At 39.1% G+C, this 288358-nt stretch overlaps 1 protein-coding gene across 4 annotated transcripts; it reads right to left on the bottom strand.

The window, feature by feature from the left end:
* Positions 1-46809: 46809 nt before the first annotated feature.
* On the bottom strand, positions 46810-257079 carry SIPA1L1 (signal induced proliferation associated 1 like 1). Of its 4 annotated transcripts, none has more exons than XM_062576476.1 (23): positions 256982-257079; positions 235647-235748; positions 183736-183808; positions 122992-124814; positions 115606-115736; positions 112239-112427; positions 105637-105811; positions 98142-98245; positions 97341-97498; positions 93004-93580; positions 91610-91884; positions 87844-88122; positions 78009-78158; positions 72911-73035; positions 70024-70142; positions 67165-67604; positions 60642-60881; positions 59377-59542; positions 56112-56355; positions 52726-52872; positions 50260-50374; positions 49677-49758; positions 46810-48919 (listed from the first exon to the last, which is right to left on the bottom strand). In XM_062576476.1, the coding sequence occupies exons 4-23, from the start codon at positions 124487-124489 to the stop codon at positions 48776-48778; spliced, it is 5358 nt and encodes a 1785-aa protein (XP_062432460.1). In that variant the 5' UTR covers positions 124490-124814; positions 183736-183808; positions 235647-235748; positions 256982-257079; the 3' UTR covers positions 46810-48775. The 4 variants fall into 4 exon arrangements, with proteins under 4 accessions (XP_062432460.1, XP_062432463.1, XP_062432462.1 ...); XM_062576479.1 differs by having other exon boundaries at positions 56112-56334; XM_062576478.1 differs by having other exon boundaries at positions 87844-88119.
* Between the last annotated feature and the right edge of the window lie 31279 nt (positions 257080-288358).

Here is a 288358-nt window from a genome sequence, read left to right as displayed (position 1 = left end):
TTGCAATAAACTAAAACTGCATTTTTGCTTGCTAAAGGAGATGTACGAGGATCACACTGTCATAGTAAACTAGTGATAAAAAAGGGCTGTATTCTTTTTACTTTGCAGACATTATTCATCCATTCATATTTTCCATCTTCCTAAAGTGCAAGGATGCTTTATAACATAGGCCAAGAGAAAAAGGTAAACAACCAGAAGCACTATAAAATGATTTAGAAATGAGTCTTAACATAGCCTCAGTCAAAGCAGAGATCAGCCCTATGGTCCTAAGAAACGCAGTGTCAGCTGAGAGGCAATCGTGGCGCTCAGATGAAGCAGCTTGTGACTGCTCCATGAGGAGATAGAAGTCGTTGACTTTCCCGGTATGCTCCACCTTACCCAAGTAAAATGCTTATTAATCCCAACAGGAGACAACTGCATCTTTTTAACTTACTGAACACGTGCTTGTCAGAGGGATGTTTGGAGGGGGGGGTGTTTGTTTTTTACTGAGCTGTCAAGGAAGACACAAGTTTAGGCTGTTGTTCTGGTTGGTAACTCCTGATTTTAATATGTGAAAAGATGTTAAAATTCATATTCTAGGGAAATGTCCCTGCCCTTACTGGTTCCTGGTGATCAGATGTGGCAGCCAAGCCTCAGCTCAGGAGCTGCAGCTCACGCTTCAGCTGATTAACCTAGATAACCCCCGAAAACCCTAGGTCTGACTCAGGTCAGAGCATCAAGGCTCAGGTCACCAGGCACTGCATGGGCACAGCAATTCCACCTCGTGCAATAGGTTTCCAAACCCCATGTCTGTTCTTCCTGATGTGTATGTATATATATATACACACATACACACACACACACACACTTGGTATTCACACTCTGTTTGCTATATTGTCCTATTCAAGGTTTAAATTCTTTGTGGCAGGGGCTGTATCTTACTCTGCTTTGTGATCCAGCAACACCATGATAAGTACACTCAATAAATAATAATAGTAATAAAGCTCCTTTATCAGGAAAAATACTGACCCACAAGTCTAAAACTGGACTGTAGAGACAAAAGCAGCACCAGTGTCACCTACCAAAGGGTTCTGCACCCTGACCCATCACCAATAAATGTGATGGACAACTTTTTAAATGCCAGCTGTCCTGCCATTACGGCTCTGCAACGTGTGTTTGGTGTCAAATAGCACTGTGTGTAGAAGGAGCACCAAGATCACAAACATTTTGGACCATCCTGTCAAAAGTAAGACAAAGTTGTTAAGCTTGAAGAGGACTTACTTCTCCTCTCTGATTTTGTTATCAACTGAAAAAAAAAAAAAAAAACTAGAAAGATCATGATGAAACAAAAAAAAATCCTATACTAGACTTCTGAAGAAAGAGCATGTGTAAGGACAAGGTAAACAGCACCAGACCAAATATATTCTGAAAAGAAAACAGAAATTGAATATGAGGGTCAGGGCATTCTCACCCTTATGTGCATGGAAAAGTAAAGAAAAAAAGTCCTGTATTTCTTCCCAGCTTGGTTTTAATAGCTGAAGTCCTTCAGAATATAGTTAATGTTTATATATCCACTTATGACAGAAAATTAGTCAATTCATCAGGAAGACCATTAACTTGATTTTTTTTTTGCCTCTGTGCGTTGTAAGCAAAATATGAATGCAGTATTTGCAGCTATTAGGCTTGTCTAGAATCTAGCTGACAAGGGGCAAACTGTAATTTAATAAACAAACAAAAAAAAGATGGACAAATTAATTCAAATAGAACAAAAAAGACCCAATTCTTTGCTGAAGGTTTTAAAATAACCCAAAAAGAAGATTGAGTCAGTCTCATCTTTAAATAGTTTTCACCCCGTTCAGAGTGACTTGATACACCCACTCTTTTCCCTGGAAAAATCCCCCCAACTCCTAAGGGCAGATGGTTGGTGTTTTAGCTGTATCTTGCACACTTCAGACTTTAAAGATGGCCTTAATCAGGGCAGCCCTGGCTCTCTGCTTGGGTCTCTTGTCATCTCCAGGAATTAAAATTACTGACAGAATGGTAAAGTAAATTGAAGCATTGACTCTTCCCACCTGGATCACAAACCGTGTGCAGGAAATATTGTGAAGTCGTGGAGTGTCTGTCCTGAATAAGAGGTGAATATGTGCAGAAGAACAAGAAGAATGTGTGCGGAGCTATCTTTTCTGGGTTTTTTAACTGGAGTGGCTGCCTACGGTGTGTGATGTTAGAAAATGCTCTGCCTCTGCTAGTGTTTGTTTTTGTATTAAGATTTCATGGTAATATATGGTAACAGCAGCACTACAAGCCAGATCCTCTGTTCCTATATGCTAGATTTGTATGTATGTATGTATACACTTAACTTTGCAGTAAGTCTTTCTGTGTTTGCTTCCCAGTGTGGGATCATTTCATGTTTTCACTGAGCCAATAGAAATAAAATGGTATAAATTGTGTTTTTGTGGGATATAGCTGTTTCTGGTCAGTTCTTATTGGAGACCATTTTGTTCGCTTGCCAAGGTGCACTCTTTGCCTTTTCCTGTAATGTCATTTGACAGCTCAGTATTGTTTCCAGTTGTTTTCACTGTGCTGAACATAAGGAATTCTGGATGATTTCAGGTTTTCTATTCGTGGTCACAATAAATAGAGTCTCCACCAGAAGCTGCAGAATACGGATATGTAGGGATCAGTTTTGACAGTTTGGACAGAGGTTTGTAAAAGTTTGTGCCATGAATCTGACTCATTTTCCTTACACATTTTTTCTCCAAGTTTCTTTCCAGATTTCTTTTTCCCAGGTCACTTATAATGGTCACTTACAAGCAAATCATGAGTAAGTTATTTGATGGCTGAGGGAAAGTGTATCTGCTCCATCTGTTGCGCAGACCTGGAGAGCCAGAAGTTGGTTGCACTAGTGGTGAGACCAAATGGGACCAGGGTACTGATGACCACAGTGGACTAATTCTAGACCGTTGCTATAAAAGTGATACCATGGTGTTTCAAGATCAGAGTCCCCACAGTGCCATATCCCATTTCTGGGCTAGCACAAGATTCTTTCCCTCTGCAATATTGCAGCCCCATACAGCAAAATTGTTTATTCTCTTTATCTCACAACCCCTCTAAACTAATAAAGGAGGAGCTTTTCCTCACTTCAGGTGGTCATGAAGGCTTTGGGGGACTGTCTTCTGCCACCTTTCACATCCTGCACCTGGCACGGTGCGCACTGCCGTGAGTGCGGTGCCCCACATAACCATTTAATATGTCCAGGACAGACCGTGGCCAGTGTCCGGGGGAGGCCAGACACCGGGCACGCACCCACTGCTGGCCAAGGCCATCAGGCCCATTGGTTGCCTTCCCTACAGCCTAGGAGTCTCTCCCAAGGATGTCTCCATTTCAGATGCTCAGCTGTTCCCCCTCCTCTGCCTCAAACCGATGCTGCTTTATCAAGAAGTGAGGGCGACCAGTGGTTATGCTTTTGGACTCCTCTGTAGTGTCAAACACAATTGTCTGATTTGTTACACCGTAATAATAATAAAAAAAAAAACTAAATTATTTTCTTATAAAAAATGAGCCAGGGGATGGGAGATGGGGGCTTCGAGAGAGAAGGAAAGTAGGAGAGAGATTAAACAGCCTCTGGTGTTCAATGCCTGCAGATGACAGTTTGAAAAATATTTCTGGGGATGTACGCATTGCCTACAATTTCCTTCTGGACACGTATAAACAGCAAAAGCACACAAATTATGTTAATTTTATACATATGCAAAGATGGTTGAAAACTAGCTAAGGCACCTTCCCATCACCAGCCCCTCCTTCACCCCAGCACAATCTGCCATTTCAGCAGCTTGTACTCATGAAGCACAGAAGCAGGACTTGAACCCAGGCCTCCAGCATGGCAAAAGAAAGGGTTTGGTGACCCCCTGGTCCTTGCACAGTGCCTTCAGCCCAGGGGTCTTAGACAGATCCTGGAGTCTCCAGAGATTTAGCGGCTGAGATCCCAGTGCTTTTAAAGGAGAGGTAGGTATCTTTTTACTCCAGAAAAATCTTACGCTCACATCATAGGCCTGCAAAAGAACATCTACCCAGTGAAAATTGCCTCTAAAGTCCAGAGACAGTTTATCTCTGAGACAGAAGACAAATTCCCTAGAAACAAAATATTGGGGTGTAAAGAAGAGGATACTTAGATGATCAGAAGATTGGAAGTGGGAAAAAAAAGAGAGGAAAGGATGAAAAGAGCAGAAATGGGGACAAAGAGGAAAAGCGGGAGAGATGAAAAGGGGATGAGCAGGAATGCAAGTCAGAAGGGACTCATTCACTGTCTTTCTGTTGCTTTCTACTTGGCTTCTATACCTTCCCCCCCCCCCCCTTTTTTTTTTCCCCTGAAAATCAGTAAAGCAATTGTAGAAACTGAGGGAGGAGGAAAGAAGAGGTCTGAGGCAGACCCGGTGCGACCTACTTCTGCCAGCTCTGCGAGCCCATGCAAGTGTGCAGGAATTGTGCAATGTTAACCCCTTCCTTCCTGATTTGTGCTTGGCACCGAGAATAAGCTCAGGATGTTGAGGGAAGAAAAAAGTCATGTCTTGAGGAGGATAAGGAAAGAGAAATAACACAGAAGAGGTAGGTAGAAAGGGGAGATTGAAGTGCACACAGCTTTGGAATAAGGTCCCGGGATGGAGGGAGGGGGTCAGGCAGACAGAAATTTCACATGGAGGAAGAGACCTGTTGGCCTGGCTGCAGGCTAGCTAAGAAAGCACTTCAGCGACTATGCCAGACGGACACTGCTGGCTGACTGCTGCTGCTGCTGCTTGCCAGCAACTCCATCCGGGAAAAAAGAGCAAAGGCAGAAGAGAAGGGGAAGGAAGGCAGCAGGGAGCTGTCTCCTGCCACCTTCTAGCATCAAACAACCACAGGACTTCAACCTGAGATGCTTTGAAGCATTACTGATTCTTGTAAGCCACTGAAATGGCAAAAAAGTGTATTTAAAAGAAAAAAGTTAAGTCAAACTAATGGCACCATTGGGAATGCAAAGTCATAACCCCGAGTGGAATCCAAGGCCTGCTGAATCCTAGAGTAGGACATGCATGGCTTCATGGAAGGGACAGGAAGGAGGACAACCTTGCCTTTCATGACTTTTCTCCTGATCCCAAGTATCTGCCAAGCTTTGCAAGCCTTGCTAACCGTTTGAAGTGCAGACAGGTCTGGACCTCCTCTAAGGCAGTGCACTTAAAACAGAAAAGGCTAACAAAAACAAAAGCCAACCTCACTATTCCTCTTAAGCTCTGCAGGATACAGCACAGCAGGGGTTTTCTGTAGGACTCCCAGATGTGCATCACTAGTGTTGATATTGATTTCACTTTTTGAATTTACCTGACATACTACTGCCATGCAAACAAACATCATACACTTGTAAACAGGCAGGGAACTCAATCATAAGCTTTGCAAAACAGAAATGACTGTCACACTGCAAACCCTTTGATATATGTGCAAAGTATCATCACAATTACAGTGTGAGACAGTAGCTCAGAGAGTAGACTGATAATAAGTAATTTAGTCATTGAATTAACCGACCTCCCAGCCACATGAGCAAATGGTAATTACAGGTATCATGAAACATAGTCACACTGTGTAATTGCACTGTAATTATATTTGCCGTATTAAAGTGTGACCCTGGTATTACCATGAGAAATGAGATGAAAAGCAGGAAAAAGAAATCCCAGCTCAGAATCCAGGCAGGTGAAACAAAGTCACAACGATATGTATTTTACTGACTTGTCATCTCCATGCCACAGATACTTTCCACAAACGTCTCTGGAGTGGCAGTGCTAAGTGCTAATGTATTTGTATTGGCATTCACATGCAGTGCTCCAGCTTAGAGTATTATTCCTGGAGTCACTGCTCTGTGCCATTATCAATGGCAGACAAACAAGTTAGTTGCACAAATTCTGCGTTTTCCCTGCAGTCTATCTGGTTTTGGCAAGCTTATAGTTAAATGCACATATACTGTGCTGATGCCAATGTACTCTCCTCCTCCTGGGCCTTTCTGCCTAAAGCTAAAGAATTGGGAGGAGGAGACACTGTTTTTGTTGGGTTTTGTTGGCTTTTTATATATTGCTTTTTTGAGAGGCAAAGCTTGCTGATTAGCTCAGTGACCTCTCCAGTGCTGAGTCAGCACAGAAGAGGCCTGGGAAACACTGTAGTACACACTGAAAGAAACAGAGAGCTGGAAGGGAAGAAAGTATGGGAAAGCAGGCAGAGAAAAGGCAGAAGAAACAGAATGGGAGGAAGAAACATAGTGAAGCTGGTCAAAAGAGGGTACATTACAATGCTGTTTACAGATGCCCTTTCTGACAAGTACACATTTGCAATCACATGCGTGATACGTTTACCATTATTCCCAAATCTAGAAGAAAGAAAACCTGATTGAACTTCCATAACACTGCCGTCCAGTGCTGCGTGTGTGCCCTGGGCTGCAGCCTCATGTCCACATCCCAACCCAGAGCGAGGGACACTGGGAGCATCACGGCAGCTGTACCAAGCAGGTCCTCCTTTCCCTTCCTCAAACGCTTACTGCCAGAATCAACATTCATGCCAGTGCTGGGCGATAACAGCTCCTACATGAAGGGCAGGCCTCACACCCCTCTTCCAGCCATGAGGAACTGAGGCTAACGAGCTAAAGGAACTATTTCAAGAATGGCCACTAGAGTTGCCCTCCTTAGGGCGATCTCCCTTACTGCAGTCCATGTGGAAGCTAACAGCACTTTAACCTACGGGTGGGGGGAAGGCTGGGAGACAGCTGTCCTCAGTCACTGTGACCCCTAGAGCATCGTCAATCACATCATCGAACCCACCTGCCAAGCCACTAGACTAAGCTCTCTAGTAACTTTGTCCCTTCCTTTCAAACTAAGATACTAAAATCAGCTATGTTATGTCAGATCAAAATTCTGGAGATTTAAGACTCCACTAATCGTGTTGGCTGCAGAAGTCAGGAAGGACAGTGTGTCTCTTTACTCTTCTTGGCCATCAGATCACCCAATAGAGTAAGAACAGGAACTTATCTGTCCTATCCCACACTTGTAGCTGAAGAGGGAGAGTTTTCAGCACTTAACTGGACTAGGACTTACTCTTTAAAGTGCTGGCAGCCAGTCCAGCTCTTATCTGGATGTTCTGCTAAAGATCTGCCTAGAGCCTCAACAGTGAAGCATCTGCCAGGCCCACACTGCATCCTGTAGGCATTAGCCACACCAGCACTGCTTGCTTTTTAGAAGGCGAACCCACCCACGTATTTCCTTCCCTCTTCCTCCGGTCTTTAATAGCTCTAGAAGGAAGATCTCTCACATGCCAAATACACTGGTAAGTACTTTCCAGCCCCTTGGCTTGAGAAGCCATGTTGTAGTGTTGTCTGGGAGAGCTGGTGCTGTCATTCCTGGAAGTGGGACACTGGTGCTCAGCCCACAGCGGGCTTGGAGTTACAGACTGGTCAGCAAGATACCAGTTGGATTTTGATCTGGTGACCTACACAGTTAAATTTGATGAGATACCAATGTCCGATATTTTAGAAAAAAAAAAAATCTTTCATCTCTTGCAAGTAACCAGAAAGGGTATTCTTAGACATTTTTCACTCTTACCCTGATTTTTTTTCCTTGAACTGGCTTTTTAAACAGCAGACCAATGTTTTGAGACTCTTTTTTCTTTTCAAGACCTCTCTCCTGCTCAATACGGTAGGGTGATTATAGCACTCCTGGAAAACTTAAATGCGAAAGCCTCAACATATGCAAAAAACAATCTTTGTCTTTCTCTTGTTTCAAAGTAGAGCTTTTTTCTTCAGCACTGTTCAAGCCTTCCCTGTGTCAGCTCAGTCTCTTTTATAGAGGAACAGTTTTCTTCTGGATCTATTTATCACCCTTCATCAGAGAGATGCCTGGAACTTTTTCACTACTATCTAAATTGATTTGTTACTGAATAATTACAAAAATAGCTTCCTCCAACTGAACAGCAGCAGAATGGACCATAGCGAGTCACAAAAATAGATCTGTTGGCTTTTGAACATACTTTAGCAGGAAAAGTGCAGCTGAATTTGATAAAATTCAGGCACTTTCTCTGTTTACTTGCATAGTCAGGAGAAATTGTCTTTCAGATCAGGTGAATTTGAAAGGAAATCTTTGATGTAACACATAGAATAATTCCTGCATAGCTGAGGGAGTATAAACAAATGAATATTTCTTCTTTATTTTAATGTGGCTATATTTAGTTAATATTGAATGAATGGTTTGAAAATTTAATGCAAGGATTGATAGTGGGGATTGTATTTTTATTCTTGACTTGCAGAGATACATCATTATTAATTAAAGCAGATACTGTACCTGCTGAAGCCAAGTACAAAACTCAATTTGTTTTCCAGTTCTTTATGCTTAAAGTTTCCAGATTAAATTTCTGAAATATGCCCAGTAATAACATGGCTTTTGCAAAAAATGTGTTTAACTATTAATTGACATAGATGGAAAGATACAATAATTCATTTTCCTAGAAAGGAAACACCAAAGTGTTGGTCTTCTTTGTATGCTGATTTGGGGCGTGATTTTTGGCTTTCTCCTTGCAAGGATGCTAAACTCCAGAATTCTAGTACGAGATCTTTCCATTAAAAAACAAACTCTATCAGAAAGGGATCTTCCAGTTCAGTTTTCAGTCTTCCCTCAGCCTCCAGGTCTATCCTAATCTATTCATATTGCTTCCATTTGCTTTGATGATCCTCAGCCATCATTTCCCAGTTTTGGTAGTTAGAAGCACCTCCTCCAGTGTTCATTAGCAAGGGAGCACAGCACTGATTATCGCCTGTGTTGTCAGTTCAGCACCAGCCTTCATCTTGGACTCATGGACTGAGCTTTCAGTGCTTCACTAACCCTAGCTACTTCCAGGTGAGAACAATAAATATCAGATTCAAAAGGCTGTTAATGAGAATCATGTGCAAAAAAATCCCAGCATGGAACAACTGCAGATCTTTGACATCTTCAAAATATGAATCGTGCTAAACACAGTAACGACAAGATGAAGAGCCTTTCTCACACAGAGCTCACCTTGAAGGACTAAAAAGGAGTCTGTCTGCATTTGTATAAGACAGGCTTGCTGGTCCCTGTTAGTATCAGCCTATCATGGCACTGCTGTCAGTGTGGGCAGTGAAACTTGCTGGCTAGGTTTCTGACATCAGTGGCTTCCTTGCTGCGAAAGGTGCAGGAGAAATATTCTGCTTTTAGGTTCTAAACATTAGCACCTTGGTTAACAGAAGCCACATTTCTCTGGAAATCTGCTGCATGAAACACAGCTCGAGTGGGCAACAAGCAACGAAAGAGCTCAGCAACTGATCCTAGATGAAGGTGAACCCAGGTATTTGCCTAGGGTGACTCTAGTGGGGAAGGGAAGAGACACAGCTCAGCTCAGAGCTCAAGTCCCAGCAGCTGCAATGCTCTGGTCCAGTGACAGGACCACTACTGCAGGCATTAGGACACCAAGACCAAACAAGCTTCCTGGCCCCAGCAGACAGCAGCCTTGACCTCTCTGACTGCTCGTCCTACTCTGCCCCTCTTTACACTTCTGCCAAGTAGCTCTGCTGGATAGGTTAATCTGCTACCACAGCAAAGCCAAGCTCTCTCCAAATCACCAAGAAACTCTGAACCAGCCCTAGGCACATCTAATGGTACTAACAGGTATTTTACCTGCTTTAGCCCCATTTTGATACAGATTTTACTAAAATCAAAATTTTGGACCTCAGATAACTAGAAGTCCTTCCAAATGTAGGGCTTACCTTTATCCAGAGCCAGGTCAGGACAGGAAAGACCTATTTGTTTCCATCAGTCAGTTTTTGAGGTCCAGGGCAGGATTGCTACCCATGGTGTGTCTTTGAGGCCTTTGTCATGTCCATCTCTAAATTAATCAATGTTCAATTATCAAACAAGAACAATGCAGACAGAAGATGAGGACTGAGGGGAACTTTAGCCTTCACTTTAGTTAGTCAATTAATATCATACAAGGCTAGCTCTCCACTATCTCCCACCATGTGTGGTTACACAGGCTAAGTCTGCAGAGAGGTTTTTCCCTCATTCAAAATGAAAATCCCCAGAGCCTTTTCTTAGCTATTGCCTAACTTTGGAGCTGGCTAAATTCCCATGACACCTAATATCCCACCAGTATAGCTCCCTAGTTGCTTACATTTCTGCCTCTGGGCTTGCACAAATATATCCAAGTCCTGACAGCACTGAATAACTCAATATTTCAGTCCTATTGGGATTCACACATAAGGCATTATTCTAGCTGCTGTATCTGCTAAACTGGGTCTGGTAGGAATTTCTACAACCCAGAGCTAGCACAGACTATAGCTGAGGGAAGGGGATTGTGGTGTGATATATATATACTGCCACTGCTACAACAGGGAAGAGAAGCAAACTACTTCAGAAGAGCTGGTCGTGGTGTGTTTAATGTCCCTCTTGCAGGTACTGGCAGTTCTTAGGCTAAATTTTGCTGGAGGAGGATATCACTTACTAAGAGAATATTATGGATACAATCAGGATGAGCCATGTAGGTTCTTGATGCCTTAGATGAGCAGCTTGAGAGAAGGGAAGTCCGCTCATCACTAAAAATTAAGCACGTGGTCCCTGCTCTTCTCTTAGCGTCTGCTGCTGTCTGTCTTAGAGAGTTTCTGACTCTGCATGGCAGCTTCTGTAGTTCTTACCAGGCTCCTAAATCTCCATGTACTCAGGCTGTTGATTCGCTGGGCATCAAGGTACCTAAGCATTAGTAATGGGAGTAATTGCTCTATCTCAGTCACATTGTGCAGCATATATACCTGAAACCAAGCTGAGGCAATAACTTTGACAGCTACAGGAAGACAGATGAGATAAGAGGACATGTGTTTTAATGAGACTACAATGTTATCATCTCACCTACTCTGGTAATTACTGGCCATAACTTACACAGTGTAAATCATGATTTTCTCCATCACTTGCTTCTAGTGAAGGATTACAATTAGATTGTCGTCTCCTAGCAAAAGGTTCTCTTGTCTGAAAGCTAAAGAGCTGCCACAGGATAAAGCTTCTCTCCTTGCTATATATTCATGAAGTGCCTCAAAAAACTACCTGACCTCTTCCCCAAAGGGCTGCCTGTAGAACAGAGAAGCACATTGGCCACTTGCTGTGTTAAGAGGAGAGAGCTTAGGCCTTGTTTCTGCGCTCACAGTCCTGGGCTATTTAGAAATTTGTTTTCTAAAAGGAAAAATAAATGTGCAGGGGGGGGGGGGAATCCTCCTCAGCCACCAAGGAGTCCCAGAATACAACCCCCATCCTGCACTAAGCCCAGGAACGTGTGAATGAGAGTAATGGAGAGTCCCAGCTGTCTGCTCAGGTAAGGCCTTCTTCTCACTCAACAAATTACATAAATTGAACTAGACGTAGAAGACAAACCAGAAATGTGCTCCACAGGCATCGTGCAGCATTATGAAGTGGTTTTGTTCCGTACGGGACACGTTTTGTGCGTGTGACTAGCCTGAGCTCAGGAAAAGAAGCTCACTTTAGTCTTAACCTATGGAGAAACATCTTTCTTTGTTTGTTTGTTTTCTCCTGGATAATTTTTTCTTTTCTGAGTATCTGGCAATCGTGGTTCTAGTTGAGGCCTATCAGAGATTTTAGCTGAACAGTTTGACCGTGTAATGCCCAAATGGTTCTGAGTTAGGCTGGCAATTTTCCTTGAATGTAGGACTACTGTCCTCAAGGTTTCCTAGAATTTGCTGTTCTCAGATTGCACCCAGTATTCAAGAGTCCTCCTCTTGCTGCCTGCAAGGTATAGTTTTCCTGGGGTGAATATCTGCTGACACAAAGCCCTCGCTGTTGAATGCAGTCCCCTAAATATTTATGCCTTGCCTAATTTGCCAGCAAAGACTTCTGATATTTAGTGGTGAACACTCAGCAGAACCATAGTGTTTCAAAAAAAGTCACTTACCTCCCACTTTTTTCTGCTTTCTGAAGGCCTGTAGGTGTTTTCGTCTTCCTTTGACACCATGCCAGTTTTAATTCCTTGATCCCAGCAGTAGCCCTGGAGCTCTCCAAAAGCACCCGGTGTTCTCCAAGCTTACTCTCCTCCTAGCTATAATTTTACTATTCGCAACTCAGAAATTAGTAAATAATGGAAATTTGGTGCAACTTATCCTGTCATTTGCCTTCACCAGACAGGGTCAGGTTTAAAGCTCCAAAAGAAATTACTAAAGAAACATTTTTTCAGATGATACAAAAATAAACATTGAGAGAGGGATGTGTAGTGGCATGTGGGAAAGAAACAAGCAGATCCTATTCTCCTGAAGTGATGCTGTCACTGTCAGCAAGAGGTTTTATTTAAAATTATAAGCAAAGTAGCAAAATTTTAGGAGTTGAATTTCATGAGCTATTGACAATACAGATCAGAAATCCTTGGACAGGTATGCCAACATGATATAAAGCTAGCCTCTTTTCAAAAAAGGAAAGTGTGGTTTTGGAGTGTGTATGGCTATCTGGAAGAACCATCAACCCCTTTGGCAAAAATGGTACTGCTGCCACAAAGTGTAGCTAGGGCTGCTGAGGGGCAGTACTGATGATAAGGAATGACTTACCCATGAAGCTGAAAGCATATGGGGGAAATTGTGTCTGTTGGAGCGGCAGTAAGAAAAGCACATAACTCGGCTGTATTCCATTGTGTGTGGGAAACAGAGTAATAAATAAACCTGACAGAAGCTGCTTAATGCAAAAAGTTTCTTACTATATGATTCTCCATCATTTTCTGTGTTATGCTGATGTTTGTCTCAGCAAGCAGTGTTCAAAAGGAATGCATAACACTATCTCGGCTTAAGCCAGTGGAAAACTGAATAGGTATGTGCTTAAAAGGTATTCTCCATAGGTGTAAATAAATACAGAAATCACAAGAAAAATAAGATTCAAGTCACTTGTGTTTGGAGTTCGAGTGATACCAATCCAAGAACAAGGAAAGATCAAAGTGCCACTCTGCATACACACAACAACAAAAAACTGGTGACATTTATAGGCAACAAATCTTGTAGCGCTGTGTATGTTGAGTCAAGTGGTACATTAGTGAATAAAAGATGCTCCTGGTGCTATTTCTATCTCTTAGTTCTGTAAATCCAGGACAGCCATGGGGTGGTTTATCTGTATCATTAATTTAAATCTCTTTGGCCAAGATGCTGGAACTTACCAAGGATATTTTTGAAGAACGCAAAATCTATTTTCCACTTACCTATACCACATTCTTATAGCCATAATCATGGAATGAGATAACACCATTTGGCAAACAAATTTTCAGTCTAAACACTGCCATGAAGACATCTGCATTTCGTTCATTAAAAATGCACAATATCGATAATCTACAGAAAACTGTTCCTTGATCATCTACATGTAATTTACAAGTAATAGGGATGCAAAATGGCTAAGGCGGCGCAGAGGTTTTATCATTCCAAAATTTGGAAGCGTATTCTGCAGAGGTGCGGCAAAGTCGTCGGTTGCATACTCTGAGCAAGTATTCATGAAATCTCTGTGCACAGGGCAGTGTTATTTTACAGAGTCCACTGCAGAAAAATAATTTGAGCGTTTGTAAATGTTCTCATGCTCTTTTTTTTTCACACAAAGGCAAGTGATTTCTTCAGTTTTATTCCAATAATGTACACTTTACCAAGGTTTTTTAAGGCTTCTGCAAAATGCCTTTTGAAACACTCACTTTGCTACAAAAATTGAAGTCCAATATCTTGATGTCTTCAGAAACTAGAAGCTAGTGCTGAGGCTCAGTAAGAAACCAGTTGTATTTTTCTTTTCAGAAGCATAAAGCTCGTATTCTTAGTGGTACAGAGTAAGCAACTTTGAAGCCTATAATTTAGCTACTCTCCAGATCGTGAAAAACTGCTAGTTGTATAGGATTTCCTCCAATCTTGAACTGCCAAACCAAGTCAAGCCTCGATATGTCTCTAATGAGTGAGAAGTGGCCGAAAATTCAGGGTTAAGCAATCACGTTTGCAGAAATGAGCATGTCTTTGCTGAAATGAGCAGCAAACAGCACCTCTGGAGCTGCTCAGAGTGGCAGAATGCTAGAAAACCCCCCGGAGAGCTGGCTTACAAGGCAGAAGGCAGATAACAGTGTTAAGGGAGTGCCTTTTCACAGTTCATCACACGGGTCATCCGTACGTAAAGACAGGCACCTTTGTGCTTTTGCACATGCAGTGCTGAACACAGACATCACTGTGTATGCTGCATTTTCAGTCATTGCAAGAAACAACTTATTGCACAGACAGTTGAACGTACAGAGGGGTGCTTCAGGTACTCACAGGGAAATTAAAATAAACATTAACCCCTCGACTCACAGCATTTGTGAGTCCTTCCCCTCTGCGCTCCCAGAAGGCAGGCTGGGCCCTACGGCTGTTGGGTAAGTTATATGCAGCTTGTCCTCAAACTGAGACAGTCGCATGGTACACCCAGCTTTTTGCACGGGAACTCCTAAGGTCTACCCTAGCCACAGCAAATGAATCAGAAGTTTTCAAAAACTCTGTTTGCAAAGGATGGTATTTATCTTTTACTGAAGAAAAAATTCTGTTTCTACCAACTAATTTTTTTTCCAGATACATTTTCTATAAGACGTAATCATTACTTGATTATTGGTCCTTATTGACTGAGTACAAAAATGATCCATATGCAGAGGACTAGTACAAGACACGTTATTTTGAAGCCATATTTTCATCTTTTTTGCAGAACTCACTCAGTATAAAAACTTTGCTCTAACTCTCTAAATTTCATCCTATGAGCAGGTTTGTCTGGGAGCAGAGTATGTCCCTAAGTCTTACTCACTGCTGAGTGGCACTGGTGAGACTGGAGACCAGACTGCACAGCACCACGGCATGGGCAATGTACCAAAGCCATAGTGTAAACTGGTGGATTGCAGGATTCTGTGCCATCTCCCTCTTACCCTCAAGCTTGGAATTTATTTCTAGGCTTTAAGGCAGAGACCAAAAATTCTTGCACAGCCAAAGATCTAAATAATGGGAGGGACTTATGGCACAGTTAATTAAACACTGAGATCATTATCTGCCATTGCCTTACAATCATCCTTAAATAGGAGATACTTGCCTTCTTTAAGGTCCCAAATTATATAAAATGAAAGAACATTCATTCTTCCTCCTTCTGTCTCCCATCTTCTATCTTTTTCTGCAAAGATTTGTCTTTCCTCTGACAAAAACAACATATATTTTACCATCCACTTTTAAATATTTATTAATGAGTTAGTGTTCTTTAGTATTCTTTAATGTTGAGGCTTCCCACACCACTTTACCACTACACATTAATCCTGATTGGCGGAGACTGGGAAAATGTTTTTTGTTTTTTGGTTTTTTTTTCCACACTTGCTTAAATCCGTGTGATATAGACAGAGTTTATTGCCAGTGAACCCTTGGTTCTTCATTAGCACAAGGAACAAACACAGCCAGGACTTGTGACTTGAACTCCAAGAGGTTCCACATGAAACTGTGGAATTTTTGCTACTGCCCTTGACAATTGTCCCTAGAGAGGGCAAATATATATACATACATATATATGTACGTATATATTTGTATATACACACACATACACACACATATATATATATACACACACATATATATAGATAGACACATGCCAAAAGAAGAATAGAGAAAGAGATAAATCTGTAACGAGGTGGCTCTCCTTTCAGGGAACCATCTGAATAACAAAAACATGATGTGTTAGGCTAACTCGGTCCATCCCTGCAGATCAGTGCTGGAGCACTGCCTCCTCTGCACCGTCTGTCTGTTTCAACTATCTTTACGCTAGAAAACCTTCAAGTAATTTTGATCCTAGAAAGAATCTGTATCATTTTCAGTCTCTCAAAAGGCCATCAGAGGGTTGATGACAAAAGAAGAGGAAGGAAAACATTATGGATTCATCTTTCTTTCTTCTGTGGTTTAACATGCAGAATAATGATGAGAATTTAGCTTTCAGTCTCCTCACTGAGTCTGCATTAATCCATGTATCTCTAGTGTATCACCTAAGTGTAAGCTAAGTGTACAACCAGAAATGTATTTAGATAGGATGGAAAAGAACTAGTGAGCTTTAATTAAACGGTGACTCAGCCTGTGAATGGTCCCTTGTCAAAAGAAATTATGGCTCCTGTCACCAAAATTAATGATCATCGTACTTAGATGCCTAAGCAGATTTTGGAGGTGAGGACCTCAGGAGGGAAAGGAATGGCTCATAATGGGAGTCTATGGGGTCTCAGGTTTTCTCTCTCCTTCACTGTGCTACTGCACTAAATCGTGCACTCCCTGTAGTGTCAGAAACAATTAAATAGGGGGCAGTGGCACAGAGACTTATTCAAATTTCTTGCTGCTAGAAGAGTTCTGCCAGGAACTGGGTGAGTCAGGAGAACAGGAAGGAAAACTAGATCAGCACAAGAAGTGATACTGCTCTTACAATCATTTTAACTAATTCTTAATTTCTGCAAAAATAGTCTCAGTTCGTAAGAATGGCTATTTTCATGACTTGCCAAATAGATATCAAGGTATCTCTGGTGTCACCCTTTCTCACTCTTCCATTTTTAAATAAACCTGTAGAAAGAAAAATTACATATGTTTTAAAAGAATGAAGGCCTTTTTTTTTTATCCCAGTCTTTTTTGTTTGTGTGACTCCTATTAAATTGGTGGCTCATTCTAATGGGAACCCAAGTCATTTTCGAGTGGTAAGCCATTAGCTGCACTTCCTCAGCATGTTGTCTACTCAAGTCCTATAACATGATGAGAATAGACCTCAAGCATGGACCAGGTTGCTAAGGAACTGACAGTCTCTTTTCAAGACCTTGGAGCTTTCTCATTTTTGTTTAAAAAAAGAAGTTATTTTCTTTGGGCCAATTTGTCCTTCACTGTGTCGATAGCACAAAAGGCAAGCATATCAGAAATCTTCCTGTGAACTTGCTTCCTGGAACTTTCTGTTGAAGAAAATCATAAAGATTGTTCAGAGAAGTAAAAGCTAATGCTGTAAAATCATAGAAATTATAGAAGGAAGGTGCCCAGTAGGATGTCCTCCTATTCCCCCAAATGATTAACGATATTCAAGATGTTTTTAAGAATTTTTATCTAAGCTGTTTATGTCCTCACGGACATTTAGCGACAGGCATGCCATCGGCTCTCTTGGCAACAGGCTATCGCTAGGTACATCCTTCCATTTTTTGAAAGAGTAACTTTTTCCTGTATGTTTTAGACCCTTGTTATACTAATTTAATTTAGACCATGACATGTAAAGGGTTTTGTTACAAAACCAAGGCAGATGATATCTGCTTCCACTACCTTGACACAGAAGAATATTTGGTGAGTTTTACATCATTTGTTCCTAACCTCATCTTAACTTTTTTTCATTTCCTTGTCTTTGGCCAGGTGCTTACAAGCAGTTTGTTTGGTTACTTTTTTACTGAATATACTGAAAACTCTAGGACAAACTTTGCTATTATACTGGAAGCAAACCAGTCTGAACATACAGTGGTGGGAAAAGCAACAACTGCTGAGCAGGATCCTAAGAAATGTGTTACGTGGTGGAGATTTTTTTGTGAAGGAAGGAGGGAAAAAGAGGATTATAGTGAGAGAGAGAAGCTATAAGGAAAGAAAGATTTCAGTGATGTGATGGAGGAATGATCCAGATTCAAAGCAGCAGAGGTGGAAAATTAATGAAAAAAAAAAAAAATCTTTCTTTACCTGTATGAAATGTTTAGTAGTGGGCACGTGGTGGGTATGTGTACTTCCATCTATTAAATGCTACACCATGCACTCTTGGGAGTCTTTGTTCCCTGACAAGTGTTAGCAGCCAAAAGTGCCACAAGTCTTCCTCATGTCTCCAGGAAGAAAGGTTGTCCTTCAATTTGGTCCTGTAGCTGCATCTGGGTATGCTTTTCCCTGGAGCTTCATGTTCACATCTGTGACTAACAAAAAAGATTTAATAGAGGACATCATTTCAGAATGGCTAGGAAAAATTGTGACATTTAGGGTAAAAGAAAGAAAATGAAGGCTGTGAAGCACTTACAGGGCAGAGTATGTGACAGATAGGTATGACCAAGGAGTAATCATCACAGGAATTAATGTTTAATTCCATTTATTATTGGGACTAATCATTGCATTTCTGTCCTTCATACTTGCTGGAGGTTTACTGTAAGACTACTGTTTACTCTTAATTATACTTTCATAAGAAGCAGTTCTTCTTGTGTAACCCCTAAGCTAATTCACATAGTTCCTCCCAAATGGAAGCTCATGACAGTCTAAGTCTGACCTGCCTGAAGGTAGCAATGATTAAAGGAAAGTTCAAGTGTCAATCACTCAACACGGTGAATATTGCTACAGACCATGTCATAAAAATCAACTAACCTCAAGGAATAAATCATCATTGTCACAGCAACCTGAGTTTCTCAGTTTATTATTTATCTCTATTAGCAATGGACCTTCAGTGTAGGTAGCACAGAAATATGCTTGTGCTTGTCACCTACTTAAATTCATACTTGTGGATGGGGTTACAGACCCATGTATCTCTTGCACCTGTAAACCATCACTAGATCTCAAAAGTAGCATGTAAGTCTTGTTTTGATCCTTTTTGCACCTTTTGCACATGTAAATGTAACATATAATACAATCACAAATATGATCTCTGATCAAAAGCTGCTCCAAAGCTCTCATTTGCCATGGTCAGCTTTGCATCAGATTTCAGGTACTTCTTTAAGAATCAGAGATTCACAGACATGTTGACTGGAAGAGACCTCTGGAGACTGTCTAGTCCACGCTCCTGCTTGGAGCAGGACTGTTGCCAACACTGTGTTAGGTCAGCCGTGGCTTTGCTGAAGCAGATTCACAGCCTTTCTGAGTAATGAGCCCAATACCTGTGAAACAGTTCTTCCTAACGTCCAATACACAACCTGAGGCCGTTGCACTAACGTTATCTGGGAACAGCAAGAAGAATTTGGCACTATTGTGTTTGTAACTATCCTTCAACCAACTGTAACCTGCTATTAGTTTGCCCCTTAGCCTCCGCCTCTTCACCAGATAAAACAAGCCCAGCTTCCTCAAAGTCTCTTCATCGGCTAGGCGCTCTGAGCCCCTGATGACCTTCGTAGCCCTCTCTGGATCTTCCCTGTTTCTCCACATCATTCTTCAACCTGGCAGGGAGGATTGGGCCACGGATTTCCAAAAGCTCTTTTGCTATGTTTTGTGTGAGGTAATGAATCCAGAGACAGTACGGTCACCCTGCTCTACCTACCCTTAAGTTTTTTTAAAAGAAGGATTTTAAATACCCAAAACACACAAAACAAAATCTCAAAGTATGCTTACCTTAAAGGTGATGATCAGCATTTATAATTTTAGTGTTACTTATTTTAAAAAAAATAAATCTTGGTAAATATCTGGATATCAATGGTCAATCTAGTCACTCAGACTCTCTTGAAAACTCTAATAAGTCTTGCTGAACCTGTAGGTGTTTCTGTGGATTTAGCTCTTCACTAAGAGAAATTTGTTTTAAGTAAAGTCAATACCCAGTCTCCCACTGATTTAAATTTCACCGGTATGTTTGCTAATGCAGAGCTAAGCTATGTATATTATCCTCACGAGGAGGAATCCTGAGTTGATATTAGTGCTCTGAATCAGCCTCAGACTGAAACTGAAAGGAGTTTTCACACTAGTTTTAAGTAGCATCAGGCTAGGCCTTCATTGGCATGGAGATGGGAAAGCCATGCATCTTGTACATGGCACCAGAAAAGGCTCTACGACAGCAGAGACTTGTGCGGTTTTTCATTAGCACTAGACAGCACTGTTGAATAGGTAGAGATGTATTTTCAATTGCTCATGATGCAATGGTTAAATATACAGTCATTTTTCTTCTTCCATTTTTGCCTCAGACATAGATTCCTATTTGTGGGAGGATACCACCAGAAGACTAGAAAGTGGCATATCTATTGTTTTTTTGCTGAAATGCGTAGGCTGAAATGTCTTCTTTTCTTGAGTGCAAACTTCTTTTACTGATTAATTCAATTAAACTAAGTGAGGCCTGTCCTAGAAAGCTGAACTTTGCTACCAATGAAAAAGGCAATGCAGCACAAAAATTGGCAGCCTAGTCGTGCATCCAAACTGCAATCTCTTGTTTTACTGGAATGTGTTAGCTAATTATTCTCCATCAAATACGTCTTTGACAGGCAAGCGCAGAGCTCCTTAAAGCCAAGGGCAGCGCTAGCCTGGGTTCCTTTCTGAGGAATGGTACCTGCAGATGTTAGAAGCCACTATCTAAGAGCGAGACGATGCGTAAGACGAAATAGCAATGAACTTGCATGAAAAGACAGGTTTCTGTGCGTACCGGCTGTAATTGCAGAGGTACTGAGGCATTAGATGGTGGCAGGTGTTCCACCTCTGTGGAAGTGGGAACGAAACAGAAGCAAGACCCGAGTGTGGTCCAGTGACAAAAGCAGATGGGGCCCGGGCCTGGCTTGAAGGGCACACTTGGAAACTGAGGAAAAGAAAATGATTGCTGGTGCGGGCAACTCTTGTGCGACTGAGCAGGACTGTGCCAAAAGAAAAATCTAACTCACAACAAGCAATTTCTTCTCTCCAGAGAAACAACCCAGCAAGCCGGCTATTTGCTTGCGCAGTCTAACGCGTGTGCCTCTGTTTGGACCAGCCTTGCTGGTTTAGGCATCGCAAATTCCTCAGCATGTTCTAAGAGGCAAGTGTAACACCAGTCCTGCACTGCAGCCCCTGCAGCTTCCTCCAGGCTCAGGCTCTCTTGCCCTGGGCAAGGCTGCGGGAACCGCTGCTGAGATGGGCTTCAAAGCAACACATTGGCACGCACTTCCCCAGAACTGGCTTCCCGTCTCGTTCTCATTCTGACATTGAAGAACTGTGTCTGCGGTTGCTAGTGCTGAAAGGAGGAGAGAGTTTAGTTCTTATTTGCCAGGGATTTAGGGGAAGGTAACTCTCCTTTGGGACTACAGGGCTAAGCAGTGAACAGGAGAAAAAATGGTTCAGTTCCTTTTCCAGTTCAAGGAATACTTGTGAGCTCACCTAAGACATGAGCTAGAGACCATTTATTTTCTGTTACACATTTATTAAGCATTATTGCCCTAATTAAGGTGATTCACGATGCTTTGTTTTATTTTGCTTCTTGTGTTATCTCAGCTAGTGGTGGCAGATGAGATGAAGGAGAGATTTTTATACATCTTTTTATGTTTGGTGAGAGACAGCCTATCTGTCCTAGACTATCCCAAGGGTTTTGTCCACCTTTAAGTTATTTTGCCACTGCTAGTACATCAGCAATGCTCAGATTTTAGGGCCAGATTTTCCTTGGAGGGTGGAAAAGAAGACAAAGGGCAAAGGGAACTTCTCCCACATCAGCCAAATGGCCAGGCAGCTCTGGTCCAAGGGCTGCACTCGCATACCTGAGTTGCAGCATTAGTACAGCCTCTGTGTCCCCTCTGCTGTGATGGCCTTGCTTTCACGAGTAACAAATTCCTTCCATTTATTTTTTAGGAGAGCGAGACAAATAGGTTATATATTTAACTTTTACACACACCCAGTAGAAAGACAGGCACTTTGTAATTGCACGAATGAGAAGTTTGGTTTACATTTCTCCTTCAGGGAAGAACAGGCCAATTTCTGAAATTCTGAGAGTGGGACACCCAGTTTTAAAAGTAAAAAGAAGATGGCTGTGGACTCCACAGATGGACTTGGACTCCACAGAAGTTACTGAAAGAGGAGCGTGATTTGAGGGGAGGCATCATGCCACCTCCAGGAGCAGGAGCTGCAAAGTTCACAGCCCAGAAATGCGACAGTTCCCAGTTCTCCAGGCTGTTTTAGGCTGCCTCAAGAAGCAGTAGGATGTCTCTGGGTTGGATAAAATCCAGAACAGATGATCTCACTCCTAGAACAGGGGATACTGTCACGAGGGTACACGGTCTGTGCCATAATCCATCCCACCCTATTTGTGTGTGGGGGGGGTTGTACAAAAGCAAAATGATTCCCTGGTTTAACTAACAGTAAGTAAAATGCTACTCACCGAGCTCAGTCCAGCCAGGAACATGCGTTAGCCACTGGCTCTGGCAAATTCCTTAGCTCACCACCCAGTTTGGGGGAAGATAATCCTGCCAGAATTTTTGGGGGAAATCTTTGTGGTTTCCCAAGTTTTTGAATCTTGTCGTGAATAGGTCTTGATTCGTTGTTCAGGCCTGTGATGCTTTCAGCCCTGTCCCTGAACACAAGGCTTTTTGTTGCCTTTCCAAACAGTACTGTTCTTAAGCAAGGAAAATACTGGGAAGGCTTCCATATGCACTTCCATTCCCTGGGAAATCACACCGACCAGCCCAATAAAGAGGTTTAACAGAAACCTTCTAGTAACCTTGTCCCAGTAGCTGGTGCATTACTGTGGTTACTCACAGTAATTCTACCTGGCTGTAAGTATTATCAGCTGATACAAGGCTCAGCCGTTCTATCTTCATCCCACTTACCATACTGCTCTGGAGGTGAGGAGTAGAAACAGCAGGGAGAGGGAGGATATTAACAATGCCGAAGTCTTGGAGAAAGCAGATTGGAAGCTACTTTTATTCATTTCTGTGCTACTGTAATACATACAAATTGTGGCTTGCTGTCAATGGGCAAATGCTGCTTTCCAAGTTTGCAGGCAACGCATCAAATCCCTTCAATAGGCGAGACTATTTTTAGAAAAAAGTCTGAGATCCTGGAAAATTACACTAATTCCTTTAAAGTTCACTTAATGGGGATGTCGGGGAAGAGACACTTACTATTAAGTACAAGGTATTTACTGAATATTTCTTAGGTTATTATTATTCTCTGGTTTTAATTGTTTATTTTACTGTAAAACTTTCTTATTAAAGTTGATTGTCATAAGTTATCCTTCTCATGTAGAAAAAGGTTAGCATAGTTGAGCCCACAAAGTGAGAGGATAACCTAGTTCCCCTAGACTAAACACATGCTTTAAGTACTTTGTTGGATGAGAAGCTAAAGTGTTAAGCAATTAATTGAGACTGAGCCTTCAGCACAGGAAAATTTCCCACTTGTCTTTAAGAGTAGCTCAGCCATGCATTTCTGTGATAGCTTCTGCAATGTAGTGCCAAGGTTTAGATTATACCACCATGTGGTGCTTAGGTCCTTAGGAAACTCACCAAACATACCACCAGCAGAAGACATGGTTTTGTGCAATGGATATTTTAGGCTCTGCTGCCTGTAGAGGAGTGCGGTATAGTAGTTACCTCGTTGCGGCTCTCAAAGTAGAAGAGGGTGGTGCAGGAATCAGGTCTCGAGACCTGAGGTCAGCTTGTGGCTTTACCGATCTCCAAACTCACGAGCACCATGTGCTGCCTTACTATGCATCGCTCTCATCACTAAGACATGGTGGATGCAATGAGGAATGAATCTTCCGAAACAGCTGTCAGAGACTGGCAGCAATACCCACTGTGACCACGCCAGGGCCTGTCCACAGGGCTAACGGGTGGGGAAAACAGCAACACAGACCCAAATAGTCACATGAACCATGAGATTTTTTTCTTTTTCTAGTAGTTCAGCACAGCACAAGCTAATAGACTGGACAGCTGCTGCAACTCTATAGTTTTGCTATATCTTGCTGTTAAGGCTGAATTCAAGAGCAGAGTGACAAAAACTTCCAGTCTGTATTTGTAAACTCTGAGTCACTCTCCTGGGATATAGCAATTCTTTTGCACATACATAAAGCAACAGCTTTCTAGAAATAGGTACAGAATTAAGCCAATATAATCACACAGCTGTTAAAATCAGTGTGTGTTTGGAGGCATGTAGCACTGCTTCCCTGCTGATTTCAGGGGTTCAAGTAGGGAGGTGGGATAGATTCTATGCTGCTGTCCTCTGCACAGGGTAAAAATCCCATTCCAACCTGCATAATGACAAGAGCTTCATCTGGAATACTGCAAAAAAGAAAAACAAACAAACAACAACAAAAAAACCCCACTGAACGTGATTGCACCATTTCAATGAGCCTAATTAGCTAATAAAGGTCAGTCTCATTAGTAGCTCTTCAGGGAAGGATCCACTGAATGAAATTAAATAGGAAAAGAATTTTAACAGGCTGTCCTCCCTCGCCTGCACCAGGTGTTTCAAGGAGGACTGACTGAGATATTAAATTTCTCAAATAAGTGATAAAAGAAGGCGTTGATACACAGAGATTCTGTGTCAATAAAAACGTATTTCTAAGCTGTCAGAAGATTGATCAACATCATCATGCTAAAGGGTTCTGTGTGCCGTTGGCGAAGGAGATACAGACTGTAAAGCAAGTTTACCTCCGAACTGCACCTTCTCTTTGCTTGTCTTCTTTCCAGCAACCAGATCCCCATCTCTCTCCTTGTACTTGGCTGCCAAGCTCTTACACTGTGTCTTGAGTCTTTGGTTTCAGCACATGCTGCCTCCCTTAGATATGAATTACTAAAAGGTATTGCCTAGCCAGTGGTCTTCCATCACACTTCTGGGATAACCCTGATCGCCTACTCTTTCACTCCAATAAAGACTACCTATGATTTATGTCTACCTCCTGCTGCCCACCTCAGGAAAAACTAACTAACTCCAGAAGTCATAGTGTGTCATAGTACAAAAAAAATGCAAGCAATTTAAATCATTTTTTTCCAAAGAATAAAATGGATCTTTGTCATGATCTCCACATTTATCACCCCAGCTGAAGGAAAGCTTTCATCTTTTTCACCATTGTGAAACAGCTTAGATTAATATTCTGTGTGGGTCAGATTTCTTCCAGTGTCATTATAACTTCCTACAGTCTAAAACGGACAGGGATCAGGATAGGTCATTTTGGAAGAGACTGGCAGTTCTCTGCAATGGGAGCTCTGGCTTCCTGGGTCACAGGCACTGGGCATTCAGAGGACTGCGGTGATGAAGAAGAAAAAGATTCTCTTTGTTTCTTCCATCGTGAGGCCAGAAGCATTCAGCAGCATTCCTGGTGCTAAAATCCGTTAATCTGTTTTTTTTTTTTTTTTTTTTCCAGCTATCTTTTTGTCTTTTATGATGCTTCTCCCACAACAGATCTGAGAAACATGGGAATCTGGAGGAATAGTGAGAAGATAGTGCTTTGGACCCAGAAGGTGCACTGATATTAGTGAAGAATCATAGCACCTCAGAGCCTTTATTCCTACACATTTTTAATGAGACATACATTTGCTTAACTGAGTCGAGATCATGAGCTCCTGTAGGCAGAGATTTATCGTATCTTCTCGTCCAAGTTAAGAGAAACCTGACATGGCCTTCAAAGAGAGAACCATCTTGTCAGGAGCTATGCCGATGTGAAGGCCGATTTTCCAGGTTGACAGTCATAGAAACTGAATCACTGTATCAGCCTATCCATCTACCTTACAGAGTCCCACTGCAGACTGCTGCAGGAGGTACCAACATCTCTCAGCATTCAGCAAAGTAGCTAGATTTATGGGAAGGATGTGGGTTCAGGACACCCTGTCTGGTGTTGGAGATCAAAGCAGAACTGGGTAGCTTTCCCCACGTGGTTGTAGTCTCCACGACCAGATCTGTTTCAGCTGGAAGGCTGGCAAGAAGAGACGACCAGTGCAATAGAGCTACATAAAACAGATGCATAGCTGCAGGCTGGACAATGAAGGGAGCAAGGGGAATATGATTTCCTTACCACCACTGCAGAGGAACTTCCTTCCGTTAACGCTGCATTGCTCAACAGGCCATAGGGGTCCTGAGATGTGCTTTGTGTTTCTCTGCTGGGTGCTTCCCCTGCGGCATGGGGCTGGCAGCAGCCGCAGTATCACTTGCTCCTGTGCAGACTCTTCTCAAGATGCTTTGAGCAGCTCCAGGGGGGAAAGAAAGACTGGGAAAACCTCCCAAGTGCCCTTTAAATGGTGCTGTCAGTAACAGGACGCACGTGGGGATGTTTTCCTTTCCCTGCTATGGAAAGGAGAAATACATTTTGAATGCGTTGATTCTTTTGCAATAACAAAGATTTTAAAAAATTGTACAAGTTGATTTTCTTTCGGTATCCCACATTTTAAAAAATGCACTACAGCCCTTTACCTGGAGGGAGCTATGAGGGAAGAAAGACAGGGATATCAAATATATAAACAAACAAAGCAAAACCCCTAACTTCAATTTTTTTTAGCTATTTCCTGTCATGTGCTTTTGTTTGTTTTGCTTTAGTTACTTTTTAGTTTGTCACTAAAATCAAAATTTTAAATCCAAACTATATTCATATTAATAACTATGTTTTACTGAAAAATCTTTGGATTAAATCATCTCAACTAGCTCTTTCCACAGCCACGCAGTCCTTTCTGATTGATATCCTGCCTTAGTGTCAGCCTGAGGTTATTTTTGTTTAAGAGCCAGAGCCAGAAGGGCTTTCAGACGCTGAAGTAGCCATTCCCCAGAGCCACCTTGCTTCCAACTGAGTGACACTCGTCCACTGAGACGGGTTTTCCCCCCCCCCCTTGGTTTTCCACGGACACGTTTGCTACCCCTTCTCCTGGCAAAATTCAGCTTTCTCACTTGCGGCTCGCTAGGACTGTATTTCCTAGAAGCAACTTTTCCTTCCTTGTTGCCTTGCCCCTTCCCTGCCCCTGCTTTCTCTGTGTGGGCTTCACGTTTGGATCGCAATCTGTTTGGAATAGCAGGGTGAAAGGGAAAACAGTGCCGGCGGCGCGTAAGAAGCAGGGAGGTGCTCCATCCAGTGGGTATAAGCAGCAGGCACCAGAAAGGCTTCTTTAGCAGAAAGGCGTACAAAACCAAAGGAGTGGATGAGTCTGAGTGAAGGATGAAGCCTCCCCTTGCCCTCAGGGTCAGGTCACACCCCACCACAGGAAATCTTTCACCTGCTCCAACTATAACCAGCGTGAGGCAGTTGAGGAATTAGCTCTGAAGCCCATGGAAGAGCTGTACCCAGTACAGTTCGTTACCTGGAATGCTAAAAGAGGGCTTTAGCTCATTGCCCTGGGCCTATCTGCAAAGGCTGGCCTGTGGCATGGATGGTGCATGGGAAGGTTGAAGACAAAACAGGGTTGCTGGAGCTGGCACCGGTGGGTGAGGCTCCCCGGCCAGCGACCGGCCAGGCTGGAAACACAGGGTGCACGTAGCACCAGTGGGGAGAATGGTGGTGCCGGCACAGCCTGGGGCACACCGAGCTTATTAGACCAACTGTAGCACAGCGTAAACAGATCTCTGATGGGCTGACCCCACAAAACCTGGCTGTGAATAAAATTAGTCCTTACCTTTCGTAGTCCAGTATATCAAAGCTTGTTATCCTCAGCATAGGTATGAGGTGAGAACTCCTACAGCTACTCCAGATGGGATAAAACACTGTTTATGTATTGAGTGTACACTTCCATGCAGCATAATAAAACTATATTAATAAATGGAAGCTAGGGAAAAGATCCTAGTAAACGGGGTATGCTTATACTCTGGCACTGCCCTCTTATACATTTAGCCACAGTCAGACAGGCCTTTGTATCAGTCAATATAAGAGGCCCTACGGACAAATTACATGAAGCCTGGGCAGAAGTCCTCTTGCTCTACTGACTCACCCAGGCAGGTGGTCCAGGTCAGCCTCATTAATTTCAGCTCCGAAATATTAACAACTGAGTCCCTTGGGGAGGAAGATAATAACTCAGAGTAGAGGCCAGAGGATATCCAGTTTAGAGAAACACTTCAGTTTTTTTAGTACAGCATGATTTTGGAAGGAGGTAAATTCACACTATAATCCACTGAATGCTAGTGGCTTGTGAAAAACACTAGTGTAGCTGGACTTCTGGCTATTGCTTCATGTAGAGGGGTAAATCAACGGGATATTAAAAAGCCTGCCGAAATACAAGCAACCCTGGATGGAAAAAGAAAACTTTTGTGCTCCTCACATAAATCAGTCAGTTAAGACTTGACCCTCAGATGTACTTTGCAGGAGGCTAGAATGACTCTAGGCTCTCCAGGACAAAAACGCCTCCTAGTTCACAATCTAAAATTAGTATTTTTTGGCAAGACTCTGCATCATTACTGTTTCCTGTGATACAGCAAAGTGTAATGATAGCACAAAATACTACCATCATTTTTTAATAGTTTTATTTGGCAACAGCTGCAAGAGCATTAGGAAAATTCATCCCAATTGTTCAGGTTGCTGCAGAAATTTATAACTGTTTGTTCCTCATTTAAAGCATCTCTATTTCAGCCACCTACCTGCTGTAGCGGTTAAAAGCAGCAGCATGGTTCAGATTGTTGGGTAACAAAACATGTAGAAGATTATTCTCTGCTCATCAGAAATGGAGATCAGAGCTTTTCCTCTGGTTTTGGTGCATGGGGAACCTTGCAAAAACATGCAAGTTTTCTGCTTTCGCTGTTGCTCCCACTCACCACTGCAGTCACTTCCTCTGTCTCTCCTAGGATGCTGCGAACATGCCAAAAATGTCACTGTAGGGGTGTGGGGAAATATTGGAGCCTGGGCTCAATCTGTGTTGTTCCTTCACTAAGCACAGTCTTCACATCCCTGTGAGGCCCTGGACAGGAGCTGAGGGTAAAAATTCAAGACAATCCATACCTAATGTGACTTGAATACAGCATTAAAAATGAAGCTTTTAGGCAGAAGGTCATTCCCTCGCCTTCTCTTCTCCACAGCAGACCTGCAATAGGTTTTAACAGTGCTTTCAACCTGGCCCGATATGGATCACAGGCTCAAGATAACTGCTGTTTTTGTATAATTAGTAACCTAGTCAGCTTACCAAGGACGATGCAGGCAAAACACATTTATCTTAACATGCAAGGTTAAGCAGAATTTCAGACCTGCAGTGCTAGGTTTTAAAAAAAACTTCCACAGCCACTGACTAGATGAACAAAATAGATGTAGGAAGGTGTAAAACTTCCCAGTTACAATTATGCATACATTTATTCCCTGTTTCGTAATGTTGTGCAGTGATGGCTGTGCATTGACCATGAATTACTTGCAGGGAGTGATGAGCCTTTTCTACGTTGCTTCATATGCTGAGCATTCCTCTGCGGGGAAGAGCAATGTGATCTGTCAGAGGTGGCCAAAGAGGTCATTTTGATCTCAAGGATGAGCCCAGCAGAAAGATGGATGATGTTTGTGTGAAGCTGTCCCCTTTAGTGTCACTCTGATCCATGGACAAGCCTTGCTGACAGTATCTCCTTTGGCCTCCTGACAGGCCCTTTGGTTCCTTGTGATTTGAAGTGAAGCTGAGGGGCTACTCCCTGAAAGAGCAACTAGGGAACCTGAAATAACTTACTTTGGTTGAGCAAAGAGAAGGGCCTTCAGTGTTTAATTCATTAGCCTGTGTCCCGCTTGCTGGGCTGCAGCATTTGCAAACACTATGTAGGACAAGAAGCACCCAGCCATCAGTGTGGTGGTAGTGATGGCGGAGAGTGCTGCAGCTGCAGGACCCTGCGTGAGTTGCTAGTGTGAGTTCTTACACTTTCCCCTTTCCCACTGTGACATTAGCAAGGTTTCAAGGAATTGCATTTACTCGCTGGGCATCAAGTGCAAGAATTAGATTCTTAAAACACGTCTTATGCACAGAAAGACAGACAATGAGAAAGAAAGAAGCAAAGCTGATCAGAAAAGCATTAGTTCGGCAGTCTCTCTGATGATATCACCCACCTTCATTCTGAAGGTAGGAGTGGAGTCAGTTTTTGGTGGTATCTCCAATTTTGTTGGTCCACATTTCCTTTTAACACAAGCAAGAGAAGTGAGCACAAAGGAGGAGAGAGATGAGCTACCAGCAATAGAGAAATGCAGTTTTTTTCTCTGATGCTCACTGCTGAGAGACCTGAACGTACTATACACTATCCCCTCCGTGACTCCCAGACCTCAATTTTACTCTGCTTGTCCTGGAGAAACTGTTGAGTTAGACCATTCTTCAGCCAAATCTGCAAGGGCAGACTTTTCACTATGGGTCAAGCAGCCTGCTCTTCTTCTGCTTGCCAAACTGAATACAGTTGAGCGTTCCTGTTCTAAGTCTGCAGGAAAAGTAGCAGGAAAAATTTGGCAGGGATGGAAACGGACATATACAGGAAGAAGAACAGGCTGTCCTTTCAGGACTTGCTTGGGGTGCAGGCCTCAAGGAGAGGATACGTTACCTCCTGTTGGCAGGATTTTCGTATGTGTTCAGCATGACTGTGATTCATGGTCCCACGTAGTGGCAGTAGCCCTACACCGTGTTCTGCCGCAGCTCTCACCTCAATTCCAAGTGAGCTGCCAGCTACCCCCGAGGAAAGAACCATCCTACAAGCTGAAAAAGTTGTGATTTGTAAACCCTACAAGCAAAACCAAGTTGCCTGCTGCTCATATACAGACAACGCATTTCACTTAAGGAGATTTCCAGCCTATTGTTTTCATATTTACGTAACATCACTGAAAGCTTCAAAAACCAGTATTTTTCTCCTCGCTGAGGAGCACTTGCAACAGCAATTTTATAAGAGATGCTTATAAGTTGAACTGACCCCAAAGTCAACTTACGCCCATTTGAACAATTGGAAACTTCTTCCCAAGAAACAGTAGAGCACAGTCAGGGCTTGTTCTGCCTCCGCTGCTGCTTTAAGATTGGCAATCACATCCATTAGCCCACAACTGTGGATCTAAAAAGCAGGAACTGCACATTTCATATCACTTGACACTGATTCCACCTGCTGAGAAGGAGCTCGGCTGTCTACAGCCTCGAGTCAGCACAGCGGGAGGAAAATGGCCTATGACAACCACACTACACATCTAAAACATTTTACAGCCATAAAAAGGTAGGAGGAGAGACAGAGTAAATGAGCAGAGCTGCCACTTACAAAAAGTTAAAGGAGGGTTCCTGAGGAGAGAATGTTTTTTTGTAAGTAAACCAAGATATGCAATTCTTTTCAACTCCAGCCTGTGCTTGTGGAAGATATGAAGCAATAGGAGAATAAGGAAAACATGCAATAAGAATATTACATATTTTCTTTTACTAACAAACTCCTGTCAATCTACCAGCAAGCTTTCTTCATCATGACAGCTAATGAGCATTTATTAACTGAGAAATACCCAGTTACCCCTCAGGAAAACAGTTTCAAAAACAAAGAGAAATTAAAGAAAGAAATTGCAACTTTTACGCTTGACATAACCTATGAACATACAAATTAAAAACCACAACTGTAAGCCACAGCATCTTTTTCCCAACAGACAGCATTCAAGCCCTCAAAAGAGAATGGTTGGTTACAAGAACTTGGTTTCAGTGGTGCCCCTGTGTGTGGAGCTGTTCTCTTCTCTTGTCATGTCACATAGGTCCTATATAGTATTTTTCTTCAGCAGATAGCACACTTAGTATATAATATTTTTCATTAGCAGATCTCAAAACATTTGACAAAGCAAGTGAAGCTCCTGCACCCATTCTACTCACTGGGAACCTGAGACAGAGAAGTGAAACGAGTTGCACAAGATCATTCAGAAAAACAGCGACACTGCAGGGGAAAAAAGCACAGACCCTCACGAGCCCTGTCCGTCCTGTGCCAGAGGCCGAGCTTCTCATGCGCTGCAACGCAGCAAGGGGATGAGAGTATTTTCTTCCACGTTAGAAATAAACACAGCCTCCTGGATGCTAGAACTGGGTGGTAGCTTTTTTGTGTTAGGATTATTGGAAACCGCTAAAGACGACAACAGCGCAGTCAACGCAGTGAGCCCAGAGTTCTGGCCTTGGATTTTGCCCTTTATTATTAGTACACGTTTAGATGCGATCGCCGCAAATGACAAGACAAGTTTTTAACTAATGGCCATTCTTTGTACATAGACTGAGAGGAAAGGGAATAACACTAGCAGAGGGGAAAAAGCAAATAACAGAAACAACCATGGGGAAAGAACTGTATGTTAAGAGAATGGAGCGACAGGCAGTGAAGGAACTGCAGAACAAGAAGGGAAAAATGCTCCATCTGGAGCAGCTGTTCTGCCCCAGATCTGTCAGCACCTCACGTCTCAACCATGCCTGACCTGCAACAGAACAAGCAGATCAGGAATCAGGAGATAAGGTATATTTTTAAGGAAATATTTCTGTAGATGGAACCAACTAAACTGCAGTAGCAAACAGATCACCTGAATTATTTTAAATCCCTGAGATAATTTCTGTAGCAAACCCTCACTAGCAGGAGAGAACAGGACTTGGCTCAAAGTCCGGCAGCTGAAAGTGGGCCAGCTCTTGGGCTCGTTCCCGAAGGTGCCAAGCGCCCAGGACTTCGCCCAGCTCGGGAGAAACTGCCTCTCCGCAGATCGGGCCAGATCTCCCGTGCAGGAGACGACGCCGTGCATCAGGGTGCTTTTTAAACCCACCATCTGCAGTTGTATTCCTCTGGCTTGATTTTGTGAAACTACCTTTTCCAGTTAAAGGCAGGCCCGTGATTTCCTGCTTGCCAGTTGCTGGCCCTGCTTTGGAGGCCAAGCCGGGCCATCTCTGAGCCAGGAGAGCGCAGGGTGATGGTCCCTCTGCCCCTCGGGCCAGCAGCCCCCTGGATGCCCCTCGCCCACCTCTGCCCCCAGGAAACCAGCCCCAGCTTCCAGACCTTTTCTCCAGGAGGAAAAGCTGCGGCAGTTTGTCAAAGGCAACACGAGAGGGAGCCACGAGCCACCTTTTAGGGGTTTTTTCGGGTTTCCCGCACTGATCCCTTCGCCTTGTCCTGGGAGGCTTCTCCGGGGCAGCGAGTCTCATGGACACATCCAGTCATGAGGTGCCCCTTCCTTGAAGGTTCAAATAAGCCTTGGTGAAGCCCTCTCTCACCTGCCTTTTAGCTATTTGGCAACGCTGCTGCATGTCAGAGTCCCTGCCGCCTGCCGGGAGGTACTTGGGGGTTACTGGTCTCGATTAGTCGTTAACCAGTGAACGCTCGCTAATGATGTGACCCAAGAGTCAAGCCAGTGGTGCAAACTTAGCCCATCTGTCTGTGTGTTGTTTGCTGTGGTCTCCGAGAGCTCTTAAAAGCAGAAGTGTAATTTTTTCAGTGCCACGTATGTGGTTAGGAGGAGAATTACTGTGCAGGCATCAGTGTCACAGGTGAAAAGGGAGCTTTTCTTCCATCCCATACGAAACAATTTAGTGGAGGTGACAGATTCTTTTGTGCCTGAGGTAAAAGATTTGCCACTCGCCGCAGAAACGATGCCTTTCCCGCTCACAGACGCGCTGCTGGGCACGTGGTGAAGGGCAAAAGCGAGGGCACTGCACCATGCTCAGCGGAGCAGCTGACGCTGCAGGACAGCACGTGCTGTTATCAACACGCCAGGAAGGATTATTTCTTCTCCCCCCCCTTTTTTTTTTAATGCCCCCCAGAAGGCGCTGGTGATGCGTTGCCTGGGGTCGCGCAGCTGCGGCGCTGCTTTCGTGCAGCTGGTGCTTACCTAGTGCTGCATAACCTAGGATCTCCTGGCCTTACTCTCTCTAGACCAAAGCACTTTCCAGGGAAAACAGGTCATCCTGCAGGTAAAGAAACTCTCAGACTAAGTCCTACAAACCTGTTAATCTGATCAAACTGACCACAACAGAGTTAATCGCCTCTGGAATCACAAGGCCGGTGTAGGAGCCTGCCTCCCTCCTCCTATTTTGCTGCATGGAAAAAAAAGAGAAATCCCCGCATGGCTCACCAGGGCACTTCTCCCCTGTAGCTAACCAGCCCCACGTGGCTTCCCCACCAGGCCTCTCCTCTCTGCTCTGCTCGAGTTGCTCTCCAGCCCCTCCGTCCGCCAGGAAGGGCTGTCATGTGCAAGGCCGAAAGGGCTGCTCGGCAGCACTGGCAGGGAGTCTGATTCCCAGTAAAGTGTTGTCTTTCATGGATAGGTTTAGATGTGGATACAGACCCAGGCTTTCAATTACCTCTGACAGATAAAAGCACAGAGAGCCCTGCAAGTTCTTCCAAGCTGCCAGATGCATTAGAGAGGCTGAATCATCATCAGCTCTTTCTTCCCTTCATAACAGAGCCACTGACCTCCCCATGGCCTCCTGGTGGGGCTTCAGAGCCTTCCTGTTTGAAAAGAAGCATCTATGAGTAAACTGCTCTGTATTTCATACAATTTCACAAAACATTTATCTATTTTTCAGGATGCCATTCCTTCCTTTCAAGGGTAATGCATGTAGGCCTCCCACCTTCCTTCACCTTCCTCTTGCTTTTAAGATTATTGTTTCTGCGTGCAACCAGTCACTTGAGGCTGCTCTCGGCTCAGTTAGTTTTTGTATGAGGGATGAACAAAGCTAGGTCAAGATCAACAAATTAGGTGTTGGCTGTGGAGTTTGGGGCTGTACACCTAAAGCCTGCTTTTTTGATGCAGCACTTCCAAATGAGGCTCACAGTGGTTATAAAGTGGGCAGGGAGCCCTAAATAAATACAGTGTTTCACGCTGTCTTTTGGGGTTTACAGCTGAAAGTAGCCTGCTTTAGAGCATCAGGGCTACTTAAAACAACACCTGTGAGCAGATGTGCTACAGGCAAACTATGGGAAATATCATTATACAGGAGACATGTAGATGGATCTGGACTAATTTCTTCTGGTCAAGGTCAAAGATCCCCTGTTCAGTGAACCCATAGATTTAGACAGAAAAAGCCCTAACAGAGCTGCCATAAGAATAAAGAGCATGCGATATCCTGTGTGTTGGTCCAGAGCAGTTGTTACTACATCTCCAATTTGGGGCAAATCCTTACAGAAAAGCTAGTATTTCTAAAAATGTCTCTAATACTTCCTAAGCCCTAGATATGCAAGTGCTATAGGGCAAAGTTCAGACATTTCTTGGGAGTTATACTCTTCATCTATCCAAAGGATTTTTTTGGACCACGGACCATGATCAGGCTAGTATTTCATGGCTCCTACGCACCTCTTCCTTCAACATTATAAGCTGGTGTTCTCAACCATGTCTGAGCCCTCCTACTACCTTCTGCATCAGGCTATCTCCCAGCTGCCTGACAGTCCACAATCTGCTCTTGTTCTCCTAGTTCCTGTCTGCCACTAAAGACACATAATGCTGCAATCTGACAGCAATGCAAGCTGCCAAAATCCTATCCAGTGTGAGCCAGCCCATCCTGAAGACAATGCAGATCTCTCCATTAACTGCAGCAGGCATGGACCAGAACCCCTCTCCTCTGCTGAAAGTCTAGGGCATGAGGCCAAAGGGAGTAGAAGACTGCTGTGGGTCTCAGCTCTGGAAGCCAAGGCCCTTGCTCTGTCTTGGCAGTAGCTTCCTGCTCCCTTCTGCATTCTTGAAAAGAGGGAAGCTGCTGCACACATGCATCTTTATCATTGTCTCCCAATCCCAAAGCACCTAACACAGCCAGAAGGAATCTTTCCAAGGAGACTATGGAGTCCTGAAGTACATTTTGGGACCAGCTGTCAGGCCTCATGAATAAAAAGTGAATTACAAAGAACAACAGAATATCACTGTATCAGCTTATCTGCTACTAAGGCTTTCTGGCTTTATTCCAGATATTAGATACGGAAAAGACCTCATTAGGCCTAGTTCATCCTTAGGGAACAGAGCAGGTTTATTCTCTGTGGGATATGTGCAAGTGCTTTGTTTTATCCAGGAAAGAGAGATCAGTGATTAATTTCTCATTTGTAAGATGCTAAGGACAGCAGAGCTGAAGAGCTGAGCTGGGCAAGTGCTTCTCTGCTCCTCTCTCGCAGACAGAGGGTGCCAACTCCATGCTCCAGCTCTCCCTCCAGGACCTGGAGGAGAAATGCTGCTGTGGAGACAGCATGGTTGCTATATCTGACTCAGAGTACGATCTCTGGGCTATAGCAAGAGCCTTTGCACTCTAGCTCTACACCATTACTGCAAACCCAAAGGGAATATAGTTTCAGGCTTCCTCACTGGTCAACTTTCATTTGATTTAATTATAATCCTCCAATACCTGCCTGGTTTCAGTCACGTCTTTTTCTCCCCTGTAAGTTGGCAATGTTGATCTCTGCTTTCCCAGTCTCCGCCAGAGAAGCTGTTAACACACACTTGGATCTGGCTAGATCAAGAGGTCGTGAATATCCATCACGTGCTCACCCAGAGCAACAATGTCTGCAGGAAAGAGAAATGATCTGAGGAGCTAACTCAGACACTGACCGCCCCTCCTAGCTAAAACTGGAGATGAACACTGGCTTGCAGCTTGCCAGGGTCCAGAGCCCCCAAAAAGAGGCTTCAAAGAAGGTGAGGTGAATTCCGTAAAAATTATTAATGGAGGGCTCCCAGACTCCCCACTTCTAGGACATTGTACCAAGCAGGGGGACTTCATGTCCCTCAACACCTCCCTCCCCATTCCATAGGCTTCTGCTTGCTGGCCTGCCCTTTATTCCGGGGGAGTACTTGCAGGTCCTTCCTCCATGACTGCCGTGTATACCCCATTTCCCTTTTCTCCCTCCTGTTTCCCTTTAGCAGGTTTCATCTCCAATTGCACTGTTGTGTATCTTGCTAATCCTCTCCCTTTCCAGGGTGCTGCACCCCTTCCTACTTCCCACTAGATGTTCTGCATGCACAGTCCTGTCTTTTCTTCATCACAGGAGCTCTGGACATGCACATCCCTGTACTGTTCCCACCTTCTGTAGTCCTGTGTCCTGTCTTTCGTCATACACATAATCCCCAAAGTGTCTGAAAACACAAGTCTGTCCAATAGTTTAGGCTAAGATGCTCTATGGGAGAAATAGAAACAGTTAGCAGCTGGACTTGACAAGGAAGGTAGTTGAGGTCTCTGTCTCTATTTAACAGTTCTGCAAAAGCCTGCAGTAGGTTTTTCAGCTGTACATCTTTCTTAAGAAAAGTGCCCTCACCTGTGGGGTGTAAGCAGTTCTGCTCTCTTTAAAATTGATGCTGGTCCTACTTTTGACTTGAGGAACCAAATAGTCACCCTAACAGTAACTAACAAAGAGGAACCTAAAAGACAATCACTAAGCTAGAAATCCACATCCCTTCAGTCAATTCACATTTTAAACAAAAACAAGCAAACGAACAAACAAATCCAACAAACCACAACTTAAACTAATAGTCTGCTGGTTAGGATGCTTTCCTGGAAGATGCAATATCAAATCTCAAATCTCCTTATCTCTTTAGACACCAGAGGCAATGAAGCAGAGACTTTCAGACTTTCAGTATCCTGGACAAATCCTATGCCCACTGGGCTGTTCAGTGTAAGGGAGATAACACTGCCACTTTCTCCTGTTCTCTGCCTTTCTACCTCCCATTTTGTCTTGCTGGAACTCTAATGGAGGTCCTTGAAGCCTTCTAATCATCAAGCATGTGGACAAGAACGATCCAACGCATACAGGCATTTGCTTGTATTGCCAAAAGGCATTGAAGCAAGCTTCTTCCCCAAAGGTTCTTTAAGGAATATAAGCTCTCATGGGATAAGGAGGAAGGACTTCAAGTACAAGAACAATTAAAGATAGGAAATAAAAGGTGGAAATAAGCAGCAAGTTTTCACAATGGAGGGAGCACACCGGGGCAGTATCAGAGGATCAGCCTTGGAGGCTGTGATGTTCAATGTACTTAGTAAATTACCTGGAAAATGAGTGGGTAGTGAGGTGACAAAGTTTCCCGGTGGCATGAGATTATGGTGAGAAAGACGACAAATGTTGTCTGCGAAGAGCTGCAAAACAACTGTATGCTGTTGAGTGACAAGGTGAAAAAACAGCAGAAAAACTGCAGCCTAGAAACACAAAATAACAGACCTAGGAAAAGCAGTGCTGACCTCACATTACAGAGCCTGAAACAGGCTCTGAATTGACTTTAAGGAATAAGGCCAGCTTAGTTTATGTTCAGGAGCAGTTAGAAAGCAAAGTGCTGGGAATGCTTTGGAAGGGGACAGAGAACAGAATGGGGAACATCAGGAAAGCACCACGGCGCATCGGCAGCCAAACACCTGATGTTGGGGTCCCTACATCCTCCAAAGGACTTAGTGGAACATAAACAGCTCAGAGAAGAGCAACAGGAAAGATCCAAATGTACTTCCTACAAAGAATAACTAACAATAGGGCTTCAGGCTGGAAGATATATAAAGATTTTTAATATCATGAGTGACATGGAGACAATAAATAGGAAATGATCTTTTATTGTCCCTCCTTTGCACATCCTGAGGAGAGTCAGAGGGAATTACTGAGTGGAAACTGAAAATAAGCTAGAGGGAGTAATTTGGTAGCTACAGAATTTCTCTGAGACAGATATGAAAAGTTTGCTTGGGTTCAGAAGGCAGTAAAACAAATTCATGGGAGAAAATCTGCTGAGGGCTATTACATGTAACCATAATCTCTCAGGTCAGGAAATCCCTAAACCACAAATTGCTGCAGGCTACAGGCATATTCTGGGGGAAATAACTCTATGCACCTGCCCTCTTCTTGTATTTGCACCTAGACATCCACTGCTGGCTACAGAGCTAGAGACACTTTGGTCTGATCCAGTACTCTCGTTCTGCTGCTCTAGCATGTACCCCAGTGGAGAAGTGTTATTTCAGATAAGCAGAATATTTCTTTTATGTCAAAAAAAAGTCTTATTTTATTGGTATCAATGTATATCCAAATGAGAATAACTAAAAAAAGAAAAAAATCAATTTACTAAGAACCTATTTATTAATTTATCTAGTTTCAGCAGCAAAACAAGCTCATGGCACAGACAGGGCAGCAGAAGAAACTTTGAGGTGTCATCAGCTAGGCATTAGGTTTACAGATGACTAGAGGTAGGCCTGAAGCCATTCTTTGTCCATATATATGTATATGTTTGTGTATGTATGTACACATTTTTAAAATTTCTAAATCAGTCAGTTTGTCTGTGAGGCCTAGATCATTCTCCAAAAATGTAAAAACGAATTTGCTTGGCATTCAAGAATTTTTCAATGGCAGGGAAATGCAGACATGCCATCAGGATTTAAGGATCCTCTGCAAGGCTGACTGATACTGTATCATAACAGAGTACTGAATAGTTTGATCAGCAAAGCAAGTAATGAATGGATTACTGTGCAACTCAAAACTCACCTGACAGGTAGTTCCTGAGATGTATTATCAGACCAAGATTGCAGAGATCAGGGGAAGTGGATGGAGCTAAGACATCTTCAAAAGTTGCTAATTTTGAGTGCCTTCGTTTGTAAACACTCATGCTAAGAAATGTTTTTTCTTACGCCCTGCACACAAGACTTGGCCTCACGAGCGCTCAGCAGTGGTCAAGCAACGAGTGCCAACGGGCTGTGCGGCATTTCTGTGTACTTTTGACAGCAGGAGTCTTTGCAACTTCCCCTCTGGTCCCACGGCAGAAGCAGGGGCAGATCTGGGAGAGAATCCCAGGTCCCAGGACTGTGGTCTAGGCACTTTTCACACGTGTAAATTCAGCTTCCTGATCCTGTGCTTTTACAAGAGTGCCAGCGTACAGCAGTATACAGGAGACACACTATAATCTGCTAACATTATTGAAATTATATGAAAATAACTCCAGTAGACCCTTTTCTTGCATGTAAAAGAACAGGAAATCCAATGAATTGATGGAAATTAGTGACTAAGAGCCTGGAATCGAAGATCACGAGAGCTCTAAAGCAGTCTCTCACTAACAGGCACTCCTTGTGCAGGTGCGGACACTGTTTTCCTCACTTCAGTTTTCCAATTAGTATAATTGACCAGCTCATTCAAAACCGAGAAGCAAATGGGACACTGAAGGTGGCTGTTGTTTTCCTTCTTCTAATCTTGGAGAAAATAGAGAGCTAGTAATTCCAAAAGTTATGGGACAGGGAGACCTGGATCAATCAGTTCAATCAACTAACAGCTTTTGGTTTTAAACAGAGAGTGAGTTCTAATAATCTTGTTTACTATTATATCTTTCTTAATACCATTTTTAACTGATAACTTCAAAATTTGCTTTTTTTTTGTCCTAAATGTCCTAAACCTAAATATCGGTTTCTGTCTGAACTGATGCAAGTCAAGAGTTAAAATTGATCAATTTTTTTAAAAAAGAAATGTGTTATCCATCATTTTCTGACATAATAAGAACACAAACATATAAATGACATGTTAAACTATGTGCAGTTTGTACGTAGGGCTCATGGTATGATTTTTATGGTTTATGTTACAGTCTGTATAGTACGTATTAAAGTAATTAATATATCCTCCAATAAAGAAAACATACTGTTATTACAATAAAGGGTCATGTTTAGTTGCAGACCAACATGTTTCAGGTATGAGAAACACCAAGAATTAATGTATCTTTCATCCGCAAAGTATCTAAAAAGTATAAACACACAATAGAATTAAAACATCTTCTATATAGATTCCTGTGCATTCAATAATAATTAATTTAAATTGTTTAAATAATTTTGATTTAAATCACTCATTCTGGTTTGTTTCTTACTACAATATAGCAACCCCAGAAGCATTTACCCCAACCCATCAGGATAAGGTATGTATAAAATATAAAACAGATCCAAACCACAGCTGCCACTGGATATGCAACAAACAAAGTTCTGCTGAGGAGAATTTGCCAAATTCAGATCGGAGGTAAAGCGAATGAAAACTAGGCCTCCCCGGCTCTCCTCTGCTCATCACTTGCTTTGCCCAGAGCCACCACGCAAGCGGGAGCGCAACACGCTGGGACGTAGCTAGGACCTGGAACGTGGGATTTGTGTCCCTGGCTCAGGCCGCTGCGTGAAGGCTGCATCCTGCCTTTGGCAAAGCCCACAGCAGCTCTCGCTGCGTCTAACTCTGCACACAGGGAAAGCTCATTAGTAGTTACAGAGGTGATTAGCTTACTCCCCCAAGCGTGGAGACCAGCCATGCTTAGCTTAACCACCGTAACTTCAAATGTCCAGAAGACAGGTCAGCCCAGCGCTGCGTGCAGCCCGGACCAGGGATCCGGGCTGACATCTGGAGGTGCGCAGAGGGGCCTGGCGGTATCTGCAGGAGTTCCTCAGGCTTACAGGGCATTTGGCACCTCAGCTGTTCAGGCACTTCTGAAAATCCCACTCAGACTCCAGGTACCCCGTTCTGCCTTTGGAAAATCTGGGCCCCTTGCTGGAGTTCAGGAGCCAGCAGCAGTTCAGCATTTCACCCGTTCCGGTGCTCTGTGAAACCAATAAAGCTCTTACCTGCATATTTAGATAGTGCTAACTGATCTTTGCAAATCTCCCCTGTATAAAACAAATACAGTCTACTCTAAACCAGGCTAGACTGCAAGCGAACAGCATTCCTTAAGGAAAGAGAGAAAAAATAAAAGATATTCTCATGAAGGTAAAGCAAAAATTTCCTCCTTGTTCTCAAAGGCATTTTTTCAACACTGCTGTTACTTCTGGTTCATGAAACTTCAGTAATAAGGACAGAATGGTGTGTTCCCACATGCACAGTTTCAGTCTGCCTCTCCCTTTTCTCCTTTCACGAAATGATCAGCGTCTCGGAGAGAGAGGTCCTGGTTTTTCCTGTTCTGCTGGCCACTACCTTTCTGGGAAAATAGCTCCGGGGTTCTTGTCCAGGCCAGCTGTGGTTGCTCCACTGATGTTGTGTGGGGAACTTGTCTCTCTTTTCTTGACCTCAGATGGGGACGTTTGTGCCTACCAGCACACTTCCTACACTGTTCCTTCACTTCTGTCCGTTCCAGCCACAAAGACATTATACAGGTAGCTCTCCCAAGAAAGCAGGGATGGCAGGACTTGGAGAGGACATCTTGCAGCAGACCTGATGCCCACAGTGCATGCTGCAATTCTGATGCATCTCCTCTATGAAGGCCGATATGCATTCCATATTTTGGCTGCCTGATTGCTCATATTAGAAAACAAACCCTGCATAAAAATTGCAGGTTTAAATTAATTTTTAAGTAGAGAACTTAATCAGCTGAGAACTAACTAGGAAATCAGAGCAAACAAACCAAAGTCTGTGACTAACAGTAGTTTCAACATAGCTTTTAGGCCAAGGAAGCCTTGAGAGAGAAACCACAGACGACGAGGAGATTATTCTTTGTGCTATAGGTGTAACCTCAAACTGTGGAAGACTTTTTGCTTGGCACTTGAACAGTTTCCAAGAAGCAGAGAGGACGAGTGACTTACAGAGCAGCTCTTAGAAGTTTACCCTCCATGACAGACTTCTAGATCATCTTGAAAATTTCATGCATGAAAAGTTCTCCAGTTTCAATAGCCATAAGAATGGCAAAACAGGTAAACATCAAGTAAGAGGTAAACACTTAGTAAAGAAGAAGCTGTGCTACATCTCTCTCTCTCTGCTCCTATTTCCCCACTCCAGGCTGCATACTGAACATGAACAGAAGAGTATAAAATGAGGAAGGCCACAAAGCCATTTGCCAGTCAATAATTCTAGTAGGACTCTTAGGTCTTAAATGTTGCTTAAAGGCTGACACTAGTCTACTAACGTTAAGCAGCGCAAGGTAAAATATTGTTTCTCAAAGGTGTTCATTTGCACACAGCCAGCTTGGAACAGCCTCCTTAAAAAAAAATTGCAAAGAATGTTAAAGATGAATATGCACATATTTATATTGTCCTCCCATTAGGAACATGTGATGGCTCAGGGAAGAAATGGAGAGACTATGGCATCTCCCTAAACCGTGATCCATGGTATGCTTGCAGCAGAAGTTAGCACAGCAGAGCTCTGGGACACTCCTCCACGCACAGCTGGGCTGAGCTATCAGACACTGCAGAAACCCGCAGGCAACAAAGTGCCAGGGAGGTGCATATCGGCTCTTTCTGGTGCGTGGGCAGGCATGTCCCAGGTTTTATCTCCAGTACACAGTTCTTTGGGCATGACATAACTTATTCCTTCCACACAGATAAATTATTAGCTGAGCTTCCCAGCTCCAGTTAAGCAAACTCCACTTTGGGTGTGAGATGCAATGATGATGTAAATCTGCCTTGACTCCTTTCAGAAAAACAAAGCGAGCGGTCACGTTGTTTTGTTCAGTGAAGTGCTCCAACTGCTTGAATCACTTCTCACCTTTCAGCTCAGCGATATAAAGCCAGTTTCGCTGCCAGAATGAGCAGCACTCTCACCACACCAGACACTGCGAGGCAGATCAGGAGTCCCAAACAATCACACAAAATGAACAAACTCTCATGGAAGAAAGGTGCAGAAGCAGGTGAGAGGAAGCAAGAGGAAAGAATAGGCACAAAGTTTAAAATGGCAGAAGGACAAGTCCCTGTTTTCCTGCCCCCGAGACATGAAGCATCTTTTTAGTTACCAGTTGGTGACACTAGCCACCAACCATCACACCCTGAGGTTAGGAAACTACAATCAGTTCTGGTCCTTGGACAGTCACTAGCTTCCCCTGACTTCTTTGTGTGCTGAAAGCTGACGGGCCTCCTTTGGCTGGTAAGAGCATCTTCTGCCCAGCACCTGCGGTGCCCAGCCTGGCAGCATGCAGAGTCTTCTCACAAGCACTGCAATATGCAGCAGGCCCAGCTGGCTCAATCCAGGCCTTTGTTAAAATACAAGTAAACGTAACTGAGTACAGAAATGAGGCATCTTTAGAGAAAATCAGAACTGTAATGTAGGGAATTCATTAGTGCTAGCATACACACACAGACGTGGAGAATAAATACATACCCATGCTTTAGCTAGTTGAGATAGTTTGATACTTAATGCCAACAGACAAATGCTTTGTATCTTGCAGGAAGGAACTAAAGAAGGAGCACATCCAGGCTCCAGTTCTGATCCATTGCATGGGGGAAGTCAGCAAGCTCCAAGCTAGCAGGGCCTCCTGCCTGCCAGGCTTGTCAAAGGGAAAGCCAAAGCCCAGGCTCCGCTTCCTGCCCCAGGCTAGCACTACCGTGGTAGGCAACAAGCAGGAGACAGCGCTTCAGCTTTTCAAGGAGGGTACAGACTCCTGTTTCAGGAGCTCCTGGTGGTCTCTAGACATAGTGCAGTCTACCGTTGCTGCTAAGGTTATGCATTTCTGCCAAGTACCTTGATAAACAGAAACGTTTTCATGAGGACATCCATAGTTGGAATAGGGGTGCAGAGAGGTTGTACCATCTCCATCCTTAGAGATTTTCAAGGCCCAACTAGATAAAGTCCCAAGTAACTTGGTCCCACCTCACAGGTGTCCCTGCTTTGAGCAGGAGTTTGGACTAGACACCTCTGGAGGTCCCTTCCAGCCTGGATTATCCTACGTTGCCATAATCCTGTGAATCCCGTGGGCCCTGCTGCTCAGGTTTTGGGAGGCCTTATGGATGACTGTGACACCAGGTTTTACTCACTGTTAAGAGTTCTCAGCACTTTGCACTGCCACAAACAACCCAGCCCACTTTAATTAAGTTATACAGACACCAGACTTCCAAGGAGAAACACAACCTGGTTGTGACGTGCAGAAATCACCTTCTGGAAGGAGACATGCCCCTGCAAGCCCAGGAGAAGCTGCAGAGAGGGAGTTAGTTACCTGCTTGTGCCTCGCACGCCGAGCTGGGCAATCCCCCCCCCGCCCCGAGCACCCAGCACCAACGAGGCCCGCCTGGCACCAGCTGCCAGCTCCCCATGACCAAGCACGGCCGACACCAGGCTGCTGCCGAAGGTGGGAGAAGGCCTGCCTCACCCCGGACAGCGGCCGCAGCCCCTGCCTCCAGGTGGAAAGGGGGCTTAGGCGGCTGCCATCAGCCATCATCACTGGCTGCCAGGCAGAAATAGGGAGCTCCGAATCCAGATCTCTGCCTCCGAGGTCTCTGAGTTGACAAGTGTGATGCACAAACTCCTCTGCCTCACTCCTCTGGAGCCCAGCCCAAGCAGAAACCTGCTAGGGAAAAGGGTGCTTATTGCACAACTTGGCAGTAAACAGTTCCGTGAGCATTTTTTCACCTCTAGCTTCACCTCACTAACAGCACAGCCAGGATTTCCTCACCACAGCTAAAAATAGGAAGAGGCGAAGGGATCTTTACAGGCTTTATCACCTTGCTGCCTTGCTCTGGTCGGCTGTAAGCACCTCAGCAAAGCGCAGCTCTCTGTTCCCACCGCAGCGGTGGAGGAGGGCTGATGTCGCCTCTCCTCCGGAGAATCCAATTTTGGATGCCACAGGAGCTGGTAAACAGCAACCGCCTCTGTTCCCCTGCTGTCTCGCTGCTCGCACACAGGACTGGCACCGCACTGAACTGTCTGCTAGGAGACAATGCTTTAGAAGAGGATTTGTTAACAACCCAAGAGATGACACCATGACACGAGAGAAGGGCTTTATGTAAAGGTTTTAAAAACAACCCCGTCCTCCCTCCTCCAAATTGTGCTGGGAACACAGCTCAGTACGAGGAACATTTGCTGGTCCCTTTCCTGCACATGGAAAAGCTAAGGGAAGAAAAATGCTTTCTCTCAATTCCTATTCATCCAGGCCTGGAACACACCACAGCTTTCTACAAAAATAACAGGCTATAATGCAGGAATTGCACTTTTAGAGCAGCAAAACTTGAACATGTTGCATTTCTTCCACACAACTTACCCCCCCCCGACCCCCCCGGTTTGCTCCCCAGCCACCTTCCCATCAAGCTCTCATCTCACAGCCCCATCGCCTCCCGCCTGCCTCACGGCTCACCTCTTTCCCGTCACCTACGCTCTGCTCTGCTTCCCAAGAGTGTTATTTTCATCACGCAACCAGCAGTCGCAGGCCCCTCTCTCGAGTGTAGGGGTTGCAGAAAGAGCAGCTTACTGCTGCTCCACCAGCTGCCCTTGGCTTCCCCAAACACGGAATTACAGGCAGAACAGCAACTCAGCACTGCAATGTAGACTTGGAATACAGAACTGGGCATTTTCACAATCCATTTTTGAGGGAAAGATAACTCTTCCTACCTAAACTCCTGATACCACCAACCAGCCTTTTACTTAGGCCAATGGGTAACTACTCAAGGCTGTAAGTAAAAGGCTGCAAGTTGGATCTCACTTTTGTCTATGCCAACTTGCCAGTGTGTATAGTGAAGCATGGGAACCCCCCTGCGTGAATTAATTATGAACATGGGTAGAGCAACTTCTTGACCTGCAGGAAACTGTCTCCAATTCAATTATCAGTAACCTATTACAAACAGTAAGATGACATCTACTTTTCCTTCCAAAATTCAACACTTCTTTTTCAATCGGAGGCATGAATTTGTTGCTGCTGCCTAAGAGCTCTCTTGGTTGAGTATTTCTTGACAGTCAGTGGTCTGAGTAGAAAGAGTCAGATTTTCTTTCCTCACGTGCTTTTAAAGGATCCATTCAATGAACTAGGAAGCTACTTTCCTGTAGAGCTAGTTCCACATTTTCCAGCACTGCAGAATGCCAGTCCCCAGGGCCTGGAAAGGTCTGTTCACAACATCTCCAAGGTCATTTCCTGTGTCCAAGGAGGACATCTGGAAAACAAAACAGAGTATCTGCCACCACTCCGCAGCCTCCCCTACCGAACATGCAATGTGGCATGCTTGCAGGTTGGCTCTGGGATGTTGAAAGCTGTGCGTGCTCTTGGAAGAAACACTAGGTAAGTTAGGTTTTGATTTAAATCAACTTTAATTTCCAAATAAATTCTAGAATAAATGAGAAATGATACAAACATGCTACTCCTCCTTTATCTTATCAACCTAGCGAAGCCACTAAAAGTATCAGAAGCTTGACAATTAAAAACAAGGAGTTTTTTTAATGGGGGAAGACAGATTTGTGCACTAACACAAAAGTCAAGGGATATAGTATGTGTCTGTGTGTGTGTGTGTGTGTGTGTGTGTGTGTAAATGCCAAATGATGGCCTTCTAAGAGAATGAAACTCTTCAATCTCAAAGCACCGAGAGAAGCGATACAGGGAGAAAGTGGGAAGAAATGGGCACAATGGAAAGTTTCAAACAACGCAAATAAAAACCACAAGAAAATGGTTTAGAAGAGCCTTTAAAATGAGTTTTATTGTCAGAATTTTACAAGTAGCCTTGAGTGGCATCATACAAGAAGAACTCTGTTGCAAAACTCTAATAAATAGTCTGCCCCAAGTCCCAAAATATTTTTTGAAATAAAATAATAACCAAAACAAACTTAAAAATAAAAGAGAATAAGCAAGACTTCAGGATGCTCAGAGATGTTAGCAATATTTCCCATTTACAAATAATATCAGGCATTATATAAATCTCCTTCATACAAGTCATTAAAAAACCCAGAACATTCTAAACCTTTACAAAAGCACTCCAGAAATAGTTCCAAAGAGAGCCATTTCCATGACAAAACATTAGAGAACTCCATGGGGATTAGCATCATAAATGAAGCTTGAGGTTGAAGTGTAGTGCGTACTTGTGTGCAGCACGATTAAAAAGCGTGAAAAAGGGATTTGAGGAGATTGATTTAAAGTTTCTGTGGTAAGACCATGCCTGATGGTTTTGTTTATTTGAAAGCATGGCAAAGGGGAGGGAGAGGATGTTCTTGAAATTAACCCCCAAATACACTGCACCTTATGCAACGCAATGTTTACTAAGGTAGTGACTGCACCCTAAGAAGGGAGCAGGAAAGGCTTCCCAGCAGGCTGCCTGGCTCAATGCCTGCGCAGGCTGCAGGGCCTCCAAGTTGTGTTCTGACACCTAGGAGGTGTTCTGGAAAGGCAGTATGTTATGGAAAGTTAGTTTTTCCTTCAGAGAAGAAGAAATCAGCTTTCCTGGTACCTGGCAGGTTGAGAACTGTTATACTAGATAGTGTCACTGGGTATCTGGGATTTCAGAGCTCCAATCCTATGCCATCATTTTGAAGAAAAATCCTCCAGTTTCATCTTTATTCCTGTTTGTGACACTAAAGGATTTATAAGATCTCTCACATAGTAAAATACAAGATTAATAAACATTTCTCAAATCTGTTAACGATCTGAGAAGTCCAGAGAAATGGAATGGGAAGGCAGGTGCACGGAGACGCTGAAATGGTTTATGTGGATTTTCCAGGAAACACAGAATTCGGGGGGGGGGGGGGGAAATCTTTACCTCTTTACAACTTCAGCCAAAGTCTTCTGCAAGTATGCAAGTAACAGATTCCCCTGAAAGGGTGGGGGACTATACTGAAGCAAAAACAGCAACAGTACTCAGTATCTCTCAGCCAGCCTGACTGGGTATGCACTGCAGCATGCCTAATTTTGTTGTTCGTAAACTCACTTGCAGCCGTTGTTTCCACAGGAAACAAAGGCAACCAGAAACGCTAATGCAATACATGTGTAATAATACGCCTCACCCACGGTCAAGTCTCTAGTTTCTCTCCAAATATTATGATGCTGGTTGTACTGTACCATACACTATGGACACGTGTTCTCTGTAACGTATGGGAAGGTAGCACTAGCAATCAAGCGCAAATTGCTAAAGAGACACCTAAAACATTGCATGACATCCCCTTGTCTGTGGCATACTTCAGAAAACAACATAAGAAAAGCGGTAAAATAAACACTTCTTTCTAATTTTCTAGATGTCATAATATTTGCCAAAGCTGCAAGGAAAAGCAGATTACCTGAAAAAGAGAGAAAAGAGTTAATGGAAAGAGAGGCAGATGGAACAGCAAACCTGATCCAGCCTCCAAATCATTTTGTACATAACAGATAAAGAGACAATGTGCAAAAAATAGACATTCACATTTTAGCAGTTAAACTTTTATTTTACCTTTTTAAAATTATTTACTTTTTGTTTTTCTACAAAAGGCAGACACTGATTGTTGATCTGCAATTGTTCCGAGTGCACGCAGAGATGCAAAAAAGTTATTGGAGGATGAAGGACAGGGAAGTGCTCTGACTATACTTTCACATGTCATGATTAAGGTGGCATTAAAGCTTAAGTCCCACTAATAATATTCATAATGGATAGTTTGCTTCCCCGTACACTGCTCTCAGTTCATATCAATTGTGTTGAAAACCCATTCAGTGAATTTCTTCAGTTTCTCAGTTGCATTCTGGGATTCCTCTTGTAACCGCAAGTTGTCTTCCCGCAAATGTTGTACTTCAGCCTGAAGACTGGCTTTGTCCTCTTTTTCCTTAGGTGTGAAAAAAATATACAAATCTTGGTTATAATTCTAGGTCATGCATCCTACCTATAGCAATAGGCAAGAATTTCTTACAGACCATGAGCCTCATTCTTTATAAGAATTTTATGTGCTTTAATAAACATTTTTTTACTACTGGGACAGTTGTGACATTTCATCTCTCACTTCTGGCTTGAATGAATGGGATTTTTCTATATTAAATTCTCATACAGAAGCTGGCTCCCCAAGTGACGAAATAAAACTATTCATGCCATATTCTGCATGTTCAATGGTTGATGGTTAACTAAGAAGAGATAGGAAACTTTTCTGTAAATGCTTTGCCACACAAGAGACTTTTCATTTGACCACAGCAGATCTTCCCTGGATCAAGTAGGCATCAGCCTAATAGAGAAAGTTTCCATAGCAGAAAATGTACGTTTAGATGATAGTGCAGACCTTTCAACATCAGCAGGAAATATTCACATGCAACTTATGGCTTCTCACACAGTTGCCTGAACTAGGAACGGAAACGCTCTGAATCGCCCTCCTAATTTAAGCAGAAGTCAGATGCCTAAAATTTAGACACTCCATTCTAGCCTTGCATAATTGGAACTACACTCTGATAAAAGTAGTAAAGAACTGTTTTTTCCTCACAGAAGGATGAGATTGTTACAGGCCCAGGTGTGGCAAAGCCAGATTATGTAATTAGCATCACTTGTCAGCACTAAAAATATATGCCTTAGCAATTTTCTGTAGATTGAATGTTTACCTTCCTTAAATCCTCTTGCAGCATCTTCAGTAAACCTTCCAGCTGGTCCACCTTAGAGGCGAGAGTTGGAGGAGATTCTTTACTGTTGAGAGGAAACAAAAGTAGGTATTGACAAGATTTGCTATCTTCAAATATTGTATCTAACAGCCTTATCTATACCAAAGAGCTTTTTGGTTTGTGTACATGCACGCTGAGGAACATGATGAATTCACAACAACAACAACATCAAAAAAAAAAACTAACAAAAAGAGAACATCTAATGTGCAACAGATTAAACAATAGAACAAATTTAACACAAAAGTAATTGGGTCATCTCATCATTTGGTTTCTCTCTACTTCTGCTTATTATATGTCCCTGTAGTACCACAGCCTTGGACACACTCAAACATGTCTGACAAACAAAAAAACTGGCACAGAGGTTAAATAGCACTTATGCCTCTTCTGTTTTCATTTCCCAACTTCAAGAGAATTTGTGAGAAGAGGTCTTCTGTGAGGGCTAGGGATAGCTTCTAAAGAAACATGTTTATGCTCTTTTCCCCAATTTCTAGTTGAGAAAACCTACCTGTCTGATATATTTACTTACCCTGTATAAGGCTTTATCTGTGCAGTAAGCTGGTCCTCAGCCTGATCGCTACAGGAGGCAACACTCACAGGTCTATGGTTTTCATCAGTAGCAGCAAAGAATGAAGCTCGCTGAACTGAAGAGAGACACATACAGAAAAAAAAAGCAATAAAAACTGTAATGACTGCAGGATCTCAAAGCAACCTAAGCATTCTGTCTCAAGATAAGATTATGACATTTGACAGAAGTAAACTGGCACACAAAGCGTTTGTATCAGGCTGTTTGCTGTATTGGATTCCACGTGTATGCACTAGCCCTGGTAGAGCACTGCATGACCATGCAGATCCTGGGTCACTCGCAGGCTAACCACCTCGCCCGGAAGGGAGATGCTAGAGGGTGCACAGCAGAGATACAGCAGCTGTGCCAGCAGTGTCCGCCCAAAGACGGTTCTAAGATAGGCAAGAAATCAAGCTGGATCAACAAGTGCTGTGCAAAACTCCCTGGGTACCACTGCATGACACTACCCAGTAACTGAACGTCTGTCTTTAGCTTCTTTCACTCTACAGAGCATCTCTTTATCTTGAAGAAAGAAGTTTGCTGTGCACAAAGTATATATGGAAAGTAAACTGACCAGCGTCATTTTTCAGAACCAGAAATGTTTCCTTATACATTTATATAACATGTTTTACATGTGTATATATATGTGTGTGTGTATAAAAATATGTATATAACAGATTGAGATGTGAAATGTCTTCCCTGCCTTGCACTTTTTTTTTTGTCTTTATGCTTTAACATATCTCTAAATCACTATTACATGTAGACTGACTGTAGCTGACTCCCACCTCCACCACCTCTAGAGTTTCATAGCGCAAACAGTAACATAAACGTTTTTACAGTAATAAATTAGCATCTCTCTTCCTCAGTAGCTGCTGGCCTCTCACTGGAAATAAAACAATATTGTCTTTTTCTGCTTGACGAATGTTTTATTCTGTGCTTTCACTACAACTAAAATTAACATGCTTTAGTTGTGATGGAACTTTTCCTGCTTTTCTTCTTCTTTGAAAAAAAATTAACAGAGATTGGAGTAGCTCAAAAATCCAGGCAGGTTTTGTTCCAGCTGTTTGCAGTTATCACTGGTTATAACTCCAGAGGCTTGTGCTGAAGACACCAACCATGTAGAGGTCTCCAAAATCACAAGCCAGAATTATTTAGACTGCTTGGTAGTTGCCTGCCCCTGCTGGCACCCAGGCAGAGGCTACAGGCTGGAATTACACTGACATCATATAGCTGTTCTTTTCTGAGGCAAACTTGAAGATATTTTTGCAGTGGTGAGATGAAGCTGCCAACACATTGTTCCAGCTTTTCTTGATCTGAGCTGTCAGTTTGTTACCTTCAATACACTGACTTTGTTCACACTTTTGAAGAAAAACACAAGCGAGTTTAGGGCCTGCAGAAGTAAAGAATTCAGGTCGATGAGGAGAGTCAAATAAATCCAGTAAAAAAAAGGGGAGACCTTTGAAACAGCAATGCTGTTCACGCTGATCCTACAGAACTCTTACAGCAATAGAGCAAAGTATACACGCCTTCAACATCAGCGTAGGCATGCACTGTCTTAATGGCTCATACAGCTACTACCAGAGAACAGCCAAGAAAGCAACAGAAAGCAAGTTACTTCACAGCCTTCTTGTACTATGTAAAATGAATATCCAACAGGGCATGGATCAGTGGAAACAACTTCATGAAGGTAGGACAACACTTATGCAGATATTAGGAAAAGACACTTTCGTTTAATGCACCTAGAAGAATTTTCCATCAGATTATAACAACTGTATATATTATAACAACTGTAACATCTGTAACTGTGAGGTAGGCTCCCTTTGGGCTGAAGGGGTATTTTATTTTAAACTCTAAGTGGTTTACAGTTCTCTTCAGTTTATTAAGTGTCAAAGAGATGGAAAGTGCCATAGGATGAAATGACACTTATGTGCAAAGCTATGTTTTTGGATATACAGGGGGAAGGAATGGCAATAGAAAAATATGTGCCAACAAGGCATATTTCCCAAGTTACCTTGGCAGTGCACTTCAGCTGCAGCACAGAAACTTCTTGCTAGTGCAACAAGCAGTCATTAGTGTGTTCATATGCTTTTCTCCTGCTACTTGGCTTCACTTTACACTTTCATGCCAGATGTTTTTCCATGCTGGCTGTGATCTCTGTGACTGGTTTACATTAAATGAAAGTAACCAGTTTCACAGAGGTTTGGCCAAAATGTAGCACAGATGGATTCTAGTATGAAGAAATGGCATCTGAATATTAAATGCAAACAAAGTACTAGGCTGTTGGGACTTGAGCTGCTGCTTTAAAATAGCTTAAGTTTCATGCCAAGTAGAAACAATAACAGTAAAAACAAAGGCAAGAGACAGAATTAAAAAACAATCTTTAGTAAAAGACCATATAGAAAGACCAAGTATTATTTTCTGAAAACTCACCTTCAAAAGCTTTGGCAGCATCTACCAAGTTTGACCAGTCCAGATCAGAGGCAGAATCAGGCAAGGGCATAAGACCAGGGTCCGGCATGGGCTGCCGTCTTTGCTCCTGGATATCTGTGAGGGAGCTGTCTGAGGCAGAGAACTCTCCTAGAATAATGCAGAAGAAATAATAAGCTGCAAATAAAGTGTTCCTTTCCTAATACTAAAGCATATTCCTATTTTTAATTTTTCTAGGATAGGATTTTTGGGAGCAGAACAACTCAGTGAGATGTTTGATCAGCTGGAGTTGACCAGATAAAGTATATTACAAGCTGGTTTTCCAATACGGTGTATTTACCAGACCATTCAGGTCTTTCCTAATCTGTCTGAATCTTTGCAGCTTAACACTACAAAAACCAGCCTCTACCTCTCCCCAGTACTGGGTAAGCTCTTATATCCAATGACTCCAGCCCCTTCACAAGCTGAAAAGACTTTGTAGAGTTCTATATGGTATTTATTTGCCATATAGAAAATTCAAGATCATGGTTCTTTCTCTCTTTACAGCCTCCTAAACCAACAGGAGCAGATTTAGGCCTACCAAGAGAATCTAAGACAAGATGATTCTTCTCAAACTACTTCCAACACCACTGCATATTCCCCAGCGGTTTAGCTTAGCCTCTTAACCTTTACTGAAAAATACCACATCCATTCATAAGCTGCTACATGGCATGCTATGGAAAAAATCATTGACAAATCTGAGAGAAGAATATAAAAATATAAAATTCCCTTAATTTTTGAAAAAAACTCCTACCTCTTAGGAAAGTGAAATGTTTAAATTATTGCTGCTACTGAAAGGGAAGGGGAAAATGCAAACTGTGAGCACAACAGTTAACTACTTTATTCAGTTTGCTGGCTGTACAATCAACAAACATGTAATGTATGGTCAGTCACAGAATCACAGAATGGTTGAGGATGGAAGGGACCTCTGGAGATCATCTAGTCCAACCCTCCTGCTCAGCAGGGTCACCTAGAGCATGTTAGACAGTAAACAGTCAGCACATGTGAAAGCTCAGCAGCAGCAACCACCTGCTTCCTCTTGCCTTCTAGTAGTCAGGGGATAAAGGAGTAGTGAAAAATTTGTAGTTAGAAGAACTACAGACATAAGAGTGAGAAGATGGGCTGGGCACATGGGAGGAAGCTGCTCAGAGGAAGGGTACAGTGAAAGATACAAGTGGGTAAGAGGGAAAGAATCAAGTTATATCGAAGAGAGCATGGCAGGCAGGACAAGCTCTCTGTAAAGACAAATGTCACTACTTGTACTGCTTGTTTTTACTTCTCTTTTGCTAGTCTGTTCCATTTAACAATACTTTTTGTGCATTTCTAAGAAGTACCATTTCGCATGTCCTTTTTTTAAAATACTCAAATTTTGATAAGAGTCCTGCAAAAGTACTGGAGTTGACATTAAAGTCATTGATAATTTCTTTCTAATAACTCTAGCTAAATAGTATTTCTGCCTGGAAACAAAAATTTGAAAATCTATACTACATTCACTTGCTTTGATCAAAAAAATCTCACTTTCTTATTTTTTGAGTTTCGCTCTTCTAAACTTAAGTCTAACTGAATATGAAGCACTGTGGATTCTTGTATTATGGAGAGCACAGACTTCCTCTCCCCTAAAAAGGAATTTGGGAAGGTCTCAATATATAGATACTTACCATTACTGAAGATATACACAATTAAAACAAAAAGAACCAACCATTTGAAAAGTTATCTGTTTGAGAAGTGTGAGTTGAACTGTTAATTAAGACAGATTAGTAAATAAGGAGGTTTTTAGCTCAGTGTTTTTCTTGCTCACCCCAAATAAAGGTGCCATGGAAGCGCAGTTCTTAATAAAGATCTTTGTATTCAAAGAATTCTGAATAGTTGGAAGTCAACAAATACTTGTGGTATTAAACACCCAGGTCTACTTAAACCTCCTCTCAGCAAAGGCAAGTAGGTGGCAGACAATTCATGTGTCAATCAAATAGTTGGTCCTTTTATCATGGAGACCTACATTTTACAGAAAACTGAAATCCTATTTTGTTGACAAAAGCAAAAAAGCTTAAGCACTAGAAAGAGTAATCACTTTGGTGCAGAAGAGAATATGAAATATGACAAAAACAAGTTTTTTTTTTTTTTAATACAGGCTTCTAAATGAAAGGCATTGCTTTCCACTTTTCTACTCAGATGACATCAACTAATCTTCTGACCCAAAACCCTCAGAAGTCAAATCCACCAGTCAGTTACAAAAATAATTTTGCAGACTCGGTTACACTTGTATCTATGGAAAGAAGGACTGAAGTGAGCTTGGTTTTCTAACTCTTAGCAAAGGACATTTTTACAGAGAAACAACTGCTCATGACAATGCCAAGTTCAACACTGAAAACTGATGTCTAGTGACCACAGGCAGACAAAAAGACTCTAAAACAGATTTCTTCAGCATCCTTCAATGTGGGAAGATGTGTCCTGTGTATTTAAGTATGGACTATACTTAGGGCCTACCATAATGAATTGAACCTACTGACAATGTTGCATTTTCTTCTTAAAACATGAACGGATCAGAACAGATGGGTACTTCGTCAGAAAGCATTACAGATCAGTGTCACACTGTGATATCTGGTTCTATTTTTGGAAAACATACCATGCATATTTAGTTTTGAGGTACAGTAAGAAACTCTGAAACTTCCTATTCTTGCCAACTGAGTAATCCACGTGCAGTAGTACACCACCCATCGGATATTCTTACTGAGACTTTTCAGTAAATTAACAGGGGCACTTTGAGTGCCTTCTTGACAAACTTACCATGTAATTTTTCCTTGTGGAGCTGCATATGATTAAATTATTTAAAAAAAACCCTCAAGTACTGTGATGGATAAGGTAGGGAACTAAATTTAAGAACTCTTAGTGCAACAGAAACTGTATCTAGCACAGTTGTATATCCAAATGTCTACTTGCATTTATCCAGTTTTATATCATTCTTTTTTAATAGTATTTTATTCCCATAAAACCCACATTAAAGCAACTGACATCAGAAGTAGTCAGTGGTTCATGACAAGCATATATTATTCTCCCTTTGGTCCAACTAGTCTTGATGACTCCTGAAGACAGTGGTGAAAACTGACAGCTAATGAGGCAAATTTTTGTACTCCTCTCCATAAGGTAACTGCATGATCAATCATGCTATCTTATATCCACTGAAGCAAGAGGGGGGAAAAAAATGTCCTTTTTCACTTCATATTTTCAGGCAAGTGACTCCCCTTATCTCAGCAAAATCAAGATGGAAGTACTAATTGCTGTAACAAGCATTTTCTCCTAAAATAATCACTGCAAATTCCTCTGAAAATGGGAATTACACTGAAAACACTTACCATGTAGTGATTTCATTCCTAAAGTATACGATGGTCTCCGTAAGGGCAGCGACTTTGGGAGAGAAGGGTACGTGCTGGTGAATAGGACATCATTTGGCATGGCTTGGTCCAAGAGCGAGGCTCGTGAGGTGAAGAAGTGGTCTCTTTGACCACTGTAAATACTCTCATCTGACAAAGTCCTTTGCAAGGCACGCCTTGTGGTAGGAGTGCTAGGAAATGGAGACTGACAGGACAGTGTGTGTGACTACACATTCAAAAGAAAAGAAAAAAAGAAATCAATACAGCAACTTTTGAAGTCTGTGTTGAATTGGTTTCTTCAAACCATTTTTTTCGTAAGAAAGCAGGTGTTAACATTGCATTTTTTTTCAGAAAGAGAAAGAAAAAAAAAGATGTTAGAACTAGATAACATAGATTATGTTGTCAAAAACAAACTGAATGCTACTTAAACTGGAGGTCTTCCCTGCAGGCAGAGAACCAGCAAATGCCAACTAAGAGTCTCCTGTCACTAAACCGCTAGGAACTGCCACTACACCTTGAATTCTTCAGAATGTTCTGAATAAAACAACTTGCCCCATGACTAAGAGAACTTGCTTTCTACAGCTATCAGAATCTCAGCTTCCTGCATGACCCAGACAACAGAAAGCAATGCTGTGTTTAGTCCGCAGCTATGCACGCTCTGTCCTGTGCCACCTAGTTGCTACCAGCTAGGACAGTCCCATCAGCAGAGACACCAATTCCTTCCTCTATCAGTCACTAACTTTCATGAAACCTGTAGCAATATAACCATCTTTGAGAAACCTGTATTTCTTGGTTGGTTGAAATCTAGTCCCAAAGTTTCTACTGAATACTGATCAACAGAAAAAAGACCTCATCAACCTTATTTGCTCCATAAGCAAACTTAAAGAGATAATTCAATTTCCAGAGAAAGAATGATTAAGCATCATAAAGAGCTGCTCATTTGCACAGAAAAATACTTCTATCTTTTCAGAAAAATGGGGGGAAAATGTTTAAACAGACGGTATTCTATTCCTGTGATCAAAAACCCACACAAGGTGGGAGAAGAGTGTGGAGGAAGGACTAGTGGTACCATAGAGTAGAAGCCAATCTGCCAGATTTTTTTTTTGTCAAAACCATTAAAACTTTTAATAATATTTGCTGCAGATTTTGCTTTTATGGATCAATGATCAGAAACAATTATTTTTAAAAAAGCTGCTATCACCAAAAGACAAGGAAGGAAAGAGAAGCCATGTTCCATGTCAGCTTCCTATTATGTCAACTAATCCCTCGTGATAGAGCTTATGCTATCACACTGTGAACCTTGCATACACACTCAGCACCAGAGAAGCAACAACTTTCGGAACACAGCTATCACTACGTTATACTAAGAATCAAGCTACCATCTTCTTGTGACATATAAAAGCTTAGCCAGCATGTTCATGTCATCATCCACTAAAAACTCATAGTACTTGTCCTGATGAAGGAGAAGGAAAAGAAAGAGATACCAAGTCACACACTCTTTACTTGAGGGCCCTATAGTTTACTTAAAGAATTCGAAGTCTATTCGAGAATTAAGAACTAGAACCACCAATTAATACCAGACTGTTAAACTACAAGATAGCACAGATATGAACATCTGACATAGGAGAGGCAATATGAGTAGGAATTGCCTTCTGATACACAGCAACCAGAGAGGAGAGAACAAGAAAAGTGACTTATCTGATAAGATATAATACATTAAAAATAGGTAAATAGATAGAAAGATAGAAGATGATAAAAAGGCACATAAAACTTCAGCCTAGAACATCAGAACAATATTTGATTTGTCAGTGTGATAGGATGCTAGTAACTTGCTGAGATTTATCAGAGCATAGCCTGAGCCAACATACTTGCCAGAGTCACTAGAAAATAAAGATTAGGATAAGCAATGATTCACTGACCCCAAAGCAGGAAAACAACAAACTTGGGAAATACACACTGTTCATGGCCTTCAGGTTACTTCTTCAAAAGCAGCAGATGTTTTTGGAATGAGAACAATTCCTTTGCTTAAAATAACCCACATATGTTCCCATCGCCCATGTCTCACTCCCCTCACAGAACTACTACAAGCAAAAAACGTCAACCAATCAACCAAAAAAACCTCCCCCAAAATGCAATCCTTACACTCTCCCCCCAAAACCCCAAAAGAATCTATTGCCATGGGCAATACTTTTATTTTAGATATTACGAACAAGGCTGGAGGAAAGATCTGTACAGGGAACATAGTACTTAAAAGTTTTAATAAGCCTCTTTGGATTTTTACAAGCAGAGAAACAAGTTGCAAGCTCTCTCTTCTGTGTGGTTGCTGTGGAACCATTTGGGCCCTAGATGATGAGTCTGAGCTGTTAGGCATTGACTTAGTACATAATGACTACAGAAATCAAGGCATTCTCTTGAAAATGATGGAATTTTTAATATTTACATAAAAACCTTTAAGTTTTTATACACATGATGAAACCTTAGGAAATGCTTTTAAGTTGATATTTATACAGAATTTTAAATTTAGGAACATTCTTGGTCCTTGTACAGTAACACGATCAGAGAAGCACGAAGGCAGGCTTATTGCAAGGATGTTCAATACTGTCAACGCATCACTGCTTAGTGCTGTAATCAGAGAGGAAGAACAATTCAAATGCATAAGACAACCTATTTCCCTCCCCCCCCCCACAAGCCAGCAGTCCTAAATGTTCTTTGCATTAGGTATGTTAGTCTCTACAAATTTGCACGCAAAACTGCCATTATATTGCAGTGACTGGAATAATGAAACTGTTTCCCAAATATTTTCCTCCAGCAGATACATCTATGGCAAACACATGAATTTTTGTCAATGATGAGCATTCAGAAAACTCACGTCTTGATTTTATCTTCCTGTTATGTATGAGAAAGGAAAAAAAAATACACCATGAGAAACTTTGTCCAACAATGTAAAGCACTAAGAAAGCTGCTTAAGAAAGAACACTGACTGCTTTGCAAGAACTCAGTATTTTCTACACAGAAGTCTTACAGCTTCATAGCTTTCACATTTTCCAAATTGTGAAGCTTTCTTCAGTATTAGTGATATGCCTGGGCAGCAACAAATTCAGGAATCAAATTCTTGTAAAGTATAGATTTAAATAGTACCAATGGAACTGTGACTTATATCAGAAGAGGATCTGCCCATCGCTCTTCAGCTGTTCTCAGTTCTCACTGCGAAAAGAGCTATTCGGATGATAGACTCTCTTCAACATACCTTAAAATTCTTTTGAGATTCAGGTGTTGGGCTATCAAGATCTATCAGTTTCTTCAGCTCCTCTTCAACAGTGGGCTTGGATGCTCGTTTTGGTGATGCTCGCAGATCTCTTGCTGATGCACGCAGCCGAGGGTGGGCCATTTCATTGCCATCACTCTGGTGACGTCTTAAACGAAACGGAACAGACACATTCAGGTCTCAAAGCCCTGGGGCAGGAGGCATGAATGAAACAAGAATTATGGCATCCTCGAGATTTTCACAGAGGAAACTGAGGTAGGGGCATAGAGGAGGGAAGGAGTCTTGCATAATACAGCAGAGCCTTATGTTAATGAATACTTGTTGAAAGAATAAATTTGTTAAAAGCATCTGCTTACAATACATAGAAAGGTTGTTATAATAGGCTTTCCTAATAAAAGACTGAATCTATTAAAACAATGTATGTTCTGTACAAAACCCAAACTTCTTAAATGAACCACAAAGTAACAAATCACCAAGTTTCCTAATTCTTTAACTGGCTTTTTTTAATGCAGCTTTCATAAAATTTCAACACCTCCTTTTGATGGCCAGTTATTGGCATCATCTATGAAAACAGTATTTATTCAATAAAAGCCATGAATAGTTGAATATTTCTAAATGTACTCTCCCAACCACCTCCTTTCCAAGTCATGCTAGACTTAAAGACTACTGGCTGATTTACTACAAAGTTGCTTCTCTACTTCCATTCTGGAAGAGATGGTTACACAGGTAATGCAGAGATACCTTAGCTTGCTTTAATTTGGTGTGGCAGGATACTGGCAGCAATCTAACTGAGGCAACACTGTGACACAGAGCTAATTTATACTAAGAACAGTATCAATACACAGATAAAAGGCCTACAGAAGAATTTGCCCTCTGTGTTAAGGCAACTCTTCATGTTTGCTCAAATAACATTTTGGAGTCACCTTTAAGAATTCCCAAGGAAAGAGTCTATAAAATTTAACAGGGTTGAAAACCATACAGCTCTCTGGAAATATATATATATATATATATATATATATATATATATATATATATTTTAATTATATAAATCAATGGAGGATAAGATTAGTCAACTATCAGATATTTAAGCCTAACTACAGAATTCTAGATTAAGGATTAAATTCTACAGAACAACAAGCATTCTATTAAAGCTTGGAGCTTTTCTGTATTAGGAAGTGTCACAGATATCAATGCTTCTTTACATGTAACACTAATAATCAAACAAGAAAACCAAAATGCACTCTTACTTTCTTGTATCCATAAACCCTACGGAGTTTATTGTCCCTTCAGGTTTTTTCCATCCAATCAGATACTTGCTGGTAGCACCCTGGCGAGGGTAGAAAGTCCTAGGACCAGATGAGGAAGAGGAGGAGGAGGAGAAAGAAGGTGCGAGCTGTGGAGAAGTAGCAGAATGAAGTTCTTCTTTAGGTGAACTTCTGGCACTGGTGAAAACAACAGGGCTGGCAGAGTGTCGTGAGCTCATGGTACTGTGAAAGAAGCATAGAGGAAAAAACTTGCCTTAAATGTATATGCAGGCATCTCGTGTAACCATTTTTAAAGCAAAACTCCGGAACACAAAATGTGACTCTTATCAATAGCACATGGAGTAGAAAAAAAATTTGCTCTCAATGTTCTTCCACTAGGGTTTTATTAAAAAAAAAAAACACTCATCTCCCATAATAATGAAAGCCTTCATAAACAATCTCTAAGGACCGAGCACATCACACACTTCCGTTATGGACAGGAAATCTAAGATATACAGTGGTTGGGAAGCTTAAGAGAAATACAAAAGATTATAGTTGAATTAACAAAAGAACTCAAGCCCAATTTCTCGTTGAAATTCCTGGGTGTAGAACACAATATATTTTGAAGGAAGTTAAGCAACAGGAAACATCTCTTCAAGATGTCACAACAAATCAAAGAAGAAACCCATACATCTTTGGGAAGAGCATTTCTTGGACTTTGACAGAAAGGCAGCTAACATTTGCAAAATCCACTCTCACAGAAATTGAGCTGTTTTTCAGTGGGTTTCTAATATGTACCACAGTTTCCCTAGACAGAAAATGCTAAGAGTCAGGATGATTAACTGTACCTTATTGCCTGGAAGACTAGAGGGGCTTTAGAAGGGAGCTAGGTTTTATTTATGCTGATGAGAAAATCTCGCATGACTTGCATAAACCAGGAGCATTAGGGTTTAAGACATACCTACTGTTATCTTACTACATCACTTAAGAGGTCAGGCTTCTCTCAGTACAGCAGAACAGTTAGAGCAAAACTTCCTGCACAGGTTTAGTACTGAAATATCATGATACCTTTTAAGATTAGTTTTCTATCAGTTCTCTATAGAATTTATGCACATTTTCCCCTATATCCAATGCTGCAAAGAAAGCATTCGAAACAGATGGTTTCAAGACAGTCTTGTGATGAAGAACAGCTTCTAACAGAGGAAAAACAAATAGCAGGAAGGCTGAATAAAGTCATTGAATGGTCTCTTCATTCTAAGCTTAATAACAAACTCTTCAATTCTCATATTTTAATAAAACAATGCATTTTCATGTCTCCTTCTGTTACTGAAATAATTACAGAAAGTAAATTTAAGGTTAAATGCATGCCACTACCTGTGAAAATAATCTCATCTACATTTATTTAGTCTTACAGAAGTCAGTTATCTAATCTATGCCACTTGTCTAGCTCCTGCTGTAGTCAATGGGGAGAAAAATAATACCAGGAGATTATTCTCCTCCTCCTAAATTAGATGTCACAGATAGATGGGGAGAAATACGATCTGCTCTCCATTGACAACAGATGGAGTCTCAAAAATGATCTTCAACTACATGTTTCCTTTTCAGATGGCTAAAGCTAAGCACCATGAATCCCAACAATGAAGTGCTGTGGATTTCATGAGGTGCTGAAGCGGACGGTAGTCTTCCCACCTCAAGTAGCACCAGCTCCCGCAGCCTGAAATGGCTGTGCAGCCCTTCACATCAGAGGAAAGATGCATCTTCTCAGATGTATGCAACTCAAATCACAGTAATATACATTTTAAAGATTTTTTTTAATATGTAAATTTGAAAGGCCTTTACCAAAGAAGGCAGCTTTATTCTTATCCTGCAAATAATGAAACTATATTTTCCCAGTCTGGCCCCTACAGTTTGTTCCATCAATCCCATATATCTGACACTGCACATTACAACCTTTGTATTTGTGACAGATGCAAGCAAACACATTTTATACCAAGAAAGCAGAGGAAAATACGATCTAGGGACCTCATCCCCTTCTCTCTTCTTTTTAAATACAGAAAGAAAACTCCTACACATGCTGAGTAAACCAGTCCCATCTGCAAGGCATCATCATTGCAAAATTAAAACACCAGAAACTGGGGAAGACGTGCATCTTAAAAAGAAAAGAATCCCATATATTTTTTTTCAATTACTCCTCCCCCAAAATATTTGCCAGAACTGGAGATACCTTTTGTTCGGACACATATTCCAAAATTTGTTAATACCATGAGGTAATTCTCAAGGAATTGCTATTTGTGAGGAACAATTTGCTGACAGAAACTAGTAATTCCTAGAAAAGTTAAAAATGTTTGATCCTCAGTATTACTATAGAGATGTTATAGCAAAGAGAGCAAAAAACAATGTTCAGAGTGCTCTAGATAAAAATCTCTCTCTCCATTATTATACATATTATAATAATATAATAATAGGTGATATAATTATTGTAATAGTTATTGTATCACATATTATATATTGCATATTATACATTCTATTATATGAACATTACATATTATGTTATTTATTGTAATATATATTATGTATAATATATGCCAAGAGCAGCCAGGGCAGATGAGCAAGAAAATTAGCATTGTTTTTAATATGTTTTTATTAAAGTAGATTGGGTATTCAGAGCTGTAGTTTTCCAATATAGTATTTTGGCAGGATATCCCGCTGCTCCAGGAACTATGTGCCGAATTGTGGGTATGACTGAAGCTTTCTTTATCCTACAAGTTAACGCAAGTAAGTCAATACCATACTGACAGATAATGAGATACTCCTGTTAACCGAGAGTATTTTTGGAGAGCAAAAGGCTTTGGATAAATGCTGTGTAAACTAAGCAGGAGCTGCAGCGTTCTGGTAGTAATGGCAAGTTACTGCAGGATTTAGCCCCAGGAGGGAGGGAGAGGATTCCTACTACTGCAGCAGACTCCTGGATTAGCTTGATTCTATCTGAAAGGAATACAGTCATATTCTCAGGATAGAGAGCGAGCTTTTTGCCACTGTTGGTCTCCCACCTCCCAGTCTGATTATGGAAACAGTAAAGAATCAATTACAACCCTCCCCCCCAAACAAAACAAAAAAAACCCTCAACATCTCCACCCCAAAACATACAAGAACAAAAAATAACCCTCCTCCAGATACCACATGATAATCTGCAAAAAGAACCTCATATAAGCCACTCATAAAAGTATTTCACAATCATTAATTATATTAAAAATATAAGTAATTAGAAATATAATGGATTGGAAATATCAGTGCTTTTCTTTTAGGTTTTAATACAAGAGGACCATAAGACACCATATTGTTAAGGTGGAAATGAAAGTTTATTTTTTTTTTCCCTAGGAAATTCATGCCATCAGCGCATATGGCTTCATTTAATGATATTCAGCTATAATGATTCTGTATAATTACTGCCCTACATAATGCAATTCTCTTGGGATCCTGTGAGAAATCTGCACAATCATCAGGAAGGACTTTGGGAATGAGAGTGGAGAAGGAAAATAAAACCCAGCCAGAAGCACTGCTGTAAAAGTTAATCACTATAATTTACATTTTGCCACCAATTCTCAGGTACAAGTTCTTTTATGCACCATCAAATGATCTGAACGCTAATTATTGCTCTTGTCTTCTAAAGACACAAACACTCTGATTTGTGGTTATTTTCTTTTCTTTTGTCACTAAGTTCTCTTTAGGGCTAAATTGCTTTTCTTCTTGCTTAAAATCCCAGTTGTAAAGATGTTACAGACGTTCTGGCACCCACAGGCAAAAGGTAAAAAGTGATAAGTGATGAAGGATAACAATTTAGAAACTGATAGAGAAATACAACAATTAAGCTGTTCCTTTCTCACTAAAAGCACCTTGTTCAGAGTCATCTTTTATTCTCTCCTCTGTCACTTTTTTGAAGCATAAAACTGTGGCTACGTTTTTGAAGTGCCAGTTTAACCCACCCTTGCCTCCTTCCCATGCCCTTGCTGCATCCTCCTGTTGGGTCAGCCTAATTATCTGGGAAGCTGCAAAGTCAACGGGACAGGGAACTGACTGGACTGGAGGAAAAAAGCAAAAACAAAAACAAAGCCCCCACCAATAACTTTTTTTTAAGCTTCATTTTCCAGCTTGATCAGCTCCCTGAACTAGCTGTTGTGTCTACATAATAGACAGAGTGATGGAGAGCTGGGAGCAACCAGCTGGAGCTAGGCTCTCCCTGGGCCAGCCTGGCTGTTGCGTGTGTAACCACCAACTGAGAATGCCATGAGAAACAGTGAAAGCTTTTTAGCCCCAACTGCCTTTGCATTATTCTGAGGTATCAAACACATCTTCTAGTAGTCAACAGTTATTATATAATAGAGAAGGAATACAATTTGGTTTGTCTTTTCTCCTCCAGATTAAATGATGAGGGTGCAAGGACTGCAGTTTCCCACAAGTACCATGTCTCATGCATTCTACAGATTGCTGCTCTTCTTTATAAAGAGTCACATTTTTTTAAATCTCATTTTAAATGAAACAGAACAAAACTGTTGTATTTAGCATAAAACCTGAAGAACCTTTATCTGGAAAATTCAACAAGTCTGAAAAACCATGTAGAGAAACAAACCAATTCAGCATCATTAGAGAAATAACAGGGGAAGCCAAATAAACCAGAGAACATCCCACATTTGGAGACATAATGTTATCATATAACAAATTATCAATGAAACAACATCTTAGACTAAGCCTGCAATCAAGTTGCAAAGTACATCCATGAAGGATAAAGATGAGAGATGTCACAGTGTGTCTGCCCCGTGAAGATATCATGTTTCTTTTTACTAAGTTTTCCTGGCTTTTTTACTCTTGCAAATGAATTAACCCTAATGTGGTGACCAGAGAGGTGGAAACCAGAGCCTCAGATGTACAAACATATTATTCCTACTAGGTACACCTTTGAAATAACGCTTCTAGTAGTTGTACACAAAGTTTCCAAGCTTCTTTTAGTCCTTTCCAAAAAACTGCTTCCAAATTGAAATGCTACTGGCTTTATCACAATCAGCATTTTAAGGTTCTCACATTTACAATGGCCGCCAGTTACATCAGACAACATTTAATTCAGAAAAGTACTGCAGGGCACTTGGTGAATTCTAATGAACACCGAGAAGAAATGCATATAAACATGCCTGTCTTAAAATAAAAGGTATAGCACTGTAGGTAACACCACATGGATTTTTACATCCAAGAAAGGGGCATATATTAAGATGGCCTAAATTTCAACCAAATTCTTGTGCATAGCATTCTCTATGGACTTGCTCAGGTCCTTCATGTATCCATACCTGCTAGAAACATCAGATTCAAAGCACTGGATAGAATTTACACCAAATGAATACTAACTTCAGTGCCTAAAATGGCCTAAAGATGCAGAAAACCAGAACTAGACCACCAATAACAGAATCTTCAGTCAAAATTACCATGACAAAGCACAAGGAGACAGTTCACTACATTACTGTCTCTGTGACGACCTCTATTTGCAGCTACTGTATCAGGAGCTGTTAAACTGACTGATAAACATCCAGCCTTGCCTAAATGCACCTCTGCTCAAAAAGTTGGGCAAAAAATGCTTCAGACTTTCAGTCTGTAGGTATTGTAGCTGCACACTCAAAATAGATGTCTTAGCAATAAAAACGTAAAGGCCAGCCTCTGCAAGGCCAATCAAGATGATCACGCAGCTTCCTAAGAGGAGTGGGTTTTTTTCGCTACTATGATATGGTATGAATATTTTTCAAAAAGCATGCTGAATACATTTTGGAAAACTGATTAGGTATACGGTCTGAAATATTTTCTGCATCTAACAACTCTGCTCAACTTGTGAAGTCAGTGAGTATCTTTGGTCTACGGTGTTCGAGTACTTTATGCCTGTACTTGCTATCTGCATTTTTACAAATGGCAAAACTGAGTGGAAGAGGGAAGATGACTGTAACGTGTCATACCCACACACTGCAGAAGAATATGTACTATATGTGTGTGCCAGCACTCCCAGCAACTTCTACTCCTAACAGCTTACTTTTGGTATTTGATCATACTGATTCCTAGCAGATTTCTAAAGAAAAAGATAGGGTAGGAGGAACAGGAACGCAAAACATCTTAAACACCTACTTCTAAAATTAATGAAGAATTCTGCAAACAGTATTATTAAAATGGACTGATCTCCTTTCTGGTCAGTCTATGAACTTACCAGTACTGGTAAGTTATTCCTTATAAACACATCACACAAAAGGCTTACGTTAGTTTAATAGTAGCAGCAAGAAATGTTCTCCTTGATGCTCTTTAGCATTATATGCAGCAGCAGATGCAAAGACCAAAGATAGTTTCAAGCATGCTTACACACTGAGATGTTTCAAACCACTGATTAAAATATGTATAAACCTTTCCTCAACACCCATTTGTCACTTTTGATAGGCTAGAGAGTGAGAAAGGGAAAATCAGTGCACAGCAGGTCATCGATCTCTTAACAGGCGAAAATTACCTTGTGTGTGAGACGGCATCACTAAGACTATAAGCACTGTTCTCTCTTGTTAGAGGATTGGAGGCTGGTTGACTCTTGCTGTGAATATCCAGACTTAGTGAAGACTCAGCCTTTCGGTCTATGTGGCTCTCCTTTTCTAATGTCCTGTCTGCAATGGAGACCACTTCACTGGAGCTGTGCCACAGTGGAGCCACTTTCTCTTTCGTTAGCCCTGTCCGGGGAGATGTTGCTGCTCCCAGAGAGGCAGTGCTGCCGTGGCTAGGTCCGTAGGAAGTGGTATCTATGCCACTGTCAGCAGAAGTCCCTTGAAGGTAGTTGTAGCTGTTCAGCTCTGATTCAGTGCGCTCTCCACTGTCATACCACTTCTCATCACTGTGAGCACTAGAGGCGTTGCTGGAGAGAGTATTGCTGCTGGAATGGCTGGAGTAGTGGCTGTCAGACTACAGAAAAAAAACAATCCAAAAAACACACCTGTAGGTTTATTTCAGGATTACAGCAATGGGGGTGGGAAGAAGAGGAGAAAAGAGTGATAAAAGTCACCACTGCACAATTGGATCTCTGCTTTTGGGTACAGGATAGATACTTTGAGGAGATTACCTTAAAACTCAAAAAATTTCATCTCAGTTCAGTACACTGTTCTGGATCCACATAAAAACCTTTCATAAAGATTTGGAAGCCATGTCTGAACTCTTCAAAGCCAGAGTTATTTACATTTTGTCCCCAAATATTTCACATCATTTGCTTTGAAGTACAGTTCAGCTCAGCACAGCCAAGGAAATCAGCTGTTTCTATTTCCAACATGAGTTGTTCGGACTTCAGCTTGGTTTATAGCTAGTACACTTGATATATTCCATATTTTAAGAGTCCATAGTTTAGGACATGAAACTCAACTAAGCCACAGAAAGCATACATTATTTTAAGAATTCAATCACTTATCAAAAGTTTAAAGCAGGTAAAACACCCACTGCTCCTCTTACCCTTTTCTGTTATGTGTATTCACTCCTCAACAGAAGTGTCCTTTGCAAATGACCACTGAAATATCATTTAACTGTCTGAAATCATCTTCCAAGATGACAGAATTGCAAGAAATGGAACTTTAACGCAGTGCTCTGAAACTGTTCCACCAGGCCACCCCAGTGTCTGACTTGAGCACTGTCACTGGTGAGAGCTAGCTGCTATGAAGAAACTGAAAAAACTGACAGTCTTCAATTCTGAAGTGGGCATTTGTGGAGTAACTCATCACAGAGAGAAATTTTTGCCATTCATTCATCCTTTAGTGATCTACCTTTGAAGTATTTATGTCCCTCTGAATTTTTTAACTTTAGTTCCTATCTGAACAATTCATCGATGCTCTGATCATCTATACAATCTATAATGTCTGTACATGCAGGTTTAGCAAACAACTCAGACAGGGGCAGAGATCAAGGCCAAATATCAAAGATGAGGTATTCTGATAGCTTCTGTTTTCATAGGAAAAGTGGGAAAATAGGGAATGGATATACCCAGAGCAAGAAACCTTGTCATCCTAGGTTTCTCACTGTACTAGAGCAAGAACTTACAGAAAAACAGGAGGAATATTAAGCCGATCTGGACTGCTAGATGTCTCCAGTCAAAGAGCTACTGTTCTTCACTGGGGACTGTATCACTCCCCCTGTCCATCTGTCTACATAACGAACATTAGCACTGACTAAGCGAGAAGAATGCAACATGAGTATTTCCAGTGCTACATTCTGAATGCAAGTGAATGACATACATTACACTGCTATATGTTCAAATATGAAAAACAGGTCAATCTAAATAAAAAAAAGTTTGTGCTCCCAAGAGTATAAGCATAGTTTTTAATTTTTTAATAAAAGGGTGTGTTATGAACTAATAACCTAAAAGCAAGAGGGCCAATTGTTTTGAAAAAAGAATGCTGATAAGCAGAAGCAAAGAACAAATAGCAACCAACGAAGGACTTACTTCTTGCACCCAAATAAATGTAATCAGTACTTTCAGTATAATCACGCAACACAATTCTATTTTATAATTTTGTACAATCTAACAAAGAAACAAATGATTTGATACAGTAGACAACAGTCTTTTTTTTTTTTTTTTAATTCTGGTGACTTAAGTGATTTTCAAGACATTTCTACCTTAATGAACATTTAGTGCATGAATCATGAACTGGCAGTCACCAAAAAGGTGCGCATAACTCTGGAAACAGACACACACACACACAGTTTTCCGTGTAGAAATTAAACATACAGATTAAGCAAGAAAGACACTTCAGTGGGATTCCAGTGGACTTTTCAGGAAAAACTCTTCCAAAAGAGTGCAAGATAGGTTATACTTAAAGGAAATGAGAGTTACTCTAGATGAGGAAAGTTGAGAAAATACAGTAACAAAAATAAATGCAAGATGATCATTATCAGAAAACAGCAACTTTCTGAGTCTTGCCATATATAGTGTATTTGTAAACTTCAAATTTCATGCAAGAGGTCTAGAAGTAGCCATGGATTTGCAAAGGAAACTTATTGTAGGTGTAACCAAAACTCCTACAAACCCTCTACTTATGACAAGAGATGAAAAATTGCTGTTCAACTGGCAAGAAAAAATTGTTAATACTTTCAAAGGCTGTGCTTAGCTTCTGTAAGATACAGAAAGCAACAGATCTGCTCTGCTGCTTTCTCCATATTCTAAATAGGATTTAAGTTTCGTGTGTTTTTTTTTTGTTTGGTTGGTTGTTGTTCTTTTAACTGACACTCCAAACATAACTTTGAACCACATTTTCTGTATCAAGAGCTGACATGCTTATTTTCTAGGATCAGGAGTAAAACATTAAATGATTTTTTTTTTTTTTTTTTTTAAGTAACTTACATGACCCTGCTTATTTGGAGACAAGTGAACCACAGGATCCTGTCTCATCAGTCTTCCACTGGGACTTTCTCTGAAGGATGGCAGTACTTTTGATACTGCTGGGAGATGACATGTTGGTTCTGCAATACAGCATACAATGACGTACTGAAGAGTGTATGCAGTGTAACAAACTAAGAAAATGCATGAACTAACTTTACATTGCAATTTGCCACTACTACTACTATAAGTGAAAAACTTTGGTCATCTAACAAGAAATTCATTCCAAATGAAAAATATGTATCATGACAAAACACAGGTGAGTAAGTGCGGGCTCATTCCTGCCTGGCGTAAATCAGTACGACTTCACAAAAAATCAGCAGAAAGCACCCTGGCTTTTATCAGAACAACCTGAAGAGCATCATGTCCCAGTTGTCTAAAAGGGCTGGATCACAACATTATAACAGAGGAATATTCACTTTCACAGTGTGTAAACATTGTATCTCTACATGTGCATTGTCTGAGGATAAGAGATTTTAAAAAAATATTAAGATCCAGCTTTCCTTAAGCAGTATTCCACGCAAGGCAGGACATTAACAGCAAAAATCCACAGTGATCACTTATATGCATATGTTTTTCTCCAATACAAGCACCACGTTTCTTGAAGTAAGCTAAGGTAAGCTAAACATTCACTTTTCATTGAAGAAATAGAAGAAACATCTGTAGAAAACACAGTATTCCCTTACAAATTGATGGCTGTGAATGTGGAACCGCATAGATCTACAAAAGAAAGAAGCACTACTAAACTAAACCAGGTACTGGTAGACTGAGTTCAAACCAGTCAGCCACCTTACATGAGCACCCCAAGAGTGCTCTATGCCAATTAAGCTCGTTTTTTCCTCGGATGTAACTATGGAGACTTATAGGATATTCAGGCACAGCCTCTCCAGTAGTTATTCACCTTCTCAGAGCCAAAAGTCAGTACTTAAAAATAAACTTTCTTGGTTGTATTTCTTTACATGGATCTTCTCTCCGAAGTTTACGGAATATTCTGCATTTCTAAAATGCAGCTTTTAAGTAGTCTATGTGCTTATGAACATCGAATACTTAACAATACCTATGGTAGCCAGCAGTTCCGTAAAAACTTTCCCCAACACAGTCATGGCTTGTTAATCTTGATCTGCAGCATAACTCACTTCTTAACCAAACTCACTTGATTCCCTCTGGCAAGTGAAAACAAGCAGTGCTGGTGCACAAACAACCTAGGTCTTCCGTAGCTAAGGCTGGGCCAGGAAGGAGTGTGTGCACGTGAACTGACTGCACCTAGTGCCCTACTTACTTATTTAGCTTGAGACAGAGTATCTCAAGTGGAAATGTGCTTATTTGGCAGTGAACCAAACTTTTACCTAGATTCACCAGACTGGCAATAAAGTCTCCAGTCAGAGACGTGGCTTCCAAGTGGGACACTCTGAATGCAGGACAATACACAAGAGATAAAATATAGGATTATATGTCAGTATGCATTTCTCTGCCTTTGACAAATGTCGGAGCCATCTTTTCTTCCACGCAATTTTCCCTGCTTTTTATAGGCTTAGTTATTTGTTTTGCTAATATGGTGACATTTGACATTCCAGAAGAGGATTTGCTGTCAGGTTTGTTCAGTGCCAGCACCAACACACAACTATTGGTCTGCAAAAGTAATGCTGAGCAAAAGATCAGTTTTACATATGCCGTTACCATCACAACAGTATCAAAACATATGCGATTAAAAATCATTCTGTCAAAATGAGAATTGCAGATCAGTATAATCACAGCTTTCTAGGTGAGAAGTAGTGCGGGGGGACAGGGGAGAAGCTGTAGGGGAGGGAATGACAGACAGCTTCAATAAGCAGGCACAGCTCAGTGAGGTCCTGACAGTCCTGGAGCAAAGTATCTCTCCAGAATCTGAAGATCCCATTTTCTCTTATCAAACTCTTGCTGAACTCACTGATCACTACTCTGCATTCAATACTAGCCCATTTAAGTAGAGAAAATAAAGAGCTGTGACACAGTAAATAATCACGTATACAGGTAAGGATGGAAAAAGCAAAGTTCTGCTTAATTTATGGTAACAAAGGTGGGGGGAAAAAATGTAGTGATCTTGACCATGCTTATCATGCTGGATGTTGGATCAGCACTGTTCATGGATAGGACAAAATTTCTATCGAGTGGTATATACTTAAGTCATGGCTGCAGGGAAAAGTTCTATGTGCAGAAACTCCAAATGAAGGCTTAACAATGCAGATCCTCAGTACCCAGCTGTTTTATATAGTTAATACATTTCCTCAGCTGACAACTTAATTGCCAAGTGCAGTGAAAATGTATACACTAGTGGAAAGTGATTCTACCAAGCTATAGATTTATTTCACTATTTAAACTTTAATTGCATTTTTTCCATTTTGTACATGGTATTTTTACAGCTTTAACGATCAAACAATCAATTTGCATTTATATAGCACCTTTTGAAAGGGAGCATCGCAGGCACTTCAGACATACCAAGGAAAAAATTAAACTAAGCCAAGCCACTGGGGAGTGCAGGTGAGGTCAAGCAAGTCCTCAATAGCAAGACAAATTAGCAAATGTGTCTACCCAACCGCTTCTAAGGAGGACAGAGTGTGCCGAGGTAAGAGCATTACAGTAGATTTAGTCCCACAGTCATGTCAATTCTTCCACAGGTGACATTCACAGGTCTCAAGGACACATAAGCTAGTTTTTACTCAGGATCTACTTACTCATTCTGTTGAACAAGGTTAACTTTCAAAGACACTGAAAACAGTGCTTAAGAGGGTTCTCTCTCTGCATGGAAAAATGTATTGCCAAAGTCACCTTGTGGTTAGTACCACTTGCTCACTGTAAAAAATTAATTACCTACCCATCTGGTCAGCGATACTATCCTCACTTCTTTGCCAACTGGGTGTGGATTTGCCGCTACCACCTGTATCTGTTTGCGTGCTCTGCCTGTCAATGGAAGCAGGGGATCTACGGCTCATTCCAAACCTGTTGTAACACCCCAAAAACAAAGCAGATAGATACATAATGGTATAAATATGCATAAATCTCACATAAGGGGAAAAGAGCATTTTAAGAAAGCTACCTATGTCAAATAATATGGCAGGGTAATGCACAGCACAACTGCTTGAGGGATTTACAATGCTTTTCCTTTTAATATTTGTTGCAGTTTGTATCCATTTTGTAACTTAAATGCAGAAGACACACAGCACATCAACTTACTGAGCTTCTCTGTTCAGGAACATCTAGTTATAGGACATGTAACCCAAAAAGCAGACCCAACCAGATACAAAGTTTTGAGTTTTCATTTACATAGATATTTAAATAGAAAAGTTATCAGAGTTAAATGGTTACAGAGAATTGACCCAAATGAACAAAACTTAAAAGTTTGGATAAAAGCACAGAAGGGAAATGAGACATATTCCCAGGGAGAGGATTTCAAGGATGGATTTTTTTTTTTTTTTTTTTTTTTTTTTTTTAACTACCCCCAACCTGGTCAAAATGAGCATCAGAAGGTTGGCGAGGATGATCCATGGATCCCACTCACCTTCCCAGGGGTTCTAAACAAAAGACTGCTCAGTAATGCAGACACACAGATAAACAGCACAAAAATGCATTAGGGGAAATACTACATTGCCAAATATTTTAATTAAGTTGATTATATTGGCTAAGGATTCCCCAAACCTCAGAGGTACAAATTCTGTAACTTTTTAAGTTATGGGATTGTAAAATAATTTGAGTAGAATCGACTAACACAAACTAAACACAATTGTAGGAAAGCAGTGAGACATGTACACTTGTTGCTGCAGAAAATACACACAAAGCAAAAGAAAACTAGGTTTGATGGTCTTTGGTTGTAAATCTTGCTAGATTATTCTGTTCTCAGATATATTTTGGGAAGCTCAATAAAAGTAAAGTAAACTCAAGGAAAACTGTATAATCACAAATAAGAGGTACAGTATCACTGTGCCACTCTGAGGTCTACCTGAATTATATATCTAAATCTGTAAGAATTACATCTATAATTCTGTATTGCATATGAATACCTCATAAATCTATAAGGATTTTACCTGGATCCAGAATTAAGAGATTAAACATCAAAAATCCTGAAAGAACAATGCATTTCTGACAATATTAATCTAGTATACCCTCAGGAAGGCAATAAAAAAAATCCCTCTACATGCACAGGGTAGTCCTCAAAAGAATTCCAACAAGCTAATATGTTCTATATATCTCAAGGAGTTTCTCTAGTTCTAGGTACCTAACATAGCAGTTGGGGAGTAGGTGGGGACAGAGTGGGAAGAATAAAACCCAGGCCATGCTTTTTGCTCCATCTACTGCCTTGGGGTCTCTCTCATGCGCCTAACGTGAAACGGCCACCTGCCAAACCATCAGAACTAGCTCAACATGGTCACCCCATTTGAAAGTTCAAATACTTACTAACTGCAATGAATCCACCAAAGATGCAGAAGAATAAAATTACTCTCCCAGATAAGCAGCTGGAACGTGTGTGTACAGGCAGCACAGATCCAAAATGACAAAATTCTGAACTCCGGTCTTTAAATTCTACACAATATGACCCCACTTCCCCTATGCCCATTGCTCCCCAGTATAGCTCACAGATTTGATGGAAAAAAGAAGTGAAGATCACCTGAATATACCTGCCCTCTGAATACAAACACTTCAAATGGAAGTTGCTTATGTGGGTAAGGTCCTTTCTTTTCCATCCACGTTCCCCACAGATTATAGCTAGAATTTCACTTAATCAAATACCTAAATCAAACACAATCAATTCAATACCAATTCAACAGCTGTATAAAAAAATAAGCATATACATTTTTAAAAGCTGACTGATTCCTTAAACACTATTTGAGGTAGTTTTCAAGCTTTAACCACTTGTAAAATATATTGAGAAGCGTATCTTTCTATGATAACATAATTGGTATTTCAAAAATGCAAAATCAAAGAAATCAGTGCGATTAAGTTGTGCTGCAAGAACATTTTACTTCCTATGCATTATCCTTTTATCTAAATCCATAATGTTCATATTTATGGAAACAGTCGATTTTTCATATGAGGCTTATTTTATGGTATGGAGGGTTTTTTGATAGTTGTTTTTCAACGCTGCGTGTTGTCAATCTTGTTTCATTCTAATCACGGCTCTACTAACTGAGAAACATAAAATTTCTTTTGTTTTTCTTCTTTACATTAAGTGGGCTATTTAAAAGCATGAATAATCATGTGTGGTGCTATCTTCCATGCTGCTTAAATACAGAGGCTTTCTGGGAGGGTGAGGAACCCAACGAATTCAAAGAAAAGATCAGTCTTGATTAAAAAAATTGTTTATAAGGTGTTTTAGGTATACGAGCATATGAGGAAACTAATTCCAATGTTTTCTAATTTCACTTCTATGTTCTATTAACCTAATACATATACATACCTTTAGATAAACAAGGATGAGTATACAAAATACACATACATCCATACATCAAGACCAGTGTGGACATGCTTGAAGTCAGTGAAGTTTTTGCCTATGCCCAGCTCAGGATATGGACCAAAATCTAGAAGCAGCAGCAGTAACTGCTCTTAATCGATGTCCGATAAAGATTGGACTCACAGCTATGCTTCCAGTCATTTAAGTTTCACAACTTTCCAGATCTCACATCATGCAACACGGAAGAAACATACACAGAAATTATGCAGTTGAGCTTCCTGCATTTGAGAAATCTCAGGGATCAGCATACCCAGAGCACACTGCAGCCTCACCACAGGAAGACTACCTTAGGAGCGCGGTGGCCCTTCGGCCAGGTACTGAATCCAGCCACACGTCCTTCCCTGCAGCTAGGGCTGCATCTCAGCAATTGAATGCTATGATCTCTTCCTTATTTTAACAGTATGTATCAGTTAATCATTGATCAGCTCCATCTGGTATATCAGATACCACAGGAGGTGCTACACAGAGCTGCCCTGAACTTGGTCTCTCACATGAATCCCAAGATGCACACGTCAACTGCAATGATTTTCTCAGTCATGTGATACTTCCATGCATACTAAAGCACCGGAGAGTTTCTTTTGTAATTATAATTTTCTTGCTTTCCCTCTATCTTGGTAGAAAATGTTTGGAAAGTTTTAATAAAATATGACTTGTGTATGAGAACAGTACGGTAGGCAAAGCATTCTTTCTATTTGAATAGAATGTTACAGCTATATAATTGGAATTTAATAAGTGTTTCTTTAAAAAAATCAGTAAGGATCAAACAGGGTCACGTATTATTTTTTTCATTATTCCACTAAAACAGTCTTTTCCTGGACTGAATTACTAATCTTCAAAACCAAAAACTGTTTAGGAAAGTTTTCTAGGACATTCTTTGCTGAACTTGCAAAGTGTTCAGTGAAAAATGCTATATTGAACATATGTGCATAATTAATTTTAAAGATGGAAAAAGGCTAGGGAAGGGTGCTGGTGTGCTCCAAGGCCCATTCAGGAAAAAAAACCCAACGTGTGTGAAAAACCCTTCCTAGTCAAGCAGTTACTGTTGTGAAAGTCTAAAGACATATGGTGGCAACATCTTTTTTTAGATCAAATGACATAGTTGGAGAAGAGCAGACAAGATTTGCGGGAGCAGAAGCTGCTCTTCAGAATTCAAAACACCACATAAGGGCTCCTCACATGAACGAGCCTGAGAAGTGTGCAGTCTATAATGAGGTTAAGTGTTTTTTTCCAGGATGCAGAGCTCTGGATAGTCTTCAGTTTAGTTTCCTTACAGCATAGTTTAACAGGTTTAGAGCAAATCTCTTAGCATCGGTAGGACTTAAGCACGGGCTTAAATAATGGTCTGAACAGAGAGAGTTTCATGAATCAAGGCCTTCATAAAGATGTGCGGCAGAGTAGACAGTCTCTTCAGCACACCTGAAACTCGGTGAAGGAGGACACACAGAGGACAAATCTTCAATGCCCTGGATCAAGGGAAAACCCTAGGCTCAGCATAGCATTGCCTGGACTTGACACAGGGCAGTGTCCCCTTGCTGGAATTTAAACAGGCAAAAACAGTGTTTTGTGCTAAGCATTTCCTGACAACAGTATTTACAGTCGCTAATTTTTTTTTTTTTTTTTTTAATTTCAACTCAATAGAACATTGAAAATTGAGTGGATTACACACAATAACCTGCAAAGTACTCAAGAAGGCTTCAGAGGGGAACTCTGCAATGTGAACTATCAGCAGCTTTCCCCCCTTTCTCTTCTCTGTAGGGTATATTTCAGAATGTGGTAGATGGCTCTCTTGCTGCCTATTATTTTTATTTTCCTACTTAAGGGACATTTGATTTATTGCTGCTTTCAGTGTTCTCTGAAAATGATAAAGATTTAATTTCTTTTTCTTTGAAAGTTGCCCTTTATGTTGAACAGTGGATTTCAAAGAGTTTAAGATTTCTGGAAAGTTGGAAGACAGCTTTAAATCAGGGTGACAGGCAATATAGCTACTAGCTGAGTAATCTGTGGATTACTTAGCACAATTCTGCCTACATGTTTCAAGTCTTAGTTTCACTCACCACTTTTTTACTTCAACTATCAGCACAGACTGCAAAGTCCAAGATCTATTACTGATCTTATTTTAGAATTCAAACCTGTGAAATGAAGCAACTTGCAATGTGAAACTGATACCTTTAATGAAGACTTTCAAATACATCAAGGTCCCTTTGTTTAATAACCTGAGCTCTGTCATAGACTAGAATCAGAGAAGTTAGGGTGCAAAGGGAGAAGGTGAAAGCAAGGGATTTTTCCACCTGACATTTTCAAGAAGTATGACAGTGAGATTTGAAAACAAATATTTTTTAATGCACATAAAGAACAGTCGGCAAGAGGCTGTGAGCACTCTTTGTAGTTTAACATACGTTACAACAAACAGAACAGAGAACAAACACACTGCCTAAAAAGAATAGGAAAAAAAAAATCTAGTGCCTACCCTTCTGGCATAGATTTTTGTCTGTATGTGCCCCCACCAGAGCCAGTCTCACTTGAGGATGATAAGTTGCTTGGAGAATTACGGCACTGCTGAGATCTTGCTAAGGCAATGGATGAAACCGTGACGTAGACATCAGAACCAGGAGACAATCTATTTAGAGCAAATAAAGCAGTCAAAGTCAGGGAGTTTGAACAGCAATATAGTGCAAACCATGATGGACTACATAAGGCATATCACCACATCAGCAGTCTACATTGCATCATGAAGACAGTAAAAAAAAAAAAGTCAGGTGAAAGATCAGACATTTATTCCCCTGTTAATCTATTCCCCCTGAAAACTATGGAAAATCAGCTATAAAAAGGTGGGTATAGGGGACAAGTGGAGAAAAAAACCTCAGCACACAGTTCTTATAAACTGATTGTAAGAAACACTGAATTATGACATTCTTTACCCAAATACTAGAGCGATCTATTTCCACGTCTCAAAACAAACTCTTCCCTAGGTTCTAAACAAACTGCCATGACTAGTCTATACAAACTCTTCTAAGAGTATCAAGCTTACTCTATGCCAGGAAATTTGTCTTCATCAAAGCACAAGAACTAAAAATTAATTCTATTTATAAATATCTTTAAAAAATCTACAACAATTCTAATTGTATAGAATTATTTCAATAGGTCAGAACTCTGCTTGAAAATACAGACTTGAATCATATGGAGTCTTCTGTAAGAATAACTGTACAGCAGATAAACATGATAAAATTCCAACATGAACATCTAGGCATAATGTTGGGAAGCATCATGCTTATATTAATCAACTTGTACATCCTACTGATCGGGTTTTTTAAATAGCTTTCTGCTTCGTACATTTTGTTTCCCAAACACCAACCGATCTCAGTTCTGCTAACCTTTTGTTCTACTGAACAATGACTGGAGCCACTGGAGAACTTCCGCAGGGATCTAAGTGGACTTTGAATTACGTCATCCACGAATAACAAATTCTACTCTGAATGCATATTGTTACTCATTTTAACTAGGAAAAAAAAAGATGGAACACTAAAACTTACAACCTTAAGTATTTACTTTTTAACATCTAAAAACTGCATATCAACTTTGACGGTTGGCTAAGTATAGGATTTGGATCCAGGTATTTACAAAATCTTAACCTAGCCACTAAATCTATATGCTTCCGTTTTCCCGGTAAAGCAGTGACAGATTTTAATCAACTCTCATCACAGCAGTGTGAGACCTATCAAAGTTCAAAAACTCTTCTGAAAATGAAAAATGCACTGCACTGATTACTGTGAGAAAAAATTTTCAAAGTGTTACATACCCGAGTATATTCTTTCATAACAAATGTGCATTTGTCCCTCTAAGGATTTTGCCAAAAAGCTGTTTAATAAATAAACCTCAAAAGGGAAAAGAGAGAAAATAGGACTGAACCAAATATCTTGGCTATCTTCAATGTCAATACGAGTAATGACTCTTTCCCAGACAAGAAAGGAATGATCCAGCTCCTGACCTTCTGAAGTGCAACACCAAACCCAGTAAATCCTTTCTCGTCTACTGAACTGAATTTAACTTATCTTACATTTATCTATGCAAGCAACAATCCTAAAATACTTGATTGCACAGAAAATAGCTCAAGAGGCAGAAATTTGGGGAGCACTGAGTGAAGACATTCCTCATTTTCCCACTGGCATTCTTATAAAGAAAAGTCCAGTCAACAAAAATATGCTTTCAATAGCATTCACACATTTACATAAACACCCCTATTCAAACTAAGTTACGCTTGCTGAGCAATACACAGTTTAGAAGTATGACCTTTTTCCTAGTAGTAAATAATGGCAAGGAAACCAATTAGTTCTTGAATAATTTGTATAAAATGATTTTCTGTTGGAAAACGCTTACATTTTCACTTTAGATTCAGCTATGCCCTTTATTTACTTCCTATGCCTTACCAACAAATGTCAGCACCGTTCAGATGGAACGCCAAGATTTCAGAACTATGTCATGGAGTTTTACGCCTTTTACTGAGATGGAAGACCTCAACAGCAAACAAATATTATTGTAGATTTGGTCTGTGCAGCAGCATTGAACAACTGGTTAGGTAGGATATCTTATTATGCAAAGCAGCAAAACACATTACTGATACAGTTGACAATAACACTAAAGAACCATTAATAGGGAAAGATGTTTCATTTTACACTAAACATATAAATAAGACAAAAGAACTTTAGAATAAATTAGTTGGAGTTGACTTTTAAAGCTGCGTTGAAATCTATTGATGAGAGGCACTGCCTGAGACAAAAGGAGTATTGTTAGCAGTATGCCCCTATAGTTAAGATATTCTGTGCTTGTCTTTTATTTATAATTAAAACCCAAACTGAGGCAAGCTATTACCTATTTCAAAAGACTGCTTTGAGAACAAATTCCAAAATGCTTAAGTGCATGAGTTCCATAATCGAATTTAAAAATAGGCCAAGCGTCCATTGCATTAAACAGATACAATTACATTGCAGTCAACTGACCTGGGATTATACCACGCGTGACTTAGTCCTAACAGATCTCGACCATTCTGAAAGGACTGGTTTGAGTATAGCCAAGTATAGGAAGAAAACCATCTTTTGTGAAAACTACCAAAAAGGGAGAAGAAGCGCAGATGCTTATTTTACTAGAAAAACACAAATATTGAAAGCATCCATCTTGCTCTTAGTAAATTAATTTCTTTGTCGTTTGTTGCAATTTTCTCCATGTTGTTAGTATGCACTTGTACGCAATATAAACATCATATGAGAAGTGTCAGTCTATCATGCTTTGTCCAGCATACAGCCTAAGACAGTCCTTAATTATACAATCACATGCTGGTACCTTCTCCCTTGAGACCTCTTTGCCATTTGCAACCCTGTTTTGAACTAGAACTTCTCCTGTACAAGCTGCACAGTCCAGAAGCAAACGAACAACAGACCGACAGGAGAGAACAGGCGGCCTTACAGCTAAGGCAGCTGTATGCTGACTTTGCAAACTGATTTCCTATCTTGCACTTGCTGCAGCATTCCAATATGATCACTGGCAAATTTGTTAAAGAAGATTTTTCATTCATTGTCACTAATCACAAGTTTCTCAAAAGCCTAATTTGATTTCAGATCTTGATTTACTTACATGCTGAAAACTTACCAAGGCAGCTGAAGTCAACAGAAGTTGTAATTTGAATAAATAAAATATTAACAATGCTGGGCACTCTTCCAAATTTGAGATGCCCAAAAATAAGAAACAACAAGTGATTATAACATTTCTCTTTCTACTTTTGTTCCTAATCTGAAAAAGTCCAAAGACATCTCTTCTCACAGAAGAGTTTTGAAAATTAAATTTAATTAATACCTACGAACCATTAAGAAACTATAGTAATGAGCACCTCTGCAAAGCTTAGAAGGTAAGCTTAGAAGTGTAAATGCACCTTTACAGCAGGATTTGAATATCACCTAGTACATAAGGCATGGAACTGTACATCGAGTAAATGAAGAAGAAAATAAAATATTAAACAGATGTTCTTTAATGAGCTGCACCCACTGTGTGCACTGAATGAGAAAGATGTCCTCTGTTAAAAGAAGTTCTCATAGTTTAATTAAAAGAAGTATTAGAAAATACGATTATATAATTAGCCTGAATAAAATTGCAAAGCAAATCTTTAGTTCTGGCCTGCTGACCCTTGAGTGTTTGATTTTGCAATTCTAATAAATCTGAACGTTGTGACAACTCTCTGAAAACACTGACCCAATGCTCTCATGTCAAAAGAGGAAAGCAAATCATTCAAAAAGGAAAAAAGAACATCAGCAATTTTCGGGAAGGGGACAGAGAATGAACCAAATTATGTCATCATGCTGTACCTCCTCACATCACATTGTGTACCTTCTTGGACATTTTTCTTCAATTAGATCAATAAATTCCAGAAATGATGTAGTAGGACAAAAAAAAAAAGATACAGAGACAGGCAACAGGATGATTAGAGGCATGAAATGGCTTACATATTAAAAGACACTAAATAGGCTCTGGCTCCACAGGTTATAGAGATTTTTACCATATCTGCCTTCAGTCTGTCTAACCATGGATTACACTGCGGCGTGCAAACGGAAGCATTATTCATTATTCTTCACACAAAAGAACTATCAGGAGACCAGCCAGCCCACACCTGGGTGGATAGTTACCATCCAAAGCTTTTAAACACAGCGCTGTAGATGCAACCTCCAACTCCAAATGTTCTTGACCAGAAGATTGTCAGAGGAGGTAAGGAATTGGTCTTTGCACTAGTGATACCAGTATACTTGTAAATACATCCTATCTCTTATGCTTTTCTCTAGTCACTGCTGATGGTCACCGTCAAACGAAACCAATTCTTGATCTGTCCAACAGAGTGTGGCTGTTCTCAGGCTTTCTTGGATCATGAGAGTTTGGTCTTAGAACAAGTTGTAACACCAAATCTGATTTTCCACAGCTACACCCAGGTCTAGATCTTGGTGCCAGTAGAAAATGCATGACACACAACCTTATACTCATATATGAAGAACAACATAAAAAAAAACGAATCACCAAACCCCATGAGGCAGGAAATGCAAGTGCAATAATGATCATTTGACATGTGGCAAGATGCTCACATAGAGGCCTGCTTGTAGCAAATTAGAATTTTTATACAATATAAAAACAGTTTAAGCTAAAATTACTGCTGCTGACTATATGCAGCATTACTCACAAGAATGAGATTTTATGGCAAGATTCTGCTCTGCGGTCCTCAGTAAGACTTAAAGCCAGTTTTAATAAATATCGCTCTCGGACTTTTATACTGTGGAATTTTACAGCCAACGCTTGCTGAAGTCAAGTCATCATTTTATTTTTTCATTCAGTTTAAAATATAGGCCATGTTCAGAAATGCGTTAGCTAGAGCCTTCAGCTTACATTTTGCAAAATACTTAACTACAAAATCAAGCACAGAAGTACAACAGGATGGTTTGCTCACTTTTTTTCCACACTTTTCAAATATTGACTCAAGTTTTAGTTAAGATTCATTCAAGTTTACTATAAATGAATAAAGAACAGATTTTGATCTAATATTATCTCACCTCCTTCCTCACACATTTTTTTTCTTAAAAATAAAATCTGGAAATCAAAAGTACAAAACAAAAATTCATAAAAATAGGCTGAAAAAAATCAAGAAGTTCCAAAATTGTATCTTCTCTAGTAACTCTGACATACATGTATACATATATTTTTTATTGTTTTTTTTCCTTCATGTACTATTGCCTGATACTTAGTCTGGGCTATAAAATACATAGGGTTCCATGTGGACTAACTAACGTGAAAGAAGTCATAACTTGGAATTTATTGCATTTAGATTATTAGATTTTTCAATCTTAATGCTGTAGTCACATTAGAGATTTATTTTTAGACATACAGTTTTTGATTATTTCTCCTGCTACTACAAGCATGCAAGTGAATCGTGAATATATTCACTTACTCAGAGTACTATGAGAAATAGAGAGATTAAGAGTATAAGCTACTGAGTGTGATACATGGAAGTAATTCAATACAGGTAAATTTAAGTGCTCTGCCGTTAAGCATAGGACCTGGCATCCTCAGAATCAGGAACTGTCAGCAAGCTACTCTCCTACACAGTGACATGCAATACCTCTTTAGGAAGGTAAGATGTTTTTATTTATATGATACAAAAATGAATTACTTCAGGTCTCAGGACTGGTAACGTAGCTTTTATTTATTTTTATTTTTTTTTTTAAAAAAATGGTTAAAAGAACTAAAGTGAGAATACCAACAGGGCAAAAAAATAACTTTAAACTTATTTGACTCAGTATCTATATTTAGAGACTTTAGCATTACAAAGAGATTAGTGGTCAAGTATCACTAGTAGGTAATCCAAAAAGGGTTAGAGAAACACTTTTCTGTTAAGCAGACAGAAATAATTACAATTCCTCTGTTTCATTCTTGGTGAAGGAAGTTCTACCTGCTTGAGTTACAGTTAAGGATGGTATTACCTTTCTTGGGTTCTGTTTAACAGATACTAGTGCTAGTTCCACAAATCATCTCAGATTCAAGCTCAAAGGGCCACTTGGATCAACTTACGACATTTAAGTTTCTCAGCTGCCATGTCCTTTAAAATACATAATCTCAAACTATCCTGCTATTTGTTCCTTAGTGGTGGATGATATCAGTTATCCCCATCACTGCTTCTTGCTAATTCAACAAAAAACACAGCCAACAGGCAAAAGTGTAGAATAACAAAAGCCAGCTTCAATCTCAAAGCAATAAAGTATTAAAATCAGTCAAACTATCAGCAGCTCTTAACTAAGGCTAGGCACTGAGGAAACGCAAATGAAAGGTAATGACAGCTAGACCATGACCAAAGATTAAAATGCAAATTACAGCTATATCATAGTATTGAAATTAATTATTGATGTTCATCTTCATAGGTAAATTTCCAGCCCCACTGACAAGTTGGGCAGTACCTTCATTTTGACAGCAAAAGACAAATGGCACTAAGCAAATATAGGTTCTCTATCCAGCTTTCCTCAAGAGCCACAACTGCAGCCCACAGTCCTTCTGTAATTTTCCTCCTGGGTTCTCTTGACAGACAGTTGACAGAAATAAGTCAAAAGCAGTAGAAGGATATGCTGTTTTCTATGAAAACAAAACTATTGTTTGTAAAGCTGGTGAGAATCTGGATTCTTATTAGTAGGGCATTACTACCCTGATTAAGAAGAAAAACGAACCAGCTCTGGGGTTGGACATCACTGCAAGGACGTTAGGGAGGGGACCCCCACATCCTGACAAATCACTGCCAGTGGGCCACGAGCAAATGTCAACTGAAATAATAAAATGTTTTGAAAATATAATGTAGAAGAGGACTGGAAAGTTCACAATGAACAGCTACCTTGAAAGCTAAAGAAAATGCAAATCTATGCTGGACTAACGTCACTAATACTAATGGTCTTCCAGTGATCCACGAAGAACTTGCATATTTTGAGCTAGAGGAATATCTGAAATCATACTTTCTGCTGTAGAACTACACATCCTGCTATTTTAAATCCTTCTCGAATTCCAGTTCAATTCATATGACAGCTTCTTGTCCACAGCTGAGATAAACCCTCTTGATACTGTTCCCTTCTTCTTACACCTTCATCATCACTAGAAAATTCCAAGAAAATCACAAACTACACTAGAAAAATTCCTGTTCAATCTTCTTTTTCAATTTTATCTTTTTTTCCTAAAGCCTCTCAAAATTGCACTACAGAATGTAGCAATTTCAGATATAACAAGGCCATGAATACAATTATGCCAACTAATGAGCTTTTAGTGGGTCACAGGGACCACCAAGAGAGATTCTTGCATCCATATTATCACGGCACCCCATGCCCTTAATTTCTCCAAATAACTGAGTTGACCAAAGAGTAAATCATAGGAAGTGAAATAGAGTACTGTTTCTGTTATTTAAATCAGAAAAAATACAAGGAATGTGCAAATGTTCCAGTATCTCTGATATGTGATCTTTACTCTTTGGAAAGTAGGAAAGTCAGTGCTGAAAAATTAAACCAGACAGTTGTTAAATGGCTACAAAAATCTCAGCTTTGTTGACTTCAGAATTTGCACAATAAGAATGGTAGTATCTGAGCTTCCTAAAATGCAAATCTTTCCTTTCTCATACAGGGAAAAGACAAACAATAGCCTTTGAGTGAGCTTATTGCCTTTTTTAAGGTATTTCTTTAAAATGAAAACAAATGTATTTTTCTTCGTTGTAACTGGAAAAAATTTAACCTTCTACAGCTGCTGTTATATTTAAACTTGATCCAGCCAAGACTAATGTGTTTAGCAGACTAGAAAGATAAGAAAGATGACAGATATGTTTCAGACTTCGAAAAAAGAATTCCCCAACAAACTGAAAAGCTACTATGGTACTACACAGTTGAAGATGAGAAGACTCAATAGAAACCTTTTTCAATAAAAAAAACATTTAAAAGAACATCTAGAGGAATACAACTAAATGCTTTGAAAACGAAGGAAATGGAAAGTTAAAGTTTCACTTTTTGAAAACAAACATTGAGTATATGGAAACGTAGTTTTCACTTTGCTAAACATTTGTCATGCCACAATCTCCCTACAGAAGAATCTAGTGACTGGATAAATCTGATAAATCTTGCACGCTTTAGTTGCGCTGTGTTGCCCACATGGATTTTTATGTGCAAGGAAAACACAGTGAAGAATATCGCTTCCTGCAGTAGAGTCTAAACAATGCAGCAGCACGAACGATGGGACGACGACAACAACCACCCAGGACTCTAGACAAAGCTGCTTTGTTCATACGACAGAGAGAGGGAAGTATATGGAAAATGCAGTAAGTGAATTGAATCTGATTTTCTGCCTCTCCCCAAAGCTTTGCCCAGGTACCACTAGGCTTTCTATACTTGCAGAGATAGATTCTACACCACTGCAGACTGTAAAAATCAACTCCTGTTCCTTCAAACTCAGCATCTGCCCGTCTTCAGCTGTAATACGCACGTATGGCCTAAAGCCATGCAATTTTTAGTTTGATCCAAATATACCATTAGAACTGGTCCAAACCGTTAACAGTTTGGTCCAAATATACCATTAGAGAGCCCATTATGTCCCATGTCTCACTGCCTTCTGCAGCCTTCTTCACAGAAGGCCTTGTCAGAAAAAGAACCTTATAAGCACTTTCAGTGTTGCAAATTTTCTGCTAATGGCAGTTTTAACTGCATAGCACTCGAGCTAACACTGTCTTACAAACTCTGAGAGGGGCAGAGGTGCAGCACTGAATCTACTGCACTCCCCAAGAGCTGCTGGTGTGCATTCATTTCATGCAAAACTGCACGCTTTGAGCCAAAACACAGCTCTGATCAGTTTAAGTGCAGAATTAAGATACTGTCCAATGGCCACAGAAGAGAAGTAAGAAAACAGGGTGATTACTAACTAATTACTACTTGTTAACAAGGTGGCCTACACAGAAATTTCAGCTTGGTAATTTTCTGGTCTTGGCTGTACTGTCTTCTACATGCCTCCTCATCCCACTCCCCAGTTCTCTGGGATATGAAAAATGCTTTGACTTGATTCATTATGACTCTAAATTTTCTATTATATGCCTGTCTTATTTCCACTGTCTTGTATTTTTAAAAGCATGCTCAGAATCCGTCTAGAGCTTTTTTTTTAAAAAAGAAATTATCCAAAACAAGAGCTATTGTCCTAGCTTGTTTCCCTAAACACATCTCTTTGTAAACCTAGAGACACTGACAGATTTGTGCAGATAACCAAAACAATGACAGTGCACTTCAGCACTAACAAACACATCTTGTTCAATAAAGAGTGAAAATATTGTGACAGGATATGCCTGATACCTTTATTTTAATAATAATTACTCTTTCATTTAAAAAAAGAAAAAAAGAAAGGCAAGCTTTAAGCTATCTGTTCTCTAGCCTGAAAACTGAAAGAATAAGTCTACTTTCTGCACTGGTCAGAATCCTTTGCTAAACACACTGTTATATACTTCTGCCTCAAGGGTTTTTAATTTAAACTCATTTAAAAGTTTAATAACAATTCAGCAAAACATATCCTAACAATCAAATAATACTTCATTTTCTGGTTAGTCATGCCAGGTAAGTTATTTCCTTTCGGCTTATGTTTCACTCATATTCACAGCACCTTTTGCCTAATTATAAACAAGATAAAAAGCAGTCTTCAGATGCTTAAATAAATTTATTGTGCTTTGTTCTAGAGAGGATTCTGAGAAGCAATGAAAAGCTATTTGTGAAGAACGTACAAACCTCCGGCTCTCCAATGGGCGCCCATCACTAGAGATGCTTCGGGGGATGTTGGCTGCTCGTTCCGGTGGGGGCATTTTCCCTTCTCCTTTCCCCGCGCCAATCCTAGATGTAACTGGACTCTGTATCTGGGATGGTACCTGTGCCACATGAGGTCCTTGTCCTTTGTTTGCATTTCTCTGCCATTTGTTATTATTTCTGAAGGGAAATTTGAATTCATATGGCACTCCTTCATTCACTTTGTATTCCATGACTGGCATGCGGTAGTTTTCTGAAGAACTTCTGGAAAGAAAAAAAAATTAAGGTGCTGCTATACAAAGCAAAATATACTGAAAGGCACTGGTAAGCAATGCTCCAGGATATAGCTAATCCCATTTAACACATTCTGCTGCCTCCACTTTGTGGCAATGAATGTATAAACCGTAACAAAGTCAATAAAGTCATCTTATGAGGCTATAAAAGACCAGATGAGCTACCTTCTACAATTCTATTTTAAGAAGAAAACAAAATGTCCCCCCAAACTCAATCTGAAGACTACTTTATACAGTCAAACACAGCAAAAATTAAGGAATTCAAACACAAGGCATCCTGAGATTCTGTGCTAGACAGTATATTCAACGAATGCTGGAGTGAATCAGCTCCAAAATGGCTAATCCTGTACTATTGTGCAAAACAAATAATAGAAGGGAAATGCTACAAAATTTAACAAAATAGATGAAAATTTGAACTAATATAGGACTCAGGTTCAAATTAACTGAAAATTTTATCAACATGCTTCATTTTCAAACATCTTAGAATTCTGCAGCATCTTGGTTGATAAATCCCTACTTTATGAAAATTAAAGATTGGCTAGAAATCACAAACACCAAAGCCAAAAGTTGCCTTTTGCTTCATGAAGATGTGCAGGAATAGGTTAATATAAAAACTAGCCAGTTTAAACTGGACTTAAGCTAATGCAGTCAATGTAAGATGCAGGGAGAACTTCCACAAACATTGCAAAAGTTACATCATTTTAAGATTACATGACAATTTTGGTATTTCTTTTGAAAAACACAAATACTTTTTTGAATGAAATTTCTATCGTGATTACTTTGTTCATCCACCCACATCATTATCTAATGGGAAAGGAAAGAATGCCATGCCCCGTAAGCAACTGGTGCAAAATTTTTTCCTTTCAACTCTTTCTGAGCAATTACACAGCATTGAGAATTATCAGTATCTTTTTCTAGTTAAAATACAAAACATTGTCATCTGGCTATGCTGACGTTAGCAAGTTGTAAAGTCTAACGACAGTAGATGCATAGAATGAAACAGTTGGTAAGGAAGTCTTGCTGTCTGCACTGTACAAATTTTAGGGTTTAGCTTTAGCCCAACTCTAGTCTCGTCCTGGGATTACACTAGCAGCTGGAATGTATTAGGTGTGCTTCTGAAGCACACCTGGGTTAGCCTCATCTGAAAGGAAATCAGTTTGTGCACCCCAAACTCTTATGTGAACCACCGCATGGAAAATGTGAATGATCAGATTTTTTTGAAGCCCTTTTATGATCTATAGTGTTGATACAGGAGCAACCTCCTTGCTCCCTTCTTATTTTTGTCTCTACTGTTCTTTCCCTAGTCATTAGATATTTAGTAATTTGGATTTCCTTTTAAGACATAATAATTACAGTTTAAGAATCAAGAATGCACAATTCCCTCTCTTCTGTGTCCTGTGTTCAAGGTCAGCAATCAGTCCACTGAATGAGTTCAGTAATAACACTTTAATGACTATCTTTTAAAAAAAGATAACACCTTAAGGAAGTCTGCCTCTGCACAGCAGACTAGATCATAACTCTTGAGTATCTGGACTTATTTTGCATCTGCTACTGACCTTGCACACGACTGTTCATATATCATTTTATCCAAATGCACCTCTAATTTTCTCCTACTTTTTATCAATCCATTTATTAGGATAGGAACTGTTCCTCATGAGTGCACTACACTGAGCAGAATAGACCATCATCTTAGTCAGTTGATGCAACAGAAATACTAAATGACCTCCTGAGAACACAGTTAAAGGACTCCAATTTTGGAAAATTATTTGCCAAAAGAAAAATTGTTTTGTACAAACAGAAATTGCCTCGTGCAAAGATTTAAGCCATGTCTTTAGTAATATACATAGGGCAGTTACAAATTCAAGACAATTGCTAAACCTTAATGATTTTGGATACAGCAGGCAGGATAAACTGTTGCTTTAAGAAATTTTAAAATTGGGTAATAAACTAATATGAGCATTAGCTTGCTACAGGACAACAAACCCACTGATGCCGAGTACTGTATTTCAATAAATGCAGTGATTTCTCTTCCTGCTGTGAATATGGATAAACCAAAGCTAAGCCTGCCTTTGGCTGTACTTAATTTTTAGTTCAGAAATAATAGGATCTGTGCTTTCCACACAGATTTTTGTGTTCTAATCCTTCTGCTTTGATTGCAGCTGAACTTTCCATTTGCTTAGGCTGCTAAATACTGTACAAAAGCTTTTCAAATACCTCATGGATGACCTTATGTCACTGCTCATTTTAATCCCTGACATGTATTCAATTTTCCACTGACAACTGAGGGACAATCAAAATTCCTTTTCTCTCTGCTCCTATATTTTGCTGCCAGTTGTAAAATGGGTTAATATAAGAGTAAAAACAAGTAGAAGTAAAAATAAATAGATTTCTCTAAGTTTTATGCAAGTAAAAGGTCTCTGCTTGGAGACAATTTCATAGCAACATAATAAATATTCATTTGAGTTTCATTCCAACCTTAACTATATAAAAGGGTATCTTCTATCCCTATAAAGATACTGCATGATTGGAAAATAGCAGTGTAACACTGTCTCTGTCTCTTATTGTAAAGAACACATTGAACTTTGATAACTGCACTTGTTTCTTCTTGGCAAATCTAGCATAAACCTTGAGCTAGCCCCTCGGCATATTTATTCTATTAAAGATAATTCCATTTTTTTCGCATACCATTTTTGAGAAATTAGTAGATGTTGTTCGGAATACAGAAATCAGATTCAGTGATGTGGCTGAATGCTGCAGACAAGTGCACAGAGGGGAGCAGTAAAACTTATAAAAAAAACTTTAGATAATAGGCACTCAGCAAAAAAAAAAAAAATAAAGCATGTTAATGTTTAGTTGTGATCAGGCTACATTTAAAATCTATGAAAGCAGTAACAGCTGACACAAGCCTCAGGCTTAATAAGGATCAGAAGTGATAGGGAGGCAACAAAATCTACTTCTGAGCAAAGAAGAATTGTAATTTGCAGCAATTTTCCTGGACATACATACTGTTGATAGAGTCTACTAATTTACAAAAAGAGAAGAGCATGTGTCTACTCACAGCTTTCAGGAATTAACATCCACAGACATTATGAATTAACAAGTGGGAAAAAGCAGGGTGGAAAACGTACAAATATTTTTGATGCATCACAAATGCACTCTTCTCAAATAAAAGTTGTTCAGTTTCCACTTGGAGTTTAAATGATACCTGAGGTTCTTTATGTATTTTTCCCAAACTGCTATATTCCTTGAATATTTCGTGGAGCCTGACATGTGAATATTGGCAGTTTGTGCTACCATCTCCTTTTACTAACAATACTGGACACTATATTGTAATTATGCCATGTTTTGGGGGGAAGTCAACGTTTAATTTGGGATGTGTGTGTGTGTGGGGGGGGGGGTTGTTTGTTTTTTTAAAATCAAGATACAATTTCTGACCACAGGTAACTACTATATGATACCTGCGTGGTGTGCAGTCCTCATACGGAGGGATGATGACAACCTTCACCGTTACCGATGTTCTCAGGAGGTCAATCATTTGTTCATGGCTCAGAGTGGCTACAGCCACCTTGCAAATTTCCACCAGCCGGCTACCCTGTCGTAGCCCTGCCTGCCACGCATAGCCATAGGGTTCAACATCTGCCACAATGCCTTCATAGTTTACGTGGAAACCAAGCTGACCCAGTCCATTCCTACGCAGAGTCATCTCCACTGTTTCGCAGCCTTTAGTCACAAGCTGCGAATTGAAATGAAAAGAGAGTTTAATGCACTGAGATACACGTAGTGGCAATAAAGATTTGAGGACTACATGCTTGTACAAAAGAAAACCAGCCCCAAAGCCAAGGGTGGGACAAGATCAAGGAAAATATATCCCAGTCTTTGGTACACAATGAGCTGAAAGAATCCCTTCACTCAACTAGTATTTTGTATTAGCATCTGCTTATGCTAGCTTTGCCTTACACTTTTTACTGAATTCACAGAAATTTTATAAGAAACATGAAAACACACAGCAGAGAAGCACAAGGGAGTTACACAAGCATATCTACTTAATCTTCAATTTACACTTTATTAACAAAACAACTATACTAGTTTTCTACCCATTTCAGTAAACTGCAACATTTTACTTTCAGTAAAATGGTGGCATGCAGGTACTCAACTCAGGAGACTGGAGTCTCTACCAACTCTTCTGTGTACCATGAGCAAGAACGCAGTCAAAAGTGGCTTAAAGAACGTATTTTACCCCCTTTCCTGGTCACTCATTATACAACTACTGTTGTAAAATTAGATAAAAATAGTAAGACTTGACATATTCCTTCATGATTAATTAGATAAAAAATGAACATAGGCAGATGTTTTATGGACAGATAATATGATTCACCACACTTCTAGCTCTTTTCATCATATACGGGTGAGAGAATATCTGAAGGCTGCAATAAGGATTGTGATTGCACCCTGCTGACAAAATGATAAAGCCAGTTTCAAAGATAGTACAGCCTCATTTGAAACAAGACACAGCAAGCATATACAACAACCACCCAACAAAACAAGTAAGGTGATACTTCAGTATTTATTATGGGAGCAATTTATGCATTCGAAGGCACTGCATTATTATTATTATTAAGACATCTTTGATGCATGCATGATCAGCTGAGGTTGGCTGATATCTGATAAACATCAAAGCAATACTGACTTTTAGAAGTCAGTACTGCTGACAGAAGGCCAGGAAAGTCCTTATAGATTTAACGATACATAATTAGAATAACTGTAGACACCCCAAGCTTTACTGAAGCCTTAACTTCAGTAAGTGGGAGAAGAAAACAAAGAAGGAGACCCAAACAAGAGAATACATTCTAACCTCCAGTCTTTTGACGATCTCTTTGATATCATCGATGTTGCTGATGAAGCTCTCCAAAGAAACACATTCACCCCTCTCATAGAATATTTTGATATTTGTATCCGTTGAAGTCCACCCTATCACATCTCGGCAGGAACAATTGAACACCACGCTTTTTGTGTCCTGTTCAATGAGGACTACAAACTCATTAGAGATCCCAAGGAGACAGTCTATTTCCATACCCTTGCTGTAGTCTTTTGCGTGGACACTCCATACAATAGCACCAGAACTATAGATCTCTGCTCCTGGATACGGTTTGGACTTTTCTTTCTTTTTTGAAGCAAGTGAGATGAAGGGGAACTTGCCAGAAGGGTCAATCGGTGTGTTGGTGACATTCTTCTCTGCCAAGTCTTTTAAATACTCTTGACGGGTCCTGGTGGCCATTGCACGGAACTTTTCTGATTTATGAGCAGCATTCTCTGCATTAATGACTTTGGCTAGTAAAAAGTCCCTGAACACATTTGATTTGGGAAAGGTGACACCTTTTGGGATAGGTGGTCCAAAGGATGGTACATCTCTGGATCTTGTCACAGCGACACTGGAAGAAACAGGGCAGTAAGAAAAAAAGCGGAGTATTTCATAGTATATGAATATAACAGTTTTTGAATAAAAATGCAGTCTCTCCCTCAATTTTCCTCTCCTTTTTTCAGCAATATGCCTTTTTAATCTTGCCAGGGTGGAGACTATGTCCCCCACACTGTATGAACAGAAGGCCTATTACTTTTGCATCTGAGAATTTTCTGAGCCATCCTCAGCAGCACAACTTAAAGAGAACTTCAAATGCAAAATCTCGGTTTTGGTAAAGTAATCATTCACATAGTGTAGTTCTGATTTTTTTTGTTTGTTTTTTAATATAACCAGACCATTTCTGATTCATCTCATTACACAATGGCTAGCATATAAGCTAGCTTCCTAGTGCTGAAAGACTCATCTGAAAGCAATGCCAAGTGTATGAAATGAAAAATACAAGAAATGCAGATAAAACGGACACATTAAAATGATAAATACGTTGAAGTCATCTCACAAGGCCATCTTCATTGTGAAGGTCAGCTTCTGGTGACCAAACACACAAATATGTCACACTACTCATCAAGTTTTAAATTTTTGGATCAAAAACCACACTACCCGATACTGTACTGCTTCTATTAGTGGCATGCAAGGAATGTATTTACTTCCTCACTGGGCAAAATTAGGTGCGCAAAACAGCTCAAAAAAATTAGAAATAAGAAATTTCTTATAAGCTTGAAGATATATATTAGAAATAGACGCTTTTTCAACTCTTTCTTTTAGTTTTCGTATGAAGTGAAGGACTGACCACACGTTGCCCTTAGGCATTGCTGCAAGCCTAGCTGTTCTCCCTGGCCAGCTCCTGTCTGATTCAGAGCAGCTGAGAACTGAGCAGCATCACTGAAAACTAAGCACTCTGGTCCTCTGCTATTCACTCTGGTCTGTCATAAGCTGAGATCACCAACCGTACTGCCACAGTTGTGACAAGAACTGCCCCTGATATGGTTCAAATTTGATTTACCACGTATCCATAACTAGATCTTGAAAGAAGGTCAGAAAAAACATTATTTTGGACGAAACTTCACAGCAATGGAGTTTTATAAAGAAAAATAAGATGGAAATGCTTATTTCCAGCACACTGCAAATGTACGTGGTGGTTCAACTGGAATGCTAATTGGTATTATTTTTATATTTTATTCTGACCTGACTCCTTAGCCCTAATTAAGAGAAATTCCCTAAAATCATTAACTGATATTGCAGAAACACTAGTAAAGCTCTGGCAGGAAAAACCAACTATAAAGCCACACAAATCCTTAACTATCTCTTCTGTTTTTTTTTTTTTTTTTTTTTTTATCTTATTTACTAGCAATTGATTTCAAAGATAGTGTGTCGTGTTTTCTTCAAAATGTATGCCAATATAGCTATAATTTTGCAACAGGGGGTGCTACATCTCTCGATCATCTTCAGCGGCCCTGGAGAGTCTATCTATTAAGAGACAGAAGCATCAGAGTTAAACACAATTACAATTAAAAAATACTGGTGAAATTTTGTTTGATTACGTTTTCAACATCATGAACTATGGGGATAAGAATTTAATTTTTAACATATGCTAGAGAAGTTTAAAAAGTGAATGATGCTGACAGAGAATCCAGACATTTTAAAGATTGTTTATCTTAGATGGGAGGGAGAATCACTGGCCACGACAGTGCTTGATTTTCTTCCTTTTATGTAGCTTTCAATATAAATTCCAGTATGATTTTTTGCTATATGGCTTCCTGTTTTGTCTAGAATCATGAATCTGTGAAACTGTTCCAAATAATTCAGTGAAGAAAAGAGGTCAAACTTACTTTGAAAAGCCTCCTAAAAAAACTTTTCATAATGGAATTCTATAAATTTAAAGCAAGTGTTGGTACTGAGAGGGAGGGGGAAGAGTGGGAGAGGAGGGGATTTTAAGCTTAAGGACAGTACACAGAGCACACAATGTTCTGGCAGACTCCGGTGGCCAATCTGTATGGATAGAGCAGCAGGATTGGGACCTAGCACCTAGTCAGTTCTGGAGTGAATATTGCCACTTCTGCAATTCTCTTCCCCCGCCCCTTCCCTTAAAATCTAAGCCTGCAGGGTCACCAAAGCTCAAGTTCTCAGATACTTTTTTGCACAAATAAAAATCAGTAAGGCTCATACTTGGGACAGAAATCTTGAAAGATAAAAAACAAAAGACTCAGAAGCCTGAAGGCAAGAAGTAGAACTCTGAGATACTGTGTTTGTTTAAATTTATTTTAGTAAAGTTTAAATTTATTTTAGTAACCTCTACCATGCTTTTTAAAAGGAAGAGATTCAATAAGGATTCAAGTAATCTAAAATAATAACTGGAAACAGATCTTTGTGTTAATTATACACAAATTCAAATGGAAAATATATCTGTATTCCTGATGAAGTATTTCCTACTTTCCCTCCAAATTCAGTTTCTCTACAGAGTAAGAGCTGAAACACATACCTAAAAGTTTAAGTATAAGCTGTGTCCGGATGAAATAAGCAGTAGAGTTTGTTTTTATAAGTACAACACAAAAATGAGACACATAAGCAAACTTTAGAAACCCTAAACAACCTCTCAAATACTGAAACTGCTTACGGCTCCTGATTTCTGCATTTTCAGGATGCAGAAACATACTCTGCAGATACAAAAACCCTAGCTAGGCTATATAATGCCAAGAAGCCCTTAAAACGGACAGCAACATAAACACTGTCTGCTCCAGGAAATTTTAATATATGTAAAGTTTAACACTGACTGGTACAGAAAGCACAGTGTGAGGAAGTTTTGCCAAGAAAAAAAAAAGGCACACCTTTGCTACTTATTTGAAAAACAAGTATCTATCATCCTAAGGAGGCTGGAATCAACAGCCTTAGCTCTTCTAAGTGCCGAATTAAACATTACAGGGAACACTTGTATTTCAGTTAGGACAATTTAATTCTAAAGCTACTTCAGTTCAAGGTAACTACTGTAAATTCATTAAATTGTCATTTCATATTCTAAATTAAAAAAGCAAACTTCTAAGAGTTTAAGTGATCAACAAATATTTTTAAATAAACATACTCTAAGAGTTTAAAATACAACTAGAGTAAAACGTTTTCATCTTAAAAAAGTGTAACTCAAAAATGCTGATCCCCCACACTTTCAGTTTGTTATAAAATTTACATTAAGTACGAATCTCATTTTGCAGTTCTGTAATTCTTCATCTTATTATCAGTTAGCATTTTCTGTTATTAGCTCATTAACTTTAAGGTCACACTAAGGTTTTTTGCTGTATGGTGCTCTGAATATTCATTTTTGAACAGAAAAAATAAGACATTTCAGACAAAATATTACAAGGAACTTCTTTCAGAGAAGTGTCTTCTTTCTAAAGAGTTAGCCGTACTTATTCCCAGTCTTCAATCCATAAACTTAGATTATTTGAAGAAAAATGAATTCATAAAAATCAAAATATCAGTACTTTTCTAGAATACTGTTATGAAGAGAATAAAAAGGAAAGTGAGAATGGAATTTAAAAATTATTCTACAATGCCTGATCACAGACAGATATTAAAAGCATTAACTTCACCACTGCTGCATTTACTTTATGTGCTCATGTGTTGGGTTTTTTTTCCCCCCAAAGAATGTTCTAAATTCACATGTCCCAAGATCCCTTCTACCCCAGTCTTTCATCACATTGCCCTCCTGAGAGCTGAGAAACATGGATTACATCCGCATTTCTGCACCGCTCCATGCTTTCTGTCACACGAGCGGTAGCTACCTGTAGCAGACGCTGTCAGTACAGGGGTTGTGCACTCTCACGATGACAAAGACATGCTGGAAGTGGGACCGAATGTTCTTTGGGCTGAACGGTTGCGCTCCAGGCTCCTGGAAAACTATTGTCACGATATCATTTCCAATATGTCGTTTTCTCAGAAGCTATAACAGAAAGGAAAAAAAAAAAAAAAAAAGAAAAAAAAAGAAAAAGGAGGGAGATGCATAAGTTGAAATACAATCTTTTACAATACAATTTCACAAATTTTCACTTTTCTTTCAATTATTTTTCTCTCATTATCAAATACTATTGTTCAATCTCTTAATCTAAATGACAATTCAAAGCTGAAAGCCAAAATACACGAGGATTTATATGATAAATAGCAGAGTATTAGTTACCTAATAAATTTGCTAGGAAAAGATTTTCTCAAAAACAACAAAAACACTGAAAAACCTGCTAGTATGTAATCAGTCATCAATCAGTGATGCACAAAGCTGGAAAACATTTATCGTTTTGCACATTTTTACAAGCCAGAGGCAAGTTTATTTCAAGTTGAAACTAGTCACCATTGTCCTGTAATAAATTTCTTACAGCCTTCTTTCACTAAATCCAAGACTGCAGCACAAGAGAAAGATAAATTAAAAAAATACTCTAAGATTTAGGCTACCAAAGCTAAAAAGCATGCTATGCTATCTTTTATCGTGTTTTCCTTGCTAGTAACAAATGAAAGTTGTAGTAATTATTCAATAGCTTAACTACTTGTGAGATGAAGAAAATAAAATTCTAAATAGATATGGTCCATCTTACCTGTTGCTTGTTGTTTGGAGTATACGGCAACATTGTAGAAACATGGAACATGATTTCATAGTCCTTGTATGTTGTATATAGAGAGTGAGTACCAGTTGAATCAGCTTCAGTTAAAGAGGGAAAAAAGAAGATGTAAACATTGCTATTTTTAAAATATTTTAAAAAACAATGTTTCATTACTATCGAAGACAAACATTAGGTAAGATGATAATTCCTACTCATCATTGATCCTAGCTTAAATGACAGTAAGTTAAAACTTACGCAGAATTTAATCACCTGCAAAAAAAAAAAAAAAAAAAAAAAAGACAACTCACACAGAGGGTACATAAAATTTTGTAGAAGTACTTTTGTAAATGATGAACTTCCTAGTGATAGGGAATTTCTACTAGAACATTCAGAGGAGAGTGTATCTGAGCATGAAAAATGTCAAACACAAAGAAATTCGCACATACAAACGTGTGTGCGTGCGTGCGTATAGCGTGTAAAAAATATACACACACACTTGCACGTACATAATATTGAAATCTACAGTAATGTAATAAAATAGTAAAAAGTACTCCAAACAGTAGACGTATTAACTTAGACGACACAGCTGAGTAGAAGTTTCCTAACGGCACGTTGCTGCTTTGTGCTAAGGCAATAAACCAGCCTGAATTCACTTTGCACACCGGGGAGGGCTTGCGTGGTTAAGATGTTCCATGCCTGTTAATTCATTTCTACTTTTTTTTTTTTTTTTTAATACCTCTTTCTCTTAATTTCTACAGCTAAAAATGTTTCCTTGTTCTTTTGTTTGGGGGGACAGGAGGGGAGAGGGGAAGAAGGTGAGGAAGGGAAAAAAGCAAATCCAGCTCTGAGAAAATTCATCAAAAAAAAGAAGTTTGAGTTCTAAGAAGTCACAGGAATGGAAAAGTAAGTTCACAGAGCAGAAAGCTAAAACAAAGGGAACGAACCAACTGCCAGCTTGCAACATAACTCAAAATATGGTATACGGTGCCCTTGGAAGAAGTCTTTCTTTGGAAACAGTATTTAATAGACATTGATATTCTAGAAAAAATGGACGAGTAGCAAGATGGCATAGTTTACAGGCACCGTTCAATATCTTAGGCTAATCAGAATGAAACCGAAGCGTAAGGAATGTGGGAAGGAGTTAGAAAGGAGGGTGGACAGAAACTGGGAATGAATGTCATGATTCTACACACAACAAAATACTGATACATATATAATACACAATATATAAAAGAACAAAATGGGTTCCTTTAAACATAAGGACTCTAAATTAACTGTAATGAAGTCAGATAAAACCTTCACTAAAACCAGTGCTTAATGGAAAGAAGAAACCAAAAACCTAAACAGGATGTTAGCATGCTTACGGATTATGATGGAAAAAGCCCACAATAATGACATTATAGTGCTGTATTGGTATATTAAGCAAAGGTACTCTCACCTGCTTTGGGTTCTGGTCACCCTATTTTAAAAGTTATAGAAGAAATAGATCCAGATAGATCCAGAAACAGGCCACAAAAATAATTACAAGTGGATGGTGGGACTTCCAAGTGGACAGAAAGTGATAAAAACTAAGATTATGAAGTATAGAAAGAAAAAAAAAAAAAAAAAGAAGAGGGGCCATTATTAAAGTTTACAAAGTGTTGGTTGAAGGCAACACGATTACAGACAAATTGGGAACTTGTTTTTACTCTTTCTGTCTAAAAAAAGATCTTGAAAAATGTTCCACTAAATTAAGAAGCAGTATGTTTGAAGCTGAAATAGTAAATATATGCCATTAAATTTAACTGCTGTCCTCAGTTCAAAAAGCCAGTTTTCAAACAGAATGGAAAAAGTAACTAGATCTATATATGGCAAAAAGCATTCCAGTTATTTACAGTTATATAAATATGATACTTTATTACACAATCCCAAATATTTTTAGCAATATTCTTTAAAGATCTGTTTAATATTATTCCTCAGCATAATTTACCAGCATAGATACCAAGTTGCAAAGAAATAACAGCCCTAAAATTTGTGAGGCATTCACAGTACCATAAATGTACAATATTTCTCCATCTAAAATTTAGCTATAGTTATGAGAAGAGATTTTAGTTTTTTTATCACACTGGGAATAATAAAATAAGGCTAACACTGCAATCAACGAGAACTGCAACTTCATCCATAAAATGAAACACAGCAGCTTCTACACTGCAAGTGTAAGATGTTGCATTTTCAATTCACCTATACCTAACAAAAAGGAAAGACATGAAAAAAATTATGAAATTTTATGAATTTTATGAAAAAAATCTCCGTAAATGATTCAAAAGAAATTAGGTTCTCTTTTCCAATGCTCAACATCTCTGCTATGAAAACCTAGCTAAACGCCAAATACATTCTTTTTAATGCTAATTGCAACAGCACAAAAGCTGAAGTGGAATCATTTTATTTTGCACTCAGTTCACAGAAGCTTGTATCATTGGCCTGAATGCTATAATGAATGCTGAAGGAGGCGGATGTACCTAAACATCAACATACTCCTCACTGGCTTTTTTTCTGTCCAGCTGCAAACATGCTAATTTGTACATCTTCCTTGACTAACAGAGCATACGAGTGCTGTAAGAAATTGGAAAAGAGGGGAGTGGGAAGAAGATGGGGCCCTCAAAAAGAGAGGGCTACTTATAGCACCATTTAACAACAGTGAAATAGAAAATTATGCCACAAAAATTGTAAGAGTAGAAAATCCAACTCATGCAATGTTTATAAAGAAAGCATGTTACAGGGAACTGTAGGAAAACAAAATTAAACAACACTGGGTGGGAGAAAGACTAACCACCAGTTATAAGGTTAAAAAATACCCCTATTAAAAAATATCATGTGGTTTATTTTCTAGTTTTTCCTAGTTATTTGCCCAAGTTCAGTATCTGTCAGACTTACTAAACCTACTTCCTTCTTCTGTTACACACTAGATTTTTTTAAATCTATTTAATATATTGTGTTGTTTTTATATTCTTCTAATGTCTTAACCAAAAAGTCATGCAGTATAAAAATTTTATCCAGAAATGTACCATTACCACCTAAGCTTATAATTTCAAATAGATTCTCCAAAAAAACCAGTGCCAGTTTATCTGCTTTTTTTCCAGCACCACCCACTCTATCCCTTTGCTGGACATCTATCTCAGGCTGCCAGGCCTGGCATTATGCAACCGATCTCACTTACAAATTTATAAAACCAAGAAATACGACTGAGTGAGGGGAAGGAAAACAAAGCCAGTGGTATAACTGAAAAATAAAAGAAAATGACTAAAGTTGCAATGTTAGAGAGAACTGTGCTGTTTATTTCTTTAAAGTGATGCCTGTAAAATTCCTAGCAACCACGGGACAGATGACATTTTCAAGCTCTACTTCCTATCCAAAGACTGCAGGCTGCCGGAGATAGACTGCTTCCCCTGTGGTAATTCTATAAATACACAAACAAACTTTAAAAGTAGCAGTTCTTCACAACAGTTGCACTGGCAGAGATCCAGAGCTAAAGTCCTTGAAGGATTACTATTCCAACATATATTTAAATAGGCTTTCCCTTAATAAGATGCATAAGATTCCCTCTTCTAAAAATTGGCTCTGTTACAGATACTTACCAATTAGGCCCTTAATTCTAATAATTCCTAGGAACGATAACTGTTCTGAAACACTTCTTTGCCATAGTGATTTTACTTTTCCAAGTGTGCATAAAATACAAATATCTAACCTTGTGAAAACTCTGCACAGAACATATACAAACCAGCTTCCTTCCACATCCTTCATCCTGTCTTACCTCACGCACCTGCTTTCTGTTGCCTGTAAAATACAGTCAAAGGTACGGAAAGCTAGCAAATCCGCCTGCGTTATAGCTCTGACCTTTCGTGCAGGTTAATAAACAGACATTCGCTTTAAGAGCATCCTTGCATTCAACTGTGCTGACGCTGAACAGGATTTTTCACTCCGGAAGCAGTTTCCTGAGTAATGAGACCGAAGAAGCCATGCCATGACGGTGGTCTCTAGCAACAGAAGAGCACGCAGCTGCAAACGGCAGGAGAGTTTCCCAGCTGTGCACCTGTACATACCTCAGCTGCCTAAACAAAATCCAACAGACCCGAATCTTGATGAAAAACCACCACTTCCCCACAGCCCAGGCCTTTCTGCGTGAGGTTTAGCATTTTGCCTACCAAAATGCGGCCTTATTTTTTCACTTTCAAGATGAAGTAGCACAGCAGGAACAACCACTCTTCAGTCTCCTCTCCGGTACAGAACGCAGATGTCCCTGAGACACAACAGCAGTAGGAAAAATGGAAACGGTTTGGAACAAATATGGGCTAAATGCTTCTCAACACACACTGCTACTCACGAGCGCACGGTAAAGCGCACCTCTTCTGTCGGCGGCCCCGCGGCGAGCAGCAGGCTGCGCGTGCTCACGACCGCAGGATAGCAAGACCCCGGCTGGTACAGAGAACCAGCAAAGGGCTCACACATCTATTTACATTTCACCATAAACTTCAGCAATACACCTAAATAAAGATCTTTCACCTAGTAAAAGATCGCTCCATGATAAAACCTAATTTTATGCGCATTCCTGCGTACTTCATAGGTGTCCTTACGCAGTCCGGTGAGCCTCGCGCAGCTTTCTGTACCGTTCCCAGAGACGGGTTTCTGAGAACGTCCATCAACGAACGCTATAGCCAAAGAGTTTTGCTTTTGTTTCCTCCTTCTTTGTGCTGCTTCCTCTGAACAGTAATGTCAGCTTAAAGTATTCATTCAGTCACAGCAACCCAAAAATCCACTGCGCTCAGTTTCTAGTAAAAGTCAGACACAGTCAGCCAAGTTGAAATTTCTGATTTCTAATCCCTATCCCTGTAGTACATGCAACAATGTTTTCTGAATGTAGTTATCCAACGAGTCTAGTGTTGTGCCCCCAAAACTTTATCTTCTCTTTCACCGCTGTCAATTCAGGCTTCGCACAGTGGAAACGAAAACACAGTGCTATCAAGACCAACTACAGAAGCGGTTTTTCCTTGTTCAGAGTTGGTGCTAACTAAACACGCTTCGTAAGAACTCACGGCTGCTGCGTGCTCGGCGCGTTTCCCCAGCGACCCTGCAGACAGCGCACCCCAACAGATCTCCGGCAACCCAGGTGTTCCTGCAGCTCCACCGATGAGTTTCTACAGGTACGAGCTTGCGAACCTCGACTGAACAAAACTCCGGGAGCACCTCGTAACAAACAGCTCCTGCCTGGAGCATCCCCCCTTCCTTCTGATCACAATAAACACCTCATGTCAAAGCCTCTCTTGATTTCGTATTCTTTTAGATATAAAATGGAGCTGATAGGTGTACTGGGTGCATACCCAGTTTGAGGAGAAAAAAAGGGAAAGAGAGAAAAAAGAAGGAAAACAAGGAAAACAAGGAAAACAAGGAAAACAAGGAAAACAAGGAAAACAAGGAAAACAAGGAAAAAGAAAAAAAAAAGAAAGAAAAAAAGAAAAAAGACATGCCAGTTCTCAACACAGCTTTATCACAAGAGGACAAACCTTGGAATCAGGACAGATCAGTTCAGATAAAAGTTTACATACATGTCCATTCAACCGGTGTTACATTTTAGTACAAGAGAACACCAAAACCTGAAAAAATTCTTTCCTAAACTCAGAAGCAACATGAAGGAATTAAAAAATAAATAAATAAAAATCAGCAGACAATTCTATTGTTAAGGAGAAAATCTCAAACAAGTACATATGACACGGTTACAGTTTTCACAGGTTTATCTGATCAGATGTATCAAATCTCAAGCACAAAGCATCACCTGCTAGAAATCAAGCGTGCATGGACTGTCACAAGGAAAAGGTTTTTTTTCAGATGTTTTACAAAACGAAACCAAAAGAAAGAGAACACAGTATTTTGCCTTAACTATTGAAGGCAACAGGGAGGCCCTAAGTATCAAACCACAAGCCATGAAAAGAAGTAGTAGTATTTTCTGTTTTTCACATCCTTTGATTTTTGACATAGTTTTTGTAACTGGTAAAGCACAGCATTGGAGTTGCAAAAAAGGAAAATCTAACCCTGGAATATATTGCATAATGTATCTGCAGTAAAGACAGGACTGTGTCACAGAAAGGCACTGTCTGGATCCCACCTGGAACACTGTAATCCCAGCCACGAGTATTAGAGAGACCAAACTCAAACTGGGACTGGTGCAGAGGACAGCTACCAGGTAACACTGCACATTTTGGGGAGAAATAGGGAATTCCGCATTTCTCATAAAACAAAGAGAACGGGCTTAAGGTTAGCATCACAAAAGCATAGAGGGGGCATGACTACAATGTGTAGATGCACTCAAGCAAGTAAATACAACGGAGGGAGTATAACTACTGAAACCAAAAGATAAAGTTGGCTCAACAGTAAATACGTGTAATATAGTCCGCTATATATTTAGATTTCTAACTGAAGCAAAAATTTTTTTTTCTTTTATGCCTCAGAAGAGTGATGATTGGAAGTGTGATGATAGGAATGATGACCAGGCTGATCAAGAACAGCTTGAGGGGGCTGCAGTTTGATTCCTGTAAGGATCAAGGACACAGGATGGACTATTGGGGTAGTAAAGCTAAGCTAAGCATGTTACTACATTTGTGATGGGAAAACAATCACAAGAGGACAGTCTTTGCTGCACTGAAGTTGATGAATGCTTTTCCACTTTCATGACTCAACTCTTTGAGTATTAGAACTAACCTATTTCTATGGAAATTTTGCAGCAAAAGAAATTAAACAAAGAAAAATTCTCTCTTGAGAATTTTTAAATATGTCTACAAATTGAATATACATAAAGTATGCAAAGGCTGATAAATCAGTATTTCATAAGCTTGACTCCCAAAACAGAATATTTCTTTTATAGGTACCTAAGATCATCTTTTCACTGCATTTTTTTTTTTTAAACAGCATTTGTTATGGTCAAAGCTGATAATACAACTGTTAGAAACAGTTTAATTTCCATAACTCTAAAGAAAAATCAAACAAGGGGGGGAACACATTTGATAGTAAAACAAAACCGTCTAGAAGAAAAAACTACATGCATCAGCCACAGCATAAAAGCAACAGACAACTAGCCAAAACGGACTTATAAAGATGGGTTCTCAGATTATTTTTGTTTTTGCGACAGTCTATTAATATATCAACTCTACTGATTACTTATTACACAATATACTGATGACCATTTTGCAACGCAGATAATGACTGCATAATCTACTAGTTTCTTGTTGGAACTTTGGTGAAAATTTCACACCAAATTAGCATTAAAATCCGATAATCATCAAAAATTAGGAAAGACCATATGGCATGGGTCAAATTATACGTTTGGTCTCCTTTAACTTCTAATATTGTGCAACTTTATAAAGCAAAGATTCTTTTTTTTTTTAGAACTCTGAGCAAAAAGTCAATTAGCAACTATGTGATATATTTCGCTCATTTAGGGAAAAAGATGAAAATGCCTTACTCTTTGTATCCAGCTGAGCACGATACTTTTCAAATCCCTTGAGTCGAACCCGTTCTCCCAGGAGCTGAAGAAACTCTTCAAAGGCTGGACCTGCTGATTCATTATTATACATTTCCTCTTCTGTGCTTTGCCCAGCTTTGCAATACATGATACCCACCTTAAGTTGGTAACTTAACTGCAAAGGGAAAGAGAAGAAAAATCTTACATGCACATCAAGTGATAGAGCAACCTATTCATTGAATTCACTTCATATTTTTATTAAACCCTTAATTCACAAATGAAAAATATCTAAGTATTAGTGTAATTAACTGTTCCAAATACTCCCTTTGTGTTCCACCATAATTGCTACGGCATATTTCATCTGAAGATGTCAAATTGTTTTCAAAAGTGAAATAAACATTAATGTTCCTTATTTTCTGGAAGACGACACTGTAGCATGGAAATGGTGAGTGTCTTGCAGTGAATCACAGTGCAAGTGTAGGCTGAGAAAATTTAGGAACTTGACTCTCTCACTCTTAGGTTGGTACCATGGTTACTATACCATGCTGAACCTTCCAAATAGAATGGGAGGGTGCAGCATTCACTCATTTCTATAATTAGTCAGAAAATTAACATTTCCTCATTTTTAAAAGAGAGAAATTAGTCACCTACTAATAATGCATTCAACTATTAGCAATGTTGAGACAATGGCATTTAGTTGGCCTTCTTTGACTTAAAAAAATTCAGCAGCAAACAGTTTTAAATATATTATTAACAAAGAAATTAAAATATACTTGTGGGTTTTACTTCTGTTTTTGCTATAAATGTTATAATATATATATATATATATAATTCATATATAATTTGCTATGTTCCTAATACGGCAGAAGTGAAAGGCAAAAAAAAAAAAAAAAAAAAAAAAAATTATCCGACCTCAATCATGATTTTTCAAAACAAACTGTTTCCACAGATTCCAAATTGATGCACCTGCAAAAGGGGCTGCATCTGCACCCTTTATGCCATATTACAGAAACTGAAGACATAAAATGGAGGAAAGCAGCACTCAACAGCCATTTACTACCGTTTCCAAAAACGGTTTCACAAGTAGGAACTCCGACTGGTAGGGTGCAAAGGAGTCTCTGGGTTTATGCAGGTAACTCATTTAGAAAAAATACATACTTACTGCAGGGTATCTCTCCTCCTCCATGTATTTTTCTGCATAAGTTCCATTTTAAGCAAATGCCATTTTGCTAGCGGATAATAGTGAAAAAGTCTATCAAAACTGGCTTGAGATTTAAAAGTTTGGACTAAAGATTAGTATGAAGCGAAAACAGGTATTTGTAATGGCACTGAAAGCCAAGTCATCCAAATACAATGTGACTGGTCTTGAAAGGACACTAGTTCATACATGGGCCATGATATGCGAAGTTTTAGCATCTGCTGGGATGATACCAGCAGACATAATTAAAATGAAATTTATAATAAGCTAAAACTAATATTTACAACGGGCTATTTAAAAGGTCTTAGAAATGGTTCTACTTCATCACCCAGTGAAATTATGGGCCTAGGTTAAAGAAGAACTTTGGAAACTGCAGTTTTACTGCATTCTTCTTTTAACATATGTTAAGATGGATGATGACAGGGATAAGTTACTAGCCATAAAGAAAATAAAGAAAAAGGAAACGAAAGGACCCACCTGGCTTAATTACTCCTGTTCACAGAGTTAAGCAGATGTAATGATTTGTAATTCTAGGTTGTTTCTTCCCCCCACCTCACCCCAAAATGTTTTGTTCCTATCCTCTGACACAATGACTACCTGACTTGCATCTTGTGAATCTGACCAAGTTTCTTATGTAAAAGATGACTGCAGGTTTAAGTCTACTTCTTATGAATGAAAAATCTAGACCTACTTCCAAAACTGCAACTGAACAGAGAAAAAGAACCACACATACCTCCACATAACAACAACAAACTATTTTGGGCCTTGAAGTAACGCTATTTTCTTTTCTCTCTCATTTGTCATTACTAGCTATTTAAAACGCTTTCCCCTTTTAACTATAAAGAAAACATGCTCTTTAAACATCAGAGAGCCAGCCAACAATGTTCACCTTCAAGCACGGTTACGGCATACTTTGGGCACCAGAGTAGTTGGACTTGATATAACAAAGACATTAATTGACAAACAAATGTTGAGTATGTGCAAATTAACATTACAATTTATTATCATCATCGTAATCTATTTTAACCCTCCATTTTTTTAAAAAAGTTTCAGAACAGTTATCGTTACACAAAATACTCAGAACAGTCCAGCTATATTTGAATAGCACGCTTTAGGGTTTTTTTTTGGGGGGGGGAGGGGTTATTCCCTCCTTCCCCCCCCAAACAAGACCTGCTGCATAAGGAATTTTGATTTAAATTTTGATTTCAATTTTCTCAGTAAGCGTAGGAGCCAGATATGGGTCTAGGGGTACATTTCCGTGATCTCAGCTGAACCGCTGAACTACGTGATCCCGTTCACTGCAAGCTGTGACCTCCCAGCAGCCAAAGAGGCCACCTGCCCCAACAGCTACCTGCTCCTGCAGAGAACTGGGACCAACTACTACCAGTATATAGGAAGGTTGAAAAGAGAGTAGGGAAGAGAGGAAGGGTGGTGAGAGGCAGCATTGCTGCTGCTGTTTCTTCCAGACCTGCTACCATCACTTTCCATATTATCAGTTGCAAGTTCCATCTTGGACTGTTCAGGCAACACCGATTGCCCACGTAGGCTCTTTACTTACTCCAAGGGAAATATGATGGATGAAAGCATCTTGTGGAACCACAGTGCCTTAACTGCACTGCTAATTACAAGAATTTCTAGTAACTTTACTTAAGGATTACCTCAGATATTTGAGGACAAAGGAAATCATTTTCACCACGCACACCTACACACTATTTAAGCTTCCATTTCAGGTGAAGGAAAGATTTTTCCAAGGCATAAGCAGGAATGTGAACTGCAACTTTCAAGAGCAACCACCTGACTGTTCCTTATACCTATGAAAATGTCAGCCTGAGGAATCAGCAAAGGCTATCCAAAGAAATGATGTCTCCTACCTATGTTCTTATTTTTGCTGAACTTCAGATGGAAAAAAGTTTGAGGGCAATGACCTGTTACTTCTGAATTAAGGAAGCAGATCCAAGGGGAGAAAGGCATGCAGTTCCTTCACTTCCTTCTGCTAAACCTAAGGTCCTTAGAAGTGTGCAATTCAAAGGAAGAGAGAAAGAAGAGGTTGAAGGATGAATTATGCTGAGGTAAAACTCTTACCAAGTAGTCTCATTTTAATGATAAAAAGTCTTTAAATAATTATAGATGTGGGAGAAGTGCACTTCAAGTATTTGCCTAGTGCTCGGTGAAAGACCATGCAAAGCATATGTTGGACTTAACTAGTCAGCAATTTTATATCATAAATACAGAGCTATATTAAAAATTGGCTGACATTTCACAGTATTTCTGTGAATGAGGAATCACTGTAAAGATAAACTTCTACTGGGATAGATCAGTAATTGCCCTATGTTATTCAAATTTAAAATCACATACAAAAGTAAAACTGAAGTTATCAATGAACTCTACATTCAAGACAAAGACTAGTAGCTGGTAATTAACCACACTGCTAGTGCAGCTTTACAGAAGGCTGGATTGCTTTCTGAATACAGGATCACTCATATGAAGGCATTTTAATAAAGCCAATACAAGCCAAGCGAACCATATGCACAGAAGAAAAGATGCTAGCAACTATGACTTTAACAAGTAGCGTTCACCTCCTTCTGCACTGCTGGTATCAGAATATCTCATGCCGTTCAGGTGTCTACATTCTGGAGGTATTAAAATATTAGAATAGATGAAGCTCAGCCATAAAATGATACAAAATTCAGAGAAAATACATTGCAGTAGGAGACTTGAAAAGTGCAATCTGTTTAATTCATCATAAACAAGATCAACAGATGATTTAGTCACAGCATACAAAAACCTTTACAGAAGATGAGGCTCATAAAAGCATACTAAAGATGCAGCACAGATAGAATAGAAGAAAGTCTGAAAGGTGTAAACAGATAAATTAAGTGCATTTTTTTAAAAAACATGAAAACAATCAATTGCTTTAAAACTTGTCTGTCTACCTTAGTTGAAACTGGTGCGTTCCTGGAAAGTAAGCATACACATTTGGCTCAGTGAAGGTGTTATGGGGTGAAATACAACAGTTTGAGATAGACAGAAGTCAGGCTAAGGTCACCCTATATTCATAAAATCTTAAATTTACAAAGCATCCTATTTGCTATATCAAACAGGCACCTGTTCCTGCTGTAATGAAACAGTGTGGCACTCAAAAAGAGAAAGGGATAAACAGTCTGTGTACCTAATTAGAGGAGCAGCTGTTATCCAAAATTTTGTGACAGCCTGGAACTGATAAAGAATGAAGCTTCTAATTAGTACAGAGTGTGCTTATCTTTTTCTGTTTAAAGTGTCAAACTGTTTCATCACCACAAAAACAGAAAAGTACTTTGATGTAGAAAATACATTTTAACTATCTATTGTCCTTAATGATTTTCAAAAGTACCATGTCAAGTAGCAATGAAAAAATACACAATACCATATTGTGGGATATTAAGGACATACAGGATAGGAAATAATTTCAGATTATTTTAGACATTATCAAATTTTAAGAAAGGCATGCTAAATCACTTTTATACCTGCATATTTAACTCAAATAATTTCAGAAAAAAAATATTTAAATAGAATTTTTAGATAGATTTTTTTTCCCTTTGTGATTTCTTTTTTTTCCCGTAAACAATACTATTCAGACTCCAGTTCTTGACAGGCATGTCTAGAATGTACTGTCCTCTGAATCTGAAGGCTCATTTATGGAGCCATGCTAGATTAAATTCCATTTTCTCCACTACTGAAACAGAGAACTATGTGAAGAGATTGATAGCCAAGTCAAGATATCCTTGACTGCTATAGTGCCTGGCAGAAACTTGGTTCTGGATGAAGGGCAAGTTAGATTTAGCCTGAGATAACAGATTACAAACACGAAATATGTATTTTCAAACACTGTTGTCATCATCTAAGGAGGATGATATTCAGGTCTCCAACCTATAAGGTGAGCGCATGAAAGTAAAAAGTTATACTGAAATGCACGAATGTCTACAAATCTCTTTCAAAAGACATTTCTTCAAGCAGTCCTAAAAATCCTAAATAGCTAGGCTATGGAAACACAAAGGCTCTCATTTTGACAAGTAACTGCCTGCAAGTCAGAAAGCAATGGAATAAAATGAGTGAGCAGGGACCTGAGCACTGACATATCATATTCAGATCAAACTTCAGCAAGCTGATAAAGGTGAGGAGTAGAAAGGTGGACAAAACTGGACAACTGGACAAAAAACTGGACAAAAGAATGGTAGTTGAACCCAACTTTGTATCTGTAGCAAGGAATAAGGAATTATTAAGAAGAGAAGAGAGAACAACAATGCTTTCTCCCTTTTTAGATAGATACCGATTAGATCTTTTTCATTTTTATGATGTCTATATTTCAGTGTTAGCTGGAATAAACAACAAAGATTTTAGTTCTGCACAGGAAAAGCTGCTCAGTAGCAGAAGAAAACTAGAAGAAAGAGATAATTCCAGCACTCAAAACAGAGTTGTTAAATGTCACTGTCAAAAGTTGTTAATCATAAAATTCACTTTACTCACAATCTTTCATTTTGCTAAGTCTGAGCTATGGAATTCTTTTTTCTCCCAACAATTCCTTAATACTGCTAACAAACCTTGGTCCCATTTTTAAAAGATTGATAACTACCATGTAATTGAAAATCACTTGTAGGCAGGCTTGTAGGCTGAGAATATTTTGCAATGTGTCTTGTTTCAGAGAAAGTAGGAGGATGGAGGAGAAGGAAAAAAAAACAAAAAACAAAAAACAAGAAAGGCAGCACTCCAGTTACCTGTTGTGCCAAATAGAAATACTCAGTGTAGCTTAATTATTACAGTAAAACATACAGGAACCTGGAATATTTCCACATATAATAGATATATTTTATATACTACAATGGTGTAATAAGAAAACCAGAACAACCCAAAAAATACCCCAGCCTTAAAATACAATCACTTAATCTCTTTTAAAGTAAATTGAAATGGACAATTGCCATAACATTAATCCGAGCACTTACTCTTCTTTAACTGGCGATATTTTCCTCAATGGATGGACAAATGCAGATACATGCTTTTAACGTTATACAATGTCTTTATTATCAAACTATATAAGGTTTATATTGCTGAAGGGAACCGTTCCCATCAGCAATAAGATGGTTGGAATTAAGATTTTATATAACTATGATTTTAGAAAGCTGCAAGCAAGATCTATTTTAATCACTGTTTAGACTATTCAGTGCAGTGAGACTGATCTTATATACACACTAAATATTCTGCAAAATCTGGGGGAAAGACACGCAACCCTTACAAACAACAAGTTTTGGTTTAAATGGGACATTTTACTTGACTGACTTAAATTACACAAAATTAAAGGATAACTTTTGTATGACAGGCAGTAATCTGCCAGTTTAAGACGATTTGTCTTGTTCTATGACTTTGCACTTACCCCCTGTTCATCCAACTTCATAAGCTGTTCCGTAACTTTAGGAGTGTTGAAGGCCAGCCTGAGGCAATGGATGTTCAGCTCAGGAACCACATACTCGAGCACTTCTTTTAGGGGAAGTCCTCTGGCTGTGCAATGCTTTGCCGTTGAAGGTATAGCATCTTCCAGCACAGAGCCTCTTAACGTCATAAGCTAAAGGAACAAAAATAAAAGTATTTTTTTAATGCTTTATATATTGACATATACACAGAGAAAGAAGAGAGGACTCGGGGAGATTTTATCAATGTTTATAAATAGCTGATGGGAAGACGTAAAGAAGAGAGCCAAACCCCTCACAATATTTCCCCGTGACAGGAAGACAGGCAACAGGCACTAACTGAAAAACAAGATAATTTCATTTGAACATCAGAAAACACTTCCTTACTGTGAGGGTGGTTGAACACTGGAGCAGCAGGTTGCCCAGACTGTGGAGTCTCCATCCATAGAGATACTCAAAACTGGACCTTGTTCTAAGCAATCTGCTAAGGCTGACCTTGCTGAAACACTGAGGATCATTTCCAGAGGTCTCTCCCAAACCCAGCTATTCTGTGAAAAGGTTCTTTAGCAATAGCGTGGAGCAAAATATATCATCTTTCCAATTCTCTATAGAGTCTGAGCGTATTAAGTAACTCACGTGAAAGTACTGACATGCACAATGTCCCTCATCCTGACAGCTAACAGTAGTCAGAATGCTTCAAAAGATTCAGATGACTTCATAAATTTAGGTTTTATAGGAAATTAATGCTTGAAGAAGATTAACAGGAGTTTTCAACTATCTTACATGATTTGATGTAGCAGGTCAAAGTAGAACTAATGATGGAACTATGAACAAAACATACTGCACATACTTAACAGTGGTTAACAAGCTAGACACTCCCTAAGGCCAACAAATATCAAACACCTGGTGTTTCACTTTAGGTCAGTACAGCAGCATATACTTCCAGAAATGTCCTCTAGACTCGCTAAAATCTTGCATTTTATTTTTAATTGAATCTAAGCAAAAACATGACAAGAAAGTGCTAGGCTTATTGCAATGCAGACTAAATGTTGTATCTATTCATAGAAAGGCTTTGTAATTCAGACTTTTTCACATTTCATAGCTAACGTACTTCAGTTCTAGCCTAGACATAACACAATGAGGAAAAGGGAAAGAATTTATTCTGCCTTCTCCTTCTGAGTTTGATTGGTGATTTGGACATTCTTTGCTAGAAACCGGACAGTAGCCAAAAAAAATTTGCATATGGGAGGTAACAGAATAGCTTTTACAATAGTAACTGGTGAGATTTAAATTAGCAATCATGTTCAAAAACTTATCTGTCCAATTTTTTCCCCAAGAACTCTATCCAATTGACATATCAATGCAAAAAATTCTTCAAAAAGACATTTTTCCAAAACTATGCACTATATTCTTTGCTAGCAATCAAAACTAAGTCATGACAAGAGATTTTTGCTCACAAAAAAAAGATATGTTAGAATGAAAAAAAAACCCCAAATTCCAAATTCAGAAATAGGCTTCTACTTTACTCGACATAAAAAGTGCCTGCATTTCGTTAAAGCACAGGGTAGTCTGTAAACTTAATTTCAGTTTTTGTTGAGCAGATTTTTTGTTTAAGCAGAGCCCAGCTGTCCACTGAACTGCATTTAACTTGAATTCTTATATAACAAATTTAGCTCAGTATCCATCTGAATGTCCTTAAGAAAACAACTTGTTAGCCTCTTACATAATTGTACCATAAGGTCATGGTGAGAAGAAAAGTTTCAATAGCTTTTCAGGTTATGTGTAAAAATATCAACTAAGCAAGTTGCTGAAAGACAGCTGGAAAAATATGCATTTATTCTTGGATTTTTTTTTGTTTTTACTTCTTCTAATGATTTCTTTTCCCCATGTTTCTAATAAAACTTGATGATCCTCCACATCACTAGAAATCACCCCTGCAGAATACGTTATCTCCATTTATGAGAACAAAATTTTTATTTATTCACAAAATAAGTCTGTGGTTAAATCCTTGCCATATATTCTAGCAAACATATATCTTAGTTCCAATCTAGAGGTATGCTTTCTAGCAACACGAGAAGAGTTTATTCTCCTTTCCCTTCTGACATTTGTTTTGTGTCTGAGACTTATGTTCATCACAACCTGGACAGAAGTCAACCAAACCACTTCGTGCACGGATGGTAACAGAACAGCTCTCACCTAGTAACTTATACTGACTACCTGTTGGCTAAACCAGTAACAGTTTAAACTCTATCTGCAGGGATGGATAAATGCCCTTTAAAAATACTACCCTCTTTTGTAACTGATGAAACTCTTTGAAGAGCCATTTATTTGAGAAGGAAGCATTTAGTGGAGACCAGTATTGCTTCACAGACATATGTGAAGCAACGAACACTTGTTTCAGGTTGTATCTTTGCCTCTCCAGAATTTTACCAGTAAGAGACATTTATGAGCAGCAGGGAGACAGCAGCACCCACATGAACACAAGCATGAACAATACTCTTAACTGCTGTTGAATATCAGTACTTTCTGATGCTTAGATTTACAAACCAACAGTCTAATAATTTTACTAGAGTCTGAATATTTTCATTATAGTGGCTGTAAAGTTATTCTCCGCAGAAATGAAAATAAGCAGAAACTTATGAAGTACCTTTGCTAAAAGCAGCACTGAAATTTGGGATAGCATCTTGAATAGGATAAGAAAAGAAAGTGGATATGAAATTTTCCAAGCTGGAAGGTAGAAAGTATACCTCTATTTTATTTCACTTTTAAAAGTATACAAAGAAAGACATGATCCCTCTAGTATCAGATGAGGAAAAAAAAAAAAAAAAAGACTATCAAAAATAAAAGCTGGATGAAAAGGCTGCACTTGCAATTTCTCACACAGCTACCGCTTGGAGGAAACCACAAAGCCCCGACTCTGCCTGTGACTAGAGGTTCTACTTTCTGCAATTCTCCCACTGCTCTCCAGTCTACCCACTGCCGCACATGAAACTACGTGAAATAATTTTTCACTTCCTTTGCTTGCCTAAAGTTAATAAAGCTCTCAAATTTCTCAAATTTTAACCAAAACAATTCCCACGCACACTTTCCATCTGTGTTGGATGTTACAGAATAACTCACTTACTGATACACTTGCCCGTATTACGTATAATGAAAACACATTGCCTTTTGCCTGTATTGTATAATGAAAATACATTGCCTTTTTTGGTCAGGAGATTCCTGGATAGTATTTACGTAGAAAAGGTGGAAATCTGTTGACATTCAAAAGCCCACAAGCTCCACGCAAAGCACTTGGTCTTCCCTGCTCCCTACTCCCTTTCCTGTACTGCTTACCTCACTGGTTCTGAATATGATCCGGTAGTTGTACTGAGGTCCGTTTTCTTTGATTTCTTCTGGTTTTTCTCTTCTTATGCTCACTGCCACTGGCCCCAGGTTCTCATCTGCCCCAAAATAGTTCCAATGTTCTTGTATAAAAAAACAAAAACAAAAAAGTCCATCTTACTCTTTGCACAGCAACTATATTTTCATGCTTAATTGTTGCAGAGGAAATGAATTGTCGGCTCCACTAGAGTCCGTAAGAGTACGTCTACAGTGGTACCAAAATTTTGTTCTGTTCTTCAGTTCTGAGATTCATTTATAGAAGAAAGTCGAAATTCAACATTGCACCTCTGCTTTTATAGGTCAAAAATAAGATACACCTCTTACGTTGTCTCTTACAGTGAAACCAATTTCACTTATGTTGAGCTAAATACAGCCAATTTCCCCTCATTAAAAATAAAAATGAGGAAACCAAACACATTTAAGAAAGAAACACTGTAACCTGGATATTAAAATGTGAACAACTGTACTAAAAAAAAGGATGTAGATTCATTTTGTTATGGAAAAAGCAGAGTAATGTACTGGCATGTCATGTTTGTCATTCATTGTAAAAGGTAGGAAAAAATCAGGGAGTTGAAAAGAGGATGAGCACTTGTTTATAGCAAACCTGAAATTATAACTACCATAGGAAGAAAAAAAATGCAAGAAATGGACTAAACTGCTTTATTATTTAACAGTGAAGTGCTGAACAATAATGTTAGGACTAAAGTAAAAATGTTAAGAATTGAGCTTAAAACTAGCTAAATTGCAGAGGTGGTAGAGAGACAGAGGGCTGGAGAAATTGCTCTCTAGTTGAATAGATTATTTGTGATAAAGCTTACGTTTAACTGTGTGTGTGTGTGTGCGCGCGCACACACACACACACACACAGAGCACAAAATTTTATAGTTCTATAAAACCATAACAAAAAATTATGCTAGGCAAGTGCATCCGGAAATTAAAGGTCAACTATGTAAGAGACTGGTGTTAAAAACTGTTTTTGTCTGGACTATTTTATCTGACGATAGAGGTACAGCACCACGAATGCAGCCACATATAAACAAAGTTGTACATATCTCATGACAATAACTGAATTCAAGTATGCAATACCTTCAAGGAAAGTCTAAGAGAAACTGTCAATAAAAGTCAAATATCTTCCAAGGAAAGTAAGTCCTTCCACAACATCCCTGTCCGTACACTGCATGTCCAGCTACCTCCCTCAAGCCAGCCCGTGGGGGGGCCTCCATGGGCTGAAATGACCGCAGCCACCTCAGTGCAGGCCGTCGAGGAACTTCAGATCTCCCAATGGACGAGTCTAAATAAAAATATTCATTTTTCTGGCAGAAATTTGAAAGTTTCCCTTGTAGAAAAATCCAATTACACGTATTTGATTTTGAGCGAGGAAGTTTTTATGCTTTTCAGGTACCTTATTTACCTATGGATACTTTTTCTTATTGAGGTTATTTTCTAGTTGAACTAGAATTAAAAATCCAAAACACTTAGCCTCAGAATGAAACCATGAAAACATCTTCTTCAGATTCTACCACAGCATTTACTTTTTCCATTTAAAAAGACTCATTTTGAGGTATTTCAGCTATTTTGTAAAAATTGTATTTAAATTAAAAGAAAAATAATGTCTACTGCATAGACGTAGGCACACAAATTAGAAAATGTTGTCCCTGATATTAAATTTATAAGTACAATAAGAAAAGGTTCAGCAGTTCTCAGGAAACAAGAGGATAGCATTTTTCCACCACTAGGAAAATAAATGCCTTAAAGTCAGCTCACCTTCACAACATAGTTGCAGCATAAGATGAATTTCTCAATGCATTTCATACAACAACCCACAAACACTGGATACGTGCTTAGTACCTCCAACAAAGAACAAAACAAAACAAAAACCCCCAAATCACACAGGAAGGAGAGCAAAGGCTGGTGTGGGGTTAACAGACGTGAGGAGGTGGACATGCAAATGACCATAAGGAATGTAGAAGCACAACCGGAGAAGTTAAGGCAATGTAAAATAAAGAGGAGACATATTTAGGTAGGAAAGAATAAAATGCAAGGTAGGGTACCAAAGGATAGCTAGATCATGACTGAATTACCCCGTATCAGTCTTAGATTAAGCCTACTGTATTTCCTGATTTAAGAGTCAATCAGTTACGGTATCAGTCTGGATTACCAAAAAAATCAGAATATCTCATGCAACTTATGAATCAATTAAAGTGGAGAAAGATAATGACTGAGTGCTATAAGGGAAGATAAGGAACTGGCTAACAGGAAAAGTTTTAGGTACAGAAAAAATGTTGATGGAGATGAGGGCCTGGTCTTGGAACTGATCTTGCTTAATACCTTTTTTGATAATCTTGGCATGAGAATGAGGAACGTGCTGGTGCCAAAGCCAGGAGGCATCGGCAACACTGGATGACAGTCATGTCATACAAGAGCAACTGGATGGCCAAGGACGGCAAGAGCGAAGGAAACACACAATCACGTCATGTACTTACAGACTAATACAAAGAAATTCTTCAACAGACAGGGATGGAATATGGAGATACTAATTAGCCCTAGGATGACTATGAGAAAATAATGTAATGCAGACTTAAAAAAAACAAAAAACAAAACAAAAAACACAGAAAAATGATTCCCTGATCAACCAGTTGAAGATTGACAGGGTTGTACTCATGCAATTATACAAACATTTAGGAGACTTCATCCAGAATATATGTACAAATCTGGTGCCCACACTGAGGAAAGAAATTCAACCCAGAGGCTGCCACAGGGAAAGCCTGCAATGATCACGTAAGTGAAAAGATCGTAATATAAGAGAAGACCCAAAGAAGCTTGCCTTGCCTAGCCCAGCAAAGTGAAGGCATAGAGAAATATGACTGCTCTGGGGATGGGTGGATAAAGCAGGAAGAAATGTATTCAGATTTAAGAACAGCATTGCCAAGGAACGAACAGAGAAAAACCAGCCACGAATACATCTATGCGGGAAACAAGACAGTATCTAATTACCAAAGAAAATTAAGCTCTGAAATAGCTTTACAGTAGTAGCATTGAAAAGTGACCTAACTACTTTTAAAAATGCACCTTTATCAGTTTATGAAGGGGATTATATGATGAAGCCTCCTGTGACAGCACAGATCGGGAAGGACTTCTCTGGACACTGTGCCTAGGCTCCTGCACCTCGACATAGCTTGGTAAAGCTTATGAACCAAACCTTAAGTCGTCAAGACCATGTAGAACTGTATTGTGAAATACAAAGTCCTTTCAAAATATACGGATACCTCTTTGAGCATCAATTACTACCACTTGGAGGAAGTCACTAGTGAAATTCCTAGAAAATTAAGTTGAAATGTTCTGTTCTTAACATCAGCAAAAAAAAAAAAAAAAAAAAAAAAAAAAGAGAGAGACTGAGAGGAACCTACCCTCTCAAACACCTCAGTGATGTCCCACTTCTACTATACCATAACTACACTTCAGCCTTATTCTGCACTTTTCCTTGGAACTCTTATGGTAACCATACATCTGTTTCCTTCCATAAAGCAAGAACTGGTTGCTACAACAAATCCATAGCTTTTTCTGTATGCACATTTGCATATACTCATGCAAACGGGAGTGCTGAAGCAAGTTATTTTCTGTGTCGTTCACTGTACAGATTTTTCTTATACATGATGTGTCATTTGGATGATTAGGTTCAAAATTATTCAGGAGGTAGCTACTGGTCAGGTACCACTGTAACAACCCGAAGGTCAAATAATCACCATAGGTATCAGGACTTGGACACTTTCCAGAAACAGTAAATAGCTACTGCAGAAGAAAAATAATTTCATTATGAGAAGGAAAAGGCTGTCCAATTTCCAAAGCATTAGCAGCATAGAGCTGAAAAGATGAACACCACAGGATGATTTTTAAATAAAAAAAATAGTTTGTATATGCTTCTTAACAACTGCTGCATCTAATCTGCAATGTTGATACCTTAAATGGATACAGCTTCTATACAAGTAAATAAAAAAATGCAGGAAAAAAATCAATAAATAATTTAAAAAGGCTTTTTACACACTGAAGATAATTTTCTTGTTGTTGGCAAGCATGCATTGCTAGGTCTTTTCTACAGCAAAACTCCTATAGAAAAAAACATTTTAATGAAAGATCCTGTCAGTTATAGAAAAATTCAGCCCTGAATCAACATTAGATATTTCTAATAGCAGATCTGTTGCAGAAAATAATAATAAAAAATAAATTTTATAAATAATTCAAGAATTTGTCATTTGAAAATTGAGTCCCTTCTCTGGGTCTTTGCTTCCAAGATGAAGAAAAGATCCAAGGAAATGAGATTTATTTTTAAGTTCCTGTAGGACTCTTGGCCTAAAAAAATTTGTCTTTACTGTGAAACGCTGTCAAGACTCTGTCAAAAATTGCATTATAAAAATGTGCCAGTTATAAACATTCTAACTCAAGTGGTTAACCAAAAAAGAATTTTTAAAATTTTTTAAATCCATGCTCTCTAGACACATTCATTGCTATTCTCCTTTTCCAAGGCATTTTTAAGTTTACATTATAGCTCATATTTTGCTCATACACAGTAAGCAAAGGAAATAACTCTTCAGAGCTAACACACACCTGAGTTGCAGAATTCCCTGTGGCAGGAGTAACCGGAACGCTAACAGTTTACACGGCGCAACAAGCAACGGGACATAGAAAGCAAATCCAAAGACTACCAAACATGAACGATACTACCCCTAGCTTCGGAAGCCCACCAGCTGCAGCTCCCCGGAGGCTGGGAAGTACACCAGGGAGGGACTACTACTCTTTTGTCCTGTTCTTACTCTTCCTCAGGCATCTGCTGCTGACCACTGCCAGAAGATAAGACTAGACAAAATTGTGAGTTGACTTAAGAGGACTGTTCCATTTTTGGGGAACTGTATATGGGGTTTTATGGCCAGGGGCAGTCACTTCAATTTTAAGTGTTGCAGTTAATAGTACGGAATTAATTAGGGGGGGGGACTGGAAAGCTGTGTGTTTGGGTAAGTCTCACACTCCCATGCGCTAAGACTTCTCTTACACTTCAGCAGAAAGCCCTGAACAAGCTGATGTTCCTCCTTTGTGTCCTGACACATTTTTTTTTAAATCAAAACTGAAGCTGATCAGCTGCCTTAGCATGTATTTTCTCAGGATATTAATTACAAAACCTTATTCTCATCACAACCATAGGACAAATCAGAATATTATACTGCTCAGCAAGGAAAAAAGTACACAGTCTACAAATTAAACCTCAGTACAGTCAGTTGAAATGTAGCTTGTTGATGTTTTCCCCATCAGCAATACTGACTCCTTATATTCAGTGCCATTGTATAGAAAAGAGGAAAGAAACTTCCAGCCTGCTGTCATTCTGACTGATTCTATGAAATATCATATTTAGGGAGAAAATCTTTTATTTAAGTAATTGCACATTTTTTCCCCCATTATACTTTGATCAGCACTAGCACACTTCTAAAGATTTTTATTAATAATTACCTCATACTCATATATTTTGGCAGGTATTCCAATTTCATTTCAGAGGGCCCAGAAACATGCCCCTTGGACATTACACCAAGTCGCACGAGCTGAAAGTGCATATTCACTGTGGTGCAGATAAGAAATCACACTGACACTGAACTGAAGCTAACGTTACTCTTTTCACGCTATTACAACCTGGAAGTACAGCAAACGTCTCTAATAAAGAGGAAACATCTTAAAAAAAAAACAAACAAAAAACCCCCCAAATCACCCTGTATTCATTTAAGATAAAAAGCACAGAGGAAACCCTGTTATCACAAAACACAACAGGTCAAAAAGCGTCTTTTCAGAACTTAGGGTTAAGAAGGGAAAACGCCATAGAGAAAGATGTCGAACAGCCTTGTAAAATTCAAATGAATCCTAAAGAACAGTCAACCTCCTTTATTAAGCTTTTCCCATGTTCAATTATCCTTTCTGTTAAGAGGTTAATCTTATTTCAAGGCCAGATTTGTGTAAGTTTTACAAATTTGTTCTTGCGATGGCTTTTTTTTTCTCTTTTTTTTTTCCCCCTGTTACCACAGATCTCAGTTCCTGTAAAAGTCTGGATTTATAGTTCTAATTAGGGTACTAATTAAAAGTCCTTCCTCAAATAGATCTTTATTAATATACCTTTAGACAGTCACCTCGCAAATACATCTTTACAATGCAAGAATAATATTCATCTCATGTAAATATAAACACCTACATCAGTGTTAGTTATCTAGGATCCCTGTGTACTGAATGTAGGAAAATAAGACTGTAATTCATACCATCCTGTAATGTTCATTTCTCTCCACTGATTATTCAGGGAGTCTGGATGATTAGTTCAGATATAAGGCAGAGGAGCTGAATTCAGCTGTAAGACCCAATATCTGTACATTTTTGTAACTTCCACTAAGCTTTCTCCACTGGTATTTTCACATTTAGAAGTCTGGACCCCCAGACTTGGACATTATTTTAGCAACAGTCTTACCAGGATTCTGCAAAGGGTCAAAGAACATCTTAATTTTACCTTGGTATTTCTTTTACATACAAGAATTATTGTTCATCCATAAAGTTATTCAAAACTCAGTGTAGCTAACGCTCATAACACTCCCTTTCCCAGCTGTTGCTTTCCAAGATATACTCTCACTCTCTTGACCAGACTTTTTTCAATCCAACATGCAACATACCTTGTCTTTTAGCTACTAAAAACCCATTTTGTTTAAATATGACCGTAATTCATACAGCTAACAAATTGCCTTCATTATTTGCTACTCCATAAATCTGAATCTCATACATAAATATTTCATGTTATCTAGATTGTGAGATATTTTAATAATTTGGGCCTTGTTAGTAACATGGGTAGTTTATTTTAAAGATATTAAAAAGCTTGAAGAATACTGCAAATGTCACGTACATTTCCAAGCTGCACATTCCCACTAAATCCTTAGTGCATCAGCACTTTATGCAGAGAGAAGAAAATTGTCACAGTTCAGTTTTAGTTTAATGTTTAAAGAACAAAAAAACTCACAAAACTTTCAAGTATCAAAAATTTCCCCTCTTTGCCCAAAATGGATACTAAAGCTGCATTTCAAGACATATCATTTGTAGCCATTACTAACCACTCGTGATATAGATACCACAATAACTTTTTTCCTCCCTAAAACAGTGACAAGTTCTATTAAACATAGCACGTATTAGTTAAAGCAGCAAAAAAGTAAAACAGTATGGCTAAACACTGATGGTAAGAAACATAGTAATATCTGCATGACTTATATGTCAGCTAAATTTGTATTTTGATTAAGCAAAAGACTGGTAACTTCGGGAGAAACGTCTTACCTTTCTGATAGAAGAATTTTCGATAATAATATGCACCAAGGTCTACATGTTCAACGATGTACCTTTTCACTCTGTCTAGATGTAAAATCAGATTCTCCTTGGGAACTTCTAGAACTGCTACTCCAGCATTTGTGCAATGAGAACTCAGAGTTGACTCAAAGGAGGCACTTTCACATCCACTGAAGGAACCTGAATTAGATTTGGAAAGGCTGATCTTCCTCTCCCCTTCCCCACCAATCTCATTACGAAAATAAGGACAACTCATCACAAGTTCATTGCTTTTATCATCCCCCTGGTCCATATTGAGACTTCCTTTTGAATTCAGATCTTCAGTGCTGCCCATTGGAGAATTGAAACTGGCAGAATGGGACAAGGGTCCAGACACAAGTGACGCTACAGCAGCGGCAGATGCTCCTGTTGTTGTGTTCCTTCTTTTAATAACATTATGCCTATTGATTGCTGCTTCATTTAAATCAAATAATATGCTCTGTACATCATAGTGAGCAAAACACTTTGGGCAAGTCCAAGGCTTGACACTGTCTTCTGACCTGTTATCTTCAAGATCTGAAGACTTCCCAAGCTCTCCTTCACCTTTGGCATTGCGCAGCTTACGAAAAATGGATGAATCTCCTGTCTCAGATTTTGAGCGTCTCTTGAGTGGTTTCTCCCTTTCCTTAAAGAGTCTCAAGTTCTCCCTTTGAGTAATAGGCCCATCTATCACATCTAGAGAGAATCCTGAACCCTTGCTTCCACTGGCAATCAAGAGTTCACTGAGCTTAGACGTGGCTGGGCTTCTCTGATCAGACTTTTCATCTTTATAACCCTTCAGTAAGTCAAAAAAACTTTCCCCTGAAGTTCCCTGTTTATCTATTGAAGATGTGCTGCCATATTCCCTGTGCAGGGATGGTCCAGATTTAAAAGTAGGTGAAATACATTCATCAAAACTATCCACATCAAGCTCACTTATGGTAATGTCACTGTTACTGCGCTGCCTTATTCTGCGAAGAGCTTTCCTAGGTGAACTGGGGTACCCATCAGGTGTAAGAAATCTGGAGTCAAGATTCTCAGATGGTCTGGTCTTGCTTTTAAGTGTGTTCTGAATGCTCTTTAACATGACAGTATCACTAGCATTCAGGTTAACAGAGCTTCCCTGACTCCCAGGACTGCTTTTAGAAGACATGCTGTCAAGGCAACTCGATGCATCAATGTCTTGACTAGATCTGCTTGTTTCCTTGAGGTTGTCCTTCCTTGGGGGCCAATCAGCAATCCTTGCCCTGACTCCCATTTTAGGGACGCCAGGAGTAGAGGTAAGGTGATGGGAACTTTCATTGCGAGGAGGTCCAACTGGAGCCATGACTGCAGATCCTAAGCTACCATTCTGCGACCTAAAGCGCCTCATATAAAAGTCATCCGAGTGGACTTTTGAGGTGCCATCTGTTCCAACTGATACCCCAGTGGCAACAGCCCTTTCAGTCTGGGACCGCTTCAAGCTGGTCATGATCTTTCAGTATGTTCAGCCTTAGTAAGTTCCAAAAGAAAACACAGTCATTTCTGCTTTTTAAATGCACAGTTCTCTTTTGGAGAATAGTCTCCAAAGTATGCAATGGTTGCATGAGATCTTAATGGTGGACATTTAAGGACACAGTTAAATGTAAGGTATCCAGAGAATTCAGATATTCAGTAGGATTTGATAAACAGTAAATTCCTTTAACTTTCGCATTTTAAGAAGTGGTCATGCTTCCATATCTTCAAATTCTTTAAGCATCACTTGCACTTCAGAACATCGGAGTTATATAATTCAATCATTTCAGCTTCTTTTAAATCTGCAATAGAGAAAAAGGGATATAAAAGTATTAATCATTTTATATAACTTTTCTTCATTATTGTTGCTATCAGAGTAATTAAAATTTCTAACAAACAGGCTTTTAAATCACATTGACCAGTATCTCAAAAATACAGTGCAATGGCAGTGAAGAAATGTCTTTATATTCTTTTTGTTGTTTTGCCTTTGAAAAGAACACTTTTACATTTGGATTCCACACCTACAGACAAACTTTTCCTTACGAATTGACTAGTGACAGTTTTTAGTTTGGTTAGTGGAGAACTTTAAAGTCAGAAGGACAGAGCACATTTCCTCAACTGAAGGACTTAAAAGTAAGTAATTTACTATAACATCAATGGATGAGTTAAATCAGGAGCCCAAAATTCTTTGAAGAATTTAAAACGCACCCTTGGTTGCAATTAAGTAATAACACTGCCTATGCAAATTTTCCATAAATTTAAATAATGGAAATGTTAACTAAAAAATGAAGGAAGTCAATTGGCAGAAAGATTACAAAATGATAGTAGAGATCACGGTAGCTGACAGCATTTATTCTACATTTTGCAAAGTCTTATTTGCAAATCAGCTGAATACTCCAGAAAGCATGCATTCACTCAGTACAGATTTCACATTGTAAATAAACACAAACTAAACACAATCACATGCTTCTAAATAACCTGATATGAAATTTTCCATTTATTTCCATTGTTAAGAAAATACAGCTTCTCAGTAATTCATTTTCACAAAGCCATGGAAATTAAATGCTTTGCCATACCTCATCAGTACCAAAGCCATATATCCTTTGAGGAGCTAAAAATAAATAATAATAAAGAAAAATCTACAGCTATACTCTGGCTGGTAAAAGACAAAACACACGAGACTGTCAAGATACAATCTTGTCTTGCTGTGTACAACCTTTGACACAAAGGAGTTAAATTTTTCAAAGCCTGAAGTGATTACACAAAATGTGGCCTTCAAATACTTGCCAAATGCACGCGGAGAGATGCTGCTGAACCAGCAGCGTGTTGGTAGTTCAGTCCTGTCTACGAATCAAGGCTTTCTAATGCTTATAGGAAAACTGTTACGTTCTGCATTCTCTTCTCAAAACTACAGAGTACTTTCCACCACAGTAATTAAATAACCAGCCAGAATACTTTTTGCCTCCAAAGGCAGCAAGTTTTAACTTCACTTGCCATTCACAATACTGCTTTGAAATAGCAGCTGCTATTTATATAAAGCTGAGCACTTAAGGAATACTTAAAATGCAAGCTGAGTGCATTATAGATGACAGAAACAGTACAAACAATCTACGGTTACTGTATTTGTACAGCTGTTTACATAAATTATAAAAAGCTATTTTCCTTATACATCTGCTACAACAATATTGTTGAAACAATATTCTTTTCTACTTAAAGAATTAGAATAACTTTAAAAGCCTGTCCAACTATTTAACTGTTGCAGAAGTCCTATATTTTAGGCTGTATCAACTATTATTTTCAACTTTGCATACATTTCCAACACTATTCTGGTTAACAACTAATCATGCTGATGAACTTTCATGTACAAATCAGATCAGGGAGAGAAAAACGCAAACACTACACACCTTAACATAACCTAAAGCTTTATCTGCACTTTTCAGCCATGGTATAGCAAATAATGTTTATGCAGTAGAGATGGGAACGATGAGATGGGAACACTGTGCGCTCATTTCTAAGGAGGTATATAGATCTACTTTAAGAGGGAAAATGGAAGAAAAAAATGAATGAAAACTCAAAGATATGAAAAAAAGCAGGCTAAAAGAAAAAGGAAAGAGTCAGGCTTTGTGTGGAGTACAAAACACGCAGAAGTACAAATGCCCACTGCCACAGGGTCCTCTTTATAACCTGCAACAAAATTCAAGATTTCTGTCCATCACCATTCCTTTTCCATCATCAATATCTGTGAAAGTAAAGTATGCATCTCCTCTGCCTCAAGTGCACTAGCACACGTGCGCTAGTATGTCTGCATAACAACAAACCCTGAAGTGTATTCAAACAGAATAAAACCAACCTAGTTACATGTTCTCCTTACAGAAACTGATAGCCTGCTACTACTAGTTACTCATTAACTCAAGGGCAGAAGTTCACGTGGTTCTTTTAAAAATTCCCAAGGCAAACATGAAGTACTGCATCTAGGATGTATATGCAACAGCATAAGCTGGGAACCAACTAGTTAAAAAAGTACTGCAGAAAAGGACATGGGTGTCCTGGTATCAGCAGAGCACCCTTGCACTAGCAGTAGTGTTGCCAGCAGCTCAGGAGCAGTCCTTATTCCTCTCTACTCCTCACTTGTGAGGCTGAACCTGAAATCCTGCCCTGATATCCTGAAGCCGAGTGGAAGGCCACTAAGATGGGTAGGGGGCTGGAGCACACGCTCCAAGAACTATCTTCAAGAGAGCTTAGACGGGCACACTGAGAAGACGAAGGCTAACTAGCACAAGTTAAAGTGAGGGAAATTCGAATTAGAAATTGGGAGGGGTGGGGGAGGAAAACCACAGCAATGGTGGTCAAACACTGGTACAAGTCACCCATCATCCATCCATCACTGGAGATATTCAGAACTCAGCTGCACAAGGCCCTGAGCAACCTGACCTAACTTCAAAGTTCAATCCAACCTTGAGGTTGGCACTGCTTTGGACAGAGTTTAGACCCCACCGAGATTATTCCATGACTGTACATACCGGCCCAAATGCATACGGGCAAAACAAATACAGTTCACATGTGCGTTATCTGCTGCACATAAAACAGTTACCATGCATTTTTTTTCTACAGTTCTGTGTAAGTGTACAAACTACATTAGGCAAACCAAAGTGGCTCTGGAGGTCACGCATGCAAAGCAAGCTGCTTTACATAGTAGCAAGCACCTCCGTATAACATCACCCTCCGAAATTTATTAAAGTTAACAAAAAAAAAAAAAGAAAAAAAAAGAAAAAACCAAACCCAGTTGCTCGTTTTTTCCATCCTTTTCCTCAAAACTCTTATCACAGTTGGACCCTAAAAGCTTTAAGTATAAGGGTATACCATTTTTGGAAGCCTACTGTTTCAATAAAAAATTCTGAATGGTCTTTCTGCTTTCTAATTTACTATTTCTATTTTCTCTTTAATAACTGTTTTTTTAATCTGGTTTAAATTTTACTATTTCAATTCTATCCTGCTTAGATATTTCCCATACAACCTACAGTGAGGTTTTTTGTTTAGTTTCAAATCCAAGTCTTACCTGCAAAGACTTACTAGGTACTCTGTTACCTGCTGGGGACATGCTGGGGTTTTAGATTGTCAGACCATGAATCCTAACAATTCTAATTTTCTGCTGTTGGCAGAGATTGATTTTTTTCAGCACCAAATTATTTATGATTCATAATGTTCCAGAAGAAAGACTTCACATTTCATCATCAGTCCTCATTAACAAATGTCATTTTATAATTAGAAATTTGGAAATAAGAGACTCTGGTTTTTACATTCTAGAAAGGTCCCACTTTTGTCAAACATCTACATCCCCCCCCCCAAAAAAAACCCCAGTAAAATATAATAGATGACAGTAAACACATTATCATGTTTATTCTAAAATATTCATTATTTTAGGATAGGAAGTCCACAATAGCATTTTACATCAAATAATTTTGAAGTATTAAGTAAAATCACCTCTATTCCATAGTGATTACTGAAGTTTAGTCAACTTGGGAAACTCAGTGCAACACACACATTATGTCAGTAATCCTTGTTAACTTTTCCTAGTAGAAGAATTTGCACAAGCATAAAAACTGAAAATTGGCAGTTTCTCTGACAACAGAAAAATGAGAACAAGGAAAAATGTTGCATATATGAAAGCTTCAGCTATTTGTATCACAAATTCTTACTTGAATTATAACACAGAACTAAATCCTAGGAGGAAAATATTCATTTATCAGCCAATTAAGTTGTTATATGTAGAAAATAATGTCTAATTTCATAAATGAATTTCTCAGAGGAGAAAAATTCAATTTAATCATTAGAACTGCTTGACTTGATGTGGTTAGCTATTATTAACTTGATCTTTTTCTTTCTGAGATTAACTTCATCATTATAATCGAAGACAAGTTAAAAGGTTCATCATTCAGAGGAAGTTTTCATGAACTGAAAGGTTATTTGAAGAATAACATTTGATATTTTACTAGCTTCTCAGCTTTACTTTCACTATACTTTGAGGAATTGTTGTTTTTTGTTTATGTTAATGGGATTTGTGAAAACTGTCAGAGCTGCACAGTGTGCAAATAGAGTCCCCTGAGTGTTTCACCCAGGTAATTTTGTCTCCTTCCACCCAGATCTACACTGCACTGTGAAATTTGCCACTGACTTATGTGTAACTGCACTTCTACCTTTTCCTCCAGATGATTCATTGTTCGTTAACCCTCGGAAGAAAACAGTTGTTCTCGGGAGATACGGTGCAATCTGTTGCCACATACAGAATGACTACCTGCATCGATCTGTTGAGCTTTACCAGCACTTTATTCTTAAGTTTGTTCCCTGCTGTGATTCACTTTAAAACATATGAATGTTTTATTAAAATCAGTTTAACCTTGCAGAGGTTAAAGTCATAACAGGAATTAATTTGAAATCACTAAGCAGACACTACGGTCAGTTTTGGCAGCCTTGCAATACGCCTTTTGCGGGCGGACAAGCTTAGTCTGCCCTTGCTGTGAAAGAACTGGAAAGCGCATGGCCACTCTAGCAGTGACCTCTAGCAGCGCCTAGGCTGAGCTAGCACGCTGTGGCACTCAACAGGATTTGCAAGCTCAGATTTTGGGTCATGCTAGCCATGGTCCTCAACACCACTGGTCAGCTCTGAGCACGCTAAGCCAGCTCACCTCTGCCTGGAAAGCCAACATAGTCACAACTGTAGAGTCACATGCATGGTCAGTCAGTGGTGCAGCGTTCGTTACAACGGGATGGTAAATAAGACATTGTAAAAGGTGTGAAATTGAGACACGTAAGGCAGGGATGGTAATTCCGTACCTGTGCATTTGAGCACACTGTGCTCAGCTATGATCTTCCACTCGTAATTCCATTATTCTCAACTTAAACGCTAGAGTATCTCAAGCCAGAATTACGTCCCCTGTTTTTACATCTATTTTGTAATCTAGTAATTCAGAGTAGGCTAGCACAATACTCAAGGCATAAATAACTTTTGCTGAAGCACAGCCTGTTAGGTATCCTTTTAAATCAAGTCAAAAAGAGAGAAAACACTTATGTGGTTATTCCAGCTTCAACTCATTTCCCATTTTGGTAGCAGTATCACTCCTTAGATAAGTAAAAGCAGAATTCCTTTACTGAAAGCTAATTTACAAGACCAGAAAAGGAAAAACAAACAAACAAACAAAAAGATGCTGAGAGACCTTCCTGTATTCTGTGCATAACGTGTTCTTTCTTACTAGAAATATCCCAGAATAAGACAGTTAACAGCAGTGGTTTATTTTTATGAACTAGGATTGACTAGTGCTTGGTTTCTAGGATGCAACTTTAAAACAGAGCTAAAGCATGATAGCAAAATTTTCCAACTCTCAGAAGCCATCTCTCAAGACAGTAAAGGTTCTCCAGCAACTAAAAAGGAGAGTTACACTATCTCTTCCCACCACTTTTTTCTTTTTTTTTTTTAAAAAAAAAGGTGTTTCTTTTGTGCATTTCTCTTCCAGTTTCTTGATTTGTTGTTGTTGATATCTTTCATCCCTCACTAATAGGTCCTGAAACAGACTGACTTCTCTGCTGAAGACCTTACAAGAGTTACTTACCTGTAAAGTGTCTCCATTAATCATTGAAAATAACCTCTGATACTGCAAGACTGACTTATGAATGGTCCCAAGCCAAAATCCTAAAGTTTGATTTTTGAGATGGTTGCCCGAGCCTTTCTAGCTCAGATACTATAACAATATTTTTATTCTTTTAGTAACCCTAATATTTAGAAAGTTTTCCCCAAACCATTTTATTCCTTTTATCGATCACTGCTGTTGCTTATCCCTAAACTCAAGATTTGCCAAAAGAATTCCAAATAGTTGTTTTGCTGTCTTCATGAAAAGTCATCCAACTTCCAAATTTTTCTAGACTAACATTTCTCTATAGGTTCATTGATTATACAGTCATGTGTCTAGGGAAAAACCAAGAGCAGCTTTTTACAAGTTGATGTTAAATCTTACCTAAAATTTTCAGGCTTTATTTCAAACCACCTTTGTAATTACCATCTGCAGAGCGTTCCATATTCACACACATTCCTGAACATGCTCCTGCAGCTATTGCTCCTGATTTAAAGAGACTGTTGCAGCGCAGATCAGAAATCAGCAGCAGGGAGACTGTTCCTTAGGGTCCCCCCCACCCCTCCCAGTTAGGGCAGAAGGAGAAGGAAGTAGCACAATTTAAATGCAGGAACGTAAATGGCAGGACTGAAGTATACTGGGAACAGGGCAAGAGAAGGCTAGGGAAGTGAAATAAAAAAAGAACACGGTGTATTTTTAAAAACAACACTATCTCATTTATTACTCATTCAATTCTACATTCAACTCAGTATTGTTAATTCCATCAAAGGTTTTATTTTGGGGCTGGAGAGGCAAGAAGAGAGGGGAGATTGTTTTCTGGTGACAATACATGATTTTTGACAAATAAGAAAATAAGGCAGAGATTAAAATGTAATGAATTCCAAAATATTAATGTCCTATTTAGGATACCTGGAACCTGATGCTTTCAGGTGCTCAGGTAAATATACTTCACAGGCTCAAAGTACGGCTTTTGATTCTTGGATTCCCAGCCAAAAATCACAGAAGAATTTAACTGGAAGGTATTGCTGAAAGATACCTGGTTTAACCCTCCTGTCCAAAGCAAGCCCCATCTCAAAGTTAGACCCGGTTGCTCATGGTGTCTTTTAGCGGAGATTCCACCTATTCTGGAGCAGCTTATTTCAGTATTTCTTCATGGTGAAAATTTCTGTTAACTATTAAATTCATAGTGACATTTAATTATTTTTTCCAAGTTTCTAAAAAAAATGGATTTAGGACTGTAAACAAAGAAGGATTAAGAGTTTCCAGTGTTTATTATTACAACACTGATGAAGTGATCTTGTGCATCCCAGCCTGCCACACTGGATGACAATCTAATGGTTTTACGTCCTTAAGCTTTCCCAAGCCAAAACAGATTCAGTCCTGTACCTAGCTGTCACGTCCGGACATATGTTCATCAGCATGGGTGAAACGGCATTTCACTTCAAAATTACAAACATCCTGCCACCTCCAAAATAAACCTCCTCTCTTCTTTCTGCCACCTGCTTCAATGCTTCTTCCAAGGCTTTGTGATTAATTCACCTGTCTGGAAGCCTTAAAAACTTAAGACAATTGTTTGGACTGCAACTTCCAAACTTGGCAATTTACACTTTACCTACAGCTGGAGTTGTAAAGCCTTGCATTAAAAAAAAGCTGTCTGACAAGGAAGTCACCATCGTAGGCATTTTTGGCTGAACAGGACACAGAGCTGAGCAATTCAGATGTTATTCCCGACATAAAAGCCTTGTTAAAATACTGTTAGAAAACAGGTAATTCCATGCTCTGAGCAGAACATAATATACAATTTAGAAATAATTTCCAAACTTAACTAGCATTTTACCTTATATGAAGAAAGTCTCCAAAACCTTACACTCAGCAAATAAAGCACTTTATTTCGTACAACAATGCTTCAACATTTCACTTTATAAACATTTATAGTTTTGGACAGCATTTTTCATATCCTGCTGGTTGAACAATTTTCTTTTAAAGATAAGGTAAAAAAATGGCATCTCTTGTCATGATTAGCAGATCACTTATCTTCAAGGAACTCAACTTTTTTGGTTAACTCTTTCAACGTCAAACATTTCACTATATTTACAAAGCTATAAAGCCATGAACATTGAAGAGAAGAGCAAATTATTCAAAAGAAGAGAGGTTCTATGATCCAAGCATACTGTATCTAGGTTAGGAGAGGGAGTTCTTCACTCCCCCAAATTATCTCAGCATCTCTTTTTCCTTTTTCTGATACAGCTCCATGAGATGGATAAACTTTACACTCCTTTCACCTGGAGCACACTTTCCTCATGATCCCCATATGCCAAGCTCTTTGTGTGTGAAGCCAGCTTCCTAAGCCATATAAAGGTCTCCTGTCACTCCTCATTCTTTCTTTCTGGTCCCATCAGTGATTCATCATCTCTGTGCAGCCCACGTACCCAGAACCTGCTCTCTCATCTACACCCCTCAGCCCCGACGTGACATGTTCCCCGCTCCTGCATCACCATCATTCCACATCCCTCACTTCCCTGAAGTGCCCATGTTTTCCTACAAAGATCCTGCCCTTGGCGGTTCTCCCAGTCCCCACTTCTCCTTCTCCTTCCTCCAGGTCTTCTGAGCACCCCGGTACACTTCACCAGTTCATTCCACCCCCAGCTGCTTGTTCTTTCACCCGCTACTGCCCTCTCCAAGCCTTCCTTCAACATCAACAGGTAATTTTGCTGTGCAGTGAATCAGGCTGGAGCCCCCAACGGAGCAGGACGAATGCCATCAGTCTGAGTTACAGACCTCACTTTGCTCGCTCACCAAAAGCTACTCAAAAGACAATCAAGCATCTTATCAATCCAAATATCATACCTGGAGCTTTCAGTTAACTAATACACATTCAATACATCCCTATCTACTGTTTTGAAAATCCAAGTTACATTATTACTTCAGTCTACATAATCCTTACACATCAGAAAAACCCACAGAAAACAATTGAAAGTTGTATGTTACATGGAAGTACATACAATTGGATGGTAAAAATATCAAATACTATTTTAAAAGTGAAAAATAAGTTAAAGTTATTCTTAAAATTTAATATTTTGCTAAAATAGCACAGTTTTTTTCCTGTCAGAATGTTCATTGGGAAACAAGTGATCACTGATGACTTGTACAGACTAGTCTCTGCTGATGCTTAACACCCAACTCAACGCAGCATGAAAGTTTTCACAGCTAGGCTCTCCCCTGGGAATTTTGAAATATAGCAATGCCTTATGTTCTGGCTGTGTGCTTTGAATATACTATAAAACTATTTATGTTTGGAAAAGCAGGTAATGAAAGACCCTTGATCACCTGCACAATCAACATTTCATTCACCATATCAGAACACTTGATTAATCTAAATGGTAATTCTCTATGGGATCTCACACAAAGTTAAAATACACTTTGCCCTACAAAGACATTTTATTTTTGTTTACAAATACTTATATATTTATTACATATATTTTTTTTGCATACAAGTTTTGAGAATACTACAGGCAACCGTACATATTTGTTACATATTTTGTACATATTTTGGTTAGTTCCATTCAGACTCAACCACAGGGATCATCCCACAAACCAAAAAGAAAAATCATCTTAGGCTACAATTTGACACACATACTGTATATATCTAAACTTAAGAGGCATCATAAATCCACCAGAAAAAGCTTTTAGGTTTCCAACTCTTTATACAACATAAACAAGCATGACAGCACAGATCCCTGGGGAGAATTCAGTTTGCTATTTTTGAGAAAACACATACAAAGCTTTTTGTCCTTTGACAACCACATGTATTAAGCATTTATTTTCCAAAACACCATCCTTACAACTGCAAAGGAATAAGTAGCCCAACCTCCACATAGGATTCCTAAATAGCTTTGCTTGTTAATTTTCTTTAGATGCTTCCAATGTCTAAAACTAACACAAACATGCTTTTAAATAAGCATCCAGTAAATTTTGATGTGAAATCCTAGCAAAAAATATACCTGCAATCTGTAAGCAACTAATTTCTGAGCACCAGGCATCTGGTGATAAAGTTGAGTATATTAAATTTGTCAATGACATCACCTTAAAAACTGAAAGAGTAGCTTGAAGTTTTCAACGTAAAATCAAAAGACAGATGGATACACCAATTAATAGCTCTAAAAAGCTAGTAGGGAACAGAGTACATTTATACAAGCCCTGTACTTCACTAAATTAATGAATATTCTGATCGTACTCTTCCTCCATATGGAAAGGTACATGGGGAATACATGGTAGAATGGTTATACACATCAAATTATTATTCTAAATCTAAAATGTCTCAAGTCCTATGAAAGGTGAATGAAACAATTAGAAAGCAGAAAAAGCCCTACTAAAATATGCAGTTGCTCAGTAGAAATCTGTGTGCTGCAGGATTGCAACATTTATGCTTTAGAAAACAATAAAAGCTAGATACAAATATTTTCATTGACTCATTTCATTGCACTAGGAGTGGGTGTTCAGGCTGTATTCAGTAGACCTAAACCAAGTAGTAATTCTTTAACATAATGAAAACCCATTTCATGCTTTCCATTAATTAGAAATACTCTCTTACATAAATTCCTCAGCAATGATCAACAAGATGTTACCCTCTGATCTCATCTCACAGATGCATTACTTTCTTTAATGCACTACTATATGTATGTACATTTCTGACATACACTATATAACAAAAGCAACTAAAAACATCGAGTTGGGTAGTCCTTAGGTTTCTAAGATACCTACCAAACCACTCACTGAAGATGCACGCTCATCTCTGGAAATTACAGAGGGACTCCATAGCTACCTGGCCGTATGTATCAACTCCTTAATACTGACTGTGAGAATTTGTGTAAAAACCCCTGTATTTTCAGGGAGAAGCAGCCTACAACAGCAAGCCAGTCAAGCTGACGAAGCAAAACTGAAAAGAAGGTGCAAGGTAACACTGACACCTATAAAACCTACCTCACAATTCAAATAAGAATCAGTCTATAACAAGCACACACGGAGACCAACAGCGCTGGCACTTCACCCAAACACCCCGAAACGCAGCAGAGCAAATCATGTGAATGAATGCTGCTAGCAAAACCAGAGCAACTTAGGGCTCTCTGACCTGCCCATCTGAACATGCAGATACCCGAGGTTTTGTAACACACTAGAAATTTTTTTTCAGTTGTCCTTCTTGACGAATACCAGGGAATTTGTTGTTTAGAAGATTTATTATCTTTTTGGAAAACTGAGCAGCAGAAATGAGAAAGATGCACCTACTGCTCCCCGAGTCCCAAATACAGCCCAGCACGTCAACTTGGGTTTGTTTCATTAAAAGCTTATAAAGTATCATGCAAAAACCTATTTGTCTTGTGTGACTTTCTCCAGCTATAGTCAGTAATAGCAAATATCTGCATCCGTTGCTGGTTTACACGCATGCATAACGTTTCATAAAATGAAAACAGATTTGAAATCATTTAGATTCTAACACTAAATCTTCACGAGCAAATTACCTACAAAAAGTACGTGTGTGGGTGTATTCCTGTTTCACTGCATCAACAGCTTTAATCAGCCTTGCATACTATTTCTGATTATAGTTCATTACATAAAGTCCCGCTGCTAATAGCTCAGTGACTTAACCCCTTCTGGAAAAGGCAAACATACTGCTTGCTCCAGCTTTCCCCCAGAGGTGGGCACATGGGGGGCGAATCCATCTGCACGCGTGACTTTTTACAAAGGTCAACAGCCAACTTTAAGCCATAGGACTAGCCTGGGCCGTGAATATAAAGGCTCTGGCTTCCTGCTACACTGACTACGGCTACCTGTCAAATCCTCCTTAACCCAGTTTGCTAGCGAAACCCACAGTTCCTTGTGGAGACTCCATGGAAAGACGACCTTGAAGGCTAATGCATCCAGCCCCCTCCCCTTGTGTGCACACAAATGGAAATGATTCCTACTCTGCTAGCTGGAGAATCACCTCCTCTTCATAGTCTCAAGGTCTTGCCTGGATTCTCAGGAGCTTTTAGCAACGTGAGCAGCACTTTGAGTCCAAGTAACTGCTCTTCTGTTGGCAAGGCTGTATTTCCTTAGTTTTTATATTACTTTGAGTATTATATATATGCTTTTATCACTTTGAAATTGGAATATTATCATCAATATCACATATTATTTAGCAGATTATCTAAAATCTACCTGAAAATATTTGCAATGCTGTGCAATTGCTGGCAATTTCAGACACGTTTCAGACAGAAGAGCCACTGCATCTATGCTCCATAATCTGCTTGTTCCATTTCAAACATAAATCTGGTCTTGATTTCAAAGACTGAAATGATGTTATGTCTCCTCACAGTAAGGTAACTATGCTTGGCGGCACCGCAACAACTGAAATCAACTGATTTGTTTGAAATTGCCACGAGAAAGGAAACTGTTCAAAGCCACGTTCAATCTTTAAAGAAAAAATGCTCATCTATGCCAATTATGACAATTTTGGTAGCTGTAACTAACATATTAGCACTGCTAATTCTTCATCACAAGAGCAAAATTTTCTGTTGGTTAAGTAAGTGCCAAGTATATTTTGACAAACATCCTCTAGCAAAACATACCCCCAAAACATGATCACTTCTGCTCTGAACAGAAGCGGGTATCGAAGTGTCATATGTAAACCAACGTTTTGTTTGGGTACAGCCCTGCAGGCTTCCGGAATTCTGTTTCTACACAAGATTTAGAATAGTTTTTCATTGCCATTATTTCATCAGTGTCGCACAGAATGGCAAGCTTACCTTTGAATCGGAACAGAAATATGAAAGCAATCCTTGTGGCATGAAAATTTAAAGGACTTTCACTTCCAAGCACTGGAATTTTCAGAATTCCCCAGGCTCAATAAAAATAAAGATTTTCAACATATGAAGAACCCAAACACATATGGGAATCAGAGCTTTGAAACATAAATTTACCCTGTCACTGATGGAAATCCTCTTCAGTACCTACATAAGTTTAAGTCTCTAGGATTTTACAGAAACATGCCAGTATAACTAAGCTCAAACATGTGTATGTGGCTGGGAGAGAGGAGGAGGGAGCAGGGGAAATCAGACCCTGTCAGTTCAATTTGGGTTGTAATTCTCACTAAACCTCCTCTAATCCTCAAGCCTGCCCTGAGCACAGCAATGTGATTACAGCAGATGAATCTATTTGGAGTAGGTCAAATGCAGCAAAAAGCTGTTACACCTAAGAACAGTACGGCTAGCTCTCCAGATACATTTTTTTTAATACTTTGTCTTACATCCTAACCATGTAGTCATTATTTTTCCAAATCCAGTGAGCCAAAAATTGATTTTTTGAGTAGCAAGAGATAGGAGGAATAAAGTAAAAATAATAAAAAAAACTTTAACACTGCTTAGTGAGCACTGGTTTCTAGAATCACAGAAGTGCTTCAAAGCATTAGCTGTTAAAATGCCAAAAGTTTTCTTCCGTGTAAAGCTTTTATGGCAATTCCTGCTCACTCATACTTCCTGAAATCAATTTACTTTCATCACTAAGTTGACTTCAAAACACCCTTTTAAAGCCTACTGCTCAGGTAGCACCTACTCACAGTACTGCCTGTCGAATCACAAGCAGTAAGGATTTTGCCCTCTTGGCAACCTGCAAGCGTACGCAATCGCGTAACAGGAACATAACTAACAGGAGATGGTAATGGCTAGTTGGAGGGGTTTGCTTATGGCAGCAGGAGACTTCATCTATACTCTACTGAGTCTATGGGATGACTAAGTGCTGAGGTCCACCAGGTCTGCTCTGAACTGCCTGCTGAAGGACATGGGCATCCCCTCACTAATTACAGGGGAAGCCTTACTGAAATCACCCTCGCTAAGCTAACGCTAGCTTTCCTGAACAGCACCTTCTGCCTGCTGCTCCCAAGCAGAAGACCCTCCTGAAAAGCCATCTGGGGTAAGAAGATCTAAACCAGAAGCAGAAAAGAGAAGGACAAAATTACTTATGACAAAAATTGAGATGATCTCAATAAGGAGAAGAAGTACAAAAAGGTTGGGCCGGGGGAGACTAAAACACAATAGCTTTCTTTTAAATATAAGCAGCACATAGCTTCACTGTCAGCTACGGTAGATATTACAAAGTTCCCCTCCTAAAACAGGAAGGAAAGCTTTGGATTGTAGATAAAAAGTATCTTACATACAAACCCGCATTATCAACACTCTCTTGGAAAAAGAAAAAAAAAGAAAAAAAAACAGCCTGTATCAAGGACATAGCAGATCCTACAGGGCTGTGCACTGCTACTATTCCAGAATACTGATTCAGTAAAAAAAATTTTTAAAAAATCAGTGATGTTGAAATTTTATAAATGAAGTGTATGATAGTGCACTTGGAACAGACCAATCTTGCCATTCTGCAGAACAAAACTGCTTGAAAACTTTCCAATATCATGATAACTCCTCACTGTTAAAGTCAGTGCATTAACCTCTACTATTTATTTAGCTTAAAGGGGGAAAAAATCCCACAGTTCTAAATATGGAATGAGAAAATATTTCAACCGAAGCTATATGCAGAATGTCAACAAGGGAAAAAAAGCTTGGTGAGAGGGTAAAAAACAGAAGACACTAAGCTGGATAAAAAAAAACACGTGGAAAGGATGTTGCATTAGGGTTAATGAATATGAAAGCATAGTCCACAGATCTCCTTCGAACGCTCCTGAAAATGACTGCTGTAATGAGAGATTACCACATCTGGGAACCATAGAAAACTATAACCTTGAAAATATGCAATACACACAGTTACATGACGCTAATGTTTTCTGTTTTATTCCATTTTATAGACTAAATGTGACAATTACTGTTCCTCTGAGAATTAGGTTTGATTTAACCTGGTTACATATGAAATGTGTGTGAAATATTCATGCTCCCAGTACAGATTCAAAACTTTTTTTTTCCAGGAACATAATATTTTCATTCTTCAGTTCTTACTTCAACAATCCTTGTGTTTTCATTTAAATTACACATCCAAAGCCAATTAAGAGATCCGTGAACGTGAAGAACATGAACTTTCCGAACTTTTAAATGGATCACCAATTCTTAGTCTCAAATGCTGTTATCTCAAATTTTGTCCTCTGAAAAGAAATGCAGCTTTTTAAACAGTACGGCCAAGGTCAGGCTATTTTGAACATCTATCGATACTGCTGGTCTGAAATTTGAGTACATTCAAATACAAATTGACATTTTCAACCTAATGAAGCAATTTAACGCACACACGTTTGAAAAGCATCCTCAGTTGCCCTATCAATACCATATACACTATTTGCAGCATAAAGTATGCAGAAACTAAGTATCTTCCAGCCAATTAACTTACTAGTAGCAAAATACCCTTAGCAAAAAAGCCTATGGCAATGGTGTTTCAGCAGCTTTCACAATATACACTTTGTCTACAAAGAAACATTAGAACCAGCATACAGTAATTTACCATACAGGCATATAAATGAATGCAATATCTAAATCACCACTGAGAAAAACAAACAGTGAAGAAAAACCTCACACAAGTAAGCTAATAACAATTTTAGAGTTGGGGGGTTATTTTTTGCTCTTCTCTACACCGTTTCATAATCTATTGCACAATTTAAACAGCAAAAGAATGTGAATAAAGATTAGCTTCATTTTTCAAATCTGGTATGAAGAGCCAAGTTCCTAAAATAAAAAAGGCAATTTTTTGCTCTTTTTTTTCTTTTTAACTGATATAGTCACATGCTGAAACAATTCAGCAGTTGAAATGGATGTAGCTGAACTACCACAAAAATACCTTTATCATCATTCCTATATAGGAACAAGCTATGCGCAAAGAGCTATATCCATACTTGTGAAAAGCACGGTATTAGAGAGAGGAACTCCTATATTCTTTTTTGAGTTGCTAGTAATATATAATGGTATAATAAATCTGATAAGTAGCTTAAACATGCTGACTGATATTTAAAGGAAGTGAGAGAAGCGAAACGCTGTATTTCTAGGATACAGATAAAATGTTATTTTAGACCCAAAGCATCCCTCTCCCGCAGAGAAGCTGTACTAGTGCATAACTCCTGCAGCTAATGATCAATAGTTAATCAGCAGAGGAGAAAATAAGCAGAGGGAAGCCTTTAGGGTATACAGAGAAATACTTATGCATAATAAAACATGCTTGTATTAAACAAAAGGCAGAAGGACAACACTTCAATTTAAAAAAAATTTGCATAATCTAGAGATCTAAATTTAAAACTGTTATCTGTATCACTATTCACACCAGAACATAGCAGACACTACATATCTTCAGTATTTTGCAGTTACAAATCAATTCACATACAGTGCAGAAACTTCAAGAGACTCACCTGCCCCCTTAGGAGTTTTGAGAAATTGTTTGAAGTCTATTATTTTCCCCCAAATACTCTCAGCTTTCAAGCTGAAGGGTGATGACCACAAAACCAAGGAACACCACAAAAAATGCAGTTTCTACAAGTGGCTTTAAAAGCCTTGCTATAGAATAAGAGAAGAGAAAAGAGAGACTCCCTCTGTTTATATTTAGAACTTGTGACCTGGTGATCTTTCTCAACAACCTTAGTTATCATGTATTCCCAAGAAACAGGGATGTCTTTTTGAGGGCAGATCCTTATGCAAAGAGTCTAAGCATTAATGGGTTAAGAAGTTCAAATTAAATTTTAGGCCCATAAGCACTTGGCTTTAAAGCGAACTGCTTTGTTTTCAACCCATACTCACACTACTCTTCAGCATTAAAAAAAATCTTTACAGGAAGAACTTGAATGAATACAATTTATTTTCCAACTTTTCTAACCCTTAAATACAGATGTGGGGATTAGATATGGATGACAGGTCTTCTATTGTTAAAAAAAAGAAATTAATTTTTAGCATGACTAAGGTGAAATTCAAGTCAAACAAAATCCCCATTTGAAATAATCACTTTGTACACAACCAAACCAAACAGTATAGACTACATATATACATCGTTAGACCCCATCTGACACTGTTGTAACAGAATGCTGTAGAAACGTATTAAATTCTTCAAGTAGATCAAAAAATGTTAATCACTAGAAAGCTGATGTGATCAACAGGCTTTTTTTGGCTGGAGAACACACTACTATGGTATGCAGCACGCTATGCATTGCTTCTATACTGAAATCATTAGCTAAAATAAAACCAGGCTTCTTACCAGTATGGCTTTCTCTAAGTTAGAAGTCCTTTCTTCATTTCTTTTTACTTTATAAATAGGAAGGAAAGGCCACATGTTCAACCATTAATACAAGACTGAACATCTAGTGCAAACTGACTGGCAAGTTGATCTTTCGACGAAGAAATAAGCATACAGCTACATTTCAATGTATTTACACAACTTCGTTTTCAACTCTTCCCATTACCTCAAAAGACTGTACTTCTCTTTTCCCAAGATAAAGGGCCAAAGTTAATCTCTATATCCATAAAATATTTTATGGCGTTAGCTTTATTCCTCAGTAGAGGAAATGGGATAATCACAGCCTGGAAATGCAATTACCCTACACCAGTGTGCACAGAGCATTAATAAAACAAGAACAACATCACGGTTTATTCAATTCTAGTAAAAGAAACTAGAGTTTAGTCAGTGGCTCTGAGGAACTGCAAAGCAACTGGTATTCCTTAGCTTGCTCCTTCTCCAGTAAAAAGAATCAAAGCTTTTTGTAGCAGACAAGCAACTACTCCGATTTGTTCATGAAGGCAAAAAGGAAAACAGTTTAACCTCTTTCTCTATTATTTAGAAGAGGAATGTTTTTTATTTCACTAAAGACACTAGGATAGAGTGGAAATAGATTATTAGGATTTAGGGGGGTTGTTGGTCTAAAAAAATAAAAAATAAAAAAATAAAATAAAATCAATGAGCAAACAATATCTTTATAAAATGGCCCAAAAGAAAAAAAAAAATGATATGCCCGGTAACCTCAGAGTAAACTAGATAAAGAAATTCGAAGAATGACAAATCTGTCTCTGGCTGTGAACAAGTATTTTTACATATTGCAATAGATAAGCACACATTGTGAACATTAAAATCAACATGTGATTACTCATATTTGATTAACCTAATGAGATTCATAACTTGTAACCTGTTTCAAAAAAAAAAAAAAAAACAATTCTGTATGAATACATAGATTTTTCATTTTTAATGTGTTACTAGAATTAAAATAAATGATAAAAATGGTATTACAACAGACACATCACTACTCCTAAGTATCATGCCATCCTCATTATTTGTAGCTTTCATTTTGATTCCTTCTGTACTATATTTTTTTCACAGTGTATCCACTGTTTAAGTGGCAGTAAACAAGAAAGTTCTTAAATAGTGATATTTAAGATAGATTCATGGATAAGTGGATGAGGAATTTGCAGTGGGGAGAGAAAAGGGGGAACCACACTGAAAATGAAGAGCAGCATGGAATCAAAATATTTTTGCAAAAGTTAGAGAAAAATATGATTTGCTCTGGGTTAACAACTGAGAAGAAAATTTACCACAGAGAGTCAAGAGATTCAAACAAGTCCCTTACACCCTTGAAATCTTATTCAAGGAACTCAAGTACAAAATTCAAGTAATGCACCGCCCTATACAGACCATCCGATTAATACTCACATTTACATCACACTAAAATTTATAAACCACATTTGTATCCGATACCCATAGCTCTGACAGCCAGATAGAAAAAGTAGTGCTATAACGTAGTTTGGAACAACCTGCAAGTATAGACTAAGTTCTGTTTCTCCAGTTTCTTACAAACTGTAAACTTAGAGGACTGCACGTTTTGCAAGGTCCTGGAGCTGGACTGCTCAGCAAGCCCGCTCTTTACCAAACAGTGCTGCAATAGCTGCTTTTCAGTTACAGAAGTTGAGACAATTCTGATCTGCAGGAGAGTATTAATTCCAATTATCTCCGATTCCACTGCCAAGAAGAGTCTCCAGTGAGACTTCTTAACTTCATTTCTGATTAAGAGTTCCCCGGTAAGAACTTAGATTTTTTTTTTTCTTTTTGGAAAACTTTTGTCCTGTGTGGCTATAAGCTTTCTCAGTATCCACATGTATAATATAATTCTGTGTAATAATCCTCTTGGCAGAGGTAGGACTAATGGAATTGATAAAGTCTCCTGTCAAATATAACCTGCCACAGAGTATCTACAGAAGTAGTGGCAGTTTATCCAAACTACAGGACTACAAATAGGTATATGCAAGTTAAGGAGCTGAAGTAAAGGTGAAGCCCATATTCTGCTTTGTAAGATCTCCCTCCTACCATCTCTCTTAAACTCAGTAATTTCTTTTTTAATTGGCTCTAATGAGAAATCAAAGATACTTGATGAGTTTCTATGCAACCTTTTTAATATAGAAAGCTGTAAACTTGAACTTTTAAAATAATTCAAGTAAACTCCTCAAACACATTGGTTCAGCAAAGTAAAATGAACTGAAGAGGAGGAGCGATGAAGAAAGCAACTAGGTAAGTAAGAAGAGAACTTACAGGTCTGGAAGGAAACTAAGCCACCACCTCACTCCCTGCAGGCCCACCTTGCATTACTGACCACTGCCAAGACCAGCGGGCCCCAGGTACCTGCCCAGTCCCCAGGCCCTCCTCTTCCCACTGTGGCCACTCAGATAAGGAGTGGCCTCTTGGTGAACATTTGAACCTTCCTCTTCCATCTAACCACCAGTCTTCACCAAGATTTATAGTATCTTGAGAACTTTACTCCTCTGTCCAAACTGGCAGCTAGTTACCACCCAAAATTGCTGAGGGCTTTTTTCTTTCAAGAAGGATTGCTGTGTAGGCAAGTCTGATCACATTACCCTCACTTCCTTAGGAAACTCTGGCTAGAAGTAGATCCCTACAAAACCTCCCCTGAAAAGTGAGCTGGAAAGCAGGGAAAAGGATTTATATAGTACAAATTCATGTATGTTTACAAAGAACAAGATTTATGCCAAAAAACACAACCTAGCAATGCCAAAAGAAAGATTGAAATCTTTTCAAGACAGGACTGCTTTTCACACGTCTTTAAAATGCAAAGCCACCGGTTGCCAACCGGTGAGAGTGAAGGGGATCCCACCCAACAGCTGCTTCAGCAATTGGGTTCCACAGCAGCCCTTTGCCAGCTTTGACAATTACTCCCACACGCCCCGTGAGAGACTAATGGTTTGCTAAAAATAAAACAGAGATTAGCATTTACAGTGAACTGCCTAAGATGCACACTATTTGACAGAAGGTGATATTAAATCAACCTTGCGGTGTGCTGATGCCCAGATTTTCCTTCAAAAGGATTTCCTTTTATATCTAGAGAGTTGGAAGTCTAACTAAAATGGTAGGATACGATTTTTTTGGTGTGTTTCATTATTTCATCTGTCTAAGCATATAACAGCAATGACTATGCTTTATATAGTGGAATAATTCAGTAGCAACATCAAGTCTTCTTGTTCAGCAATGGCTAAAAGCTGAAGTAGTCAAGAGAGACAAAGATGACCAAACAGAAGACAAAACAAACACCAGCAATTCATGACGCTTTCATCATTATGTGCACCTCACCTTTAGCATCCAATAAAGGCTTGCAAAGATGTTGGGGGTGCGGGGAAGAGGGAGGAAGGAAATACCCTCCTAAAATGTTCTGAAGATGATATAATTGCCAAAAACATCAACTGGTATCTTGTATGTAGGCTACAGATGAGTAAGACAGAGCTTCAGTCTTCCAAGCAAAGCGTTATTGTTTTTCTCAAAATCGAACTGTCTTTAAATAACTGTAGCAGACCATAAAAGCAACCAATATACAAAAGAAACTACTTCTAAAAACAACGCAGTTAATTATTTCTGAAAGTAAAAGGTTAAGATGACAATTTTATATAGGTTTGCTAAGATTCTGCCTCATGTTAAATCCTAACAAAAAGAAACAAAGAAAATTATCATCTTTTCTCAGCTACAGAAGAAAAAAAATGATCTCGTGTGATGAGTCGGATGTTTTATATTAAAACATACCCTTGAATTTGGTTTATGGAGGCAAGCCAAATGAACTCGATGCTTCCAATCTACAGGACAACTTAGCCACGTCACACAGAAGAACTGCTTCACATGACAGTTACTCTTAAAAGACAGCGCCCATTAAACAAAACGATTACCGTTCTACCTGGTCAAGTCGGTTAAGAAAAGAAATTTGAGTTTTAAAAGAAAAAGGAGAAATTATCATGGATATCTGCTGAGATGCCTGACAATTAGCAACAAATGCATCTTACTGTGCATCTAGTGCAAAACAGGTTGCTGGTGTCCTTGTTGGAATGTGAGAGCCGACAGAGAATTTGAGGAAAATGCCAGGGATTTCACAAACGAGGGGTAGTTTGTCAGGGGGGTTGAAATGGGGCAAGAGACCTCCAGGTGTTTTAGAAGCCTGGTATCACTGGAAGGATAAAAAAGCTGTCAGTTGGGAACAGGCAAAGACCACCTACTGCAGAAGAAAGTAGGAAGTGCTGGAGGTTCAAAAGACAGCAAGTAAGATTTATAATTCACCTGACTAAAAACAGAAGTGTTACTACTTATCTCAGTGCAGCAGGGATTCGGTTGTGTTACACTGATAATGCTGTAAAACAGGAAGTTCTTTCAGAAGAAAGAATAAATCATTTCAAAACCATGTGAGAGTTGAGACTTTTTCAAAAGCATTTTCTAGGCAAGAAATTCATATCAAATATAACACTGAATTGTGTTTGAAAATGCATTATTATTCTGCTTTTCACACATCTCCATCAAAAGTTTTAGACAGTAAATACAAAGAAATATTGGAATACTGTAGAAATGTTCTTGACTATAGTCAACAAGGACTTCCTGCTCAAAGGCAGGTCTAAGATGACCACACTTCTAAATGTAATACAAATTTCTCTTTAGCTCCAGGGAGAACTTGCTCATATGTCCAGGAATGGTCATAGATAATTATAAAAGGGAACACTGTTCAAAAATAATATGAAACAAAATAATGAATATTTATCATTAACAACCACAGAAAAAAGGAATCTTTCCTTAGCGACAAGGCTCAAATGAAAGACGGGAGGTACAACATAAGAAGGATATTTAACCTCTGCAGGTTTTCAATCCCACAGAAACTATTAGGTTATTTAATTGTACATCAGCATTCACACTTAGGCAAGCACAACCAAATGATCTGCATTAGTATCCTACTAATGCCTCCTGGTAGTGAGCCGTTACTCTTGATTAAAAATCATTGTGGGTGCTACAGTCAAAAGAATAAGCCAGATCACACACAAATCCTGTACAAACTATATGCAACTTAAGTGGCAGAACAATCAAGTTTTAAAGCCAAGTTCTACATTTCATGGTTTTCCTTTTCAAATCCATTCTATTAAAAGCACAATTAAAAAAATTATTTGGAATCCCCAGAACAACAGGAAAACACAAGGTACCTAGCCTGCAAGGTCAATATTCCTATCTCTATAAAAAGAAATACTCTACAGAATAACTGTGTAATCCAAAATAAGACAAGCTACATTCTAGGTGAGAGGAAGAAGTAATTCAAATTTAAATTGATTAACTTTGCTCTTATTGCCACAAACACTTCTTTCCAGAATGGGGGGGGGGGGGGGGGGGGAGGAAATTATTACCAGTTTGTTGGCAATGAATGGCTCCCACACATTTATTTAGCACTCATGAACAATAATTTGTCAATTCTAAAGCTTGTACAGATCCCAGCTAATCTCTCTCTCCCTTATGATAATACTGACATGTGCCTCATGGCACTGAGATCGTGGGTGTCCTACTTTACAACAGTCAAAAGCAGCATCCCCCAGCAGCGCATGAGGATCAGGATCAGGTCTGAGGTCACTTGAGAGAACTTGTTTCTTACGAGTTCATGGGCCCTAATAGGCTGCATCCACAGCGCTGAACCAACTGACCAGTGTCCTTGCAAGGCTGTTATCTATCGTCTTTGAAAGGCTGTGTAGATCAACGGAGGTCCCAGACAACCGGAGAACAGCAAATGTTGCACTCATCCTCCAAAGGGGCCAAAGGGTCCATCCAGGTAACTACAGGCTGCTCAGCCTCACTTTGCTCCCTGGGGAAATCATGAAGCAAGTCACATTGGAACACATTTCTGGACATACGAACAAGGTGATTAGCATGAATTTGCCAAGGGTAAATCACACCTGACCAACCTGATCACTTTCTGCGGTATGACCGGGTCTGTGAATAAGTAGCACCAAATGTCTTTTTTCTCAACTTCAACAAGGCTTTCAACATGGTCTCTTATCCAAGAGAAGGAGTTATGGTCTAGATGAGTGAACATGAATAAATGACTGGGGGGATGGCCAGGTCTAGCATGGGACCCATCCTGTTTAAGAGCTTCATCAATACCCTGGAGAAAGCAAGGTGCACTCTTGTGAAGTTTGCAAGTGCCATCAAATTGGTGGCGAGGGAGGGAGGGAGGGAGGGAGAAGAATCTTGTTGATAAGCGTGATCTAGACCCTGATCTCATAGCTGATCCTGAGCAGGAGGGTTGGACTCCCGACATCCCTTCCAACCAGAACTTTCCTGTGATTACAGGCTGACTGGCAGTCAGCACTGAACACTATGGGAACTATGACACACGCACAGTAATTACTTATAACATTTTTACTGTGCAAGTGTACAGACTCTTAGCACCTGAAAGGCTTATGTAAGATGTGACATGCTTTCAGCAGCAATAGGTTATATTCTGAAATGAAATCCACAGCAAAATTAAAAAGAAAATTTTGCATCAGTAGCTAAGAATCAGACTAAAAAGTTGAAAAGTTTGAACTTGAAACTACCAGCTACATTGCAACTCTATAGGTTAGGCATTAACCTATAGATTACATTAAAAACATCAACACCTTGAGATGAAAACAAAATCAATCAAGTGGAACATGAAATAAACCAAAATGTTGACAGAGCAAAAACAATTTAAGAGCAAGCATAAAGACAAATTCACCTTGATCCTTATTGCTAACATTTCCCCGAGACTGTTTTTTCCTGTTTTTTCTTATCTTAAAAACCATAATGGCAACAACAGGTAGCCCCCTATACCAAAGATTCTAAATCTCAAACCACTAAGTCATTTTTGTCTCCCTTTGCCATCCAGATTACAGGAACACCCCATCCAGTTCCACACCATGTCTTAGGTGTTCCTCTAAAACACTCCAACACAGAAAGACACTACACCACATGAACAGCAGAGGCAATAGATAGTATGCCTAGTAGCACTTGCAGGAAAGCCAGTAAGTTGGCTCAGAGAATAAGATTTTCCTTTCCTCTTCCCAAATTAATTATCCATTTATAGATAGGATTGTATCTTTCTTTGAGGAAAAAAAAAGAAAAGAAAAAGAAACGAAAAAAAAAAACATACAGGCTACAACTTAAATTCACCTTCTAGAAGTGAACTGTAACAAAATATGATGTTTTGAGCAGAGCATGCTTGCTTGAAAGTCTGAAAAAATATCCCAAAATGAAAAAAAAATCCATATTACAGTTAAGCCTCAAAGCAGCTGTAAATGATGGATTTAGGTATTAAGTCAAGCTTTTTGGATGCTAAGAGGAAAAGTCTGAAGCTCCTAAAGCTCTGAGAAAAGGAGACACTGTGATGGTTTAGACGCAAACCATTTGCGAGCTGTCAAAAAAGCCACGTACACCCTTCAACAAACGGAACGGCGCACACAGCTTGCAAGAGTGATTTAACACGTGGAGGGGAAACTTGCACTTTCGTGCAATTCCACTGCCAAATATGGCATAACTAAGTCTCAGAAAAGGTTGGCAGCAATGGCAAACTATGTACAGCAGATTAATTTTAATTTTTGAAGGTGAGGATTACATGACTCACCCCATATTCATCATATTTATGAAGACATCATTCTGCTGTCAAAATGTCTGCTCCTCAGCTTCTGCACTCTGCATTAATCAAAGTGCAAAGTTTGCTTTCTTTTATAGGGAAATAACTTAGTGTTTTGGCTTGAAGTCTAACTAGCTCTGTCCTTTGTGGAAGTCTGAAGTTCAGCCAATACAGCACTCTATCCACCACAAAGTCATACAAAGAAAAACAGATTTATTTCCCACCATGATACTCTGCTCCATTCAACAGTAGTTGGAACAAACTGCTATTAAGTTAAATCTGGTAAACATTTGTGCTCCCCCTCACTTCCACAACTGTTTGCTGACCAGCAACAATGGGTTTACTGTTTTAAGAGAATTATTTACAGTTTCTACCCTAACACATGGAAAGGCACAGGAAATAACATGCAACGGGGAATGGAATATACATAGGAATCTACTTCACCACTTCTTTCGGAAAGGTACTGAAGAATGGTAATCATCTCTGCTGAGAAGAGCAGTCTGAGCTAAGCACTCAGGGTGCAATATATGACAATGTCACAGCTATGTAAATTCTAGCAACATCTCAGATGGATTAAGACTTTTCTTTTCTGAAAGGCTTACATCAGGCATCCTTCATATGTCCTTTCTTGGCCTCAATCCAGATTTTCAAACTGGTAAGTGCTAAACCACAGGCTAGCTGGAGTATAAAGAATAAAGGAAGATGCTATTCTTAAATATTTCACTAAGTTTATCATTTCAATATTTTAGTTTCAGAAAAAATCCATTAACAGAATTATCACATTGTTCCTGAGCAAGAGGAGGTCTTATTCTACATATTATAGGCTTTTAAATATAAACAGAGAAACTAAAAAAAACCCCTCAACATGCATTTTACAATTACCTAGTGTTGTTATGGTAACTAAATAAGTCTGGAGAAGCAAGAACAAAAAGGAAAAAACAGCACCAAATCCTCCTGTAAGTTCTGCAGATGTATTTTTCTCGTCCATTGTAGATTCAAACGATGGATGGAAGCATCACTAAGCATCACAACCTCCCTGAGACATTGGTAAACATTTTAAAACACCAATGGAGATGCTGAAGCAAAATCTGATTCCTCTACAAGGACACTGGCTGCTCCATGACACCATGGTGCCCCCTAAGTGGCTCCAAGTGCCCTCTAAGGGGCTCCGAAAGAATGTCCTCCTCCTCCTCATGCAGTTTCTCTGGACCCACAGCTGGAAAAAGCCAAAAAACTCAGCCCAGCTGAAAGGAAGCAAAACTCTTCTCTTGCAGATACTCCACAGAGAAAAAAGGAACAAGTCATGACCTCTCCTTCCATCCTCCACATCCCTGCTTCCAAACATTATGAGGAAATTATATCAATAAGCCAAGAAAACCTGAGGAACAAAATAAACAGCAAGGCAAGAATCTGCTTTGCAACAATTGAGATAAAGAGTTAAGACATTCATTTCAATATATTTCCATATATATGTATATAGCAGCTGCTTATGGATAGGGACAGGAATGGATGGTTTTAAGCAGCAACCACAGGTTCAAATACTAGTTTTAAACACTCAAAATGGTTCTGGATTGGCTAAGAGAATTGTCACAAGGGGGAGTCCTTTTTGGTATTAGAAACCTTAGGTTTTAAGTTTGGTATCTCTACAGCAAGTTTCAAAAAATTTCTCATGTATCAGGATTTTTTTTTCTCAGTTTTCCTGGACATGGAGGAGAGGGTATGAGATGAACAGTAGGGTCAACACTAGGAATCAAAAACAATCTGTGGAGACAGCAGCTGCTGAAATACTGGCTCAGCTCTCAAGAGGCTCTCTGAGTAAATGCAAGCATTGGTGGTTTTTTTGAAGCCTTGTGAAGATGACCATACTTCTGGAAAACTTTCGTCGGGATAACAACAACATCAAATCCCTACCAGCTTCTTCCTAGTGTTAAGCTCCTACTTCAGGTAATAAGCAATTATAGACTATAGCACATATTTTTTTCAACACACACACCCCTCATTATAACAAGTAAGATTACTAACTTTCTCAAAAATGCACTAGTAAATGATTTTAACTGTAAAACAGGTTTAACTGCCGCCTAGCATATGCTTTACAAACCAGCTTTTTCAGTCAGCTTTTTCTAAAATATTTTCTATAATGTCACATACTATAAATGAAGTTTAGTACCGAATGTACTAAATAATGAGACAGATCGAATCCCTAATTGTGACCCTTGTAGAGTACTCTAGCAATTAGAGCTCTGAAAAATGCTAATGAAAATGCTGATGAAAAATATAACCTTGAAATGTAAAAATAAGAGATGATTATTAATAGAAGGCTAAAGTCTCAGTTTACATAATACACAGAAGAACAGTAAAGTCAAAGTCCACTTGTATCAACAATATGTTCAAAGCTTTATCTAGGCTGATAATGAACATGACAAATTCTGAGTATTTTTCAAGTATTTTGTATCTAGAAGACTTTATTCTTCAGGACCTTGAAATAAGCATTTAATAGTAATTTGATATTACCAGAGAAGTTTTTTTTTCACCTGACCATTCCTTAAACCACTATAGGTTTGTGGCTTTCTCCTCCTTTCTTTCTAGAAGTGAAAATAAAGACCAAAATATAAAGTGCTAATATAAAACTTCCATCTCTATGGCAGAATAACATCTAGCACAATGCGAACCTAATCCTAGTCACTATTTAAGAATTCTATGGAAACAGCCATTGTGCAAAACTCACTGAGGATACAAATACATTCACATTTTACATTCACTATAACACAGTTTATTTTGCCTCAGGTTATTTAAGATACTTGAGGAAAAGGATAGTGACTCAGGAGTGAGTAATAACACAGGTACCAAGAGTTTGACCTTGTTATTGAAGAATATATTTGATAAATATTTCTGACTGGAGTTGAACTTTAGCAAAAATGTTGCATTACCAAACCCAAAACTGAAGAACTGAAAGCATCAGATATTTTCCATCTCCTGGACTCACAAGACCATGAATGTTGCATCAGCTGCAAAGGCATACAAATTCTTTGACTATTGGAATACAGCTATTATCAACATCTGTCTCAAATTTTGTTAAACAAGCTCCAGATGAGACAGTTCTGGAAATCCTTTTAGATCTGCTCAATAGGGCCTTCTAGACCTTTGAAAAATCTAACATTTTAAATTTCATTACAGCACATAACTGGATTTCAAACAGTATCAAGCGAAAGATGAGGGGAAGCAAGTGTTTAACTTGACATCTGTTCAGTAGTCCAGGCAATGATATACACACTAAATCACACAAGGCAAATTAAGCAAAGCCCACTCACTATTAAAGTTTTAACTCAATCCATTAAACTGTTACTGGGTAACCTTAATATTCTCTCAAGTTACTGCTACTGACCCAAGCTCCCCAAAGACACAATCTTACTGAACTACTTTCAAAGAATGAAAGTGGTTCTCAAAGCTCTGGAAGGCTAGTATAAGTCCAAGGGGGAGGGGGGGGAAAAAAAAAAAAAAAAAAAAATCAATAATATGGTTTCTGTCCACCATAAAAGAATCCATTCTGACTACTCATCTTCAGTCAACGCAGTCCCACGTTCTAACTACTTTACTACTTCCCCATCGCTTGTAAAGTGATAGGATTTTCCATTTGAAGTATTTTGAGTATGAATTCTTTATTCCACTAGCCATTTAATTTTTTTAAACTACTTATAGTAAACACCACTTCCAAAAAAAGACTAACATAATTACTTACTTCTCAATACAAATAATCATCAGGAAAAAAGGGTTAAGCCACTTCAACTCAGTAATACATAGTTACTAAAACCCACACCATGTAAGGGGAGCTGGGTTTAGAGTGAAAATAGTACTAATCTCAGTGAATATTCATCCCACTACATGACTGAGAAAATAAAACTACTCTAAGATGACTCTGAAGTGAGGAACAGGACATAAAACTCAAGGGTGTGAACAGACATTTATCCAACAAAACAATAAAATAAAACCAGAAAGCACTCAAATGAAACCCCAGAGCCCTCCCATACAGCATTACGAGAGTCACCTGAGCCACAGCTCCCAGGTAGCTCCTGAGTAACTTTGTACAGATTTGAAAAGCAAAGCAACCTTTTTCAACTCACAGTTACATACAAACAACTATATCATCTTAAATGTTCCCCAAATCAACATTTTTTCGAACAATGTTCAAGTTTAGCACAGCAAGACTGGAACAGAAATTGCTTTTAAATCTGATGCCCAATTACCAACAGTTTACAGAAGAATTAACTTTGTATCAAGCAAAACCTCTGAACACAAAATAGGAATTACATAATTAGATCTGAAATACAGTAATAGCACACTATACACTAATGATTTTAAAAATGTGTATAGATGCAAACATAGTACAGAACAGCCCCCTTTGGAAAACTCATTAATCAACTCAGATAGTTGACATTTCAAGCAAACAGTCGAATTCACCTAAACAGCAAGCGCATGCCCCAGTGAGTAATTCTGCACTCAAAGTACTGAGCAGCAGCAAGAGCTGAAGCACAAAAATCATCAGGTCTGCATTTCTATACTTACAGATAAATATTCGTCAAGAAACAAGCAATAAAAGTAATCATCATCAAAAGGTCAGAAGCGATTTAAGCTTAGCATTGCAAAGAGAGAAATCCAAAACACAGTGGCAAAGGAAGTATGAGATCGACAGGGTAACACAAAAAATAGGGCAGAACTCCAATCAGGCAGCAAACTTTACCCAGCACATCCAATCTGCTCTGGTCAGGATAGCAACAGCACAGCAGAAAATGAGAAATGATCTGGGTGGTGATTTATTTAGAAGATACAGCATTGCTTTCACGCCAGTATAAAATACTTCACTTCGTCTGTAGTTGCTTTCCAAGGCTTTTCCATGTAATAAAAGCTACTCTGATTCCATATGTATTAGAACAACAGTAGCAGAGATCTGGAAGAGAAGTGTATTCAGTTTAACTATGAAGCTCCAAAAATGATTAGGGCAGCAACAGAAGAGAGTATCAGGTGGATCAGTTAAAATGCAGATACTTTCAATAGCTAAATCTCAAAACCACACAGTCATTTAATCAAATAAGTTAATTCTCTAAATTTACCAAAATTTAGATCATCTGAACTTCTGAGAAACAGAGTTTTATCCATTATTTATAGATTTAACTAAAAATTGAAGTAATTCCATTCATATTTCCCTTCATTTTGGCCAGATTTTAAAATAATTATTTACACTTCTGTTTAGAAGAGATAAATTAAACATTTTGGCATGGACCATAATTTTTGGTTATGGCATTTACACCGGAACAAGTTATTGTCACGTCTCATTTTTCCTAATGTGCTATGAATAGTACTGCGCATAGAGACAACTGGAACAAATACAAAGTTACAGTACCGGTACTACTGAACCAAGTGTCCTCGCAAAAGGCTTGTCTATTCAGTATCATCTATTCAGTATCATCATTAAAGTCATCACTGAATTTATTCACAATTTATGCATCTTCAGGGATTAAACTGTTTACTCCAACACGCCACACAACAAATGAGAATGACAGTAACAGAGAATCAGTAGAGAATCAGAGAATCTGTTTTTTTAAAAGACAGCTTTGATTTCAGCTAGTAGCTCATTAGATACCAAAAAAATTAGAGTCAAAAAGAAAGCACAAATTATCACTTGACAGCAAAACTTTCACAACATTAAGGAGATTTAGTGTTGAAGAATGTTAGTATGCATTCCCTAAAATAAAAGCAAATTTTAGAAAGTTCTAGATGCCACACTGAAACTGTGCATACACCCAAATCTAAAGACAGTTAATCGCCTTTGTGATCTTTTGGTAGCATTCAGAAGAAACGTGAAGAAGTAAAGGATTATCCCACAAAATGTCAGAAGAAAATCTGTAACAGATCAGAAAGAAATGGACCGACTTTTTCATTATTATTGCTGTCTTTCTTTTAACATTATCCATTTTAAAAAGTGTAAAGCTCAGACTGAATTATTCTAGAGTAAAACAGCTTGATAAGAAATATATAAATTATTTGGCCGCAAATGCCTAAAACAAAGTTTACCTTCCCATTACCACAAATACTTTCCAAGCAATTTGAGTGTGAACCATAAGGGAAGCAGCAGCCGAAGGCCAGCAGATAGCTGAGCATCTGGTGGAACTGATTTCCTTAACACTGTGCCATAACACATGCCATTTATTATAGAGGTTATTCACTTAATAGAAGAATCGCAGTTTTGTTTGCTAGAACTCATGGGTTAAAACACTGAAAACAGTTCTGAATAAAGCACTTGATACCTTGAAAGAGAACTGAAACATGCTCTCAGGTGCTTTTTGGACACACTGAAGTGCAGAGGTCTGTCCTACAAGCACTTTCACCAGAGCCACCTAAGAAGACTGCAACGAGAGGCAGGAGACTAAACTAAAAGCAGAAAAGGTGGAGAAAGAATGGTGTGGTTTGTTTTTTAAAATGTCACGAAATAAAAAGATCTTAAGATCTTCTCTTCACTTAAAGGAATAGATGTAGATTGATAGAGATGACGTTTATTCCAGTCTATTCACATCAGCAAGGGATATTATTAGCTGAAAGACACCCTATCAAATGGGAACTGATGGCAAACAAGACAGCAGTGAAAGTGGAATAAGCAAGTTAAGAGTTTTAAACCAAATTCTTGCTTCCTTTTTGTCTAGTGAGTAACATTCTGATGAAGAGATCGGAGTAGTTAGTTAAGAGCTAGTCGAATACTTCCTTAATCTTGTCGTAAAATAAAACGAGAAAAAAGTAGCATATGGCATCCTCTTTGTACACCACAAAGCAGCTAGAATTAGCCCTTTACAGGTCAAACAGCAGTAAAACGTCATAAGCATCAGAGCAATGCGATGGAAACAAAGATAGCTGGAACAAGTGAGGTGCTCTCAAAGCCCCATCACCATGCCTCAGTCCCGAGTTGTGTATAGTCATCTTCTGGGTTGGGCAACACTGATTAAATATTCCCTTGCCTTGCAAAGCTGTCAGTGATCTGTACTGCTAGAATACTTCTGTTTTATCATCATCATCACTTCACTATAAAACCGCTAAATAACTTTCAGCTGTGGCAGGTTTTTCTCTAAATCTGCATGTGACCGCATCAGTAACATTTTACTAACCAAATCTCTTAAGGAAAACATTAAAGATGAGGTGAGTTTTAAAGATGTATGAAATAATTAAAGTGTCTTGTTAAAAGCTTAAAAATGCACATTTCATTCAGCCTTTAAACAAATACCAGTAGTATTTATTATACATCAAGCACTACTATGCCCTGAGGTTTCTGCTTAGAGCTCTCGCATGTAAATGTGACCGATAACATGGATATAACTTGTTAGCCAAGGTAGAAACAGCAGTTAAGAGTATGCTGCATCCTCTCTGGGACTCAGCATAGTACCATGCTTCTGTTTTTTCTGGTTACAGAGGATTGATTCTCAAAAAAAAAAAAAAAAAAAAAAGCATTTAATTAGCTCCAAAGACTTCCATGAGGTACTCATTTTACAAACTGAGTAACAACGCAAACATTACTGGTAATGTTATACAAGGAGCACCATAAAGGTGACTTTTTAATTGCACAGTAATGAAAAGCCTCAAGGAGAGTTGGAAGGAAGAAACACAGACACAGATGCTGTGCCAGCACAGATAGGTCCACCTTTAAGATCTCAAAGGGCCAATGTGCTATTAAGAAAGCAGTATTGCCTTACCAATATTTTCATATGCATTAACTTGCTCCACTGCATTTTCCATCTATTCCCTACTACACTATCATATTACTTCATATGATATTTCTTTTGTTGGCAGGAACCTCTCTCTCTCGCTCATTATCCATCGGCATTTTCTTATTAAATCCAGTATCTAGTGAAGTCCAGCCTTAAGGAAAATCTTACTGGAAATAGAAAAGTTTACGCAGAGCCGTGAGTATTTCTTTTCCCCAGTGACAAAACTGTGTGCACATTAACATGTAACAAACATCAAACCCAAACTCACAGACCTTTCTAACTAGAATTTGCTCAGATAACCATTTCAGTGCTACCTCTATCAGGGCTTGAAATGCACACAAAGCATCATTAGGTAGGTAAAGGTCAATCCTTCTTTGGAAACACGCCTACAAAAATCATACCATGCATCAGAAATGCAAAGGAGGACTGACACCGTTCTCAGTCCTTGGCCTCTTCTCAAAATTCTTGCTCTTTCAAATTAAAAGCAACTATAGAGTGATTTCTGAAAAAAGAAACAGTGACTCGTTTGTCTGGATGTCAAAGCCTCAGCATAATATGTGAAGATTCACACTGAAAGGACAGCAACACAGAAAAAGAACTGGGAGTAAGGGGTTACACTTAGCCCCACGCAGTGCTTTTCAGAATACCAGCCCTCAGTCATGTTTCTACAGCTGATCAGAATTTCGAACAAAATACTGGTCCGAAAAAAGAGGTATGACACTAACTGCAATAAATTTTTAACAGCTAGGAAGGGAAAAAAGGAGGCTTTTGCTGACACGAAGAAAGGGATTGAAAGCTGTGCTACTCAGCACGGCTGCTATCCCCAAATCCCAGTAAGCGGAGATGAAACTAAGAATCTAGGCTTCTTTCAAACCCTTACAAAGAAGAGGTTCACACACCCCTCCAAGATTTACAAATCCAAAGGCTCTGAAGGCAACAAAACATCAAAAAGCTCTGCACTTGAAGCTTGGCCAGGGTGCTGGAAAAATTCAACACTAGTAAGTACCCTGTGCCTACTACAATTCCTTCTGCAGCTTCAAGCAGATAGAGGGTGCTGCTTTACTTCTCACCTGAACCAAAGCGTTGAGGAGTACAAGCTGTACCAGCTGAACAGCTCCACAGAATGTGGTGATGTGTGAATATTCCTTTTCCATCTCTCAGAGGTATCACAGTATTGTATTTTGGAAATCATCATCTGCGAGGCAATATAAGATCTTTATGCTGCTGCTCCATAAGCCCTCTGAACCAGTGCAAAATAGCATTACCATCAAAAGCAGCAGGCCAAATAATATGCATCACCTTGCCCCCTTACCAGCAGCCACAAGAACTGCTGGACTGAAAAACTGATCCAGAATAAAAGCATAGGTTTAATTAATGGCCTAATTAAGATCAATTTAGGCTCATTTCTTCATGCAACTCACCCAAACATAGGCACCAGTTTAGGGGAGAAGACAGAAGGATAGAGGGGAGAAGAGAGAGTAAGCGATCCTGTAACAGCGTTGCTAGCCACAACGCACCTCTAAAATGCTCATGGAAATATGATGTTAAAATGTCATTGTCTAAAATATATGTAATTAGGTGAAAAGCAAGCCATCTTCTGTCACTTCTCAGCTAAAAAGATGAAAGTTTGCATAAAGGAACACAATAGCTTCAAAAAATAACAGGTGTGAGAAGTGTTAAGCCTACACTACTCAAAGGTTTTCCCATTAGAGTGCGAATTAAGATTCCACACAGACAGGCCTCCTTCGGGGCTCTATTTTACAGGTGGAGTGCAGAATAGCTTTCTTAAGAGGTTAGCTCTTTGTTTTTCAGATTTGTTGCATTCCTCTGAACTTTCTGCAATACAGCTCCGTCACCAGAGGGCATGAGTTCATCCACGTCTGCAGAGGGGAGAGCATTTTAATGCAGTTTAATGCAAACCATTTTAAGATCTCTTAAAGAAAATGATAAAGTATAACTTTAAGACATTACAGGTATAAAACAAAGAAATCTGGAAGAGTTGTTGCACTGCTACTTAGACAACTTTTACTCTCATATACATAGATTATTACTACATAGTTTTGAAATAATTCTTCAAATGGCACTTTCTTCCCCCAACAAAATCTGTGCCTTATTTACCACACTGATTTTTATAATGAACAAAAGCATTTGGCTGAATTATATTTACTATTACCATCACTAAGTCTAATGTAGAATGTAGTTCTTTTGTCTTTATATCAAAATGTATAGCACATTCAAGACCTTTCCTTGCACAGTATGTATGCTATTTCACATACCTGCTCACTGGTTATCACAGATAAATTTACTGAAGAACTACACTTAGGAAGGGCTATCCCCACCCTCACCCCAACCCCGCGCAGTCACAAACCGAACATTTGCAGGCAGCAAAGAGTATTTTCAACGAAACTTGATGCAACTTTCGTATGGGAGATTACAGAAGAGACAAGAAATCGTCTCCTTAAAAGAAACTGAGCTCACGACTTCTGCAGCATACTTTTTTTATTTATTTATTTATTTTTTTTTTTTTTTAAAAAAAAGCATACCTTTTCCTTTGGAAAACTTCTAAACAAAGTGGGCATCAGTCAACTACGGTCATGTCTAAATTATTTTGATTCAGACATGTTCCATCACGCATGAAAGGAAAAAACAAATGCGCCGCGTTCACAGTCATTTAGCTGGCCACAAGCATTCCTGCAGTTTTCCATTCTGAAGAGAAGCCAATGAATCCCTCTTGGCAGATGATCATTTTATTTTCATTTTGAAATTCCTCTCAACTTTGAGGTTTCACTGGCACCTTACACACAGAAAAATCTTCACTTTGTTGTCCACAGTAAAGCTCTGAAATCATGTCTGCACAACTTAAAGTGCTGCCCTGGGACATCAGAGCCAGCTCTGCAGGACTTAGCCTGGGTGCCAAAGTGCAGGAGGAGAGGCGGAGCAGGGGGATTCTTCTCACTAGCGGACCCCTATTTCATTCCCCCTACCTTCACCATTTACACACAAACAGATAGCCGAACTCATGAACTAACTGAAGAGCAATAAACAGGAAACGAAGTTGTGAGAAACAACTGAGTAATTACCCTTTTAGCCCTGGCAATGTTCAGTAATATTTGTTACTTTTCCCCCAAAGCTTTTGCATTTTTGATCTTTTAAGTTATTTAACTTTTGACTGCTAAATCACTACTCTCACTTTTTTCTATTACCTTAGTTTCAAACATAGGTCATGACATTCAAACAAAGCCAAAACTCATTCCATTTTTGTAGTTTACAGGCCTCAAAAGCAGAATGCATAAGTGAAAACCGAATTCATAGCTAGTAAAGATGCTTTCTTTTCTTTGACCTGAAGTAGAAGCATCAAAAATATGAACTTCAACCATATCTGACGCAAAAATTCAGAAGTTACTATGGGAGACTAACAAATACGCTTTAACCTCATTTGCTTAGCAAACCAAGCTGGAAATGTTCACCTCTGATGGACTGCACTGACCGCTACTTCAGCGGAAAGCAGGTTTTCCCCTCCTGTATACATTTAGTGATAGCATAGGTGCAGAAATGAAACTCCAAGAGAATTAAACAGATAAAATAAGAACATAGCCAGAACCACAGCAAATCAACAGCAATGTATGATCAAATGACCTTAAGACACAAGCCATAGAGCAGAAAGTATGTACTTTGCATGAGGTAAGCACAGATCCTACTCAGTCTCCCCTTGCTGATGTGTGCACCGCAGCCAAAATTTTATTCAATCTTAACGTGTTGCTCTAACGTATTCTAAAACATACTAATTTTCATGCCACAACCCATACAGAGCAGTTCATCTCTTTACTAATAAAGAGTTCTTTCACAAAACAAACATAGCCCAGGTTCATCATTAGCAAAATTAATATGCTCCCAGCTTCACGGGACTCAGTGCAACCAGCCAGAACTCCTCCTAAACATAAGCCAATGTTTGAGTACTTGTACCGCAGTGCCTTATCTTCGGCGCACAAGGTAATATTGGACCCTACACACGTGCTCTTGTCAACCGAAAATTTCAAGCTTCCTCAAGAAGTTGATTTAAGCAATAGATGTAGATATTGCAGGTTGAGAAATCCAAGAATTTTCTGTTCATTAAACACTTTCAACAGAAATGGTATTTCAAGAATTGTACCTCCATTATTTCTAAGCCTTCTTAATTTCTCAGTAACTTTTTTTTTTTTAATCTTGAGTAAAAAAAAAAATCCTTGCAGAGTTTGGGATAAATTGTATCTATTACTTGGCATTTATTCTTCCTTCCAAGCAGTTAAAAATGAAAAGAATGTTGTTTATCATCCTGAAATAGCTCCCAGTTAACCACTAATCATTACCATTGGTGTGAAAGGCAATTTCAGTTGCATGGCATTTCAGATCCACCCTTAAAGTACTTCATATTACAAATCTTCCCTCACTGAATTTTGTGGGTTTGACATGCAATTTAAAACATCCCCCGATGAGTTTCTCAGTTTCACAGAAATCTCACATCTCCCTGGAAACCTGACTACAACACAACAAAAACTTCTAGCTCTAATACTCAGAAGCAGGTTAGAAAAAGAATTGCACTCCCTTTACAAGTTAGGATAGGATTTCAGCACTTCAATTCTCTTTATTGTTAGATACAGCAATAATCTCTCTCCTCCTGCCCCACCATGATTTTCTTACCTGCTTTGACATCCTTTCTATCAAATGGTGTTCACTCCTGCAACTAACTTACACTCACCTTGAGGTTTAATTAGTTCTCTAAGCACCTACGCAGAAAAACGTGAGTGACTGGAAGAGACTGGCACTACACAAGCAATAATCCATTGTGAAATAAGGCCCCACAAAAAACTCATCAGGAAAGAATAGAGTGCTAAGGTCCCTTTTGCACAAATGCCACACTAATCTCAATCTGAGAGACTGGTTTCTAGACCTTGCCTGGTTTCTAGAACAATTGCTCTCAAATTTATTTCTGATCAGCACAGGATCAAAAGACCACCCAGCAGAATAAGTTATTTTAAATTCCATGCCAACTGGTAGCAACCATAATCCCTAGTTTGGGGATTGCTGTTTAGACATAGTACTATTGCTACTATTAGCAGACAGTGTTTTTCCCCCAGTTCAACAGCTCTGTAAACACCATTCCAGTTGCAATTAATGCTAGCTCTTGTTCAAGGGAAGACATGGGCACACCTCTGCCCTTAAAAGACATTCTCTCCCAACATTTAATTCTGTACTTTTATCTGCTAAGTAACACCAGTGTCTGCCTTTGCTATCTGCTCCAGAGAGCAACAACTGCTGACTTCTGTTTTACCTTTGACACATGCTCTCAAAACAACCTTGAAAACAAAATTTAAAAAACCCACTTTGCTGCAGCACTCAACACTGAGATTTACCCACACTCCCTTTGCAATGCTACCTTCAGCTACCTTCACTGTTACAACACAGCACATCTTGCTTAAAGCTTTGAATTCTGAAGGTGCATCCTATGAATTAATGAATTACACACCTCCAACAACATTAGATGAAAAAACTTATTTATTTATTATTTTTTAAGAAGCTAACTATGTTTTCTCAACTAAAGCATGGTGGGAAATCCAATTACTGCAATCGAGCTGAAAGCTTTTCAGACACAAGGACCAAGAGGCATGGAAGTGTCCCAGTATGAATGGGGATCAGGAAGACTACGATTTTATCCTCCCAATATGATACAGAACAGTGGATAGTACAGGGAAAGTAAACCAAGAATTTCCTTCCCAGACTACCACAAGAGCAAAATAAGCTATCCACTTAAACTAGAAGCTGGGAAGTCCACTATTAACACAAAAGGATACTTCTTCATCTGACTATGCAGGGAACTCTATTATAAGATTGCAGAGCCATATCCAGGCTCTGCAAAGTTTGAAGGTGGAAGGAAACAAAACTACATTTTAATATAAAATATTTAAAAACAAAAAGTTGGAAGAGATGCAAATGTCTTCATGCTTTATGACACAAACCTAACTACTAGTAACCTAAAGAGATTGTCCCTGGAGCAGATTTTTGTCATAACTGCTTATTGTAGGATTTTTTGCATCATCATCCCAAGCATCTGTTACTGGTTCTAATTAAAGAACAGATGGTCTGAGCCAATGTGGCAATTCCTATGATTCTATAATTTCCCCACCTGCTGATAAATAAGTTGAGGACTCAAGCAAGCAAGGCAAGATTAACAAAAACAGATAGTTAAATAGGCTTTAAAGCTATCTGGTATATGAAAGAGCCTTCTAAAATGTCCTCCAAACACAAGTATGATTGAACTCCCAAAACGGCAATTATCACGATAATAAATGACTCTTTGTTTTGTTGCATGTTAAGCTTGTGAAGCAAAGCTATTGCAGATGTACCGTGAAATTTGCAGAAAAAAAGTGGAAGAAATCAGCAAGTTCAGATAAAAGTTAGAGGTCTTATTTTCAATAAGAACTTTTGCTGATGTCATGACACTGCATGGTAAAAGAAATGAAGAAAACAGCATGGACAGAAAGGAAATAAAAAAAATAGTAGGGCTCCCTGAATAAAAAGAATTTTGACTTTGAATAAAAAAAATCCAGTTTCTTTCATTCTGTTTTCCTAAGCAAATCAGACTTCTGCAATCACAATTCCCACCCTTCCTTCCTTCACACATCAATTCTGACTAAGTCTGACAAAGGTGTGAGATTGCAAAAACACTGCACTCTTACAAAGTTAATTGGTAGTCTGACAGATGAGAAAGGCCAAATTAGCGTCACACCACTGAGGAGAAAGTTGCAGTATATGATCAACAGCTTTTGGGTTGGTCTGTTTGCTAGCCAGCCAGCACCTGCACCTCAGAAGCAGCCACAGCATGTATATCTTACTATTTGGTAGTTTAGGAATATATAAAAATATAGGTATTGGGATAAGAGGAAACTTAAAAAAACTGAAGATGTTGATGGATTGCAGGCATTATAGAACATGAGCAGATTATTGTACTAGTAAGGAGATGGTGGAGAAACATGATAAAAATCTCAGCAATCCAGGTTTTGCTAATTACCAGACAGAAGCAATTATCTTAGCACTCTTGGTTAAAGAAAAAAAAAAGATGATGAAAAAGTGGTAGGAAAAAAAAAAAAGTCAAGGCAGCAAAAAAAAATGGCAAACGCACTCCAAATGGCTAACTAAGGGGGAACAAAGCCATTCATGCTCTTTGCTGAACACTTTTAAAGAAGGCACAGTAGTTCAGGGTAAGCGGAGAGGCAAAAAGAGATAGAAAGCAAAAGGTCTAAACAGATGATGATCCCACTGGCAGCTTTTGAACAGCAGAGTATCTTTTGGCTGATCCGAGTCTGAAAGTATGATGATGGGAAGTACGGTTGACTAATCATAGAACGCAATGAGATGAATGGTTAAAGACCAAAACAACACACAGCTCAAAGGTGCTTCCCACCAAAGCGATGCTGACCAACTTCCGTCTCAGAATTCTGCTGGGCTAAAAGCTTTTTTATTATTATTATTATTTTAAATAGTCAAACACGACACACCACTTGGGGGGGAAAAAAAAGGCAATGTTTGTGTATCCCTTGGTCCAAAAGCCTCTTTCCTACTCTCCTTCAAATACTGCCTTTACACATTTATCTCCCCATCCCTCCAAAAAGACCATCACACTCCTGTCTTCTCATCTTCCCAACATTCCTCTGGATGCACCAGTGCGGAGATCAACCTCGTGAGCTACGCGAGACCCAGCCACTGGCCCAGAGCCACCGTCATCTCTACGCGCAGATCCTCGCCCTGCCGGCTGCAGGGCGCTCCGGCTGGCCCTGCACACAGCCGCTGCCTGGCGGGGACCTCACCGGTACACATGTGCCTCTAGTGCGCTCGCTCCTGCCCAACCAGGCTCGTTGTGGCAGCTGTCATGGTCTCTGGATGGTGAGCTTTTTTGACCTTAACTGTCAGGGAACATAAAATTCTGAAATTCATTGCTCTGTTTCTTGCATTGTTAAAGCATAAAGAAAAGGCAGAGCCAGCAGGCTCCCATTTAACAGTGAGTGAGAGTATTTGTGCAAGAAGTCTTTAGAGCAGATTGCGTGTAGTCGAATCCCACAGATCCAAGGCTGCTGAAGAATACATTCTCCTACAAACACCCCTCAAGCCTCACGACTTCATAGCTGGAAGATGAGTATAACAGGCCCTCGGAAGGCCAGCCAGCTTTGCTGCCTAAGACAGAAAACCTTGACTGTGATCAGCACAGGCCTCCCGCTGAAGTGCCAGCCAGCACAGGCCTAATGCTTTCCTCCTGGATTGCACAAACAATGAGAAGTAACTAAAAATAAATAAGTAATTCCTGTGCCTGAATACAAGAAAATGTGTCAAGCTTTACAGCTACTTGTCAGATGCAGAAGGCCATGAATGGTCATTCAAACTTCTTAGGAGGAGGGGAAAAACAAAAAACAAAAAACGAACATACAGTTGATACACTAGTATTATATCTAATCCACAGCTGCTAAATGTTGAATAGGTGGTTGTTCAATATTGTTTTATCACAAAAATCAAGTACTGTACCATAGCCAAATAAAACTTTGAATACAAAATCATTTGTTTTCAGAAGTATTTTTCCTTGGTGCTCATTAGCACTGGATCAGAACGCTGCAGAAGCTCTTTTCCTTAAAGACATAAGATGTTCTGAAAAGTAACTTGATATTTAGTGCCCAGTTATTATGCTCAAGGCCTCACATTTCAGAAGTTAGCACTACGCAACATTGCACACATTTAGACACACAGCACAGCTATTTCTTCAGTTAATTTCCACACTGAGTAGCAAAAGATGAAGAGCATGCTTTGACCATTACTATGGTTTTAGACATCTGACCAGAAGTCATGAGAGCACTGTGACAAACAAATAAAATCAACATCTGCAGAAGAGTATCGATGCTCCCAAACCATGAGACCGCTTCCTTTCTTCCTGAGGTTGCCTACATCTTATGACCCTCCTTCCAAATTTACAAGAAACACCACAGCAACACTTTGAGCAATGGTTTCTTACTCTGCAAAAAGACCTTGAGCCACAGAGCACCCTTCATCTCATACAATGATCAAAACACTGGGTCTTAGAAAAAACTTCAACAATGATATGAAACAAAATGTGTACAAAGTGAACAAATTAAGGACCAAAAAACAGCATCTAGAATTCACCACCACCTTAAAAAACACAACTGATAAGAGTTGACTAACATTCCTGCAATGTTATTTTTGTTTACCATATGATTCACTGCCCTTCCCTAAGAAGGGGGAAGTCTGTTAAAAGGACAATAAAAGCAGTTGCTAAGAAAATAATACGCTTACATGCAACAGGGTGTATCAAGACACTGTAATAGAGGCTGTACATGTGTATCATGTGCCAAAAATGCTTTTCAAAATACAAGAAAGATGGCTAGATAAAGAAAAACACAACGCTATCAGAAGGAAAAAAACATCCTTAAAAGTACAAGTCATGTCCAAACAAACAAAAGAGAGGTTTGAAAAGGACAAGCTTCAGCAATTGAAATAAAGTCAGAGTAAGAAAGTCGCAAAAAAAATAAAAGTTTATATATAAAAAAGTTTATAAAAGTTATTTTTATATATATGCTATTTCATATATATATACACACACAGTGTGTTTATGTTTTGAAGTGTAATAACTCCTTTCTCAAGCACATCAGAGGCAGAAAGCCTGCCAGACAGGCTGGAGGGCCCACAGATAATCAAGGTGTAAAAGGCCTCAAGGAAAATAAATAATGAGCTAATGCAATTATTTATACACCATTCAAAACAGTCCGGGGAGGTTCCCATGCTGGGAATTTTTTTTAAAGGGACAAGTCAGAAGAATTGCCTTCAAACTTAAGTGCCAATAGTTTAAAACAAACAAAAAAAAAACCCTATAAAATTAATAGAAACAAAAAACCACCCAGCAAGATCAGACAATATTTACCAAATTCTAAAATTAAATTCATTAAGGTGGCAAATTTATAATATTGCTAAGCTATTAACTGCATTTTAAATCATTTTTTTTTAAAGCTACCTCATTTTTTCCAGGAAACTTGAGATGTCAAATATGACATCCATTTTTAAAAAGACTCCCAGGAGCTGCAAGCTCCTGGAATACTGCTTTCCATAATGGAAGAATCAGTAGCCTTCATGCTAATATCATAATCAATAGGGCCTTCTTAGACAGCTTTAATAATCTCCCTCGTCTCAGCAGCAAGAGAAAGCCTTTAGGAAACACAGAACAGAATTATTAGAAAAGGAAAAAAAGTCACTTTTTTTAAATCATGCCCTTGCATCTGGAACACTACATGGAGTTTGTGCCTACTGCACCCTTCCCACCTATGTACTGAGGTAGAAGCAGAAAAGTTAGATGATCACGAATGCAGAAAGGCTTCCCCACACCAGAGGGGATCAGGCAGGGCAAAGCCACGGCCAGACATCCGGCAGCAGCACTCGGTCACACGCTGCCTCCTCTCCTCCCTTCCTCCTGCTGCTGATTCCCACCGCCAGCGTCCTACGGCCACCCACCCGCCCAACGAGAGGACCTGGCTTGACTGAGCTGAGCCGCAGAAGTACCTGCGGGCGCAGAGCCGTTTTTCAGCCAGATCAGTCCTTCAGTCTCTCTTCTTGTGACTGTATCAATTCTTGTGTCAGCACAGGAAGCAAAAACACACCGAGGAAGTTCTCGGCATCAGCACTGGCTTCAACACACACAAAAGGGTGCCCTACAGCATCTCAGTCTGGAAGAAAGTAGTTGATAGCAAAGAGAAAGTCTACAAAATCCTGGAAAACACAGAAAAGCGCAACAGGAAATGATCCTTTGCTTTTTCCTCGAAATACTCAAGTTGGAGGGCAAGTAAAACAACCAGCTAACATTAGACGACAACAAGAACTTTACAAACCGCATAAAACACCAGAAGATACAAGCAGACAAAAAAACCCGCCCACCTATTACATGAACTAACAAAAAAGAGATCCATTAAAGCAAATTATAAACAAGATGCCACCTCTGCTTCAGGAGCCTAAAGCTGTTGAAAGCCAGAGGAAATGTGGGGGTCAAGATCACTGCATACTTGCCCTGCTCTTCTAGACATCAAACATCTGGTACTGAGGCAGCAGGACCTCATCCTCACAGCTGTTGTTAACCAACTACTTAACAGAAAGTTTTCTGAACTAAAAAAGTAGTTATTATTCTGGAAATAGCTGTATACAGAGTATTTTAGTGCAAGTCCACAGAATTTATGCCACATGAGAAAAATATACCAAATATTTATGCACAGTTGTAATTTATCAAAAATTTATTGGTAATTACTTCTGTTGTTCAAAAGTGTAAGGGAAGGAACTGTTGCAACAGTATGCTATACTAGAAAAAGAACTAAGGATTTAAAGGTTTTATTAAAATTAATACCATTTTATGAATCAATTCTTTGCTCTTAACAAATATAAAGCTTCACCTAAAGACACATAAGGGGGGAAAAAACCCCACCTACCCTCACATCTCATACTCACAACATAGCTTTCCGCTCCTCCCTCCCCTGCAGGTACAGAAAACCAGACCTGTGATCTGCTGCCTCATCATGCATCACCCAGGCGTCCTGCCTCAGCTAGAACACATCCACAGCCTATCACATCATCATATGAGAGAGAAGAAATAATCATTTTTTAGGTTTACTTTTGCCTGTGTGTTTTAAGTGCCACCTGAAAAGGTGCAGGTGCATTATGGCAAATTGCACCAAGTCTCATTATAGATGGAGAAGACAGCTTGAAATACATTCATCTAAACAAGAGGAGAATCTGAGAGAGACGAGTATTAACCTTAAGGAGGCAGTAAGGGAAAGAAGCAAGCTTTTCTTTGGACCAGTACTGGCAGTCATTCTGCAACTTTACGGGTAAAAAATGCACCTCTGGAAGTATACACTGCATTTTTTTTTGTTGCTGTTTTCCAACAGAGTATTTAAAACAAAAACAAAAAGTGAAAGAAGTGTTCTTAAAGGGGAACGCAAGGCACAGGAGCTTTTGATAAGTCTAGGTAATAGAAGCATGCGTGCCAATAACATTTAGGTTTTCAGGCAATATTATCACTTTAAAAAAAAATTCAATTTGGAAACATTTGGACAGAACAAGTTAATACACTGTATCCTTTACACAGAACACACTGAATTTGTATTCTTAAGGAGACCAAAGCATCAAGAAAGCTGGTTACTACAACAACCTGTGTGAAGATACTTGGAGGTGCTCTTCAACCTCGATCAAGAGCAGCATTCACCTGGTAACAGCAACAAGAGACAACCGGACAAGACAACAGAGTTTTTCTGCAGTACATGCTAGTGAAGTAACTGTTCTATGGTTGATATGATTTTATGATATTACTGCCTAATAGAGTAAGGTACTTAGAACTTTCTATATGAATCTTATTACTTTTCCCTAAAAAAAATACATAAAGAAACCAGACAGATGAGCTGATTATTTGCACACGGAAAACAAAGAAAAACTTGACAGGAGAATTTCTGAACAGAAGAACTTCAACCCCCCAAGACATTACTATGTATGCCTTTCTATATGCCACCTTCTTGTAAAGACCACACAAAACAGCATGTGGAAGTAAATGGAAGGTGGGCTCATTCCAAGTAGGATCCACAAGACAGGTATGAAAAGACCTCTATCATTCATAATAGCGACCTGTAAGTCAGAAAAGCAATTCTGCACTACAGAAAATGTCAGCACAATATGTAAAAGCTCTTGCTATTTCTCAAATTTGTATTACCCACAAAAGAAGTTCTAGATACATGTTATAGCACAGTAAAAAAAAATAAATAAATATTGTGACTGGATGTCTAGGTGAAATAAGTCTATGTTTTTGCTTTAGCTGTATCTTATTGTATCCACTCTTCTTCAGGACATAGAAGGCTACTTATTAACTGCACAAAATTCTCAAATTAAAATATTTTCCTATGAATACAGTTTTTAATGTGCACACATTAAAAAAGCTATGACAATACTCCGACAGCAATATGAAAAATATTTTGACAGTCAGTAGACCTTTGCAAAGATGAAAATATTTTAGTGATTAAAAAACGAAAGTACCTACACAAGTGTATTTGGTTATACCTAATTACACATGGAATCATGGTAAACCTGATTGTCAAAATACAGTGCTGAAGCTGTTTTCATTTTCCAAGGCAATTTAAAATACTACTGCTAGACACCAAAGAAACACTTGAGGTGCAAATGTTCTTTTTGAATCCTGCTTTGAAGGTTTGATGTAAAGCTATCATGCCCAACTTCTCCAAGTTGGAAACACAGCTGTAAGTCCTGGAAATTTCAATGGCACAGAGCCACTCCGTAATTTTCGAAAAACTTCAAAACTAAATTGTAGGATGATGGGAAAAAAGTCATCAGAATAAACTTCACAAAAGAATTCTCACTGGCTATTGTTTCAGAAAGGTATTTGTATATTTGTCAGGAAAAGTTGTCAGATTCCTGCTAGGTCTCTCCCACTGGGATAAGTTTGTTTACATATTCTTAAACACCAAATGATTTTTTTAAAAAGACATCTCTATCTTGATATGCAAGGCAGTTTCCATTAACATCTTCATGAGCTTAACTGCAGGAAAAGCTTCTCAGGACTGTCAATTTTCTAAAGCTTTGTTCATTCAGCTACTCAATATCTGAAAAATTGTTCTACTATGTAACTCCAGAAGGTTATGTTCCTCTCTCCCACGAAAATTTGGGAGGAAATAAGTAGTTAGCACCAGCTCATGAATATCTACTTGCCTTCTTCCAAGACAATTTTCCAAAGCAGCCACAATGCTTTGAAATCTCTGCCATTATTAATAATACACAAATGTCTAAGAAAATTTCTGAAAAGCGCAAGAGCAAAATTTTGAAGAGCACTAGAGTGATTTAAGCAGCTTGGGGAAGGGGTGTAGGGAATATCTGCAAACTTACACACACTTTCTGCAGCCAGAACACCAAGAAAACATGCAAACCTCAGAGATCACAGCCCGAGTTCGACATGACACGATGCAGGAACATAAACACAGGAGGAGGCTGATGAGCAAGGTCAGAGAGAGCAAGCCCCTACAGACAGAAGTCGGAGAGATCAATTGTCATGCTGCCCAGCCCGGGGTCTGCAAGGCGACCATCAGATGCTTCTCATTGACCTCCAGGCTTTCTGTTTTCTTTCTAATTATTTTGCTCAGCATTTTGTAAGACGGAAACTGATTTATTCCTGTACTCCTGCTCAATTACATGATTATCAAAAATACTTTACTTTGGAGATGACGGACAGGTCTGCATTCCACTGGTGGTTTACAGACCAGAAACTGAGAACAAAAACATTGGTAAACCATATGAAAGCAATAGATTTTTGCAAATTATTTCTTTTTAAGTAAATTTGGGGTGTAATTCATCAAACTGACAAACTGTTGGCTGTCCTTGCTTCTCTTCAACTTGCTCCAGCAAAGCTCATCGCTAACCCATCAAATAGCTTATTTCTTTATGTTTCCAGTTATTTTAAACTGAAATGTGACAATACAGACACTTAACTATTCTCCTGTTATTCCACACTTTGCACTGTGTATGGCTTTCTCTATAATTACCAACCTACTCCTTTGATGTCTTCAGGTTCACAAGAGTCTGATTTTTAAAAAATAGATTTAGTGCATTTTTAAACTAAAAGTAACACTGATGATCAGATGAAATTCCAGGCAAGAAGGACTATTATACTTGTGGAAACAAAACACAGTGTTGGAACAAGTACCAAACGTCTACATAAAGCAGGTGCAGGAAAAAGCAAGGTCGGCAATTTTTGCTAGATGCACTATAAGCAAATCTTTTGCCAAATACGCTCCTAGGTCAAGTTTCTTCACACAAATTATTTCCTATATTTCTACATCTAAAAATCTAATCACTTAGATGTCATAAAACCATAAAATCCTTTCATGTTAAACATTAAGCCATAAATGACTTATGATTAATGTTATGTTAAGCAAGCCAATATGGCTTCAATTTTTTCTTTTGTCACTAATGATATAAATAAGGACAGATTGAAAAAGGAGCATTTTTTTTATTGGAGGAAAAAAGATTAGGAGTTGTGCCGTAGCGCTCAGCAATCCTGCTATCACTTGCTAGGTTCACCATTGGATTATCTGGTTTACTACATCAACTTCTCAATTCATGTCATGCATATGAAAATAAAACTGATGAGAATTTTTAAACTTGGATTATGTAGAGTTCACAACTGTCATTTTTATACCACTTGGCTACTGAATTTTTACGTTTGCTTTCATCAGCATGGGCCAAGTCCCTCTCAGCAGAGTGTAACTATTACAGATGATCTTCCTTCTTCTCTGTTTTGAATTGTCTGCAAGCTGACTCTGATTTTTAGAGATTCAAGTTCGATTTTATAATTATTCTCTAGACAGTTTGGATGCAATTTTCTGCTTTGGGTGTGGCATGAACTGTTCACTTTAGCTATTTATGCTGCCTATTTACATTATACTGAATGAAAGCTTTTTCTAGTTAACAGTTGAATACAAAAGCCTCTTTTTAGTACAAGACAAACAAAGTGTTCTGCTCTTTTTCACGTGAAAATCTTTATCTAAATGAGTAATAACTGTTCTTTATACAAAGAACCCCCCCCATTCACACAAGCCTTTCCAAGCATTAGCACACATGCAAACAAACATTGAGGAGATGTTAGAAAAAGAAGAACAAAAACACAGTAAACAACCACAGATGTTAGAATACAGATTAGAAGCAGCACAACATCAGATCAATAGTAGCTTAATACCTGCCATCAGGTTCCTAAGGCTTTTCCATTCAGACCTTCCTTCTCACATCATGCAGAACGGAGAAGCAGGGCCATCTCTGGCTTGCCCCAAATCTTTGCAACCTCCAGTCATCCAATTCCCTCCAATTTAAGTGCAACAATCCATACAGCCTTCCTCACCCTTTTCTGTTACCCATCCATATCCCTGTAATTCCAGCCAAAGCGACTCTGGTTCTGCTTAACCTAACCCCACCACCTGTACCACCAATCTTTGGCCCTCTTTTGTCTCCTGCTCCCCTAGCCCAGAACAGCATTACATTTTTCATATGGCTTCCAAAGAGGAGAAAACTTAAGGGCTGAAGACAAGAGGAGGAAAATTCCCTTACCCACTTCTCCAATACATTCTTTGCCCCACATAGGCTCATCTTTTAGTAAAGAACTGCTGCTTAACCTGGTAAGTGCTATACTCTTTTTCAAGGGCCTACAACATAGTGGCTTTATAGATCCTAATGGGAAGACTTTCCCATGAGCATATGGCAACCAGGAACACGTAACACATCTACATTGTAATATATACACACAAAAGGAAATAATTACGGTACTAGATGCAGTCCCAACTTTTAGCATCTTATGATTTCAGAGAATTCAGCCTTTCAGTCTAAGATGTGTTGCTGCACAATACTTCAGAATTATTTTATAAAGAAAAAAAAATGTAGCTATATCCTCCTAGACTTTCACATTTTTCCGTGCTGCAAAACAATGCCAATGTATGTGTGCATTCCAGCATCAAGAGCTTTCCAAATGCAACCACATTGATCCATCCAATCTATGCTGGGGAAAAAAGAAATATTGACATCTACTAGGACCAGGAGGACTGAACTACAGGCCTACGTGGAGCCTGAGGCTGTAATTCAATGTTACAGCTTGAGCCAAATTGACAGCCTGCCACTGTCAAAATCAGGAGACTAAATTTGATCATCTCCTGATCCATTCCTCCCTCCTCTGCTTCTGGCCTACATTCATCTGCTCACATTACAAACTCATTCAGCTTCCAAAAGAATAGAAAACTAACCTAGTAACAAAAAACCAGAACAACCATTTTGCTGGGACAGTGCATCACATCAACTTCTGGTAAGATAACTGCCGGAGCTAGAGAGAAGGAATAGCAGAAGCAAGACCTCAGTCTTTCAGAATATTGCTCAGCTATAACATGAAACTACTAGCCTTTAGTTTAAGTTTACAGACACTTTTGGGAAACTGCTACACCCTAAAGATTAAGGGGGTGTGTTTGCCTTCCAAGTTAAATGAGAAAAAGCAAAACCTAACACAAGTATATAGAAAGCTCATGGCTCAACTAAATTGAAACCAGCTTTCATTAGAACATTAAAAGGAATTCCTTCCTTGTGAAGGCAACGTACATTTAAATGTCAACTTAACCCCCAAGTTCCAATTGTGTAGCTATTTGTAAGGCTGCTTATTACCCTGGAAATATTTTTTCCTAACTGGGACCTGTGAACACTCTCATGATTCTTCTTATTCAAGCTGACGCAAATTTAAACTCATTACAGTAATGCAGAGACTATTTCAGTAAGCTCACTACTGCTGACCTTACACTACTGGATTTTTTTAAAAAAGGGAAAGGATTGAATGTTTCTAAGGAACTGATGAACATATACAACAAACATACAATGCAGAGTGTAAAAATCAGTATTTATAGAACACAGAAGCTTTAAAGATCAGCTTTCACAGGACTCATGCCTACAGAAACAAGTGTGCAGTTCTTTGAGGATCCTAGCAAATACCTATTTTCACCATTTGGTGTTAATAACTGATCTAAGTGCAAATAAATTTCTCACTTGATGCTTATCTTCATCTTCATGCACTTTGATACTTACATATACCCACTTAAGTTGCCCTCCTGAGACATTCAAACTAGTCCTAAAACAGCTGGAAAACCAGGTTAAGGAGACAGCCTCAAGTTTCCCCCTTTCCCGTCTGCTCAAAATTTCTGAACTGAAAAAATAAGTCTCTCACTTCTCTAATATAATTCTTGCAATCCAGAGAGAAGCATTTGGCTTTCATTCCAGTAGTTATTCCCAAGACACAGCTGTAGAGCATAAAATCAATTAATAATGTTCGGATATAAGACGGCTCACTCAGACACTGCACAGGACAGATTTACTATTCTCAGCATTAAATAAAACATTCAGAAGAAGTCTCCAGAGACTTACTTTTTTTACATAAATTTTGACAGAGACAAGTATTGCTTTTACTATCACTGTCTAAGCTTAGAATAGAAATATACTATTCACTTCAAATGACCAAAAACAAAAAAAGGAGCTTCCAATGAGTATGTATCATTATCCTCAATTATGAATCATGAAAAAAATATATATATCATTTCTCTTTTAAGATGATAAGGATCTCAGGCAAGTGATTTTACGTACTAAAGACATTCACTTCTTAAACTGTTCAGACTTCTCTGCACATCTACGTTCATATTAATGCATTCAAACTAATTCATATTAGGAACGTGACATTCATGTAAGTGATCCACTTCCACGAAGAAGTGATATTCCACAGATATCACAGGCATTTGGAGAAGGGCACAGGGAATTGCTCTTCAAAGCAGCAGCAGCTGGGAAAAAAAAACAGAGACAAAACTACAAGACACAGATAAAATGTTTCGTTTTAGAGTAAACTAACTTGAAGATCTAGGTAGTTAACAGTGAGTTGGAGAAGGTCACTCCTGAGGAGACAACTTCACACCGAAAGCACTGCCAAGCTTTCTGAATGCTGCCCTCACCCCCACAAAACCCAGGTAAACCCAATCCGTGCGTGAACTCCGTCTGAACCAAGAGGGCTGGCCTAAAAAAGGCTTCAAACAGGACTGGCTTTTCCACAACACGACAGCCCTCATCTAAATTTCAAACAATTACTCATTCAAGTAACTGTAGATCAAGCTAAACAAAATAAATTATTTTCTTCCTCCAACCTAAGTCCCAGAGCTCTGACTGGTGACCCAAGAGAGAGTCACCTCGGCAGATGACCAGCCTCAAGGGGAGCACCAGCTGGCAAGCGCCCGCTGAACTACGGCGCGCGCCAACCTCGGGGACCTTCTGCGTAACTTAATAGATTTTCCGTTCATAACTCGTATTGTATCAGCTCCCTGCTTTGTACTGCAATGCAAAAAGGAAAAAACACACACACACACACACACACACACACACACACACCAAACCCCTGGTCGTTATTAAATCCATTTGGGGCTTCCACGAAAACAGAGTAACTGTACCTACAATTCTAGCAGCAGGATTTACTGTTTTAACAGCTGTTTGCAGGCACGATTAATTCCACTAATTTTAGCAGATAGGGAAGGTGGAAAGGGTAGCTGGAAAAAAAAAAAACTAATCTTAACTCAAAAATGTCACTAACAATTCCATTGCTTTAGGTCTTGCAATTCTTTTTGAATATAGTCTTAATTTCTTTCATTTTTAGAAAAAAGGCCAAGTAACAAAACTGCGCAACTACATTTTTAATTCTTCCGCAATTTTTAATTATTTTATTTTTGCTTGTTTGCACTTACAATACCTTACCAGACATGATAGATTAAACCATTGCAGCAACAACACAAATTTACTCTTTGTGTAGAAATTATCAGAAGTATACATGGAAAACTCTACTAAGCAGGGCTGAATTTGCACATTTACTGTTTTCTGTTGTTCTTTAATGTCCTGATCTGACTAGTATAGTTTATTTCACTGGACTAAATAAATTAAAGAGATACAGTATCTCCTTGGACTAAAGGCTTTCAGAGTGCTGCTTGACTGCAATTTTTACATTACCTGCTTTTTAAGGGGTATAATTGGCAGGACTCGTAAAGGGATGTTCAGCACCGATTCACAAAAGTAGTATTTGTCAAACAGAAAACATTTAGGAGAAAGATTAGAGATTTATGGAAAGCATCCTGTCACCACGGCTTCTGCTTTCAGCACATGAAACTGTGCTACAGCTGTTTTAATAGCATTTTCCCACTGTGGTACTTCACTAAGTGGTTCCAGTTATCGCAGGGAAACCTATCAGCCAGCCAGCCCCGAGACCTGTGTTTTACTGTGCCTTTGTAAGATACTTAACAATACTGTATATATTACTGACATAATAAAAAGCCTGCTCAAATGACAGATGTAGTAAAAAAAAATAATTCACACTGACCACTCATTTCTCAGGATTTTTATTTCATTGCAGGCTAAGAACTTCCTTCTCTTTAACACTATTCAGACTCAGGCAAAAAGATCTTTAAGTCAACTGGAGTCTTGCCCAGACAGGAACAGCAGAAACAAGTATTATACGCAATAGGTGGTTAGCAGGACCACCAAAATTATTTATCAAGAATTCCCTCTGAATTTTCCTAGGGAAACTCCAAAGGCTCTTCAAAATAGTTTTTTTTTCTTTTGGGGGGGCGGGCAGTGGGCTACAAACTGCGCTCACATACAACAAAACCAAACAACAACAAAAGGGAGAGGGGTATTTTTTTAAATTAAATTTGAAGCTGCTTCAGACATTGTCCAACATGTCTTGGAAACTCGAGATCAGGAATAACCACTATAGGCAAAAGTAACTACTGAAAAAATTGCTTTCAGGGAGTGAATACAACAGCTCAGTATTTAAAAAAATTAAAGCGAGTACAACTAGAACTTGTCCTGCAGCCAGTTTCATTGAATATTTTCATTAATGATTTGGATGACCAAATAGGAGTCCACTTACACAATCTGCAGTGCCACCAAACTGCTAGGGTCACAAGCACTTTGGAGCAGACGATCCAAATTCAAAGTGAGCTTCATAAATCAGAGATTCTAAAGCCAGCCAGGTGAAATTCAATACGGATAACACCAAAACGCTATAAATCTGAAAGAATTAAAAGACTAAAAGCAATAAAATTAGCAGGCTAAAGAGTAATAAAGAAGAGACTTTGAGGGCTGTATTGGATCAGACTGAACAAGAGTCAAATGCAGTGTTCCAGAAATGCAAAAATCACTCAGGAAGGTATCAAGCCTACTGAACATAATCAGTGAGCATTTAAGTATTTCAGGGTATTCAACACCACCAAGTCTTGAAACACTACGTAAATCATGTTTTTATGTTCTGAGCAATATATCCTAAAATATGCTTCTAAAGTTACTAAAAACAGACCAACAGCAACAGAAAACAAAAGCTCATCCTATTAACACGTACAGTTAAATATATTTGAATTTTCTAAGATGTGTTTATAGTAACTAAAAAATGGTCTTTATGTATAAACACACTTTTGCCACATATTGTAAATGACAAAGTATGCAAACTGAATTCTGTTCCTCTTCACCTCTCCTTCTCAAATAGGAAACTTCTAACTTCAGTTTCCTCTTTCCTTGCTCTTCTGTAGAACTAACACAAAATACTTTGATTAGAATTAATCAGTGCAGCTATAAAAAAAGTTACAGACACTATACTAATGCTATTATCTGTACAAATTTACTGCTTTTTCTACATTTGACAATTCATCTCTATGCAGTAACAATTTTAAATCAAGTTTAAATCCAGGAGATAGCTTTTTTCCCTTTTATAAAGCAGATAGTTTACTTTTTGACACTAGCTTACATGTATGCTGTGTTCACATCTTTAAAATAAAGTTAGGCTTTATCTAAGTGTGTGTATGCATGCACGCACTTTAGCCCTGAGTTTAACTTTCCTATGAAATAGCAGTAATATTCCTACACCTATGTAGCCAAAAACTGACACGTCTTTATGTCAGTACAGTGGTATTCAGAGCATCTATCACAGCTGAAACCTTAACATATACCAAAGTATGACACCATCTTTCAGCCATTTAAAATTCAGACCTTCAGTAACTCTTTAGATTTTAACCTCCCACAAATTCCTTTCCAACATTCCTTTCTGCTAGAGATTTAGTAGTAAGTTACTCACATACACAGGTTAGCTTCCTACCAACTGAAAGATAGAAACAAAGCAGCAAACACACTGGTAAACGGCCAAAATCTAGAAACAGGCCGAATTCTCCTTTTCCTTTACAAAAAGCTACATGCTTGTAATAGTTCAGAGATCTAGAAGCCAGAATAACACACAAATGAGTTTGAAAACTCAAAACTTTTATACATAAAGTATGCGAAAGTGTTTGCTGAAGGACAGGAAAAATAATAAAAAAAAACCACCCAGAACACAACCTTCGATTACATCTCCAAGACTATTCTAAGTTATCTGTGAAATGGGAACACGAACTCCGGGTCTAACAGACACTGACCTGCAGAACCAGTCGACTTACCAGTACAGCACTTGCAGCACTCTAAGCAAGAAGAGTGCTCCTAGTCACATATGGACAAATAAATAAATAAATAAATGAATAATAATAAAAAAAAAAGGTGATTTTCCTGGCACTACGGACAGAACACAGTGTATTCAGCTATACAGTAGCACCTATTTTCAGAAACAGAATTCAAAACATTCTGATTGCCCTTTTGGTATGTGTAATTTACTTTGTAAGTCTTTAAAAATAAACAAGTCTTTTGATAACATTTTTTCTTTACATCTACATTACTCTATATAACAGAAATAACATCAGAAATCTAAGGGAAAAGTTAGATAAACACAGTAAAAGAAAACAAATGACCAGCAGCCACTTGAAGAGTGTAGCCCACATTATATCTGAAAAAAGATATAAGTACTATTTAAAATATGAAATACTGATGTTATGATCATTCTCTAGAAGACTTGTATCTCTCCTAACATAGCATTTTTGGTCAGAAAGCATTTCCCTAAGTATTTGCCTCCCACACTATTCTGTTATTGTTTGGGTGCTTGTGAGGCTGGACAGCAAACAGGGAGGAGCTCATAAGCATTGCAACACCAATTTTTTCCATCAGTAGGTCTTCAAAACCACCAATTTCCTAGTATGAAAAAAAATTCATGGAGTCTCAACACCTTTAAGGCAGGAAGCTTCTTTATATGGAGAGACTGAAGACTAAAAGAGACAGTAGTTGTATTAATTTGTGGCAAAGTCAGTAACGTAATTCAAAGCTCCTAACTCCTGGTCCAACATTTCCATTTTTAGATAAGAGTCTTGTCTCCGTATCAGGCAAAGCTGAGCTGCTTGTCCTATATTCCTCCATACAAATCTCTTGCTAGGCTGTCAGAGGCAGCACCACTGGGATAGATGGAGCTTTGATTTGACCACATATACAGTGAAACTAACTGTAATATTTCACTTCCGGCTGAAAGACAACAGTTAAGATTTTAATGACAAAGAAAACACTTCCAGCTCATCTAAATATTTAACCTGCTCTTTTGAGCATGTTTTTAGTATCTATGAAGATAGTGATGAATCTCGAATTTCTTTTTCATGATGAAGTTATTTTAATAAAAGCAAAGTTAAAACACCTGGATGGCCTCAACTAATGAAAAAATGAAGTCTACTTTGCAGAGTAACCCAGGAGCAAAGCAACTGCCTGGCCCACAATGTTATTTCCTTCAGGGCAAAAACATTAAATAGTTACAGCCTTTACCTGTTTTTTAACTCTCAAATTTTTCATCCTACCAAATCTATCCCTACTTATCCCTTTTATAGTCAAGGGCAGCTGTAAGGAGCTGAGACTTGTGAGGAATGCACGTCTGTCCCTTCTCACTCCCTCACTGTCTAGCACATCAATGTTTAAGGAATGCTGTAAACTTTTTATTCTAAATTAATCCCAGCCAGGAAGGCACTTGGTCACCAGTCGTTTTGCAGCTCATCCTCCTTCCAAGCAATCCCCTGCCAAGAGCCAATCCTTTTCAGAAAAGGCAGGCTAAAGCAGCAACTGCTCCTTCTCTGAAGGAGGAAGGATGAGCTGTTTCTCAACTTTTCTTCTCAGCTAGCCTCTGCAAATAGCTCTAGCATGCGTGCTGGGCGGGAAGAAAAACAGGAATAAGAGAAGAAAATATATGCCTAAAAGGAGGAGAGAAAATAAAGGGGAAAGAAAACAGAATATAAAAAGAGCACACAAATAAACAGTATTAAACAGAATCTGGAGTTCAAACAACAGCTACCCACTGCTGCTTCACATCCTGTACAATTTTTACACCCGTACGAAGGGAACACAAAGCTCTAAGTAACAGCAGCACTTCACACTCATTGTGTATTTACAAATATAAAAGATTTAAGACAATAGAATCAAATACTGATAGACAGGTAGATATTTAGTAATCTGAGCAATTCCAGTTTCATCATTACTCTGTATATATAATCTTCTGAATAATTTGGAGGTAGCTAGCATCTAGCTCTAAATAGTGTGTAAGTTACCGCCAAAACTGCATCTGCATGCCGGTACACTTGTGGTTTCTCCTCCTCCTCCACCCTCTCCCCCTTTCCCCCCGCTTCCCTATACGGGCTCTGCCACACACACCTTGCACCCCCCTTCTCACATGCACCCATGCAATTCACACTGTAACCAGTGTCTTCTGCGTCGCCTCCTAAAGCCAGTGGGAGGCAAGAGCAGCAAAAAAATAAAAAAATAAATAAATAAATTTGGCTACAACTACTTACACACACCTGCCAAATAGGAAGTTTTCAAAACGACTCGGTGCCTCTCTCTGCAAGAGGAACTGCGCACTTTGCACGCGCTGTGGGCAGCAGGAGGAAGCGAGCCGAGCAGGCGCTCTCCCCCGAAGGTACGACCGCCACTGCAGGAAGCGGAGATCGTTAGGAGCCCTGCTCCACCAGCACAGACAGGGCTGGTAAGAAAACAAGACGTCCTCCTCTTCTGAATTTCGTACAATAAGGCAGTCCAACCAGAAGCCAACCAAGAGGGCTTCCAAACAGCAGCCCAGGAGCGAGTAGGACAGGTGGACCAGCAGATGAGGTCACAGCTACCCTGCCTCGATTTTGTGCATATAGTGCAGAGGAAGCAGAGGTTGGCCAGGCCAGCGCTGTCCAGACGTAGCCTCCAGCAGTTGAGCCTACCCAGAAGCTCAGCCTCACCAATGACAGGCCACCAACAGGGATGAAGGAGGGGGCCATCCTCTCATGGCCTGGCAAGGTCTGCACGCACACACGCGCGCACCACCAGTAATAATAAACTCCACCACAGAGCACCTCAAAATGGCATTCGATTCTATTCAACCAATTTCCCAGCACTGCCACACTAAATTTGACAATTTGGAAGAAATACTCCTCTTGCATATTTTCCAATACACATAGACATAAAGAATTTAACATGACATCTTCCCCCTCCTCTCTTTTTATTCCCTTTGGAGATGTACAGACATAGGAGAGCTTGGAGCTTAACAAATCGCAACACTTACTCCTGTAAAAATTCCACATTTAAAACCAAAGCTGAGTTTTCAGCTATCCTGATGGTCTAGAAAATAGTTTGAAAATTCTGCAAGTTATAGATTTTAAAATTTATGGTTACTTATATGCACTTTAAAAAAGATTCAAAGACAAACAAAATATTAAGATACTGCTATTAAAGGTCAATGCAATAAGCAACATAGCTCCAAGGCACAGAAGAACATTATCTTAGTTCTAAGCCCTCAAACATGGAATTGATGGAATAAATCACGACAGATTGCACAAATTCATCTAACATTATACCCAAGAACCACAAGAAAAAATAGACTAACATGTGAAGAAAATACGAGTTAGGATGAACAAGAAACATTTGTTGTGTTACTACTAGTTCTAAAACTACACAGCAACATTCACAATGTACATTATGTTGTGTATATATATGCATGCCATGTTATAAATATAAAAAGACATGACTAATGCTGCATGCTGACGGAATTTCTAACTGTCTAGTAGACTTGTATCTTTTTCTTTCATCAAATGGAGCAGAGTTAGGTTGTGGTCTTGCATTATGCATAAGCAGTGAATACGATCAGACTGAAAAGCAAGCTGATCTTCTCTGATCTCAAGAAAAAAGTGTGAACTCTGATCTTCACAGGTGACAGCTTTGTGCATCTCTTCAATTTACTAGTTAGCTTCCTTGAACCTGTGTAGCAATAAAGAGATCACACCACAGTTGTGGCTAATCTTATGCCTTACACAATGTTTCAACAAGGAAGAATATCAAATAAGAGAGCAAAGCAGTTATATTACTCCTGCTTGGCACAAAGAAACTGATCAGTTCTTGCTTTTACAGTTCAAGAAGGATGCTGAAAAACTGGAGAAAGAAGTATCACTGAAGGGTCTAAGAGAATAAGAGAAGGTATGACAATGCTATTTGTACAGCATGGGAAGGAATCTGATCTTTAACTAGCAGAGGTATAAATGAATCAATTACTGGAAACTACACCTAAACAAATTCAGAGGAGAAATGAGACCTCTCTCGTTTTTAGAGAGCTGGAATCTTTTAAGAATTGCTCATCTCCAAATTCACAGAAGTGTTTTTACTGAAACTGGAAGTTTTCCAAATAAATGCTGTATTTCAGCTCAGGGTACCTGCCCCGAGGCATCAATTCAGAAAATCTAATGGTCAAGGTAGTTACAGCAGTAGCAGTCAAACATGATTCCACAACACTTTACAGAGGAATCTAGCATTTTTCCCTTTACAAAAGAAACTGAAGCAGAGTTAAAGGCAGCACAGTAACGAAGTTAATAGTTCCTAGTTCCAATGAGGATACTCTGTGGTCCCCCCGGCTTTAAAATCATGCATCACTCCATGAACTTACCTTCTTTTCCCTGTTTCACATATCCCACCTCAATGCAGTGTCTCAGATTTAATAGTAAATTCTCGTTACAAACCTGCAAAAATGAAAAATATTTTAACCGCAGAAATTTGTTGCTATTGAAGTTTAAGGAGCACAGCACGATACACTTCAGCAGTACGCACACTGAACCACGTGGAAACTCAACCTATCAGGGTTGCCGATATATTGCCAACCAGTCCCACAAGATGTTAATATTCCAATATCAATTACAGAAAACATCACATTTGTCAATCAATGTACATTTGTAATAACACACAGTAGTTCTAAGTTATACTGCATAGTACATTTTAAAGGTAAAACAAGGGAAGACTCAAATATTATACAATGTATTTCATCTACTAATAGCTCTCCATATATACACAAACTACAGAACTTAATGTAAAATAGGTTTCACAAACTTCACTCAATTTCCTGACTGTATTTGGGAACAAAAAAAAAAAAACAATTCCACCTGATAATAAAACTCTTACTAGCTAGGAAGTGACACAAACATCAACAGGGCCTACAGGTACACTGCAGACATGAAGTGACATAAAATATGGCATAGTTATGATCTAAACTAGGTTATGGACAAACTAGCAATAAAGAAACGAGGGCACAGGACTGCAGCGATTAAGCACCCGGGGCTCCCTGTCAGCCTCAAACAGGCCTTGCTAAAATCCATGCTGTTGCTGGATCCACGCTGGACTGGCTTTTTGTCTGTTTTTAAACTCCTGGCTAGCTAGATTAACGCTAACCTGGATGCGTCTCACCGTTTGGAAAGCGGGAAGCGTGCAGACACAGCACGCATCCTCCTTCTCAGCCCACCTAGTCAACCCACAGGCGCAAACACAGTGAATCACTGCTATCCAGGCAGCTAAAATCTTTAGTCACCCCAGACTAATAAAACAGCGATCGAAGCAGAAAACCCTCACCAACAAAGAGATAACCAAAAATTAACATGATCTAAGCCTCCTTCTTTTCATTCAGTCCTATACACCAAGTTTCTGAACAAGCATGTAATTCTTTCATTCTCGTGTGCAATGAAATGAGGCTGAGACCTCACGACCACCTACCTCCTATTATGGCCAGATTTTGCTATTAAGAACATGATCCAATTTTGTTGAATCAAAAGTGGCAATTGCAATTACCATCAAGTTCTAGAGTATATTAAATAATCTCCCAAACTGTAGCATATTTACTACTGGTAATTCACTGCACTGTTTTTAAACATAAAGGAAGGTTAAAAAAAAACACATTAAGTACTTTCTATTTCTTTTCCATTTAAAGATCACAACTATGGTTACCGTTTCAGCCTTAAGACATAATATTATTACAGGAGACAATCACTAACTTGGAGGAATTATATTTCAATGAGAGTATCTAATATCTCTATCCCCTTCCTCCTCCTCTTCATGCATGCATACACAGGTATGCATGTGTACACACAGGCACATGCACATGCTCCCCAATGTGTGTATATATATATATATATATATATATATATATATATATATATAGTAGCACCTCTGGAAACAGTAATTGCAGGGGGTTACTTCAAACTTTCTTTGGACTCCTCAGTGGAAATAGGCTAAAGTACAAACACATACCATACCAACAGAAACTGTGTACAATCACCAACTAAACCTTGGGAAAATTTCAGGGGGAGGAACAGACCCAAAAACTGCAAAATAAAAGATAAACATGATTCCGTACATCCTCTACTGTCATTTCACAATGAAATGTTTCCCACAGCTGCTGTCTCCCGTTTTAGGCAATACAGCACTATGTACTCTTGAACATGCCCCTGTGAAAGAACAGCAGCCAGTGAGGCAAAGCTTGGCCCCCGTCACCCCGGACAACGAGGCTTTACCACCCCAGTGATGAATGAAGCCACGGGCCTTCAACCTCTCAGTGGGGAAAGAACAGGACAGGTAACCCAGAAGCTTTAAGCACTTTCCTACAAAACTTAACTTTAAGGTCAGCATTAGCCACTTCACCACACTGACCATCCCCTTCCTCCTCCCTCCCTCCAGCGCTTTTTAAACAGCATGTCAAGGAGAAACAAGCAGTCTCCCAGGAAGTTGTATGCAGATTTTTTTTTTTAATATTGATCCAAAAAAAAAAAAATAATGTGGAGAATCTAACAAAAATTAAAGTTAGTGCAATTGAATGTCTTGTACCTAAATAACTTACATATCTAATTCAATTCTCTATTTGAAACAAGCAGAACTTAGCTTTATTGGAGCACATTGCTAAAAAAGAAAAAGAAAAAATACCTACTAATGTGGTTATACTTTACTAGAAAGTAGAAATCCATAAAGTCTGTTCACTAATTCCAACAAACAAGTCTGAATCTATAGAAACATAGCTCAAACAACTTCGAAGGACCACCCATGAAACAAATTCAGTTTGAAATTAATTTTGTATAGAGAGATCTGCTACGAGCTTAAATTCAAAGACGATGTAAAAAAAGAAAAAACCACACACACAATTCCACTGGAAAACGATTTCAACCGATGAACAAGAATTGCACGTATACTTGGTGGTATAACTTGGTGACACTATCACTGACAAAATTAGGTTAACTACATGAACATCATGTGACCATTGATGGAAAATAAGACAAAGTCGAACTGCAGCTCCAAAAGTGGCGGGAAAAACCCTATTCCTTTACTTTCCACCACCAGGTTTGATTAACGGCTAAGAAACGGTTTTCCCTGCTCAAGACAACCCTAACTCCTTGCCAGTTCCATGCCCCACTGCCTAGGGCTTAGGATCAAAATTTCTCTCTCCAGACCATAAACTTCAAAAAATACTTTTGTATAGTGCAGTGGAAAAGTTCTGGGCAACACCGTGTCCTTCTCCTTTGTCTGCAACTTTGACAGTTACCTACCAGGGCGAACCAGGAAAACAACTGCATGCGATGCTAGAGATGGTGTCAAGGGGAAAGACAATAGTTTAAGGAGGGGGAAAAATAATTAAAGCAGCCTTTTTCAAGGGTTCCTCTAAATCATGGAACAAATACATCCAAGACTTTTTTCCTTCCAATATAAACATCCTCCGAAGGAAGAATTTTCGTTGCTGAAGTAAATCAAACCTCAGAGGCTGAACAGTCCACTGCCAGCACAAGTCAGCTTTGCAAACAGCATTTCTGAACAGACTTAAACTCTGACACTCAATACAAACAACAGTATTACTCAACACAATTGCAACCAGAAAAGAGACAAGTCTCAAACTAACACTTTTCCTCCTTTAAACATCTCACAAACTGACAAAGTGATATTAAGAGGGGGATCTTTGTTTATTAGAAATGTTTATTACAATGCTTGTCATTTCCAAGCCTGGACAGCTCTGCATATCCTACAGGTGCAATTTTCAACATTTGTCAACAAACAGACTCAGAATCTTTTTGGTGGAGGGGCTCTGCCTGTAATTCTGACAAACACAAGTTCTTAGGGTTGCAAAGCGTTTTAGGGTAGCAAGCGTTTCTAGCCATTTCCCTTCACACAGCAAGGACTTGCACAACTATGTTGTGCTGTAGTTCAGGAAGCTGATCCACCTGAAAATGAACCCACCTCTGCCCATCCCTGGGGAGAGGAGATGGGGAAAAAAATAAAGTAAAATAAAAATCAATTCAACCTTCTTAATCTGTCTTCTTGAACAAAGACAATGATCTTGCACACGCTTGCAAAGGACTCCAACTGACAGACCCCAGGCAGTGGCACTGCACGGGCAGCACTGCAGCATCTCACGCTCACTTCATCCTTACCATCTTTCCACAGGCTCCCTGGAAGCACACCACACTTCGTTGTGAAAGGATGTACCATGTACTGAAAGCCAGTCCTTACCATGAATCAGGTACATGCTGAATAGTCAGTCATCCTTTCCTTAAAGCACAAGTTTTGTTAAACAAGTAGATTAAAAAGGAACATCCTGCAAGAACCGTGGTGCTCTTGCAAAGGGGACAAACCCTGGTACTCCATAGCATGCTGAGCGTGACCTGCTTTCAGGCATGCTTATAAACACCAAGAAGATGGAGGAGCCATCTAGTCCCCTCACGTCTTCTTCCTGAAAGGAGCTCTCACATGGTATAGCCACAGCATCTGACCCTGATCTATTGCTACAAAAGGCTTGTACCAGAGGTGACAGGAGCCCACTAAAATCAGACCGGGCCGACGGATGTAACCCATGGAGAGGTTCACACTACCTTCGCCCACGTGTGCGCGCTGACATACGCTGGAGCTACACCACGCACGGCCACTGACCACCTGTCCTCACCAACTTCCTCCAAGCCCCTGCTCGGCCAGCTCAAGTGTAGGACGGCATTCACAGCACATCTCCCCAGAGAGCCACGTTAATGTCCACATTAAAATACAGGGAACCCGAGCTGGATCATTTCTCCAACCTGGTTTTCCCCAGTGCAGTTCACTACGCAGCAACACAAGCCCCCGTGCTGACATAAAGCAGAGAAGGCAAACAAGGGTGGCAGCCTTCAGCCACCATACTGAAACTGTACCAAAATCCATGGCACAAATTGCTATTTATTTTAGTCTAACAACCTCTGACATTTGACAGATCACTACACAGATAATTTGTAGTCCCCCAACACCAAGAGTTGGCTCCTTGCTACTCTCCCAACAATAGTTTAGTAGAGTTTGGTGGATACTAATGTTCTTGCCACCAACTACTTAAAATTCTTTAACAAGTGCCAGACAGCATTGTCTATAAAGCTCAAGAAAGTATTTATAGTCTTTCTTCATTTAAGCAATTTATAATATAGCCTAAAGGGTTTTATTTTTGTAAACAAGCCTAAATCTAACTTGCAATAAGGTATGAAATTAAGATCTTTGAAAAAAATAGTATCATCATCAAAAGAGCTGCATTAGAAAAAAACTGAGCAAGTATAACAGCACTTCCCAAAAGGTAAAGAAAACTAAACTCATTTCTAAATAATGCATTTTAGCCTTCGTATTACCAATAAACTGAGCCTCTTTCAGGTAGAAAGATGTTCTAATTTTGCAGTAGAAAATTTTGATTCCAGCTCAGTCTAATGAAGATAGTGAAGTGTTTAAAATATTTCTGACACTTCTGTGATTGCACTACTTACTTTTTGGAAACAGTCGTTTGGGCAGGAGGTGAATAAGTTTCCACACATGGCGGCCTTCTGTTCAAGAAATATTTTTGGTCATTTTCATTATGGCTAATTTTTTTTGCCTATTCAACCACTACTGAGATGCACCGTAATTCTAAATCAGGACTCTCCATTTTCTTTTTCTTTGGTGTTAAATTACAGACCTGCTGTTTAAATGAGCTTTTTTTTTTTCTTTAAAGATTGCCTGTGAAGCTCAATTGTGATTGGAAAGGCCGCCTACACAGCGGAGAGAGTGAGCAAAGAGAAAAAACACACACGCTTGCAGAGCTGAAAAAACATTGGTGTAGGCGTACGAAAGGGGGGAGGGAAGAACGAACTTGGTTCTGCTGAAAAGGGCTATTTTCCTACATCACCCTTGAAAGAACTAAAATGCATTACTTGGAGAATTCAAAGTCTTGTTTTCCACGTAGAACCAGATGTCAGTATCGAGCATTACAAGCAGTTTGAAGAATCCTTGCAGATTATCCCCTAGGTCTCAGAATCCTTCCAGCCTGAACAAGGAGGAGGTCATTTCTCCATCTTTCTGCTGCATAATACAGAAGCTACATTCACAGAGAAGCAGTTGTAGGATACTTGTAGAACAGCAGTTTGAAGCTTTAGAAACTTTATATAATTAAAAATATTAGCAAGTATTGAAATTATGTCTTAAGCCTTCTTTAAAATAAAAGAGAGGAGGAGGAGAGAATATTGCATCCAGCTCATGCCAAAAGTCTTATTTCTAGAAACTAAGAATTTGTAGCATTCATTTTTCATTGGAATCCAAGAGAACCCAAAACTCTTGAAAAAATAAGCTATAAGAAGTTATTAGTGGTTTCTCAAAGATAAACATTTAAAAAATAATTTTCTTCTCTAGCCTACACAGCCTCCAGTCTGTTTGTCTCCCAGGACAAGCAAACAGGCCTTTCAAGCCTCAAAGAGCATCCTTCTGCATTTTCTTTGTGAAGGCAACAACCACACGCATCAGAATTTGTAAACAGGGACCTCTGCACAAAGCGCTCTCGTGCCATCGTAAAGCTATGAAAATATTTGTAACGAGTCTGTCTTTCCCTTCACAATAAAAACAAAAGGCTTTTGACGCAAGTGCGTTAGCCGATTATTACTTTAATTACTATTGCAGGAACCAACAGCCATTAAGGCAGCCAGGACAAGTCCCATCCATGGACTTCAAGGAGAGGAGGAGGGGGAAAATAAATAAATAAATTACAAGAGGCAGGACCCCTGTTGCTCCCATGCCTTTGGGCACTGGCTTGCAACCTGCATTAAGCATCCCAGCCGCAGGGAGCTCAGAGTTCAGCGCGCAATCCCCTCCCGCGCTGGGCTGGCATTTCCAAAGGGCCGCGCTCGCAGGAGACTGAGCCGTGGCCCCGCCTGAGCACAGCTTGCACGTCACCTCGCTCCCGAGACGCCGCAACCGTCAGAGCGATTGCGGTGCTGTCAGGTTCATCTCCAGCCAAACATACGCTCTAACTAAAGATCTGAACACCAGAAACTAGCAATCAAAGATAACATTACTACAAAGGATACTCCAGCTTTATGCATCTTTTAACTGTTTAATCCTTCAGCACCAATGGCTGTTCCTCATACACGCCAGAAACACGGGGAAGGCAGAACTTTAAAAAGCACACGGCCTGGTTTGCACAAACCTATTTGGCAAGCAAAAGCAGCACGCTTAGGGGCACCGCTCAACTCTTACGATCCCGCCTGAAACACAAGACAGTTGCTCCTCAAGGCCTCTGAGGCACAAATACTATCAGGTCAGACAAACACAACACAGAAACAAGTATAAAAAAATAATTACAGGGGTGTACAAAGTAGTAAAAATTGAAATTCCCTGGTTTAGAAAATCTTCAGTCATTTTTAATAGAAGGTATATACACTTCTCCTAAATAGCAATCCTGACTTTCACTCTTAGTCTCTTCAGTAATGCTTCTGTAGAATGGTAAAATATTCCTTCTGAAACATTAAAATAGTCTGTCTATATACTAACACATGTATAATTCCATCAGATTAAAAAGAATGCATAAAAACCTTATTACACAATCAATGAATCATATACATAGAATTTACATCCTAATAAGGCATATGCTTTCATGCTCAGCTTGTCAAGCTAAAGAACCTTTGCTTCAAGAATTGCTGCCAAAATAATTTGATCTGTTGTATTTATCCACAAATTTCATTTTTAGGTAAAATTAGATTTTAGGTCCTGTTAGAGTTATAGAACAGCCCAATGGTAATGTAAAAGGCTGCCTTGTATCTACAGGCTCTAAGATCTCCAACCAGACCAAGGTCATTAGGAATTAAAAAAGCCCCTGTAACAGCGCTGATGACTGCCAGAGGATAATGTCAAAAAGCAGAGAGAGACTATTTACTTTTTGCTTTTCAGACATTAAGAACCCTAAAAACTTTCTCAGGCAGACATTGCTAATAAAGATAACTGCTGAACTACTGAAACTTTTTTTACTGTCTTATTTACCTTCTGTATAACTGCATAACAGAAAAAATGATTTGAAATTGAATTACACTTCAATTTGGAATGAAGGGAGATTTGTGGAGGATTTATACACATATTATTGTATATATGTGAATATATATATACACACACACACACAGATTTATACACTTATTGCCATAAGTACAGTATCAATCAAAATTAGCAATATTGCATTCAGGTCTTTAGCTACTTTGCTGCCCTGTCAACCGGAGTCAGACACTTTAATTCTTGACATTCTTAAAAGTTTTTCTCAACAGCAGGCATGCAACAGTTGCATTTAATTTCATTTTACCTCAAAAACCTTATTCTAAAGATATAATTTCCACAGCCTCCTTTCAGTGCAGGAAGCTGTACCCTTTCCTGATTATTCACAACCACCAAGGTTTACATACTTTCACACTGAATCCAGTTTTTCTAGGCACACAACACAGTTTAAGCGGCTTTACATTTACCGTGAATATAATTTCATATGCTGCAAGTAAAAGTATCTGTACCAAGAAGATACCGCTCACTTGAAAGAGTTCCTCATCTATGAGGTTAACGCTTTTGTCCAGTACTGAACTGAAATGAAACACCAAGGAATTCACGGAACATAATCACGAAACTGTGGACCCTGGAGTTACAGCGGACAAATTAACAGTAAGCACCTTAAAGTAAATTATATGGATAAAAATACATAAAAGTTTGAAATGGAGAAAAACCTCAGGAAATGCAAACAGAATCCCGCTCACCCCCTGAAGTACTAAGTCCTCCTTTTTGCTCTCCAACATTCCCTCTTTCCCAAGTTAGGTCTGCTCTTCAGCAAAGTCGCCCTAGTATTCTATAGCCTAATCTTGCACCACAGAACTGACAGTCCATCTGTGGGAGAAAACGCTGGAAGCAGGGGTAGTAGTGAGTTCAGTAAAAATTTGCAAAACCGTAATTTGAAAGTTTTCCATTTTGCTTTTATTTTTTCTTCTCTTTCATGTGTGATTTTAAGTCCTTTGGCTTCTGTCAAAATCGAGAACTGAGGGGGCATCTCTACTTACTTAGGTACTTGGAATTTAAGTCATCTGTCGATCAGAAGTACAGTGGAAGACACGACTCTCTTAGAAAGCTTTTTACTGATAGGAGTTCAGAGGGTTTTGACGATAAGGTAAATATCGTTAAACCAAATAAAAAGGGAAATTAAGGCAAGAGAAAAAAAAAAGGTTGTTAAAAGTCAAGCAGAGTCAGAATTATATTAGTCTTCGGACTTCTAGCACTCAGGGTGCAGAACCATGACTCCTCTTTGTACAAAAAGACTTTCATCAGCACTTTGATGAACTAATACTACACACAATTTAAGCAACAATACACTAGCCTGGCAAATTGGATATCCAAAACAAGAATGCAGAGAACTGCCTAACAGTTAACAAATTAAAAGCTACAAAGCACTTTAATAAATGGCATCAGTGCAGGCTGATCAACCAGTATGTTTCCACTGGGATGCAGTAACATTTGTAAACACAGAAATCCCATGGTATTAAATTTTTCCAGTTTACAAAATATGCAGGCATATTGTGGAAGCTCCATTATTTCACCTTTCACCACAAAAATGTTTAAGTCAAGAATACCCAAACAGATTATGTTGTGTGAGCATCATTTTTATAAACCTCCCTCATTTCTACAAGTTTCCATCAACCCCCTTCAGAACATACCAGAAATGTATACCATATGTAATAAAATGATGTGTCTATTGCCTGTAAAATTCATTTAAAAAGCCTACTTTACTTTTATTTCAAAATATGCAAAAAAAGAAAAACAGTTTTTTTTCTTGTTGAACATAAGTTATCCAGTCTTCAAAAGCTTGGAAAGTGACTCAAACTGAAAAAGAAACCCTCTAAGAATCACTAAGTTTCACACATCAGAAGTCATCTTTTTCTACCCTTAATTCAAAACTAAGACAGATGTGATAATTCTTTAGCTGCAAATTTTTTTCATACATGTAACAATTTCTGCTTTCCTGTGTTACAAGCCTTCCATCACAAAAAATAAAAACGTTCATCCATGCTATCTGTAAGACAAAGTAAAATTCATCATTTCCATCCTACTAAGTTAGAGGAATAGAAGTAATTCAAGATACTCTCTCTGGCTATATCCAAGATTGCTCATTTTCAGTGGAGATGTATCTTTTGTACTTACATTCCACAGGAATGGTCAATATGTTACTCCACAAATGACAAATGTCTTACATTTCCATACCCATGGGACTTGCTTGGCAGACTTGGTAATTTCAATTAGAAAAGGCTTTTCTCTGTTCATTTAAGGACTTTAATTTTTTCTTAGTCTGGCAAAGTTCATGAAAGAGGGTTCCTTGCCTAGTTTCCCAGGAAAATCACACCCTTTTGTATGCTTCTCAGTAGACAGCCCATTTATCAGCATTAAGATATATTGCTCTGTAAATATTTCAGTTATCCTCATGGTCACTTCACTGATGAGTGAACAAAAAGCATCTGTATCTCTGTTTAGAGAGTGTCAATATAATTACAGATTACATGAAAAAATTGTAAAGAATTTAATGAAAACAGACATAAGTCTAGTAACTTGACCATATGTCTAAGAGCTCTGCATAATTCAGACAAGGAATTTTACTTGTCTGTTCTGTAATTTTTTCCCATTAATAAAAATATTTACTTCACAGAGGTCAGAATGACTGATTTCCATGAAGAGCCTGAAACTTAAAAAAAAAAAAAAAAAAAAAAGGACATCTGCATTTACAAGAGTATTACTAAAATTATACAAAGTAAAGACAACTCAATGCTAATGTAATTTCTCTAGAACTACATGCCTAGCCATGAGCAGCAGCAAACTCTCCACTGCAGATTTGAATAGACAAGTTTTGGAATCTGTCTTGATTCTTGTCCATTCTAAAGTTGCAGCAGTTTTGCTAATAAAATGAGATGCAACACTGAGAATTTAGTCCTCATTTATCCATGAGAAAAACTGAAAGAAAGCCACAGAACACTCTGAACATATTACTTTTAATAAACCTAAACCAAAAGAGAAACGTAAGAACGATCCCCATGAATCCAGAGACTATTAAAGTAGTTAACGATTAAAGATTCATGAAAGTCTATTCCTAGTTCTAACTGTCCAACACAAGGCTATCAGAATTATCCAGCTCCCTTCCAAGTACAGCATAATTACTGAAATAGCATTCTTCAGATGGTCTTACTACCACAGGACCATCTATGCCCAGACTGACTGCACATACCTAAGAATCTAGTCCACATCTTTTTTCTTGTATTAAAAATAAAGTGATATTGAATGTCTAGGTTTCAATGCAAGAATATCGAGTTTGTTAATAAAACATACAGAAGTACAGACTTTAAGAATTTGCATCTTTCCTGGTCTTTTAGTACAAACAGCACTGCGAAGTTAGGTCTGCTAGATAGATTACATTGGGTATTTTTGATTAATTTACAGTGCAAGTTTGAGATAGACTGAACAGCCTTAAGAAAAATGGCTTTTGTCAAAGCAGATATGTGACATGTTAGCAGACAGCTTGTCAAATAATGCATACCACCTCACCACAGACCTCACCACTGGATACATCATTTTTACAATAGTTGCATGAGCAGAATGTAAGTAAGTAATTACAAGATATTAAAAGGATGAATCCAAGTTAGGAGGTAGAGGCAGAAGGAAGAGCGGAGTAAGATAGCAAATTTGTTTATCTAAAATGCTGAAGTCTAAACTCTATGACTAACATACTTGGACACAAAGAAAGACATACTGAAGAACAACATGATTTTAAACATGGGTACCCAAGACCAGATACCCTTGTTTCTAAATGAACTGTAGATCTAGGAAACTGGAGATAAGAAAACTGTTACTATGGGAAATTAAGTTATGAAAAAGTAAGTATGAATAAAGGTTAATCTTGCTGCATTCTTTATGAAAGTTAGTATGTGAAATATTCACATTGCCACAAGTCTGAGACTCTGCACTTCAGTAAGTATTCTTTTACTAGTGCCAAAAAGCAACCTAGAGCAGAAAAAAAGGAACTTGATCTGCTGTAGCAGAAGATTTTTTTTTTTTTTTGAAGTGCAGTAAACTTAGCTCACTTTTACTTTGCAATGAGATACTGTTCTAATGAAAAGTTTAAAAAATTCAGTAACTGCAAACATGGCAGAACCAGACTAACATAGTTAAGTAGTAGTTACAGAAAATCAAGAGAGAGGCCAGAAAAAAAAATGATTTTCTTCCAAAGTCATGGAAGTATCTGGAGGGAGGCTGAACAACTCAGATCCAGCCTAAAGGAGCAAGCCAAGTGTTCTCAGCAGCTAAGCTTAACCAAAATAACAGCAGGAGCACCCTACCCTTACATATAATTCAAGTCAGCTTCTCAACCAAATACACTCAGTAGACTAGGTATTTCCACTAAAGAAGAGAAATTTCTTTTTAGTCTTATGACAGCCTAGAGAGTTCAAATGTAAAAGGAGAATTGGTATGTTAACACAAATACTGTTCCCATTACAAGTGAATACTTTTCAAGAAATTTCACAGTCCATATACTGGCTTGTTCTCTAGTCCATTTGAGTTATTGTCCATCAAAGTCAAGAATACACAGAAACAAATCTTCACTTGCTTTCCTACACCCTCAGGGCAGGACATGACTCTTCTTCTAAATAAAAGCCTTGAGAAAAACTTGTTTCAGTGATTCATTTAAATAAACATGCCAGAAAAGGTTTACATTCCATCAGTTGAACTTGGTTTTTTTAAAAAAGTGGCTATCAATCTCCATTAAAAACATTTGTCTAAAAACAGTATCAGACAAAGCATTCCCTCACTGAATTATACTCACGGAAATGCTACAAACTAGGGCTACTTAATAGAAGCTATGATCTCCACATGACACTTAGGTACCTTCAATACTTAGATATAGACACGTGGCTCTAAAAAAAGTTACTCTTAGATGAAACAAAAACAAATCTGGTGAGCAATAATTACTCTCTGATTCCACATTATATCTATCTAAAAAGAAGTTTGCCTGTGTTCCTGAGGTGAAACAGTATAAGCATTATTAAAATTATTTTAAACTTTAAGATTGACTTTAAAAAGCAGTGTCTTGGGAACAGCAAAAAAAAAAGCTTTAAACAGGATTTTAGAAATAGGAGAATACTTCAAAGAACAAAAACTGTCTCAGCTATATTGCAGCCATTTGAATCAAAAACCCAACAGATTTTTTTTCCATGCATTTGGAGAGTTATTCTGAAAAACTGTGAGGTTCTTACATGATCCTTGACCTCCATCGACAGTGGCCATCAATAGCCTAAAGTAGATCTTAAATGATTTCATGTAATTATAACATGACAGTGCCATTACTACAAATGCATGATGGCTAACTTCTGGTGGGATTAGGAAAAGCATGAGAAAGAAAACATTATCAAATGATTCAGATGAAGTTCAAATAACTTAGAGCAGGAACTTGAACAAACTCTGCATAAGTAAGCAGATGGGCTGTAAGTGACAGCTGATTTCTGAAACATCCTACTAAGGATGTGCAGGGTCCCTCAGTCCAGTATAAACCATGTGCTTGCTCGTGGGAGAGCTCCCTACCTCTCTCTTTGGAAGCATTCAAATTCAGCAGGATTGCTTCCTTGCTTCAGCCCACTGTGCAGCCCCACATGAAATCTCACCTAGGACAGGCCAGGAAGGAGGGGGCAGCTGAGTTGGGGTGGAAGGATGAAGAGTGAGATGGTACCTTCCCGGGGCCACATGAATTCGTGCCACACTGAAGCAATCACATAACCGTACACTACAGTTTCAGCAAAAAAAACACCATAACTTTGTTAGGACTCCCTAGAAAAGGCCTAAAAAAAAAGATTCCCAATTCAGTATTGCTAAAACAGCAATTGCTAAGAGAGGGGGTTGAGTCATATGACATTCAAATAAAAAAAACTTTTCATTAGCTTTGTTAATTCAACCTGACAACTGCTTGCTCATTACTTTGGAGAAAAAGAGAAGTGAACTTTTACTAAAGTTTTTTTTTTTTTTTTCCCTCCAGGTATCAGTCAACCAAAAAGCTGTCAGTGCATTCCAAAGATAGGTTTGGATGCAAAATTCAACTTGGAGATCTGAAATGAAGCATTTGAAAAGAACTCAGACCTGGTTACTGCCTACAGTACAGCTTCAGTTTTTAGAATGACTTTTGTAATGAGATTGAAGATGAGACTTTGCAGTCCTGACGTCCCAGAGATGGGAAATAAATCAAATCAAGTCCAGACTGGTGCACTCTGTTAATGTATCTTCTCCTGATCTGTAGCAAATAATACCATAATTCATATGTATAACTGCTCTGCTAAACTAGTTCTTAGAAAGGTGAAAAGGTTATCTAGCAATTACGAACAAAAACGATTGGCTTCCTGGTTTCAAATGCTTCGGCATTGTAGCACCGTCAGCATGATCTACTGAAAGGTATTTGAAATCCACAATAAAGTGATCCATCATTCTATATATCACTGATTATTCTGTGCCATAATATTTAAACATTAACTGCTGACTAAGTGAATAAACAGAAATGTTTCTTCATGACAAGGGAAGTTTAAACCTTAAAGATGTGCATTTTCATGAGATTTCTGTCTGAGGATACCACATACTTGGAATGGTAACAACCTAGAAAAACTTCCCATCACTAGGGTTTCAACTAGCATGGTCACGTAAAGCAGAAATAATTAGAAAGCAGCGCTCCATCCCGTAAGGAAGAGTCCATACGGCAAACCAACAGGTTTGCTCTGCTCCACATGGAACTCAGCATGCAACTGCAACCATGGCGTTTAAATGGCCCCAGATAGGTAGGTGGATTTTTAGCACACATGAGTTTTTATAAACACTATGGTGCAACCAACCTATCCAGACATTGGGTATTCCCCCAAGACAGCACACAGGGTACCCAGAAAAGCCATCAATAACAGGTCTGAGCAGAGTCTGCTTCAGATAAGCAGTACGATGCAAGTACCTTCTCTGATTCTTGCTCTTGCATTCTAACAGCATCTTGATTTATGGTCTCAGGCTGTTTTCAAACACTGAACCACCTCAATCTCACAGTTCCCTGACATTTCCTGTATTCCTTGCAATTCCCTGTATTCCTCACAATTCCCTCACATTTTGAAATATTTTGGCATAACTCAAGCAAAAGAAAGGGTTCTCTTCATCATACCTGGACTCAGTACACTTGTAACGACGCTCTCCTACTACCAAGGTGCCCTCAGAACTCAGCCGCTGTTTAAACACTCTTCTCAGGAGGGAAGACTTCACTTACCTGAAAGGACTCTCCCATGCACAGTGAGCGTTATTTCTGATCCCTGCACCTGACAGCAGTTTAGGAACGCTCTTTCTTTTTACTGAAAAGAGGACTGGAATATAAACACAGTCAAATGTTCAGAATGCAAACTAATTACACTCAACTCTTCCACCCAGGATAACCTGTGTGCGCAGATTTAGCATTCTGCTGCTTTTCCTTACTCAAGCATGTCTTAGTTTTGTTATACAAGTTACTGAAAAAAGTCTTAATATGTTGCAAATCAAATCCAAACTGAGTGCGCATAGTAATGACAGAAAAACTATTAGAGTCTGTACAAAATGACTGCATCAGGAAAAAGACTAGCTGTAACTGCAAACACCAGAGGGAAATGATGGATATCAGTGTTAACCAACCAAAACACTCCTTCATAATGAAGATAAAAAGAAAATATCAGATCAACGATGTCAACACTGAACTAGTCCTGAACATAACCTACCTTAAAACCTTCCCTTCCCACGTTGACCGGCTGCAGAAAAGGGAAGCACCAGGCACACTTGTCAGAGCCTGTGCAGACTTAAACTGCATTATTCTAGAGTCAGTCGCTGCTTCAAGAAAGATTGTGCTTAGTGTAATGGAAGACTAATTTGGCTGCAGAATAACGAATACAAAATAAATCTGGTTATCAAGAGAATATTACAGGAACACTCCTCTTAGAAACTATCTGTGTATGTGTTGTAATCATTATGCTTGAATAGCATCAATTCAGGTTATGATTCACATCCATTAATTCCCTAACAAAAATTGTAACTGTATCTAATTCTGGAAGAAGGGGGCAGGAAATGGGAAAAGGGAAAATGCAAGATGCCAACAGCTTTAGCTGAAGAGACTTAAAGTTTATGAACATATTCTTAAATTTGAGACCTTTAGCCACAATTATTAGCATTTTTTTATACATCCTTATATTCACAGAACAAATACAACATTGCATAGGTCACAGAAGGATTTTTTTGCTGGTGCTGCTGCATTTTTATTAAGCTGATTTTGAAAATCTTCTATTTCTGTTATGCATATGTGTATGTATAATAGGATAACTGCCTTAAAACAAGCTCTCAAGTAAAAGGTTCTACCTTCCTCTCCTTCCTTTCAGACAGTAGCTGGCAGAGAGTCAAGAGGATGTTTACAATAATAAAGGATGTTTATCAATCTTCATAGGCTAAATTCCAAGATGCTGGTACCTTAACAAAAACATTTGTCAATGTCCTCTAGCAATCAAAATACTGAACTTCTAATTAGAATTATTAGGCTACATTACAAAGTACTAGTTCTGTAATCACATCTGCAAAGGTGTCTTCTTACGCATACGTGTCTAAATCCACAAACACAATCTTGATTCAATCTCTGTTATATTTAAGTATTACTTTAACACACAGTAGTTCTCAGCAACACTCTTGGAGCAGTCAGACACAAGTTTGGGAACAAAAATACTTAAAGAGTTATTGGTTATCTTCATATTATCATTTTGACTTAATATCTTTTTGAGAGAAAGTGAAAGTTTTGTAAATTGCTATTAATTCAGTCATAACCAGACTGGTACAAACTTTACGATTCTAATGACAAAAACAAAAGATACACTAGCATAGTAGATTTACATGAGTTACCCAAGACATGTTTCACATACTGGACATGAAAGTCCAGGACTAATCCATGTTCCACATGCAATTTCCTTATTGCAGTCTTCAAACATTTCTCCTTACCATGCTATTGTGAAACAAGTGAAATTTCATTTTACAGAGACAAAACTGAGGTAGGCAGAGTTGAGAGTCAAAGGTCTCTCACCAGGCACAGCCCAGTGCTGAAGGCACTCTCAGGACACTCAACCCACAGCCCAGTTTCATACGCTTAATTAAATAAATGCAAGCACGCACGCACACACCCCCCCCAAGCCATACATACTGTGTTCAGGCAACATTTACATCATCACAGTGGAAAAGTACAAAGCATGCGAACGGGAGAGTATGCATAAACTGCCCAGGACTAATCCTGCCCGACTGCGTTCCCTGTCCTGCTGACCCCACAACTACCCTTCAGGGTGGTTTGGGTTTTAGTCATATATATGCATATGTGCATACATACAAATATACACACACACCTAACTGTCATCTTTATTCGGTCATACTTTATTTTGTGCTATTACATCTTAATAAGGTTTAAAATAGTCTTCCAATTACTCACTACAGGAAAAGAACCATCTAAAAAACCAAAAACAAACAAAACTCTAAACACCACACTAAAGCCTAGATCCCCAAAAGGATCCACTTGCTTAAAGAGCTTGGACATGTGCATTCAAGTGTGATACGCAAAACCCTAGTTTTGCCCTTCAGAGTTAACTCCTACAGCATAATTCCACAAATATTTTAGTTGGGAACAACTACGAGCTGCTGAAGAAAGTGGTCTCAACCCTTTCATGTGCTGTTACCAGCAGTTAGTTGGTGATGGGGTGAACCAGACCAAGACAGCCAACTCATTTGGAAGTTGAGATTTCTTCTGCAGTTTAGCTTTAACCAAAAGCAATTTCCAGGCACGTTCACGGCATAGCTACCAGAATGCTTATGCGAGCAGGTGATACGAGAAAGTGCAGGGGAGTCCAAGACCACAATTTTCTGCATTAATTGAGTTAATTTATGCTGGTTTGAAATTACCCAAGGAGCTACAATATTAATAACCTACATTTTCACAAGTTATTTTCCTGAGCTTATGTTCCTGATGAGAACTGTTCTTACCTTGATACCAGCAATATCTAAACAAGGTAATCAGGTTTAGATTTTCAAACAAGGCCCTCTTCCACCAAAGGTACGCCAAGGCCTAACCCAAAACATCTACCGCACAACCATTAAACCAGGGCCTAATCCAAATACTTCAAACACAGATGAAGAATACAATCCACGTAAAACACAGTTAATGCAGGTACTTCTAGTCAAAACCTTCAGGTGGTGGTGGCAGACTGGGCTATAAAGGGTAAGCAGGGTCTTCATCAGACTTGAGAGAAAGGAACTCAGTTTCTTCCCTGCACATTTTTTTAAGTCAGTAGCTCCAAGTCCTACAATATATGATGAACTGTGATTATTTGACTTGATCTATAAAGTGACTGCTCACAAAACAGTCTAAAGACTTTAAAAAATGTTAAGCTATGTTTGAGATCCTAAAATCTGTATTCATGAAATATTTGTTTCATTTTGAAGTCATTAATATACTTTTAAAAAGAAACTCTACAAAATAATACCATACGTAGAAAGCCATGAGAACAACCATACAGGTGATATGTTCCAGCAACTCTGAAAGTATTCTTAAATTCAATTTTGATTATATTTTCAGTTCTAAAACTCTACTTCAGCAACTGGTCCAAAAGAGGTTTCTTCTGGACTACAAGTTTAATTGTCACATATATTCAGTACACTAACTGCAAACATTTAACATATTTTACTCCAGGGAACAATTTCCTGTTTTTAAAACAAGGGAAATCAAAATAGTGTTAAAGATTTTTAATTTTCTGTGACCTAGCAAGGATAACTAGCACACTTCTCACTGGGTACAATTTTTACTGATTGAAATACCACTAATTTCCCTGCAGACCAAAGCAGATCTTATCAAATGACTACTATGCCCTGAAGAGGCCATAAATTATTCATGATATCGAGTGATTTGATACTATATTGGAGGAGGAGAGGTAGAATGGAATATATGTGATGTCAGTGAATTGTAATTTGCTTCAGAATGGTTTAATGTTAACACTGATTTCACCAGCAACAGATAGATGAAATAAGTGACATGCATGTTCCTGCTTGAATATACACGGGTCTTAAGAAAAAAGTCTCCATGCAAGTTGCATCATGTCAACCCCCCAGTATCTGGAAGACATCAACAGCCCTTAAGTTAGATCTTTTAAAGGCTCACTTGGCTTTACACAGAAAAGGAAATTAATCTGTAGATTTTAAATCTTGCAGTATAAGCAAGCAGTTGAAAGCATTGCTGCTGTAGTAACAGAGATGAGAAAGATCACCCAAGTAGAAGATATATTTCACTAGGGCACCAAAAGTCTGGATTTTTCTCCCATAGATCAGAACATATACACATATACACATATAATCCTAAAATAATCTGTGCTCCTTATGAGAAAGATAGGCAGAGAAAAATCAAGTATGTGGAAAACTGGAGGAAAAAAAGCATTTAGCAGAAAAGGAATAATTTTATATCTCAAAGTTATAACAACATATGAGAGTAGTTAAGAATTTGAAAGTATTCTGTAAGTTTACTCAACTGAAGGTTTATTCCAGCAAAGAATGATAGTTACTGAAAAGTGACCTTTACTTAAAAAAAAAAAAAACAAAAAAAAAAAAAAAAAAACTTGACTGTCACGTGGATCAGTAGCAAACATGATAGGCTAAGTGATTATTAGTGCTTCAGCAGGACAAAAGACATACCAGAACACCACAGAGGATATGCAAGTGAAGAAAATGCCATATTTCATCACTAGATGCAGTCATAGGAAAAAAAAAAAGAAAAAAAAGCCAGAAGTTTCCACAGTAAGCTAATCTTGGGGAGGCTGTCTTCTAGGCAAACTATTAGATCTCAGCAAAACTCCTTCAGAGTGCTGTGTTGCCTTGCTCCAGCATTCAGAGGTCATGCCATCTTACTGCCACAGATCTGGCGAGAAGAGAGGATACACGCAAGGAGGAAGCAGGAGAGTCAGTGAGATGGTCCCAGTGGGATGGCAATTCATTCAGATCGAGGAGGCACTTCGGGGGCCTTATTATAAAGATGAGAACTACTTAAAAAAAAAAAAAACCCACACACACCCTACTCAAGACTATAGCACATATAAGGCAGATAAATCCTTCTGCTAAATCTTTGGTTTTTTCCCCATTTTGTTCCTTATGCCTTAACATCCTCTTCCAGATGTTTTATACTCAGTGTTTGATAATGAAACAGCAGATACTTTGTTTTGCTTTCAAGACAACAAATTCAGAGAGTTAGCATTAAGGACCTGCATGAGGCACAAGCAAATACCAGATGAGTTTTGTAAACTCAAACGTAAACTTTGCCAGAAAGTCACATGTAAAATCTTCTGGTTGCATGCAGTTAGCCAAGAAGAATGTCTGGTCTTCATGGTGAGACAGAAGCTGCAGCTCAGCTGTATTCTCATTTCTTTCAGGAGGTGAAGCATTCACTTCATCTTATGGAAAGGGAGATACCAATTTCACTGTTCTGGAACAATTAAGTTTCTTTCAGATAGCTTTTGCCTGTATTCACAAATCAGCACGTAAATATGTTTTTACATAAGTTGCTGACAAGTCAATTCAGAAGTGGTGGATATCAGTTTTTGTTTCAGATGCACTAGTCATTTTGTTTGCAGCTCCCATTTGGAATAGATTACACCGCATGTGACCGTTGCTGTCCGAATCATTTATAGTAACCAAGCTACTGTCACAACCTTTTTCAGACGTTTGAGGGGAGAGCTTCTCCTGCACGATATTCAATTCCCTAAAGGATCAGTTAGGGCTTCCCTTTACCCAAGAAAGGTAAGAAGAAAAGGATTTGTCAAAGACAAGACATCACATTACTAGGTTTGAAAAGTCTAGGAAATCTCTCAGCCTTTTCTTACTGCATAGGAAGAGAGGCCAGCCAGCCACAGTACTGAGAACAGCCCTTGCCTACACGGTCAACCAAATTCAACTACATCAGAGCTATCTGTCTGAAATTAGTACAGCTACTTCTCTACCTGCTACTCAATAATAAAATGTTTAGGCTGGTAATCCTTGTGCCTTAGAAAATAAATAGCAAAGACACAGGGTCCTTCTCTCAGTCAAGTCACCATCTTAATTAAAAGTGTTATATCCCAAATGCTAGAGTTTGCGCTTATGTATTAGATATTGAAATGATGTTAGGAAATGCACCATTTCTTTACATTTGGAAGTTAAAATTTGCAGCCTCCTGTTTACTGTATTTCTGAAAACTCTGATGATGAAAACAGACTAGTCACTAATCACTAGATCGACATCTCTAGAGACACTACATGAACTGAAGGTATGCAATGAGAAAACAAATCAAAGCCTATGGAGTATGGAAAAAAACAAGCAACAAAAGTATTATTTCCAATAATGTTGAGAAAATCAGAGAGTTTAAACCTCTCCAAGAACTCAGGGAGACAACAGTAGTTAAAAGGTAAAATCATATGCAACTTAGTACGTATTTTAAGTTAGTGTAATCAGAATGATCTAGACAATTTGCTATATGGGATATCAAAGTGCTTAACAAAATTACATGTAGTTGTACAATACAGATAGTAATGCCTCTGAAGACTTGTCTACCACATGCTGATCTTGCCATTACCAAATAACCTGTTGGTGGGAACAGCGCACAGCAATCTGAACAGAAATTTAAAAACACCTTGCACTTAACAGGGAAAAGACAGAATCTTCAAAGAAACATTTTACAAACCAAGCTAATGGAATAAATCTGATCTAGTCTAAAGGGCAATGCTAGAGTTTGGAGATGTTTTGTATGTTGCAATATTTTAGAAATACCCTTCAAACAGAGTGTCCGATTTTTCTTACTCTAACTAGAAAAAACAAACTTAGTACCTACCACATTAAAATGTGCTCAGAAGGCAGAAAAAAGGTGACAGGCCTGAAAAAAAGCAGGTTAAATTGGAGCAAGTTGTAGAATAGGACATAGTTTTCCCATGTATGTAGCAAGCAGATTTGTCTAAGCCACACACAATTTCCTGCTTTTACGAGAGCACTCATAGAATGTACAGCCCAAGAAAAAAAACTTTAGCTTTTAAAATACAGTTTTCATAAAACGCTACATGTCCAGATCTCATAAGAAAAGGGTAAGGAAGTTTTGCATCCAATTTCTAAAATAGGTAAACAAAAAAAACCCTACATAGCTTTGATGTGTGACTATACAGTAAAGGCTACTGCAGGTTTTTGGCTCTTGCGGTTGAAAGAACTGGTCACTCAGCTTATACCAGCTTAAAATTAAATAAAAACTTCTAGTAGATTATATCCTCCCTACCTCACAATTAGGGAAGCCAAGGGCCCAGGTGAAGTTTGCCTGCTGGTTTTCATAGTCCTACCATCTCAAATCCAGAAAACACAAAGTTTTAATAGTTCTCATTCAGACTTTGGCTTTTAAAAAATTAATTTTTTTGAATGCTTTTAACTCCAGTTCAGCATTGCTGCTGCTGCCAGCTGTTAAGGTAAAATAAAAATTTTGTAAAACTGTATAAAGTATTTTACATTAGAGTGACGGAGGAGGGGGGCTAATGAGAGCATCACTGCTCTGGGACAGCCCTAGATACTTAACAGTAACACATACTCACAAAAGCCTTACAAAACAAAGATTTTTTAGTAATATCCAAGTGCTCTGCTCATGAAATTCTGCCTATAATTCAGAGAAGATACTATTTTATAGCTGGAAATCAGATATTTTCAAGGTGACAGCAGGAGGTACTTCCCCCTTTCTTCCAACATTACTCACACCATACTAACACAATGGAACTCAGCTGCATCTGACAAAAAGCTACATGAGAGAAGCAGCCAAAGGTGTTTCTGCAGGTCAGAGAAAGGCAGGCTCACAAAATTAGTTATGATCTTATTTATTTTGATTAAGGTATTAATGGAAATTTCCCTGTCCCAAATATCCCACTGCATCACTAATCAAAACATTGCCATTCTCTAGCACGGGATCAGGAGCAGAACATCAACATCATCTCACTGCCCAACAGGTAAGTACAAGTTACGCCATAAAGAGTTAAGGGGAAATTAGAAGAGAACATTCAGAGTGAAGAAACTACAGATTCACTTAAGTCTGTCATTTCCATTTGGGAAAGACAGAAATTTCTACAGCCCAGTATCTCCGAATACTGTTTTGCAAGGTCAGAAACATGTTAAAGTATCCCAGGCTGTTCTTTGCTGGATCAAACTGACCATCTAAAGCTAGATAACAAGTCAAGAGGCCAATTCTTTGTACATTTATACAGGAATCTTTTAAACTTTTACAAAGCGCTCAAGTATGATACTTAATGCACGTACCAACTGATGCACAACAAGATGCTGAGAAGACAGACCAAGCAAGTTTAGATTCCCGGACAGGGGAAAAAACGGATATCCAACCCACTTAGATAGTGATTGGGCACAAACCGAAGCACAGGAAGTTCCGCCTGACCGCGAGGGGGAATTTCTTCCCTGTGAGAGTGACAGAGAACTGGACCAGGTTGCCCAGAGAGGTGGTGCAGTCTCCTTCTCTGGAGATCTTCAAGGCCCGCCTGGACGCAACCCTGTCTACCATGCTGTAGGTGACCCTGCTGAGCAGGGGAGTTGGACTAGATGATCTCCAGAGGTCCCTTCCAACCTCATTGATTCTATGATTCCTAGCTACTGGCATAAGGTTGTGTCCTGTTGTGTCCGAGTTGTGTCCTGATCAAATAAACCTGCCTGACAACTTTTTTTTTTAGCATCTTAAATACATTACTTAATTTTTCCTTTTCAGGCATGATTTTTTTTTTTTTTTTTTAAGAGACTAGTAAGTAAACAAATGAAAAGGTTAGGGTGTGGTGCAAGGAAAACATCGCTCTGAGAAAGCACTGAACAGCTGGGCTTTCTCAAGAGGCTCCCGACTTGTTTAGCCAATATAAAAGCTTTTACTTAATTTTTCAGTTAACAGTTAAAGAACATCATTTCCCTGTCAAACCCTCTCATGCCTCCCCCAGTTCAGTTGAAACATCCACCAGAGCAAATAAGCAGCACTTTATTGCTTAAGAGCACTTTGGTAAGCCTCTCAAGTAAGATAACTTTATCATTAAAAAAAAAGCTTATTTTCCTGATAATATGCTGCTATTGGTCCCAGGTGTGTTCTCAGAGATAAGGATAGGTCCACCAGAGTGGCAAAAAGGAGGGCTAATGCAGCCCCACGGGCATCAGCAGGGCAGCTATTTGCTCTGGCTCGTGCCTGCACAGCTGTACCTCTTCCCTTAGCCCATCTTCTCTCCTGGCCAGCCCAGCCACCCCCAACCATGTATAAGTAAGATTCAGTGAATACCACTGCACTTAATACCATTTTTGGCTATTTTTTTTCAGAAAAATCCATTCCAAAATTCACATTTCTAGAATGTAACTGCGGCATAGGCAGCTAAGGGTAAAAAACAAAACAAAGCAAAAAAAAACCCAAAAAACAGATGAGCTAGGAGTTATTCCTCCATTTTAAGATCAACTCATGAAACATCAGGAGTAGGAGTCATAAACTCCTGATACTCCCTTAGCACCCACCCTGGGTGTGCCCATCGCTTCAGTCAGATCTGGCGCTGCCTCTGGTCGCAGGTCAGATCTGAAATTTGAGTAGCACCGTTGTGGTTGGACAGAAATGAGGCAACAGGCTACCACAGTCCTCCTTGTGGCCTCACCCTTAGAAAATTTGGGAATAGCGAGAGGGAGAGGAAGGAAGCGGAGCACGAGTGCTCTCGCAGCACGGGGAATGTTCCCCCGGTGCACCCGCGAATGGAACATGCAAGGCGAACTCAAAAGCTGACTCTAAATTTATCACTTTTAACTATGTAGGCCTTGATTTTCAAAAAGCCAAAATCTCACTGAAGTCACACCTTGTCAGTCAAGCACAGAACCTATTCCCAGCACATTTTAAAGTAAACAAATGAGTCACTCAGATCACCACATTCCTTGCGACTGTTGTGCATTTCAAATTCCCTTCCCATTCATAAGAAAAAACAGGGCAGAGAGATGGAGTTTCTGACCACAAATAAATCCAAGACATTGGTATCAACTGCCTATGCAGTAGTATTGCAGTCTCACTTTAAAAGAAAACATCTACTTTTCAGAATGGAGATTTAAACACTTGTTACAAGATGCCTGCTGTGGCCCTCTTAATATCCCTTATAGCAAAACACTCAAATCAGCATTGACATAAGAATTCCAGTGCTCAAACAAAAACGCCGGGAAGCGAAGTAAGCCAATGCGTTTTGATTGTGATACCAGAGAAGTAGATTAATTAATGCAGAAAACTAGCTTGACAACTCCACCGGTTTCGGATTCTTTCCACGCACGATACTACAGAGCATTTTAACTTTAGCCTTACCAAGGATTCTGTCCCCAGGTTTTCGAAGTCCTGCTCTCAGCTATGCTGCAGGCATGACCTAAAATACGGCCTTTCTCTACTCACACCGACACTACTATGGCCATAGGATAGTAGAAAGGCAGATGTTATCCTTCGGTGCAAGTGCAGATCTTTCCACCTCCCTCCGAAGAAACCATACAAATCGGCACGTGCCGTTGCCTTCAGTCCTGCACATTTACTGAGAAGCAAATTTGCTTGTAACAGTTATAAGCATATATATATTTTATAACAATTAGTAAATAAGAACACTCTGTGAGGAGGGAGGTTGCACAGGTAGGTTGAGTAGCTAGCAACAAGATACACCTTTTACGGAAAAGCTGCAAAAAATTAAAGCTAACAACTCATTTTTAAAAGTAGCTACAATAAGGCCAATTGTTAAGGTATACAGACAAACTGGCTTTAAAGGTGTCAAAGAAAAAACACTTTTTTGTGCTTTGACCAAGAAGAATTTAAACATAACGCATTCAGTTGTTTGAATCAGTGATTTCACAAAATTACGAAAATACTAGTAGGTTCAGTCTGTCCTCAAACCCTTTACAGCATGTGTCTAAGTGTTTATACGTTTGAATGATACTACCAAACTTTAGTCCACAAATTTTATCTGCAGACCAAACATTCAATCCCTTCATAAAAAATAAGCCATTAAATTTTAAAATGCAAGTATGCCAAGATGATGTATAACATGTATTTTGATGAGACACTGAGGCATACTGTAGTTTGGACACCTCAAGACAGTCCCTCATCAGAGACCTAGAATTTTAATTTGTAATTGCTTTTATTTTCACTTCACAACCTTAAACTTTGAGTATTTAGTAAAAAGAAGTTTAGCCAGAATGGGCAATAGCATGAAGCATCTTCATTTTAAGCTGCATCTTCATCTAAAAACAGATTATAATACCCTGAAGCTAATACACATGTTCATAAGGGAGGAGGAGGCAAGGAAAAAAAATTAAAGTTACACATTTCTGTGTCAATAACATATCTGACACCAAACAGAATGACTGCAAGAAGCCTAGAGAGTAGAAATCCCAGTAAAAAAAAGAGGGAGGAATTGACATTTTTAGAGTTGCCACATTCTTATGACTTACAGATAATGTTTTTTATATATATATGTGTGTGTGTGTATATATATATGTATATATATACACACACACAAACACACCCCTCAAACTGGGGATTATTTTAAAGGCCAGACATACAGTGGTTTAACACACTGTTTTATGAAAAAAAAAAGTGTTGCATCTAACACACAATTTTACCTATTTCTTAAACATTGGATTAACATTTAAAGATTAACATTTAAAGATTTAGTTGCAAGCCAAAGCTCTCTAAAATTATTGTTTATATGTAATGCCCAGCATTAAAAGTTTAACACGTATCCATAAACCTATACAATTTGCATTACTGAAACATTCTGCAATATTAATTCAAAACAGAACAAGAAATCGCTTTGGCTCAGTCACCTGCTGAGGAGACATGCTACAGAAGTGACTTACAGAAATGACTGAACCTTCACAATTATTGATAGAAAGCTTCTTTCATCTTCTAAACAAGCTTTGAATCTTTACTGGGGCACTCGCATCTCATGACACAGGTTATTTGGTCTTTCTTCGCATTATACTTATCACCTAAATCTCAAAATTTCAGGGCTACAGGTGTTTCTTGTACTGAATTTTCTTTTTTCCATTTTCATAATACTAGCTAATAGTTCCTGTGAAATACCAACATAACATTTATTGCCAAATTTTATTTGCCAGTCAGCCTCACCTCCATCCCTGGTAAGGTGATGGAACAGCTCATTCTGGATGTCATCTCCAAGCATATGGAGGAAAAGAAGGTGATCAGGAGGAGTCAGCATGGATTCATCAAGGGGAAAATCCTGCTTAACCAATCTGATAGACTTTTATGATGGCATGACTGGCTGGGCAGATGAGGGCAAAGCAGTGGTTGTTGCATACCTTGACTTCAGCAAGGCTTTTGACACTGTCTCCCATAACATCCTCCTAGATAAGCTCAGGAAGTGTGGGTTAGACGAGTGGACAGTGAGGTGGACTGAGAACTGTCTGAAAGGCAGAGCTCAGAGGGTCGTCATCATCAGTGGCATGGAGTCTAGTTGGAGGCCTGTGGCTAGCAGCATCCCCCAGGGTCCCGTCCTGTTCAACTTCTTCATCAGTGACCTGGCTGAGGGGACAGAGTGCCTCCTCACCAAGTTTGCTGATGATAACAAGCTGGGAGGAGTGGCTGATACACCAGAGGGCTGTGCTGCCATTTAGAGAGGCCTGGAGAGTGGGGTGGAGAGGAACCTCCTGAGGTTCAACAAGGGCAAGTGCAGAGTCCTGCACCTAGGGAAAAATAACCCTAGGCACCAGGACAAGCTGGGGGCTGACCTTCTGGAGAGCAGCTCTGCAGAGAAGGGCCTGGGAGAGCTGGTGGATGACAAGTTGACCATGAGCCAGCAACGTGCCCTTGCAGCCAAGAAGGCCAATGGTCTCCTGGGGTGCATTAGGAAGAGTGTTGCCAGCAGGTCGAGGGAGGTGATCCTGCCCCTCTACTCAGCCCTGGGGAGGCCTCATCTCGAGTACTGTGTCCAGTTCCGGGCTCCCCAGGCCAAGAGAGACATGGAGCTACTGGAGAGAGTCCAGTGTAGGGCTACAAAGATGATCAGAGGGCTGGAGCACCTGCCCTATGAGGAACGGCTGCGAGAGCTGGACCTCTTTAGCCTGGGAAGAGAAGACTGCAGGGGGGATCTTATCAATGCCTATCAGTACCTGAAGGGAGGGTGTCAAGGGGACGGGGACAAACTCTTTTCAGTTGTCCCATGTGACAGTTCAAGAAGCTATGGGCAAGAACCGAACTACAGGAATTTCTGCCTGAATACAAGGAAGAATTTTATTGTGAGAATGACAGAGCACTGGACCAGGCTGCCCAGAGAAGTTGTGGAGTCTCCTCCTCTGGAGATCTTCAAGGCCCACCTGGATGCAACCGTGTCTAACATGCTCTAGGTGATCCTGTTGAGCCGGGGGATTGGACTAGATGATCTCCAGAGGTCCCTTCCAACCTTATCCACTCTGTGAAATTAAATACTGCTCTCAAACTTAACAGCTTCCGTTCATTTAGAATATATCTCGGTCATTATCATTGACATTGTCACATTTACTCAGCTCTAGATGCCAGACAGACTTTAACAAGGGGTTGTGCTCCAGTTTAGTTACTAGACATGGAAGTTTAAGTAGACAATTCAGATGGAAATTTCAGCATAAAGCTAAGCTTGAGAATTACTTCACAGTATGTTCAGCCTGGAATTTTTGATGAGGCTATCTCAACCTGATTTTTGGACAAATCTCACAAATACACAGAAATTGTATCACTACCCTGAGTTTTACATAAAAGGAAAAAAAGCGTAGACGCTTATACACAAGGAGAGGACCCAGCATTTTAAAGAAACACTGCATTAGTGAAACTTGTACTAGCATAACTCATCTCTGGATTGCTGTGGGCTTCATGCAGATCTGTGCAATCTCTGAATCTACAAAACACATCTCCCTCCACCACCCAGAATCAAAGCCTTAGACACTAGAAAAAACAAACCAACCCGAGGAGCATTATGCAAGACTTATGATAGGAATAAGTATTGTGACCCCCGAAAGAGCACGCAGGAAAGTGAAGCCTTGTGAGGTTTTGAAGAGAGTGTCAGCTCCAAGGATCATCAAGAGCAATACTGTGATGTTCTTTCTACAAGTAGGAAGGGAAGGACAGAAGTGAGAAATGATGGCCATAAAAAGAATTTAGAAATAACAATGCTTTCAGAGTTGGGGAAGTATATGGTGATTTTGGAGAGAACCTGAAGTGTTCCCAGTAGCGATTCCCAACACATTAGCTTGCAGCACTCATGTGTATTTCTTGTTTCCCTTCATGATAGTTAGCCTGGAGAACTAAGCTCTCTAGGCTTTACAAGGCAGTTAGAAGTAAAGAGCAGTCTCCTAGGGGTCCTCCTCTACAGCAGGAAGAAAGAATATTCATCCTAAAGCACAATTCATAGTAAAATTAATTTTTGAACCATCAGGAGCTACACTTTATTTCATCTTACAGTTACTGTATCACCAACTGCGAGCATACAATTATTAGCTCTATTTCCAAAGCACAACTGTTTGTGGCCTGAAAGCTGGGCATACATCTATTTAAAAAGCATTTCTGGAGAAAGTTCATGGGAGAAAGTTTATATGAACCCTTAAGCAGGATTTCATTTCCTTTGAGCACCAAGTTAATATTACCACCTCCCCTTTTAAAATATATAGTTATTTTCCAATTTTGCGTGAATTAGTGAAATCAATGAATACCTTATTTGAGAAAATATTGAAGTAAATTTTAATATATTTAATTCTTGTTCTGATGGTCATGTGATAAAAAATAAATCGGCCATTTCATCCAGTGTTTTTATCTTTTTCATTGACTATTAATAGATGGAATAAAAAGGTCAAGAACAACATGTTATTTGAGAAGAATCTTTTTAAATAGCTTTTAGATCAAGGAAAGGTTTCCTTCCTTCATTCCACTTAAAAAAAAAATGAAAATGCTGAAGTTCCAGCTAATCTTATTTTTGAACTGGCCTCTAAAAGGAGTAAGAGAAAGATTTGCTTTCACCTTTTGAGCAGTTCAGTTTGCAGGTCCCTACCTTAGGGAGGTTTGGCTGTTACTTAAATCCAACTGGCTGCAATGAAGTGCCCAACTTCACCTCAACCTGCAAATTAAATTCAAGAAACTTACTGTATAACCACAGTGGCAAATACTAGAAGGACGTGTACGTGCATAAATGCAGCACACCATGACTCTTCTGCTGTGAGGAACTATAAAGTCTAATGTGACAAGTTAGACCAATACTGTCTCAAGATGGTCAGATGATAAATTAATGCTCTGATGTACTACATCACAAAGAACTCCACCAAAAATCCCAAACAAACAAAAAACCCTCAAAAACTCCAAGCTTAAGATGATTTAGACAGCAAAAAGTACAAGAATTGTATCCGAACAACAGAACAATTAAGGACTATAAATACCATATTTGAACAATAGCTACATGAAATACAGGGTGTAGCATAAAGCGCTTGGTTTTATCATGAAATATAGTATTCAGACGTCAGGAATAAGTATTAAAATGTTCTTCAAAGGACAGAAATCCCTGTGACTGTGATTTCGAAACACACAGTAAGAATTAGACACCATTAAATATTACCATAGTGCATAACAAATTAAAACAAGACTAGAGGCTACTTTGTATTAGGCACATCAAATACAAAGCCTGCTCCTGAGATAATTACCTTAACTACTTGACATGCTCTGAGCATTAGGCAATTAATGCTATGAAACTGCATTGTCTCAGACAGAGAAAGATGCCATATAGTTAAGGATGTACATTTTCTTTTGTGCGGTTCCTTCTTTGGATTGCTTGTCACTGTGAACTGCATAAGTTCTGTAAAGTTATACTTATTTATACAGTATGCAAAACCCTACCTTTCAGCTGGTTTAAGCTGCTGCAGCCAGAGCACCAGAATTCGTTGTCTCCCTAGTAACACATACCTGGTCTAGAAAGGACTCGGGCACAGCAATGCACGCAGGAAAAAGCAATTTACAGAAGTGACTGAGAAACAACCTTGCCCATCCGTGAAGGAAACTGCTCCAAACAACTAAATCCGCAGCCTCAAGCTTGTAAGCACTCTCCACTCCAGCAACGACCAGAAGCTTTTTTTTTTTTTTTTTTTTTTTTTTCTATCAACTTAAGGCAGTCAAGCTACTACATCCATCTTGGTTTGAGGGGAGTGATCATGACGGTGGTTAAAATATATATGTGTGTGTGTGTGTGTGTGTGTGTGTGTATTTGTGCGTGCTTATATTTATATATAGATAGTAGTTTTGGGTTGTTTATCACATCAGAGCGGTCTATTACAAAGGACATTACCTACAGCTAACTCAAGGGCATCGCCGCACCCTGATTCTCAAGTACTACTGCCTGAATTGAACAAGTTACACCACAATACTATACCGCCCTGCCTGTTTAGTAGTACTGCAGCTCCAGTTCAGAGCCCAGTTCTCACTCTGGCAGCTCGAGCAGATCTTCAGTTCCCCCTTTGAGGGCCACCTCAGCATAAATACCTAGAAGTATCACTGCTAGTAGTGTCTCCGGACTACATGTTAATACGTTGACAAACAGTCCCCTTGACTGTTTCACTCAAAATGGCAGCACCTATTTCTACATAGTTTAAAAAAAGGGGACAAAAAAAATAGATGATTCAAATGAATCTTCATTGGAAACCATCACATTTGAGCACCACAGATTCCTCCTAAAGTCCCTAAAAACACCTTTTTTGAAGTCTATTTTGTTTGGATGCAAGAATCTCACCTTTAATATATTACTACAGATACCCTATTCAAGTTGGCTTCTAATATTCAAAGTCTGAGCCTGTTTTCCAAGAAAAAAGAAAACAGTTTTCTCATTCAAAAGATTTTTTTAAAAAAACTAAAAAGGTAAAAAGGAGGATTTGTTACAAACAGAATATAATTTGTCTCAGTAAGGCTTTTTCAGCTGAACTCTATTATTCAAACTCAGACAGTTTTTTTTCCAAAAGGGGTGCAAGTAGAGGAGTTAGCTCTAAAAGGCAAGATACTGGTTATGACCACCATCTACAATGTGAAAAATTAACTGTCAGGAGAACATTTAATGAATTAGTTCTGCAAATAGATGTAAAAATCTCTTTCAACTCAAATATTCTGAGTATTCAAAACCCCCTAAAATTATCCCAAGGGCCAAATCACTTCAGAATATTAATTAGGAAAAAGCCTCAATGAACCAATTCTTAATGTAAACAAGAAATAAAGCAGAGTTTTCTTTTCCTATAAGTAGCAGCTATCCTATTTATCTTTCAGGGTATTTACTCCACAGTGGGTCTGTTTATATACCAACTTTGACAGAAATGAGAGAATATATTTTTAAGAGAGTCAAAAAAGAGTTTGCAAGGACTTCATGCGCTTCAACACTTTACGAGAAGCATCATAATAAAACCTTTTAGAAGAGCTTTATAATTTTCAGAGTGTTGGAGTCCTACAAACACTGTTGGCTAATTTCATTCAACTAAACAGAGACAGGTTATAAAGTAACAAATTAGCCTATGCTTACAAAAGTGATTCTTTATACTTTTTAGGATATCCTTCACCTTAGATACACACACACACACACACACACACACTGTAAGGCTCTATTCCCTGGCAAAGACAATAAAGTAATGCACAGACATCATCATTTGATCGAGTCTAGTGCATGAAACAATAATGTAATCAAAACAAGCAGTGAAATATTTCTAATAGTTCTTCTGCTAAACGTAATTTCACACACAGTTTCAAAGTTCCTTAAAATATTCTTCTGGCCCTGGTGCCACTTATTTCAAGTATGCTTCCACAAAGGCTATGAAGATTCACAGGTGTTGTATTAACTACTGGAAAAGATTTGAAAGAACTTGCTTTCACTCTGGTTGGACAACTGGCACCTAAGAACAGCAACAGAGTTCTCTCATCTGGAAATACGAGACTTAATGACAAATTCCAATTGCTGCGATTTAAAAAAATTTTAAAGAGCTGAAACGGATTAATTGCTACTTTGAGTTCCAATAGTGAAATGATTTTAAAATGTCAATATAAAATAGATCAAACAGCAAAAATATCTTCTTGTAAAATTATACTACTGCTGCACAGCCCCTTTTTTCCATTAAGTATTTTATCACACTTATGAAGGAAATTCAACTGGTCTTTTCATTATCTGATACTACCATCAACAATATCGAATGCATATGCCAAACAGGCTTTTCTACAGCTCTGGCCAAGGTTTTTCACATTTTTGACAGGACTATTTGAAGGTAGATGGCATTTCCCTGAAATCATGGCACATGACAAAAATACCCGAACATCTTTAAAACCTAGTAAGATTTAGCAATCAAACCATAATAAATGATGCAAATAAATGATGTAAATAAAAATGATGCAAATAAAAATAATGCTATAATCCTGACTTTTTAAATCCTTGCAACAGAAAAATGCAATTCTCTGATAACGGCTTGATTAGTCACTCCTGCCATCCTCTTCTCTTGGAGGACAGTCAAATCAGTCTGAATAAAAAAAATAATCATTTAAACTCAAAAACTGCAAACTGATAGTGAAATTAAATTGAAGCCATGTTACGTAATAGCTTACTACTACTGCAAGTAATGACTTGGTAACCTGACAGAAAATTTATTCGCCCCTGCCCCAGGTTAGCTTTCTAGTTTGAATTTGTTCAGTGTGAAGTTGGATATATGCTAAAGCTGTCAGAAAGGAGGAACGAGGTAAGGAGGGGAAGAGAGCCACCAGACAAGTAGTTAGAGAACTTTTTAAACTCTTTCAAAATGAAGCATGTTGCTTTCTAATACTGGAAATTCACACACCTTTTGATATCTATATTTTCCGGGGAAATGTACATTGGCCTCCCCAATGCCACTTACAAGTAAACTCTGATTGACTACATGAAGCACACAATCAATAAATAAAAAGAAACCAAAACATATAATGCTGACACACATATGGTTAAAAGGCTTTATAAAAAAAAAGCCAAGAAGGTTTTTAAATGGGAAAGTGTACAAGCCCCCCCCCTTTTTTTGTAAATCTTTAAAAATTAGAAAATTTCTGATTTACTTTCAACATGTGCAAATGTAATGTTTCCAAGGCTCCATTACCTCATAGGCTTTTGTTTGGACACAAGCCTCGATGGAAAATACTTAGGATTTTTATTTTGAAACAGAAATATGGTTTATTAAAAAGTGACTATTATCTTCCTATTTCAAAAAATGGTAGGAGACTACAGGATGAAATAAAATGACAGAATGAAATTTCTTTCAAGTGGGCCTCAGAAGTCTTTAATAGCAAAGAAAAAATTGGTGCATTAAACTATCAATACCACCCATGTTGTTCATGATGAAAAGCTAATCTTTGTGTTCGCAAGTAGCGAAGTTTTCACTGAAAACAGCTTGTTTGATGCTATTTGTTGCACTGGATTTCAGCCTATAAAATTGCAAGTTTACAAGGAAGCATGTATTTTGGTATAAACAATTATAAAACTACGCCTTTCATCATTATACAAGAAGCGTTATAATTTATGTTGCGTCTTACCTTCCCCCCCCCCTCAGTTGTATAACATTGCCCTAGCACATCACTACTGTCTGAACTGAAGTGCATTTTTTAATCAAGTAACTGGTGCATACCCAGAGTTCCAGCAGTACAGTGGGTTTCACCGTACTATTTGATATAACACTACTTACGATAGACTTTTATTTTGGGGGGGGGGAGGTTGGAGCATTATTAGACTTTTTTTTTGGCAGGGGGAACACTATTATTCTAAAGGGAAATTTACTTTAATGTTGCTAAATCTAAATCTCATGTGCTAATATATTTTCTGTTGTCTGGATTCTACTTGATCTGCAGATACCTCAAAAAGGAACGGACACTCATTGTGTTTTCAGTGCCGTACATAATCGTTTTGTTACATTAACATCAGCTAGACTCAAGCAAAAATGACCATTTTAATTAACTGAAACTGAACACTTAAATTACAGCACCACATCTATGTTAGTCAATTAAATAAAATTCAGATAAACTTTTTTGCCTCTGTTTGTTTTCAAGAAAAGAAAGCACAGAGCAATGAAGCCAAAAATTGCAGTGTAAATGAACACGTTGATAAGACAGCATCATGGAATTTGGTAACTGCTATAACTAAAAAACAAATAAGAGTCAGGATTTAGGAGGGACGTTAACCCAATCAAACGGTTATTGATAAATTCCTAATTGTCTCTTAGCCACCAGCATTTAAACTTTGGCAGCACTGACAATCACATAATTACTTGAAAAAAAGTGGCAATTACTGCTGCTCTCTATATTTAAAAATTTCAACACATCTGAATAAACTCAATCTTTCAGCAAGAATGCATATGCCATTTGTATTCTGTAATTACCATAAACATACTGTCCTGCCACTGACCAAAGCTTCTTACTAGAGAAAACCTGTTTAAATGTATTTTCACCACAGAGAATTATGTTTTTCAGCTCTGCCACAAACACAGTTCATTACAGGTGAACATACTGATCATTAAGAAAAGACAGTCGATGTCCTACTGCAACAAAGAATAAGTTTTAAATGGATTAAAGTGTGAATGTACCTTGGAATCTTGTTTCATTTCTATCTGTAAGAAATCCATAACCCTCTTAATCCAACTGTGCAGGCAATAAGAATGATCGGATAGTAGAAACAGCAGATCTCAGCAGCCTGTTACTAATATAATGGATAGGTTTTAGTGAACTGTTTGGAGTTCACTCAAGAGATTTAAAAAAGTGTTGTCGTCATCACATTGTCACAACCTGAAATAAGATTCTGAACATAACGCTTGCTCAAGAACAGTTCAAGCCATATTTTTTACACTCTAGTTTACCTTCCTTTTCCTTATACTCATTTAATTTTCCTTTCTTCCTACAGTTACTGTAAAAATCTCGTCCTGCCACTCACCGTATTTTCCTTGTTATGAGAAATGCCTATTCCATGTTCTATGCATTGGAATTCATATATTCCAAGTAGCTGGGATAGGTGCTTCATGTGTCTATAAAACTCTGCAGAAATATCACCAGATACATAAACTACAATGGAGTCATCTTCAGAAAAAAGTACATCGAGATCTCCAGTTCAGCTTCTCTTGCACGCTAAATTAACTTAAAGTTAAGTGCTATTAACACGCTTGAGGAAAGACAAAGTAGGCAAAACTAAAAGAGGAAAGAAATTTAAGTTCACATACATATGTAAAAATGAGCCTGTAATTTAGATTTTCCATGAAATCAATCACGTGACCAAAACAAAATTGGAAATTATCTTCCGCTTACGGGATTTCTGCTCGTCCGCAGCCCGCTCCGCGCGCGGCCCGTGCACCTTGGCAAAGCCGAGCGTTCACCAAGCAAACCAGAACGCTCCGCGCTTCTGCCAACGCCGCTTTCAGAGCGCTACGGGGAAAGAGGGGCAGGCGGGCGGGGGGGTAAAGAATATAGTCATACACTTAAGCTGCTTCGTTTTTTCACCTACTGCAATGGTGTATTCTTGATACAGCACGACTCACACGTCAGTTCTTCCTCAAAACAACACGACAGATTTCTTGGAGGAAGCAACAATTTGTTTGGCGCAACTAAACTAGCATTTTAAAAAGAAATTAAACGCGAGGCCTTCTGGGAACAACCTAACATCTCCAGCAAAGCAACAGGGCCGCCTCTGGAGCTGAGCTGCTGGCAGACCTGGAGGGGAGAAGCGGGCGGTTAGTCACCGGCCTCACCCAGGCGAGCGCCCGCAGAGCGCGCCTGCTCCCAGCAGCGCCCGCCTCCGTGCCATTCCAGCGCGACTACTCACACAACTAACACGCAGCTTAAAAGCTTACGAGTCACCTACGTTTGCTTGACAAACCACATGTTATTCCCTGGCAGAACCATCTAGCGAAGTATTATGTGGTCTGTATCTTGCTAAATAAGTTTCTAAACTTTCCACTAGCTTCTGCCTCCAGTATGTATTTGCAGCTAGAGTCTAGTTTTTAATACAAAAAAAGTGCAAACAAAAGTTATGCTTTAAAGAAGGGAATCTTAAAGCGCTGCTATTGGACTGACAGAACAAACTGTTCATGTTCCCTTTGGAAAACAGTCACGGGGCAAGGGGGAACCAGGCTCCCCCAAGAGTGCCAGGCGTGCAGAACCAGTCTGCGGCACGCCAGAGCTCATGGCTTCACCTTATTTTTTAGGACAAGGACCAGAAAAAGCTGAATGCTCTGCAGCAAAGCGATTCCATTACTCCAGAGCAAAGCTAAATTCCGCAGCTCCATCACAAGTGGAAAAATATCCCTGGTTCCTCCTCAAAACTGAACGGCACTGACTGGAAGAATTCTTCCTCGTGCTCTTATTCCAAGTGCCACATTTAACACGTTCAAGCGTCTCTTTGTGGCCTGTATGGACGGCAGCGCTGTCATCTCCATCTGTCTGCTGCTTTTCTGCTAGCAGCCTGCTGCAGTGCAGGTTTCCCTGCCTTCCTCTACAGGTCTTTCCATCACACTCCCACCAAATCCTGGCCTAGGGTCTGTCCATCACAGCTGTCACTGAAGCTTCTTCAGATGAACCTGCTCAGCAGCTCCTTTTCTGTTGCAAAAAGTTGGACTCACATTAAAAGCAACAGCAATCCAATCTTGTGACAAAAAAATTTCTAGCCAAGTAGTTACCATGGTAAAAAAGGAGCCGAAAAACAAGGGGAAAAAAAAATCAAGCATCTAAGGCTCAAAAAACATACCCACTCAATTTTAGAGGGGCAGACTGTGGTTGTGCATTAGTGTAAGTTGAGAAGCTAGTATTAAAAAGCCTGCTAGTAACTCCAACAACTCGGTCAATAGCTGTCAGTAACTGCCACACATAAAATCCAAATGTTGATAAAAAGCAAAATACTGTTCAAATAGCTTAAATACCAAAATGAATTAACCAAAAGTGCATACAGATGGCCTATACTTCTTTTTTACTACTATTAATTGAGGGTGGATGTGCCTCTTGTTTTGTTTTTGATCTGGAGGAGCTGAAGATTAGAGGGAATTAGTAAAACAAAAAATTGAAGTGCAAAGACAGCATTTGAAAAGAACAAAGCCTTACAGTTTCACAATGCTGCAACCATCACATTGGTAATTTTTCTCCTCCCACCCTCTACTATTCTATGCTGATATAATCACATATTACATACAGCCATTAATCAAAAGCGTCTCCAAGCCTTTTTTTTTTTTTAAAAAGTATCTAGTTTGGCCTTATAGCTTTCCCATAAAAGATACAGTAGTTTCACTTTTTTTTTTAAATAAATGAAGAACATTCATGAACAGTGACCTGATCCAAAACAAACACTCTGTCCCAAATCCATTCCTCTCTGCTGTGTTGCCAGTCTCACACATGGATGTTCTTTCTGGTCTCACAGCTACATCTAAAACTGCTCACCATACTCACTTGAACTTGGCGTTAGGTACACCTTTACCACTTTAAAATTATTTGGCAGACCAATTTAACCATAGATAACATGTATTAAAAGTCAGCTATAAGTCGTTCTTTGCAATTGGACCAAGGCATAGAACACAAAACATTCTAATCGCCTGTGCAGAAAAATGCTAAAAAACAGCCTAGCTAAAACAAGCTTTTGAGCCCAGAAGGCATCCAAGATCCATAGGAACTCAATATGCTCAAAAGGATACTAAATTGCATTTGAAAATAAAGTTAGGATTTCAGGCCCTTCCTTTTCTTGAAGGCTTCCTACAATGAAAACATGCTTGTAAGAAATAAAACTAGGCTCCAGATTTCAGCAACATTCTGATAAAGATGCATTTTTATGTAAAAATATGCTAATTGATTAATAACTGGGAGTATCAAATCCACCCCCTGAATGTGAAAACAGTGGCAGGCAGATGTTATATCCCAAGAATAAGGTACTTTGTTGTCTTCCCCAGCAATGTTACCATCACCTCTGCACACAGTAAAAGTGAATTTAGCTGTGATGTATCCAAGTGCCCTAGGGCAGGCAGCTAAAGGAAGACCTATTCGAGGCATAAAAGGAAAGGAAAAGCCTAAGCAAATCTCACTGTACAAACTCAGACCCTACGCAAATGCTGGTTCGTACACAGGCAGGTCAGCTAGAGCTAAGGAAGATCCGAAACCAGTTGCTCACAACCAAGACCACGTGAGTAAGATCTACCTGACGGCATAATCAGCCAGGCAGCTTAGGCAAACGGCTGTCCCAGCTAATTCTGTCCATCGTGGATGGAGAGGGCTCGCACAGACCTTGGCACCATCTCTCCTACCTTCACAAGGTTATTAGAGACTGCTTTTTGCCTGTCTCATGACAAAGTCTTGCATAGACAAGCAAACTCTCCTTTTCACCGTTCTATAATGTTTTATACTTTAAAAAGAACCACATGCTTAAGAGTAATTTACCAGTTATTAAACTTAAAATTAAAAGGCAACACCCCTTTCTTTAGAATGACCCGACAGCGTTGGCAAATAAATTAATAAAACTTCAAAACACATAATAAAATTTACCCCACTCATTATATTGAAGTCCAAGCCTGAGCTATTAAATGCTAGCACCACAGCTGAAGATGTAATATACCAAGAGTTTAGAAATACTTTTCACAATAAAACAAAACACAGTTAAAATATAAGTACCACCCAAGAAAACAAGAAACGGTTACAAACGAGCACCTCAAAGAAGCTTCAGCATCAAATCCTTACTTCATTCACCACTGCTCCTTATCTATTCACAGGTGGAGAATCACATTATCTGCACAAAATACAAGTATTCAGGCTTAGGTGAGCTCCTAAGCAGAGGCAAACCTCTTACCTCCAGTCCCAAAACAGGCAGTAGATCTCACAGCAAATCCATCCTCTCTTATAAATGCTCTGAAGTAAAAAGCAGCTGTTGCCCTTCTACAGGGCTTATGGTTGAGACACCCCAGAGAGGCCACACAACCTGGATATAGCCTCAGTCCAAAAGTCACTTCAATTTCTGTAGGTCGGTGACCTACCAAAGCCCTGGATCTTGCCACAACATGAGACAAATCATCTGTGAATTCCAGATGCAACAGTGCTTTCAACATCAGTATCAGAGCAAGTTTCACTGCCCTCCCCCCCCTCCTTTTTTAAGCTAAAAACACATTGTGCTCAATAGTCAAATTATCAGCATGATCATGAGCACTCAAGCTCATACTCTGGAAAATTATTTTTGATGTATTAATTTAGGAGACATCTCTACCTTCTTTTATTTCATAATCTGAGATTGTGCTATTCAGTGACAATCGCAAAATCTTAGTTTACTAAAGTACTGGATGAAAAAATTTGACAGTTTACTTGACTTAGTCTCTCAACGTTCAGATTTTTTTTAAGAAATATTACTTTTCAAGTTCCACTTCCTAATTACTCATTTCTTCAAACATGTGTTGACATTTTTCAGCATATGGCCGTTTTCTTCTAAAGTACAATCTCAAATTAAATTTCATGTAAGAACCTTAGGTGAACTGCTAGCACTCATAGTTTAGTCTTATCTCTGTGATAAACTTACCATAGTTTAGTCTTGCATCTAGGAGATACAGGACTTCAAGATTTCTTGATAATCGCCACCTTAAGAGAGGGACACAGAAATGGATACAGAACTGCAGCCTTCTTTCAACCCTGCTTTCCAAACCAGCATATGCTGTGGCTAAAAAAATAAATAAATAAATAAATAAAAACTCTACTAAAAAGCCAGGCCACAAAAAAGGTTTTTTGTTTTTGTTTTTTGTTGTTGTTGTTGTTTTTAAAAAAGGACAAACAGCAAAAAAGGCTGCACAGCCAGTATTAACAGCACTGTTGCACCCTTTGTTCTTTTGTGTGTACAGTCCCTACAACATGTACCAGGTTCCCTTACCAGTATTTTACACACAACTTTTAGTTTGGTCTACACTTTTAAGCACTCTTCTAAACACCCCACAAGTCCAACATCTCATTTCAGAAACATCCGCTAACTTATCTTCACATTTGCTTCTAGTCTTAGTCTTGTCCTCAAACAATTTGTATTAACGATCTGGTAATTCACTAACCAACAGACAATTCTCTCATCTCGTACACTGCCGTGAGAGTATTAAATGCAATGGCATTCACAAAATTCACAAATATAAACAAATACAGGATGTTCCTTCCATAAGGAAGTCAAAGAACAAACATGTTACACAATGCATTTTATAAAAAGCAACATTTACTGTTTAGTGAACGTGTAATACAGGCATCTTTTACAGGGGCAAATCAAGCAAAACAAAATGCAGAACAGGAACATAAAAAAAAAAAAAAGTACAGAACCACCTAGCTGCCTCCAAAAGAGATTAGATTTGCATACAACTTTACCTGGCTTTAATTTGAAGATGCTCACTGAAAAAAAAATACACTGTCATCAGCATGAAACTCTAGGTGTCATTCTAGCTGCTATACTGTGTCTGTCACTAGCTAAAGATGAAAAAAGTTTACTTTGGTTACACAAGTCCTATCAGTCAACATATCTTGTCTATGACTTTTTTTTAATTAAAATTACACCCACCTACCACAGTTCTCTACTTTCTGGAAACAGTGACCAGACACTAAGGAAGCTGATACAATGAAACTAAAAGGAAAAAAAAAAAAAAAAAAAAAAAAAAAAAAAAAAAAAAAAACCCACTATTTTTTGCAAGACAGAAAAAAGGAAGGAAGGAAAAGAGTTACCTGGAATCAGAAAGAGGCTTTTCTAGAAAACATTTCAGAAGACAGTTACATGAAAACTAAACCTATTAGTTCCTCTAGATTATACTAATGTATTAGGACCACATTCAAAAGCTATGACCTGTACTGCTATAAATGGTAAAATACAGAGATTTCAAAATTGCATTAGGCCCATGCAAAACTACATCTTCTGCCAAAAGATGCTGTGCTGCCTCCTCACAGCCACACTCTCAACTCAAGCTGGATGCTTCTGGTGCCACTTTCGCTGAAAGTCAAAACCAAAAGAGGCAAAAAAGGAAAGTTTCCGCAGATCCATGAGCTGACCGGATTCATTCTGTAGATGTACAAATTTTAATACTATTACAAAAGACTATAAAAGCAATGTTTCAGCTGAAGAGAAGAAAAAAATCTCACACCATTTAAGAGTAGTGTAGTTTTAAGTTGTCTCCATCACGAAGTCTCACTTCATGAGAGGGATCCTGTTTCACTTTGGGTGAAACACAAGTTCAGCTACACAGGGCATTTGCTCAACCATGAGCACTGCAGCAGTCGTCTTTTGAGTATAGATCATGTACACCTACAGAAGGCTGCAAGGCAACCAGTTCTACCTACCAGTCAACCCACTGCAAAATGTTAAAGTTTCAATTTCAAGCCATGGAGTAAATTTAGCTTTTAGGACCTGCATTCATCTTTGCTCTTCTTTATCACGTTTTAAACACAAGTAGCTCTTTGCTGAGTCTCTAAAGAAAGTTGGGGGGAAGGCTAGGACACTGCCAATTCCAGCTAAATCATTTTTGCTCAGTTACAGAATAATGTATTTTAATATGTATTTTAACTTCCATAGTGGAAATACCTATTCAGTAGCAAATGGAATACATAATAAAAATACTTTATTTTCTCTGATACCACAAGTCCCATTGCATTTGTGAACTTAAGTGATTTAGCTTTCATCCCTTTTTTTGCCCTCAAGCAGTTACTATCTTATACAACTACCACAAAAATTTGCAACAGGAAACACAATGATTTCAATATTATTCCTTCTTGGGCCAACAAACCAAGCACTGAACTGGTAAGCATCTGATAACTCTAAAATGCTATTTAAAAAAAAAATGGCCAAAGAATCTAATATAAGCTCATGAGATAATACTTGCTTTCAGATGTTCCTGCTGATTCAGCACATTATTGAAAAGTTTAAACTATTTTCACCCCTTAAAATCCCCCACAAATTTCTAAGTGTTTTTAAAAAGGCTACAGACTAAATGTGAAGAAACATCAAGCAATCTCTGCTGCTTTTTAATATTCCAATATTTCCATAAGGAAAACTATTTTTTCTTTAAATAACAGACTCAATATTGTTATTTTTTTCCTTCCACTTTTTGTGGCTTAATCCTGAGCATCAAAAAATTTCATCTAAAGGAGGGTATTCATGCTGCCAACCCACATACATCTTCTGGCAGGCTACAAAGAAATCAGAGCTCCTCACAAGGCTGGTCTCTGTGCTATACAGTGACTGATGCCAGTAAAATACTAGCCCAAAGTGAAGCCTAATATACAAAATTATGCAAGCAGCAGAATCTATACTCTGAAACTTATTTTGTAAGTAACTCAAGTCTTCTGAAGTCTTGCAACTCTTCTTCCCTCCAGACTTCATACCACCCTGCACTTCAATTTGAACTGAGAAAACTACTAGAGACTGGAAAAAATACAGTTCTTCATCTGTTTCTAGTGTCAAAAGATGGATAAGAAGTTTTGAAAACAATAACTACTGAAAAAACATGAGACACGTTGGAATCTTCAGTCTTATTTCTGCTCAGTGCTCCTTATGAGCTTTTTTTTTTTTTTAATCTGAAGCAAAAATAAGAGACTGGTTCATTAAAAAGAGATAAACAACACTGAAAGCACGTTAATAATTTTAAGCATCTCCCTTATAAACGCATATGAAATAAAAGCTTTTCAGTTGAGTTCATCTATGGCAAAGTAATGCACTGTCACTACCTCTAATAGAACCACTGGCAGGGTATAGGAACATTAAATGAAACAATACATATTGTATTGCTGACTCCTCATAAGCTCATTCCCCAAAAACCATTACCTCTACGCAGCTGCAAATTTAATTCATAGCCTCAAACTATTATTTGGACATTGCTTCTTAGATTTCTCTTATATTATTTTCAGAAACTTTGAAACTTGTTTGGTATGTAGGCTCATTAACCATATACAATAACAAGTTTATATACATATAAACATATATATGGAAGAAACTTCAAATTAGTCCCCAAATGCTAAACATGTATTCTGCCAGTACACACGCAAGGATTTTACCTTCTAATAAAAATGATCTTCTGCTTGTCATCCACGTAGGACCATCATCAAGAACACAAAACTTTGTGTGTAAAAGTACACATTTTTATGTTACGCTTTGCCAATAAGTAGACTTAGGTCATAACAACTTAATTTCAGCTCTTTATCAGTGAAGGGAAGTAAATAAATTCTATGTGCTATTTTTTTTTAACGATTCATAAGCAGACGTTTAACAGTACGGTGGGAGGCGGAAGTTGCTCAGAGGTAGACCTCAGCCTACGGAACGGAGGAACAGAACTTAGCAAGACAGAAACGACCAGGATACACCCTGTACAAGCAAGCTGTAAAAGAGATGAGACAGGAAACACTTTTTGCTCATTTCCATAGCTCTGTGAGACCACTACTATGCAAAGGTCCTATCAGAGGTCTTCCAACACCATTTCACTAGCTATGCTGTTAAAATGTTGGTGGTGGGGTTTTTTTTTTTGGGGGGGGGGGAAATGAGCAAGATAAGCTTTTTACTGATGGATTCTGTTAGAAAAAGGCAGTGAAAAGCCATCTTTCAACAAAAGGTATCAACAAAATATTTTTCTAAATATAACTTAAAATATTAATCAGAGCAAATGTACAGCTGTTGTAAATAAGTCTTTATAACAAATCATTCTACTATTTGCCTGCTCAAGACTAAAAGAATATCGAATTTTGAATATTGTTTGAATATTCTCCTTCAGAAAAGAGAAAAACAAGTATTTTCATGAAGCTATTCATTACAAGCATTTTATCTGAAACATTTTAAAAAATTCATCTATACTAGAAATACAAAGTCGGAGAGGGAAAAGACCTCTTTGAAATCAGAATTCTTCTTGACAGTATTAATGTCAACATGATTTCTGTTACAGAGTACAGATAACCAAAAGAATCTTCACCAATATAGCACCACTCTACATGGTTTGTGGTAAATTTTGTTTTTAACTTCATCTGATAAAGAAATCTTTCCAGAAATTACAAGTAGTCTGAGAATGTAATGCTGCTTTCCTTGAGAAGGACACCTTACTAAAACATATAGACAAAACTGCAAAAATACAAATACAGTTGTTCCTCGGTATCAATGGAGCGAGAATAAGGGTCATGTATATTTAGCAGGCTTTAGAGTTTAGAATTTTTATGCAAGTGGACTACTTTAAAGACATTTTAGAAAGAAACAGTATTTTGCATTTATCAACCACCCAGTTTCTGAATCTTACAAGCAAACCCTAAAATATATAGCTTTAAAAGCCAAGAGCAAGATAAAAAAAATCCTTAAATCAGCTCTAAACATAGGGTGCTAAATCTCTTCTCACAACTAGCCAACCACAACTTGCAGGAAAAGTTCAGAAGTGGAATGATTCATTAAATTACTACAGGTCAGAAAATCCCCTGATCTGCACTAGGCTGCCCACGGAAGTTTAACTCCAGCATGAAACCTCGTAATGGCCAAGATCATACATTTAGAGCTGATCAAATTTCCACAGTTCAAACATACATTTATTTACACACACACCTGTATGTACATATAAGGGTCTGCCTGTGTGTGTGTGTGTATATACACACACACACACATTTTATACATAAATAAAACACATATAAACAAGAAAACAAAGCTTTTCTACAATCACATAACAAACATACATATAAGGTTCCTGGATATGCCAAGGAATGGCTCAGATTACTGAAATTAATTTCAAAATATTTGTTACTTCAAACTAAATGCATTAGTTAGTGTTTTCCTCATCTAAAGGAGTTTACTGAATTTTCCTTGGTGGCACACAAAAGCCTAGACACTAGGAAAAAAACTACCTGAATATTGTTTCAAAATTAGAGTTGTTTTATCATGACAGTCCATTACACACAGTAATATGGTACACTGAGATACTGAATACTGCTTATATTCTTACATCCATGAGATTACTGTAGAAATATAATGGAAATGCTGTAATTACCTATTTAGAAAGAGAGTTAAACGGTTCTTTTATCAGTGAAGAACCACTATACAACTATTTTTAATTATTTTTAACCCAGGTTAGTTGCATCCAACTTCACTCTCCAGTCTCTAACAAATTATCCTCCAAAGCAGCATAGCTCCTTACAATAGGGAAAAACTGTTTATTTTTGCAAACGAAAATACAGCAAATATTCATCAACGATGGCGGGGCTTTACTCAACATTCACACATCAGCATGTAATTTTTGAAGCTTTGTGCTGACCTAACACAGCTGTCTCAATAAGCAATTAGAGACATGCAATCCAGAGGGACCATTTTGCCTGTCAGCAGCTTCCACATTAAACCTAGTTAATTCACAGCTGATTTTCAGTTCCTTATGGTCAGCTTGCAGTTTCACTCTCAATCCCTCTATTCAAAAGCTGTCATGACCTACAATTAGCACCAGCAGAGAAAGTTCTCTCATCAGAGTTTCCCCACCATTTCCACGCAATACCACTAGTACAGCAGCACTATCAGAACTGTGTAAGCATCAATTTCAAAATTAACAGGAGTAATGTAATCCAGAAGTCTCAGAAAAATATTTCTAAAGGACAAAAACTAGAATTATTCTGAGTATCCTTCTCTTACTAAAGCATAACACGATGCCTAGCAGCTATTCTTGAAAACTACTGCAAATGAAGATTTCACATTAGTATTCTGGCTCTCAAGACAGCATATTGGCGCTGTCTCTGCATTGCACAACTCTGCCCATCAGCCATGCCTAACGCACCTCTCTGCACTTGCAGAAGACCGACACACCCAGCAGGTGAAGAGGCACAAGACAGAAAGGCAGGTCAGGGAGACTCCTGCCTCTGGTCCCCACAGGGACACTTCTGCACTGCCTCACCCTGGGCAAAAGACAGCCTGCAGAGAGCACTTCTGCAGCCTCCCAGTTCACAAAGGGCTGCCTCTGCCGTATTTTATTCAACAATTTGAAGTGTTCAAACAAAAGAACCTGTTAGGTAAAGCTCAGATTTATGCCACTTGTTCCTTTCAAACACTTCATTAAATCAGATTCTTACTACACAGTAACCATGAGGAACTGTTTACAATATACTGAATAATGCATCTTCATAGGTGTAGCAAGCACAAGCCAGGGTGTGGTGGCCTCGCGACTGGCAGAGAACATGTGTCTTCCACATATTTCCAGTTCTACCGTGCAGCCGCTTGGCTTAAGGCAGCATAATACAGCAGGTTAAAACACATTCAGAGTTATCTCACGCCACTGCCACAACTACAAGGTGTGTCTCTGAGCTCTACTGGAGATACTCTTATTATTTACTCTTATTACTCATCTTACTTTACTTGCCTGCTCAAAGATGAGCATCATCATTCCTTTACAACGCAGCAAAATATTTATGTTTTCATAGAGGGAAGTCCAGCCATTTAAGATTCACTAAAGAGGACAACGACCACACAAAAGGTATTCAACGTTAACACACCTGCAAGGCTCAATAACATGCATACAACTTCTGGAGGAACTTTTAGCAAGATTCCCCAAAGGGTCTTAAAGAAACCAAGTTATCATAGCATGAGAGAGAAATAGCATTCAGGGAGCTATAACCTATCAATAAATGTGAAATGGGAGATAAAAAGCAGCAATAAGCTTTCACAAATGCTAAGCACAGGAGAGAAAAAGAATAGAAAAGGATGACGCACTGATAATCTTTCTCGAAGATTTATGCTTGGATCCATACTGGTAAGCATACGCACCACTGTTCTGTAAAATGAGGAAGACAAAACATATACATAAATTTTCATAAAATTTGCAAAGATACAAGATTTTTCACATTCAGAGTTACTCTGAATAATCCAGCCTGAAACTTGCTGTAGATAGCTACAGAAAGTTTTCAGTGATAAACTGATCATGAAACAAAACGTCGTATCAAAAAAGTGTCAATAAATGCAGTAAAACACAATGAGGAGAGAATAACAACATTATAAATAACAAATATTAAGTCTGTTATGTAGGTTTAACCCCTCAGAAAACATTCTGAAGTCATTACAGATAATTCTCTTAAAAATATGAATTCCATATAATGAAAAGGCAATTAAAAAGAACTGGGATATTTTAGAAAGGAAAACAAAGTAGCAATCATCAATACATTACAATCTACCATGCTATATACTTCCTGATTAGTTTGTCACACCAGTTATATTACTCAAAAAGACACAGGGAAAGATGACAAGTGATGAGAGATATGGTATGGCTTCCATACAAAGAATTACTGGAAACTTACAGCCTTGGAGAGATAAGAAAGATGATTAAAAACCACGAACAACATGAAGAACAAGCAGGAAATGATTATCCATGACACTACATAATGCAAGGACTGGGAAAATCCAAATAAAATGACTAGAGTTAAATACAAAAAAGGAGGGGGGAAATTAAGTGAACTCCCCCCCCTGCGCTCCACAAAGCCTAACAAGTTACATGCCACAGAACAAGATGGAGGCCAAAAATCACAGTTTAATCCAAGAATTGATGGGACAAATTCATGAAAGATCGGATGCTTTTCAATGCAACACCTCAGAGTCTCCAACTACGGTGGTCCTAAATCCATCAGAAAATAACCTGTTTGCAATGGAACATGTGACCTTCCCCTCCTCCATGCCCCAAACCAACCACATGCTCCTACTGCTGAAAATGAGATGCAGGGCTAGATAGAGCCTTCCTCCGGCTCAGAATGGAAGACGATTTTGTTCACAAAGAGGGGGAGCACAGATTCTCAACAGTGGTGAAAAAGGAGAACAGCTATTCAAAGTTTTAAGCCTTGTTTAAGGCTAGGATTTAGCAGTCTCCAAAATCTGACAGATGAGGAAGTGTTCAATTAAGAAGTATCTAAATCAAACAACTCTGTCCATTAACTCACCCTTACAAATTATTAAAAAGTTTGTTTTTCCTCTCTTGCTCTAAGCATCCATAGCATTCAGCAAACACTCAGTAACATCAGAATTTTTCTTTCTTCTAATAAATAAGAGTTTTCTAGTCATCAAACAGGGGGAGGGGGGAAGGAGTGAAGAGAGTCAGACATGTATCCTGAAACTACAGATTAGTGACCAAAGTTCAACAACGTCCTTCATTAAGGGACCCCTACAAAATCTGCAACAACTTTGAGGTTCAGTCCACACATTCTCATGTCAGCAGAAAGTTCACTTCATACTAGGTTGAAGTGTACACGCACCACTTGCAAAGCTCTTCCTTTTTTTTTTTTTTTTGAACAAGGCCCTAGATAGTGACAAGAAAATTAATTATTTTTCATGCACCAGACTTGCAACTGCTCACACATGCATTCAATCTTTATAATCACCTCATATTCGTAAATAAGATTATGCAATTGCCCTATGACTGTCCCAAAAACATCATGTGCTGAAAGCACCAGAGTGTTTACAGACAGCCTGCCAAACAACCATTCCATCAAAACCTCAACTCAACCACTACTTCAGTTAAACTTGTTGGAACTAGACTGAAACAGAGACATAAAGCATTGTGCTCATACCGATTGCAAAATGGATGTCAAAAAAACCCCAAAACAACACACCTGCTGGAATGCACTGACAGAAGCAATCTGCCATATATAGCGCTGGCAGTGATATCCACGTAGTCGTACTATAGCTTTGAAAGGGGAGAAAACAGTAGAAATAAGTTTCAAAGAAGAAAAAAGTAGCAGACACACAGGCATAAGAAAAAATCTCAGATCAGAGAGATGGCGTGCATTCACTTCCTTGCTCCGAATTTTCGCTCTAAAATGAGTCATGCATTTCAACAGACAAAAAGGAAAACCAAATGTTACCTACAGATCAAGTTTTAAGCGACGTTTAAAACTGAAGTAGATTATTCTTATCCAACAGCTTTTTACTAGGTGAAGAGTCTACCTCACACCAATTTCTAGCATCCCACCCAGCCTCAGCAAACACTCTGGTTTAAAGATTCACAATAGGCAACAAGCAACATGGGCATAAAGAACAGAATTACAGCAGAATTATCATGGCCCTGAACTCTCTCAGAATATGAGTGTGTAGCTGTACTACACTTGGAAAAGCTGGTATTGTAACAACCTATGTTCTGCCTGTTTTATGGACAATAGGTTGTACTCATTTTCAAACCTTTAGATGAGTCTCTTTTCCCCGTCTGATTCACTGTTTTTCAAGGTATTTTATTAGTTTTGCTGGCCTTTCGGAGAAGGCCATAAACACAGACCCAGAAACAGCTAAAGTTGCCGCACTATTTTCAGGATGTGGTTTGATGAGCAATTCTTTTGGTGTAGGTTCTTGCCTGTCCGCTGCCTTTAAATTGTGCAAGCGCGTACGAGGGAAGGACAGCAGGGAGGGAGCCAGCAAACTGACTGGGCGACCTGTGCTGCAGTGACATGCCTGGGAGGGACGCCCAGAAGCAAGAACTGGCAGAGAGGGGAAAGCCAGTGTTTCTTAATCTGTCACCACTAGCAAGAAGCCAAGTCATAATGTAGTTTTAGGTATAGATTTGACAAGTAAGGCACCCTGCTTATCACTAAGTGTACTTACCTATGTGGTAGGGCCCTTTCCTGGGTTCTCAGCAAGCAGATTTGGGAGATGTTATCTCCCAACATCAAAAAGGCAGCAAGGATCAAGTGAAATCTTGACCTTTAAAACCTGCATGTATGCACATTTTGCAGCCTTAGGTGCCCATGTGAAGCTAGAGCTGCAAGTTACAACCAGTTTTCTGCAGTAACCATGTGTTGTTCCTTTGATCACATAAAACTGTCTTGCTCAGCCATTCAGAAGGATGGCTATCCACCATGCTACAAATTAAATGAGGATATCTCTGGATAGTTTAGGTTAGGTGCCAATTACCTAAAAGGTTTTGAAAATTCAGAAAATACCCTTCTTTCAAAACAGCACAGGGAAGCATGACCAAATTCAATACACTGAAGAGTCTTTCTCAGTACTCACCAGAAGGCAGCACTAAGAAAAGAGATTACCACTATTTTAATAGTCTTCTAAACAGCAAGAAAGAAAAGCAAAGAGAACCTAACCTATTGTTAGCTTAATTGTAACTTCACCGATATATATGTAAAGCCACCTTTATTCTTCCTTAGCTGTCTTTGTTTTAGGGGGGAAAAAAAAAAATCTACTTGCATATAGGCAATGTACTTTCCCCTGCTCCATCAAGTCAGGCATAGAAATTCTTCGTGTCAAAAAACCCAAAACCAAAAAACAAATCCACGTTAGCTGGTAAAACTATCATTTGCATTTAGAGTCTTTGCATTGTAGTACTTATATTTTCTTCGGTGGAAACTAAAGCGCTTTAAAGTCTAAAGTCACTATTTAGAGTCAGCTTTGTGCTAGGATAATCATTTCTATCATATCAAGACCACTCTAAATTCCTAAAATGTATTTTAAAAGAAAAAAATTATTCTAATTTCAAGTCCTTAAACTCAGAGCTTCAAGAGCAAAACAGTCAGAAACAGCTACAATGAATCACTTACAGCTATGACCACAGAAGCAAATGAAACTATCCAAAATAATATCACACAAAATCTAGACATGGTTTAACTATATATGCCGAGAAATATGTCTTCAAAAGAAGCAGAGTTTTGTTCTCAATCCCACTTCTGCTCAAGCTTCTTTGAAGTGTGAGCTTTCCACAGTATGTCAAAAATTAGACAAAATATTTTACAAACTCAATTATATGCATTTCAGTGTATTTTAAATCTGAAACAACTCCCTTAAGTTTTTTTTTTTTTTTAACTGTAATGATCGTGACCTCCATGTACTCAATCTAGTTTAAGAAATGCTCTGCTTCCAATTGGTTTCATAACCAATATTGCACTGCACTTCATACTAGTGGATTTGAAAATAAAGAGATCACTAGAAGTACATCTATTTTCCCCTCAACAAGTTTAGCGTTCTGTGGCCACATACCTGTAGTGTAGAAAGCATTTCACATCTGCTACATTTTAGTTTTCCAGATGTAAATATTCAGAACAGTGTTATTTATCCCTGTGCCGGATCAGAGAAAGACTGAATTCAGCTGCTATCTTTATGTATTATGATTTCCTTTGTTCTTTCCACTTACATCCCAGAATGTCACACGTTCTGTTCTTCAGTAGCACATAACCACAAAAACAGTTTATGCAACTGAAATGTGAATTCTTACCTGCTTCTCAATTCTTCTAGATAGTTGTAGGTTCACAAAAGTCTTCAGATTTCCATTCCTATCAGAGTTAATATCTGTCCAAGTCCAAAGAAAGTTTTTCACCTAAAATATATAAGTGGGAAATTGTTTAGAAACTGTGGTTAAAAAAAAAAAAAAAAAAAGAAAAAGAAATTCCTTTTTCTCCAAAAAGAATACTCTAAACTTGTTCTCTTGCACTTTTGTAAAAACCTTACAAAGAAATTTTTAGTCACAATTGTAACATAAGCAATTCACTGCATATTATGGCACAAACCAATTAACTGAATAAAACTACACATCAAGCCTTAATACAGATGCAGCATATGCTTTAATATTCCTTCAGCTATACAAAGAGAATTAGTACAATTCATTCAAAACACAAAAAGCCCTCTTGGCAGGATCCTTCTTTTGCTGAACAACCAGTTTGTACACTTGTCTGGTTAAAGTTTTACCCATTCTGATCGCCCAGGAAGAACAGTAAGTTAAATATGCGCAGGAGTAACATAGCTCTGAACTATTCAGCTCTACCAAAGAGACAGATACCTTAAGATGGCAGCAGACCCCTCCAGATCCATATGCTTATTAACAGAAATAACCAGTGGTCTTTTAAAACACTACAGTAATTACTAGAAGAAACCTACCACCAACAGAAGTGACTGAAAACAGCAGTTTAAGGCACAAAATATTCTACAAGTGGCATTAAGCTGGAACAAAGTTTGCTTTTTTCTGAATATTGCTTGAAAATCACATTTCTATCCATAAGACCTAAAAGCCTACCAACAACTTTTGATTATTCTAAACTAAAACAAAAATAAGCACTCAATCCAAGATTTCAGGAGAGAGAAAGGAGGAGAGAAAAATATTCTACCAAACGAGTCTCTGGAAAAAACCTGTGTTGGTGGCCAAAGAATCCAGGTATGGCTCTGAAACTAAGTAAGTACCAGTAATATTACCTACTCTGAAGTAAAGGAATGCCAGCTGAAGGATTTTCTAGTATTTTCTTCTCCAAAATATTGCTAAACCATCTCCCGGTCAAATATCAGAAGCAGTATCCTGGCCTAACATTTCATACATTTTTCAGGATATTAACACAGAAAATTAAGTATGAATCCATCACGAATATGATCCTCCTATACTTCAATATCAAACAAAGTGAACTAAAGCCAAGTTTCACAGAGTACTGTAAGATCCACTTAAAGTCTGGTAACTAAATTTCCAACTTGCTTTACACCTGACCAGCACTGTGAGTTAATAAAATTCTTTGCATGAAGTGTTTATTCCCAGTTAATGCACACAGTCAAGCAGCTTTTTATGGGTAACTTAACTCAAAGTCATTATCACAAGACAGTACAAAAGTTATCTGCAAACACCGTCAGCCTCAACTTAAAAATGTGGAAGTGAGATTGTCGCAGAAATACACATTCTAATATTAGTTTTTACTACTTTCCTTATATATAGTGACTCTACAGGAAGTATGCCAATAGATAACTTTTTTAAATTTTTCTTTCTTTCTTAACAGTAGCTCTCAACCAACGAGGACCTGGTACAGGGCTAGAATTCAACAGCAGCACATTCACTCCTCCCGCCCACGAACTCCTCCCCTCCTCCAGCACTCAGCAGCCAGCGGCTCAGCTAACTATTGCTTCGTCTGCTGCCCGCCATGGAACCACCTTTCAGCAACCGTCTCCGTGCTGCTTACTAAAAATTATGATCAGACTAATCAAGCTAGCGCTCCGTATCACGTATTCTCTCCCACCGTGAAAACGCAAAGAACAAACTGTAAAAGGATGAAAGTGATGAACCAAAGTTAACTGTAACACAGCTTTTCAAAACATCAGCTTATAAAGAAAACTTTCAAAAATAATGCACCTCTACAGATGCGTACAACGATGCCAACTACTTGTCCGCAGAACCTTATATTGCATCTCCAAGTGACAATAACAACTTATTCTATTTATTCAGGTTTAAAAAAACTAAAGCCTGCAGCACCAACCACAAAAAGGTTTTAGACTACAGTTGGAGCAACTAACATAACAAATTTATAAAGTGTTAAAAATTCAAATACAGGCATCCCTAGCAGTGCCGGGCATGATGCGCGGGGAAGGCGCTCAGCGTGGAGTCCGGGCCCCGGTGCGGGTCCCGCGGGTCGCGTGCCCTCGCCTGGCCACCTCCGCTCTGCCGCCCTCGCCAAGGGCAGGGCCGCGAGTGCGGGGCGCAGCGAGCCCCCTCTCCGCGCTGCCGCGCTACAGAAGGGATTCCTCCCTTCTCCTGTCAGCTCTGGGGGCTGTTTTTTTTTTTTTTTTTTTTTTAATTTTTTTTTTTTAATTTTAATTGGGGGGGGGTGGAAATTCAAACAAAGCAAATTTGCTTTTCCTAGATTATTTCCTTGAATTTGCCAATTGTAAAACAAGGGACTGATGACAGCCAGAGCTGAAGTCACTTCGGCTGCAGTTCCTTTAAAGCAGGTTTAATTTCTATAATTAAACCTGCATTTCACATACAATAAAATGCAAATACAGCCAGCAAGATCTCCAGAATTAACCTTCTAAGGAAAAAAAAACAAAAAAAAACAAAAAACCACACACACACACACACAGTGCCAACTTAACACATGAATTCCAATCAACACATACTAGATGTTCGTCTACCATAGGCCAGTCCTAGAAGGAAGAAATGAAACAGAAAGCAGCCTTCAAATTACTCCCCACCACTACCACAGGCAAACTTCTCTCTCATCCTAAAGTTGGCTGAAGATACAAGTCAAATATTTTTATTCATTCTAATATTTTGTCACTAAGAATAGCCAGTTTTCACAGTAAAAATTTTTAATGCACTTAGAGGTAAAATAATAATTCAAGTTTATTATACTGTAATTTTCATTAGGTTCTTATCTGTCTTTCAAGCAATTCCACATGTAAAACAGTTCACATGTAAAGAAAACTCAATCAAGTCTGAAGTAATCAAAAAAATTATTTCCTTTCTTCTTACTTCCTTCTTCCAATCTATCAGCCCTCAAAATATGAATAACATCTGGCAATTCAAGATCTAAGATGTCAGATATTCATCCAGAGGATAAAAAGGAATGTCTTTACAGCTTCCCAGATAAAAGCCACATTTACTACACATAAATTAAGGCAGATGGAGATTCCTCACCCAAATACGCAACATTACTTTCTCCCAAAACGTTCGTGAATTTAAGTGTGTGCGTGTGTATGTGTGTGTGCATACAGGTGTACATAAAGTTAGTTGCCACAAGTTCGTCTTTTACTTGAACCAAATCTAGTATAAAAATTATTTCAGCGGTAAGGCTAGGAGTCTGAACAACAAGAACAGATTACATTTAAGAAAGCAGAACACATGACCATTAGCTATACTAGTATGTTGGCTGACAAGCCTGCTTACAGTCGGTATTGTCTTAGAAGCTCCTGGACAGTGAAGTTTCTGTAAAAAATGCATTTAATAGTTTCAGATTTTTGAAAGTCTGTACTCATGAACACACTAGAGTATCTTTGTCTTCAGATGACTACCTGAAAATAGCAAAGAAAGTCCATGTTAATGTGAAGCTAGCATAAGAACAAACTAGGAGGAAAAAGCAAGACGACATCCGCTGCTTTAACAGATCAAAGAGAATTGCCTGAACACAGCTCTGACTGCAGTATTAACGTAACTAGTCTTATAAAGAAGTTGTTTTAAAAGACAGATGATTAGTTTAGAAAGTCCACTCAGCAAAACCTTGCAAAAGTGATTTGTAACTGCAGAAAGTTGCAGAAATACTACAAAAATAAGTTTATCCTGTACAAATGACAAAAAAAAAAAAGTCTTCCTCATGCTAGAAAAATAAACTACAGGAGGTAGGAAAGTGGAATTACTGGAAGCTCCACACTACAATCCACTTGATTTTTTTTTTTATCTGCCACAAAATTATTTAAATAATCTAATTATCATGAGACCTTTTAAACATGCACTGTTTATATTTCTTTGCTCGATGTCCATCTTAGATCAGTTCAACAGAAAAAGGTAGGGTTGGCAAGACAGTCGCTCAATTAGACATAATTACCCCAGATAAATCCTCTCTCATGAGGTTAGAGGCAAAGCTGCAGAGACAAGTATAAGCTACAAGCTGAATTGTCCTTATCTCCTGAAACACTAACAAATGAAGGTAGCGATCCAACCAGCAGAGCACCCTTGGGACAAGTGGTACAGTTGCCAAAAATATTGTTGTGCAGGCCCTAGTCAAGTTCTAGCTGAAGTTAAGTCTTTGGCAAAAAAAAAAAAAAAAAAAAAAACGAAGTCCTGTAATTGGAAGTCTTACCACACGCAAGGATCTAAGCCAAGGGTCTGAATTTGGGATCAGCAACACTCCATACCAAGCGGGGCTTCTACCACATCCAGTTCTTGGTCTGGCAACACTGTGCAGCCTGCAGAATGTCACAAGCAATAGGGTAAAGCAGTATGCCAGCATACAGTGTATCTTCTCTCCCATACACGTGGCGAGCTCAGCCTGGACAGAGATTTATTCTTTCCCCTACCACTTTATTCCCCTACTCACAACCTCCAAGAGCAGCTGCTTTCACATTTCTCAGACATTTATTCCATCATAAGCTTTACTGATTTTAACTACGACACATTAAAACATGGCATGAAGTGCATCCTTGCAGGCAGATCAAACAAATGGTAATTTATAAATTGAAAGTTGACACTAAGAATAAAGCAGGCAGAAAATTATATTCCCCATTGAAAGTCACAGACAACCACAATGGTTTGTTTGATGGTTATGTTGAAGGAATACAATACAAAACAACTTAACATGTCACATAAGGCAAAAAAAACACATCAGTACAATGACTAAAATGAGGTGCAACTCCCCAGTCCAATTTTAAAAGAAAAGAAAAAACTTCAAAGAGCAAAGAAATATATTGATGAAGTCTGCAGCATGAACTTGCTAGTTGCATGCCACCAGCATGAAGCTCAAGGTGCTTCATGCATCTAGGAATAAGCAAGCCATTTTTTAAAATGCATCAACACAAACTGTAGGGAAGACTGACCAACAACATTTACCTTGCAGTGCTTGTCAGTGCTTTGTCTAACCCTGCCTTAAAGAACGGGCCCCTTTACTCAGAGAAGGCTTAGGGGAGGAAAGGGGGGTTCTTATGGCCATCTACACCCACCTAAAGGGAGGCCACAACAGAGACTAAACCAAACTCATCCTATCATTAAACACCTCTGCAAAGAAACGCAACAGAAGCTCCAACAAGGGCAACTGCAATTACATATTAAGATAAAATTTTCCTCAGTGCAGGTAGTCAAATATTGGAACAAGTTTTCCCAAAGACGTTAATGAAGGTCTTGGAGACATTTAAAACTCCAGCGGCCCAAGGTGTGGCCTCTTCGAGAGGGTTGGACAAGATGACCTCCAGGGGTCTTTTTTAACCTAAGGTAATCTAGGACACTGAGATCAGCCATCTAAATCTTCACCCCAGTTTTTGACACTGCTTTCTAGTTATTGAAGTTACTGGAACTAAAGTCACTTTACTACAGTGCAGCAGAGACGGGTACCAAGAGAACTCTTGCTTTGCGTGGAATGAGGGAGCTTTTCAAAACCAGTTCTGCATTCTCATAGCTGACACTGACCATCATCTAAAACAAAGTAGTAAATTTTACTGTAAATCCAAGTTGTGCTTTAGCTACCATTAAAAGTGTGTAAGTATTTGCATAGGAAAGGAGATGACCAATTTCCAAAAAAAAAAAAAAAGTATGAATGAAAATTCTTCAAATGCAAGTTACAGATGAGGATCGTCTGCTCTTACAAAGCAGGTGCATGTTTATGTCCCACAAAGACTGGCCATTTCTCTGTGTTCCTGTCACAGAGAGGTATGTCACCTGTTTCTACAGGCAAGCAAGTTGCAATTGATATGACGTCCTTTAACAGCTTTTCACAAAGCACAAAGCATTAGGTAAATGGGAAACTGTTTTAGCTCAGTTGGCCAGAGTGTGGTTCTGCTAATGCCAAGGTCGTGGGTTAAATCCCCATATGGGGTTATGCTGAGGGTTGGACTAGATGATCTCCAGAGGTCCCTTCCAACCTTACCATCCTATGAAAGTGCAATATCAGATAAGTAGATCAAAAAGTAAAATTGTCATTCTGCTTAACTATCTAATGGAGATATCTAGCATGGAGCTCTAGCTTTCAGTTGCTATGTGGCTCACAAAAAGAAAGAATGAAAAAAAATATATATAGTGAAAGACAATTTCTGAATAGTATCCTGAAGAATCTTCTCCTCTGACTCAAAAGGCATCGTACTTAAGTAGTATTCAGAAAAGAACTTAAAACTGCAACATGTTAAACATCAGAAACATAAACATAAGAACCATCTTAAGAAAAAATCTGAAAGGGTGATTGAACACTGGAACAGGTTGCCACAGAGGTTGTGGCATCTTCATCCTTGGAGATGCTCAAAATCCATTTGGACAAGATCGTGAGCAAACCTGCTGCAGATGACCCTGTTTTGGACAAGGAGGTTGGAACCAGACAGTCTCCTTACAGCTCAATAATTCTGTGTTCTCAGTAACAGAATGTGCAAAGACAGTGAAGGTAAGCCTCCATAAAATCTGAGGATCAAATATTCACGCTCGTCTGCGGAATCCAAACTATATGTGCATAGTATTTTGCGGTTTTTGCATCATGGCTCTAGGCACTAGCATGCCATAAACACAGATGAAAGTATGGAAACGTAATAATCAAGCCATGGAAAGCCTCCTCAGCATATAGAAAATGTAAATAGAGGCCACTCCAGTTTAGAAACGCTGCGTGGGGGGAGGGGGAATAGAAAAACCTCTTTCAGAATATTATTGATAAATGTCTTTATGAAGAAAAAGAAAATTTAAAGGGAATTCCTATGGAAATCATTCAAGTTTTTAAGAACTTTTTTTATAAGCAAATTTTTAAAAAGGAAAAAGTGGCTTGCCATACCCCTTCCAAGCATTTTGTTAGTAGTTTCCCACCATTACAACAGTGAAACTCCTCATCCAGCACTTTTCAAAACAAAGTCGAACACATTCTTCAGCATCCAGGACACTACTTAGGAACCACTAGCATCTCCTGTTCAGTGAAAACTATCCCCAAGTTTTATGAGAAATTAAAAAGCTTAGTCACAACCCTAAAAAAAGTATGTTTCTCCCTCTTCTAAAAAGCTTTTAATGAAAGGACATAAGTTTTTAAAAGATCAATTCATGTCTTGAAACAAACAGCAGCTTATGACAAAATCGAAGGTCATTCACTGGGAGTTTTGTACCTCCTCCTGAAGCTGTTGACATATTCAACTTCCAAGCCATGTCTACTAAGACAGATGAAATTGGAACATTTTTTATGATGCAACCAGAGTACTTTCCCCATATGCCCATTCTTTTAAAAACATTCTCTGTATACAAAACCAAAAATCTCTTTAATCTGTCAAAAAACTTAGAGCATTCAAGAAAAATGACTGCTTTACTAGGGCTGAACCATTTTTCCCCTTTACAGAATTAGAAGTTGGCCTTGTTTTTAGCATAGCATTAAGAACAGATGAACAAAATGAAGATAAACGTAATGAAGATTAGTGTTTACCACATCTAAAACCATACTTCCATAACTTTAGACAATAATGGTTCTAAAATACACATCAAATAACTTTTTAATTATCAAAGCTCTGAACAAAAAGCAAATAAAGTTAATTACAAGCTAAGAACGAAAAGTAAACTTTTTCAAACACTTGTAGGGTTGTTTGAAAAGTCAATTTTAGATTGAAATCATGGTTTCACAATCATTACTAGCAAATTTCCATACTACCACATCACCCAGCATGATTAATTTGATCCAAATTAGTCTTAGACACGTGATCAAATTATATCAAATGTGCCAGAACATGATACCAAATTGGTATCAGTTGCAGGAAGATGCATAATATCTAACCCAGTATAAAGTTACGGCGGACCTACAGAAAACGCCTAATGCAAAACCATGCTGGTACCTGCCTGTTTTTTGGTTTTGTTTTGTTTTAAAGACAAAAAAAAGTTTATACCAGATCAATACTTTGCATAATGTGGCCACTACACTTTTTACCATGCTTTGGGAGTCCTAAAGCCCTACTTGTAGCATCACTGAACCGCAGTGTTTTTTGGCTTTGTAACACAAACAAAGGTTTGGCTATGTTATTAGATACTCTTCTCACCAACTGATTACAGCTCTGCTGTTTAAAAGAAGAGGAAAAAAATAGCACAGAAGAGTTAGAAGTACTGTACTCCAGCACTGATTCATGCTGAGCAGCTGACAAAGGTGCCGACTTTTGACAGACTACTGTCACTTGAACTACAGAATTGCATCATGATGGCAGCCAAAAAAAGAAAAGCTATTATTGCAGAAGATTCATGATTCACTACAGCGTAGTATTATGCCTTGGAAATAGTCAGTGCAGGCGATGATACAAGTATCCTCCTCAAAACTTAAAGAATAAAAGAAGCAAAGATCTCCAGGTTCAGTGACAGAAAGGGAAGCCACAGCTTGCTTTACATATGGTGGTTGCTTAGATGGAGAGGCTAAAACAGAGAGGAAGGAGTCTAGCCCAGCTACTGGGCCTCTGTCACAGAGGCAACTGAGGTCGATATGCAGCTTATTCGAAGACTTTCCCCCTCAGACGGATGATAAACACTTTGCTTTGCCTCTCTAAAAACAGAGGGATCTCACACTGTAAACCTCTCATCAATCCAAAATTTAAATCATTAATATTCCTGCTTTACCTGCAGTCTTACTCTCCAACATTAAAAAGCATAGTAAGCGCAGAAGATGTTACATCATCTCCAGAAAAGCTGCCTTTGCATGTCCTCTTGCAACAGACCTCGAGCTACAGAAGTCTCTCCCACCATCTGTCCAGTGAGGCTTACAGCAACTAGTTCCTGCATCCCTTGACTAAGTACCAAATGAATCTGCTAGGCTTCTTCAGCAGAACTGAAAGAATTTGGACGAGACAAAATGGTGGAGCTTTAATTTGTCAGACAAGCAGAAGCAAGAACTAAATCTTCCACACTCTGATCACATCCCCTCCTCGCACCAAAGCCTTAAAGGAATACACTTCCCGGTAAGCACCAGACTGCTCTCCTACTTTCCAAGAAAAACACATAAGCAAGCACTTGACAACAGCAAGCTGGGTCAAGTGAGCAGGAACCGATTTGTGCTCATGTTCCTCTGACAGACCCCAGGTATCTGCAGGGCAAACCTGGCTTTAGTTGCATGTTTCTGATCCGGCGCTCTGACAAGATTTTTCTTAAGAGAAACTACTACAGGAAAGGTACTGGTAATCAATACTTCATTTTTCTACAGCACCATAGTTATACTTCATCAGAAAAAGAGAAGGTGTTTCCCCAGTACAATGCTATTTCTCCCATCAAAAAAAAAAAAAAAGAAAAAAGAAAGAAAGAAAACCACATAGAAAACAAAATTAAAAAAAGACAATCTTGCCTGAGGTCTGTTACCAGAGCACTAAGGTTCAGCTACTCTCAGCAGTGGCTGCCATGTATTGCAGATGCAGTCAAGCTTAGCTTTAAGCTAAAGAACACTGTCCATGCATTTGCTAGGACTAGGCTAAAACTAAAAATGGGAAAAAACATTGTAGCAACCACATGAAGCACATTCACCACCGGTAGCAAGACAAACTGTCGGCAGAGAGACTCAAGAACTGACTGTGCATTTCAGTGCAGCCAGCCAGTACTTCAAGCACTCACCTTCATGCTGAAGCTACTGGACTAACACTAGAACCAGAAACACTATAGAACCAAAAACACTACAGCCACATTAGCACAAAGTTGTTTCTGAACTTAATAGTCCTACCAAATAGGAAGGACACAGCTCTCATGCAAGGCTACGCTACTGCTATTAAACACTATCCAGATGTGAGCTACAAACTCAGCATAGTTCTGCATCTTGCCATGTAGACCCACTGAGCTACAGCTGTAATAGAAAATAAAACAAGGCCAGGGCACAGGTTTGAGCACTAATCTGTAACTGTCCATGCTACTAAGCTGTTAGCACATTCCCTGGCCTAGTTTTGTTCCAAGCTTTCTAACATGCCCTCGGACAATGCTGGACACAGTGCAGCAGACCCCACGGCACTGGAGACTGCTCACTGGAAGTAGTAAGAGTTTGCACTGTGCAGCACCACTCTCCAGGGTCGAGAATGGGCAGTGGACAGCAACTATAGCTGTGAACACTAAATTGCTTCAGAGCTGGCTCAAGAATCTCTAGCATACTTCCACAGCAAGTTATGCATAAATTAGTCCAGGCATCCAGCAGTCCCTCATCTCTTCCCTCTTCACAATCACAAGATCAGGACAAGTGTTTTTCGTTCACATGACAAGAAAAAGATCTGAGAAGAAAGTACTCGAGCTGTATGCTGCTACTAAGACAGAGATCTAGCTGCAGGCAGGAGAACCTACCTAGAGGTCTCCCAGAGAATAGGGTGACAGATCAGATGATCCATCCTCCAGAGAGGACTATGGCCTCATGGGCCACAGTTTAAGCACTCTACAATTACATCTCTTCAGGCAAAGAGACAAGCAATTTTTCAGTAAACTATTCAGTAAGATACAATGACAGCTCAACTTCAGAAGTTGTTTTATTAACACTGCATATGCTTATCTTAATGACATGCAGGACCAATTAACACAGTGATCAACTGAAGCTAGCAGTGGCACCTCAATAGCTTTGTAACCAGTTGGTTCCAAGTTCTGAACACAGCATGTTCAAATAACATATTGCCTTGACAACCCAGGGTACTGTATTCAAATAACAACTAGTTTAACCGAGGTTTCTGTATGTTTCAAAAGCTTTGGCATCGCAGCTCAAAGCCAGAAACAGTGCAAAAAGAACAGTTGCTCAGCACTAACACTTTTTTTTTTTTTTTTTTTTTTAAAAAAAGTTGATTTCCTCACCTGGCAAGATTGCTTTGAACCTTTAACATAGAGGAGCTACAAAAACCTTTCCATCAGCAAAAAGAAAACTGTGTAATGCAGAAACTAACTGCTATTTAAGGGTATTTTGCATTATAGTGCATACATAATTACTTCATTTTCAAAAGTACTATTAAAAGCTAACATTAAACTACTTTAGCTGCAAGCATATGCATGCAACACCCACACACTATAGCAGAGCCATGAGTTTCTTTACTGCCACCTGTAAAGTGTTACTGAAATAGTGCAGCACTGCCCTATAAACCCTTTTTCTTTCTCCATGCGAAAAGGAAGCATGAAAGGCCATGCAAAATAAGATACACTGTCTACACTATTCTAATACACTGCCAGTGCCAGGTAAGTTAAAGTTGTCTCTCTAATTTCTAGCTAAGCTTCAAGCAAGAACTAATTAAAACCTTTAAGCTATGTTCAAGTCAATATTTGTCTTCGCTTACTAACAGTTTTCACAGGAAACCTTCTATTGCTGTTGCAAAGAGCTGCAACAGAAAGCCAGATCTTAGCTATGTCTTCAGAGAGAGCTTCTGAAGAGAAGCTAGTCATTCTGGAGGTAGAGTGGGATTCAAATTTAAGAAACCAGTCAAAATTTAAGTGACCTCAGCCTCATTTGTAAAGAGTTGTCCAGAGTCTCCCACCTCTCTTCAAATACATCTTCAGGTCTTCTCTCACTTTCCAAGTTAGAATCACAGACATCTCTAGACCCTTCTTTTCTAAATTATAACACTCAAAAAGGGAAGAAGGGAGGGAAAAGCAAAGAGGATATGAATCACTGTTTGTAGTCTCAGTTACAATATTTAAACATAATTCAAAACATTTTTTCAGCACTTATCTACCATAATCTACTCATCAGCCTTGCTTTTGTCCTGGATGTTTCAGTGCAGTCTTAAAAAAACAAAACAAAAACAAACAAAAAAACCACACAAACACACACACACTCATCTTTCTGCCAAAAAAATCTCTTCTTCACCTTAGAACAACTGACAACTGTACAGAAATTAACATCATGATCACTTACAGTTCTTCATGTGAAACCAACCTTTTCTAAATGGTCAGTAATCTAACAACTCCTATTGTAATCAGCCTCTCCAGTTTCCCCAGTGTTCACACCACTACCCTCCAATCTGTTTCAAGCAAAAAAAGACCAAAGCGCCACTTTATTTTAATTCTGTGCATTAACTCTCTACTTCATCAGCTACTTCACGTTCTATCCTTGATAATAATCATGTCTTCCTATTATGCATAGCTGAAAGATGAAATGGGAATTTTATCTAAAAATACAGATTCCTTCAACTGCTTCATAATACCTCTCCTTTCATCAATTTACGAGGCCTTTTTTTTTTATTCCCCAAGTCACTGGATCTCTTGCCTTGAGAATGTTAGACTGCACCAGAATTGGGACTATTTGGCATTACAATATATAACTTTGGCTTTTCCGTTTTTAAATAATGCATAGACTCACAAAAACTAAGGAACAGCAGAATTTGCCCAGTCTCTCAGCACATCAGTTTTCTATCTCCAGGTATTCTGCCCCCCCTCCCCCGCCCCCTAAAAAACCCAAGATGACAGTTTACCTTGCATATGGTTATTTTTCATCTTGCTGGTTCTGCACAACTGTTAGGTTGTTCTGAATTGGATTGACTGTGTTTTCCAATTTCCAGAAAAGATGTATTATATCACTTAGTTAAAGAGCACATTCACTCTTGCCCTTGGCAGGCATAAAGTTGTTGGCAGTTTGAGGTAAGTCACTGTATTTAAGATTCAAGAACAAGAAGATACTTCAACTACGCAAGGATGGAACACCTCAATTCAGCTGCTCTGTGAGCACTGACTTGCATACTAAAAAACCTGAGATTTAACAATACCAGCAATCACCCTATAATGACCAACTTCTGTTAAAAATATAATCGATTAGCAACCTTTACAAAATTTAATTACTGGTTATTACCATACCGTTGTTTTACTGGAGATGTGCTTTAAATTACCAACAAATTTGAAAACTATTACTGTATCAACAATATGCATACAAGTAAAATTTGGAATACACAACACTGTTGCATGTTCATACTCAGATCTTTTGTACTGTCACTTAAGGACAAAATAACCTCTTTTCTGTTTTCTGATTTTGTTTAGCATGTTAACCTTAAAAATGTTCTGGCTAGAAGTGAACTTCAATAGTCCAGGATTAAAACCAGAGAGTGCTGACAGTTTTAATCCATAATAAAAGTGTAGCTCTGCAGGTCTTCTACCTTTGTCTAATTAGGGGAGCAGTTGTACAACAAGGCAAAAAATTAATTTACAGCTCCCAAATTCCATGAAGCTTCTTGCATAGGAGAAAGTCTATCAGGAACTACTCCAGAGTATGGATGGCAGTTCATTTCACTGCGCAGTCTTTAAGAAAAAAAAAAATCAATTTCAAAAAAAGAAAAAACAACTTAGTTTAGAAAACAGCATGTTTAAAGACTACACGTGCATTTTCCCTTTGTGGACATTTAACAGGTATTCTAACGAGACTTTCCTACAGCATTTCTGAATGGCACTGCAGTAAACAATACGAGATTCAGGACATCACAGGAATTTGCAGAGTTATGTCAAGTACAGGTCACTGGCAACCATGCAAGACAAAGCAGAAACCCAAGTGGGACATTTAAAAACTGCCTTCCTGTCAGCATGGCCTTCTTCAACGACCAAAAAGGAAGGGCAGGAGAAGGTGTAATGAGAAAAGCACCCAAGGTGAAGACAAACTAAATAGCTTTTGCATACATAATTTTTCTTTTCCATGCTTCAAAATGTTTGCTTTAGCAAAAGCTGAGCGAAAGCATCAGGTTTCACTCTTTTTCCAGGCTCCTGTATAATCAATACAACAGAGTCTACTGAACTATTTTATCATGTAACAAACTGTTAAATACATTTGCAAAGTAAACAATCATTGCCAGTGTCATGTCATTCACAAAGATAAAAGTTTCTTTTCAAGGTATGAGAATGTTAAAACATGACTTTCTTTTGCACAATCATGCAGTTATTCAACATGCATGCCATGCCAAAAAATGCCATTTCAGTCTTCCCAATTTGCTCAAAACCAGCACACAGTGATAGAAGCCTTGACAGCCTCCAGCAGAAGCAGAGAAGACCCTCTTAAGATTTATTTGGTAGGGTCTAGTATCACCTTCTATTAGGCACATGCAATGATATTTCCACAATAGCATCAAACATTAATTAAAATACGAGTTGATAAAAACTATGGCATACAGGGAAAGATTTAGTCTTGGCAATGTTTCTTGTTAACTGGGCAAGACATTCATTTTTAGAACATTAAAGAAATCAGACTGGTCATTCAGAAGGTAGGAAGACTTGTCCAAAAAAAAACCCCAAAAAACAAACAAAAAAAAAAACTCAGATAAAAATTGCAACAGTTTTGTGCAACAACAACACATTTGCTAAGCCTTCAATTTAAGTTTCGTTGTCTGATAACTGTCTGTTTCTAAAGTGTAGGCAAAGTTATGTCACATTTCAGTGCTGAAAAAGAAGTCTACTTCTACCACAAAATTTCTTCAGCAAGAGCAAAGTCATGTTGTGGCCCTGTTCAAAAACAAATGTTCAAGATGTGCATGTTTCCTCTTACACCAGCCTTTAACAGAAAAAAATAAGCTTCCTCCCTTTCTTGAGCGCCCACAGATAAAGGAAATTAGGTTTCCTGTTACAGGTTTGCAATCTGATAGCCAAAATTAGGGAACTGCGATAAACTGACACTGACGGCAGTGCAAATCAAACAAGAAACCATTTCAAGTCAGCCACAAAAATTCTGCTACCAAGATACTCTTAATTTTTAAGAAAGAGTTTAAACTGCCTCAACACATTGCACATGTACCGCACTTCGAAGGAGTCCCCAGCCATCATCACTTAACACACCTAGCAAGTGAAGAGTAAGGAGCTGGATGAGAGTCCAACCCCTTGCTGCTAGTAGGGCTGACTTCCAAGTAAATCGAGTTGCTCAGTGCCCTGATCAGTAAGTTGTTTAATATCTCCAAGGATGGACACTCCACAAACTCTCTGTGGCAGCCTGTACAATGCTTAATCACTCTTCAAATGATTTTCCTTTGTTGTAATTTGGGTGTGCATAAGCTATATTTCTTCTGGAGGAAACTAATTTGGAAATTTCCCCTCTAGAACCTCATCAAATATAACCCAATTCTTAGTGGTCATAAATCACATTTGTGGGGAACATCCAATTTAGGAGACCAGACTAAATTCTGTTGACCAGACTAAATTCTGTCTGAAGCAGTATTACTGAAATTCTAGCAGTGTAGATTTAGGTTTGGGGATCTGACTACCAAAATCCAGAGATTCGGGGATGATTTGCAAGTGTAGAGACCAAGTGACAAAGTCTCACAGGTACCACTTCTGAAACTGGATTAACTTTTTGAAACAGAGGGAAAGCTATAAAACAGAAAACTACAATCTCTCTTAAAACAGAAGTTGTCACTGATCTGTACTAAGTACTTTGGATGACTGTGTGAAATACACAGAGGGGGATGATTTTTTCAAGTGTATATGAAGACTAGTAGCTTATTGCAAGACAAAGAAACAAGTAATATGATAATATGAAAATACAATTTCAACTATCATCAAAAAGTTCTAACAAAAACATTCTTGGGACTACATAACTTTCAGTCAGATCAGCAATATACAGATTTTTAAAAATACTTGTTATAGAGAGATGCTTGCATTAACACTAACAAAAAAAACCCTAAGATATCTATCAGAGCTACTGACACAAACAGCTGGCACATAAGGACTTCTGCTAACACAGCAGTTACTTTACAGATATTTATCTGCAACTATAAAAGAAAAAGTTCTGTATTAATCCTATTCCACATTACATCAGCATACAGTAAGCCTGTCATTTAAATTCAAAGGTCAAAAGACAATTGATTTTGTTGATGGTGCTGTAAAATGACTTCAAAATGCCTTGTGACTTGAGACAAATTCAGAGAGCAGAACCACGCCACAAAAACAGCCTTTGTCACCTCCTGCAACGCCACCGTGAACTGCAAGGAGAGAGCCAGCACAGGAACTACAGCTGCAAAGGGAGATGCTTTTTTTAGGTGGAGGAAAGTACCAAGCAAGCATTAAAACTGGCAAAATGATACCAACCAAGTGTATTGAACATAACTACATCTTCCAAGAAGATTCAAAAAGCAACTTTTCTAAGTTACACTCAACTTCTGATCTGCTTTTTATTGCAGCCTGGGATAAGCCTGCTTGCTGGTGCTTAGTTGTTTTTTTATTTCATTACAACATCAACAATTATGAGAAATATTCCAGGCTCACCTGAAAATTATTTTATTACAATAAAAACCCATGTTAACATACAAGTTCAACATCAGCAAGTTTCTCTCAAAACTGTAGAGAAAATAAGGTACTACAGGCTTCCACAGAATCACACAGAGCAGTTGAGGTTGAAAGGGACCTCTGGAGATCATCCAGTCCAACTTCTCTGCTCAAGCAGGACAAAACACACTTAAATAAGCGTTTTGAAAAAAAAAGTTACCTCAAAAGGTAAAAGAACAAAAAACCCAACAAACGAAACTAAAATCACCAAGTGTTTGAGCAGTAAAGGCAATGAGAAAATGCATGAGAAATCACAGAACAATCTGATTTTAAAATAAACCTATGTGCTAGTGGAATTTAAATTTTATTTCACAAGTTGTCAAAAATTAAAATAGTCTTCAAAAACACTTCACTGATATTAAAAAAAAACATATTCATCTGAAGAAAACATTCTTCTCTTTCTACAGACTGAGACCAAAGGCAAAATATTCAAACTACCAGCTTACGGGTGCTTAGGACTGAGCAGTCCTAAGCGTTAACCACTATCTGCAGTTACAACTCTTCTGGATGGAACTGTCTTTTTAAATAACCCACATCCAGAGTAGTTCCATAAAGTCCAGCACATTTCAGCAACTTGGTCTCTCTTCAAAATAGACACGCACAACCCATCACAGAACAAAAAAAAGATCATGAGATACCATGACTGCACTGCAGCATATGAAATGAGACAACATACTATGAAGAGATGATTAATTCTCATCAGGATTGATTTCAGTCCTACTAATCAAATACAGGTTTGCAAGAGATGGCCCAATTGCAGCTTTAGACCTTTCTAGTAATATTGAGGAATACTCAGTCAGTGACCACACAATTCACCAGCTCATCGAGATTTTGAAAAAGCGTTAGGTTGACTTCACATTCAAGTGAAGTGCTCTTTAAGGAATGTTACTATTAAGAAAATAAAGCTTGTAAATGCTTAGTCTTACTTTACTCATTACATAAAAGACATGGTAAAACCCAAATCAGAATTCAAATATCCCACCTACCAGAAATAAAAGAAACCTCATATTTGAAAGTCCTCATATTTAACTTTCCGTGTAAAAAGATGGACAGCTAACAGTTTTACCTGCGCACAAATGTTCAAACACACCGTAAAATAACCAAGCAGTCGTAGCATCTCTGCTGCTCCTAAAGGGTTTCCCAAACCCTTCAGTACACTAGGGTACAAAACCACTACCAAAAGCAAACGCTGAAGCTGCTACAGACCATGGTAACCTTGCACTGCCAGTTGTTCAAGGACTTAAAACATAGTCAAAAACACTACTTTACTGCCACGTGGCCTCACCAAGGGCCATATTCTGTAACTCCACAGCTATGCCACCAGTTAACCACTCCTGGTAAGGGTCCAAACTCAGAGAGCACTGATAGCTTTTCATTAAATTGAGACCATCTCATCTTTTACAGTCACAAAATGCCACTTTACAAACATCCAGCTTGATAGCCCTCACTCAAACATTAAATTGTACTCAGTGAAATCTAATGATTTATTTAAAAGTTCCTCTTTAGAGGGGCATACTTGAAATGAAGCCACTGAAGTCATATCTCCCTGGAAACATAAAATACAGAACAACGTAACAGTTTTTGCCTTCACTCACAGAAAGATGTTTAACATATGATTAGTTTTACATGCCAGATCAGTTAAGTCAGATCTAACTGATTTTAGAACAAACATACATTCACTGATAAAAGTAGCAACTGGCTGCACTTACTACTGCCACATTTATGCTGCAACTTATTAACAAAAAGCTAAACTAACAGGTTTCAGCATCTTCCATTTTAGAGAATTAAGAGGGAAAAGACGATGTAATTTCCTGTAAACAACCTAAAATTCAGCGAATATTAATATCAAGGAGCAATCTCACTTCAGCAAAAGAAATGCTAGAACAGTAAAAATGTGATCTATAAAACAATGAAAAATACTGCATCTGATGGACTGGAAGAAAATCCACCCCAACGAAAGTGAACAAAGCAACCTAAAGACTCAGAAAGAAGCAGACAAAGCAAAATACGAAAAGCTATTCAAGGATGACGAAATCAAACTTTTCCAACTTTTTAATATTTAAGTTAAGGAGCTGCTGAGTAATAAAAGGAGTCTGAGGAAAACTAAGAAAGTCAAGGAAAAAACAGATCAAAACAGTTTACCAACTAGCCAACATGTAGATTCAATGAGACTAAGTTTAAACCTCAGCATTAGGGAAACCAACCTGCGTGACTGAAATTTTGATGAGGGGAGAGTATATATAACTGTTTCTTCACCCCTGTAGGGTATCCAGGATTTCAAACCAGTAGTGGTAAGAATTGAATAGTTAGCAGCAGTCCCCTTGCTGAAAGGATTAAACTACTGATACAGAGAAAACTGTTCCTTTTTTTCTTGTCTACAATAGGCATGCTACAGGACAAAACAGAAAGCAGAAAAGAAATTCAAATGGGCCTCAAGCCTTTCTCTGACCAGGCTAGCTCGCTTTCCCAACGTATTTCCAAAAGTCTCTTCTGTTACTGGAAGAACGTGATCTCACTAAAAACTAAACCAACCAATGGGCTTTCAAAGGAGAACAAAACCTGTATTAACTATTTTAAAAACATAAAAACACATTTGATTTCTAAGGTGAGATTATTTTAAGAGTGAAATTAATAATTCTGAAAATGAATGGAAAGTTTAAAGAACATGCTTGAGATATGTTTACAAAACCGAGGAGACAGCAAGAGCTGCACACAAACAAAAAGTTTGATGTAGCAGAATACTTCTAAGATAATTAAAAAAAAGCACTCTAAAAACCTGAAAAGCAAAGCCACATTTGAACATGATTTTAGCTTTCCAAAAGTTAATCCCAAACCTTAATCATCAAAACACTTGAAATAAGTATCAGGAGGGAAAAATGCTCAAACACTGGCACCAATCATGCATGAATGACATGCCAATCTAATATTTTACTACCAAAGAAGTTTGAGTTACGTATTTCCATAGTGAATTTCTTTTCTGCAGCTCTTCCCCTTTACAGCTCTACATTAGAGCCTAGCTCCACACCTGCAAGGCTCAGTCAACCAACTTTTCGCCATCTTATAATAAAGTCACAACTGACGCTCCACTTTGCTTCTCACATTACGATCTAGAAAGTTCTAGCGAAGTTCTAGCACAGCTGCTTGGGATACTAAGCACCTTATTAGCACTGCATCACCTTCTTTGTGCACTCCTGAGCAACTAAGTGCTCAACCTTTAATCAACTGGCCACAAGTCACCCTTGCTAAAGGGAAGAGTTCTTCTGTTCCTCGTTATCTACCAGGAAACAAGAGACAGTATTTACATAAAACATTCAATCATGAAAGTTTTTTTTCAAACTTCACCTAAATAGAACATGCAACATGTTTTCATAATAGTAAAAAAAAAAATCCTCAGGTTCCCGCAGTGTTTCTAGATTGGTAACTGGCACGACATCTCACAGCCTAAGGCACTGAAGTCTTGACAGTGAAACACAACTTCTAGATCTGTTACAGCTGTCATAAATTCTACCTTAGTACTTTCACCTCTCCCTCCCACCACTCCATCTGAAGGGAGATAGAAGCTGGCTTAACTATACCTTCCAAATAAATAGTGGCTAGACTTTCCATCAGAGGATATGCAGGCGCATATTATCCGGTTAGCACTTACATTGACAACGGGCCAGAACCATGGTGGGAAGATGAGGAACTGTTTCCCCCCTCCCCCCTACAAAACTGCTTTAACCCCTTAATTTTAAAGGATGCTAATGCTTAATTCCCACAATTAAGGGGGGAAAGAAAAGGACCTCAATCAAAATTCCATCACGAAAAGACTGCTTTCTAAAGAAAATGCCAATCTTGCTTGATCCACACAGATCTGGAACCTAATGAAATCTGACACCTTGGCTCTGAAAACAAATTTGCATTGTATTATCAACTAAGGCTCCACACTCCGAGATGCGCTTAGTTCAGCATGCGGTAAAGAGCCACTAAAACAGCACTGCTGAAATATTAAATGCATGTAGTATTGTTAAAAGACATTTTGCAAGTAATATTCCCTAAGAGGCATTTTTGCCATTAAAAAAAAAAAAAAAAAAAAAAGCCTCCCCCATCTGAAACACACTGATGCTGTAGCCAAGGTTACACAAGGAGATCTTCATTTAAGTTGGGCAATTCTGCTTTAGCAGACACGAACGGGTGAATTCCTCGCTACATGCGCTGAGCCCGCTTCACAGTCGCTCCGTGCACATACTACATGTATTTTTAAACACGGCACAAGAAAACTAACGCCGAGACCTCATGAAATATAAAATGGGGGGGGGGGAGAGCAAACAAACTCCGCCGGGGAAGGTTATCCCCTTCTGCACCCCCCCGCTTCTCCGCCAACACCTCCTCCCTCTCCCTAAGACCCAGCCACGGCGTTCCCTACGCCTCTCCGCCGGCTCCTGGCGGAGCAGCAGCCTCCTCCGAGCACCTCGCCCCTCCGCGCCCTCTCCCGCGGGCCGAGCGCCTGGAAACCCCCCGGCGTCGCCCAAGCGCTACCCGCGCCGGCGGCTCAGCGCCGGCCCCGACCGCCAACGAGCCGCGACACCCCCGCGGCCGGCGAGACACCCAAGTAAATAACAAGCAAGTAAATACGAAGTAAAACTTGGCAGCGCTGAGTAAGTTATTCGTTACGTCCCGGAGCGAAACAGCGCGCGGCCGCCGAGCGGCGGAGGCAGCGCGTCCCGCGGCTCCGCGGGCACCGCGCAGGGAGAGGCGCGGCGCGGCCCGCCGCTGCGCTCCTTCCCGCGGAGGAAACGCGCCGCCGCGGGGCAGCGGCGCCCCCCGCGCCCGGCTCCGCGGGAGCGCGGATGAGGAGGTGGTGGTGGTGGTGGAAGAGGAGGTAGAGGTGGTGATGGAGGAGGAGGAGGAGGAAGGCGCGGTCCCCCCCGCCCGGCTGCCCGCTCGCAACTCACCCAACAAAGTTGCGGCGGCCGCGGGCGGCTCGGGACGGCGCGGTCAAGCCAGGCCGAGCGCGGCGCTGCCGCCTGCCCGCGCCCGGGATGAGCTCACCCCGCTCCGCCCCGCCGCGCCGCGCCGCTCCGCCCCGCTCCGCCCCGCCCGCCGCCGCCGCCGCCGCGGCTCTCGCGAGAGGAGCGGCCCCGCGCTCGCCCGCTCCGAGGGGGCGGGGAGCGGCCCCCGCGCGCGTCGCTATGGCAACGGGCAAGCGCCGGGCCCAGCGGCGCGGCGGCAGCCTGCGCCCCGCGCGGCGCTCGCCCGCCGCCCTCCCCCGCGGCGGCAGCCTCGCCTCGGCCCGGATCAGCCCTCTCGCTCCGGCGGGGCCCGGCCCGTTCGGGCCGCTCTGAGTTTCCAGGCTCGGAGGTGGCCCCGGCGGCCGCGCTGCGGCGGGAGTGAGCAGCGAGTCTCCCCCCCCGGAGCCGCTGCCCCACACCTGCGCGGGGCTGGGGCGCTGGCGGCGCTGGGCTCCTCAGACCCGCTGGTTTGTTCCGTGTGGTCGGATGCCACTTCTGTCACGGCTGCAGCCAAAAGCGAGGTGACCGACTCAAGGTCACAGAGGTCCCAGAACAGCAAGGACTGCTTTCGGATCTCAGGCTGCTCCCCCCCCCCCCTTTTTTTTTTTTTTTTTTTTTTTTGATCATTTCATGACATTCCAGCTTTCTGGAGGCATGCAGGCAGCAGGGATGGACACACAGACAAAACCTCCTGGTGCTGCACAGCATTACATCAAGCTCTTCTGCTGCCAATCAAATGAAATTGTGCTGGATATCTAGAGAGAGGATTCAGATAACAAGTTAGTGACATAGGTAGGCGTGTTAAAAAAAATCAACATACATCCACATCATCCCTTTTTCTGCAGAAAAGCTACTCCCGTTTCATACAGCCAGGATTCGAACACAATCAGCTGTAGGTGACCCTTTCCGGCTCCTCCATGGATTGTCATTACCCTCCTTGCCTTGACAGAACATGAAGCATCTCAGTAAAACTAACACAACTGAAGCTTTCCCTGAGCTGCCTCTGAAATTAGGACACTCCCTCAAAACCTCTCCGGTTTGGGCTGGCCCAGTTCCAGCAGTGTGCAACGCAGCGCTAGCTGGAGCAAGTGAGTTGCGGCGAGCAGCTGCTGGCTTGCCAAGATGTTCGCTTCACCCACGTTCGCTTTCCAAGAACGTTTGGGCAGTAAAGACCTACCAATGAGGCTCCAGATGACGTCTCCAGCTTGAGGTCATGACTCCAGCAGGTGTCTTCCATGTCTTCCAGTAAAGCACGAAGAATGTTCTAGATGGATGAGGAGATGATACCAGTGATGCTCTGACATGGAAAAAAATAAGAATTAACAATCTAGAAAAATGAATGGGAACATTTTAGGTATCTAAATACCATTCATCTGGAAAGCTCAGTATGTTCTACATAAATAGAGAGAAAATGTTCTTAAATGGCAACCTTAGTCCCACTCCAAACAGGCTTATAGTCTTCACATACATGAATACAACACTGTCAGAGATGATTACAGCATCAGGAAGCATGCTGCATGATTACTGAATTTGTCTTCATTAGAAGAACCGTGCTGAAATAAATTCAGATAGTGAACCTATGGCTTGCAAGCTCTTTAATGACGTTCAGTGGCTAGTGCATTCCCAGACCTCTCCTGTAATCTTTCTTCATACACGTCTGATATCTCAGATCATATGATAAGGGAGATATCCACATGGGTCACACAGGGAGGGAGAAGCTCTGATGCTAAGCACCAGCCCAGCATATATGCTATCTGCGTATAGGGCCCTGGTGGAGGCCCACACCCTTGGCTGCAGTACAGCCACCACCTGCTCCTGCTCCAGGGCCCCTGACATCTTCCACTGAATCACGGGTCAAAAAAGCTGACATCTAGCAGTGCACAGGCTCCCGGTGGGGCCTCCAGCATGCGAGGCACTTAACTCACTTCTGCCTCTGCTCAGGGTCTGGAGAGTAGCAATGCTCAGGAGCAATGCATGTTCTCGCAGGCCTCAGCATATCCAGGACTCATTTATTTTCCTTATGCGGAAATATAAACATTTTGGGGCCTTTACAATTAAGTAATAAGTAAGTAAGTTTTATGTTATGTTGGTTTTTTGAGAATTTACATCTCGCCTACATAAGAAAATTGTAAGATCGACTAGTCTAGATCGACTTAGGCCTCTCCTGGAATAGCTGTTGTAGGACAAATGATGCACCGTAGTTGTTTCAGTCAGTTTCCCAAAGTAGATGAGCGCTGAAAGCCCTAGGAATATCTGAATACTAATCTTTTTTCTGCCACTAATTTTCTGTGTAACCTTAGGCAAGTCACTTCATATCTGTTTTAATATTCTCATTTAAACAGAAAGGGAAAATGATACAGTTATTTACCTCAGAGTAGCGAGGTGAGAGTTAATTAATTAACATTTATGTTGCTCTCCAAAGGTTTGGAGTTATGAAAGGGTAAGTAGCCAGACTGTTTCTGATTAGAGCTGGCCAGAGGGAAAATTTGACTAAGTACCTGAACCACCCTGCAAGAAAATGTATTATTTATTCATTGATGAACAACGAACGTGTAAAAATTTATATATACCACACACTTCTAAGGGGGAAAACATTACAGGGTGGATGTACAATGTACCAGAGCACTAGGTGAGGTAATTCGCATATAGATGACTTGCAAGAACCCAAGACTAATGAGTGTCAGGATAGAGAAAAGGTCCATCTTCTCATTCATAATTCCAGAAGATCAGTATAATTGGCGAAGGTTTTAGGGTCTTAGAGTATTGTCTAGTATTATTGGCTTAGGGGTTTTAGTGGGTGCTTTTTAATATAGATCGTTTCAGTGATCCAGTTTATAGTACCTGAACAGTTACGCTGTCGTAGCAAAAGACAGACTACAGCACAGGGAACAGGAATGAGAAGCAACTTCTTAAGCCAGCTTTGGCAGAAAGGCAGTAAGTAGCTCGTGAGCTATAACTCCTATGTTCTTTTTTTTTCCTAACAGGCCTTCTTTGACATGAAGTATAGAAACACTGTCTGAGTGTGCCAGTTATAACTCTTTGCAACCAATATTGTCAACTTTGAATTGTACTCCTTAAGGGATGTCACAGATAGTTTAGAGCAACCCTCTCTCTAGCTTCAATAAATTCACCCTTGAAAAAATCCGCTCTACTTAATTGCCATGGGTTATAAATATTTGGACTTAAAGTATTTGAAGTAATTAAAACTAAAGATGAAAAATATACATTGTCTAGAAATGAAAAAAAATCAGGATATTTTAATGAATACAAAGAAATGCTTCTAACTTTGGCATATTGCTCTGCATATAAATTTTGAAAGATTTCTCTCAAGAAAGGTTTTGAAAGGAAAGAAAAGATGCAGGGGCATCTAAAACAAAGAAGCAACATAGAAGAAAGTGTGAGGATGAGCAAGGAGGATGGTGCAAAGGAACTGTTAAGTGCTAAGCATGAAAATAAATGATCAGTGTCAAGTTCAACAGGTAAAAAAAATGTGACTTATCAGCTGTATGTGGAATCACAGAGGCACACATGCACATTTCATTTTTCTCCTGCCAAGCCTGTCTGTCCTGTTCTGTACTCAGTAGGCTCTTTTTCATAATTTGCAAGGCTCTGCATTATTCTTTTGCATTTCAGTGGACTGCCAAACCACTAGAATAATGAAGAAAGTTTCAGAAACTGTATTAATGGGAACCACTTAGTACACAGACAGCTATATAATCATCAGAAAAGGAACTGTGTTTTTCAGTCCTTGATCTAAGGGTTGTTTCTATCTTTTATAAAGAACACTTTCTGGATGATACTCAGAAACTGACCAAATAAGATGGCTCAAGTCTGACTTTTCTGCTCTTTTTCTGGCACAAGAAATCCTTTATCCTTTTCTAGGCAGCGGCAGAATGTCAGCAGAAGTGGTGGAGATGCTCCCACCAAGAACAGCTCACAGGAGCATCAACTACTCAACTACTGAGTACTCAAATACTATGGAACTGTAGTTGGAGACTCATCTGGTCCAGAAGGAAATGCAGCTCAAGTGTCCCATGTCCTGGGCAAGTTTCCATCCACTATGGCAGAAAAGGAAAGCTCCCTATCTGCTGACATCTCAAAATAAAAGAGTGACCTCTCTATTCTACTTGTAAAGGAAGGTCATATGCATCCGTCTACAGCAAGGAATTCCAGGCTCTGAATACTAAGGAACAGAGGCATCTCCTGGTCTTATGGTCTCCTGGTCTCCTGGACTTTAATACCTGACTTATTTAAAAAGAAAAAAAAACAAAACCCAGTATCCTTAGTGATGTCTAGTAATATTAAGCAGAATTCTCAAACTTGAATGATACATTCTAAATAAAGTATCAAATAAAAAAGCCTTCAGATACATTTCGTTTTTGTATGCCTATAATTCAAGATTTATTTTCTAAACTATTTTGCATGCAATTAGTCTGGAGTATGGTTTTCTAGCTCTCAGTATTCTGAACAAAATATAAAATGACACAGTTATTAACCTCTGGGAAATCTCTCCTGCACACCACTAAATTAAATTCTGCAGAAAACTGAATAACATTGGGAGAAATTTCAAATGACTTACCACTCATTTGTCTGATGGATAGTTGGGCTAGCTATCACTTTTTTACAGAGCTGCCAGTCACCTTGGGTTCTGGGATGTACTCTGAGTACTCTCTTAGAATCACAAATTGCTGTCACTTCCATTGCTTGAATTGTTATGGAAGGAACAATTACCTTGTAGAAAAGAAGATGGTACTGTTTCCAAGGGAGGGTAATGTGGTGGTGTTGGTGGCTTTGACTTTAGAGTGGAAAAAAAAAAAAAAAAAAAAAAAAAAGGTGTTACCAGTTTGGATGTCTGTTCTGTCTGAGGATTTCTCTTCTTACTGATGTTGACACTCAAACTAAAGATAACCATAACAGAGAGGAGGAAATTGTTATATCAGTTTGTTTATTCTGGATTTGGCAAGTCTCTGAATTCTCAATTTCATTCTTTCCATAGCAAAGGGTGTTAGTCATTAACTTGTTTGTCTGAGAATTTCGTATAGCAAGAGGAAGAGGGAAAATACTTGGTGAGTCTCAAAATCCAGAAACTGACAGAAAGATTCTGGAGTGTGGCTAAAATGTGAAATTATTTTCCATGCTTTTTTGGAAGAGTTAAAATCCCCCTATATTATATAAGTATATTGATACTGTGTGTATTATATAAGTATATTGATACTGACGGAGTGTGTGAATTCAACAAAACAAGTTATGCTAAGTGGCTATATTTCTATTTTAGTATAACTGCATCAGTTATTCAGGTGCTGCAGCAATTTGTATTTGCAGTACTGCCATATCATGGAAAAATTGTACAAAGGTGAGACTTAAAACTTGAAGTTGATGGTGCCCTTTTAACAAATTCAGCTTTCTGAGTTTCAGATTTTGCCATAAGGCACATGACTAAAAACAAACAAAATATGTGACTTGCTCTTACTAAGCAAAATCCAGGTAATCATTACTGAAATCAGCAGGCATTTCTTATAACTTGCAAGAGGAAACTTGAGTCATTAATAAACTGTTGTTTAATTTATTACATAATTTTTTACTTGCCATAGACCAGACTAGTTCAAGCATCTGCCGTTTTCATCTTCGTTATTGTGACTATAATGATTCTAGTTTAATGATTCTGCTTTTCCAATGCTGGAATTATCAATTCCGGCTGGAAATGGTCAGGTATAGTTTCTTTGAAGTGTGGGTACCAGAAATTTCAAGCAAGCTGTACAAGACAGTCCTGCTGATCCCATGGGAATTCCTGTAATACAGTACCTGGAACAGTAGCTAGAATTGGATCATTACAGTCATCAGCAGAAGTGACTGCATGTCCATGACAAATGAAGATGTGTCTAACTTACTTGAAAAGTACTTTAAAATACAGAATATAACATTGAAGATGCAAGTAGAGGGAGTGTTTTTCAGAACAATCTTCTATCCTGATGTTTTAGTTTCCTATCAAAGGCGGTTAATATACCACATACCAATGTATGAATGTCATACCTCTGGAATTATTCATCACAGCTCCTTTTCCTCAGCTGAAAGTACCCATGCCCTCATCAAAACCCAGATATTTTCTGAAATCAATGTTATAATTATAGAGTGAACTAGTTAAACTGTGAATCCAACCATATAGTCTCCCTATGGCATCAGCATGATGTACATGGGAATACGTAGCACAACAAACCATGACATTACAGAATGCAGATTCTTAATTTTCTTAGAAATGCCAAATGCATTCAGAACAAACAAAAATAGACAAAAGATATTTTACATTTTGAAAGCAACCGTTCTTATATGTAAATCTCACTAGTTCTTTCCTCTCCTTAAAGGCTGCTTACCTGGTAATATAGACAAAATAAAACTTTTTCAAGCATGATTACTAATTCTATTCATATGTTCTTTAATGATGCTGAAAGCAGTTTTAGTCTCTCCAGATCTGGCTGATTCAACGTTAGTCGATTGGTACCCATTGCTGGAAACTGCTGTAGACAAGAAGGAATTGGAGTTTGTTATACACAACCAGGTAATTATGACCTTCTAGAATCATAAGCCAGATAAAGTTATTTCAGGAACAGAAATGTGACTGCTAGGATTTTGTAAACATTTATTTTCCCTTTCAATACAGTCCTATAAATCTTTCATTGTAGAAAAATATAACTTTAAAAATCCATAAGCATATTTCTTCTGAACTGGTAATTTTTGGGGGGTCATATAATCGCACTGATAGGAACATTTTTACTGAGCCGTATTTCAGAAAAGAGGACACCAGAATCAAAGGTACAGCCCTAGACATTTTCTGCATTTTTCAGCACTGTTATTAATACTCGATAATTCTGTTACACTTTTCTTCTAGGGATTGTGAAGTACCTTTTCCACATAAGTGTAAAGAAAGATTATAGCATGTCTATGAGATAAGTTGATATTATTTTCCTTGTTTTACCAAAAGGAAGTTTGATGCATGAAGAAATTAAGTAATCTACCCAAGATTATTATGCACATTTGTTGCAGAGACAGCTATAAAACCCTGGAGTTATGATTTCTGTCATTAACAATAACATAATAACTTCTCTACAGAACTAGTTCTACACTCAGATACTCTGAAAAAAAATAGAATTTCCCCACTCCCAGTAGCCCTTCCACAGGGTTTCCCTAAAAAGGGTGACTTTGTCTTCAGCCACCACCCTTGCATGGTTAGGTTCCAGTTAGCCTTCCTGCCTCAACAAGATTTGAAAATCTTGTTACAGGATTTAGAAGTTCTGGCAACCCTGGAACAGACTGATGATAAATTAGGATCTCATCACTTTTTACAATCCAAAACCCAGTATCCAATTTCCTCTTCACTTTGTCCAACTTGCTGCACATTAGATTTCAGCTGCTTTGAGGATATCTTCCAGATGTTTTGCCAAGGAGACCTCCACCAAAAAAGGAGCACATCAGACCATGAACTGTAACTGGAATTCAACTTAGAACTACAACAAGAATTCAACTTAAGAACAAATAGGAAATATATTTAGAAAATGAAGTAATGTTCAAAGAAAAAGTGCAGAGTATGCAGACATTTCTTTTTTTCTTTGCAATTAGTATTTCGTAGGAAATAAATAAAAGAGGGAGAATTGCAGTTTTATCTTGTGCCATAGAAGTTCACCTTAGGACTCTTCAACATGTTGTAAGGTTACAAATATGCCTATCATTCTAGCAAGTTTTTTACTAACTAGTCACGATGTGAGAACATTTATATTAACATATGCTTGCAGCCAGAGAAATGGCAAAAAAGAAGTTATTTCATGTAAATCGATGAATATATGATGTATTACTTTTCTATAATGCAAGTGCATCAGTATAGATTTATTTTTGCTAGTAAAGAAGAAAATAGAAAGGTTTGACCTAGCACAGAGCTCCTCCTAGTCAGCCTGAAAACAATATTCTCTGGGGAGATCCTCTTGCTACTTGATAAACCTTTTCTTCTCAAGGGTAAGAAACTTGATCTTGCCTATTCGTCCTTGTTCTATTTTCACAGAAGTCTCACAAGTAGGATCAATAAAATAGAATTTTTTGTTGTAAATTGTGGTTTTAGAGTACAGAATCTGGTTTATTGGTACAACTGTTCATTGAATGATGAATGGTTTTAAAATTAGTTTATATAGCCATAAAAAAATTATTTACAGGCGGAAGCCCAAGCGTAATTTCCTAAACCTTAGATGGATGTGATACAGAGCTTGTTGACCATGAATACTAGGCTTGGGCTTTGAGAGCCCGACATACTGACAACATTTTAAGACTATCAAATCCCAGTGACATTAGAAGTTCACAAAAAATACAACACGGTTTGTAAAACTGAGTTTCTGGCAATTATTTGGGGAAAAGAGCTGAGAAAAAAATCCCTGGAGACTCCCTTTTAAGAAAAAATCCTCTGCAATTGCCAGGGGACTATTAAGCTAGATCTTAGACTCTCCACCAAACCCCTACTGCTAAAATGTGCATTGCATTTTCATGAAAACAGAGGAAAAATATTCAAATTGTTTCCATTTTCAAAAATTGAAAGCAATTGATTTTAAGAATTAAAAGTTTTAAACTAAATGAAAGGTTATCTTTAATTTTCATCCAAAGAAAAGGTAGAAGCTCTACATGATGCCCAACAACACTTATCTAAGAAATTAATGGGGCTAATTTATATGTATGCGTACATTCCCTTCCATTAAAACTTGGAGAAAAAGTACATGATATTCTTAGCAGTTCAGGTCTCTAGAGCAAGCGACACAATTATATTTCAGGCCATTGTCATAACTGTAAAAATTTTGTCCCTGTTTTTGGTCAATAAATCCATATGTTTCTTTCTCCGTTTTCTGAAACCCCTTCTCAGATTTAAATATAAGCCTGTTTGTCTTAATGAGACGTCCCAGTGACATTATTGCACACCTCTTCTTCAGACATTTCCCCCTGCTTTGAATGGCTGGAAACACCAAAAATTTTCAGCTCAGGTTCTATAGGTATTTTTAGTCTTAATAAAATCTTTCTTTTCCAAATTTTAAGCTTTTTGGTTTTAAAAAAGAGGTTTCAAATGCCATTTGGCGGAAGCATAGAATCATAAAATCAGTAAGGTTGGAAGGGACCTCTGGAGATCATCTAGTGCAACCTCCCTGCTCAGCAGGGTCACCTAGAACATGTTAGACAGGGCTGCATCCAGGCAGGCCTTGAAGATCTCCACAGAAGGAGACTCCACAGCCTCTCTGGGCAACCTGGTCCAGTGCTCTGTCACTCTCACAGGGAAGAAATTCACCCTCGCGGTCAGGCGGAACTGCCTGTGCTTCAATTTCTGCCCGTTGCCTCTTGTCCTGTCACATGGGACAGCTGAAAAGAGTTTGTCCCCGTCCCCTTGACACCCTCCCTTCAGGTACTTCAGGAATAATATTTGTTAGCTCAGTTGTTGTATCCCTCAAGTCATCTAATGACACAGATAGATTTGCTGATCTATTTATGAGACATTTGGATCATATGACTTCCTGTCATGACATTTGCCTTGCAAATTTCAATTTTTTGATTTTTTTAATGATATATTTCTCTACTTGGAATATACATAGTGGTTCCACTCTGGTGCTGTCAGGCAAATATTTCTGTTAAATTTGCAGTAATTAAAGTATGTATGTACAATGGAGTTAATTTCTTCTCCTTTCAGTTAAAAAATCTAGTTGAATCATGGTAACTATGAGTCATATTAGTCTGAGACATCTGTTGATAACCTCTGAAGTCACTGTATTTCACCGGTGCAACAATTCATAACCCTTGCACGAAACAAACAGCGAACATTAATGGATTAGTAACGTTCATGTTCTGGCCTCCTGTGATCTCCAGACTTAATAGAAATGTAAGCAGTGTGAAAATGAGGTAAGTGTTACATGTCTAGACGCCTTATGCGTGGCTGTTCTCTGTAGTAGTTGCCGGGGGTTAGTCATTAGAAAATCAGCAGGTTAAAGTTTTGTGTAAGTGGTGTAGTTGGCAGTGCCCTCCAAATTGAACAGGACAGCTGTAAACACCATAACCCTTGTTTCCTAGCTTGTGTTTCTTCCCTAAAGACTAACATGGCCTTTACTGAGACTGGATTTTCAAAATGACAGGAAATCTGTGTCAATACTTCCTTCTCTATTTTTTTTTCCTTCCCTTTCCATTTCTTGCCTTTATGACCTCTTTGCTATATTTTATTGACACATAGCCTAAAAAGCTGGTTCTTTTTAGAAACTGATGATTGTTTTTCTGGGAGTAGCAGTCAGAGTTTGAAAATTCATTAATAATTTTAAGCCTTGATGTAACAAACACAACAATTACACAAAGAAAAAGGAACAAATAACATTGTGCATATATTTGTAAGCAATCAATTAGTTTATGATTGTACATGATGATAGTAACTGAAAATGCACATGCAATAATTTCACAGATTTGTTTCCTGTTGCAAATCCTCCAGCATTTTTTTTTCACCACTATATCTTTTAAGAAACAGAGGGACAAAAGTTACTTGGTGAAATCCCTTACCACCATAAAATTTAACTGAGTTTGTTGTGATTTATGCTGGTCTAACAGGAATCAGACTTGCTCCAACAGCAGAGGAACACATTTAGTTAGAGATAAGATATGGTTGCAAGAGGAAGACTCTTCCCTTTGCTTTTCAATAGGTCCCTGCTGCCCTTTTGAAAATATAAGCATGCAATTAATGCAAGCACATGCAGTGAAATGTTGTTGAAGTCATCTTCCAGGCAGGCCTTTAGAATTGTAGTACTGTGTTCTGTGTGGGTATTAAACTTCCCATAACTCTTCTGGCTGTCTTCAGTATTTGCACTAACATCTTTGGCTCAAATTTTCTCTCCTCCATCGTGTAATGTTCTGTATCGGGCTCTACTCTTCATTTCGAAGGTGGCAGTATTGGTCTAGACCCTTTTTGTGTCAATATGTACATACTGTCAGAGCTTAATGAACATGAAAGCTCAATTCCATGGGAGTCGCTGCTCTTCTAAGCCCTGATGGGAATGGAATCAGGTCTGTAGACTGCTTTGTGGTTCTTGGCACTCCTTTACCATTGCCAGTAATTTCTTATTGGCAGTAGCAGGATTTCTAGGTAAAATGGTAAAGCTATATGGCACAAGTAACCTGCTATTGAAGCTATCAGCAAACCAGCCTTGACCCTATCAGGATATCTCTTTTATACTATTTTTAATTCTAAAGCATTTTTTTTTGCCAGTCACTCCAACATCAAAGCTCAGGACAGGGCAAAACCAAGAAATTCTTTATTTGCTCTTTATTGAGACTATTATCTTTTATGGCTGGAGATTTAAAAAAAAAAAACGTGTTTGAAAAAAATCAGATATTGTCATTAACTTTGCTTTTATGGATTAGCCTCTTGGTCTGCTGACGGCAGTCTGTGCAGCTACAGCTAAATTCAATTTCAATTATTTGATTTTAAAAATGCTACCTGAAGAATGGCTACTCTGTAGCTACCTCTGTTGGCTGATACAATATGAGCTCTAATGAATCTGAAAAGAGATCCTTTCCCAAGAGAATAGATACCCGTTTAACTTTAGTAATGAGTAGACTCAAAGAATTTAATCTTAGTCCTACTCACAGCTCAGGTGCTCAAAGTTCAATTCGCTGTGTGTAGCTGAAAGGTGAAGTCTTTCTTAAGATTGCTGGCAGAGGCATGTAAAGTAGCAATAATTCGCAAAATCTGTTTTCCTTGAACAGACAAAAACCCAAACCAAAATAGCTTCCAAACAAGGTAACCAAGTAATACTTACTCTAGGTCATCTTTTGAGATCTGAGAGCACTGCTAGCAGGAGTCAGCCTGTTTTCCAAGGGAAACAGCTATAGCTGTTGCCATCACAGCAGACTTTTTGCTAGCTAGCTTGGTTGATTTGTAATCTCCTCTACAGACACTCTTAATGCTGCTTTAGCAATCAGTTAACTGCAGGCACTTATCATGAAGGGCCATGTTAAATCACTTGTCTTCCCTGATGAGCCTGGCCTCTCACTACTCTGAAATTCAGCCTCCCCAGCATCCTGCTTTCCTACACTGCATCCCAAAGAGCTGCTTATGTGACATTAGATGAGCCAATGTTTGCTCATTTTGTTTAATTTCATTGGTGTTATCATACTCCTAAAAACACAGCCATAGCCAAAAGGATTTCACGCTTGGATTTGCAGGGCCTGATTTCATTGTTTACAGGAGGCATGCCCAAAATGTGCATTTGATGCCTAGACTTAAAACAAGATGCTAAAGTAGGAAGGAGAGCAGTGGGATGTGAAAATTTTAGAAGACCTCAATTAGACAAATAAAGCCTTAGAAGAGAGAGAGACAGCAAGACCAGGGGGTGAGTGGTGATCACAATAAAAGATGTCAACAAGCAAACAGTGAAGAAGTAAATCTGAATAAATAGCTTTTGAAACTGTATATTGTGACCTGGTGATAGTAAAATTTATGTAGTGATTATTCATTTGGCATCTTTGTCATGTATGATGCCATCAGCAAAGGAAATGTTCTTTAATATGAAGTTGGATTAACAGAAATCCCATTCATCTCAAAGAAAACCTCTTGTGGGCATCACATTCCTGAAAAGTGATGCTATCAGCCACAGGGGATTATTATAAATGATTGGAACAGGCATCTGTGTAACGTATTAGTGGAGGCTTTAAATATATCTCAGCAGGTTCTGTGGAGGAGATAGATAGCATTTCATTTCCTCTGCTGTTTGAGCCTTCAAGACTAGTATGAGTGATAATCTCTCATTTCATGTCGATGCATGTCATCATTAAAATTTTCTGTGGCATCATGCATTTCAGCAACCATTCAAAGTTCACAAGCAGCTCTTTGCAATGCACTGCACATTACAAACTTTAACCACAGGAATGAAGTTTTTCACTGCTGGCTAGCTAGGAGCCCTGTTACAGAGCACACTGCCATGCACTGATTTCAAAGCACGGTGTCTAAGCCTATCCCTCCTGGGTGTTCTACAGAGCTGGAACCCTGTTTACCACAAACCCCCATGCCTGACCCCGCTCTAGACTATTTTGCAGTATGCTAGGCTTTGTCATATTGCAGGACCTGAAACAGAAATAGGAAACTAGAGCTCTTTGTCCAGAATGATCTTATTCTCATTTTAGCATTCAAGGAGGAGGCAGAGACAAATGTTGCCAGTATCTATTTATTCCAAGATACATCTAAAATGCTTTCTCACATCAATACAATTGAGTGAATTTCTGTTGTGAAATCAGCTTGTGCCAATTTGTTCTCTATACTTGCTTAATTCCTTTGAAATCTCTGCAGCTCAGAGTTATCTATCTTATCACTGAGCCTTTCTTTTACAGTAGACAGTCCCACTGATTTTGTTAGGACATCTCCTGGAATCAAACCTCTCCAGTTTAAATCAGGATAGCAGACACTGGCTCTAGACATCTGCTGGCTCCTGGAATGGCTCTGATTACTAGCAAGCAATGCCAATGAATGTAAATCTACTTATCAGACAAAAAAAAAGAAAATATTTGGAGAGAGTTATGCTAGGATTGGTAGCAGGATGGGGAGGCATTTTGGAGAGATTACAAAGACAACACTGTCAGAAATTGATTTGGCTTATTCAAAGCACTAAGAAATATGTTTGTGAGAAATTGTAAAATTTCAATTCCCCTATTCCGCTTAGAGTTACTTTACATTCAAATTACCATAGCTTAGGAGAAAAGAAAGCAACTAACAGAGAAAAAATGACCTTTTATGGAATCTGCACACTTAAATCCGTTAAGGTTTGAGAGCATTATTATATGAGTTTATTATATAAAATATTATTAGTAGTATTTTATATTAAATAATTAAAGTAAAATTCTCTTAACTGTGTCAACATAAGTCAACACTGACCTGCTTCTGACCTGACAGGCTGATTGTGATCTTGAAAAAGTCTGTACTTTCAACTTAGAGAGAAGAAATATTACATTCTTATTACAGATCTGCAATACGTCCTTGGATACTGCCCAGAAGGTTTAAAAATGAGTGATTTAACCTGCCCTGCCACTTCAGTGACATGCTGGAGATGTGGAATCCCTCATAAAGGTCTGCCACTGCTTGCTTATCCAGAGCAGTTCGAGTATAACCCAGTAGTGCTGCGCACTGAGGTTATCCATTTTGTGCTACAGCTGCTTCCTCGTTCCCCAGCTGGCTGCAAGATGTGTCTCTCAGGGCTGGGGACAGCAGCAGTGATCACTCTACTGTTTGCTTCATGTACGATATAAGAAAAACTTAGGAAAAGCAACACAGAAAACCCATTGCTTCTGCTTACAGCTAGAGAAGTGCTTTTCCCACAGAAGCCCCATGGCAGCACAAGAAAAGGGCCAAGGGAAGGCACAGAAAACCTGGTTTTCCCCTGCAGACCTGGCCTAAGCTGGCTGATCTACATTAAACTTATCATCTCTGATTCCCAAAGGGCCATGCATTAACTGGGTTTAGTGCAGAATGCAGTAAGAATGCAGGCAGAAATACAGCATGCACGAGCCCCATGCCTGTGAGGGCAGGAAGAAAGGGAGAGTCACAAAAATCAATTCTATCAGTTTTCCATTCACAGAGTGCTGCATTGCAACCTTGAAAATGCTATCAGTTGGTCTTGCAGATGGCTTCTCCTGTGTATGTGTTAAAACCAGTTCCCCCGGAAGGACTGGAATGAAAACCAATACTAACCTACAGTATTTATCTTGCAGTCGGTTCGTTAGCACAGCACTTCATTGTCACACTGGAGTGGTTTCCACCCCTAACGCATAGCCAGAATAAACGCTCCTTCTCAACTACAAAGCCTAGCAGACTGCTATGGGGACCCAGGCCTGTGTTTGCACACACCAGTAGACCCGGCCCTCACCCAACACCACAGAGCTTTTAGAAGGGTACTAAGTGCAGTTGACTCCCTCACGTACAAACTAACTGACTTGTCACATGCAAACACATACCAGACTCTGGTGGGCATGTAATTTTACCACCATTCAAGGTGAGAACTCTTCCCCCATCATGTTTCATGCTTGGATTATTGTGTCTGTTGCAGCATCTGCTGAGTTTTGGTGTCTTTCCCTGTAGAGACAAACAGGCTATTCTTACGACTTCACATCTAAAACACCCAAACATTTCAAACTCCAATTGTATATCCAGATCAGCGTAGTGAAAATGGCCTTTCTGTTTGTACTGGGCATTTGAAATTCTGAACTAAATTCCATGGCTTGAACTCATCCCTGCTTATAACATATAACATAATGGACTAACAGGTAATGTGCTATCTTTCCTTTGCTACCAAAGAAAATAGAAAGGCAAAGGTGAAGGGGAAGGGGAAGGAGAAAGGAAAGGGGGAGGGAGGGGAAGGAAAAAGAAAAGAAGGCCTGACTGAATGAGGCATTAGCCTTCCATGGGGAAAAAAAAATTAAGCAGCACTCTGCTAGTGCTGTGGAGAGAAATACATCAGTTACCATTGCAATGATCTAATCACACAAGATTAAAAAAGGGGATCAAAAGCATGTACACCATAGCAACACTAAAATAAAAAACCCAAAGCTTACAAATGCAAGAAATTTGGTTAAACAAAGAATAATTCACCCTTCCCTTTCCATATGATAGTGAAGATTTATTTTTGACAAGAAAGAAGTTTGTCTTCTTCTGGTAAAAAGATTTGATGAAGTGTAAGAAGAGAAGAGGAAAACTCACTGTTTCCATTGCTTCAGTAAAGCCCTGCATTAACTGAGAAATCAGTCTTTATGTGGAGCTCCTTCTCCTATCATCTCTTTGCAGAAGTTCGTTACTTAATTCCCATTCATATTGCCTCTGTGGAGAATAACAGGCTGATGACATTTCAGTTAATCATAATCTTCCCCTTCTGTGACAACCTGCCAGCAGTCTTTTTGAAAATAAACTTGCAGAATGAAATTTTTAAAAAGAAGGATTTTTCGCACCCTCATAGAGGGGAAAAAAAAAAAAACTGACAAGATGAATGTGTGAGAGTATTTCACAAATGAAAGAATTTATTGTGGATTTATTACCATTTCCCTCTCGACATTTTCTGTGCTGCTCCATTGCCTGACAAATTTGTATTGACAAAGCTTTACATTTTTGCCTTTACCTCCTTTAGACTATAAAATCCCTAGATAACATGCTTACTAGCAAAGATACCTTAGGTTTCCATGGACTGACTTTAATTATCAGGCAGGTATAGAAGTGTTAATAAAATCATACCCTTGTGGGTGTGTGTGCGTGGGGATAATCCTCTGTAGGTAAGAAAGCAAGAAACCTTTTAAAAATTTTCAAGCCATTACTGTTCACCATCTTATATGTGATTCAGTCTAATAAATACAGCCATTTTAACTCAGTTAATTTACCAGCAGAGGAATGGGAAATGCAAGAGGACTGTAAAGAACGAGGGAAGTCATCACCCATGAGGAGCAAAGGGCTTACAGAAGCCATCACTAGCAGTTTAACTTAGGTTATGAAAGGTGCAAGACTTGGGTGAAAGCCACTGAAACCCAAGGAAATACTATGAGCCAGAGGCAAAAAACCACAAGCAAGCATCCCTGACAAAGAAAATAGTCAAAGGCGGTATCATCCAAAATAACAGCTTTTGTGAAAGCTCAATCAATGCTGCAGAAGTGTCAGCACCATTTGTTCATGGCAACAAAAGACAGGATGTTGAACTATCTAGAAATAGCCTATCATAAATGGCTGCAATGTCATCAAGAAGAAGAAATTCAAGTTTCTATCAGCAACTGTGCACTGCCAGCTTAAGATCAGGAAGAACATCCATGGAAAGGCAAAGTAAAAAGCTCTTTTATTAACACAGTTATTTTAACTATGATGCCAGAGCAAAAAGTCCTTGGCTGCTTCCTGAAGATGAAACTGTGCTATATCTACACAGAGATACAAGACACCATCAAAGATAGTCTCATTTTAAGGAAAAGCACACCAAAAGAGATACTAACATACTCAAAGATAATTCAAGCTGATTAGGTGTCTCTTACAGATCTAGTTAACACTCAGCCTCAAAGTTCCTGTAAAAATAATTGAGATTGGTTACCAAAACAGAAGTAGATGGGGAGACAAATCAGTTAACTGGCAGGGGGTATCACAGTAAAAGGCAAGAGAGACCATGTCATTCCAGCAGCAAGAAGTCATTCCAGCAGCCACTGTGGAAGCTGTCACTGCATTTCTGTGGAAGTATCAGCCTAAGTAGAACCTCCTGCCTCTGCAGAGCTGGCAGACTAAGTGAGGCGAGTCCTGAATACGCTTTCATGTCTGTAATAGAGTCAGTTAGGTAGCAGCAGTGTCCTGGCCCAGAGAAGAAGCAGATCTTTGTCAGCAAAGCAGTGAATCAGCAGTTTATTTATAACAGGAATGAACTATTAAAGAGGGCTCTCTTGGGCTAGTTACACTGAGAAAAAGTAAGGGAAAGAAGGGAAGCTGTTGAATGACTGGTAGAAAGACATCTGTGCCAGTTTATCTGTTTGATGATGCTGCAGTGTCATGTTACACTGAGGCTGTCCCAAAACTGAGCTGCTAAGCACTTTGTAGGATCTCCAGAGCCTTGTGGAGTGATGCTCTCAGGACTGCAGACACACTTACAGCAAAATTAGGAAATCGAACAAAGTGGTGAAAGTGTTCACTCCATCACTCCTCTGAGGAACAATTTTCATTTCAAAACCCAACCATCTCAGTCTCCTGGTGCTGCAACACAAACCTGGTAGCCAACAGACTTGACCTCAGAAAATACAGCGTTCTACATTAAAGTGAAGGATTATCTGACTATTGCTAGTTACTAGCTGTAATCATCTGCTAACCCATGGAGTGTCTTTTACAGCTCAGATTTCATACACCTCACTGTAGCGGATCAACTGCATACGTAAGTAGGTAAGTACTTCCTCCTGGGTACACTGTGTGGTATCTCTTCTGTATGATGAAGCTTTCTAATAGGTCTTTTGGAGAGATACAGCTGACCTATCAAAAAGGTGGGTTGTCATGAGAGAGGGAACATACATGAAAACATCACTATGAAGGTTCACAAAGAAGTCCCTTGAAACTGTATTAAGTCTCTCCAGCGTTTAGTTCATATAGGAGGCTACTGTCAGCCAGGGGAAATACTTAAACAACAGAATAGCAGGGTAAATGTACATAGTATCAGCTCCAGTGAGGTCATTGTATCATCAAAAGCATAAAAAGACTAACATTAATTCCCTTAAGTTACAAGAGCAATCACTTATTTGTGGATATCTGGTTTGCTACTTCTTCCTCTGAAGAAATAATAGAAAAGTTAAAGACAGTTGCTTTACAAGCAGTTGGGCAGTATTAGCATTGCAATTTACTTCTTTCAAGAAACTCACATTCCTGCTCTTTCTGCAGTGGGTAGAAAACTCACACCCACCAGACACCCCCAAGGTCTATCTGACTTCTTCACACAATGTAGTGTAATCGCTCTGTACTTCTGCTACAGAAGGTGGCCAACCACATGACTGGTAACCATAGCAGCTGCAATTACCAAAAAATTCCAGTGCTGAGAGCGTACACAAGCCTATTGCTTTAGCAGCACCATCACTTTATTTTCCATGAACAGTATCATTGGGAATGCCTCAAAATATTCCACTGTTTGATGAGGAAAGAGATGCTGTTCATTGCCACATGGAAAACAGCACGTCCCACACAAAAGAGTGTTTTTTTCAGACTCTTAACCATTGTAGTGTCCAAAGATATTTTTCTGGAGTGGTAATCTCAAGTATTCAAACTAAGGTTTCTATTTCTTGTATGGGAAAGATTGGTCCTGGTGATTTTCCGTGCTGGAATCGCTGGTCTTTTTCCTGTCATGTGCTGAGTGTTGCCTGCCAGAGGCTGAGAACTAGCGACAGGCAATAACATTTGGTTCTTTCACAGTAACAATGCCAAAACACAGTAGCATGATACCACTATATCTCAACACTATTATTTCTCTTAGAATCAGTAAACTTTCTATAAGTGGTACATGTGGGTAGGGAATTTATCTTTTTTCTCTTCCTCTTTCTCACTTCCCAGCTGATCTGATTTCACTGGGAGCTTGGAGGAGCTTCTTTCCTTGTAAAAGGCTGCAGCAGGATGGGACTCTCCTGATAAACCATTCTGGACCATGGGATCTATCTCCCCAACACAGCTTTCCCTAGGGACATATATTATTGGCCCTATACATGCAGCAGCTCTGCTGTGCCCACTTCTCTTCCCATTACTGGAGTAAAGAGACTGTGGGCATAGTGGCACATCAGTGCTAACAGAGGAGAGTGAATCACAGAATCACAGAATGGTTGAGGCTGGAAGGGACCTCTGGAGATCATCTAGCCCAATCCCCCTGCTCAAGCAGGGTCATGCAGAACATGTTAGACAGGATCGTATCCAGGCAGGCTTTCAATATCTCCGCAGAAGGAGACTCCACAACCTCTCTGCAACCTGTTCCACTGCTCTGTCACTCTCACAGTAAAGAAGTTCTTCCTCATATGCAGGTAGAACTTCCTGTGTTTCAGTTTGTGCCTATTGCCTCTTGTCCTGCTGCTGTGCACCATTGAAAAGAGTCCAGCCCCATCCCCTTGACACCCTCCCTTCAGGTATTTATAGACATTGATAAGATCCCCTCTCAGTCTTCTCTTATCTAGCCAGGCCCAGCTCTCGCAGCCTTTCCTCACAGAAGATATGCTCCAGACCTCTAATCATCTTCACAGCCCTGCGCTGGACTCTCTCCAGTACTTCCATGTCTCTCTTGTACTGGGGAGCCCAGAACTGGACACAGTACTCAAGATGAGGCCTCTCCAGGGATGAGTAGAGGGGCAGAATCACGTCCCTTGACCTACTGGCAACACTCTTCCTGATGCACCACCTTCTTAGCTACAAGGGCACGTCGCTGGCTCATGCTTAACTTGTTGTCCACGAAGACTCCCAGGTCCTTCTCTGCAGAGCTGCTTTCCAGCAGGTCAGTCCCCAGCCTGTACTGGTGCATGGAGTTACTTCTCCCTAGGTGCAGGACTCTGCACTTTCCTTTGTTGAACTTCATGTGGTTCCTCTCTGCCCAACTCTCCAGCCTGTCCAGGTCTCTCTGAATGGCAGCACAGCCCTCAAGTGTATCAGCCACTCCTCCCAGCTTGGTATCATCAGCAAACTTGCTGAGGAGGCGCTCAGTCCCTTCATCGAGGTCACTGATGAATAAGTTGAACAAGACTGGATGCAGTACTGATCCCTGGGAGACACTGTTAGCTGCAGACCTCCAACTAGATTCTGCAGTGCTGATGACGACCCTCTGAGCTCTGCCCTTCAGCCAGCTCTAAATCTGCTTCACTGTCCACTCATCTATCCCATACTTCCCGAGCTTGCCCAGGAGGATGTTATGGGAGACAGTGTCAAAAGCCTTGCTGAAGTCAAGGTATGACAACATCCACTGCTCTCCCCTCATCTACCCAGGCAGTCCCTCCATCACAGAAGTCCATCAGATTGGTTAAGTATGATTTCCCCTTGGTGAATCCATGCTGACTACTCCTGATCACCATCTTTTCCTCAACATGCTTGGAGATGACATTCAGGAGAGCTGCTCCAACATCTTTCTGGAGATGGAGGTGAGGCTGACCAGCCTGTGAAGGAGGAAGGAGAGTAAAGGCAGCAGCAAAACAGGCCAAGTAGTATCACTCTATGCAGGGTGAGGCAGCACCTGGAAGACCTAAGGCTAGGGTTTTTGATGTTGTGACAGAATATCCTCACACTTTTGGTAGCAAATCTACCATCACATGCCTGTAGAAGCCTGTTATTATCATGCTGGTATATCACCCACTATTGAAAACCTTTAGGTCTCGACAGCATGTCACACTTGGACAGAATCCAAAGCCAGTGACAGTCCAAGACCTGTGAATTATAAGGCCAATTCCTTTATGCTTATTTACACGAAAGCTCACATTTCATCCCAAAGCCAAAAGGCAAAATATACCTCAACATACAACAAATTACAGATGACTCATGAACTCTGAGTTCAAGTCTCTTGGACTCCATCACAAAAACCAAACACCAAAACAGTTGTTTGGCTAGTGGTTCTCTTTCTTTTATGCTTCTTAATAACACAGTTTTCTTAGGAAGGTAAGGAGCCTCAGAAAATTCCATGTTATTATTTTCAACAGTATTTTTTGTTTTAATGGAAGAAACAGAGCAAGTAAGAATTTATCATCATCTAAAACAAAACTTGGGTGCTGTTAATATACTCTCTGCAGAAACCTAGAGTGCTCAAGTGACATCTTTAGAGGACAGATCTGTTTTACTTTCTTGTAGAACAGCGGAGGGACATAAGGACAGCTGCCATTTGGCCAGCACAGAGAATGGCTGATTCAGGTACCTCCAGAAATAAATGTATGAGTAACTACCATGTTAGTCAAGGTGCCATAGCTGTTAGTTGCAACAAAAAGTCATCTTTGCAGACTGGCATAGAAAAAGCTTCCCAGTTGCAACCTCTGCTTTGGTTTGCAGCTTCCTTTACAGATATGAGCCATGATTTGCCCCCAGGAGACCTAGAAGAAATAGCCCTGTTTTCAGGGGAATGTAGAAACTGTGACTGTCTCCTTCCTTCACAAAGGCAAAGAAAAGGCAGGCTCCTCACAAGGCTCCTGTTCTGTTAGGCAAGGCTGGAAATGAACCAGGGACTACCAAAAGATCCCAGCGCTCTGGTTTCACAGAACACCTCGTTATTTAGTCCTCTTCCTGGAACGATCAGGAATTGTTACACACGCAGCTCACATTGGGAGCTCCCCACAAACCTCGTACGAGCAATTGCTTCATGAATCTCAGATTCTTCAAAGGATCTCTGTTTTAAGCATAATACTAGCCATGCCAGAGCCTAACTAGTTTGTTAAAGCTTGGGGAGATGACAACCCATATTAATATGGCTGAAAATTCATTTTATTGCTACAATGTATTTTTATTAGTGCTATAGGATAAGAATTGAATTGTAAATACCGGCATTTTATATTAATATAACTAATTAAACGCAAATAAAAGATAGCTTACCTTAACTTGTTACACATTTTTATGAATCTCTTGTTTAAGTCCTTTTTATTCCCATGGAACAACAACTGTTTGTTGGCTTTTAATTTTGGGGAAACAAATTAACTTAGCATACCATTTTCTCTGAGAAATTTAGCCAAGCCTAAGTCTCTTATTAAAACTGTATTTCCAGTCCATTGTAATTATGTCTTTTCCATCCAGACATTTTCTATTAAGACATGACTCCATTTATCCTGCTGTCTTCCACACAGCAATAATTATTGGGGCAAAAACAAAAAAAAAAAGGTAGTTTTAATTTTTGACTTCTACTAAAAATATTTATTAGTGTGCTGATACCTCTTCTTGACCAAACATATCTTGTAAAATTGCAGACTGTAAATATTAGACAGTATAAATGGTGTCACTAAGCAGTTTGCACGTAGCTAGACAAAACTGATAATAAATGTATTACATCAGCTCTAATAATGTTCATAAATTCATTTAGCAGTCTTCATAATCTTTTCAAAGTGATATTCATAAGTAATTATTTCCCTTGCAGCATTCAGTCTGTCTCACTGTTGAATATAATCTTCACATATATTACTTCTATCTTCACAATGTTAGTATATTACACACTTGGGGAGGAATTGGTGAAGTAACTGCTGGTACAGCGATGACTGACCATCATTCATCTTCCAATACAGCCTTGCTTTAGATGACTTGAAAAAGGACAAGTCAGAACCTATATGTAAAAAAAAAAAAAAAAAAAAGTGGTGAGAGATTCAGATATTTTGTAATTTAGTTGTTTATAAAGGACAAGTAAGCTCTCCATTTGTAACACAGTATACACAGCTATGGGAAATTATGACACAATGCCATCCTTTAATTTGATGTTGCTGGGAAAAGGCCATGGAAGTTGGCTTAGTATTGATGGTTTTTTTGACACTCCAAAGATTCAATAGATACAAATGCATTTTTTGAAAAATCCATGGAAAATGCCAGACTCTTCATCTATTTATTGCCATTGTGAGAGGAAGACTCACAGTTTTAAGCACAGAAGCGCTGCATCTGGTAACGTGCCTGGAAGATCAGACCCTCAATTAGTTGCTGTGATCATTAAGCTGTTCTTTTACTTGTATACCTCTTCCTCCCATACACACTCTGTAATGAAATGCAACAGACTGCTAAGAATGAGGTGTAATGGAAGCAATTCTTGTTCTTTCATTTATAATTTGGATAAAACACTTGCAACTGTAATTCACTTTGAGATATACTGACTCATACAAATCATTCTGTTGAATTTGAACTCAATGACTAACTCTGATTAAATAAGCAGACTCAAGCCCCTTTATTCAGGGGAGAGCATTGTGCCGAAACAAAATTTGTATCCTATATAAACAGAACAGCAACCTGCCTAATTTTTTTCTGTGATATCTTTTCATTAAAGCTGCTTGTTAACTGGCTAAGGGAGGGTTCTGCCACCTGGGTAGGATTGCTGAGGTTGCCCATTCCTTTAACTAAAGCACCACCTGGGAACAGGAGAGCTAGAAGGAGCTTAAAACTGCTGAAAAATTGCTATAGCCTCTAGGAAGCATTTTATAAGATTTCACAGCTTTTTTTTAATTATTATTTTTAATTTATGAATGCTTATGAAAAAAATCAGAAATTATTATTTTAGCTCTGGCTCCAATTCCCACATATGAAAGCTGAAAAACTGAATTCTGCTCAGTCTTCCTTCCACCTTAAGTATCAGCCTTTAATTCCCTCCTTTATAAAAGTTAAACCTCACTCTGTTTTCTCTTTATTCTTCGTTATTAGATTTTGATTGTGTTGCTTTTATTGTCTATCCTCTTTTATGCTCTTTAGTTCTCCAAGTTGTGCTTTCTTTCTTCTGCAGGTGTGTTCTCTCTTCTCCCCCAACAGTTTTCTTGTGTCAGAAGATGATTTGCATATTGTTTATGTAATTTTTTTTCACATTTCTGCTTGTTCCCATTTTAATATCATTTTTACTACATGGAAACTATCTTCTTGCAAATTGACCAAACCAAGACCTAGTTCTTATTCCCAGACAATTGCTCTCATTATCCTAATCCTGTTCCCATTTCGCTTAGAGCAGTAAGATGAGTAGAACTGTGGTGGTCAAACAGAAGTTCCTTGAGATTTTCTTCACTTCTCAGACAGGGACGAGGCATTAACAGCCTCAGGGCAGTACACACAGCCGCATTCCCTGGGTCTGGTCCAGGAAGGAGCAGTACACGCGATCCCAGGCCCTGTTGCTGCATGCCAGCAGGAAAGCAGGACAAGCAGGAAAATGAATAATCCCTCTTAGGGCAGGCAGAAGTTTCAGCTGCCATCTACCAAACAGCAGAACATTTAATTACAGCCCAGCTGGCTTTGGGGTGGGTGGGCTATGGAGCACCGAAAATCTCAAACATCTTCTCCCTAACTTCCCCACTCACACACGCAAAGGAAGAATGGAGCCCACAGGAGAAACCAATGCTCTTCTCATGCACAAGGACAAAACACACTGGCCTGGGTTTCTCAGCAGTCAAATATTTGTCTGGTGGGTTCTCTCCAAAGCTGTTTCCAGCAGCAGGGCTAGACAGTTTCCTGCCAGACACAAAGTGCTCCTCTCCTCCCCTAGCCAATCCCTCCTGTCCCAGAACATGCCAGAGAATATTTTAACATCCATACAGAACCTCATGTTTAAGATTTCATCCAAAATACACCCTTCTACCACCCACTCAGAGCAAACTCATTTTATTTGTCTAACAAGAACAAAGGCCTGAGCTAGTTACCCTGCCAACTTTAGAGCCAGGCTTCTAGGCTTTCACAACCAATTTATAACACCCAAACCCACCCATTGAGCTAATCCCCACACAACTGCCATAAATCATCCTGTGTCTGAGGCATCACAGGAGCCATTACTTTACTTTAACCAATTAAAATAAAAAGAAAGAAAAACAAATAGCTGAAGAGAGGGATAGATCTCCTTTCTTCTTTGCATTCTAGAAATGTGTATTTCAGCAGGTACAGGGGATATATAAAGCAGGATGTGAGGATTAACATGCATATGTAATCAGATAAACAAACATCCTCTCCATATTACTAATTACACAGCCAAGACATTCCAATTTAAGGAGTAAAAAATAATAAAGGAATTTCTTTTGTGTTGTTAACTCAGAAAAAAAACTATAGAGAGGTATGAAAGAAATTGTCATGCAAATAAGAGTTTGAAGTTGGACATACAGTGTTGCGCCTGTACCCTAATGCAGCCAAAATAATTTTTCTGCAATTGCCAAAACAGTATTTCCTTGAGAGTCAAAGCATGCTGTCAGATACATTGTAGTGGCAGAAGGACTGATGAGAACAGAGTTGAGCGTTTCCCTGCAACAAGGCAATGTCAGCAGACCTGCTGTCAGTACACTGCCTACTGCTCAAAGGGTAGCATTCATCACTGAACTCCCTAAGCCTATATTTAGAAAGATAGAGTAAATACACTGCCAGTTCATTTTTCTGTGTTGACAATGTGCCTACAGGTATCCCCTAACTCTGTTAGCAATCTCCCAAACTCTTAATAATCTGTAAAACGCATACACACCCTGTAATCCAGTGCTAAAAGTAAGACTATCCAGAATAAAAGTTTCCAGACACAAAGGGAAAAGCATGTACTTCCAGACTGCATGATTTATTGCAGATTAGCAATAACAACCAATGAACAGAGAAATAAAAAATAAATCTGAAACAGAATGAGAAAGAGCCTCCACCTCGAATCCTCTCACAGCCTATTGCTCCACAGATAGTCAGCCAGACTTTTCATCTGAAGACTGCTATGCAGAAAGCACACCATTCCCATGCAAAGATGACTAAAACTCTGACTATTCAATCTACTAAGCCCCTCAAATGATCCTAAATAAATACACCACTTTCCAGAAACCCCTCAAGGTCAAACATTTCACAAAGCCTCCCTTTGCTGGCCAACTGCTAGCTATTTTCCTTCCAGAAGAAAGCTCATATGCACTCTAATAATATTTTATCCAACTGATCCTAAAACTTCAAAGAAGTTATTGCCATCTACATGTCCTTGGGACCAGTTCCCCGACTAGAACATTTTAGTTATATTTTTCCATATTTACAGTATTTTAAATGTTAAGAAAGAGCAGGAATTATTTACAGAAGCAAAGATGGGTGATAACAAGAGTATTTGCAAACATGGTACAACTAACAGTCTCTTCCGGCCTTTTTCTTTTGTTTGAATGAGTGGGCGGGTAAGGAATATTAAGAAAAAAATTAACTTGTAGGTTTGTGTTAGCAGCTGAAGTCCATGCTGCTACAGCTACTCTGCAGCCGGCACTTGATATATATAGTTTGCCTGTGCTGTGCCTGCACTTCTGACTGCTGTATGCATGTACTGTTTATTTAATCACTTTGCTCTTTGCAATAAATTGGTTTCAAACTCATATTTTCAGTTGTACACACAGGAAAAAAGAGACCATTTCTCATTCATTTATTGCTAACTGCTACCAACTATCTGCCTATCTGCTTGATTTCTGGCCCCAGTAGCATGGAACATAGCTTCTTGCTGTTTGTCCTCTGTGTGTCCACCACAGGTGTAAGTCTGCTACAGTAAAAAGCCCCTTCACGTTACTGGGCAGATTTGCAAGCATATAGAGTCACAGGAAACCATACAGAGTCACACAGGAACCCAGATTCAAAGCAGAGAAGCCCATCTTTAAGTTAAGAGACCTTTTCAAAAATCACATTCTTGCTATGAAATGGGTGGTAGTGTGAAAGCTTGAATATAAATCTGACCCAAACTTTCCCAGTGTTTCAGGATGCTTGTATATGGTACTTCAGCCTAACAAGTTAGGGAGAGAAAATGCAATTTTGATTTAATGTGCTGCACATTCTTACAAAAAGGAAAACAATCTGAGAGCCAAAGTCAGCAGAAACAGAAAACTCTCTTAAAATTTCTGATAAATTAATTTCTCATAAATACACAAACTCCTCTCTCCTAAGAAAGTATACATAAGAATACCACCTCTATTTAGCCAAAAGAAGCAGAACAGTTACTATGGTCCCTTGTATGAGAAGAAATAAGACATTTCTTTTTCCTCCCTCATCCTGAAGATATCTTCATCATGTTCTACAAAGAGCTCAGCATCACATGAGGACATTGTTAACGAATGCCTCTAGGCTTCAAAGGGCAGAGTCTCAAGAGCTCTATGATTAAATATAATAATTTGCAGTTCTGCATTTCCTTCTATCTAAGGATCTCAGTTGTTTGTATAGATTGCTGTGAATTAAGCTCAGTCTCTCGCATGAGTGAGTTATCTATGGTAAATACTGTATACCCTAGTGGCAAGGACACTCTCCCAAGAGGTCAGAGATGGGTTTAGCTGCTTTCGACTGGGAGAATGGAACTCAGATGTCCAATATTGTGGGTAATTCTCTAATCAGCAGTGTATATTAATGGGGGGAAAGGAAATACTCCCAGCGCATCCTCCAGCTCTTTTGGAAAAGAAAAAGAGGACCTCTTTCAGCTTTTTCAGAGAGTCACAGGAGGCCCAATTTTCAGGGAAGGCAGATGCCAAGCAGTGGATCCCAAGGGGATGAACGGGCCTCTTGGAAGACCAGAAAAAGACTCCTAAGGAACTGGATTTAAGGCTCACCTGTCCTCAGCATTTCCATGTTGATTAGATTGGGTGAAATATAGGAAGCAGGTTTGTTTGGATCCTGTTTGAAAGGAAATGCACTATATGTAAAGCCCCAACGTCTAATACAGGGCTCTAGATTTTATGTGGTCCATTTGGTCTCATCCTCCTCCATGACTAAGTAACTGAAGTAACTGAAGAAGTGTTATAGAGCGGCCTGACAAAGCATGTTTCTCCTCTGTCTTCTATTTCACCAACTGCTTCTCCGTCTTCAGCAAAAGCAATTACTGGCAAAATATTTCAAGACACAAAAAAAATGAACACAAAGGGAGCCTTTTTTTTTCTATTTAATGTGAGCAATAAAGTTGACCGGCTAAGAAGATACAGCATCTCTGAGTGTTCTAGCTGCTTTAGTGTGAGAGATCAAAAATGAAAAAGATTTAGAACTCAAATCCTAGAAGCATAGGTATGAAATGCCACAGTACCATCAGGCTGAAAGTTTCAGTGCCAGATGTCTTAGCTAAGGATTTAACACCTCCTCCCCCCCAAATCAAGTAGACTCCTCATGCAACTTTTTGTTAGTAAGATGTTTTAAGTAGCAGTAAGGTCATGTATCAAATAGCTGCATGTTCCAGTTGTGAAGTTCAGATCCCTTTTTGTTCAGACCTCTCTCTCATTTTAACTGTTTTGAGCAGGAAATCCCACCAATCTGTAGGTAGTAGAAAAGTCCAGTGAAGCAGAATCATGGTAATTAGTCGGTTAGCTTTAATTAACGTTAAGTTGTTAAGTAATGTAGTGAATTGATAAAGTATACATAGTTTTGAAGGCTGCTTCTGCACTCTTTCCAGCACTATTTGATGTATGCTAGAGACACAATAACAGAATTTCTTTCAGCAAGATAGGAAAAGAAACACATGGTGTAGGCAGGGTGGCTGATGAAATCCTGCTGGAGGGGGAGGTCTGAGACATGTCCACATCCAAGCAGCTAAGAGGGAATGAATTCACACAGCCAATAAGAAAGAATATCCAAAGGTCATGAGGTAGCTAAGCAACAGAGAGGAAAAATCCTCCATTGTGTTATTTCCAATTGGAGAAAAAGGCAAAACCTCACACTTCTTGTATTTAACGACAGTACTTTCCTTTGGATAGATAGCATTGCTGTAGCGAGGGGGATCCAGTTTTACTCTTGTTGCTGAGTTGCTATGCGACATTAGGCAAATGAACTCAGTGTCTCCACCTAAAAAATTTGTATGGTATATCTCAATGTATATAACATAACTTGAAACCATAGCAGGGCTGGGAGGTCTACATTTGTACACTGCTCTAAGACCCCCAGGTTAAAGGGGGAACAGAAACTGAGATTAATAGGATTATTTTGTGTTTATTTCTAATAAGAAGACGCACAGTAGGAACCATTTTGACATGTGTTAGTGTAGGTGGAAATGACTCATTTGCCGATTTGGAATCTCGCTTCTATAGACTGGCTGCTGCAACAGTCCTAAATAAATCCTATAAAATAGATCTTGAAAAATAAACAGGGAATCTTGTCACCCTGTTACTAATTAACTGAATGTGTTTAATGTGTACATAAAAACACATCTATCTTAATTTATAGATATGTGCACATACCTACACCCTTATATTGTATTCATTCTTAAAATTGCCTGCATACTGTATAGCTAATGTCAAAGAGTACCCACTGTTTTTCCCACCATACTTGTGAATATCACGACAGGACCCAGGCAATACCATATAAAAATTTCCTGAACATTACCTGCATACCTTTTAAGAGATCTTGTATATCCAAAAGGGTGTTCAGCAAAAAAAAAAATGTATCCTAATATTGTGGACAAAAATATAAGTGACAAAAATAAGGGCTGGATGAAGAGCAGAAAAGGCAAGGAATGAAGATCAGAGTTTAGTTCCTGATTCCTTCGTGGATACTCTAGCCCACAGGCTGCTGGGCAGTGATAGCAAAGTTTTTACAAGAGAGTGCTGGGCCAGTTACACAGCTGAGACCATTAGCCCCTGCTAATGATTGTCCTCAAGAAAGGCCTGCTGGCTGCTCCTTAGGTCCAGCGTTTCCATTTCCTTGCCTTGGGTTTGTGCACGCAAGTGCAGAGTGGATATAAAGTATTTAAGAGTTTGATTTGTATCTTCAGATGCTTGGCTCAAATATCCTTTACCGCAAAGGGTAGGAGCAGTGAAGTGCCTTCCTGGGCAGTCGCATAAGAGCCACCACTAATATTGTACAAACCTTGCCCACCATTTCTTTCCATTGCAATGGCAACATGGTCACGATTTCAAAACTGTGGGTGCTGCTCACGTGTTTCCTGATAACATGGTGTCTCCTTTCTTCCTTTGCTGGGCAGCTCTGCGATGGGCTATGCCTGCCCGGCTGGGGCACGACATGGGCACCTAGGGTGGAAGCACAGGGCAAAGGCGCCAGCTCCTCGCTGGGTGCTCCGTGGTGACCAGCCACCGCCTACTCAAAGCAGCAAGCAAAGCAGCCACCCACCTGAATCAATACACAAGGAAAGACATGTCAGCCGCCTGGGAGTTTCTGTTTGCATCCAAGCATCCGAGATCCAAGGCTTCTCTTGCCTGCTCCTGCACTCAGGTGCTAAAGCAGCTGTTAAGAGGCAGTTAATGAGCGAGCCACTCATTTCTGTCAAGCTTTATGTTGATAGAGGCAAACCCAGAGGTGCAGGCAAGAACATTTCAATAGCAGCCCTTGCCTGACTTAAAAACGAGGGCCTAATCGTTCTGTAAATTAAAATGACCTAATTAGCCAACAGGCTTGGACATTTTTCTGGTTAGAAAAGGATTCTTTAAGCAAAGACCTGCTCTGAGGCCACAGTTACAAATATTGATGGTTTCCACAAATCTTCCTTTACAGAACACCAGTGTGTTAAAATATTGAAGAGAACCTACAGCTAAAGCAGCTAAATCCCTTTCCAGGCTGCTTTAAGTGAGCCTCCTAACACAGGTCCCACGGGAGTTAACTAACCAGACCTTCTTTCTTTATCCCTACTAAGAAGAAAAACTGTTACCAATAAGTCTACAGTTATTTTATCAGCTTCATAGTCACCACTTCCATAGTCCTTCAAGTCTCCAAGCACCTTCCTTGAGTGGGATCTCAGAGAATTTCCCAAGGTACAGAGCTGGAATTACGTTCATTTCTGTAACAATTTATCAGCTATTTATGCAGGTCCAAGCCCCACAGTGTCTAGAGACCACTCAAAGGTGCTTGGACGCCTGGAGACACAGGGCATTGGGCAGCATTTTCAGAAGTGCCTTGACACCTCATCTCCAGTTAAGTAATTGGAAAGCACTTGTATCTTGAAACTCTTTTAACTCTGTCTTATAATTTTAACTGTCTCTTATAACAAATCTTGTAAGTGTTCAAAAGAGAGCTATGGATGCACAGAATAGGCATCTGAGGCCTACTCTGAAGACAAAAGTATAAAAGCAAAAATAAAAGCTAGCCATAGCGTTTGAGTGCTCTATAAACTAAAGAACAGCCCCGCATGAAGCTTATTACTGATTGCTTTGCGTAACTGCGTTCACACATCTTTTCTGCAGAAGACAGATCATGTCAGTTATGGCTCCTGCATTGTG

The sequence above is a fragment of the Rhea pennata genome, chromosome 5, assembly GCF_028389875.1.
Source record: "Rhea pennata isolate bPtePen1 chromosome 5, bPtePen1.pri, whole genome shotgun sequence".
NCBI classification, from domain to species: domain Eukaryota; kingdom Metazoa; phylum Chordata; class Aves; order Rheiformes; family Rheidae; genus Rhea; species Rhea pennata.
This window is presented reverse-complemented; position numbering and strand designations above follow the sequence as displayed.

Coding starts and splice junctions, on each gene's coding strand:
- SIPA1L1 (XM_062576476.1), bottom strand. CDS start 124,489: ATGACCAGCTTGAAGCGGTCCCAGACTGAAAGGGCTGTTGCCACTGGG. Junction 97,499..98,141: donor CTCCAAACAACAAGCAACAG/GTAAGATGGACC, acceptor TTTCTGTTATAG/CTTCTGAGAAAACGACATAT. Junction 59,543..60,641: donor GGGTTTATGGATACAAGAAA/GTAAGAGTGCAT, acceptor GTTTCGTTTAAG/ACGTCACCAGAGTGATGGCA.